General features: G+C 51.1%; 16 protein-coding genes and 2 long non-coding RNA genes across 35 annotated transcripts; 7 read left to right on the forward strand and 11 right to left on the reverse strand.

Moving 5' to 3' along the window:
* Positions 1–329: 329 nt before the first annotated feature.
* On the reverse strand, positions 330–4,383 carry TXNL1 (thioredoxin like 1; the record flags this gene model as incomplete). The annotated part of the gene is made up of 5 exons (XM_061355613.1): positions 4,283–4,383; positions 4,044–4,140; positions 3,091–3,264; positions 2,104–2,226; positions 330–399 (listed from the first exon to the last, which is right to left on the reverse strand). Coding segments are annotated over exons 1-5 (562 nt in total), but the record flags the coding sequence as incomplete, so codon positions are not given.
* A 2,290-nt stretch (positions 4,384–6,673) lies between these two features.
* Positions 6,674–27,478, forward strand: WDR7 (WD repeat domain 7). The gene is made up of 26 exons (XM_061355614.1): positions 6,674–6,832; positions 8,229–8,335; positions 8,955–9,033; positions 9,107–9,269; positions 9,785–9,864; positions 10,798–10,917; positions 10,995–11,140; positions 11,245–11,347; positions 11,465–11,597; positions 11,687–11,935; positions 13,619–13,839; positions 13,946–14,141; positions 14,704–14,909; positions 15,828–16,567; positions 17,766–17,845; positions 19,242–19,360; positions 19,445–19,568; positions 19,782–19,895; positions 21,538–21,768; positions 22,260–22,446; positions 23,737–23,854; positions 23,961–24,110; positions 24,192–24,274; positions 24,469–24,568; positions 24,839–24,943; positions 27,275–27,478. Exons 1-26 carry the CDS (start codon positions 6,674–6,676, stop codon positions 27,476–27,478), a joined length of 4,317 nt encoding a protein of 1,438 aa, XP_061211598.1.
* Positions 27,479–30,941: 3,463 nt separating this feature from the next.
* Positions 30,942–36,266, forward strand: ST8SIA3 (ST8 alpha-N-acetyl-neuraminide alpha-2,8-sialyltransferase 3). The gene is made up of 4 exons (XM_061355615.1): positions 30,942–31,111; positions 32,363–32,485; positions 33,862–34,419; positions 35,984–36,266. Exons 1-4 carry the CDS (start codon positions 30,942–30,944, stop codon positions 36,264–36,266), a joined length of 1,134 nt encoding a protein of 377 aa, XP_061211599.1.
* A 4,917-nt stretch (positions 36,267–41,183) lies between these two features.
* FECH (ferrochelatase) lies at positions 41,184–45,494 on the reverse strand. The gene is made up of 9 exons (XM_061355616.1): positions 45,361–45,494; positions 44,292–44,440; positions 43,314–43,448; positions 42,785–42,891; positions 42,375–42,473; positions 42,187–42,294; positions 41,813–41,977; positions 41,633–41,692; positions 41,184–41,318 (listed from the first exon to the last, which is right to left on the reverse strand). The coding sequence occupies exons 1-9, from the start codon at positions 45,456–45,458 to the stop codon at positions 41,184–41,186; spliced, it is 1,056 nt and encodes a 351-aa protein (XP_061211600.1). The 5' UTR covers positions 45,459–45,494.
* Positions 45,495–47,751: 2,257 nt separating this feature from the next.
* On the reverse strand, positions 47,752–51,131 carry NARS1 (asparaginyl-tRNA synthetase 1). The gene is made up of 12 exons (XM_061355617.1): positions 51,041–51,131; positions 50,700–50,789; positions 50,500–50,578; positions 50,340–50,410; positions 50,032–50,118; positions 49,516–49,737; positions 49,195–49,394; positions 48,961–49,096; positions 48,440–48,553; positions 48,221–48,352; positions 47,977–48,108; positions 47,752–47,883 (listed from the first exon to the last, which is right to left on the reverse strand). The coding sequence occupies exons 1-12, from the start codon at positions 51,104–51,106 to the stop codon at positions 47,752–47,754; spliced, it is 1,461 nt and encodes a 486-aa protein (XP_061211601.1). The 5' UTR covers positions 51,107–51,131.
* Positions 51,132–52,137: 1,006 nt separating this feature from the next.
* ATP8B1 (ATPase phospholipid transporting 8B1) lies at positions 52,138–61,387 on the reverse strand. The gene is made up of 28 exons (XM_061355587.1): positions 61,207–61,387; positions 60,751–60,848; positions 60,295–60,408; positions 60,123–60,221; positions 59,969–60,030; positions 59,578–59,650; positions 59,390–59,460; positions 59,059–59,141; positions 58,772–58,930; positions 58,530–58,618; positions 58,242–58,432; positions 57,776–57,984; positions 57,666–57,709; positions 57,412–57,568; positions 56,943–57,131; positions 56,635–56,747; positions 56,366–56,530; positions 56,135–56,246; positions 55,926–56,001; positions 55,349–55,481; positions 54,960–55,245; positions 54,418–54,641; positions 54,143–54,226; positions 53,770–54,015; positions 53,469–53,607; positions 52,980–53,110; positions 52,506–52,710; positions 52,138–52,343 (listed from the first exon to the last, which is right to left on the reverse strand). The coding sequence occupies exons 1-28, from the start codon at positions 61,385–61,387 to the stop codon at positions 52,138–52,140; spliced, it is 3,939 nt and encodes a 1,312-aa protein (XP_061211571.1).
* A 7,000-nt stretch (positions 61,388–68,387) lies between these two features.
* Positions 68,388–98,380, forward strand: NEDD4L (NEDD4 like E3 ubiquitin protein ligase). Its single transcript, XM_061355589.1, is given in 31 exon segments — positions 68,388–68,516; positions 70,135–70,208; positions 73,352–73,433; positions 74,244–74,282; positions 74,636–74,689; positions 76,031–76,081; positions 76,478–76,539; positions 76,624–76,726; positions 76,801–76,967; positions 77,179–77,311; positions 77,560–77,736; positions 78,492–78,566; positions 79,106–79,303; positions 79,380–79,499; positions 79,838–80,035; positions 80,365–80,442; positions 81,131–81,185; positions 81,274–81,330; positions 84,279–84,337; positions 86,987–87,052; positions 87,345–87,574; positions 87,662–87,783; positions 87,861–87,931; positions 88,268–88,363; positions 88,519–88,592; positions 94,608–94,668; positions 94,792–94,851; positions 95,281–95,388; positions 95,484–95,580; positions 95,881–95,953; positions 97,052–98,380. Coding segments are annotated over 31 exon segments (2,991 nt in total). The 5' UTR covers positions 68,388–68,468; the 3' UTR covers positions 97,155–98,380.
* Positions 96,354–100,333, reverse strand: LOC133213401 (uncharacterized). Its single transcript, XR_009725810.1, has 3 exons — positions 99,987–100,333; positions 96,702–96,919; positions 96,354–96,574 (listed from the first exon to the last, which is right to left on the reverse strand). It is a non-coding gene; the product is annotated as an uncharacterized LOC133213401 (long non-coding RNA).
* An 18,755-nt stretch (positions 100,334–119,088) lies between these two features.
* On the reverse strand, positions 119,089–143,270 carry ALPK2 (alpha kinase 2). Its single transcript, XM_061355590.1, has 11 exons — positions 142,963–143,270; positions 134,784–136,429; positions 129,083–131,048; positions 126,875–127,022; positions 126,347–126,474; positions 126,217–126,252; positions 125,062–125,336; positions 124,859–124,947; positions 124,151–124,368; positions 123,309–123,357; positions 119,089–119,550 (listed from the first exon to the last, which is right to left on the reverse strand). Exons 2-11 carry the CDS (start codon positions 136,113–136,115, stop codon positions 119,316–119,318), a joined length of 4,476 nt encoding a protein of 1,491 aa, XP_061211574.1. The 5' UTR covers positions 136,116–136,429; positions 142,963–143,270; the 3' UTR covers positions 119,089–119,315.
* A 1,429-nt stretch (positions 143,271–144,699) lies between these two features.
* On the forward strand, positions 144,700–164,929 carry MALT1 (MALT1 paracaspase). Of its 5 annotated transcripts, none has more exons than XM_061355591.1 (17): positions 144,700–144,880; positions 145,941–146,107; positions 147,999–148,120; positions 148,750–148,900; positions 151,065–151,243; positions 151,764–151,860; positions 152,317–152,349; positions 153,329–153,355; positions 153,564–153,599; positions 154,574–154,777; positions 158,081–158,258; positions 159,405–159,479; positions 160,023–160,150; positions 161,566–161,715; positions 162,147–162,304; positions 162,388–162,513; positions 163,072–164,929. In XM_061355591.1, the coding sequence occupies exons 1-17, from the start codon at positions 144,729–144,731 to the stop codon at positions 163,531–163,533; spliced, it is 2,445 nt and encodes an 814-aa protein (XP_061211575.1). In that variant the 5' UTR covers positions 144,700–144,728; the 3' UTR covers positions 163,534–164,929. The 5 variants fall into 5 exon arrangements, with proteins under 5 accessions (XP_061211575.1, XP_061211576.1, XP_061211577.1 ...); XM_061355592.1 differs by having other exon boundaries at positions 153,567–153,599; XM_061355593.1 differs by lacking the exon at positions 152,317–152,349.
* An 8,236-nt stretch (positions 164,930–173,165) lies between these two features.
* On the reverse strand, positions 173,166–175,057 carry LOC133213399 (basic proline-rich protein-like). The gene is made up of 2 exons (XM_061355588.1): positions 174,482–175,057; positions 173,166–174,344 (listed from the first exon to the last, which is right to left on the reverse strand). The coding sequence occupies exons 1-2, from the start codon at positions 175,055–175,057 to the stop codon at positions 173,166–173,168; spliced, it is 1,755 nt and encodes a 584-aa protein (XP_061211572.1).
* ZNF532 (zinc finger protein 532) lies at positions 174,577–208,081 on the forward strand. 12 transcript variants are annotated; one of them, XM_061355597.1, is made up of 11 exons: positions 174,578–174,631; positions 175,526–175,703; positions 176,129–176,237; positions 183,579–185,938; positions 191,149–191,330; positions 194,110–194,286; positions 198,214–198,376; positions 201,438–201,716; positions 204,100–204,212; positions 204,741–204,888; positions 205,809–208,081. In XM_061355597.1, the coding sequence occupies exons 4-11, from the start codon at positions 183,599–183,601 to the stop codon at positions 206,301–206,303; spliced, it is 3,897 nt and encodes a 1,298-aa protein (XP_061211581.1). In that variant the 5' UTR covers positions 174,578–174,631; positions 175,526–175,703; positions 176,129–176,237; positions 183,579–183,598; the 3' UTR covers positions 206,304–208,081. The 12 variants fall into 12 exon arrangements, with proteins under 12 accessions (XP_061211588.1, XP_061211581.1, XP_061211586.1 ...); XM_061355599.1 differs by lacking the exon at positions 174,578–174,631 and adding an exon at positions 181,664–181,846 and having other exon boundaries at positions 175,390–175,703; XM_061355602.1 differs by lacking the exon at positions 175,526–175,703.
* On the reverse strand, positions 187,297–214,896 carry LOC133213407 (uncharacterized). Its single transcript, XR_009725813.1, has 4 exons — positions 214,269–214,896; positions 213,206–213,308; positions 188,087–188,187; positions 187,297–187,454 (listed from the first exon to the last, which is right to left on the reverse strand). It is a non-coding gene; the product is annotated as an uncharacterized LOC133213407 (long non-coding RNA).
* Positions 214,897–215,298: 402 nt separating this feature from the next.
* Positions 215,299–219,197, forward strand: SEC11C (SEC11 homolog C, signal peptidase complex subunit). Its single transcript, XM_061355608.1, is given in 7 exon segments — positions 215,299–215,515; positions 215,518–215,615; positions 216,067–216,176; positions 216,627–216,776; positions 218,074–218,193; positions 218,561–218,618; positions 219,011–219,197. Coding segments are annotated over 7 exon segments (792 nt in total). The 5' UTR covers positions 215,299–215,313; the 3' UTR covers positions 219,065–219,197.
* Positions 219,198–225,932: 6,735 nt separating this feature from the next.
* GRP (gastrin releasing peptide) lies at positions 225,933–230,635 on the forward strand. The gene is made up of 3 exons (XM_061355618.1): positions 225,933–226,116; positions 227,092–227,342; positions 230,270–230,635. Exons 1-3 carry the CDS (start codon positions 225,963–225,965, stop codon positions 230,321–230,323), a joined length of 459 nt encoding a protein of 152 aa, XP_061211602.1. The 5' UTR covers positions 225,933–225,962; the 3' UTR covers positions 230,324–230,635.
* Positions 230,636–234,436: 3,801 nt separating this feature from the next.
* Positions 234,437–236,907, reverse strand: RAX (retina and anterior neural fold homeobox). 2 transcript variants are annotated; one of them, XM_061355620.1, is made up of 3 exons: positions 236,286–236,907; positions 235,953–236,170; positions 234,437–235,372 (listed from the first exon to the last, which is right to left on the reverse strand). In XM_061355620.1, exons 1-3 carry the CDS (start codon positions 236,833–236,835, stop codon positions 234,920–234,922), a joined length of 1,221 nt encoding a protein of 406 aa, XP_061211604.1. In that variant the 5' UTR covers positions 236,836–236,907; the 3' UTR covers positions 234,437–234,919. The 2 variants fall into 2 exon arrangements, with proteins under 2 accessions (XP_061211604.1, XP_061211603.1); XM_061355619.1 differs by having other exon boundaries at positions 235,941–236,170.
* Positions 236,908–241,532: 4,625 nt separating this feature from the next.
* CPLX4 (complexin 4) lies at positions 241,533–253,721 on the reverse strand. Its single transcript, XM_061355609.1, has 3 exons — positions 251,899–253,721; positions 249,441–249,528; positions 241,533–241,994 (listed from the first exon to the last, which is right to left on the reverse strand). The coding sequence occupies exons 1-3, from the start codon at positions 252,063–252,065 to the stop codon at positions 241,767–241,769; spliced, it is 483 nt and encodes a 160-aa protein (XP_061211593.1). The 5' UTR covers positions 252,066–253,721; the 3' UTR covers positions 241,533–241,766.
* A 714-nt stretch (positions 253,722–254,435) lies between these two features.
* Positions 254,436–270,118, reverse strand: LMAN1 (lectin, mannose binding 1). Of its 2 annotated transcripts, none has more exons than XM_061355610.1 (14): positions 269,857–270,118; positions 268,675–268,829; positions 268,480–268,587; positions 267,077–267,138; positions 266,220–266,319; positions 264,978–265,101; positions 264,555–264,613; positions 263,811–263,943; positions 262,917–263,110; positions 262,735–262,805; positions 259,364–259,517; positions 258,604–258,725; positions 257,278–257,333; positions 254,436–255,046 (listed from the first exon to the last, which is right to left on the reverse strand). In XM_061355610.1, the coding sequence occupies exons 1-13, from the start codon at positions 270,065–270,067 to the stop codon at positions 257,297–257,299; spliced, it is 1,530 nt and encodes a 509-aa protein (XP_061211594.1). In that variant the 5' UTR covers positions 270,068–270,118; the 3' UTR covers positions 254,436–255,046; positions 257,278–257,296. The 2 variants fall into 2 exon arrangements, with proteins under 2 accessions (XP_061211594.1, XP_061211596.1); XM_061355612.1 differs by having other exon boundaries at positions 257,265–257,333.
* Positions 270,119–278,330: the final 8,212 nt, after the last annotated feature.

Below are 278,330 nucleotides of genomic sequence, written 5' to 3' on the forward strand. Positions count from 1 at the left end.
TGTGCCCCCTTGCTGGCTATGGGGTGGGTGCGCCCCATTGCTGGCTATGGGGTGGGTGCGCCCCATTGCTGGCTATGGGGTGGGTGCGCCCCATTGCTGGCTATGGGGGGATGAGGGAGCCGATGGGTGCGCCCCATTGCTGGCTATGGGGGGTGGGGCCATTGCTGGCTATGGGGGGATGGCGGAACCGATGGGTGCGCCCCATTGCTGGCTATGGGGGGATGATGGAACCGATGGGTGCGCCCCATTGCTGGCTATGGGGTGGGTGCGCCCCATTGCTGGCTATGGGGTGGGTGCGCCCCATTGCCGGCTATGGGGTGGGCACTCACCGTTGTCGGGCCCCTGCAGCCTCATGGAGTACAGCCTGACGGGCTGGCTGAAGGCCACCGTCAGCAGGAGCTGGGACGGGACACGGTGCAACCCCATAGGGATGGGTGCCAGCCCTATAGGGGCCGCTGCCATTCCCTGCCCCTTCTTTGCCCTATGGAAGCCGGCGCCATTCCCAACCCATTCCCACTGTTCTCCCTATAGAAGCCAGTGCCATTCCCAACCCCTTCTTTTCCCTCTGGATCCCAACCCTATTCCCAACCCATTCCCATTCTTTTCCCTCTGGAATCCAGCCCCATTGTCTTCCCATTGTTTTCCCTCTGGATCCCAGCCCCATTCCCACCCCATTCCCACTGTTTTCCCTATGGAATCCCAACTCCATTCCCAACCCATTCCCACTGTTCTCCCTATGAAACCTAGCCCCATTCCCACTGTTTCCCCTATGGATCCCAGCCCCATTCCCACTGTTTCCCCTATGGAACCCGACCCCATTCCCACTGTTTTTCCTCTGGAATCTCAACCCCATTCCCAACCCATTCCCATTCTTTTCCCTCTGGATCCCAACCCCATGCCCAACCCATTCCCATTCTTTTCCCTCTGGAACCCAGCCCCATTCCCAACCCATTCCCATTCTTTTCCCTGCAGAACCCAGCCCCATTCCCAACCCCATTCCCATTCTTTTCCCTATAGAATCCAGCTCCATTCCCAAGCCATTCCCATTGTTTTTCCTATGGAGCCCACCACCATTCCCAACCCCTTCCCATTCTTTTCCCTATAGAAACCAGTACCATTCCCAACTCTTTCTTTTCCCTATGGAAGCCAGCACCATTCCCAGCCCATTCCCTTCTTTTCCCTATAGAAACCAGTACTATTCCCGAGCCCTTCTTTTCCCTCTAAATCCCGACCCCATTGCCAACCCATTCCCATTCTTTTCCCTCTGGAAACCGGCACCATTCCCAGCCCCTTCCCTTCTTTTCCCTATAGAAGCCAGTGCCATTCCCAACCCATTCGTTTCCCTATAGAAACCAGCACCATTCCCAGCCCTTTCTTTTCCCTATAGAAGCACACACCGTTCCTAACCCATTCCCATTGTTTTCCCTCTGGAATCCAGCCCCATTCCCAGCCCCTTCCCATTCTTTCCGCTATAGAAACCAGTGCCATTCCCAACCCCTTCTTTTCCCTCTGGAATCCAGCCCCATTCCCAGCCCCTTCCCATTCTTTCTGCTATAGAAACCAGTGCCATTCCCAACCCCTTCTTTTCCCTCTGGAATCCAGCCCCATTCCCAGCCCCTTCCCATTCTTTCCGCTATAGAAACCAGTGCCATTCCCAACCCCTTCTTTTCCCTCTGGAATCCAGCCCCATTCCCAGCCCCTTCCCATTCTTTCTGCTATAGAAACCAGTGCCATTCCCAACCCCTTCTTTTCCCTCTGGAATCCAGCCCCATTCCCAGCCCCTTCCCATTCTTTCCGCTATAGAAACCAGTGCCATTCCCAACCCCTTCTTTTCCCTCTGGAATCCAGCCCCATTCCCAGCCCCTTCCCATTCTTTCTGCTATAGAAACCAGTGCCATTCCCAACCCCTTCTTTTCCCTCTGGAATCCAGCCCCATTCCCAGCCCCTTCCCATTCTTTCCGCTATAGAAACCAGTGCCATTCCCAACCCCTTCTTTTCCCTCTGGAATCCAGCCCCATTCCCAGCCCCTTCCCATTCTTTCCCCTATGGACCCGTCCCCATTCCCCCCCTGTCCCCGCTCTGGCTCCGTCCCCCTTGCGCCACCTGCTGGTCGCAGTCGGACTCGAGGTAGGCCTGGTCCCGGCGCAGGCAGTTCTCGAAGCCGTGCTCGTCGCTCTCGTTGAGGCACTCGCAGCCCGCCCGGTTCACGAAGGGCAGCAGGTCCATCTGGGGGCATGGGGGGGCTATGGGGGGCTATGGGGCGCTATGGGGCACTGTGGGGGCTATGGGGGGTATGGGGTGGGGGATGGGATGGGGGGCTAGGGGCAGGTGGGGGGATATGGGGGGCTATGGGGGGTATGGGGCTATGGGGGCTATGGGGCTATGGGGCTATGGGGCTATGGGGCTACAGGGCATGCAGGGGACAGGTCCTCAGGGGGTCCATGGGGGGATATGGGGGGATATGGGGCGCTATGGGCAATGGGGGGCTATGGGGGGATATGGGGGGGGGGGCATATGGGGCGCTATGGGGCGCTATGGGGACTATGGGGGGCTATGGGGGGCTATGGGGGGCTATGGGGGGCTATGGGGGGCTATGGGGAATGGGGGGCTATGGGGAATGGGGGGCTATGGGGAATGGGGGGTACAAAGGGCAGCAGATCCATCTGGGAATGGGGGGCAATGGGGGGCTATGGGGAATGGGGGAGGGGGGTAAGGGTGGGGGTGCTGGTTGGGGGGGATGGGGGTGATCCCTGCATCCCATAGGGGATGATCCCTATATCCCATAAGGAATGATCCCTATATCTCAAAGGGAATGATCCCTCTATCCCATAGGGAATGATCCATTCATTGCATAGGGAATGATCCCTGCATCCTATAGGAAATGATCCCTGCATCCTATAGGGAATGCTCCCTATATCCCATGGGGAACGCTCCCTCCATCCCATAGGAAACGATCTGTCTATCCGATAGGCAATGATCCCTATATCCCAAAGGGAATGATCCCTCTATCCCATAAGGAACGCTCCCCCCACAGCAGAGGCAGAGCTGCAGAGCACCCCATCGGGTTCCCCCCCCCCAGGGATTCCATACGTATCCCTTGGGGATGTCGGCGGCGTCGCCGGGCCCGGGCTCGTTCTCCAGGAGCTGCCTGATCTTCTCCTCCAGCCCCAGGGGGTCGGCGCCCTGGTACTGCTCCAGGCGCACTTTGTTCCGGAAGAACAGGAACGTCGGCGTCGCCGCGATGCCGTTGGCGGCCGCCGTGCCCTGCCAAGACGCCGGTCCCCAAGGCGGGAAGGCACATTCAGTCCCATGGAGGCCCATTCAGTCCCATGGAGGCTCATGGAGGCCCATTGAGGCCCATTCAGTCCCATTGAATCCCATTGAGGCCCATTGAGGCCCATTGAGGCCCATGGAGGCCCATTGAGGCCCATGGAGGCCCATTGAGGCCCATTGAGTCCCATTGAGGCCCATTGAGTCCCATTGAGGCCCATGGAGGCCCATTGAGGCCCATGGAGGCCCATTGAGGCCCATTGAGGCCCATTGAGGCCCATTGAGTCCTTATGGAATGGGCTCTCTTCCCAAGCGGAATTCCCATTAACCCCCATTGAATCCTTATGGAATGGGGTCTCTTCCCAAGCGGAATTCCCACTAACCCCCATTGAGTCCTTATGGAATGGGGTGTCCTCCCAAGCGGAATTCCCATTAACCCCCATTGAGTCCTTATGGAATGGGGTCTCTTCCCAAGCAGAATTCCCACTCACCTCCATCAACCCCATTGAATCCTTATGGATTCGGGTGTATTCCCAAGCGGAATTCCCATTCACCTCCATCACCCCCACTGAATCCTTATAGAATGGGGTCTCTTCCCAAGCAGAATTCCCATTAACCCCCATTGAATCCTTATGGAATGGGGTCTCTTCCCACCCTTTCCCAAGCAGAATTCCCACTCACCTCCACCCCCCCCCACACCCCCAAGCGTTTCCCCCATTGAATCCCTATGGAATGGGGGTCTCTTCCCACCCTTTCCCAAGCGCAATTCCCACCTGGCACTGGTGCACGTCCACCTCCAGGAAGGCGGCCTGCGGGTACTTGGTGCTCAGGGAGCTGAAGGCCGGCGCTATCCTCAAGCAAGGCCCGCAGCTGCGGATACAGCAGAGGGATCCATAGGGATGCGCATCCCAAGGGAAGCGGGAACAGCCCCAATCCCATGGGATCGCGTCGGGAAGCGAACGCTTCCCTAGGCCGCAAAGGCCTGCGCCGGGCCTGCTCCGGGCCCGCTCACCCGCGCATGGTGAACTTGACCACGGCCAAGCGGGAGCCGGCGGCGCCCAGCTCCGGCTGGAACTCGGCGTCGTTCGCGATCACCTTCACCCCCCCCATGGCGCCGGGACGAGGAGGAAGGAGGAGGAAGAGGAGGAGGAGGAAGCGGCACCGGCACCGGCAGCGGCACCGGCGGAGGAGGGACCCGGCGCGATCTGCAGCGTCACGGCCGGAAGCGGCGTCCGGCGTGCACCGCGCGACGCATGCGTCGCTGACAGCGCGGCCGCCATTTTGGGTGAGGGCAAAGGGAGCGGCGGACATTTTAGATAAGGGAAAAGGGGGAGGAGGCACGGCCGCCATTTTGGGTGAGGGCAAAGGGAGCGGCGGACATTTTAGGTAAGGGAAAAGGGGGAGGTGGCGCGGCCGCCATTTTGGGTGAGGGCAAAAGGAGGCGGTGAACATTTATGTAAGGGAAAAGGGGGGAGGCGGTGTCACGCCCGCCATTTTGGGTGAGGGCAAAGGGAAGCGGCGGACATTTTAGGTAAGGGAAAAGGGGGAGGTGGCGCGGCCGCTATTTTGGGTGAGGGCAAAGGGAGGCGGTGAACATTTATGTGAGGGAAAAGGGGGGGGCGGTGGCACGCCCCCCTTTTTGGGTGAGGGCAAAGGGAAGCGGCGGACATTTTAGGTAAGGGCAAAGGAGGGGAGTGAGGTTCGGCCGCCATTTCGGCTGAGGGCGAAGGGAGCGGCGGCCATTTTAGGTAAGGGCAAAGGGGTTGGTGTGGGGCGGTCCCCATCTTGGGCAAGGGGAAAAGGAACAGGCGGCCTTCTGAGGTAAGGGCAAGGGAGGTGGTGTGGCGCGGTCCCTGTTTTGGGTAAGGGGAAAAGGAACCGGCGGCCTTTTTAGGTGAGGGTAAAAGGAGGGGCGGTGTGGCGCGACCGCCATTTTGGGTGAGGGCAAAGGGAGGCGGCGGCCATTTTAGGTAAGGGTAAGCACGGGGTATGCAGGGAGCGGCCGCCATTTTGAGCGAGGGCAGAGGGAGCCGGCGGCCATTTTAGGGGGTGTGGCGCGGCCGCCATGTTGGGCTGAGGCGGGCTGAGGCGGGCTGAGGGGAAGGCGGGGCGTTGGGGCGGGCGGCGTTGATCCTATGGGATCGGGAGGAGCCGATTCCAGCTTTGGGACAGGATGAGGGCTGTAACCGCGGGGTTTACGACCCACGAGTGACGGGTGGAAGCGGAGGAGGCGCCGTCGCTGAGGGGATGCGCAAGGCAACGGGGACGGAGGCCGCCGACAGCCGCTGAGGTAAAGCTGCTCCCCTTCGGTTAACCCTGGGTCAAATCCACCTCCTTCCCAATGCCTTACCGCCATTAAACGGCTGGGAAGGGGAAGAATGCGCTGCAACCCACGGGTAACCGCCGTGCCGCCGGTACCGGAGCCCTCCGGGTCCCCGCCGCTCCTCATTGCGGCCCACGGAGGGCCGTGGCTGAGGCAGAGGCAGGGAAGCCATTGAACCCCGCCATCACCTCAGCCCCGCCGCACGGTCGCTATGGCGACGCCTCCTGCCGTCAGTGAACACGGCGGGGGCCGGGCGGGTTTTACGACAGCGGCGCCCGCATCACGACAGCCGGCGGCGCTTTGCGGCCCTGTCAGCGGCGCCGGGAGCGGGAGCCAGCGGTAACGGGGCCCGGTTCCTCCTCAGGCCCCATTGAACGGGGCCGTGTTGTGGGGGGGGACGGGTTTCTAACACCGTGCTACCGGATACCCCCCGTTATACAGCGGGGTTGGGTCCGGTTCGGGGGTGTAGGCCGCAGGCAGGCTCGGTTGCGTGCTCCGGTAACGGAAGGGATAAGCCTTGGTAGGGATTAAACGGCTTCTAATGGCGGCGGGGGGGGGTTTGGTGCTAAGCAGGGGTGATGCAGATGGAAAGGGAAAGGAAGGGCTCGGTTTAACCCTTAAGGGCAATGGGGGGGGCTTGGTTTAACCCCTAAAGGGGGAAGAAGGGTTTATGTATTAACTGTTTCCTATTCCCATTGGGAATGCCGTGGGAGCTGCGTTGGGAACGCTTTGCAGCAGCCCCGTGTCTTTATGTTTCCATTGATATTCAGTGTTTAAGACCCCGTTTCAGCAGTGAATGGGGGCCGGTGGCGTTCCAGAGGGCTGGAATCCCAAGCGAGGATGCTTTTCCCCTATTTATTGTAATGTATTCCGGGTTTATTCCTGCTCTTCTCCCATTTCCCATGCCCCAACGTGCAGCGCATCCCACTATTTCCCTTTGCCTCCATGCTATTCCCACATGGAAAAAGGGCAGGAATCCCCCCCAAACGCTGATGAAACCGCTCCAATGGGCTCATTCCCACCATGAGGAACACCGTTATCCCTATGGATCCCTGCTTTCCCCTTAGGTACCACAGCCCCATGGCCGGGAACAGCCTGGTCCTGCCCATTGTGCTATGGGGCCGCCGGGCCCCCACTCACTGCGTGTCCTCCTTGCTCCTCATGGATGAGGTGCCCGTGGTGGTGACGGGCTGCCAGGACGGGCAGCTCTGCCTTTGGGACCTGGCTCCGGACCTGCAGGTAAAGGGGGAACCCCGCTGTTCTCCCCTATGCGCCGCTCCTTTGGGCATGGAGCCCATAGAATCCTATAATAGGGTTGGGAAACACCATAACATCGTCACCTTCCAACCCCTTTGCCATTGTTCCCGTTTTCCATGTGATGCTATGGGTGTTCCCAATATCCTAAGGAATGCCGCTATGGGATGGCTCCCCCCCATAGTGAAAGCATCCTTATCCCATAAAGGGAATGGATGGCAGGGCCCAATCCTGGTTGTGGGGTGGATAAAGGGGTGCCTTATCCCGAATCCCAATGGGTTTAAGCAGGGAAAGGGATGGGGAGCCGTTGCCTTCCGATAGGGTTAGTGGCTGCGGGGGTAGAAGGGATGCTGTGCAAAGGAGGGGATCCATCCCATAATAGGGCTGTGGATAGGGGCTTGTGGTGTTGCTTATGTTATACACGGGGGGTTTTCCATGCTGGATGGGTGGGATGCGGATCCAATGGGATGGGGATGCGTATCCTATGGGATGGGGATGCGGATCCTATGGGATGGGGATGCGTATCCCATGGGATTGGGATGTGTATCCCATGGGATGGGGACATGTATCCCATGGGGTCGGGATGCGTATCCCATGGGATTTGGGATGTGTATCCCATGGGATTGGGATGCATATCCCATGGGATTGGGATGCGTATCCAATGGGATTGGGATGCGTATCCAATGGGATTGGGATGTGTATCCTATGGGATTGGGATGCGTATCCAATGGGATTGGGATGTGTATCCTATGGGATTGGGATGCATATCCTATGGGATTGGGATGCGTATCCCATGGGGTCGGGATGCGTATCCCATGGGGTCGGGATGCGTATCCCATGGGATGGGGACGTGTATCCCATGGGATGGGGATGTGTATCCCATGGATATTGGGATGTGTATCCCATGGGATCGGGATGTGTATCCCATGGATATTGGGATGTGTATCCCATGGGGTCGGGATGTGTATCCCATGGGATGGGGATGTGTATCCCATGGGGTCGGGACGTGTATCCCATTGGATTTGAATGTGTATCCCATGGGATCGGGATATGTATCCCATGGGACGGGGATGTGTGTCCCATGGGGTCGGGATGCGTATCCTATGGGATTGGGATGCGGATCCCATAGGATCGGGATGTGTATCCCATGGGATCGGGATGTGTATCCCATGGGGTCGGGACGTGTATCCCATGGGGTCGGGACGTGTATCCCATGGGGTCGGGACGTGTATCCCATGGGGTCGGGACGTGTATCCCATGGGGTCGGGACGTGTATCCCATGGGGTCGGGACGTATATCCCATGGATATTGGGATGTGTATCCCATGGGATTTGGATGCGTATCCTATGGGATCAGGTGCATTCGGGCCCTGTCCCCCCAGCTGAAGCCTCGGGCCCTGCTCTTTGGCCACTCGGGCTCCATCACCTGCCTGGCCAAGGGCTCGGGGGCCGGGCAGCAGCCCCACGTGGTGAGCGCCTCGGAGAGCGGGTGAGTTCCTATGGGATCAGCCCCGCATCCCGGCCTCGGGAATGGGGACCGCAGTGGGAACATCCCATGGGAAAACACAGGGGGGTGTTGGTATTGTTGGTATCCTGTTGGAAAAGGGGGTGGGATGGGATTGGGGATGGGAAGGGGTTGGGGATGGGATTGGGGATGGGAAGGGATCGGGGATGGGGGATCGGGGATGGGAAGGGATCGGGGATGGGAAGGGATTGGGGATGGGAAGGGATTGGGGATGGGATGGGATTGGGGATGGGATTGGGGATGGGAAGGGATTGGGGATGGGATGGGATCGGGGATGGGAAGGGATTGGGGATGGGAAGGGATTGGGGATGGGATGGGATTGGGGATGGGATTGGGGATGGGAAGGGATTGGGGATGGGATGGGATCGGGGATGGGAAGGGATTGGGGATGGGATGGGATCGGGGATGGGAAGGGATTGGGGATGGGATGGGATCGGGGATGGGAAGGGATTGGGAAGGGGTTGGGATTGGGAAGGGATTGGGATTTGGGATGCGTTCCCAAGCCCCCATCCCCCCCCATCAGTGTTCCCCAATGAGGCGCAGCAGCCGCGCTGCCGTTCCCACTGTTCCCCTTTCCCCCTAGAGAGCTGTGTTTATGGGATGTCACCGACGGGCGCTGCCTCGAGTCCACCAAGCTGGCCTGCACCCACACAGGCATCCAGGTGAGCCGGGAACCATCCCATTGGGATAACGGGGAATCCCATTATCCCCACTGCAATACCGCTGCTCCACCAGTTCTACCAGAGCGCCATGGGATCCCGGCTGCTTTGCCACGGCCAGTATCCCGAGATCCTCGTCCTGGATGCCGCCAGCCTGGAGGTGCTCTATTCCCTGTTATCCAGGATCGCTCCCGATTGGATCAGCGCCATCAGCATCGTCCCATCCGCACGGAACCAAGGTATCGGGGGGTTCCCATGGGATTCCATGGATCCCAAGGGAAAAGGGAGGGTTTCCCATGGTATTCCATGGATCCCAAGGGAAAAGGGAGGGGGTTTCCCATGGTATTCCATGGATCCCAAGGGAAAAGGGAGGGGGTTTCCATGGTATTCCATGGATCCCAAGGGAAAAGGGAGGGGGTTTCCCATGGTATTCCATGAATCCCAAGGGAAAAGGGAGGGGGTTTCCCATGGTATTCCATGAATCCCAAGGGAAAAGGGAGTGGGTTTCCATGGTATTCCATGAATCCCAAGGGAAAAGGGAGGGGGGGTTCCCATGGTATTCCATGAATCCCAAGGGAAAAGGGGGGGGTTTCCCATGGTATTCCATGAATCCCAAGGGAAAAGGGGGGGGGGGTTTCCATGGTATTCCATGAATCCCAAGGGAAAAGGGGGGGTTTCCCATGGTATTCCATGAGTCCCAAGCGGGAGCGGCTCATAGGGGTTAATGGGGGCTCTGTTTTGTGCCCCCGCCCAGAGGACACGGTGATGGCCGTATCCGTCACCGGCACCCTCAAGGTGTGGAGCATCGGCTCGGGAGCATCGCCTGGGATGCAGGTAAGGGAAAGGGAGGGTATCCGGGTTATTCCTGCTGTTGGGAATGCTCCCGTCGGGGTTCCCACTGTGCCCATGGAGCACGGGATCCCGTCCTTTTCCATCGCTTTGGGGGAGAACTCCCCACTTTTCCCTGATTTCATTAGGAAAAATCCCGTTTTTTCCTTGTTTTGCCTAATAATCGGTGTTAATATGGAAATAGGGGTGTCCCCGTTGAGATATGGGTGCCCCCATTGGAATACGGGTGCCACCATTGAGATAGTGGTGTCCCCATTGAGGTATTGGTGTCCCCATTGAGATAGGGGTGCCCCCATTGGAATACGGGTGCCCCCATTGGAATACAGGTGCCCCCATTGAGACGGGGGTGCCCCCATTGAGGTAGGGATGCTCCCCTTAAGGTTGTCCCCATTGAGACACGGGTGTCCCCATTGAGATAGGGGTGCCCCCATTGAGATTGGGGTGCTCCCCTTAAGGGTGCCCCCATTGAGACACAGGTGCCCCCATTGAGATAGGGGTGCCCCCATTGAGATAGGGGTGCCCCCATTGAGATAGGGGTGCTCCCATTGAGATAGGGGTGTCCCCATTGAGATAGGGGTGTCCCCATTGAGATATGGGTGCTCCCATTGAGACAGGGATGCCCCCATTAAGACAGGGGTGTCCCCATTGAGATAAGGCTGCCCCCATTTAGATGTTGGTGTCCCCATTGTGATAGGGGTGCCCCCATTGAGATAGGGGTGCCCCCATTGAGACAGGGATGCTCCCCTTAAGGGTGCCCCCATATCCCCCTCTTTCCCAGTCCCATCCCTCCCTTCCGGCCCTGTGCATCCCTTGGGAACGCCGCCCTTCCAAAGGGAACCCCCCCCCCCAATGCTTCCCAATGGCCCCGCTCCCCCAGCGTTGAGTCCTTCCCCCCCCATTCCCATGGGAATCCCCTAGGACGCGGCCCCGCTCTTCGAGGAGGAGTCCAAGCCCCTCTCTTACCCCCACTGCCGGAGCCTCTCCCTGTGCCCCTTCGCCGCCAGCTCCCTGCTGCTCGTCTGCTCCCAGTCCTGGCAGGTAACAGCCCCATCCCATGGGATGCGCCTTTTCCATAGGGAATCCCATTGCATCACCCCCCCATTGCTTCCCTGCAGCTCCTGGATGCTGGGGATTATTCCCTGCTCTGCTCCGTTCCCATTGGGAAGCAACGGGCTTGGAGCGGGGGGGAATTCCTGGCCCTGGAGCGGGTCATTGTATGGAGCGAGGAGGGGCGGAGCTTCATCTATGGGTTACCAAGCAGGTAGGGACCGCAGCGGCGTTCCCGGTGTTCCCTGTATCCCAATGGGAACGGCGCTCAACAGCCTCCATTCCGCCTTCCCCATCCCTTTATCCCCGTTCTCCCAGTTGCCTCCCAGCCAGCGCTTCCTTCCGGAGCTCCGTTGGGATGAGCATGGACAAGCGCATCCCACCTTCCTTGCTCGCCGTGCTGGATAGAGCGGAGCAAGAGGTGAAAGCAACCGGTTCCTATTCCCGGAAACCCTTTGGGATCGATCCCTTAGGGAAAGGGGGGGGTATCCGGGTGATTCCCATTGGTTTTCCATGCTTCCCATTCCCGATCCCGCAGCTCCTCATCTGCCCTCCGCTCACCCGCTTCTTCCACGGCCACAAGGCTCTGCCTCCCAGGCTCCTCATCCAAGGCGATTCATCGGGAAGGCTTTCCCTTTGGAGCATCCCGGATACCCTGGAGCCCACTAAAGGTATCCCAAGCATCCCAGTTGGGATAATGGGGTCGCTATTCCAAGCGGGAACGCGGAGCATCCTCACCAATGGTTTCCTTGTGCTCCAGGCCTGCAGCCCACGGCTTCCCTATCCCTTCAGGAAGCCTTTGAGCGGCTCCGTCCCCATCCGGCCGGGATCATCGACCAGCTGAGCCGCATCCCGAACCGCCCCGATCCCATTGAGGTGACCGCCAGCGTCTACATCCCGCTCCATGGGCGCCTGGTGTGCGGCCGGGAAGACGGGAGCATCGTCATCGTCCCCGCCACCCAGACGGCCACGGTGCAGCTCCTGCAGGGGGAGCACGCCCAGCGCAGGGGTAACTGGGAATGGGGTCGGGAATGGTGCCGCCTTCCCGAGGGTGAAGGGGAAAGAGCCAAAGGGAGGCGTCAAGGGGGCGCTGGGGTGTGGGAATGGGAGAACTGGGAGATGGGGTTGGAGGCAGGGGATCGGGGCTGTGGGATGGGGCTGCAGGAAGCCGTCAGCTCCATCCCGCTCCTTGTCCTCCTTGGGAATGCTTTGGGATGGGTTGGGATGATCGTGGGACAATGGGGTGCAAGGGATCCCTATTGGAACCCAATGAGCATCCTCTTTCCACCGCATCCCATTTGGTACCCAAAGCTCCTTTACCCCATGCAACCCAATGGGATGGGGATGTCGGGAATCTCCCATCCTCATTCCTAGCTTCCTGTTTTCCCAAGCTCCATCCCACTCCTTATCCTCCTTGGGAAAGCTTGGGAATGCTTTGGGATGGGTTGGGATGCTCGTGGGACAATGGGGTGCAAGGGATCCCCATTGGAACCCAATGAGCATCCTCTCCCTCCTGCCGCATCCCGTTTGGTACCCAAAGCTCCTTTACCCTATGCAATCCAATGGGATGCGGATGTCAGGAATCTCCCAGCCTCATTCCCAGCTTCCTGTTTTCCCAAGCTCCATCCCAATTCTTGGAAAAGGTTGGGAATCCTTTGGGATGGGTCAGGATGCTCATGGCTCAATGGGATGCAAGGGATCCCTATTGGAACCCAATGAGCATCCTCTCTTTCTTGCCACATCCCATTTGGTACCCAAAGCTCCTTTATCCCATGCAACCCAATGGGATGGGGATGTCGGGAATCTCTCATCCTCATTCCTAGCTTCCTGTTTCCCCAAGCTCCATCCCGCTCCTTATCCTCCTTGGGAAAGGTTGGGAATGCTTTGGGATGAGTCAGGATGCTCATGGGACAATGGGGTGCAAGGGATCCCTATTGGAACCCAATGAGCATCCTCTCCCACCACATCCTGTTTGGTACCCAAAGCTCCTTCACCCCATGCAATCCAATGGGATGCGAATGTCGGGAATCTCCCAGCCTCATTCCCAACTTCCTGTTCTCCCAAGCTCCATCCCGCTCCTTATCCTCCTTGGGAAAGGTTGGGAATGCTTTGGGATGGGTCAGGATGCTCGTGGGACAATGGGGTGCAAGGGATCCCTATTGGAACCCAATGAGCATCCTCTTTCCACCGCATCCCATTTGGTACCCAAAGCTCCTTCATCCCATGCAACCCAATGGGATGCGGATGCCGGGGATCCCCCATCCTCATTCCCAACTTCCTGTTTTCCCAAGCTCCATCCCACTGCTTGGAAAAGGTTGGGAATGCTTTGGGATGGGTCAGGATGCTCATAGCTCAATGAGGACCAATGAGCATCCTCTTTCCCCCGCATCCCATTTGGTACCCAAAGCTCCTTTGTCCCATGCAACCCAATGGGATGCGGATGTTGGGAATCTCCCATCCTCATTCCCAGCTTCCTGTTCTCCCAGGCTCCATCCCATTCCTTATCCTCCTTGGGAAAGGTTGGGAATGCTTTGGGATGGGTCGGGATGCTCATAGCTCAATGAGGACCAATGAGCATCCTCTTTCCCCTGCATCCCTTTTGGTACCCAAAGCTCCTTTACCCCATGCAACCCAATGGGATGCGGATGCCGGGGATCCCCCATCCTCATCCCCCCCATTCCCTATCCCCCAGGTTGGCCCCCGCACCGCACCCTCCGCGCCCACCGCGCCCGCGTCACCTGCCTCCTGTACCCCCATCAGGAAGCGGGGCGCTACGACCGCAGCGCCCTCCTTTCGGGCTCCTTGGACTTCACCGTTATCCTTTGGGACCTCTTCTCGGGGGCCATGCAGCATCTGTTCCACGTGCACGGCGGCGACATCACCCAGCTCCTGGTGCCCCCCGAGACCTGCAGTGTGAGTGGGTGCCCACCCCATGGGGACGCCGTTAAAGGGCACGGATTGGGGTTTCCCCCGTTCCCAGCGCGCTCCCCAATGGTTCCCTATGGGTTTTGTCCCATAGAGCAGGGTGCAGCAATGCGTGTGCTCGGTGGCTGGCGACCACTCGGTGGCGCTGTTGAGCCTGCGGGAGCGCAAGTGCCTCCTGCTGGCAGCCCGGCACCTCTTCCCCATCCAAGTGATCAAGTGGAGGCCCGCCGAGGATTACCTGGTGGTGGGGTGCTCCGACGGCTCCGTCTATGTGTGGCACATGGATACGGGTAGGGAAAACCGGGAATAACAGCGGGATGGGGCCCGTTTTCCAATGGGATTACCCTAACAACACCACCATGGCGGTGGTCCCATCAATCCCATAGCATTCCCCTTATTCCCAATGGGTTTCCCAGGTGCTTTGGGCCACAATTCCCATTGGGGTTACCCTAACAACACCACCATGGCGGTGGTCCCTTCGAGCATCCCGTTCCCTTTATGACCCCATAGCGTTGCCCCTATTCCCAATGGGTTTCCCAGGTGCTTTGGGCCACAATTCCCATTGGGGTTACCCTAACAACACCACCATGGCGGTGGTCCCATTGACCCCATAGCATTCCCCCTATTCCCAATGGGTTTCCCAGGTGCTTTGGGCCACAATTCCCATTGGGGTTACCCTAACAACACCACCATGGCGGTGGTCCCATTGACCCCATAGCATTCCCCCTATTCCCAATGGGTTTCCCAGGTGCTTTGGGCCACAATTCCCATTGGGGTTACCCTAACAACACCACCATGGCGGTGGTCCCATTGACCCCATAGCGTTGCCCCTATCCCCAATGGGATTCCCAGGTGCTCTGGACCGGTGTGTAATGGGAACGACTGGTGTGGAGATCCTGGCGGCCTGCGCCGAGGCGGCACCGGAAGCCCTGGGCCACGGCGCCCTCAACCTCAAGCAGGCCGTGAGCAGGAGGAGCCTGGCGGCCCTCAAGAGCGTGGCCCATCACAAGCTGCAGAGCCTGGCCACCAACCTGCTGGCCCCCGGAGCCGCGGGCAAGGTGGCACTGGGGGCACTGGGAATGGGGGGAATGGGGGAACTGGGAATGGGGGGAATGGGGGAACTGGGAGACTATGGGGGGAATGGGGGGACTGGGAATGCTGGGAATGGGGGAACTGGGGGACCATGGGGGGAGTGGGGGGGAAAGGGGGACAGAAGACGGGAGGAGATGCTCTGGTGCGCTTTAAAGATGCTTTAATGCACCCGAAAGATGCTTTAATTCACCCTAAAGATGCTTTAATTCACCCTAAAGATGCTTTAATGCACCCTAAAGATGCTTTAATTCACCTTAAAGATGCTTTAATTCACCCTAAAGACGCTTTAATGCACCTTAAAGATCCTTTAATTCACCCTAAAGATGCTTTAATTCACCTTAAAGATGCTTTAATTCACCCTAAAGATGCTCTTCTTCCCCTAAAGACGCTCTTCTTCCCCCAAATCTGCTGTTTTTCACCCTAAAGATGCTGGTTTCCCCCCCAAATCTGCTGTTTTCAACCCCAAATCTGCTGTTTTTCACCCCAAATCTGCTGTTTTTCCCCCCAAATCTGCTGTTTTCAACCCCAAATCTGCTGTTTTCAACCCCAAACCTGCTGTTTTTCCCCCCAAATCTGCTGTTTTCAACCCCAAATCTGCTGTTTTTAACCCCAAATCTGCTGTTTTCAACCCCAAATCTGCTGTTTTCAACCCCAAATCTGCTGTTTTCAACCCCAAATCTGCTGTTTTTCCCCCCAAATCTGCTGTTTTCAACCCCAAATCTGCTGTTTTTCCCCCCAAACCTGCTGTTTTCAACCCCAAATCTGCTGTTTTTCACCCCAAATCTGCTGTTTTCAACCCCAAACCTCCCATTATCCCTAAATCTCCCATTTTCACCCCAAATCTCCCATTTCCCCCCCCTTTAACCCCATTTCTCCTTCCCCAGGACTCCCTCCCCAAGCACCCCCCTCACTCCCTCATGGTCCAAGCCCTGAAGGCCTCGACCTGGGACGCCGCCATCCACGTCCTCTTCTTCGACGTGGAGGCCCTCATCCTGCAGCTGCTGAGCGAGGAAGCTTCCCATTGCTCCCAGTGCCCATCCCAGTCCCCATCCCAGTCCCATCCCGACGCTTGCCAAGGCCTGCCCAAGGGCTCCTCCTTCCTGAGCCCGCAGCGCGCCGCGGTCCTGCTGCAGCAGGTCAAGGAGAGCATCAAGGAGAACATCAAGGAGCATCTCTTGGATGAGGAGGAGGAGGAGGAGGAAGCAGGGAGCGGATCCCATGGGATCGGGGCCCATCGGGAGCACCGCAAGCCTCTGACCCTATTGGAGCCCAACGTCACCATGGATACGGCCAAGCTCTTCCTGTCCTGCCTCCACGCTTGGGGCCTGCACCCCGCCTTGGACCAGCTCTGCTTGGAGCGCTTGGGGATGCTCAAACCCCATTGCTCCGTGGCCTTCGGGTTCCTATCCCGGGGGGCCCACATGTCCCTCATGCTGCCGGGTTATGACCGAGCCTTTGGGAGCGACCCCATAGGGAGCGAGGATCCCATAGGGAAAGGCACTTATGGGGTATCCCGAGCCGTGAGCACGCAGCATCTCCTCTCCATCATCTCCTTGGCCAACACGCTCATGAGCATGACCAACGCCACCTTCCTGGGACAGCACCCCCACAAGGGGCCCTCCAGGTAGGGAACCCGCATCCCAATGGATCCCATTGCTCCCCATCCTTTGGGAATCCCGTTCCCACCCCATCCCTTATGGGAACGGCTTCAAAATGAGGTTTTCCCCACCCCATCCTTTATGGGAATGGCTTCAAAATGAGGTTTTCCCCTTTTTCCCACCCCATCCTTTATGGGAACGGCTTCAAAATTAGGTTTTCCCCCTTTTTCCCACCCCATCCTTTATGGGAACGGCTTCAAAATGAGGTTTTCCCCCTTTTCCCCACCCCATCCTTTATGGGAATGGCTTCAAAATGAGGTTTTCCCCCTTTTTCCCACCCCATCCTTTATGGGAATGGCTTCAAAATGAGGTTTTCCCCACCCCATCCTTTATGGGAATGGCTTCAAAATGAGGTTTTCCCCACCCCATCCTTTATGGGAATGGCTTCAAAATGAGGTTTTCCCCACCCCATCCTTTATGGGAATGGCTTCAAAATGAGGTTTTCCCCCTTTTTCCCACCCCATCCTTTATGGGAATGGCTTCAAAATGAGGTTTTCCCCACCCCATCCTTTATGGGAATGGCTTCAAAATGAGGTTTTCCCCCTTTTTCCCACCCCATCCTTTATGGGAATGGCTTCAAAATGAGGTTTTCCCCCTTTTTCCCACCCCATCCTTTATGGGAATGGCTTCAAAATGAGGTTTTCCCCCTTTTTCCCACCCCATCCTTTATGGGAATGGCTTCAAAATGAGGTTTCCCCCTTTTTCCCACCCCATCCTTTATGGGAATGGCTTCAAAATGAGGTTTTCCCCCTTTTTCCCACCCCATCCTTTATGGGAATGGCTTCAAAATGAGGTTCCCCTTTTTCCCACCCCATCCTTTATGGGAACGGCTTCAAAATGAGGTTTCCCCCTTTTTCCCACCCCATCCTTTATGGGAACGGCTTCAAAATGAGGTTTCCCCCTTTTTCCCACCCCATCCTTTATGGAAACAGCTTCAAAATGAGGTTTTCCCCCTTTTCCCCACCCCATCCTTTATGGGAATGGCTTCAAAATGAGGTTTTTCCCACCCCATCCTTTATGGGAATGGTTTCAAAACGGGGTTTTCCCCTCTTTTTCCCCACTGATGCTTTGCTGGGAATGGGAACTGGGATTCCCAAGCTTTTTCCCCCCCTTTTAGTGCTTTTCCAGCTCTTTTTCCCTTGTCCCTGTTCCCGTTCTCCTTAGGCCACCCCGACCAGGCGCCCCCGAGACCCCGAGGGCCAAAGCCCCCCCTGCCATTGCAGCCCAAGGACACATCAAGCAAGGTAAAAGGCATGGCAGCAGTGGGTATCCCATTGGAATATCCCATTGGATAACCCACAACATCCCCATTGCCCCCTCTTCTTTGTCCATGTGGGATTGGGAACATGGAGATCCCAAAGGGGTTGTGGTAGAGCGTTCCCAAAGATGGGAAAGCAGGGATGCACCACAGAGAGGGTGGCAGCGATCCCATTGGGAACAGGAAGGATTCACCCCATAACATCCATAGGGGCGGGGTTTCCCTATTCCCATTCCTAAGAGCTGGGATTTGGGATCAGGGCCCTATGTGGCTCCAAGCCTTTGGAATGCCGCTCTTCCCATCTTTCCCATCCCCATCGCTGCTCTGGCCTTCCTCACTCTGCTTCCTCTCTGTCTCTCTTCCTCCTTTTCCTGCCTTGGGGAATGCGATCCCGAAGCCGCTTCCGACGCTGCTCCTCCTTTCCACCCCCCTTTCCTGGTCAATGAAGGTATTCCGGGCTCTTCCCTTCCATGTTATCCATAGGGATGAGGAAGAGGAGGGGATGGATAGGGGGGGAAAGGCCTGGGAGCTGCGCTGCTTCCTATAGGGAATAGCAGGGGCCTCCGTGCACTGCTCCATAAACTACTCCATATAAGCCTATTGGAGCTCTTTATGGCACAACGGGGGTACTACTAGGAGTAGGGATGCTGTGGGTACCTATAGGGGTGCCTAGGGGTAAATCCATCCTATAGGGCTCTAACATGGGAATAAATGGGGTTGGACCCATAGGGGGGAGCTCTTTAACAGGGATACTCCTAGGAGTAAGGATGCTGTGGGTACCTATAGGGATTCCTAGGGGTAAACCCATCCTATAGGGCTCTAACATGGGAATAAATGGGGTTGGACCCATAGGGGGGAAGCTCTTTATGGTACAACAGGGATACTCCTAGGAGTAAGGATGCTGTGGGTACCTATAGGGATTCCTAGGGGTAAATCCATCCTATAAGCATCTAACATGGGAATAAATGGGGTTGGACCCATAGGGGGGAGCTCTTTAACAGGGATACTCCTAGGAGTAAGGATGCTGTGGGTATCTATAGGGATCCCTAGGGGTAAATCCATCCTATAGGGCTCTAACATGGGAATAAATGGGGTTGGACCCATAGGGGGGAAGCTCTTTAACAGGGATACTCCTAGGAGTAAGGATGCTGTGGGTACCTATAGGGATCCCCAGGGGTAAATCCATCCTATAGGGTTCCAATATGGAATCAGGGCCCCAAACCCTTCCCAGCACCCCCTGTGTAAGGCCTGTATCCGTTCCCCTCCATCCCCAAGAGCAACAAAACGGGGATCCCCATAGCTTTGGGAACTCCCCCCCCCTTTTCCCTGTGTTTCCCCTGCTGATCCCACGCCTTTTCCCTTGGGATGCTCCCTATGGACAGGCTGGAGCCAGCTGGCGGCCATGCACTGCGTGATGCTCCCGGACCTGCTGGGCCCCAGCGCCTTCCGCCCCCCCCTGCTGGAGATGCTGGCGCGCCGCTGGCAGGACCGCTGCTTGGAGGTGATGCTGGCCCCATTATCCCAACCCCATTCCCATGGGAAACCCGCCCCGCATCCCATGGGATGCTCCCATTGGCTTCCCTAGGTGAGGGAGGCGGCGCAGGCCCTGCTGCTGGCTGAGCTGCGCCGCATGGAGCAGGCAGGGAGGAAGGAGACCATCGATGCTTGGGCTCCCTATCTCCCCCTTTACATGGACAGCGTCCTATCCCGTGAGTCCTTGGGGAAAATCCCATGGGATAACCCCATTGGGAACACCCCCCCCCCTTTCCCCATCCCACCTTCCCATAGGGAAAGCTGCTCCGAAGGTGAGCCATTCCCTGCTTCCCAAGCAGGAATGACTCCGTGACGCCGGGGAAAGTGGGATTTGGGAATGGGAATGGGGTTTTCCCATTGATTCCCAGGCTTTTCCATGGGGTTTGCAGCTGGAGTGAGCACGGAGGCCGTGCAGATGGGCAGCACCAGCCCGGATCCCATGGGAACAGAAGCCAAGGTGCAGGAGGAGGAGCAGGAGCTGGGCGATGACGACATTCCAGCAGGTGGGAATCATCCCTGGCATGGATCCCTATGGGATGGGGTGGCTTTAAGGGTCTCTAGGGCCAGTTCCCAATGGGCATGCTGCTCTAGGCAGGGACAAGAGGGAAATCCCATGGGATTTGAGGGCACGGCACCATCCCCATCCCTGCTCCTTCCCATGTGGACCACAAGAGGGAGCTGTGGCTATGGGCATGAGCCATGGGTTTGGGATGCTCCTGGGTTCCGCAGGGATTTTGGCCTTTTCCATCGGTTTTCCAATGGGAATGGGGGTGAGGAACGCTCCTATGGGGATGGATCCATGTGCTGATGGTCCAGTAGGAAAAGCTGCTTCCATAGAGCTGATCCCAGGTCCCCAGTGCTTCCAGTTCATGTGGAGAGCATCCGTAGGGTGGCGGGAGGCGGGATGCATCCCTTGGGATGCAATGAAGGATGCAGGAGGAGTGGGAATGGCTGCTCCAATGCTGTAGGGAAGCTGTTCCCTACTCCATGCACATCCGGATCCCAATCCATGGGGTTCAGCCAGGCAGGAGATGGGATATGGGGAGGATTTCATTCCATAAGGACTGGGATACAGTGGGAGCATATCCGTATGGATAATAGATAGGGATATCCATTCTGTATGGATAATAGATAGAGATATCCATTCTGTATGGATAATAGATAGGGATATCCGTTCCATATGGATAATAGATAGGGATATCCATTCTGTATGGATAATAGATAGGGATATCCATTCTGTATGGATAATAGACAGGGATATCCATTCTGTATGGATAATAGACAGGGATATCCATTCTGTATGGATAATAGATAGGGATATCCATTCTGTATGGATAATAGACAGGGATATCCATTCTGTATGGATAATAGATAGGGATATCCATTCTGTATGGATAATAGACAGGGATATCCATTCTGTATGGATAATAGATAGGGATATCCATTCCGTATGGATAATAGACAGGGATATCCATTCCGTATGGATAATAGACAGGGATATCCATTCCGTATGGATAATAGACAGGGATATCCATTCTGTATGGATAATAGATAGGGATATCCATTCTGTATGGATAATAGACAGGGATATCCATTCTGTATGGATAATAGATAGGGATATCCATTCTGTATGGATAATAGATAGGGATATCCATTCCGTATGGATAATAGACAGGGATATCCATTCCGTATGGATAATAGATAGGGATATCCATTCCGTATGGATAATAGACAGGGATATCCATTCTGTATGGATAATAGATAGGGATATCCATTCTGTATGGATAATAGACAGGGATATCCATTCTGTATGGATAATAGACAGGGATATCCATTCTGTATGGATAATAGATAGGGATATCCATTCTGTATGGATAATAGACAGGGATATCCATTCTGTATGGATAATAGATAGGGATATCCATTCTGTATGGATAATAGACAGGGATATCCATTCCGTATGGGTAATAGACAGGGATACCCATCCCATATGGACGCTAAGGGGCTGTATATGGACAACAGGCAGGGACAGCTCCTATCCTGGCAATGAGGATGACGCAGGAGCACCCCCCCCCATCCCTACAACCCCCCCATTCCCCACACGGCACCGGCCCCATTCCCACCCCTTCCATCGTTCCCTTGCAGCCTGCCTGCCCCCGCTCAAGAAGGCCTCCTCCTCATCCTCCTCCTCATCCTCGGAGGAGAGGAGGAAGCAAGCCACCGCCATCATCCTCCTGGGGGTCATTGGGGCCGAGTTCGGGGCCGAGATCCAGCCCCCCCGGCTCCTGGCACGGCCCCGCAGCTCCAGCCAGGTTCCCGAGGGCTTCGGCTCCACCAGCGGCACCGCAGCCGATTATTCCCTAGCCAGGCACACGTGTGAGTATCCCCAGGACCGGGCACCCCAGATCCCATTGCAACGCAGCAGGGCGCCCATCATTAACCCCCCTGTTCCCTATGGGATTCACAATTCCATGCTATCCCACTCTTTATTCCCATTGGGATGATGGGGCGCGCTCCGTTCCCATAGAAACCAGCCTGGTGCTTTGTATCCCATAACTCTCCATGGGTTTAAGGCAGGGAAAGGATGGGATGAGCTGGGATAGGGGGAAGATGAAGATGCTCCAATGGGAGCAAATAGGGTTCTATTGGGGGGGGGTTAGGCCCTTTATTCCCACATCCCACTTTGCGCTTGAAAGCAATGCTATCCCCATTCCAGAAGTGTGGAAAAGCATCCTCCTTGCCTTTAATGGGATGGGGGGAAGCCCTTACTGGTGTTGCGGGATGAGGTGGATAACGCCATCCCTGCCCCTTCCCAACGCTCCCCATTATTCCCTATGGGCTCCCCGCTTTGTGTCCCCCCTACCCAGGCAAGGCCCTGACCTTCCTGCTGCTCCCATCGCCCGGCTCCCGCCCGCCGCCTCCCAGTGCCCTCCGCCGCAGCGCCATCGACCTCATTGGCCGCGGCTTCACCGTCTGGGAGCCCTACATGGACGTGTCGGCCGTGCTGCTGGGGCTGCTGGAGCTCTGCGCCGACGCGGACAAGCACCTGGCCAAGTATGGGCCGATCCCAGTGGGCCCCAGTTTGGGACTGGGATGGGGATGCGGTAATGGAGAAACGGGGGGGGAGGCGGGGATTGGGTACCAATTGGTACCCATTGCGTCACAGCATCGCTTTGAGGATGGGGCATCCCCAGCATCTCCTTGCCACCCATCCCAACATCCCATTCCCATCATAGGGAATCACTTCCCATAACCTCATCCTCACCTTCATCCTCATCCTCATCCTCAGCATCACCCCTGGTGCTGGTCCAGTGCTTGGGTACCAATCGGTCCCCACTGCATCACAGCATCGCTTTGAGGATGGAGCATCCCCAGCATCTCCTTGCCACCTGTTCCAACATCCCATTCCCCTCATAGGGAATCACTTCCCATGATCCCATCCTCACCTTCATCCTTCATCCTCATCCTCAGCATCACCCCTGGTGCTGGTCCAGCGCTTGGGTACCAATCGGTACCCATTGCATCACAGCATCGCTTTGAGGATGGAGCATCCCCAGCATCTCCTTCCCACCCATTCCAACATCCCATTCCCATCATAGGGAATCACTTCCCATGATCCCATCCTCACCTTCATCCTTCATCCTCATCCTCAGCATCACCCCTGGTGCTGGTCCAGCGCTTGGGTACCAATCGGTACCCAGTGCATCACAGCATCGCTTTGAGGATGGAGCATCCCCAGCATCTCCTTGCCACCCATTCCAACATCCCATTCCCATCATAGGGAATTGCTTCCCATGATCCCATCCTCACCTTCATCCCCAGCATCTCCTTCCCACCCATTCCAACATCCCATTCCCATCATAGGGAATCACTTCCCATGATCCCATCCTCATCTTCATCCCCAGCATCTCCTTCCCACCCATTCCAACATCCCATTCCCATCATAGGGAATAGCATCCCATAACCTCATCCTAACCTTCATCCCCTCATCCTCAGCATCACCCCTGGTGCTGGTCCAGCGCTTGGGTACCAATCGGTACCCAGTGCATCACAGCATCGCTTTGAGGATGGAGCATCCCCAGCATCTCCTTCCCACCCGTTCCAACATCCCATTCCCATCATAGGGAATCACTTCCCATGATCCCACCCCAATCTTCATCCTTCATCCTCATCCCTGGTGCTGGTCCAGCGCTTGGGTACCAATCGGTACCCAGTGCATCACAGCATCACCTTGAGGATGGAGCATCCCCAGCATCTCCTTCCCACCCATTCCAACATCCCATTCCCATCATAGGGAATCACTTCCCATGATCCCATCCTCACCTTCCTCCTCCTCTTCCTCAGCATCACCCCCGGGCTCCCCCTGAGCCCCGCTGCCGACTCGGCGCGCTCGGCTCGCCACGCTCTGGCCCTCATCGCCACCGCCCGGCCCCCGGCCTTCATCACCACCATAGCCAAGGAGGTGAGACCCCAACCCCCCCTTTTCCCATGGGATTTCCCCCTCCCCCCCCTTCCCACGGCAACGGGCAGCCCCAGTGCATCCCAGTCGCATCCCTGCCCTCTCCCAGGTGCACCGGCACACCGCTCTGGCTGCCAACAGCCAATCCCAAGCCGCCGTCCACACGCCCACCCTCTGCAGAGCCAAAGGGGAGATCCTGAGGGTGCTGGAGATCCTCATTGAGAAGATGCCCATGGATGTGGTGGATTTGCTGGTGGAGGTGAGCTGCTCCCTAGGGATGCGCCAATGGGAACCCCGTTTCCCTATGGAATGACGCGGGTGCCTCCCGTCCCCCTCGCAGGTGATGGACATCATCATGTACTGTCTGGAAGGCTCCTTGCTCAAGAAGAAAGGCCTCCAGGAATGCTTCCCGGCCATCTGCAGGTGGGAATCCCATGGGAATGGGTCCTTCAAGCGCATCCCCATTGGATTAGGGACGCCAAACTGGGATAGAACCAGTTGGATGGGGACGGGAGTAAACGCGTCCCGGTGTTAAGCTCTCTCCCACCCCAAACCATGCTTGCAGTTCCCACCCTCTGATCCCGTCGGCATTCCCTGTATCCCATTGTTCCTCCCAGGTTCTATATGGTGAGCTATTACGAGCGGAGCCATAGGATCGCGGTCGGAGCTCGCCATGGCTCCGTGGCCCTCTATGACATCCGCACTGGGAAGTGCCAGGTAAGCCATGGAATTCCAGGCCTTTATCCTTAGGGTTTCCCTAAATACCCCCTTTTCCCCCAAATCCCAACCTCTCCCCTCCCATTCCCCACTATCCCAATGGTCCTGCCTCCCTTTGGAAGCCGTTGGATGGGGATGGAGAGGACAATGGTGTTCAATAGGGGATGGGTGCCATAGAGAGGCCCCATTCCCGTTTTCCATAGGGATGCGCTCCAAAGCTCATACTGGGAATGCCCAACCCCATTCCTTGTCTTTTCCCTCTCTTCCCAGACTATCCATGGCCACAAAGGCCCCATCACCGCAGTGGCTTTTGCTCCTGATGGCCGGTACCTGGCCACCTATTCCAATGCTGACAGCCACCTCTGCTTCTGGCAGGTAAGCTGGGATCCATCCCCGTATCCGTAGGGATAGCTGCAACGGGGAGGGATGGGGATGGTCCATGGGGGAGATGGGGATGGGTCCATGATGGGGATGGGGATGGTTCCATGGTGGAGATGGGGATGGGTCCATGATGGGGATGGTTCCATGGTGGAGATGGGGATGGGTCCATGATGGGGATGGGTCCATGGTGGGGATGGGGATGGGTCCATGATGGGGATGGGTCCATGGTGGAGATGGGGATGGGTCCATGGTGGAGATGGGGATGGGTCCATGATGGAGATGGGGTGGATGGGGATTGATGGGGATGGGGATGGGTCCGTGATGGGGATGGGGATGGGTCCATGGTGGGGATGGGGATGGGTCCATGGTGGAGATGGGGATGGGTCCATGGTGGAGATGGGGCCAGATGGGGATGCATGGTGGAGATGGGGAGAGGGTATGGGGGGGATGGGGATGGGGCAATGGGGAGATGGGGATGGGGGCAATGGGGAGATGGGGATGGGGCCATGGGGATGGGGATGGGGCCATGGGGCCATGGGGATGGGGCCATGGGGCCATGGGGATGGGGATGGTGCCATGGGGGAGATGGGGATGGGGTCAATGGGGAGATGGGAATAGGGGCAATGGGGAGATGGGAATGGGGGCAATGGGGAGATGGGAATGGGGTCAATGGGGAGATGGGAATGGGGTCAATGGGGAAGTGGGGTCAATGGGGAGATGGGAATGGGGGCAATGGGGACATGGGAATGGGGTCAATGGGGAGATGGGGATGGGTCATGGGGGAGATGGGGATGGGTCCATGGGGGAGATGGGGATGGGGCCATGGTGGGGATGGGGATGGGTCATGGGGGTGATGGGGGATGGGTATGGTGGAGATGGGGATGGGTCATGATGGGGATGGGTCATGGGGAGATGGGGATGGGTATGGGGAGATGGGGATGGGTCCATGGTGGAGATGGGGATGGTCATGGTGGAGATGGGGATGGGCATATGGGGATGGCATGGGGAGATGGGGATGGGTCATGATGGGGATGGGGATGGTCCATGGGGAGATGGGGATGGGTCCATGGGGAGATGGGGATGGGTCATGGGGGATGGGGATGGGTCCATGATGGGGATGGGTCCATGGGGAGATGGGGATGGGTATGATGGGGATGGGATGATGGGGATGGGTATGGGGAGATGGGGATGGGATGATGGGGATGGGTATGGTGGGGATGGGGATGGGTATGATGGGGATGGGTATGGTGGAGATGGGGATGGGTATGGTGGAGATGGGGATGGGTATGATGGAGATGGGGATGGGTATGATGGGGATGGGGATGGGGATGATGGGGATGGGGATGGTCATGGGGGATGGGGATGGGATGGTGGGGATGGGGATGGGTATGGTGGAGATGGGGATGGGTATGGGGAGATGGGGATGGTGAGATGATGGGGATGGTATGGGGAGATGGGGATGGGGCATGGGGAGATGGGGATGGGGATGGGGAGATGGGGATGGGGATGGGGGAGATGGGGATGGGGCATGGGGGAGATGGGGATGGGGCATGGGGAGATGGGGATGGGGCATGATGGAGATGGGGATGGGTCAATGGGGGAGATGGGGATGGGGATGGGGAGATGGGGATGGGGACATGGACATGGGGATGGGGATGGGGAGATGGGGATGGGGACATGGGGAGATGGGGATGGGTCATGGGGAGATGGGGATGGGGCATGGGGAGATGGGGATGGGGCAATGGGGAGATGGGGATGGGTCCATGGGGGGATGGGGATGGGTCAATGGGGAGATGGGGATGGGTGCATGGGGGAGATGGGGATGGGGCCATGGTGGGGATGGGGATGGGTCCATGGGGAGATGGGGATGGGTATGGGGAGATGGGGATGGGCATGATGGGGATGGTTCCATGGGGAGATGGGGATGGGGCCATGGTGGAGATGGGGATGGGGCCATGGGGAGATGGGGATGGTCATGGGGAGATGGGGATGGGTCCATGATGGGGATGGTTCCATGGTGGAGATGGGGATGGGTCCATGATGGGGATGGGGATGGTTCCATGGTGGAGATGGGGATGGTTCCATGGTGGAGATGGGGATGGGTCCATGGTGGAGATGGGTCCATGGTGGAGATGGGGATGGTTCCATGGTGGAGATGGGGATGGGTCCATGGTGGAGATGGGGATGGGTCCATGATGGAGATGGGGATGGGTCCATGATGGAGATGGGGATGGGTCCATGGTGGAGATGGGGATGGGTCCATGATGGAGCTGGGATTCGCTCCATGATGGATCTGGGGATGTCCCCCCATTGCTCCCATTGCAGATGAACACCTCCCTATTGGGCAGCATTGGGATGCTCAACTCGGCCCCCCAGCTCCGCTGCATCAAAACCTACCAGGTCCCCCCAGTGCAGCCGGCCTCGCCGGGCTCCCACAATGCCTTGCGCCTGGCCCGCCTCATCTGGACTTCCAATAGGAACGTCATCCTCATGGCCCATGATGGCAAGGAGCATCGCTTCCTGGTCTAAGGTAACCCCCAATGGCATTCCATAGGGATTTCCAAGCTTTCCCGATGTTCCCAGTCGCTTCCCAGTATTCCCAGTGCATCCTGATGGATAGGGGAATGTGCTGCTTGGGATGGAGCTGTCCGTCCCAATGGCTTTCCAGCCTGGAGTTCCCAGCTGCTCCAAAGGCCTCTCCCCATTCCATGGGTTGGGAAGGGAAGAGATGGGCTTGGGTTGGGTATTCCCACTCCAAAGGGGGATATTCCCACTCCAAAGGGGATATTCCCACTCCAAAGGGGATATTCCCACTCCAAAGGGGGATATTCCCACTCCAAAGGGGATATTCCCACTCCAAAGGGGGATATTCCCACTCCAAAGGGGATATTCCCAATCCAAAGGGGGATATTCCCACTCCAAAGGGGATATTCCCACTCCAAAGGGGGATATTCCCAATCCAAAGGGGGAATATTCCCATTTTTCCCATGCCATTCCCACCCCATGGCGCCCTCCATGGCTTCCCTTGGGATAAGGGCTCAGCGATGGGAATGGCTCCAATGGAAGCCTTTTTCTTTCCATAGGGATTTCCTGGCTCTTCTCCCGCATTCCCAATGGATTTCTCCAGGTGGAAGCCACCTTTTTCCTTGGAAAAGCTCCGGGAATGATGCAGCATCCCCGTTATCCCAGCAAAAAAACCTCCTTGGAGTCCATGCGTTCCCATGGGATTTGGGATTGGGGTTTAGGTGCTCGATGCTCCCTGGTCCAGGTCGGGAAGTGATTCCCAAATCCATAGGGATCAAAGGAAGCCCCTTTGGGAATGGCTCCTTCCTCCCATCACCCCCCCCCCATTGCATGCCTATGGGATAGGGCCACATCCATGTTTCCCTTCCCAATGGGAATGCCGCCCGCTTCCCTATCAAAACCACTTGGAATTCCCAATAGGAAAAGCAAGGCCTCCATGCTCACGGTAGGTATCCCAATTCCCATCCCAGTGCAAGGCGATCCGTGTTCCCAATGGTATTCCCAGTGCTATTCCCAGTGCTTCCAGGCTGATCCCAGTGTAACCTCGTCGTCGTGCTTGGTTTTCCAGAGCCATGGATGATCCCAAAGGAAGAGAGTGGGGTGGGATGCTCCGGCTTCAGCGCATCCCGGTTTTCCTGCTCTGTATCCGTATGGATTTCGCTGTTATTGGGGGGGGAATAAAGCTGGAATGGGAAAACCTTGGCTTTGTGGCGTTCCCATTGGGAAAAGGATCCATGGGATCCATCCCATGAAGCCGAGCGGCCTCCTCCGAAGCCTTGGGATGCAGCAGCGGGATCCGCATGGACCGAGGTAAAGCATCCCATAAAGGGGAGGGGGGCTCCAGAGGATGCCCTCATTCCAGAGCTTGGGAATCACTTCCCAATGCAATCCCAGCTTTCCCACAGTGTTCCCTATGGAAAGCTCAAGCCTTTTAAGGACAGCCTGGCCACGGCATTCCCAGTGCTCCCAGCATCTCCAGGTAGGGATCCAGCCCGATCCCAATGGGATCCAAGCCTTCCCCCCCATCCCCTTGGGCAGTTTGCTCCGTTCCAGAGGCCATTCCCATGGGATTTGAGCTTGGAAAAGCAAGGAGCATCCCCTGCCAGTGGTCCAAGCCTCGTCCCCATTGGCTTTGCTGGGGTGAAGGGATCCTAAAGCTCATCCCTAAGGAATATCCCTTTCCAGAGGATAAGAGCAGGGATGGGCACCCCCATTCCCTTAGGAACAAGGGGGGAAACCGGGAATTCTCATGGAAGAACAGGGCTCCCGTCCTCAGCATCCCTATAAGCAAAGGCCTCTGCTCCCTTAGGGACCCCATTCCCATTCCGGGATGGATTCCCAAGGGGAAAAAGGCAGGATAAGGCAGTGCCAGCATCAAAGCCAGCCCCAAATCCCATGGCATTCCCATTGGGATACAGGCAGGCCTCCCCATTGATCCCAAGGGATGGGAGCTTGGGATATGCAGTGTGCTTCCCAGCCTGGATCCCTGCATTGGGGATGCTGGGGTACACTTGGAATGACATGGAATAACATGGATCACCCCTATGGGATCACCCCTATGGGATCACCTCTATGGGATCACCCCTATGGGATCACCCCTATGGGATCACCTCTATGGGATCACCCCTATGGGATCACCTCTATGGGATCACCCCTATGGGATCACCCCTATGGGATCACCCCTATGGGATCACCTCTATGGGATCACCCCTATGGGATCACCTCTATGGGATCACCTCTATGGGATCACCCCTATGGGATCACCCCCTAAGGATGCTCCCTATGGATCACCAGCTCCCAGCTGGAAGCTCAGCCCCGTGTTGAAGCCATTGGGGCTAATGGGGGAGTATTGGGTTTAATGGGGGGCATTGGGTGTAATGGGGGGCATTGAAGCTAATAGGGGGTACTGGGCTTAATGGGGGGCATTGGGATTAATGGGGGGCATTGGGTCTAATGGGGTTGCATTGGGGCTAATGGGAGCGCATTGGGTCTAATGGGGGTGCATTGGGCTTAACGGGGGTGCATTGGGGCTAATGGGGTTGCATTGAGCTTAATGGGGGTGCATTGGGGTTAATGGAGGCATTGGGTTTAATGGGGTTGCATTGGGCTAATAGGGGGCATCGGGCTTAATAGGGGGCATTGGAGCTTATGGGGTTGCATTGGGCATAATGGGAGCACATTGGGGCTAAGGGGGGGTGCATTGGGGTTAATGGAGGCATTGGGTTTAATGGGGGTGCATTGGGGCTTAATAGGGTGCATTGGAGCTTATAGAGGGGCACTGGACTTAATAGGGGGCATTGTGGCTAATGGGAGTGCATTGGGTCTAATGGGGTTGCATTGGGGCTAATGGGAGCGCATTGGGTCTAATGGGGGTGCATTGGGGTCAATGGGGGTGCATTGTGTCAATGGGGGTGCATTGGGGTCAATGGGGGTGCATTGGGGTCAATGGGGGCATTGGGTTTAATGGGGGTGCATTGGGGCTTAATAGGGTGCATTGGAGCTTATAGAGGGGCACTGGACTTAATAGGGGGCATTGTGGCTAATGGGGGTGCATTGGGCTTAATGGAGCGCATTGAGCTTAATGGGGCTGCATTGGGCTTAATGGGGGTGCATTGGGCTTAATGGGGGTGCATTGGGCTTAATGGGGGTGCATTGGGCTTAATGGGGTTGCATTGTGTCTAATAGGGGATGCCCTGTGTCCAACGGGATCCCCTGGGGGGGGGGTTTCCCACGGGCCCGCCCGTCCCCTTCCCATCCCCATCCCCTTCCCGTTCCCGTTCCCGTTCCCGTTCCCCTTCCCTTCCCGGCTTCCATTGCCTTGCCCTTCCCCCTCCCTCTTCCCCCTGCATCCATCCATTTCCTGCTCGGCTCCGCTCGGGCCCCCCCCCCCCCATTATCCCCATTCATTCATCCCCAGTACCCCCAGTACCCCCAGTACCCCCAGTACCCCCAGTACCCCCAGTACCCCATGCGGAGCTGCAGGATGCTGCGGGTGGGCAGCGCCCTGGGGCTGCTCATGCTCAGCCTCGCCCTCCTCATCCTCTCCCTCCTGAGCTACGCGGCCCTGCGCAAGGACAGCGCCTTCGGGCCCCCCCGGGCCGCCGGGCCCCGCATGTACATGTTCCAGGCGGGATTCAGGTGAGGAGCACACCTACCCCATCCCAGTGCGTCCCAGTTCCATCCCAGTTCATCCCAGTTCGTCCCATTCCATCCCATTCCATTCCATCCACATCCACATCTGCACACACAGGGCCTGGTCCTACCCCCCCCACGTCCCCCCCCCTCATGCGCGGCGATGGTATTGAGGGGGATGGGGATGGGGATGCGGGAGGGGGGGGAATGGTGGTACCCGGCCTGGCTTGCTGCATCCCAGTGCATCCCGACCCTGTTTATCCCAGTGCATCCCAACCCTGTTTATCCCAGTGCATCCCAACCCTGTTTATCCCAGTGCATCCCAACCCTGTTTATCCCAGTGCATCCTGACCCTGTTTATCCCAGTGCATCCTGACCCTGTGCATCCCAGTGCATCCTTACCCCATCTATCCCAGTGCATCCCAGTGCATCCTGACCCTGTCCATCCCAGTGCATCCTTACCCCATCTATCCCAGTGCATCCCAGTGCATCCTGACCCTGTCCCTCCCTGTGCATCCTTACCCCATCTATCCCAGTGCATCCTGACCCTGTCCATCCCTGTGCATGCTTACCCCATCTATCCCAGTGCATCCCAACCCTGTTTATCCCAGTGCATCCCAGTGCATCCTGACCCTGTCTATCCCAGTGCATCCAGACCCCGTTTATCCTGGTGCATCCTGACCCTGTCTATCCCAGTGCATCCCAGTGCATCCTGACCCCATTTATCCCAGTGCATCCCGGTGCATCCCGACCCTGTCCGTCCTGCTGCATCCCAACCCTGTCTATCCCAGTGCATCCTGATCCCATCTATCCCAGTGCATCCCAACCCCATCTATCCCAGTGCCTCCCAACCCTGTTTATCCCAATGCATCCCAGTGCATCCTGACCCTGTCTATCCCAGTGCATCCTGACCCCATTTATCCCAGTGCAACCCGGTGCATCCCAACTCTGTCTATCCCTGTGCATCCTGACCTTATCTATCCCAGTGCATCCCAGTGCATCCCAACCCCATTTATCCCAGTGCATCCCAGTGCATCCCGACCCCATCCATCCATCCCCGTGCATCCCTTCGCGGGCGCTGTCCATGGTGCTGAAGGCCGCTGACGCCCAGCGGATGCTGCGCCTGCATCCCTCCATGCATCCATCCCTGCATCCATGCATCCATGCATCCCTCCATGCATCCCTCCATGCATCCATGCATCCCTGCATCCCTGTGTCCATCCCTGCATCCCTGCATCCCTGTTCCCACTGTTCCAGGTCCCAGTTCGCGCTCAAGTTCCTGGATCCCTCCTTTGTCCCCATCACCCATTCCCTAAGCCAGGAGCTGCAGGAGAAGCCCTCCAAGTGGGTCTTCAACCGCACCGCCTTCGCCCAGCAGAGGTGAGCCTGGGATCCGTTCCCACCATTCCCTATGGATCCCTTTCCCCCCTCTGCTTCCACTCACCCCATCCCAAAGGGCCTTTGCCAAGCTGGAGCGGGATTTGGCCCCATTCACAGCTTGGATCTTATGGGATCCATCGAACACATCCAATGGGATCCGTTATCTAAGTGCTCCCAAGGAGCCGGCCCCACTGTGGCTTCGCTCCAGGAGGATGAGGATGGAGAGAGGGGAGTTTCCATGGGGAAAGGGGAGTTTCCATGGAGAAAGGGGAGTTTTGATGGGAAAAGGGATGTTTTAATGGGAAAAGGGATGTTCCCATGGAGAAAGGGAAAGTTTCCATGGAGAAAGGGCCTTTTTGATGGGAAAAGGGAAGTTTTGATGGGAAAAGGGCCGTTGCAATGGGAAAAGGGCCATTTCCATGGTGAACGGGCCGTTTCAATGGGAAAAGGGATGTTTTGATGGGGAAAGGGATGTTTCCATGGCAAAAGGGCCGTTTCCATGGGGAAAAGGGATGTTTCAATGGGAAAAGGGATGTTTTGATGGGAAAAGGGTCGTTTCCATGGCGAACGGGCTGTTTCGATGGGAAAAGGGCTGTTTCCATGGGAAAAGGGCTGTTTCAATGGGAAAAATGGCTGTTTCCATGGCAAAAGGTCCATTTCCATGGGAAAAGGGATATTTCAAGAGGAAAAGGGCCATTTCCATGGCAAACAGGCCGTTTCCATGGGAAAAGCCCCATTTCCATGGGGAAAAGGCCCATTTCCATGGGAAAAAGGGATGTTTCCATGGCAAAAGGGCCGTTTCGATGGGAAAAGGGATGTTTCCATGGGAAAAGGGATGTTTCAATGGGAAAAAGGGCCATTTCCATGGGAAAAGGGCCGTTTTGATGGGAAAAGGGCTGTTTCAACGGGAAAAGGGCTGTTTCCATGGTGAAAGGGCCGTGTCCATGGGAAAAGGGCTGTTTCAGTGGGAAAAAGGGCTGTTTCCATGGGAAAGAGCCATTTCCATGGGGAAAGGGATGTTTCACTGGGAAAAGGGCCATTTCCATGCCCAACGGGCTGTTTCGACGGGAAAAGCCCCATTTCCATGGGCAAAAGGCCCATTTCCATGGGAAAAAGGGCTGTTTCCATGGTGAAAGGGCCGTTTCCATGGCGAACAGGCCCTGTCCATGGGAAAAGGGCTGTTTTGATGGGAAAAGGGCTGTTTCAATGGGAATAGGGGCCGCTTCAATGGGAAAAGGGATGTTTCAACGGGAAAAGGGCCATTTCCATGCCAAACAGTCCGTTTCGATGGGGAAAGCCCCATTTCAGTGTGAAACCCCCCATTTCCCTGATGGCAACCCCCCACCAGAGCCTCTCCCCATTGCCCCCCCGTGCAGACAGGAGATCCTGCAGCACATGGACGTGGCGCGCAACTTCTCGCTGACCAAGGGCAGCGTGCGCGTGGGGCAGCTCCTGCACTACGACTACTCGAGCCACAAGCACGTGTTCGCCGTGAGCCCCACCTTCCGCTCCCTGCTCCCCGACGCCTCCCCCGTGCAGGGGCAGCGCTTCAACACCTGCGCCGTGGTGGGCAACGGGGGCATCCTCACCGGCAGCCGCTGCGGGGCCGCCGTGGACGGCGCCGACTTCGTGTTCCGCTGCAACTTCGCCCCCACGGAGCCCTTCCGGGGGGACGTGGGGGGCAAAACCAACCTGACCACCTTCAACCCCAGCATCCTGGAGAAGGACTACAACAACCTGCTCACCGTGCAGGACCGCAACAACTTCTTCCTGCGCCTGCAGGGCCTCGACGGCGCCATCCTCTGGATCCCCGCCTTCTTCTTCCACACCTCGGCCACCGTCACCCGCACCCTCGTCGACTTCTTTGTGGAGCACCGGGCTCGCCTCAAGGTGCAGCTGGCCTGGCCGGGGAACATCATGCAGCACGTCAGTAGGTGCGCAGGGGATGGGGCTGCTATAGGTACATAGGGGATGGGGCTCCTATAGGTACATAGGGGATGGGGCTCCTATAGGTACATAGGGGATGGGGCTGCTATAGGTACATAGCGTTGGTGCCTCTGGGGTGGGGATGGGGGGGTTGGAGCCGTGTGCTTATAGGGGCCATTGAGTCCTAAAGGGGTTCAGCTTGCTCTTAGGTGCGGGATGGTGGGGGGGGGGTGAGGAGGGAATGGGTGCAGTTGGGATGCTCCCACCCTTTCCCAACCTTTCCCAACCTTCTCCAAATTTTTCCAACCTTTTCCAACATTTTCCAACCTTGTCCAACTTTTTCCAAGCTTTTCCAAACTTTCCCAACTTATCCCAACCCTTTCCCACCCTTTCCCAACCTTTTCCAAATTGATCCAACCTTTTCCAACTTTTTTCTGACCTTTTCCAACTTTTTCTAAGCTTTTCCAAACTTTTCCAACCTTTTCCAAATTTACCCAACCTTCCCCAACTTATCCCAACCCTTTCCCAACCTTTTCCAAATTGATCCAACCTTTTCCAACTTTTTCTAAGCTTTCCCACCCTTTCCCAACCTTTTCCAAATGTTCCCAACCTTTCCCAACTTCTTCCAATTTTTTCCAACCTTTCCCAACTTTTCCCAACCTTTCCCAACCTCTCCCAACCTTTCCCAAATTTTTCTAAGCTTTTCCAAGCTTTTCCAACCTTTTCCAAATTTTTCCAACCTCTCCCAACCTTTCCCAACCCTTTCTCAACCATTTTCCAACCTTTCCCAACCTTTTCCAACTTCTTCCCAATTTTTCCAACTTTTTGCAACCTTCCCCAAGTTTTCTCAACCTTTCCCAATATTTCCCAAATTTTTCCAAGCTTTCCCACCCTTTCCCAACCGTTTCTCACCTTTCCCAACCTATCCCAACCCTTTCCCAACCTTTCCCAAATTTTTCCAAGCTTTCCCATCCTTTCCCACCCTTTCCCAAACTTTCCCAAATTTTCCCAACATTTCCCAACCCTTTCCCAACCTTTCCCAACTTTTTCCAATATTTTCCAAATTTTTCTAAGCTTTTCCAGCCTTTCCCAACCTTTTCCAACTTTTTCCCAATCTTTTCCAACTTTTTTCCAACCTTTTCCAATATTTTCAAACTTTTTCTAAGCTTTTCCAGCCTTTCCCAACCTTCCCAATCTTTTTCAACTTTTTCCAACCTTTCCCAAATTTTCCAACACTTTCCCAACCCTTTCCCAATCTTTTCCAACTTTTTTTTATTCTGTTCCAATATTTTCGAACTTTTTCTAAGCTTCCCCAACCTTTCCCAAATCTTTCCAATCTTTTCCAAATTTTTCAACCTTTTCCAATATTTTCAAACTTTTCCCACCCTTTCCCAACCTTTCCCATCCTTCCCCAACCTTTTCCAACTTTTTCTAAGCTTTTCAATCCTTTCCCAAATTTTCCCAACCTTTCTCACTCTTTTTGAACTTTTTCCAATATTTCCCCCCCCCATTCCCCCCCCATTCCCCCCGCTCCATCCCTGACCCCTCTCTCTCTCTCCCCGCTCCCCGCAGGTACTGGCGCAGCAAACGCCTCTCCCCCAAGCGCCTGAGCACGGGCATCCTGGTCTACACCCTGGCCTCGGCCCTCTGCGACCGCGTGCACCTCTACGGCTTCTGGCCCTTCGCCTGGCACCCGCGCAGCCGCCAGGCCCTGCCCTACCACTACTACGACAAGAAGGGCACCAAGTTCACCACCAAGTGGCAGGAATCCCACCAGCTCCCGGCCGAGTTCCAGCTCCTGGCGCGCCTGCACGCCCAGGGCCTGGCCCACCTCACCCTGGCGCCCTGTGCATGAGGCCCTTCCCCTTTATCCCCCCCTTATCCCAACCCCTCGCCCCCATCCCCAAGCGCTGGACCTGAGGGCGCTCCTTACCCCTCGTGGAATGGGTCGGAAGGGACCGTGCTTTCCCTGCATCCCATCCCAGTGCCCCCTCTTTGTATGGGATTCCACCTCCGTCCCCCTTTGCTCCACATTGACCCCGCTCCCTCGCCTTTATCCCCGATGAAGACCCATCTCCAGCGTCAGAGGCTTCCCAACAGAATTCCCTCGTTGTTATCCCATGCATCCCAGCTTTCCCTGCTCTTCCCACCCCTTACCCCTATCCACACCACGGTGTTCCCATCGCACCCCAAAGCCCCGCAGGCCCCTTGGGCAGGGATGTGGGAGCGCACCTTCGGGATGCTCGGAGCGCGGCCACAATTGGAGCCCCAATCCCAAAGGAGCCATGGAGGAAACAGGGATTGGGTTTATTCCAACTGGGAACAGCCACCATGGAGCAGGTTCTATTCCCACTGGTCCTGGCCCTCCATTCCCCTTCCCCAGTATAGCTGGTGAGATCCCAGTGGCTTCCAGGCTGGAAAACACCAGGAGCACCGTAGGCCTCGCACCTTTCCCTATGGCTCAGGCCAAGCGGCACCGCTGGGTGTCTCCTCTTCCTTCCCCCTATCCCAGTTCCTAAGGGATCCATCCCCGTCCTCACTGAATGTCCAGACAAGCTCAAGGAATGTCCACTCAGCGATGCTTGCAAGGCTGGAGCAGATCCGATGGAAGGCACTGGTGGGATGCAGCCCCCTTTGGGTACCATCCATTGGGTACCATCCCTTTAGGCAGCATCCTTTGGGTACCATCCTTTGGGTACCATCCTTTGGGTACCATCCCTTTAGGCAGCATCCTTTGGGTACCATCCTTTGGGCAGCATCCTTTAGGCACCATCCTTTGGGTACCATCCTTTAGGTAGCATCCTTTGGGTACCACCCTTTGGGTAGTGTCCTTTGGGTACCATCCTTTGGTTAGCATCATTTGGGTACCATCCTTTGGGTACCACCCTTTGGGTACCACCCTTTGGGCAGCATCTTTTAGATAGCATCATTTGGGTACCATCCTTTGGGTTAGCATCCTTTAGGTAGCATCCTTTGGGTACCATTCTTTGGATGCCACCCTTTGGGTACCACCCTTTGAGTACCACCCTTTGGGTACCACCCTTTGGGCAGCATCCTTTGGGTACCACCCTTTGGGCAGCATCCTTCAGGTACCACCCTTTGGGCACCATCCTTTCCCAGCGGGATGGGTGCTGGGTGCCTTTGGGTGCTGCCATTGGGCCGATGGGGCCAGCGGGAGAAGGGATGGATGCGGGAATGGGATCAATGGGATCGCCCTCAGGTCCTTCCCTCTGTTGGGGCTTGGCCCCTCACTGCCTGCATCCTCCATGGATGCTGGGGGAGAGACGGGGAACCTTCAGTGATGGAGGACACTGGGAAGCGGCTTCTCCAGGCTCTTTATTCCCATGGGATCCCCACTGATGGAGACGGAGCCGGGAAGCCATGGGAATGCCATGGAATCCCACCCGGGAGCAGCGGGATCCTGTGGTGTCTGTGGTGTGAGCGTGCCTGCAGCATCGTGTGCCAAACCCCCACTGGAATGCTCTGGTTTCCAATAAACGGGTTTCTTGTGCTTCGGAAGCCGCTTCATGGGATGGGATGGGATGGGAAGGGGTTGGGGATGGGATGGGATGGGATGGGATGGGATGGGGATGGGATGGGATGGGATTGGGATGGGATGGGATTGGGACTGGGGGGGGTCACTTCTTCCCCTCTATTCCCAGTGCCGGCGCATGGAATGGGCTGGTTTGAAGGAACCATTTTTCCCCCCCTTTTTCCCAATTTTTTCCCTTTTTCCCCCTTTACCAATTTCTCCCCCTTTTTCCCCAATTTTTCCCCATTTTTCCTCGTTTTCCCCAATTTTTCCCCCTTTCCCCCCCTTCATTCCTCCCGCTCCCCGCTGTTACCGGACGCTCCGCGGTCCCTTTAACCCGCGCCCCCCCTTCCCTTTAAACCCCCCCCAAGCCCCGCCCCTCCGCTCCTCCCTCTCTCCCATTGGCTCTTTCCCCGCGCTCAGGCTCCGCCCCCTCCCGTTGCGCTCCTGGACAGCTCCCGGCGCCGCGGGGCCCCGGTGCCGCTTCCCCCCCCCCCCCCGTTATTCCCGTTATCCCCATTGTTATTCCCGTTGTTGTTCCCGTTGTTATTCCCGTTGTTGTTCCCGTTGTTATTCCCGTTGTTGTTCCCGTTCCCATGAACGCGGAGCTGCCGCTGGAGCAGCTGGGCCCACCTCTTGTCTCCATAGCAACGCATCCCCGCATCCACCCCGCACCTCGGTGCTCCAGGATCCACCCCCATTCCGCATGGGCCCCATGCCCCTTCCTGCCCCTCCTCAGGAGCATCCCTCCTGCTCCATGGGATACTGGGACACTGGGATGGGATACTGGGACACTGGGATGGGATATCGGGACACTGGGATGGGATATTGGGACACTGGGATGGGATACCGGGACACTGGGATGGGATATCGGGACACTGGGATGGGATATCGCGACACTGGGATGGGATACTGGGACACTGGGATGGGATACTGGGACACTGGGATGGGAAACTGGGACACTGGGATGGGATATTGGGACACTGGGATGGGATACTGGGACACTGGGATGGGATATCGGGACACTGGGATGGGATACTGGGACACTGGGATGAGATACTGGGACACTGGGATGGGATATTGGGACACCGGGACATTGGGATGGAGAAGGGATGTCCAAGGGGCTCGGAGCCGGATGAGCATCCCAAAGGCCCTCACAGACCTAAGGACTCTGGGATGCACCAATGGGATGCGGGATGCACCAATGGGATGCAGGATGTGGGATGCACCAATGGGATGCCGGATGCGGGATGCACCAATGGGATGCAGGATGCGGGATGCGCATCCGAACCTGCCCCGTTACAGCCTAAGGGCTGGGTTAGGGCTCCCTTGGGAAGTGGGATCAGGTGCCAGGAGCACAATGAGCCCGAGCTCTGGAACTGCTGGGAGCCACTAAGAGCCATGGGTGGGAAGGGTTCCATGGGATGCCCCTTCAGTGGGAGCGGGGGTATCCATAGGGAAGAGCCCTGCTTCCTGCCCGTTATCCGTGCGGAACACACACATCCCAAGGGCTTCTGCCCAAAGTTTAATTGCAATCCCATCCCCATGGCAAAGACCGGAGCGAGGCCGCGGCCCCCGGGTGCTGGGATCGGAGTCTTTGGGTTCAGGAAGCGAAGGGAACTCGTCCCCCCCTTTCCCATCCCGCAGGATTCCGGCTCTTGGGGGGGATATTCCCAGGAAAACCCCGCTCCCCTTCTCCAAAGCACAGCCAGGGAATACCCAGGGATTCCCAAAGGGAAAAGAGCCTCATCCAACCGCCCCCCTCCCAGTTCAGAGCTCCAGTAAGCACTGGGAACAGAATTCCCGTGCCCTGCTGGGCTCTTCCCAAGGCAATCCCAGGAGCTGCTCCCATCCGTTCCCACAGGCAGGGCTCCACAGTGGCAACTGGGATGCAGACAGGAATCCACGTGGATTCGCATCCAATGGGAGCTGTGGGATGAGGGGATCAGCCGGGATCACAGCGGGACACCCCCCTGTCCCCTTGATGCCATAGGGATAACCAGAGGGATGGAGAGCGCCGTGAGCCAGTGCTGGAGGCTGGGAAGGGGGTGGCTCCATGGGCAGGAGCCTTGGGAATGCCGTCCCTTGGGCTCGGAAGCACGTTTGGCTCCTGGGTACCGGGAGCAGCCTCCTGGTCCAGGCCCCATCTGCGTGCATAGGGACAGGGCTTGGCTCTGCTGCCAGGAGCTGGGCATGGCATTCCCAATGGGAAGCAGGGAATTCCGTGTCCAATGGGACAGGGAGGCCGGAGGAAGACTTGGCCCTGCTCCCCCAAGGGAGCCGTGGCAGGAGGAAGGCACAAGAGACCCAAACCCCTCCCATTGGGGTCTGGACCCGGCCACGGCCGTGGGGAAGCAGCGGTGGAGGTCACTGGAGGGGGATCCCTGAGGGCCGGGCGCTTCCCGTCAGTCCCTGCACAGGAGGGAGGAGCTCACAGGAGGCCAAGCAGCAACGAGATCCAAGCCTGGCCCATGGGGGACCGGGCTGCAGGGGTGCTGGGTGCAGGACGCAGGGATCCAGGATGAAGGATGAAGAATGCAGGATGAAGGATGTGGGATGCAGGATGAAGGATGCAGGATGATGGATGCAGGGTGCAGGATGCAGGATGATGGATGCAGTATGCAGGATATAGGATATAGGATGCTGGATGCAGGGTGCAGGGTGCCTCACGGTGCCTGGCTGCTGAAGAAGGCTTTGCTCTCCCGGCACACGGGGTTCATGAAGGATGCAGGACGCAGGATGATGGATGCAGGATGATGGATGCAGGATGAAGGATATAGGATATAGGATATAGGATGCTGGATGCAGGGTGCAGGGTGTCTCACAGTGCCTGGCTGCTGAAGAAGGCTTTGCTCTCCCGGCACACGGGGTTCATGCAGGATGCAGGATGCAGGATATAGGATATAGGATGTAGGGTGATGGACGCAGGGTGCAGTATGAAGGATACAGGATGTAGGGTGATGGATGCAGGGTGCAGGGTGCCTCACGGTGCCTGGCTGCTGAAGAAGGCTTTGCTCTCCCGGCACACGGGGTTCATGAAGGATGCAGGATGATGGATGATGGATGCAGGATGCAGGGGTGCAGGGGTGCATGGATGCAGGGTGCAGGGTGTCTCACGGTGCCTGGCTGCTGAAGAAGGCTTTGCTCTCCCGGCACACGGGGTTCATGAAGGATGCAGGATGCAGGATGATGGATGCAGGATACAGGATATAGGGTGATGGATGCAGGGTGCAGGGTGCCTCACGGTGCCTGGCTGCTGAAGAAGGCTTTGCTCTCCCGGCACACGGGGTTGGTGCAGAGCGGGCAGCAGAGGGTGAACTGCCTGGAGCAGGCTCTCCGGGCCTGCAGGTGGGAGCTCACCAGCTCGGCCAGCGCCTGCGGAGAGAGCCTGCGTCAGGGGGGGACCCACAAGGGACCCCAAAGCCCCCCTGCTTCCAACGGGGACCCATTGGGATGCTCTGTGCCCATCGGGAGCCCCTTCAGGCACTGGGAGCTGCTCCCCTTTCCTCGAGGGGAGATCCTGCTCTCCACTAGAGCCTGCTCCTCCTCTTTACAGGGGGGCAATGGCCACTCTTGGGGGTACCCAGCTTGAGTATAGGGGATCCCCCTCTATTGCTAGAACCACACCTCCAAACAGGAGGGAACCACCCCTCGGGAGCAAAGCCCAAGCACCCCCTTGCAGCAGGTACCTTGGAGAAGAGCGGGTTTCCATTAAGGGATTCTGCTCGTCTGATGTTCTCCACTCCACACTGCAGGGGGAAACCAACAGAGGCGTCACCCAAACCCTCCCAACCTATCGGGGAACGCATCCGGCCCCGAACCCCATTGGAAGCAGCATCTCCAGAGGAAGAACCCCATAAAGCCCTCACCTCGTTGGCTAGGACCTGGCCATACTCGATATCCAGCTCATAGAGCGTCTCTATGTGGTCGCTGGTGAAGGCTATGGGGACCAGCAAGAGGTTCCTCTTCCCTCGCTGGCACAGGCCTTTGATGGTGTCATCTGTCGGGGGGCCGAGCCAAGGCATGGGGCCAACCTGGAGGCAAAGGGGGGGAAAGGAAGGGGTGAACTCCCCTTTCCATAAAGGGCACCTTAAGGGGTGTTGGGAAGCGCGTCCCTGTGAGGGCGGTGGGGCAATGCAGTGGCTTTGGGTCATGGAATAGGGTTGGAAAGGAGATAAGAGCATCCAGTTCCAACCCCTCACCCTAAACCATGGCTGTGGGGTGGGCAGCTCGCAGCCCATACCTTGGACTGCCACACCAGTCTGTAGGGGTGGGAGTACTGGAGCTCCTCCATGACCCTCTGCACTGTGGCCCCCACCTCCTGGGGGTAGGGGTCCCCACGGTTCACCACCTGCAATACACACACAGAGAGCACCCTGGGGTGACCCCACCAGGGCCCAGCACCCCTAGGGCTGCCCCATTGCTACTCACAGCCATGGGGAGGGAGTGAGCAGAGAAGAGGATGACGACGTCGTCCCTTCTGTCAGCAGGGAACAGGGCCAGCTCCTTCTGGATGTGGTCGGCAAAGCACTGCTTGGGATACAGGGAGCGGGATCAGATCCGATGGGGAACGGCTTCACCCTGCCATAGGGCTGAGAGGAGGAGATGGGGCTGCCCCATCCTATTATATAGGATGCCTGTTATATAGGATGGCGTCCTTATAGATGCCCCATAGCTATTAGGCTAACCTGGCCATGGATTAAGGGCAGATGGGCAGGATCTGAAGGCAAGATCCCATCGGATCGTGCCAAAGCACAAAGCATCCCCTCCTCCATCCCTCCATACCCAACAGGGGAGGGAACGCTTCAGTCCCAGGTGCCCGCTGCTGCATGGCCCCATACCCGGATCAGCAGGGGGTGTGTGGGCCACCGGTCAATGATGCTCCACTTCATCCTCGGCTTCGCCCCCTTGTGGCGATAGTAGCGGTAGATGGCGTTCAGACTGCTGCCTGCAACACACACAGGGAGGGATGCTCCTGGAAACCCCTTCGGGAGGGGGCACTGCGATGCTGGGGCTGTAAAGCGGGCCTGGGGTGGGATGGGATGGGATGGATGGGATCGGATAGATGGGATGGATGTGGTGGGATGGGATGGATGGGATGGGATGGGATGGGATGGGATGGGATGGGATGGAATGGATGGGATGGGATGAATGGGATGGGATGAATGGGATGGATGGGATGGGATGGGATGGGATGGCATGGGATGGGATGGGATGGGATGGATGGGATGGGATGGGATGGGATGGATGGGATGGAATGGGATGGGATGGGATGGATGGGATGGGATGGATGGGATGGGATGGAAGGGGCCTTCAGGCTCACCCCACTTCCAAACCCTCGCCATTAGGGTATCCAGCAGGGACACCCACCTGTGGTGGAGCAGCTGTACTGGGGGTACTGGGTGAAGGCCACAGCCCTCTCAATGCCATCCTCCTCCATCTCCTCAATGGCTTCCTCTGTCAGGGGGTGCACATAGCGGAACCCGATGTAGTACTTGTGGGGTGCTGCAGGCAAAGCACAGCAAGGGGAAGGGGGGGTCACCATAAGGCCCTATGGAGCAGGGCTGGGGGTGCTGGGGGGGGGGTTTAGAGCATCCCCCAGTGCCTATCGGGGTGCAATGTTGGATGCTGGATGAGCTTGAGGGCCCTTCCCAAGCCACTGCCCTATGGGAACCCCTATTGGGGGCAGCAGCCCCGTGCTCCGAGCCTTATCCACAGCACCCATTCAGGGGAGGCCTCCAGGGCCTTATCGGGAGCAGGGGCTGGGTGGGCCAGCACAGACCAGAGCAAGGGCTGATACCAGCCCCCAGGCTTTATCTGCATAGGGCAGGGTGGGCCCCAGCCCCTTCTGGGCCCCTCTGCTCTGCCCCCAGGCTGCAGGGCCCCATTGCAGGTGCATGGGGAGCAGTCCCTTCCCCTGCGCTGCTTTGGGTTGAAGGGAGCTTAAAGCCCGCCCCATTGCACCCAACCCATTCCCATGGGGAGGAATTGATTCCCAGTATCCCACACTGGGGCCTATGGGATCCATCCCCATTGGCCAGCAGGAGGAACCCCCTTGGAGCTGCCCTATCTCCTGCTGGGCCCTGCCTCCTATCCCTATCAGCCAGCCCAGCCCTGCAGGCCTTGTTCACCCTGCCCATTGCGGGTGCTGCTCCAGCCTTATCTGCAGCAACAAGGGGTTGGGGTGCCCCAGGGCCAGCAGTGGCACCCCCATGGCCACCAAGCCTTTAAGCAGGAAGCTATTAGGAGACCCCAATAGAAGCAGGCATTGAAGCCCCATTGCTCTGCCTAAAAGGGAATGGAATGAGGGGTGCCCCCCTTCACCCCGCACCCACCCCCCAGTAATACCAGTATGAGGGGACATGCTGTCCAGCAGCTGCACCATGGCCTCCCCTTGCAGCGCCGTCCACTTCCTGATGGGGGAGCCTCCTCCGATCCTGCTGTACTGCTCCTGGATGCGGGGGGCGCGGCGCCTGGCGATGATGGGGGCCAACCGACTGCAGCGTGCACAGGGGTACGGAGCGGGATCAGCACCGGGGTACCCCCCATCCATGATGGGTACCCCCGCATCCCTGATGGGTACCCCTGCATCCATGATGGGTACCCCACATCCCTGATGGGTACCCCCGCATCCCTGATGGGTACCCCCGCATCCCTGATGGGTACCCCCCCATCCCTGATGGGTACCCCCCCATCCCTGATGGGTACCCCCGCATCCCTGATGGGTACCACCCGCATCCCTGATGGGTACCCCCGCATCCCTGATGGGTACCCCCGCATCCCTGATGGGTACCACCCCCATCCCTGATGGGTACCCCCGCATCCCTGATGGGTACCCCCGCATCCCTGATGGGTACCCCCGCATCCCTGATGGGTACCCCCGCATCCCTGATGGGTACCCCCCCATCCCTGATGGGTACCCCCCCATCCCTGATGGGTACCCCCCCATCCCTGATGGGTACCCCCGCATCCCTGATGGGTACCCCCGCATCCCTGATGGGTACCCCCCCATCCCTGATGGGTACCCCCGCATCCCTGATGGGTACCACCCGCATCCCTGATGGGTACCCCTGCATCCCTGATGGGTACCCCCCCATCCCTGATGGGTACCCCCGCATCCCTGATGGGTACCCCCGCATCCCTGATGGGTACCCCTGCATCCCTGATGGGTACCCCCGCATCCCTGATGGGTACCCCCGCATCCCTGATGGGTACCCCCCATCCCTGATGGGTACCCCCCCATCCCTGATGGGTACCCCCGCATCCCTGATGGGTACCCCCGCATCCCTGATGGGTACCCCCCATCCCTGATGGGTACCCCCCCATCCCTGATGGGTACCCCTGCATCCCTGATGGGTACCCCCCCATCCCTGATGGGTACCCCCCCATCCCTGATGGGTACCCCCCCATCCCTCACCTCTGTGCTGGCAGCTTCATGAGGTCCGTGTCGAGGAAGAGGCGAAGCAGGAAATCATGGACATCCTCCAGGCGCTCCGGGCCGCCCATGTTCAGCATCAGGATGCCTGTCTTAGGCTTGCTATGGGAGCAAGAGGCAGCGCCAGCCCAGCTTACCCTCCTGCCCGAGCAGTTTCCTCCTTAGCTCATCCCATTTATGCGACCGGGATGAGGTTTAGGGCCCTTCCCAAGCCAAACCAGCCCATGGGGCTGTAACACCCCCCTGTTTGTCCCATTGCCCCACTCACCGGGCCTGCGGGTGCGTGCGGGGCTGGGTGCTGGCTGTCAGGGCACTGGTCTGGGCCCTCCATCGCACTGGGAGCTGCAGGTGGCTGCTGCCCTGCAGCACTGCGGGACAGGGAACAGGGAACAGCCCCCCCGTGAGCACCCAGCAGCCAAGGCAGGGAAGGAGCGGGGGCCTCCTGCATCCCTCTGCACCCCAAAGGGCACCAGGGAGGGCTCCCAGAGCACGGCAAGGAAGGGAACTCCTCGGAGTACACCTGGGGGTGCAGGCAGGGAAAGCACCCCTGCAGCGTCCCTACAGCATCCCTATAGAGTCCCTACAGCATCCCTATAGCATCCCTACAGCATCCCTATAGCATCCCTAAAACATAAGCATCTCTACAGCATCATTATAGCATCCTTATAGCACCTCTACAACATCCCTACAGCATCCCTAGAGCATCTCCACAGCATCCCTATGGCATCTTTATAGTACCCCTAGAGCATCCCTACCACATTCCTATAGCATCCCTATAGGATCCCTACAGCACCCTTACAGTATCCCTATAACATCCCTATATCATTCCTGTATCATCCCTATAGTATCCCTATGGCACCCCCACCGCAGGATCAGCCTGGCTGGGGTTGAGGACCCTTCTCCAGACCCCAACCCGCACCCCCCACCCCCAAAGGCGAAGCTCCCCCCAAGGCGAAGCTCCCCCCAAGCCACCCTTGCTCCAAGCCACCCTTGCCCATTCACACCCCGTAACCCCCCTCTCCGGTCCCGCTGCAGCTCCGGCCGGACCCCGCGCCGCCCCCACCGCCGTTTCCCCCCGTTACAACGGGATCCCAACGCACGCCGCCAGCCCCAAACGGGACGCGTTCCCCCGCAGGACGGAGGGGCCTAGGGGCAGGCCTCTGCCGCCGGCTGGGCCCGGCCTAGGGGCGAGGGGCACCCGCGGGCCGGTAACGGGGACCTCCGGGGGCAGCCGGAGGCCAACCTGACCCCCCCCCCGCTCCGTTGTGTAACGCGGGCCCGGCGCTGCCGCCGCCGCCTCCCGGAGCCCGGAGCCCTCCCCCCGGGCCTGAGGCCCCGCTCCGGGCCCGCCCGCACTGCGCTCACCGGGACGCGCGGCCCGCACCGCGCCCGCCGCCATCTTGGCCGCCCGCATTCCCTCAGACGCTCCCGCCGGTTCTGGGCGAGGGGCGGGGCCTAGAGGAAGGGGCGGGGCCTGCCCAGGGAGGGGCGGGGCCTCCGCAGGGGGCGGAGCGGAGGCATCGACCCCCGGGTCCTAAAGGGGCTCCGAGAGGCTTGGGATAAGCGCTGGGGCACTGGGAATGGGTTTGAAGCAGCAGAAGGGATGGAGATGGGATAGAGGGAAGGAGCCGTTCCCATGGGGGCGGTGGGGTGTCCCTATGGATGGAGCTGGGCTCCCCGGATTCATGGATGGGGTCCATCCCCACTGTGGATGCTGCAAGGGTGCTCCGAGCTCAGCAAGGAGAGGCAGGGAGCGCAGTGGTGCTGGAGCATCCTTTATTGGGGCTCATGGGGACATGCAGGAGGGAGGAAAGCGGCCCCTGGATCCTCACCCAACACCTCGAATACGCACTTAATCCTATTCCATAACTTGGCTCGAGCCACAGAATCCATTGGGATGCAGCTGGGAGAGGCGGAATTGCTGGACAATGAAGCCAGGCTTCACACTCAGGAGCCCAGATCCAGTTGTACTGCTGAGGTCCCGGTTCCTTTGGGAGACGGGGCAACTGGGACTGGGAGGCAGCACGCTGCTCCTGTATCCATGAGGATCCGGTATGGGTCCTTCACCCCCGGGGAAAAGGGAGAAGCAGCAGCCTCATTCCTCCTCACCAATAAATAATCAGGGAACACAAGGAAAACCCAGCCCTCTTGCAATGGAATTCCATGGGACCGACGAGCGCTGCTCAGCGGCAGTATCCCTGCTTTGGCACTCCTTCCTCCCATTCCCAGCCATGGCTATGGGGGAATCCAGGCAGCCCCATCCCAACGGAGCGGCCCCGCTTCCTTCCCACTTGCAAGCAGGGGTTGATTTTCCTTGGGGCTCCCGTTCTCCCAATGGCTCCTTCTCAGCACCGTGGAGCCGCAGGGGCAGCCCTAGGGTTTGCAGCGCTGGACGAAGCGGGGGTACAGACACACATCCCTGATGTGGTGCCGGTTGAGGATCCAGGTGAGGAAGCGCTCCAGGCCCAGGCCGTAGCCGCCGTGGGGGCAGGTCCCGTACTTCCTCTGCGCCGTGGGAAGCAAGGGGGGGACATTGGGATCCCGTTGGCGCCCTCAGCATCCCCGCAGTGAGGGCAGTGAGGAGCTGGTGCCGCTCACCTGATCCGTGTACCAGTAGTACGGGCCGGGGTCGATGCCCTCCCTCTTGTACCCCCCCAGCAGCTCCTCGCTGTCCCAGATGCGCATGGAGCCCCCGATGATCTCCCCGACGTTCGGCATCAGCACATCCACCTGCAGCGGGCAGCACCCCGGGTCACCCACACCGAAGGGACAATCCATCCCATGGGATCGGTCGGGACAATCCCATAGGATCCCGCATCCCGGTTTGGGGATCCCAACTTACGGACTCGGTGAGGCGGGGGTCGTCGCGGCAGCGCTGCATGTAGAAGGCCTTGATCTCGGCAGGGAAGCGGCACAGCAGGATGGGCTCCGCGATGGTGTCCGTCATCAGCCTCTCCGGAGCCTCGGGAATGTCCTGGGATGGGGTTAGGGGATGATGGAGATGGGAAAGGAGCCAGGAGCAACGGGAACGTGGTGGGGATGAAGGGGTGAGGGGCCTCACCTCTCCAAACTCATAGTGAGTGCCGTCCTCCTTCTTGACGTCGTGCTCCTTGAGCCACTCGATGGCTTGGCTGTAGGTCATCCGTCGGAAGGGACGCTTCGGGGGCTGGAATCCCTGAGGAAAGCAGTGGGAATGGGGGGAGAACACGGCTCAGGCAGCGCTCTCCGTCCACAAATGCTCTCACACCCATAGAGGGCAGTAGGAACACAACGGGGACAGAGGCTCTGTACCCGATGGAAGCACTCAGAGCTCCCCCTTTTGGGGGAAGAAGCAAACCAGTGCCTGCTCCCTGCTCCAGCCCAGCACCAGCACCAGCTCTGGGATGGAGGCTTGGTAAATCCCAGTGTGCTCCTGGGAGGACTGGGTGGGTTGGTTCTTCCCATGTGGGTTTCAGCTCCCTCCCAACCCAAACCAGTGTGGGATGGTATTTAACATTGATACCCTACCAGTGAGCAAGCAGCGCTCCCTGCTCTGCCCACCATTCCCATCACCCCATTGTCCCTGCCATCGCTCCCACGCACCGGGTTCAGGTCATAGAGCAAAGCAGCTGCAGGGGACCTCAGGACCCTGTCCACCACATCACACACCAGGTCCTCCAGTCGCTCCAAGAGCTCCTCAAAGCTTAGGAAGGGGCACTCGGCTTCGATGTGGGTGTACCTGGAACACAGCCCCCATCAGAGAGCCACCCAAGAGCCCCTGTGCTTCAGTCAATGCCTCCTGAGCACTGCTGGACACATCCACTGCTCCCTGCTCACTCTGCCAAGTGCCTGCGGGTGCGGGACTGCTCGGCTCTGTAGGACTGGGCGATGCAGAACACGTCCCCCAGGGCCGGGATGCAGGTCTCCAGGTAGAGCTGGGAGGACTGGGTCAGGAAGGCCTCTTCCCCAAAGTAATCCAGCTTGAAGAGAGTGGAGCCCCCCTCCACCTGGGTCTGCACCAGCGTTGGTGGCGTGACCTGGTGGGGAAGGCGATGGGGTGACCCCAGTGGGGAAGGAAGGGCAATGACCACGAGGGAATGAGATCCATAAGGGAACCCACGTGGTTCTCCCAGCGAGAACAGAGCCATGGGCACTCACCTCGTAGTAGCCATGGGCAAAGAAGTGGTCCCTGAAGGCCTGCACCACCGTGGAGCGCACCTTGAGGATCTTGGCCATGTTCTCCCCTCGGATCATCATGTGCCTGTTGTTGAGCTGCACGTCCACCTCCGAGTCCTCGTTGAGGACGTTGTCGGCTCCTCCCGCTGGGGCCAGCCCTATGAGCTCCCAGTAGTCACAGTTGAGCTCGTGGCCACCCGGAGCCTGCCAAGGGCAAGGGGGAACGCATCAGATGCCTCCTGCTTGGGCATGGCATCGTGGTGGGGAGCTTGGGTTCAGCCCAGTGTGAACCCCACCATGAGGAGGGAACTGCTGACCCCCTTCAGCTGCTCCATGGGGAAGATGATAAACACCAGACCCATCCTTGGGGAGGGCAGGAACCCACCCAGACACTAGCAGCCCCATTGGGTGAAGAGCCCTCCCACATAGGAGAAGGCAGACCCACTCCCCATGCTCCTTTCCCTGCGTGCACGGCCCCATAGGAGAGCCACCCCATACCTGCTTCCCTTTGGGAACGAGGGTCAGCGTTCCATACACTGCAACGCTGCTCTCCGTGGAGAGAACCAGCCCGTTGTAACACTGGCACTGAGGGGGGAAAGCACAGGTTGGGGTTGGGGTGATGGGGATGGGAGCCCCCCCCTGCTTTAAGCAGTGCTCATGTTATCACTTGTGCCTCCCCTTCCCAAACAGGGGTTTTGGCCAATGCCACAGCGTAAATCAGAGGGTTTGGTGCTCCCATTGACAGGGAACAGGATGAGGATGAGCAATCCCCTAATGGCAGGGTGAAGGCACCGCTCCCAACTCACCAGCTCATCCGCCAGCACGCACTGCAGGAAACCAGTGCCGTCCCTCAGCACAACGAACATCAGGTTCTTCCCTATGGGGGGGACAGGGAGAGGAGCCTGGAGCGTGCTCATTCCCCCCTGGGCTCACAGGAGGGGCTCACACCTCAATGCCCACGCTCACCCTGCCTCCTCAGGCGGTGAATCCAGCCAAACACCTTCACCCGCTGGCCCCTGTGAGCCTCCAGGGCAGAGATCTTCACCTGGGACACGGGGAATGAAGGCAAGGGGACAGTGTTTCCCATGGGATTACATGGAGAATGTGCACATCCCCCCCCAGGCTGGATCCCACCCTGCCCCACAGCACCCCTGCCCCACACTCACACATTTTGGCTCCGGGAGCCTGGGGTCGTTCTTGATCACAACCTTCTTGGCCTCCTCCAGGTTCTTCTCCCTCCTCAAGAGATCCTCTGCCTGCAGGACAAGGGAACGTGATGCATTCCATAGGATTGGGGTGCACTGTGGGTTACCATGTCCATGGGTGCCCTAATTCACACTCACACTGGGAATGGGGGCACGGCTTCATTCCTCACCTAAGCACGGCCAAGCCCTGAGTATGAATGGGGAACAGGCCCCACATGAAGCCTTATGGAGCCGGGAATGCCACCCCCCCCGTGTAACCGGGATGGGGAAGAGCGGGACGCGCTTCCCAGCCTGGCCCCCACCTCCTTCCTCTCCTTGGCTTCGCTCCTCATCTGCTCCCGGTGCCACAGCTTCTTGCCGTTCTTCATCTGCGACTTGGAGATGATGGCCCATCGCTGCGGGAAGGGAAGCAATGGGGTCACGGCCCTGCACGGGGGGGCGCTGCCGGAATTCCCCCCTGGAAGCCCGCAGCACCTCGTTCTCCTTCTGCGAGTCCACGTAGATGGTGGGGAACGGCTCCTTGCCCGCGGTCAGCAGCGCCTGCGAGGGGCAGCACAGCAGGGTGAGCACCCGGAGCCGTTCCTAAGCAGCGCATCCCAGCCCCACAGCCCCACTATGCCATGAGGCCTACCCCCGCCCGGCCTCACCTTCAGAACCGTCTTGAACGGCTTCTTCTGGGTCCCGTCCCCGCTGCAATCGTTGCCTTCGCGGTCGGACACGTAGAGCTCCTCTGGAACGGGGCCCGGCCCCGTTAGCAGGAGAGGAACCGGGCCCACACGGGCCTGGAGGCCTCCTCCGCTCACCCCCGCTCCCTCCCGCCCTAAGGCCGCAGCCCCGCTACCACAGAGCTCCCTCGGCCGCAACCGCCGCGGCGCCCGCCGCCATCTTCCCCCGGGCCGAGGAGCGCGCTGCCGAGCCGAAGGTTCCCGAAGCGCTCCGAAGAGCACCAAGCGGCTCCGATCCTCTCCGGAAGGGAGCGAGCGGCTCCGAGAGCCCTTAGAGAACGGCGGGAGCTCTCCCTCCCTCCCGCCCCCCCGCCCGCCCACCGTCCGCCCGCCGCCGGGCCTCACCGAGCACCAGCGCTCCGGTCCTGCCCAGCACCTCGTCCGCCATGTCAGCCCGGAGCCCCGCCGGCAGTGCGTCACCGCGCTTCCGCCCACCGGGAAGGGCGGGACACCGGCGGGAGGCGGGGAGAGAGACCCAATGCGGGAGAGGTAGTAGCGTCACGTGACCAGAAAAGCCCCGCCCCTTGCCCGCTCCCCTGAGGGGAAGCCCCGCCCCTCGCTCAGCTCCTGAGGTAACCGCGGCCCGGGCGCCCCGGTGCCGGTTGAGGGCAGCTCCGGTGCCGCCGTTCCCGGCCCTTCCACGTCCTCCGTCCTGTGAAGGAGCTTTAGGACCTTTATTGGGTGAACTCTGAAATGTACACGCCACTGCCGGCGAGCCGGATGTCGCGATACCGGCGCTCGGCCCCCTCCCTCCTCAGCGCGGGAGTCGGGACAGAGTCGCGATAGACATTGCCGCGCTCCGGGGTCCGGAGATGGGCAGGGAGGAAGCCCCGTTGATCCCGCTTGGATCCGTGTATCCCGAAGGAAAGCCGGGCAGCGGCTGTGGGGGCCGCCCGCTGCGCTGGGGCCTGGAGGCCGGCACCGCATCCCCAGCCAGCCCCGGCCGGGCCAGGCCGCAGCCACGCCAGCTCCACCGGGAGCAGTAGGCCCGACCCGGCGGCCTTGCACCGGGCTGTCCGGTATCACCGCGGGCAGGCCTCACCCCCCGGGGCGCCGGGGCCCAGCGCGGCTGCCAGAGGAGCCCGCTTCTTGCGGAGGCTGCGCCCGGAGGCGATGAGCTCCGCGTAGCCGCGCTGGTGCGAGAAGGCGTAAGCGGAGCGCCGGGCCGATACCCCCCTGCGGAGGGCGCTGGGCCGCCGCTTCCAGCGCTGCTCGTCGGCCGCCAGCTGCCTGCGGTGCCTGCGGAGCTGCGGGGAGCACACAGGGACGAGCCCGATGGAGCCCGAGGCAAGTGGGGAGCAGCACGGAGGGGTTCGGGTGGAGATGGGATAGGGGGGAGCGCGTCCCTGTGAGGGGGGTGTGGGGAGGGGGAAGCCGGGTGGGAGCAGCTCGGGGATGTGGAAGCGGGTGGGCTTTAAAGGGCCCCAATCTACCTCCATCCGTACCCCCCCCCATTCCAACTCGTGTGGGTAAACCCGTGCCCCGTGAACCGACCCAAGCGTCCCGCTTCACTCACCCTGTCGCTTTCCGAAGGCCACACTGTCGTGGCTAAGAAGCGCTGGGCCACTATGGGCAGTAAGCAGATAGCGATGGATAAGATCATGGTGAGCCACAGGTACGGCTGCCTCAGGGCGTTGGGGGCAGTGCCTGGGCATAAACAAGGCAAAACTGAGTGTATGATGTGCTCATTCAAGTGGGTGGAATGCATATATAAAGGTACTGAAAGGCACAGCTTGTTTTCTGGGGGTGTAATATGGGGGTATTGCGCCGTGTAGCACAACATCAGGCTTTGCTTCGGGCTCTGCTGTGAGGGGAGTATAATAGGAACGCGTTTGTAAAGCACTTTTCCTACAAGAAATCCATGCCCAAGCCCTTTTGGGTCCTATTTGTGGACTCCAACTGCTGGATAATGCCCAATTCCAGCACATTTTGATTGAATACTCCCAAACAAAGCATCGCTTTGGCCACAGTTCAGGACCACGAACCACAAAGCACAAGGACTCACCGGTGAACTGAAAGCCAGAAGGGAAGAGAACGTGGATCCCAGCGCTGTGGAAGTCAAAGGTGATGCCAAAGTAAAGTGCAATGCTCCCAAACACGGAGAAGGCGTTCACAAAGGTCCAGTAGGACGTATCCAAGCAAATCTGGAGGCCAAGCAGAGCTCCAAGTGAGCCAACTCCTCTCAACCCCATGCAAAGGGAGCACCAACAGGGAGGAGAAGGCCTCAAAAGAGCAGCTTTTTGCTCGTTGCCGTGGCTTGAGGAGCCAAAAGCAGGCCCAGAGCTGAGGAAACTGAGCTGGCTTGCCTGGAAGTTGACCACAAATATCAGAGAGGAGGCTGCTGTGACAGCAAAGGACTGATAATCCGAGGGCGCTTCCCCATCCTGCCCCATGGTTTTCAGGTAGGCTCCATAGGGGATGAAGAAGATGACCAAGGAGGTGACAGCTCCGTGAAGCAAACTCAGGAAGAACTTCTTGTAGTTGAAGAGTAAATCCTTCTGGCCCACCACGTAGAGCCTGGGGAAGCGGAGGCTCAGCTTGTCGCTCACGTCCTTAGGAAGAGAAAGAGGCCACCTGTAGCAGCTCCTTGGGGTAAGCTTCGTGAGATGGGATGGGATGGGATGGGATGGGATGGAAGGGCCCTTGGAGCCCGCGCAGTTCCAAGCCCATGGCCAATACCTGGTCGAGCAGTCCGACGAGGAGCACGGGGAGGCTGGAGTACAAGACGTTGTAGAGCGTGATGAACCAGTCTTCATAGGCTGTCTGCGAGAGAGGAGGGAGGAGGAAGCTCCCGAGAGCTCCCACGGGCTTTACGTGCCCTGCTCCGTGCCTGCTCAACCCCTTAGCTCGAGGTGAGGGTGCCCTGCTCCTTCCCTCAGGCTCCCATCGCTCCCCAGGTGAAAGCTCTGCAGTGCCACGCTCCCTCTTGCCGTTACACCCAGCACCCTCCTTACCTGGGCGGAGAAGCCGTTGAAGAAGGAGTACCAGATGTGCACCAGCGTGAAAGCAAAGTTCTTGTAGAAGAAGTATCTCAAGAACTTGCACATCCTGATGTAGGACCAGCGCCCGTGGACCAGCAGCAGCCTCTGGAGGTAGCGGAACTGCCCGAAGGAGTAGTCACTGGACATGACAGCTTGCATCCCTTCCTGGCCGCTGATCCCGACTCCAATGTGAGCAGCTACGTGAAGGAAACACACACCGCGGCGTGAGCAGACCTCCCACCACTGCTGGGCACTCCACAGTGGAAACCGGAGCCCAGAACCGGCTTTCCCCTTAGGGTTGGGTCTTTACGCTCCCTGTTTGTAACCCACAGAGGTCCCTTCGTGGGGGGAACGTCCACAGAATCCATCAGGAAGCCCCAGTAGGGCTTCCTCAAGGAGGGAAAGCACAGATGGAAGCAAGCAGAGCCCAAGGGCTGAAGTGAAACAGATGGAGGAGTCTTCTCAAAGAGCGACAGCCAAGAGGCTGCAGAGGAGCTCTTCTGCAGGTGCCTTACTTTTGATCATGTTGACGTCATTGGCACCATCCCCAATAGCCAGGGTGATGGCTTTCTTGTACTTCTTCACCAGCTCCACCACCATGGCCTTCTGCTTCGGGGTCACCCGGCAGCAGATCACAGCCTTGCACTCGCACGCCAGCTCCACAAAGTTCTGCTGCTGCTGCTCCTTGGAGGCCTCGGCCCTTTCCCTCTTCTCCTTCTGCTGCTTCTCCTCTTCTGCTGATCGGGGCAGCTTGAGCTTCAGCTTCTTCTTCTTCTTCTTCTTCTCCAGCAGGATTTCATTCTGTGGCAGCAAAGGGAAGCAGGGAGCCCTGGCATCAACCGGGCTGGGGAAGAGCTTCGGGTCCATGCCCTAAGCAGGCCAGGAGAGCATCTCCGGTACGTACCAACCAGGAGCCAGTGATTATTAAAGCACGATCCCTGCTGCCTTGGAAGAAGGGCTCATTCATTCCCAGCGAGGAATGGGCACTGGATCCAGCTGTGTTCCTCTGGTTTTCCAGCCTTGTCTGAAGAAGAGCACTGGGGAAACAGGGATAAACCTGGAGCTGGATCAGGCCCGGCCTCAAAACCGACAAGGAATAGGTGCTGCAAGGACTTTTGTTGCCATGTGTTGGGTGATGATCTAAGCAGTGCTACAAGAGGTTTGCCAATAAGGAAAACTCGGGGAAAATGGGTCAGGAATAGCTGTGACACTGTTACAAAGCTCCCTTTCTCCCAATCCTATGTTGCTTTCCCTTGGGATTAACTGAATTTCTGGGCTTCGAGCATAGGTCTGTAGTGCGTGCAGGAGCATGGGGTAACACTGAGGTCCAGGGACACACAGTGAGAGCAGCTCTTGGCTGCTTCTCAAACTGGGCACTAGGGAGAGGCCTGCTCAGCTCAACCCAGGCCTGGAGGCCCTGGGGGACAAGCCGTAGGGATCATGTTATCCAGGGAATGGTTTTCCCTGGGCTCCCCACTTGCCTGGTGTCTTCCCCATAGCAGATGGTGGTTTCATCCGTTAGGAGCTCACAGGAAAATCCAATGTTTTCAGCCGTTTCTACAATGGAAAGCAGTCGGAGGCAGGGAGTCAGGAGGAGCCAGCCCAGCTCCCTCAGCCTGGCTCCAGAGAGCATCTCTGGGCTCCCTCTTGGGTTACCCCAACTTATCCCGCTTTCAGGGTGAAACGCCACCTTTTTTGTCCCCAGTGAGCACCCAGATTTTGATGTCTGCTTTGGAAAGCCTGGCAATAGTCTCTGGAACTCCATCCTGGAGCTTGTCTTCTATTGCTGTTGCTCCAAGCAGCTGGGGATACATCAGGAACAGAAGCGTTTGGTGTGGTTCTAAAGCCTCATCCCCGGTGACTTCCGTTCAGAGAGGTCTGGTTCTCTAGAAGCACATTCAAAGGTTCACACTGGACTTACAACCAGGTTCTGCTCTATTTCCTCATAGACTTTATCCAGAGCCTCATCACGGTTCGTGGTGGCCACGCTGGCCTCCAGGAACCTCCGATTCCAGGCCTCAAACTCCTTGGGCTCGATGTCTCTGTAGCACAGGCAGAGGGTCCTCAGGGTCTCACTGGCAAATACCTGCCAGGTGGTGGCAAAGACACAGTTACACCTGATCTAAGAGCTTAGCAGTGAGGTTATAGTGGGCACTAAAGCACCAAGGGGTGGGTAAAGCACACACGTACATCCAGGGCTTCCTCCGTGGCTTCCCTCTTGGGGTTCCTCGGGTGCAGGCGTTCATAGATGACTGTGTCAGCCCCTTTACAGTATAACCGGATGTTCCCACCTGATTCCCTTACTGTGGGGTAAAACAAGAGAGGGGCAGCAGTGGTAAGAGTACATCTACATAAAGGCAGAGGTTCAGGGGGGACCCTTCAGTCTAGTCCCAAAGCTTCAACTGCTCAGTGAAGCACTGGGTGGCCAAATGCATTCCCCCTTCTCCTGCGTGTGCTTTGCCCCCTGTGAGGCACAGGGCTGCTCGCAAGCAGCTCACCAATGACAGACATCCTCTTCCTGTCGCTGTTGAAGTCCAGGATGGCGAGGACATCGTAGGTCCTCTCCATGCCCATCTCGCTCAGGGTGATGGTGTTCTGCGTGCGGGACAGGAACACGTAGCCAAAGTTCCTGGCTGCTGCAACCAGGGCTCCTTCGTCTGGGGAGGCTGCTTGGTAGTGGAGCTGGCCTGTGGGGAGAAGGGAAACACACACACAGACGTGACCCTTCCGTTCCTCACACCCACCAATCCCTCCAAAGCTCTTCACTCTGCCTTTAGTTCCTATCCCTTTGGCTTCTGTTTGCTGCCCTGGCAGCAGATGCTTTGTGTAGCCTAGGGGGCTGGGAGTGGAGGAGGAGCAGCGTGAAACCGCTTGGGTTTGTACTGAGGGGATCATCTCAGTTTTGGCTCTGTCCCCAGTGCATTAGGAGCCATTCCTCCTTCCACAGGCAACCCAAACCGTACTCACCATCAGCAATGTCAACCATGACGGTGTGGCAAATGGCGAGCAGGAAGAAGAACTTGTGTATTTCGGGGTCCTTTCCAGCTCTGATTTGCTCTATCAGGTAGTGATCATAGAAGGAGAACTTCCCATCTGCGTACACGTTCCAGCTGAGATCCACTTGCTGCTTGGAAGACAGAGTTGGGTCACCTCGGGTGCCATTGCTATGGCAGGAGGAAGGAACGGGCCCTGTTCCACACCTCCAGCTCACACCAACCTACCTCTGGGTGGCTCTGAAGCTGCCCTGCTCCGTCCCTGCAGTCTCCTGCAATGCAAGGACCACGGTTAGGAGGCACGGGACCCAGCAACAGCGGGACAACCAGGGACTCACCGTATCTCTGGCCGTTAATGCAGCACTTCTTGAAGGTCATGATGTTCTGGGTCAGGGTGCCCGTCTTGTCCGAGAAGATGTAGTGGATCTGCCCCAGCTGCTCGTTGAGGGTGGTGGTTCTGGCCTTGGCAGCCGTGTCCTTCTCGGGGTAATACATCTGCAGGTCCCAGTTGATGAAGTAGCTTTGCACAAAGCGGATCACTTCCACGCTAAAAGGAAAGCGTTCCCAGGGTTTTAACCTCCTTCCCACTCTCCTCCAAGAAGAGGGATGGAGGGCTTCAAAGGGGTGTGTGACCATGACAAAGTTATTCCTGTTTCGTGGGGCTGTGTTTGAGGAATAATGTGGGAATGGGATTTTTCCACCTGAATTCGCTCTCCAAGCAGCTTCCTGCATGGCCTGCAGGAGGCTCACCATGAACAGGCCCCTAAGTTAATCCAACCCATTAAAGGGCAGGGTATTACGTACCTCACATAGAGGGAGATGGGGACCATGGTGTTGAGGACGATGATGTAGCCCCAGAAGTTGAGGAAGCCACGGTAGGGGGGGCTGAAGTCCTCAGCATCATAAAGGTACCAGGAGGAGTTGCCAACCTGCTGCTCCCAGTACGTGTGGCCAATGGCCAGGCCAGCGGACAGCAGGATGAGGACAATGAAGATCTGTGATGTACACAGAGGCAACGTGGTTCCTCGGTGTCCATCCTCTCTGTTCCCTTCGGAACGAGCCCAGAGCTGTCAAGCTGAAACCCAGCCTTACAGTGTAAACCATGTAGTTCATCAGGGAGTCAATCTTGGTCCTCTTGAATCGGGTCTTGCCACTGTTCTTCATTATTTTGGTGTCAGCGCCTACACATAAAGATAGAACGGGCGACCAAGAGCTGAAACCACTCTTTTACACCATCAGGGGCCTAAATGCAACCAGTATTTATAAGGGGAAGATGCCGTTTCACTCCCCAGGGCATGGTTTAGCGAGGCAATGTTACCCATGGCCCTCAATACCTGCAAATATGACCATGCCGTGGCAGAAGTCCGTATTCCTGATCTTACATCCCCGCAGCAGGATCTTGTCGGCATCCAGGGAATAACTGGTGTTTCTCCAGAACAGAGTGCCTGCAAACTTATCCAGCCTGTTGTTTGGCTCCTCACATTCAACCAGACCTACACGGGGAGGGGAACACCTTTAGGACGCAGCAGGGATGTGCACCAGAGTGGAACCGGTTTTCCTTGGTGGTGTTGGGACTGTTTGTGGGATCGTGGGCCAGTTGTAAGGGTGGAACAGCACCAACCGTCAAAGCTTGCCATGGCACCTTCTTCCTGCAGGTATCTGTGCGTTACCTCCAGGGCCATCTTGAACTTCAGGTTGGTTTCCCTAAGGAGAAGGGATACAGAGGTGGGTTGCTGCTAGGAAGCAGGTCCAGCTTTGTGTGGGGAGCATCTTCTTTGTGACTCTGAGATGCCACAGGACTGATGGAATCACCCTTCTCCAGGCTCAATGAATCCAAGCCTTGGAACTGTGGGAACCAAAACCTGGGCCCAGTTTTCCACCTTAACCAGTTTGAATCACAGCCTTCTTACTCCCTTCCCAGCAGGCCAAGGAATGCTGAAGCAGAGCCTTACCCATCTAGCTCGGCTGTCTCTACATAGCACAGGCTGTTCGGTTCGGAGCTGGATAGCAGCAGAATGTCAGCCTAGGAGAAGGGAGAAGCATCAAGGGGAGATGCTCATCCACGCTCTCCCCATAAATCCAGGGGGGAGACCCACAGGCAGCTCTGGAGGAACAGAAAGCAAGCGTCCACAGCACTTACAGGAACAAAAGTGTTCTTCTGCAGGCGAAGGATGTCCCCAACTTTGATATCTTTCCATTTTGTGCTCTTGAACCTAACAGCAAGAGAGTTTAACAGTGGTTAGTCCTCAATCCACAACACCCTGTACATCCTGTAGTGGATATTGTAACGTGGGGTTTTCCCTTTGGAAACTGCCTTTTAGTTAGTTAGGGTCTGACTCAGAGGCCAACCTCCCTCTTCACCTACACGTGGTCCCTCTTCAGTTGCTTTTAGCACTGATTTAGCCCCACAGAATGGAGTTGAAGTCACTCCGGGGGGTAATCCCCTTCCTTTCTCCATCAGGTTTTCACCCAGACGGCGAGGGGCTGGTTTAAGCTCTTAGTACCAAGGCCACCAACGTTAGAGCACACACCTCCCATCCCTGATGACTTCACACCTCCTGTTGTTCACCTCGTTGTCCATCCTGTGGCGAGCCTGAAAGCAGGAAGCAGACCACGTTCTCTCCGTCACAGTTACGGATATAACCTGTTTCCTGCTCTTTTACAGCAATATAAAGCGTTTCTTACGATGTCATCCACCAGGTCTTTGACTGCAGTGATGCCCAGCACCAGGAGTAAGGGCACCAGCGTTGTGTACCACGACAGGGTGCTGATGTGGGGAATTGACTGCAAGGGACACGTGCAATCAGTTCAGTTCAGTTCAGAGGTTCCCAGCTGGGATTCCCTCTGTCCTCCTTACCTGCAGTATGAGGAGAATGAGGAAGTAGAAGTTGGCCGCCCTCTTGAACTGCTCCAAGAGGTTCAGGGGGAGGAACGTGACGGGGTTGTACTTGTAGGTCTTGATGGCATTGCCCTGCAGGAGGAGAGCAGGCTCACTGAGCACTGCAGTGCATGGGCACTTCCCATCAACCTCGAGGGAGTGATTCCCTCCTCAAGCAGCATCGAAAGAGCCATTTCCATGCCATTAAAACCCTCTGAAGGATCTCAGCCTGAGGCTTTGGCTACGCCAAGGAGCACGGAGCACTGCACCCACGTGGAAAGGGCACAACTCCTACCCAGCTGAGCGACCCTTTGTCAGGTTCAAGCCATTCCCATTGCCCTCTCCCTCCATCCCTGCTTGCTCGCAGCCCCTGGAGGCACTGCAATGCTGTTGTTAAGGAAGTCATTCCCCCTCATTAAACCAGAGGGGCCTTACTTGGTACTTGCTCCTCTTGAAGCACAGGAACATTGTTCTCTTGAACTGGGGCTGCTGGTAGAAGTGCTGGTCGTTGGCTTTCACTTGCCAGCTGCACTCTGAAGAGAGAAGGTCAAAACCCCACTGTTGGCAATGGGCAAGCCAGGTTCTCTCTCTCAAACGCCACCTTTTAAAGCAGGGTTTAGGTTTCCCATCAGTTTCCAGGCTCTCTCCCATTCCCATAAGGGGTGGGGGGGATGCTGCTGCTCCAGGTGTCCAGGTGATGGGCAAGAGGATGTGGGGCTGCATCGGGGCTCTTCCCTGCCTTAAAGACAAGGTCATGCAGCTCATCCCCTTTATGGAACCAAGTGGCCCTGAGCTCCATTCTGCCACCCGTTACAGCTCAGAGCAGGCACAACACAAAGGGACCCCAAGAGGCTCAGCCTCTTCCCAGTGCCAGCTTCGCCCCACTCTTACCCTTCCTCAAGGGGTCTCTGCTCTCCCGGGTGTCCCTGTTGCTCTGGGCCTGGCCTGCTTTAGCCCCGGGCTGCTGAGGGTCCAGCTCCTCCTCGGTTTCATCGTCGCTGTAGGGCATCACCTCATCGTTGGGCTGGGAGCGCTCCTCACAGGCGGGCTCTGAGTCCCCCTCTGAGATCATGCTGCGAGCACAGGAGGGGAGTTAGAGCAGGAGTTAACACAGCAAGCGCTGAACCACGTCCCTGCCATCCCCTCTGCTGCTGGGGGTCACCAAAGGCCCCCTCTGAAACCAGGTTCAAGCCATGGGGCAGCTCCTTCGTTACCGCTCCGTGTGCTCCCCAGTGGGATGGAGCATCCCTGCGGAGCCCCACTGGGCCGCACTGGGGCAGGGAGCAGGGCTCATCCAAGCCAGGCCTTGCTTCCCCTGCCCTGCCTGCGGGTTCAACAGCAGGGTTTGCACTGTCCTTAATCCCCCTTGTAATGGAGATGTAAATATTACATGAGCACTTAATATGCTGCTCAGATGACAGGGCCTTTGGCTGGCAGCTCACGGCCCTGTTCCAAGGGGGTGGAACTGGGGGAGCTGTAAGGTCCCTTCCGAGCCAAACCGTTCCCTGAGCCTAGGATTCCATCAGGATTCCATAGCACTGAAACTGGTCCCAGTAGGGATACTCCCCACTGGAGCAGCTCGCTCCAAGCCCTATGAGTGCTGCAAGGGATGGGGCAGCCGCAGCTTTTCCAGCCCATCCCAGTGTCCCACCGCCCTCCCAGGGACAAACCTCCTAAGATCCCATCTCCATCTGCCCCTGGCATTGACCCTGAGTCCCTCTTGGAATGACCTGTACGGATTCAGCCTGTCGTACCTGACCTGCAGGAGGGGAAGGGCTGCAGGGCCTCCCAAGCATGGTCCTCGAAGCACCAGCACACCTCTGTATCCGAGAGCAGCAAAGCAAGGCACACGCCCAGCCCCAGCCTGCAGCCTATTAATCTTTACTAATGAGCAGATTAATGATTAATGAGCTCATGAATCATGCAGAGCCTCAGCTGAAGGCCAGCGGAACCCCTGGCTTCCAGAAGCATCCCTCTGCGTACCCTGCCCTTGGGGACCAGCGGCACCGGTCCCAGTGGAGGGGCTGCAGGGAGGCCCTGAGGGGGTGCAATGGAAGGAGAAGGAGCCCTCCGGTGCCAAAGTGGCTCCGGGTTGAGTTTCTTGGCAGCAGGAGGGCATGGGGAGGGGGGGATGCGCTGATGCTGCCCTGCAACAGGAGCCGGGAGCGCATCCCGCTCCTCCGTGCTGGAAACAACCCTCTGCAAGCACACCAGCAGCCAGGCTGCAGGAGGGCTTCAGGAGCACCCCAATGGGGTGGGCTCCTTGGCCTAGGCTTGGTGGGTGATCAGTAGCAGTAAGGGAAGGACTGGCTCCATGCTCATTCCTCACTGTGCTCCCACCCAGGCTCCGGGTGAAGGTGGCTCAGGATTCCCACCAGGAAGGGTTCACATCCAAGCCCTTAGGAGGTGGTTATGGATAAAGCACCCCTGGACACCACAAACCACCACACACCAGATGGGGAACACCTGAAGGTGATGGGCTCTGCAATGGAACCAGCTCCAAGCCCTTAGGAGGTGGTTATGGATAAAGCACTCCTGGACACCAGAAACCACCATGCACCAGATGGGGAACACCTGAAGGTGATGGGCTCTGCAATGGAACCAGTTCCAGTGGGTGGGGTGGGTGTGGGTTGTGGGTGTGCTCCATGGGATGCTCAGGGAGCATGTTGGTGTTCCAGAGCCATGAGGACCACGAGCATCCCAAACTGGGTTCCTCCCATCTCCATTGGCATCACCCACGGCCCAGCTTGGGATACCCACAGAGGGGTCACTGTGGAGCAATGGGAGCTGGCACTGGCACACTTGGCTTGGGGAAGCTCCCCTCCAGACGCCCAGTTTGGTGATGGTTTGGTCTGGAGCCATCCCCTGGGTGCGGGATGAGGCACGTGAGGTGATAACATCCCCGTTATCTGCCTTGGGATTGTCCATTAACAGATGCAGCTCTCCCAGCAGCCACAGAGGAGATAAGCAAGCTGGGCAACCTTTGCTTTGGGTGGGTTTCCAGCTGCCTCCCAAGGGTCAGGGTATGGAAGGGCTTCAATGGAGAGCATCACCCATGTGGAGCACACGTGGGCCCTTTTGGGGGCAGGAAGCTCTCCAGTCCCAGCCACGCTGCCTGCTCTTAGGGAGGAGGGCTCGTTCTGGTGCTTCCCTTAGGGGAGCATCCACAGAACACCCCTAATACCGGGGGTTCCCGATGCACACAAGGGAACAGCAGCGCTCCCTGGGCCAGGATGCTCGCTCCATTCCCTATGGATCCGAGCCGGGGCCCGCTCCTCACCCCCGCCGTGCCCAGCGTTAAGCGCTCGGCTCCCTCCCTGCCTTCCCTTGGGGACAGCGGGGTCCCCGCACCCCCCTGCCCACGCCGCCCCCGAGGCCTCACCTTGCCCGACGGAGCCCTCCCGGCGCTACCGGAGCTGCGGCTGCCCCCGGGCCGCCGCCATCGCGGTCCCGTCCCCTCCTCGCTCAGGGCCCTCAGTCGCCGCCGTCCGACCGGACAAACGGGTTCCGCCGCTCCGCAGCGCCAGGGGAGGAGGCCCCGGAGCCGCTCACTCACGGCCCCGCCTCGGACCCGCCGTTAACGGGAGGGGAAGGGGAGGGGGGGAGCAGCGGGGACAGCCCCGGCCTCGGCCCCGGCCCCTCGGGAACGGCCCCGCCGCGGGACACAGGAGAGGGGCTCAGCAGCGCTGAGGGGGCGGCACCAGCCCTGGCTCCATCCCCGGCTCCATCCCCAGCTTCATCCCTGGCTCCATTGCCAGCTCCATCCCTGTGTCCCCAGCTCCATCCCCAGCTCCATCCCTATGTCCCTGGCTCCATTGCCAGCTCCATCCCTGTGTCCCCAGCTCCATCCCCAGCTCCATCCCTATGTCCCTGGCTCCATTGCCAGCTCCATCCCTGTGTCCCCAGCTCCATCCCCAGCTCCATCCCTGGCTCCATTGCCAGCTCCATCCCTGTGTCCCCAGCTCCATCCCCAGCTCCATCCCTGGCTCCATTGCCAGCTCCATCCCTGTGTCCCCAGCTCCATCCCCAGCTCCATCCCTGTGTCCCCAGCTCCATCCCTGTGAGGCCATCTCCATCCCCAGCCCCTCCCATCCCTGTGTCTCCAGCTCCATCCCCAGCTCCATCCCTGGGTCCCCAGCTCCATCCCCAGCTCCATCCCCAGCTCCATCCCTGTGTCCCCAGCTCCATCCCTGTGTCCCCAGCTCCATCCCCAGCTCCATCCCTGTGTTAAGGGACCCCAGCTGTGGTGGTGCCTGGCACAACCCAAGCCCACATCAATGGGGGTTGTGGCAATGGCCACCACCATCAGTGTATCTCGGGAGAGGCAGGACGTGTTTGAAGTGGCAGGATTCCTTTATCCCATCTTGGTTACTTTATTCCACCTTCACAATGTGCTTCCTGTGCAGTGGGACAGGGGAGACTGGGGGGTTTTGTGGCCTTTAACCTTAGGAGGGATTTGAACCCTTTGTAAAGGGTCAGAGTGGGCTCCCGGCTCCCCAGCCCTTTGAGGGAGGGGATGCTCAGACACTGACCCCAATGACCATCCCTCTGCAGTCCTTCTCACTGTGTTCTCCTTGTTCCAGGCCTGCAGAGCCCTCAAGGACCCGATGGCAACGCCTGTGACCAGCTCCAACTGTAAGTGCTTGCCCATTGAGCACACATGGGGCCACCCCATGCCTGCAGCCCTGGGGCCATCCTGCAGCACCAGCACCAGCAGCCTCATCCTGCTGGTCCATCCATGCAGGATGGATGCTGAGCAGCGCACAGCATGGGGCTCAATGCACCCCGAGCACGGGTTTGGGGTTTTCAGGGCTTTGGGGCCCTGCTTTTGCTATTTGCGGGGTTCCTTCCTCCTCCAGAAGCAGCCCCCACAATGGGGACAAGGCATTGACTGGGGTGTCCCATCACTTGAAAGCAGCTCCACCTGAGCTCAAACTGTCCCCATTGAGCAAGCCAAAGGGGAAGTGGTTTCTGCCTCCCAGTTCAGGTGTTGGGATTGAGCAGGTGTAGAAGCAGGGCATAGAACTTGTGTGGGTTTGAATGGATCCACATCAGATCCCTGCTCCCCTGCTGCAGGATGAGCTGCTCTGAGTGTGCTTGATGGGGCTGAGAGCCCTGGGGAGCCAGACCCTGCTCCCTGGGGATGCTGCTCCGCATCCAATGCTCTTGGTTTGGGCCTCGCAGGCAGGGAGGCGGTGCCTTGGTGCACCCTGCACTCCTTTGCTGTCCCTACCCCTAAATGCAACGCTGGGTTTGGTGTCTTTGAGCCCCTGCCTCTCTCCCTGCCTGCCTCCAGTGCCTTCATATGGGATAAGGGAACCCTTGGGCTTCCAAAGCAGCCCCCCCATCCACTGCAGGGCCAGTTCTGCTTGGCTCCATCTCTTGTCCCTTTCAGGGTGAGGATCATTAGGGGTAAAGATGCCTTTAACAGTGCTGTGTCCTAAATACTCCATTGGCCACATCAAGTGCTGGCCCATGCTGGAGGGGGACGCAGCTCTCCTATGGAGGAGCTGCTGCTGCTCACCCACCGAGCTCAGGTACCTCCTTCTGGACCCTTCCCCTTGCATTGCTCAGCACCCCAAACCTGGCACGGGAATAGTTGTTACTCCACAGGCTGACAGTTGGCCTTTGTTTGCTGGGCCCAGAGTAAGCTGAGAAGAGGCTGGGATGGCATCACTTCCACCCTGATGGGTATCTCAGCCCTTCTTCAAAGGGGATTCAGACACAGAGGCATGCAGAAAACATGGACAGGAAGAGGAGCCACAGCGTTCCCTGTTCCCTGCTGAATGAATCGGGTCGGGATGGGAACAAACCTGCTCTAGAGGTGGGCTCTGAGGTCCCTTCCATCCCCATCCCTCTGGGATTCCATGTTTCCTGCCTGCTCCTGCCTTAGCAATTGGATGCATCTGCATCCCTGGCAGCATCCGAAGCCAGGCTGGACCAGACTTGGAGCAAGCTGCTCTAGTGCAAGGTTTTCCCTATTGGAACTGGGGCAGAAAGGCCTCCCTTGTCCCAAAGCATTCCCATATGGATGCAAGGAGAGGGATCAGTGGGGTGTGATGGAGCTGTTTGAAACAGCCCCTTCTGCTTCCCGGAGCCCCATCAAAGGGGGCTGCCTTTGCAGGCCCCCATCTTCTCCCTTACATCCCATCTCCATCTCCCCCCTGGCTTAGCTTAAAGCCATCCCCAGTGTCCTGCCCCTACACCCCTGGTCCAAAGCCCCCCTCCTGGAGCCCCTGTAGGCCCTGGAGCTGCTCCCAGCCTGGCTCCAGAGCAGCAGCTCCGTGGCCTCCTCTGGACTGGCTCCAGCTGGGGATCAGATTCCCTGTCCTCAGGTGTGTGCAGCTCCCAGGGACACAGACAGCTCTGGGAGGGGTGATTCTACCTCCTGAGGGGCTGCTTTCACTGGGCACACCTGTGGGTCCCTCTGCTTCCAATGGGAATGGGGCAAGGACAAGGCCCAGCTTCCCCATTGCTCCCAGCTGGAATGGGAGCAGGCCTTCGGTGCCCTGGAGGCAGAGCGGGAGAGATGCTCATCAACAGGGCAGGGATGTGGGTGCCAGCCTTGGGATTCCAATGGGATGCTCCTTGGGGCTGGAATGAGCTCAGCTTGGACACAGAAGGGGGAGCTGGTACCCGGAGCTGCCGTCCCCACATCAGCCCAGTGAAAGCCTCTGGTGTCCGGTGCGGGTTCCACGGCTCCACAAGAGCCAGATGAGGGAATTCCCTATGGGAAAAGCCATTGGAGAGCATCCACCAGGGAGCGTGGGCCTTCCCATTGCACTGGGTGTGTGCTGGGATGCGGGCTCGGGATCCTCGTGCTCGTTCCCTAAAGAGCATTTGGGGTTTAGGCTGTGTCAAGCCAATCCCAGGCAGCCCAGAGCATCTGCCTGCAGGAAGCTGATGGTTTCCATGGCAGTGGGGTGAAAGGAGGAGGGATTGGCACTGGGAATGCTCTCCAGGGTTACTGTGCCCTTCCGAGCACCTTCTCCCAGTGTTTGAGCACAGTGAAGGCCAGCCGGAGAGCAAACAATGGGATCGGCAAAGGGTAGAATGGGTACAGGTAGGGAAAGCAGCCTCAGCCCCTTCCCTGGGGGTGCTTGGGGTGACAACACCCAGCAGTGTCCAGTGAGGGTTTCTGTATCCTTGCGGATGCTATTCCCAGGAGAATGGGGAAGCAATCCCGCAGGGTCTGACCCAGAGAGGGTTTGTGTTAGTGGATTACCTAACTGTTGTGGGGACCCGGGTGATGGGGAGCCCAGGGAGTGGGGTGAGGAGCCCATGGTTTATGACATACCTGCCCCAGGCAGAGCTGCTGATGGGAGACACCCCTGAGGACAAAGGCCTCCCAGCTGTACTTTAGCAGGCTGCCATTGCGGCCGGGCAGAGGTCAAACCCACCCTTCCTTCCTGCCGGCCCCAGAAACAGGGCTCTCCCCGTTCCCTTTGGCCCTGTGGGGCAGCCGCCGGGGCCCAGGTACCCGAGCCGAGCTTGGGGTGCCGGGCACCGGGGCTGGGACCGCGGGCCCCTCCAAACCAAAGCGTCCCATGGGGCTGTGGGTGACTCCCGGCGCTGGCTGAGCTGAGGTGTGGGTACCAGGGGAGGCCCCAGCCCCGAACCGAGCCGATGGGAGCCGAGCCGGGCCGGGCCGAACCGAGCCCAGCCGAACTGAGCTGGGCCGATCGGAACCGAGCCGATGGGAGCCGAGCCGGGCCGGGCCGAACCGAGCCCAGCCGAACCGAGCCGGGCCGATCGGAACCGAGCCGATTGGAGCCGATCGGAGCCGCCCCCCCCTCTCCCCACAGCGCCCCCCAGGCCCCGGCGGTGCCCGCGCGAGGGCGGGGCGGGGCTGGCAGCGCCGCCCCCCGCGCTTTGTGCCCGTGCTCGCGCTACCGGAGCCTCCCGCGCCTCAGCCCGCGCCGGCCGCCGCCCGTCGGGAGCGCGCGTTCCCGCGGCCGCGCTGCGCCTCAGCCGGTGCCGGCGGGAGCGCGGGCGGGCCCCAGCGCCGCCCCCGGCCGCAGCCTTCAACCGCCCCCCCTCCCCCCCCCCGCGGGCCAGCAGGCAGCGGCGGCGGCAGGAAGAGGAGGAGGAGGCGGCGGGCGGCGCGCCTGGGCCGGGCCCGGCCCGCGGAGCCCCCGGTGGGGAGCGGCTCCATGGCGACCGCGGCGGTGGAACCGGTCTATGGGCTCTCGGAGGATGAGGTGAGGGGGGCCGGGGGCGGCGGGGGCGCGTTCGTGTGCCTTCGTGTGCGCTCGTGTGCGTTTGTTTGCATTCGTGTCCATTCGTGTGCGCTCGTGTGCGCTCGTGTGTGTTCGTGCGCGCACGTGACGTGCCCTGGAGCAGCCCCGGGCCGGGCCCGCCCGCGCTCGCCGCCGCCGCCATGGCGGGGTTGGGGTCCGCTGCCCCCCCCCCCTCCCCGTGAGCGGGCGAAGGTCGAGGGTCGGTCCCGGCGGGCGCCGCCATTCCCGGCCCTGCCCCCGGGGCCTGCAGCGGCCGCCGCTGGGTGCCGTTGGGTGCCGCTGGGGAGGCCCGGCCGGGGGGCATCGGTTCCGGGGTGCGGTTTGCGGGTGTCCGCCGTTAGCATCAGGTTGGGCTCGGCCATGGGGCTCCCTGTTGTGGTTGAGCAGCGCCGGCTGTGGCTGCGCCGTCGCATTCCCATTGGGAAGGAGGTTCCGTGCTGGGTTTTCCTGCGGGGGGGTGAAGCCTTGGCTCCCTCCCTGTTCCCTGGCGGGGAGCGCGCTCTGGCCGGCTTCCATAGGCAGGAATGCCGCAGGTAGGCTGGGAATGGTGCCCGGGGCTGGCCCCATGCTGCTGCTCTGGGGGTACCCTCGGAGCAGTGCGGGGGGGGTCCTTGTGTCCCTGTTGGTGCTGGGTGGATGCGGAGCCGGCTCCAGGCACAGCAGGAAGGGGGTGGGGAAGCATCGGCAGCTGCTGCGGAGCCCATAGGGAAGGGGGGCACGGGGGGAAAGGCAGGTTCATTGCACCCCGATGTAGCTCGGTGTCCCCAAGGGACGCGTGCCCTGATGGGGGGTGATGGGCGCCGGGCCTTGCCTGCTGCCCCTACAACGGTCAGAGCCTTCCCGTGGCCATGGGGTCTCCATCATTGGGGATGGGAGGCGTTGGGCATCCAGCACCCATCCCTGTCCCTGGGGATGCTCTTGGCCGGCATGCCCAAGAGCCATGGGATGGGCTGGCCGATGGAGGGCGCTGTGTGCTGGGAATGGGAGCTCCTGGGAAGGAAGCATGGAATGAGCCCCCCCATCTTCTGAGCCAAGCCTCCAGTGCCGGCTTCCCTTGGGAATGAGGGGCAGCAAGGGGATCAAGGGGAATGGGGAGATTGGGATGCGCAGCCCCTGATCCCAAAGGATGAGCTTAAACCCAGTGGCATAGGAACAGGAGAGCAGGAGGGATGGAGCATCCATCCCCTTCAGAGGCATTGCCCTGCCTACATCCTGGAATTCCAAGTGCAGTGTACCACCTGTAACCCACAGTGTGCATGGGGTTTGCCCAATCCCACTGGTTTCCATTGAGGAACGGGCCCTGGAGCGTGTCTGTTAGCTCAGATGGGGATCCCTCCCCATATCCATAACGGGAATGGGCAGAATCCTTTGGGATTCCCCCAGGGATGATCCATGCAAATCCCTGGTGGGACCTTGGGAACGCTGCTCCCATCGCAGCGTGCTGTGGATGCTGCAGGGATGGATGGCGCTTACTGCGGGGCCTATGGGGCTGGGATCAGAGCAGTGGGGCCATGGGGTATCCCGCCCCATCTGAACCCATAGTGAATGGGTCTAACCCCGTTATCCTTGTCCTCGGCAGGAGGAGTCTCGCATCCTCAGGGTGAAGGTGGTGTCCGGCATCGACCTGGCCAAAAAGGACATCTTTGGAGCCAGGTACGGGGTCTCCCTTGTGTCAGGGGCAGAGCCTCCCCATCCAGGCCAGGAAGCTGCACTTGCAATGACACCAGAGCGTGTTATGGGGTCGTGGAGCCCGCAGGGCACAAACCCCTCTGTTCCCATTGGTTTCCAGTAAGGCTGCTGGAAAGGGGGGCTCAGTGCTGGGATGCAGGTGGGTGCTGAGCCTGGGCATCGGCATCCCTGGCAGCAGGCTCCGTGTGTCCCATGGCCCCAGGGCTGTGTGTGTGATGGATGGGGACGCCAGCCCCGTTCAATGGCAGGGAATGAGCTGGGGAAGGGAAGGGGAGCTGCTCCCTGCAAGGGGTGCTCTGTTTGGGGTCACATCCGTGGTGCCTCACCCCTAAATCCGTGCTCAATGGGAGCAGCTCCCAGTTGGGATGAGGGGGTATCCGCCTTGGATAATGGGTGCCCATCATTCCATGGGTATAAGCTTGGATGAGAGGCCTGGGTAACACTGGGCTTGCAATGGGGGCAGTGGGGACAGGGGTGAGCCCGCGGGTACCCGGGTGCAGGGGGGCCCTAAGGGGGGGAATGGGGAAAAGCCGCTGCTTCCTGCCCGCTGTTCCCTGCCCTGGCTCATGGGAAGCTGGCCCAGGTGGGATGGGGGGATGCTGTGGGTAACATGGGTGCTGTGGGGGATGCTGGGGATGCTATGGGTCATGTGGGTGATGCTGTGGGTGATGCTGGGGATGCTGTGGGTAACATGGGTGCTGTGGGGGATGCTGGGGATGCTATGGGTCATGTGGGTGATGCTATGGGTGATGCTATGGGTGATGCTATGGGTGATGTGGATGCTGTGGGTAACATGGGTGATGCTGGGGATGCTGTGGGGGATGCTGTGGGGGATGCTGTGGATGCTATGGGTCATGTGGGTGATGGTGTGGGTGCTGTGGGTGATGCTGAGGATGCTGTGGGTGATGCTGGGGATGCTATGGGTCATGTGGGTGATGGTGTGGGTGCTGTGGGTGATGCTGGGGATGCTGTGGGTGATGCTGGGGATGCTATGGGTCATGTGGGTGATGCTGTGGATGCTGTGGGGGATGCTGTGGGTGATGTGGGTTCTGTGGGTCATGCAGTGGATGATTCTGTGGATGCTCTGGATGATGCTGTGGGGGATGCTCTGGGTGATGCTGGGGATGCTGTGGGTGATGTGGTGGGTGATGCTGTGGGTGATGCTGTGGGAGGTGCTCTGGGTGATGCTGGGGATGCTGTGCGTGATGCTCTGGATGATGCTGCGGGTGCCAGCCCAGTGCATCCCCATGGGGCGCTGTGTTGCAGGCCCCAGGCAGCCAGGATGCTGCTGCTGCTGCTGTTGCTGGGCAGAGGAGCAGCAGGGAGCAGGACCCCTTCCATGCATGAACCCCGTTTATGCAGGGCCAGGCCAGGGGGATTGGCTCTGAAGCAGTGAAACTGGGGCTGTGCTGGTGTCTGTGTAAGGAGAGTGTCCCTGTGGGGCAGGAATGGGCTGGGAATGGGCAAACTGGGGGGTGTGCAAAGGATGCAGTGGGGTTAAGGGGTCCTTCCAGCCAGGGACCCCCAGAGCATCCGGCCTAGGGCAGCGCAGTGCAGGCCTTAGGGTGCTGAGGGCAGGGTGCGGGCTTGCAGCCCTGGGATGCTCCCATGGACACCCACTGGGTGCCCTGCCCATAGGGACCAGTTAGAGGTTCCCTTGTGTGTGATCCCTATGGTGGGAGCTGGGGGTGTGGAGTTCCCACTGCGTTCCCAGCCTGGGCCTATGGACTGAGTGCATTGGGTTGGCTTCGGGCTGGCTCTCAGGGCTCAAGGGGAGTGGGAGACAGTGGGATGGAGGGAATGGTGCCTCTGGCAGGGCAGTCCCTGCACAGCAGCCTCCGGGAGGAGCAAGGGCTTGGGGCTCCGAGGGCACAGGTGGGGTACAGGCAGGGACATGGAGCCTGCAGCGTTCCCTGCACCCCATCCCTGTCCCTTTCCTCTCTGGAAAGCAGCAGGAACAGGGAATTCCGCCAGGGAAAGTGGCTGTAGGGCTGTGAGTGACAGTGGTTCCTATGGGGGATGCTGTGGGTGATGCTGTGGGTGATGCTGTGGATGCTATGGGTCATGTGGGTGATGCTGTGGGTGATGCTGGGGATGCTGTGGATGCTATGGGTCATGTGGGTGATGCTGGGGATGCTATGGGTGATGCTGTGGATGCTGTGGGTCATGTGGGTGATGCTGGGGATGCTGTGGGTCATGTGGGTGATGCTATGGGTGATGCTGGGGATGCTGTGGGTGATGCTGCGGGTGATGCTGCGGGTGCCAGCGTGTTGCTTACCCTTCATGCAGCTCTTTCCAAGTGTCCCACCCTAACCTTGTTCAATGGGATTGGGGCTTTGTTTCCATCATCTCCTTGGATCCCTGGGATTCCTTAGTGCCAGGGGCTGGAGCTGGAGGAGCTCCGAGCCCCATCCAGGCTGGGATCCCATGGACCAGCTCCCTATAACGGAGGAACAGAGGGGAGCACGTGCCTTAGGGCAGGGGGGGCCATGCAGCGGGTTTAAAGGGTGTTTTCTGCTCCGGTTCCAACAGGGCTTTTCTGGGGTCCGCCACCAGATCCCACAGGGAAAAGGGATCCCCCAGCCCACACCCTCCTTGTGTTCACTTGTGGCTTATGGTGGGGCTGTGTTGTATGGGGCTGGTTCCAGTGCCAGCAGTGGAGACACAGAGGGTGCTGGGGCATAAGGGAGGTTGTGTCCATCCATCCATCATCCATCCATCCATCATCCATCCATCCATCATCCATCCATCATCCATCCATCATCATCCATCATCCATCCATCCATCCATCATCCCTCCATCCATCCATCCATCATCCATCCATCCATCCATCATCCATCCATCATCCATCCATCCATCCATCATCCATCCATCCCTCCATCCATCCATCCATCCATCCATCATCCATCATCCATCCATCATCCATCCATCATCCATCCATCATCCATCCATCCCTCCATCCATCCATCATCCCTCCATCCATCCCTAGCAGAGACCCAAGAGCCAGAGCATCTCATTGGATCCAATGGGAAGCCTTGGGGATGCTGCACTGGTCCCAGCCTCTCTGGGCTCCTGCCCCACGTTAACCATCACCCTTCCTCTCGCAGTGACCCCTATGTGAAGCTCTCCCTGTACGTAGCAGATGAGAACAGGGAGCTGGCTCTGGTGCAGACTAAAACCATCAAGAAGGTAGGTGCAGAGCTCCCTTCCTTGGGCAGCAGGAGGGGGAAAGAGCATCCCATAGCCTGACACCGCGCTCCAAAGGGGATTTACCTCCCTCTGCCTCATCCTAATGCACACAGAAGGCAGAAGGAGCTGCACTTTCCCCTTTCCCATCACTAGCAGGGCTCTCTGCTGCCCATCCCTATGGAGTGCTGCCTTGCAGCCACCAGGCCTGAGATCCACTCAAAAGCATCACCCTGGGTACCAGGAGTCCCTTGTGGCCCCATCGGGATGCTCCAGCACCCCAAAGCCAACGTGAGCCCTCAGCTGGGCCACAGGGTCATGGAAGCAGTGGCCATGGACCCAAAGGTCGGGTTTAAACTGGGCCACGTTTGCAGGGCCCCATTTCACACCTGGGCTCCCTGCAGGTTGCAGTGGGGCCGCAGGGTTGGGAAGGAAGAGGGGAGCTCCTTTCCCTTCCTTTCCTTCTGTTTCCTGGTGCATTTACCCTGTAAATACATGCCCTGGGGCTTCACATGGCCCTTGGGGACACAAGGTGCCCATGTTTGCTTCGTGTCCCTTCCCAGGGATGTGCCTTTTACTCACAGAACCCTACTGATGCTGAGCAGCTATTCCGGGCTCTGCTGACTCAGGTCCCCTCCTACAGTTGCCTTATACTCAGTGGGGTTTCTCCCTAGCTCCATGGCAATCCCCCCTTCGTTCCCCATGTCACCCTCTCCCTATGGAGCAGACACACAGCACCCTAACCCTAACCCTAACCCCCTCTCCCTATGGAGCAGACCCACAGCATCAAACCCTGTTGCTCTCTCTTTGCAGACGCTGAACCCAAAGTGGAATGAGGAGTTTTACTTCCGAGTGAGTTCCTTTTCCCTTGAGCATCCCAATCCCTCCTCCTCTCACCTTAAAGGTGCTCGTGGAGGTGCCCCTGCTCTGCTCTGCCTGTCGGGAAGGCCAGAGCAGCAGCAGGTTAAGGGGAACTGGGGGGTAACCCATGTGCCCCATGTACCCTGGGCCATGTGTGTTTAGCAGAGCACGTTCGCAGGGCCTTGCCAAGGTTAATAATCCATGGAATGAGCATGGCAGGGATGAACAGAACCCAAATGGAGATGGGAAAAGCTGTTCCTCTTGGCCTTTTCCTTGCTTAAAATGGGCCTTGCTTCAAGTGGAACCCCATTGGAGCATGGTGACCCCGTTTCTGTGTCCCGCAGGTGAACCCCACCAACCATCGGCTCCTGTTCGAGGTGTTTGATGAGAACAGGCTGGTGAGTGCTTGGGTCTGGTGGGAGCAGCGCATCCAGAGGGGGATCTGGGGCTGTGGGGTGGGGAAGCGCAGCTGGGAGCAGGTTTGGGGCCTGGCAGCCAGGAGCCACCATGAACCCAGCGGGGCTGAGGGCAGAGCTCACTGTGTTCCCAGCCCGTCCTTCACTTAGGAGGCAGCTCCCCCATCCCCTCGGTGTGTCCTGCGCCAGGCTCATCCCTCTTTGGGGCTGTGCCCTCAGCTCTGTGCCGTGCCCATTGGGGCTGCTTTGAGCCTGGAGCCCCATTGGATGCTGGAGGATCGCTTCCTGCTCGTGCTGTGGTACCCATGGGCTGAGCATCCCTGGCAGCGGGTACAAGCCCCATGGCTGCTCCCTGCAGAACCCAGGGAACCGAGGCACTGGCATCCTTTGCCATCCGTGTGCGTGCTCCAACAGGGAATACCTGATGCTGGGGGCTGTGTCCTTGGGTTTGTGTGGGAAATGAGGAGCCTCTGCAGGGGAACCCCCCAATGGAACCCAAGGGCTTTGAGGAGCAGCAGCAGTGGGGGGGGTTGGGTTTCTGCTTCCCTGATGGGAAAGCAGCAGCTGGGAAGGGGCCGGGCTCATCCCGCTTGGAATGCCACTGGAGCAATGGCGCTGGGATGGAAGCAGCATGGGATGGATGGGGCTGATGGATGGGGTCAGTACCAGGGGTCCCATCAATGCTGAAAGCATCAATGGTGTGAGGATGCAGCGTGATGCTCCAAGCACGGATGCAGGAAGCAGCATTCCCAAGCATCACATTCCCAACACAGGGCAGCAGCTCCTTGTGCTGCAGCCCCAAAGGGGCCAGGCTGCAGTGGTACCCATGCATCCAGCTGGAAGGGAGCCCCTCCAACCCCATCCCACCCACAGGAGGGGAGCCTTGGGATGAGGGTGCCGTTCCCAGCAGCAGGAAAAGCTGGAATACCCCAATTCCCAGCCTGCTTTCTGCACAGTGGACACTGGGGGTTGCTGCACTCCATAGGGCAAGGATGGAAGCTGCCAGCCAAGCATCCAGCACTGCAGGAGTAGGATGCAGCACTGGGAATGGGGTGCCCTGAGGACCCCATCTGTGGCAGCTCACTGGTGCTTAGGGGTAGGCAGGTGGAGGTGGCTGGGATGCTGGGGGTGTAACAGGCCCTGGAGGCAGCATTCCTGCATCCCTCTGGTGCTCCATGGGGATCCAGTGGCTGCGCTTCCTGCTCCTTGTATGGGATGAAGCCGGGGTTTGGCATCGGGCTCCATGGGCTGTGCTCCCCTGGCGTGGGGCTGGAGCATCAGTGGGCCCTGCTGTCTCACAGCTCTCTCTGCCTCCCTTCACAGACCAGGGACGACTTCCTGGGCCAGGTGGATGTGCCCCTCAGTCACCTCCCGGTAAGAGCCCCCTTCCGCTCCTCTTCCATCCCTTTTCCCATAGGGAATCCAGGTCTGTGTTCCCAAAGCATCCCGAACACCATGGGTGGGGACTGGGAGAGGTGGGGTTCCATTAGCAGGGGGATGTAAGGGGGGGGGGGTGTGTGGATGTCTCCTCTCGTTGCTTACGGGGTGAAGCTTGTCCTAAGCTCCAGTTTCCCAGGCAGCTGGGATTGGGCCCAGGCTTCACCCCGGAAGCACAGCCTGGACCCATTGGGATGGGGTTCATTGGCACTGGTGCAGCTCTGCCCCTTGTAACGCTGCTGTTTGCCCATCTCCATCAGTGCCACCCTATCTATAGTGGGGTCATTCCTTGGGTGTCTCCATCCTTTAATGCCCCCTTCTGTCTGCTTCCAGACCGAAGACCCCACCATGGAGCGGCCATACACCTTCAAGGACTTCCTATTGAGGCCCAGGAGGTGAGCAGAGGGGGGGCTCTGGGTGCTAAACCCCGTCCCCCTTGAGGCTTGCTGGTCCTTGAGCCCTGTCCCCTTGCCCCATAGCCACAAGTCCCGTGTAAGGGGCTTCCTGAGGCTGAAGATGGCTTACATACCCAAGAGCGGTGGCCAGGAGGATGAGAGCAGCGACCCAAGGGATGACCCCGAGGTAAGGCCCATAGCAAAGGAGCCTGCCCTGTCCCATGGGGGGGCTTTGCACTGAACCCCTCTCCCTCTCCCCAGCACGGCTGGGATGTGCTGGACCCCAGTGACTCGGCCTCCCAGCACCAGGAGGAGCTGCCCCCTCCATCACTGCCCCCGGGCTGGGAGGAGAAGGTGGACAACCTGGGCAGGACGTACTACGTGAACCACAACAACAGGAGCACCCAGTGGCATCGCCCCAGCTTGATGTGAGTGGGGGCAACCTGCACTGGGGTGGCCTGGAGCCCTTTGGAAGGGGCTTGGAGCAGCCTGTCCTAGTGGGAGGTGGTTCTAGTTGGAAGCAGATGCCCCTAAGGCCCCTTCCAGGCCCGATTCCCTGATTCCCCTCACTGAGGTTGGGGAGCAGCACAGGTTGCACCTTCATTGTGTCCTTTTCGTGCCTCCATGGTCCCCGTGCAGTGACGTGGGCTCGGAGTCCGACAACAACATGAGGCAGATCAACCAGGAGGCCGCCCACCGGCGCTTCCGCTCCCGCAGGCACATCAGTGAGGACCTGGAACCGGAGCCCATGGAGAGCAGCGACGTTCCAGAGGTAGGGAATGGGACTGGGGCTCCGGGCTGCCCTATCCCTTGTTGTCATAGGGGTGGATGGGGAGCTGCAGAGGAGTCACCTGCAGTGGGGTGCTTGGGAGCTGTTGGGGTTACCCCAGCGGGAAGGGAGCTCTGCTTGCCTGCAGTGTCCCCATTGTTCTCTGTGTGTGTCCCCTAGGGCAATGGCAGAGGGGAAGGAGCAGCTTGGGGTCGTGCTGAGCCCTAACAGGGTTTCCTCTCTCTTGGTAGCCCTGGGAGCCCATCTCGGAGGAGGCAGGCGCGAGCGGAGAGGCCCTGAGCCTGGCGTTGCCACCTCCTCCTGCATCTCCAGTGGGGCGGCCTGGGCCTCAGGAGCTCTCGGAGGAGCTGAGCCGGAGACTGCAGGTCACCCCCGAGGCCAATGGGGAGCAGCTCAGCTCATGGAGCGTGCGTGACGTCCCTTTGCACCCTCTCCTATGGGCTGCCCTTAGGGGGAGCACAGAGAGCACGGGGTGGGAATTCCTGCAGCACGCACCATAGGGGTCAATGTGTTCTGGGGGGGGTTTAACCTCAGACCCTGCCATAGAGCGTGATAGAGAGAGTAACAGGCCCAGGGAGATGTGCTGCTGCCCTTCTCCATGTCACACCTCCCCATCCCTGGCACACGCCTGCATGGCAGCATGTCCCTAGAGCAGGGTCTGCACTCCTCATATGCAAGAGGAGCAAGGGATTAGAGTGGGAAGCAGCATCCCCGTTGGAAGGGGCAGCATCCCAAAGGCCTGGGAGGTCAGCTCCAAGGGACAGCATCCCAAAGGCCTTTTCTCTATCAGAGGTGCCCTGTTTGCCATTACAGCACTGTAGCACTCCAACCTCCATGGCACTGTAGCATCCCGTTGTCTTCACTTAATCCTGCCCTTTCCTCTTCATCCCACACCTTCATTCCCTGCTTTCCCACTACAGAGTGCCTGGAGCAGGTTGGGACCTGGGTACCACAGAGGAGTGCAGGATGTGTAGCCCAGCCCCAGTGCGTTTCCCTGTTAGCCTGAAGCGCCCCAGGAGGGGATGCTGAGCGTTCCTTGCTGCACAAGGGCCAAAGCTGAAGAGCCTGCAGCATCCACAGGAGTTTGAAGGGGGTCGGATGGAATCAGGGAGTGAACCCCATGGTTTAAGGCACTTTAACTGAATCCATCTCTCCCTTGCAGCAGAGGGATCCTGGGGCCAGACTGAGGTCCTGCAGCGTCACGGATGCAGTGGCTGAGCAGTCCCAGCTCTCCCTGGTAAAGCAAAGCCGGCTCCTGCCTTCCTTCCTGCCTTCCCTAGGGCTGAGGAACCCCTGCTGCTCAACAGCCCCTTGCCCTAGCCCAGGTCTAGGGGTGCAGGCTGGATCTATAGGCTCTTCCTAAGGAAAGACCCCCTCTCCCATCATAACCATGCCCATCCTTGGTGTCAGTGGCAGAGGGTTCCGCATGTTCTGGCCTCCAAGCCAGTACAGGCTGGTTCCAGCAAGAGCCTGAGTCCCACTCTGGGGGCTCCGTACACTCGGTGCCTCTGGGATATTCCTTACCTGGGAAGGCTTTCACCTCCTCAGCACTCCCTCATGAGCAGAATGGACCATTTTGGGGCAGAACACCACCATTTTGGGGCAGAACATGCACATTTTGAGTGTTTTGGGGGGGGAATCGTGTTCCAGCACACACCTCAGCGTGGTCCCAAACCAGAAGGGGACTCAGAGCATCCTCCTTTCCACAAGGTTCCATGTGTAATGTCCCAGAGGCACATGGGGGACGTGGGGGCAGCACCCCATGGAGACCTCCAGGCTGCCACCCCTAGGAGGCCCCGTTAGCTGTCCCAAGGTACCAACGCACCCCCGTTGCTCCCCCAGCCCTCCGTGGCCTACATCCACACCACCCCAGGCCTGCCGTCGGGCTGGGAGGAGCGCAAGGATGCCAAGGGCAGGACCTACTACGTGAACCACAACAACCGCACCACCACCTGGACACGGCCCATCATGCAGGTACGGGGGGGTACCCTGTGCTCCCAGTGCTCCCAGTGCTCCCAGTGCCCTCACCCCGGGTTTGCCCCCGTTGCAGCTGGCAGAGGATGGGATGGGGGGCTCAGGAGCCAACAGCAGCAACCACCTCAGTGAGCCCCAGATCCGGCGGCCCCGCAGCCTCAGCTCGCCCACTGTGACCCTCTCTGCACCCCTGGAGGTGAGGACCCCCCAGCCCTAGGAGCATCACCTCTGTCTGGGCCCGTCCTTCATTGTCCGTGCTATGGAGGGGCCGTGGGATGGGGCGGGGGAACATGGGGGGGTGTTGTGCGTGGGAACCCCTGTTTTATCCATGGGGTTCCCTGTCCTGGGAGCGCTGCTTCCATCCAAAGGGGGTTTGGAGCAATGGGTTGGGTTGAGTCCTGAGTACCTGGGTGCTCACACTGAAGGGGGGCTCTGTTGGGGAGCTCCCCACGGCAGTGGGAGCCCCTCAGTTGTGGCCTCAGGCCCGTATGGGATGCACTGGGGCCGCCGTGACCCCGTCTTTCCCCCGGCCAGGGCCTGAAGGAGTCCCCAGTGCGCAGAGCAGTGAAGGACACCCTCTCCAACCCCCAGTCCCCACAGCCCTCCCCTTACAACTCCCCAAAGCCCCAGCACAAAGCGGCCCAGAGCTTCCTCCCTCCCGGCTGGGAGATGCGCATCGCTCCCAATGGGCGCCCCTTCTTCATCGACCACAACACCAAGACCACCACCTGGGTAAGGGCTCCTCTGCACCCCCTCCAGTCCCCTCCCTCTCTCTATGGGGCTGGGGGGCTCTGAAGCTTGGTTCCGGATGGAGCAGCCCAGTTCCAGACTGGTGCTCATGGGGAGGGGGGTTTGATTGGGCTCCTCCTGTTCCACTCGCTCCAGCCTGGCCTTGAGCACTGCCGGGGATGGGGCATTGAACCCCACCACCCTAACCCCCATACACCATCTGTTGTCCATGCTCTGCTCCATTCCCCCCAAGGCTTCCCGATGGCCCCATGGGCCCTGTGGCCAGACCCAGCTGGGGCTCTTGGATTCACCCTCCCCTGTTTCTGTTCCAGGAGGACCCAAGGCTCAAGTTCCCGGTGCATTTGAGGTCCAAGACATCCCTGAACCCCAATGATTTGGGCCCTCTTCCTGTAAGTGCTGTTCTCTGGCCGTGCTCCCCATCACCTCCAGTCCCACATTGCCTCACAACACCAAAGCACCCCAAAAGCTTTATGGTGGTGGCAGCATCAGGCTTGTCTCTGTGCTGGAAGAACCTCACCTTCCTGTGTGCTGTTGCTTCAGGACAAAGGCAATGGAATGGGGTGGGAATCCCCTCCAAAGCATCCCAGTCTCACCAGTGCACTGGGAGCACTGTAACGGGCCCCAGCTCCATTTAGGGGGAATGAATGGCTGTGGGTTCCTCACAACACATTGGAAGGGAATCATTCATTCCTCATCTGTATCTTATAGGGCTCTGAAGCCCATGGGTGGATGGAGAGCTCATTGAGTCTTCCTTAGTCCTATGGGAGATGGGGAAGGGATAAAAGGGAGGCATGGGGGAGTGGGAATGCTGCCCCACTGTGCTGGGTCACTTGCTGTATCCACATAGGATTCAGCAGCACCTCCAAGGCAGTGATGGAGAGCACTTGGCCCTCACTGCCTTGCAGCAGGCAGGGCCTACAACCCCTAAAGGGAGCTGTTCCCAGCCCTTACCAGTCCCTGCACTGGGGTGGCACCTCCCAGTGCGCTTGGGCTCCCCCCTTAGTGTGTCCCTATGGACGCTGCATGCAGCTGCAGCCCTGCTTCACTCCCTTCTCCCTTTGCCTTCCCCCCGTGCAGCCTGGCTGGGAGGAGCGCATCCACCTGGATGGGAGGACCTTCTACATAGACCACAGTAAGTGAGGCCCGGGGCCCTAGAGCACAGAGACCAAGGGGGCTCGGCAGCTTGACGTGAAAGCTCTCTGATTTTACTCTTCGTTTAGGAAGCCAGGTGTTGGTTTGTGGAGACATTGATCCCAGAGGCTTAGTGCCCTCGTACGGTACTGTATCCTACCTGGAAGCGTGCTTTTGATTGCCTCATCCAGCTTTGTCCCCTCTGACTTGTGAAGCATCAGCATCCCTTCTCTGTGGTCCCTTTGTTCTCGTTGGTATTTCGGGTTCGTTGTTGCTGTCGTCGATGCTCCCATGGCTTCTCTGCACTCAGTGAGGTGACCCTGGGCTCCCTCGGTGCACTGCAGTGTCAGTGCTGCCCCGTTGGGGCCCTGCTGGTGCAGCAGCCCACAGGGCCTGGGGCAGGATGCAGGAGGAGCCGGTAGCAAGAGGGCTCCGTTGGCCTCACCTTAGCCTGGAGAGGCTTTAACTGCACCCCCTGCTTGGTGCTCGGCCTGCAGGGAGCATCGCACCCCATCCCTCCCTGCAGGATGCTCATACCCCTGCACCCCCAGGGATCCCCTGTTCCCTGCAGGATGCTCATACCCCTGCACCCCAGAGCCTCCAGGGATCCCCTGTTCCCTGCAGGATGCTCATACCCCTGCACCCCAGAGCCCCCAGGGATCCCCTGTTCCCTGCAGGATGCTCATACCCCTGCATCCCAGAGCCCCCAGGGATCCCCTGTTCCCTGCAGGATGCTCATACCCCTGCATCCCAGAGCCCCCAGGGATCCCCTGTTCCCTGCAGGATGCTCATACCCCTGCATCCCAGAGCCCCCAGGGATCCCCTGTTCCCTGCAGGATGCTCATACCCCTGCACCCCAGGGATCCCCTGTTCCCTGCAGGATGCTCATACCCCTGCACCCCAGAGCCCCCAGGGATCCCCTGTTCCCTGCAGGATGCTCATACCCCTGCACCCCAGGGATCCCCTGTTCCCTGCAGGATGCTCATACCCCTGCATCCCAGAGCCTCCAGGGATCCCCTGTTCCCTGCAGGATGCTCATACCCCTGCATCCCCAGGGATCCCCTGTTCCCTGCAGGATGCTCATACCCCTGCACCCCAGGGATCCCCTGTTCCCTGCAGGATGCTCATACCCCTGCATCCCAGAGCCTCCAGGGATCCCCTGTTCCCTGCAGGATGCTCATACCCCTGCATCCCCAGGGATCCCCTGTTCCCTGCAGGATGCTCATACCCCTGCACCCCAGGGATCCCCTGTTCCCTGCAGGATGCTCATACCCCTGCATCCCAGAGCCTCCAGGGATCCCCTGTTCCCTGCAGGATGCTCATACCCCTGCATCCCCAGGGATCCCCTGTTCCCTGCAGGATGCTCATACCCCTGCACCCCAGGGATCCCCTGTTCCCTGCAGGATGCTCATACCCCTGCATCCCAGAGCCTCCAGGGATCCCCTGTTCCCTGCAGGATGCTCATACCCCTGCATCCCCAGGGATCCCCTGTTCCCTGCAGGATGCTCATACCCCTGCACCCCAGGGATCCCCTGTTCCCTGCAGGATGCTCATACCCCTGCATCCCAGAGCCTCCAGGGATCCCCTGTTCCCTGCAGGATGCTCATACCCCTGCACCCCAGGGATCCCCTGTTCCCTGCAGGATGCTCATACCCCTGCATCCCCAGGGATCCCCTGTTCCCTGCAGGATGCTCATACCCCTGCACCCCAGGGATCCCCTGTTCCCTGCAGGATGCTCATACCCCTGCATCCCAGAGCCTCCAGGGATCCCCTGTTCCCTGCAGGATGCTCATACCCCTGCATCCCCAGGGATCCCCTGTTCCCTGCAGGATGCTCATACCCCTGCACCCCAGGGATCCCCTGTTCCCTGCAGGATGCTCATACCCCTGCATCCCAGAGCCTCCAGGGATCCCCTGTTCCCTGCAGGATGCTCATACCCCTGCATCCCCAGGGATCCCCTGTTCCCTGCAGGATGCTCATACCCCTGCACCCCAGGGATCCCCTGTTCCCTGCAGGATGCTCATACCCCTGCATCCCAGAGCCTCCAGGGATCCCCTGTTCCCTGCAGGATGCTCATACCCCTGCATCCCCAGGGATCCCCTGTTCCCTGCAGGATGCTCATACCCCTGCACCCCAGGGATCCCCTGTTCCCTGCAGGATGCTCATACCCCTGCATCCCAGAGCCTCCAGGGATCCCCTGTTCCCTGCAGGATGCTCATACCCCTGCATCCCCAGGGGCCTCCAGGGAACCCTGTTGGGACTAAACCAGGTTTTCCAAGCCCATCCAGAGCAGTTCCCAGGCACTGACAGGGGGATGGACGTGGTCCATGGGCTCCATCAGCGCCCATCTTGGCTCCACCAGTGCAGCCAGCAGTGGTTTAAGGGGCAGGAGGGGTGAGGATGCAGCAGGAGGTGGTGCAGAGGGGAAGCAGCAGCAGGCTGCTGGTTGGAAAGGGCATGGAGAGCATGGATCCGAGTGCACCCAGCCTGTGCTGTGTGTAGGAGCGAGTGCTGAGCCCTGGTCCCACTCTGCAGGCACGGGTGGGAAGGGACCAGAGCAGAAGGGAGCTGGGCAAGGATGTGCCCATGGCATTGTGCACACTGAGGGCTGCTGATCCTCATGGATCCCTTCAGTTAACAGTGGGGAATGGGGAGCTGAAGCAGAGCAGATGGGGGAGCCCATCTTTGCCCTTTGGTCCCTTGGAGCTTTGTCTTCTCGTTGCAACCCCATCGTGTCGTTGTGGTTCTGTGCTGTACCAGGACGTGGGCAGGAGCACACATCCCACATCCCATAGGGTCTGGAGCAGGCCCTGGGGCTCCCCATGGCCACAGAGCTGCTCTCCCCTCCAAACCAGAGCACGTTGCCTCCTCCAAGCATGGCCTTTGGCCCTGCTTCCTCTCCAGGTGCTGAGCTGGAAACCAGTGGCTCCAGTTGGGGCTGGGCCTTTGGAGGGGGTGAATGCCCCTTGTGCAGCCCCGGAGGTGCGGGCTGAGGGGTGGCAATGGCAGGGAACCAGGCTGTAGGGGAAGGAGCAGCACCCGTGCACAGTGGGGCCCCAGAGCAGTAATGGTGCTCCTGCTTCTCTCACTACAGACAATAAGATCACCCAGTGGGAAGACCCCAGGCTGCAGAACCCAGCCATTACTGGTCCAGTAAGTACTGGGGATGGGGGGGGGGGGGAAGCAGGGGTTTGGGATGGATACAGGAGCAAGGCTCCCATTTACCCATCCCCTTGGTGGTGACTGAGAGCAGAGCTGAGACACGGGGCTCCCCTTTGGGTGCCCTCAGCATCAGGAGCTCTGTCCACTATGGGGGAGTTGGGAGTGTGGGTCCAGAGTGGAACAGAGACAGAATTCCTCCTGGGAATGGGAGCATCCCTGTATCCATAGATGGGAGCATCCCTGTATCCATAGATGGGAGCATCCCTGTATCCATAGCCCCATAGATGGGAGCATCCCTGTATCCATAGATGGGAGCATCCCTGTATCCATGCAATGGGAGCATCCCTGTATCCATATGGGAGCATCCCTGTATCCATCAATGGGAGCATCCCTGTATCCATCAATGGGAGCATCCCTGTATCCATCAATGGGAGCATCCCTGTATCCATCAATGGGAGCATCCCTGTATCCATAGATGGGAGCATCCCTGTATCCATCAATGGGAGCATCCCTGTATCCATCAATGGGAGCATCCCTGTATCCATCAATGGGAGCATCCCTGTATCCATCAATGGGAGCATCCCTGTATCCAGCAGCATCCCTGTTCATCAATGGGAGCATCCCTGTATCCATCAATGGGAGCATCCCTGTATCCCCATATGGGAGCATCCCTGTATCCATCAATGGGAGCATCCCTGTATCCATCAATGGGAGCATCCCTGTATCCCCATATGGGAGCATCCCTGTATCCATCAATGGGAGCATCCCTGTATCCCCACATAGGAGCATCCCTGTATCCATAGATGGGAGCATCCCTGTATCCATAGACCCATAGATGGGAGCATCCCTGTATCCATAGACCCATAGATGGGAGCATCCCTGTATCCATAGACCCATAGATGGGAGCATCCCTGTATCCATAGCCCCATAGATGGGAGCATCCCTGTATCCATAGATGGGAGCATCCCTGTATCCATAGATGGGAGCATCCCTGTATCCATAGCTCCTGAGGAATTGTAAGGGCAAGGGTGTAATTCCAGTTGTCTGGGATGAAAACCAGTGGATGCTGGAGCAGAGCTGCTTTGGAGTGGGGTGCCATGCACTTACTGCTTGAGGTGCTGCTGTACCCTGGGTACAGATCCCTCAGATTCCCATAAATGCGTAAGTCCAGCTGGGAGAGGAGAGCTGTCCCTCCTCTCTGTGTGCTTCAGGAGGGTTCCACAGCCAACACAGGACCCAAACCCCTCCTGCACCAGTTAAACATCCAGGACTCATCTTCTAATGCCTGTAATGGTGCTTCTGGTGCAGTGACAACACCTGCACCCAAACTGCAGCCGTGCTGCGAGGTGACCTGAGGGCTGTTGGGCAGCTGGGCTGTCACCAGGGGAGATGATGTGCAGTGAGTGTGTGTGTGCATGTGTGTATGTCAGTGCTGCTGGCACTGCATCCCAAAGCCCCTGTAGAGCCTGGGGGCAGGATGGAGCTGCTCTTTGTGACCCAAAATCGGTCTCATCCTCCCCAAAACCACGTTGAGTCCTGAGCCTGCTCCTCACCTTGCATAGGGAGGAAGGATGTGGTTGGCACTAGGGTCAGGGATGGGCAGTAAGGATGTGGTTGGCACTGGGATCAGGGACGGGCAGTAAGGATGTGGTTGGCACTAGGATCAGGGGTGGGCAGTAAGGATGTGGTTGGCACTGGTGGGGGGGTGGTGTGGTTGGTGGGTGGGTGGGGGGTGGTGTGGTTGGTGGGTGGGGGGGTGGGTGTGGTTGGCACTAGGATCAGGGACGGGCAGTGAGGATGTGGTTGGCACTAGGGTCAGGGACGGGCAGTAAGGATGTGGTTGGCACTAGGGTCAGGGACGGGCAGTGAGGATGTGGTTGGCACTGGGATCAGGGACGGGCAGTAAGGATGTGGTTGGCACTGGGATCAGGGATGGGCAGTAAGGATGTGGTTGGCACTAGGATCAGGGACGGGCAGTAAGGATGTGGTTGGCACTAGGATCAGGGACGGGCAGTGAGGATGTGGTTGGCACTAGGATCAGGGGTGGGCAGTGAGGATGTGGTTGGCACTAGGATCAGGGGGCCTGAACAGGGGATGTCTGCCCATGGCCTGCGAGCCCAAATCGTGTTTGATGCTGCTGTGGCTTTACCAGAGCCTTGCAACTGGGAAGAGAAGGGCCTGGACCTCCTCCTCAGGCCCCTGTGGGTACGGACCTGCCTCCTGAGCTCGTCACTGGTTCTTAGGCCCTAATGCTGCGGACTTGGGGTCTGTGGGGTAGCACCCACCCTAGCTCTGTGCTCCCTGCTGTGCGCATCCATAGCCCATGGATACTGTACTCACACCCCCTGTTCCTCCCCTAGTGAGGCACATGGAGGGCAGCAGTACCCCCAGTACTGCCTGTGTTAGGGTCGGGTCTGCTCCCCCCTGCTCCTAAAGGAGAGGGATGGCTGCGGGTACCTGTGAGCAGTGGGGTTTGGATGAACCCCCATGTAGGCAGCCCCTCTGTGTGTGGGGGGGTTTATATGAACCCCCATGTAGGCAACCCCTGTGTGATGCTGAGGTGTGGCTGTATCTGCATCCATACCCATACCCACGGGTGCTGGAGCCCCGAGTGATGGGCGCTGCGCTTCTCTCCACCAGGCAGTTCCCTATTCCAGGGAGTTCAAGCAGAAGTATGACTACTTCCGGAAGAAGTTGAAGAAACCAGTGAGTAAACTGGGTTTGTGCTGGGATGGGGGCACCGAGGGTGGGGGAACCCAGGGCAGGAACGCACTGGAACACACTGGGGCACACTGGAGCACACTGCTCCGTAAGGGGTTGTCTGTGCAGCAGGCCCGAGGCAGCGGTGATGGACACGGCACCAGTGGCTGTGTTCCTCAAGGAGGGTCGCCTAGGTTTACCCAAGGCTGAGTGTTGAGGGGTCCCCCCTGAGCAGAGCCCACAGGGATGGGGTCACCCCCCTTGGTGGTGCCTCACGGACCCCCCGCTCCGCCCCCAGGCCGATATCCCGAACCGCTTTGAGATGAAGCTGCACCGGAACAACATCCTGGAGGAGTCGTACCGCCGCATCATGTCCGTCAAGAGGCCCGACGTGCTCAAGGCCAGGCTCTGGATCGAGTTCGAGGCCGAGAAGGGGCTGGACTACGGCGGCGTGGCCAGGGAGTGGTTCTTCCTCTTGTCCAAGGAGATGTTCAACCCCTACTACGGGCTCTTCGAGTACTCAGCTACGTAAGCGGCCCCGCGAGCCCCCCGTGCCCAGGGGCTGTGCTGCAGGGCCGCGCTTGCTGAGCTCTCTCTTTTCTCTCCCCACCCAAGGGACAACTACACCCTTCAGATTAATCCTAATTCAGGTCTCTGTAACGAAGACCACCTGTCCTACTTCACCTTCATCGGCCGCGTGGCCGGGCTGGCCGTGTACCACGGCAAGCTGCTGGATGGTGAGTGAGGGGCTGCCCTTGGCTTCAGGGGGGCTCCCCCAGGGCACAGGGAGCTCAGCTGCACCCCTCTCCTGCAGGCTTCTTCATCCGCCCTTTCTACAAGATGATGCTGGGGAAGCCCATAACGCTGAAGGACATGGAGTCAGTGGTGAGCCATCCCCGTGAGCCCCTCCTGCTGCCAGGGCAAGGGCTCCATGGACTGGGCTCATCACATGGGTCCTGATGCAAGGGGTCCCATGGAGTGAGGAGGCTTCTCTTTTGGGGTCCACGACCACGAGGACACTTAGAGGGGGGTCAGGGTTTTCCTACAAGGAAACCTCTTCCCCTGAGCTGTCCCATAGCTGCCTTTGGTCCTATTAAAAGACTCTAAGCCCCTCCTCATAGTGTGTGTGGAGGCAGGAGTCCTCCTCCTCCTCCTCCTCCCAGCCCCATTACAGGCCCCATACGGTTCCCTGTGCCCTGACTGCTGCTGTTTAACCCCTAGGACAGTGAATACTACAACTCCCTGAAGTGGATCCTGGAGAACGACCCCACGGAGCTGGATCTCATGTTCTGCATCGACGAGGAGAACTTTGGCCAGGTACGGGAAGGCCGTCCCATGGCTGCCGATGGCCTGATGCCATCCCTGCCTGTGGAGCAAGGGGGATGGCTCCATGGCCGTGAGGGTGCAGCAGCTCCTGCAGGGGGTGGGAGCATTCCGGGCTGTGCTTGACCCCTCTCCCATGGCAATTCCAGACCTACCAGGTGGACCTGAAGCCCAACGGCTCCGAGATCATGGTGACGAACGAGAACAAGCGGGAGTACATCGAGTACGTACGGGCGGGGGGGGTGGCACTCGGTGTAAGGAGGGGGGGGTGAAGCATCGAGGGACGAGCTGGAGCCCTGAGGATGGGTAAGACTCACACTAATGAGGATCTCTGGCCCTTGTCCATGTGTCTGTCCCTTTGCCCATATCTCTGTCCCTTGTCTGTCTGTCTGTCCCTTTGCCCATATCTCTGTCCCTTGTCTGTCTGTCTGTCCCTTTGCCCATATCTCTGTCCCATTGTCCATGTGTCTGTCCCTTTGCCCATATCTCTGTCCCTTGTCTGTCTGTCCCTTTGCCCATATCTCTGTCCCTTGTCTGTCTGTCTGTCCCTTTGCCCATATCTCTGTCCCTTGTCTGTCTGTCTGTCCCTTTGCCCATATCTCTGTCCCTTGTCTGTCTGTCTGTCCCTTTGCCCATATCTCTGTCCCTTGTCTGTCTGTCTGTCCCTTTGCCCATATCTCTGTCCCTTGTCTGTCTGTCCCTTTGCCCATATCTCTGTCCCTTGTCTGTCTGTCTGTCCCTTTGCCCATATCTCTGTCCCTTGTCTGTCTGTCCCTTTGCCCATATCTCTGTCCCTTGTCTGTCTGTCTGTCCCTTTGCCCATATCTCTGTCCCTTGTCTGTCTGTCCCTTTGCCCATATCTCTGTCCCTTGTCTGTCTGTCCCTTTGCCCATTTTGCCCATATCTCTGTCCCTTGTCTGTCTGTCCCTTTGCCCATATCTCTGTCCCTTGTCTGTCTGTCTGTCCCTTTGCCCATATCTCTGTCCCTTGTCTGTCTGTCCCTTTGCCCATATCTTGTCCCTTGTCGCATATCTCTGCCCTTGTCTGTCTGTCCCTTTGTTTTGTTTGTTTGTTGTCCTTTGCCCATATCTCTGTCCCTTGTCTGTCTGTCTGTCCCTTTGCCCATATCTCTGTCCTTGTTGTTGTTGTTTTGTTTTGTTTGTTGTCCCTTTGCCCATATCTCTGTCCCTTGTCTGTCTGTCCCTTTGCCCATATCTTTGTCCCTTGTCTGTCTGTCCCTTTGCCCATATCTCTGTCCCTTGTCTGTCTGTCTGTCCCTTTGCCCATATCTCTGTCCCTTGTCTGTCTGTCTGTCCCTTTGCCCATATCTCTGTCTCTGTGTTTCTCTTATCTGTGTGTCTGTCCATATGTGTCTGTCTGTCTATCCCTTTGTCCCTGTGTCCACCTGTCCCTCCATGTGTCCGCATGTCCCTGTGTCCACCTGTCTGTCCCTGTGTCCGTCTTGCCGTGTTTCTGCCTGTCTGTCCCTGTGCCTGTCCATGTGTCTGCCTGTCTCACCATGTGTCCGTCTGTTCCTATGTCCGCCTGTTTGTCCATGTGTCTGTCTGTCTGTCCCTGTATCCACCTGTACCTCCGTATGTCCGCCTGTCTGTCCCTGTGTCTGTCTGTCCCTGTGTCCATCTGTTTATCCCTGTGTCCGCCTGTCTGTCCATGTGTCTGCTCCTCTGTCCCTGTGTCCGCCTATCTGTCCGTGTGTCTGTCTGTCCCTGTGTCCATCCCTGTGTCCACCTGTCTGTCCATGTGTCTGTCTGTCCCTGTGTCCGCCTATCTGTCCATGTGTCTGCCTGTCTCTCCGTGTGTCCATCTGTCAATGTGTCCACCTGTCTGTCCACCTCTCTGTCCATGTGTCTGCTTGTCTCTCCATGTGTCCGCCTGTCTGTCTCCGTGTCCATCTTTCCCTGTGTCCGCCTGTCCCTGTGTCCACCTGTCTGTCTCTGTGTCCGCTTGTCTATGTGTTCATCTGTTCCTGTGTCCGCCTGTCTGTGCCTGTCTTTCCCTATGTCTGCCTGTCTACCCCTGTGTCCACCTGTCCCTGTGTCCACCTGTCTGTGTGTCTGCCTGTTCCTATGTCTGCCTGTCTCCCTGTGTATCCGTGTGTCCCTGTGTCTGCCTGTGTCCGCCTGTCTCTTCGTGTTTCCGCCTGTGTCCTGCATCCACCTGTCTGTCCCTGTGTCCACCTGTCTGTCCATCTGTCTTTCCCTGTGCCCATCTGTCCCTGTGTCTGCCTGTCTGTCCCTCTGTCCGCTTGTCTGTCAATCTTTCCCTTTGTCCGCCTGTCCATGTGTCCTTCTGTCTCTCCGTGTCTTCGCCTGTCTGCCTGTCTTTCCCTGTGTCCGCCTGTCTGTCCCTGTGTCCGCCTGTCCCTATGTCCACCTGTCCTTGTGTCTGCTTGTCTATGTGTCCATCTGTTCCTATGTATACCTGTCTGTCCCTGTCTGCCTGTCTCTCCGTGTGTCCGCCTGTCTGTCCGCCTGTCTGTCCCTGTGTCTGCCTGTCCCTATGTCCACCTGTCTGTCCCTGTCTCCGCTTGTCTATGTGTCCATCTGTTCCTGTGTCCACCTGTCTGTCCCTGTGTCTTCCTGTCTCTCCGTGTGACCGCCTGTCTGTCCTCCTGTCTGTCCCTATGTCCACCTGTCTGTCCCTGTGTCCGCTTGCCTATGTGTCCATCTGTTCTTATGTCCACCTGTCTGTTCCTGTGTCTTCCTGTCTCTCCGTGTGTCTGCCTGTCCCTACGTCCGCCTGTCTGTCCCTGTGTCCGCCTGTCTGCCCATGTCTGTCTGTCCCTATATCTGCCTGTCCATGTGTTCTCCTGTCTCCATGTCTCCGCCTTTCTGTCCTGCATCCGCCTGTGTTTCCCTGTGTCTGCCTGTCTCTTTGTGGGTCTGCCTGTCTTTCCCTGTGTCCACCTCTCTGTCCCTGTGTCCGCCTGTCTGTCCCTGTGTCCGCTTGTCTCTGTGTGTCCGCCTGTCTGTCCCTGTGTCCGCCTGTCTGTCCCTGTGTCTTCCTGTCTCTCCGTGTGTCTGCCTGTCTGTCCCTGTGTCCGCCTGTCTGTCTGCCCCTGTGTCTGCTTGTCTATGTGTCCATCTGTTCCTGTGTCCACCTCTCTGTCCCTGTCTTCCTGTCTCTCCGTGTCCGCCTGTCTCTCCCTATGTCTGCCTGTCTGTTCCTGTGTCCACCTGTCTCTCCCTTTGTCCACCTGTCTGTCCCTGTGTCCGCTTGTCTCTCTGTGTCCGCCTGTCTGTTCCTGTCTGCCTGTCTGTCCCTGTGTCCGCCTGTCTGTCCCTCTGTCCACCTGTCCCTATGTCCACCTGTCTGTCCGTGTCCGCTTGTCTATGTGTCCATCTGTTCCTATGTCCACCTGTCTGTCCCTGTGTCTTCCTGTCTCTCCCTGTGTCTGCCTGTCTTTTCCTGTGTCCACCTGTCTGTCCCTGTGTCTGCCTGTCTGTCCGCCTCTCTGTCCCTGTGTCTGCTTGTCTCTGTGTCCATCTGTTCCTATGTCTACCTGTCTGTCCCTGTCTGCCTGTCTCTCCCTGTGTCTGCCTGTCTGTCCCTGTGTCTGTCCGCCTGTCTGTTCCTCTGTCCGCTTGTCTCTGTGTGTCCGCCTGTCTGCGTCCATCTGTTCCTATGTCCACCTGTCCCTGTCTGCCTGTCTCTCCCTGTGTCCGCCTGTCTGTCCCTGTCTGCGTGTCTCTCCCTGTGTCCACCTGTCTGTCCCTGTCTGCCTGTCTGTCCCTGTGTCCGCTTGTCTCTGTGTGTCCGCCTGTCTGTCCCTGTGTCCGCCTGTCTGTCCCTGTGTCCGCCTGTCTGTCTGTCCCTGTGTCTGTGGGTCTATGTGTCCATTTGTTCCTATGTCCACCTCTCTGTCCCTGTCTGCCTGTCTCTCCGTGTCCGCCTGTCTCTCCCTATGTCCGCCTGTCTGTCCCTGTGTCCGCCTGTCTGTCCATCTGTCCTGTGTCTGCTTGTCTGTGTCCATCTGTTCCTATGTCTACCTGTCTGTCCCTGTCTGCTTGTCTCTCCCTGTGTCCGCCTTTCTGTTCCTGTGTCCACCTGTCTTTCCCTTTGTCCACCTGTCTGTCCCTGTGTCCGCTTGTCTTTGTGTGTCCGCCTGTCTGTCTGCCTGTCTGTCCCTGTGTCTGCTTGTCTATGTGTCCATCTGTCCCTGTGTCTGCCTGTCTGTCCCTGTGTCTTCCTGTCTCTCCGTGTGTCTGCCTGTCTTTCCCTCTGTGCGCCTGTCTGTCCCTGTGTCCGCTTGTCTCTGTGTGTCCACCTGTCTGTCCTTGTGTCTGCCTGTCCCTATGTCCACCTGTCTGTCCTTGTGTCTGCTTGTCTGTGTCCATCTGTTCCTATGTCTGCCTGTCTCTCCCTGTGTCTGCCTGTCTGTCCCTGTCTCCGCTTGTCTATGTGTGTCTGCCTGTCTGTCCCTGTGTCCGCTTGTCTGTCCCTGTGTCCGCCTGTCTGTCCCTGTATCTGCTTGTCTATGTGTCCATTTGTTCCTATGTCCACCTCTCTGTCCCTGTCTGCCTGTCTCTGTGTCCGCCTGTCTCTCCCTATGTCTGCCTGTCTGTCCATCTGTCCTGTGTCTGCTTGTCTGTGTCCATCTGTTCCTATGTCTACCTGTCTGTCCCTCTCTGCTTGTCTCTCCCTGTGTCTGCCTGTCTGTTCCTGTGTCCACCTGTCTTTCCCTTTGTCCACCTGTCTGTCCCTGTGTCTGCTTGTCTGTGTGTCCGCCTGTCTGTCGTGTCCACCTGTCTGTCCTTGTGTCTGCCTGTCTGTCCATCTGTCCTGTGTCTGCTTGTCTGTGTCCATCTGTTCCTATGTCTCCTGTCTTCCCTGTCTGCTTGTCCTGTGTCCGCTTGTCTATGTGTCTATCTGTCCCTGTGTCCACCTGTCTGTCCCTGTGTCTGCCTGTCTGTCCCTGTGTCTTCCTGTCTCTCCGTGTGTCCGCCTGTCTGTCCCTGTGTCCGCTTGTCTCTGTGTGTCCGCCTGTCTGTCCCTGTGTCCGCTTGTCTATGTGTCTGTCTGTCCCTGTGTCTGCCTGTCTGTCCCTGTGTCTTCCTGTCTCTCCGTGTGTCCGCCTGTCTGTCCCTGTGTCCGCTTGTCTCTGTGTGTCCACCTGTCTGTCCCTGTGTCTGCCTGTCTGTCCGCCTCTCTGTCCCTGTGTCTGCTTGTCTATGTGTCCATATGTTCCTATGTCTACCTGTCTGTCCCTGTCTTCCTGTCTCTCCCTGTCTGTCCCTGTGTCTACTTGTCTGTGTCCATCTGTTCCTATGTCCACCTGTCTGTCCCTGTCTGCCTGTCTCTCCCTGTGTCCGCCTGTCTGTCCCTATGTCCACCTCTCTGTCCCTGCCTGCCTGTCTCTCCCTGTGTCCGCCTGTCCCTGTCTGCCTGTCTCTCCCTGTGTCCACCTGTCTGTCCCTGTCTGCCTGTCTCTCCCTATGTCCGCCTGTCTGTCCCTGTCTGCCTGTCCCTGTGTCCGCTTGTCTCTGTGTGTCCACCTGTCTGTCCCTGTGTCTGCCTGTCTGTCCACCTGTCTGTCCCTGTCTCCGCTTGTCTATGTGTCCATCTGTCCCTATGTCCACCTGCCTGTCCCTGTGTCTGTCTCTCCGTGTGTCCGCCTGTCTGTCCCTGTGTCCACCTGTCTGTCTGCCTGTCTGTCCCTGTGTCCGCTTGTCTCTGTGTGTCTGCCTGTCCCTTTGTCTGCCTGTCTGTCCCTGTGTCTGCTTTTCTATGTGTCTATCTGTTCCTATGTCTACCTGTCTGTCCCTGTCTCTCCGTGTGTCCGCCTGTCTGTCCCTGTGTCTGCCTGTCCCTATGTCCACCTGTCTGTCCCTGTGTCCGCTTGTCTGTGTCTTTCTGGTGTCCGCCTGTCGGTCCCTGTGTCTGTGTCTGCCATTCCCTGTGTCCATCTGTCTTTCCCTGTGTCCTCCTGTCTGTTCCTGTGTCTGTCTGTCCCTGTGCCCTCCTGTCTGTCCCTGTGTCTGTCCCCGTCTGTGTGTCCATCGGTCTGTCTGTCTGTCCCTGTGTCCGTGTGTCCATGTGACTGCTTGTCTGTCCCTGTGCCTGTCTGTTCATGTGTCTGCCTGTCTGTCCCTGTCTGTCTGTCCATGTGTCCATCTGTATGTCCCTCTGTGTGTGTGTGTCTGCCTGCCTTTCCCTGTGTCCGTCTGTCTGTCCCTGTGTCCCTGTGTTTGTCTGTGTCTTTACCTGTCTCCTGCAGCCTGGTGATCCAGTGGAGGTTTGTGAACAGGGTTCAGAAGCAGATGAACGCTTTCCTGGAGGTAAGGGCATTCACACCCCTGCTGTGTCCCCTCTCCACCCCTGAAGCCAAGGATCCTGTTAGCTACAACCGGGATCTGCCCTGGAATTACACGGGATTTGACCTGGCTTTTGCTTGTTCCCAGGGATTCACAGAGCTGCTGCCAATTGATCTGATTAAGATTTTTGATGAAAACGAGCTGGAGGTGAGTTCCAGGAACAGGGCAGGAACGCTCATCCCAAAGGGCTGGGTTGGATCCAGCGCCTCCTCCCTCCCTTCCTCTTTGTGAGGGAATTTGCACACAAGATCCTTTGCTTACAGAGGGGTTTGTCTCCCTGGTAATGTATTGACACATAAAAGCACAGCAATGTGTAATCAGTGAGGGTTGAATATGTGCATACAAGAGCCTGTGAGTATCTTGCAGCTTCCTGGGTTGATGCCACTATGCCCTTCCCTGTATGTTTTGAGCAGAACACTGGCCCACAGCACAGTGTCGCTCCAGGAGCCTGGAATTCTCCTCCAGACTCTCCTAAAGAAAAGCTCTCACTCCCCTTTGCATTTACATTTGTGCTGTTTGAAGACAGCAGAGGTTACACAGGTAACACCATAACCATGTACTTCCCTCCCTGTGTAGTTGCTGATGTGTGGCCTCGGTGACGTGGATGTCAACGACTGGAGACAACACACCATCTACAAGAACGGCTACTGCCCCAACCACCCCGTCATCCAGTGGTTCTGGAAGGTAAAGCTGGGAGGCCACGGCCCTGACTCCCCCCCCCCCAGCAAGGCTGAGGACCAGCAGGGTGTAGAGCTGTGCCTGTTGTGTGTTTCCAACAGGCTGTTCTGCTGATGGATGCTGAGAAACGGATCCGGCTGCTGCAGTTCGTCACGGGGACCTCACGTGTGCCTATGAATGGATTTGCTGAACTCTATGGTGAGTAGGGCTGTTAACCAGGGGGTTGCATGGTTAAAGGGCAGTATGCAGTTACTACTGCTGCATTACACATCCTCTACACAAAGGCAGATACTCTGCACAGGTTAACTGCGCTCTAGAAAGAACCAACCACACTCCTATTTGCTTTAATGGACTTGTAACTAAGAGTTCGGTACAACCGACGTAAAATACCTGGTACAATTCATAGCAATATAAACCTTCAGTGTTACAGACAGTGGGGAGGAGATCCCTGTGGTGTCCAACTACTCACACTCCATGCAATGTTTCATTTTCACCCAGGTTCAAATGGTCCTCAGCTGTTTACAATAGAGCAATGGGGAAGTCCTGATAAGCTGCCCAGAGCTCACACATGGTAAGTCATAAAACCAGAACATGAAATACCTTTGCTGTGCTGTTTTGCTGCCAGGAAAGGGGAGACATTTACCTCTGGATCATACAGCATTTAGCAAATGGGATACCCCAAAACCTACACACACGTGTGACCCTGTGTGTGTGTGTCCATGGCTGTATTTAAAAGGCAAAGACATGGACACATGAAAGGCCAAGTCAATAGAGTAAGTGTAGGTGTAGGCACTTCTGATAAGGACTTTTTACTGCTATTAAAAAGTCACAACTGGAAGTCCTCACACCTCAGGACTTCTGTGGGTTAAGATGGGTGTTAGCTAGAACAGGCTTTATTTTACCGCTATTGCGTGGTTCCTGGGATTGGCAAACCAGCAAAAGGAGCTGCAGTTTATGTTTTACTGAGTGTAATATGAATGTGAAAACATCAGCTCTGTTCTGGGCTTTGTAAGGAGGCTGTGCTAACATAAAGGCCCTAAAGCCTGGGACTGCTCACTCAAAATGAGAGGTTAGGAGCTGTCCTCATTTAATCCTAATGTAGAGAGTTTGTAAGGGGTTAAAGCATTCAATACCAGCCTTGTCTTACCTGAAATCCATGTTGTTGATGTGCAGCAGAATAACTTAACTAGTGCTGTGGAGGAAAACCAGCTTTCAGCACATGGTCCTGCCATGAGCATCATCAGGCCCCAGAGAATAACAAGTTTTATTTAAAAGCAAACACATCCCAAAGCCAGCTCGTCCATTCACTCCCCAGTTACCTGTTAGATCTTACAGGACCTTTGCAAGCCCTCCTTTTGGATGGTTCTTTTCCCCCGAGGTTAGAGAATGTGGCCTGTAAATTCAGAGCATCTTCCTGAGTGTTACCACCTTTTAGCAAAGGGGTAAGGTTTCCCATCAGGTGGTTCCTTTGCTCAGGAATTGCCATGTCCGGCTCTGGAAAGCAGCAGGCACGAGGCAGGTCCGGTCTCAGGGGTACCTGCAAGAACACAAGTGTTAGTGTGCGAAGGACACAGGGGAGATGGCACCATTAGGACAATGACATGTTCTCTGTGACCTCTCCTAGTTCTCTAACAGGATTTCTGAGTGCTTCTTGCCCTTCTCCCCCCAGCTTTAATCGCCTCGATTTACCTCTCTATGAATCCTTCGAAGACCTGCGGGAGAAGCTCCTGATGGCGGTGGAGAACGCGCAAGGCTTCGAAGGAGTGGATTAGCTGCCCCACCTCCCCCTGCACACACTCTGCTTGGCCCGAGGGCCCGTGGTGACTCTGGCACAGCCGTGCCCGGCGCTGCCCCACGGAGCAAACCCCACGGGGTCCCACTCCAGGAGTTGAACTGTGCCCTGGGGGTGCCAGCCCCGTGCCATGGACTGAGGCCGGTCCAGCAGGACTTGCTCTATTTATGTTGTGCCTCTGTAGGCAAAGCCCTTAATAAATATTTTACATAATTTCTAATGGCAATGAATGGGATTAATCCTTTTCCAGGTATAGTATTCCAGCTCCTGTTTACTTTTCCATTGATTTAGCCAGTTTCAGATTTTATTTCCTTACAATTAAATATCATCTACTTGGACAACTGAGCATTTTTCTTAATTTCGTACCAGACTGGAGGCCAGTGGCATTCTCTCACAGCACACTTTGAGCCTCGTGTTCCCCAACCATGAAGGAGGTAGGAAGAGGCTGGGAAGCTCCTCGACGTGGCTGCGTGGCGAGAGCAACTCCTCACTGGGCACAGCAGTGTTTTCCTGGCTCCAGAAGCACGGACTGGACGTTGCGTTGTGTATAAATACGGGGCTGGTTCCAGGCAGGGGAGCACCACACACCCCATAGCATGCCAAATCTCATGTCCAGTAACCAAACTGCTGCACCACTGCTAATACTTACATGGACTGTAACTACTATGTGGGCTAGGGTTGGCATCAAGCATTTCATGTGCTGAACCCTGGCCTTACCTTTGTACAGTGGTTTTGTATCTCCCTTCCCTCTTTGGCGGCATTGGATGGATCCTGGCACCGTGGGATTTGGCACTATGGAGAACCAGCCTGTTTGGCTCAGCTCTGTACGTGTTTGCTGCCAACAGCTAACCACCACCGGGGCTGGGTTTGTTTGGAACTGCACCGACTCTAAAGGCACTTTATGTAACCCATGGAAAGTCATATCTGGTTTTATCAGCACATTAATGTGATTCTGTTCTCACTGCACATGTCTCTCTGGTGCAATATCTATCACTTGTGAACTTGCTGCTGCTGTATAAAGGAAACCCCCAGCTGTAGAGCTGAGCCTGCAGACATGGTTCTGTGATTTCTTTTTTACTTAATCACAAAGATTTATTTCCTATACTCTGCTCTCTCTCCATTTTGTTACCTCTGCCATGTTGCATGCCTGAACGATACTGTCCGCGTTGCATCTCTTTTGTGACGGATTAAAAGTGACAATTCCTACTTGATGCGCTCCAGTTCAGTGGTTGCCGCGCTGCAAGGGCAAGGCCTGAGCTTTGCCCTCGCTTACCTGCATGCAGGGGTTTACCCCAGGAACCCATAACTGCCTATGAAGGACAACACATGCCAGACACCGTGTTACCTGGCTGAGAACAGGGAAGAAACCTTCATGCTGTGACAGTCGGCCCACACGTGTGTGCTCACATGTTCAAAGAGCTGATAGCTCATGTTTGAATGCAGGTTAACATTAATTCCCTAGGAAACATTTCCTGCCCTTCCTTTCTGACCTTTTACATGAAAAATGAGACTATCCAAATTTGTACATGGGATTTTGGGGTGGTTGGAGGCTCCCTTCCTGTCCAGTGCCATCAGTTGTAACCTTGTGAATTCTTGGTTGCGAGCTGAAATGTAATCTCATGTACAGCTCAAGGTTGTGACCCTTTATAAGGGGTTTACTGACACTTGCATACATCAGAGCCCTTCCAGCTGTCTGGAATTACACAGTGACATCAGACTGGAAGGGAAATGGTTACTGTTTGTACTTTAAAGAAAACAGAACATCTTTATGAGCCACTCCCCTCACAAACTGACACCCCAAAAGCATTTCCCAGGTACCAAAACACTGACACAAAGTCCACCCCATGAACCATAGAATAGTGTGCAGCTGGACTGCTGTGCTTTATTGGAGAGAAGGGGTTTAATTCTTAGGAAGCAGCTTGATAATAAGATACCAAGCTTAATATTAAAGTGAAGGAGTCCTTGACTTCTCAAGGTGTGCCACTAAAGCGGCAGCTTTGGGCTCACCTGTACAGATGTACTACAGCTCTTTTCTATGGTGTCCAGCAGGAAACTAGATGTGGCGGTCACAAGACCACTTGTGGGATAAGCTGAGGGGAACGGTTCATCCCAGCCCCATTCCTGTGGGTGTAAAGCTGGATTTGTGGCTATCAGAAAGCCAGCTGTCACTGTCCTTACAGGGACACAAGCCACTACTGCCACACAGTATATCTGCCAACTCGGATTTCATTCCTGGTGCCTGCATCAATGGCTAAACCCCTTTTCACCAGCCAGAGCTGGGGTCCTCTGTGCTGTGACACAGCCCAGCAAGTGCCCTTCAGTTTGCACTAAACCACATGAGACTACCCACAGGGCCTGGCTGTGCCAAGGGGCAGCTCAGAGGATCTTTGCTACTTATTTAACACATCTAACCTGAATTCCAGCCTTTCCACCTGAAAGCTGTGGTTGAAGGCATCTTTCTGGGAACAAAATGTCATTTACTTAAAACATGCAACCCACAAAGCAGCAAGCACTCCGGTGGGATTCATAGCTCGGCCCTGTGCCTGTGTTAACATAACAGTCCTACAAGTGCCCATACCCATATGGTTCCCAGTATGTGTAGCAGACTACAGGTACAATACCAGATTGGACTTCCTAAGGTGCACATTCATTTCCTCACCTTCCCAATGAAAGCTTTCCCTTTTCTACGTAGCATTACAACAACAAGAAACCCACCAACCTCCAGCCATCTGCTGTGATGTCACACTAGGAATAACGTGAAACACATGGGAAGCTTCCAGACCTGGAATCCAAGCATGTGACTGTCCCATACCTGTCACTATCACAGCGCACCTCACGCCCACCAGGGACCATCAGTGCAAAGCACACTTGGGCACATGTCCATCAGCACTCACTGCTAACACCTTGCCTGCCCACACTGCTCCACACTTCCATGTGTGGAGGCTCTTGGCCTTTCCTGGCCCATTTCCACAGGGATTCTGCTGGTTTCCTCCATGTTGTTAATGTGTGGCTGTAACCCCAGCCTGCACGCACACACAACAGCATCCCTGCTGCAGTTTCAGGCTTCAGCCCACTGCTCAGGCTTGATACACTCTGGGGAATGGACTTACGGACAAAAGCCTCCTTTTTTTTTTTCTGAGGAGCAATGAAAGAAGCTGCAGTTTGGGTTCCTGACAGCAAAAACTCAGTGTAATAAAGCCAACTTGCAATGAAATGATGCAACTTCATCAAATACTTCATAAAGAACTATGGAAGGCACAGCATTTTATACTTACACTCTATTTCTTTGGCTTTGTTAAAACAGCAAGTGCCTGAAGGTCGCAGCTGGATGTGGCTGGGGAGCCCCTGCTCTATCACACATGCACCAGATTCATTGTTATGCAATTAAACACACCCTCCATATGCTCAGCTTCCGGCAAGTGGTCCCCAAATTCTTCCCCATGATCTGCATGGCACAATAACACCTATGGCCTTTCCAGCTAGGTAAGAACTTGAAGTTCACAAGGGTCATATTCAAGGAGGCTCTTTTCCAGCAGAAATGGCACAACTGAAGTGAGGTTAGTGGCTATGCAGTGTACTCCAAAGATCTATGAGCAGGTAGAACACAAGCTCCACACCTCTCCCAGCTTCCCACCAGCATCACCTCTGTTCCAGTGCAACACTCCATCAGGCTTCCCACGAGAAGCTCTCTCAAGTTACCCAACCCCACAGTGACCACACACACAGCAGCACCTTCTCCTGTTTAAGCCATTCCCGAAATCCAGGTGAATTGTCCATCGTTTCTGTTGTGTATTTTCTGTCACAGCAGCAATCAGCCCCTCCTGACACTACCTTTTCCAGTCTGGAATACCCCTTGGTCTAGTTCACATTGCTTCTCCTGGCTCCTGGTGTCTAGAAGAGGATGGAAAACTGGGAAGTCCTCAATTAGGGTTAGTGCTGCTCAGCAACAACTAACATCAGCCTGTTCTCAATGCTGTTCTCAGACTAAAGCCAACACACAACTGTCAACCAGCTACTAGAAAGAAAACCAACTGCATCCCAGCAAAACCCAGGACAGGGGCATCCCACCCTGAGGGAGATGCTGGTGGCAGCCCTCTGCAATCCAGAGAGCTCAAAGTAGCCCTGGAATTTTCCAAGTTCCAGTAACAATTCCACTCAGGCTATGAGCAAGGTTGAGGAATGTTCCCAGGCTGTCAGGGGATGACTGATTCTTCCCACTGTCACTGCCCTCCTTAGCCATCAAGCATCAAGGGGTGCTTCACCACCAAGGCCAAGGCCTGAAGGGAATTCCTAAAATCCCAGAGCAGCCCCAAGGGAGGGAATGACCCACCACAATACTTCCAGTTGCAATCTGAGAGGAAGAAAGGAAAAAGAAAGCACAACATCACACATACCCCACCACCCTCTGCTTCAGCAAGTGCCCAGGAGCCCAGGAACTGGAATAGGAACAAGGGCTGCCAGGGCAACTAAGAATAAAGGAATCTCTTGCTATGACCCAGAAACAGCATCCAAAATCCTGTTCAGCTTACCAATAGATGGGAACACCCGCTATTAATCAAGTTACTAGAGCTCACTAATGCTGCCACACAGCAGCTCCCTAAATGACTCTGATTACTTGATTCTAGCAGCCACTATTGTGCTGGAGTAACTCAGCCGTGTTGCTGATTGACATGAGCAAACATCTTTGTGCTATAAAGGAACAAGCTCTGGGTGATGCTGAAACATCAGATTAACCAGCTCTCTTTACAACAGGTGACTGCAATCAAACCCCACCTTGACATACGCATCCTTACTATGTGCCATTTGCACGTGGCTAGTAAGGGTTTGTTGCCCTTGAGAAACAAGCAACCAACCCCCCTACCAGCATGTTCAAATCCCAAATCAATACCTACACAGCCACGGTACTCCATAGCCACCCACAGGAGACGCTGCAGTAACTAATGAATAGTGATTCCATTTCTAATTCCATCACTGGAACCTGGTTGCTTCATACCCTGACATGGGAAAAATCCTACACTATCCCAAAGGATTCCTTTTCTGGCTGCCATTAACGACAACAACCATCCCAACTGAAGGTCCAGTTGGACAAGTACCTGATTTGCAGATGCTGCCAAAACAGCTTAAGGGGAAGCAAACAGTAGTGCTTACAGCACTTGAAAACCCAAGTGATGTGCAGCCCAGGGACCTGTACAGAGGAGGTGGCTTCTGTTTTGTTGCACATGAATAGCCATACAATTTATGTATAGTTAAAAATAAACAGCTTCTGGTGCCATGGGAAACTGTGGTTGGAATTCTGGTGCAAAACAGCTTCCAGGCTGCAGCTAGGGAATAAAAAACAACAAACTAGAAAGAACACAGGAGTGCTCAAGCCAGGATCAGGCACCCACTGACACTGGAACATTCCCTCTTTGTGCCCTGCTTTGGACTACATCCACACAATGCCGGAACAGGCAGACCTTCCAGCTCGTAGATGTTAATGACACCAAATCCGTATTAGGACATTATTTAGGGACAACACAGCAGAGCAATTGTGCACATGAGAATGACAGTTCTAACTATACTTAAGCAGTATTTGGGCACTGAAAACCTACTGGCCATCACAAAAGGCTGAAATGCCTTCAAAAACCTGCCCAATCCCTTTGCTTCAGCAATCGAGTACTTAAAATCCAGCTGAATGGGAAGCTGAATTTCCTGCTTTCCTTTCATTCCAGGGTTGACTCCACATAAACCCCAGTCCCTGACATTTCTACATAATACCATCAGGAGAAAGGCACCGGGGGTTTGCTATGGCAACCCAACAGGAACTGCTCCTGTTTCCAGCATCTCCAACACAAGGATCCTAAAGATAAATCATCTCTTCATGATTCCATTGATTATTTGCCCAGCTTTTGACTGAGAGCCCTGTTCAAATTCAATTTCTTCTTGCTCAAATGCATCTGCCTTTTCCCCCTCAATTTCCTTTCTGCCATTTGCTGTGGGTGTTTCATTACCTTGACAGACTGAAGTGCAGTACAACATAAACCCAACATACAGCCATGACAAACACACTGCTCTGGATCTATTCTCTGTCATCTCTCAACCTCATTAACACAAGGTTCTGGCTTTAAACTTCAGTGCTCTTCCCTCTCTGATAATGCTCTCTCAGTGATGTACAACCAGCTCTTACTAAGACCTTCACTTCAGCAAGAGTTGGACATGTGGTGGGTTTGCAGTCTGACCATCTGGGAAACTGAATCCCTGGATGATGGGTGCTGGTCGTTCAGTCAGCTGCTGAAGCCAAGGGAGCCTGGTTTCTGAGTCAGGTGTCAGAAACAGGACTCTGGGAATATAAACTATGGAATTATATATATTAACAGGGAGAGCAATCGGGTTAACTCTGCCATGTAATCTTTGCCTAGCTTTTAGATGCTCAAACTGCAATTATCCTTTGGTCAAAGGAGGGGATTCTCCTCCTATGCTCTGCTCTGGTGAGACTCCCCCCTGCAATCCTGCATCCAACTCTGGGGTCCTCAGTACAAGAGGGACATGGAGCTGCTGGAGCATGTTGAGAGGAGGCCACAGAGCTGCTGCGAGGGCTGGAGCAGCTCTGCTCTGGAGCCAGGCTGAGAGAGCTGGGCTGGGGCAGCCTGGAGAAGAGAAGGCTCCTGAAGGGGAGACCTTAAAGGAAGCTTATGGGAAAGAAGGTGAGAGACTTTTTACAAGGGCCTGTAATATCAGGACAAGCACAGCATCATTTTTGCTGCATTATGTGCAGGAACAATGGGACAGAGGTAAGGCTTCTGCTTGCTCTGCTAATTCTGACCCATTACTTGCTGCATCCTGTCACCTTTTCAGGCTCAGTGCGCACTGTGTGTTTGTGGGTGCATCTCTGTGCTGGAAAACCAGTCACCCCAGTTTCCATTTCCTAGAGCTGCCACTCCTGGAGTAGCCAGAGGACACAACTGCTGCAAAATCAGCTCTTAAACCAAAGCAAACTTTGCCCCTTGGCCTGAAGTTAAAGGATAACAGAGATGGACAGGAGGTCGATGCTTGGCAAATACGAGCCGCATGCAGTGGGCAGACTGCTGTACCTGTGGGGATTCTGGTCTGCTGATGCACAGCTTCAGCTTTAAGGGCTTCTTTACACAGAACAAAACCAAAAGCACACTTGGAAGCAACCAGAGGTAAGTATTTAGTGCTAGTCTAGGAAACCCCTCCCTCTGGAGTTCAGGGAACTGGGGAGGTTCTTGTCCCCACAACTGACTGGTTTTCCCTACCAGCCAGTCATTTCCTTTGCTCCAGTGCTCCACGAACAACAGCTTGTAAGAAAAGTGTCAGGTTTTAACCAGTTCTGTGTCCTCAGCCAGCACGCAGATGGTTCAGTCTCTATTTAATAGCAATGTCAATAGGAATGTGATTACACGTTATCTCAATGCCTGTTACAACATGCAGCTCTTGGCCTCAGTGTTTCCCAATTGTGCCCCAGGCTTTTAAAGATAAAAAGGAGCATCCAGTCCAGATTATGAATTCTCTTTCCTCCCCTTGTATAAAGGGCTTTGTTATTTGAGAGTGAGGCAGGAAACACCTCCCTGGTGCTCCTTTCTTCTACTTGTCACAATAGTGCTGACCCCAACACCCCCAAGGCAGACATCCCACTAATGCCATGACAAGAAGCAGCCCAAGCCAAACCAAAATGCTCCTCAGCAACAAGCCATACTGACAACTGCTCTCCAGGACTAAATGGGGGCAGTGACACTGTGCCAGAAGAATATGGACCAGAACAAGGGCAAAAGCTCTGTGTTGATGTGCTGTTAACAAGTACAGCTTGGCAGCACACCAGCATAGGGAAGAAGTGGTAACACCTCCAAATGTACCCAAAATGCAGATGTCTTTGTGGTTTTGGACTCTGAATTCCCACAGTAATGGAGATGCTGAGGTACTATTTGCTAAGAAAACCTCTTATAGCTTTTAGAACAGAAATTAATCAGGACTTAAACACCAAGGAGAGTCAGCATCAGCTCTTCTAAACCAGAGGTTTGGACCAGAACTTCCATCTGCCCCACTGTGGGCTCCTGGAAGCAAGATCTTGCTCCATCTCTAACTTAAAGCCAAATGACAAAAGCCTCCAGCTTCCAAGGACACCCCTTCTCCTCTGAATATTCAACAGCTGCCTTTGTGTCTGCTTGCTTCAGCCTTGAAGGCAGGATCCAGGAATCTCAGACCAGAGCCAGTTCCCAAATCTCTGCTGCCTTCCTGAGCACATCAGACCCCTGCATTACAGCCTGGTGTTACACACCCAGTCCATAAGGACACTTTTACCATAAACAACTCTAGCATCACCTTGCACTGCTTTCATGTGGCTCTACAAGAGAAAGAAGGGAAGAAAGGGATGGAGCCTCTGCGCTACATCCACTCCCAGGCTCCTTCAGCTCTTGCTCACAAAACCTGAAACACCACATTCCCTTACTGCTGCTCCTTTGTCAGAGGACAAGTAGCTATCAAACCCAAGCCTATCACCAGTATCTGAACTCAGGGTAAGAAGAAAGGATGGAAGCACTTCAAGGCACTTTGAGGACATCACAAACTATTCACCACAGTTCAGGAAGCGATAGTTTCTTGCATTTCATATGGAACAACACGGAAACAAACACGACCATTTGACTGTCTCAACTTGAAGTCAATCTGCAGAAAGGACTGTCCCTGGGTTTGCTTGCTGTACTCATGAAAAATGCCTTTTTCTTCCCCGTTTTCCTTTCTGCTCCAAGACTGATGTATATATATACACATATATATCCCCACCACACTTTATCTGCGCCCTGGCATGCGTTTAATTGGCTTTGTTTGAGCACCCCTGCCCACATGCTGAAGGCCAGGAGTCCAATGACCCAGCAGTCACGTCAGGGGGTCACCTACAGGCATCCTGTTTGTTCAGGGCTGCTGGCTCCTGCTGGCAGAGCAGGAGGGGGGCAGGAGATGACACACACCCCCCACACCCCCCCAAGAGCTCAAAACAGGGGTTCAGCAAAACCTCTCACACTGCAAATGGGAATGACAGCCTAAATACATTGGAAATGCAACTACAGATCCTTGAGAAACTCCTGGGGACAAACTGACTCCATTCTATTGCCTCTCCTATAGCTTCATACTTGGCTATATGAAGACCTCCCCTTCCACCCCATCAGCTTCTGTGCTTTAAGAACCCATTAGATGTCTTGCAAATGCAAAAGCTTATATCAAGCAGATTCCCTTCTCTGAATGCCACAGCATCCTTCGGATTTGGGATGCCTGCTATTCTCCATACAGAAGCATTCCAACTCATTCCCAGTATCACACTTACTCCAGTACCTATCACTTGAATAGGTGCTGGAGCAGAGAACCCCAATAAGCACTTTGCAATGGTCTGTGCTCAGTTCCCTCCTGCTCTCATGTTCGCAAACACAGTATCTGAAAGCTGGGATCACACTCCATGTGCTCTGTGGTTACATGGCCAGATCCCATCTCAGCTGCATTAGGGCAGAAAGCTGGGATCACACCCCATGTGCTCTGGGGTTACATGGCCAGATCCCATCTCAGCTGCATTAGGGCAGAAAGCTGGGATCACACTCCACGTGCTCTGTGGTTACATGGCCAGATCCCATCTCAGCTGCACTAGGGCAGAAAGCTGGGATCACACTCCATGTGCTCTGGGGTTACATGGCCAGATCCCATCTCAGCTGCATTAGGGCAGAAAGCTGGGATCACACTCCATGTGCTCTGTGGTTACATGGCCAGATCCCATCTCAGCTGCATTAGGGCAGAAAGCTGGGATCACACTCCATGTGCTCTGGGGTTACATGGCCAGATCCCATCTCAGCTGCATTAGGGCAGTCTCTGATCCCCCAGAGCACCTGGCACTTCCCTGTTCCAGTTTATGAGCCCTCCTGCACTACCTCTTACCCTCAAAGAGCCACTGTAAACTAAAGCAGTGCAGAGGGGCTTGAGAAAAAGCCTTGGACAGGCCAAGCCATTCCGCCCACCTTGGAACTGTCCAAGTCTGGAAGCCCTGGGAAGGACAGGGATCACCTGCTCCTAAGTTGCTTTAAAAAGCTGGTTCTTAAAACCCAAGCAACACTCATGGACCTCAGAGCCTTCACAAGCAGCTTCACAAGCAGGGACACCGCTCCCCAGCTCCTGCAGCCAGGGCAGCAGCTCTGCCGACCTTTATTCTCATGGCATAAACTCCACCACTTCATGCTCATTGTGGCTGAGACAGCCACCAACCATCACACCTCCCACTTCCAAGTCCACATCCCTATGTGCTGCATCCATGTCTTTTAGATACACCCCTGGGATGGTGACTCCAGCTGGGCAGCCTGTTCCAGAGCTTGACAACCTTTTTGGTGCATAAGTTGATCCTAATAGCCAGTCTAAACCTCCCCTGCTGCAACCTGAGGCCATCTGCTCTTGTCCTATCGCTTGTTACTTGGGAGAAGAGACCAACAAATCACCCCAGAGGGTTTGTTCATTTACCTGAAGTTAAAGCAGAGCTCGCTGCTGATAAGAAGGATTAATATTTAACATGCTCAAGTTCATGTATGTGAAATAGCTGTGAGCAGCAGGAAGCCCTGAGAATACACCACCTCACTCCACCACAGGGAACACATGTGCATTTCCCCACCAGAAGGCTATTTCACAACACTCAGACCTATGTTCCCCTCTGCATATCTCAGGGGCTTGTAAAGCCCCACAGCCCCAGACAGGAGAAGAGGCTCCCAGTGCCCAAAGCTGTGCATGGGGGTTGCAGCCACAAGGAATGGCACCCTGAGAAATGCAGCCCTACCTCTCCCAGGGCAAACACAGTCCAGGCTAAGTGCTAGAGAAGCAGCACTGCTCAGATGTACGAGCAGGCTGGTGCTCGAGTAATCTTTAACACAGGCAGCCCTGTGGCTGGGACACAGAGGCACAAGTGCCACCTTTGCACAGTGCCAGTCCCACCACACACCGCCCAGGCAGCTGAGGTGGAAGCCATCAGCTCATGCCTGGAGGAAATAACCCTCTTTCCACTGGGGAGAAAGGTCTGTGTATGTGGTGCTTTGAGTTCTCCAGTCAGAAGAAACCCAAGGTTTCAGGAGTGCTCTAGGAACAGCAGGTGAGTTCTATGTTTCATTTCATACAGCATTTAACCTGTAAGTGTAACTCCGATTTGTAATTTGCTAAGCAGAGAATGATCTGAGCGAACCTTGAAAGCAAACCCTGCTGAAATGACTGCACATTACATAAAGAGTTGTTACTTCCACAAGAAAATAATTGATTTTTACTTGATCTTTAAATGAAGAGATGACTAAACCAAGAACTGAATTGATCTCCAATACAAGAGGTTGGGAAGTGGCATTTTTTTCTTTGGTGCCAGTACCAAGTTTCAGCCTTTAAAATTAAACCCCCATAAAATGCAGACTCCTTCAGCTGAAGCTGACTCCTCTGAGGCTAAACACATGCTCTAAAGGTGCAGAGATTAGATACACGCTTTGTGTTCTGAGATGCTATCAGTGATTCAGCAATACAGGGTGTCCTGATGCATCATGGGGCTATGCAGTGGCTATAAACCCCCATAGGGACCATGAGAGACTGATACAGCAGGTACCTAGCTCCAAAAGCACTGAAATATCTCCTAATAAACCTGTTTTCAGGTAACAGATATTAAAGCAAGCATTTGTCACAAAGCAAACAGCATTTTCCTCCCCCACCTTGGGGTTGCTTTCTCCTTTAAAAAGCTCATGTGGATTTTCATTTCTCCACTAAAAAATACAGAAAGAAAATAGGTTTGACCGGCAGCTACTTCCTTTTTCAGACACTAATATCAATGCAATATTAAGAAATGAAGTACAGAAAAAAGAAAGCCTCAAATTCATTCTTTTAACTGAATTCTACACCATTGTATAACCTGGAAAACCAGTAGCAATAGGTGAGCTGAACTGGTATATGGTTACACAGGCAGCTAATTCCTATCATTGGCATCCAGCTCCTAATAGCTTAGAAAGAACTCAGGGATTCCTTAAGGAGCTCCCGCATGCAGTCACTTCCCCATCCAGCAGGAGGATGAGCAGCTCCTCCCTCTTACACTGAGCTCCAGCTCCTTTTGCAAACACAGCCACATGTCAATGTTATGGATTGCATGAACACACACAAGGAACAACCCTGTTGTTGAACGTTTTTGCTTTCACGGCAGCTATTTCATGGTGAGGTAGAGGATGGGATGTTCTTTGATCTCAAACAGCAGCACAACTGTGAGAGTACTCACATCAAATACCAATGTAAAGAACCTCAGAGTCGCAGGGCACTGCACCAAGAGAGAATTCCACACACAGCATCCACTATTGCCTGCTGGACAGGGCAACCAGCCCTGGGGACCACAGGGGAGCACACTGGACCTCAGGACCTCAATGTGCCTCACCACGTGTGACAAACCAGCTGTGCCTCAGCCAGAGCAATGCTCAGCCATGGGCTGCACCCCAAAACACCTCAGCAACACCCACCTAGATGCAGCCCCTCGCCCAGCTGCACAGCATGCCAGAGCATGTTCTGACTGACAATCCCTCAATGCCTGCATGAGGTCTGGCATTCTGTAGCTGCCCTCTAACCCTTCCATGAAAGGAAGGCCTCAAAGAGGAGATCATCACCTTTTATCTCAGCTACTGGGACTCCAGTGCCAACATTCCTGTTCCACACACAGTTAAGTTCTAGCAGTGCATATGCTGCAGATGCTCACAAAACCATCAAGCAGATATTTAGCAAAGCCCAGACCTTCTAAACTGCTGGGACACAAATGCCTTAGGCCAGTCCATCAGCACTGGCTTTGGGATTACACCTCCAGGAGTTCTGTGCCACACAGCTTAGTCAGTGCAAACCCCCAGTTCCAAGAGCTGGCTTTGAAAAGCACGTTTCAGTCTGCCCTTTCCCTCCACAAAGCTCCCTCCACCCAGAGCACAAACCCCACAGCAGCAGCACAGACCCAGACACCATCACAGGTGCCCAGGCCACCCATTGCCCCAGGCACAAGGCCACCTCTGGTACAATTAGGCACACCTTCAAGCCAACACAAAGACTGGAGGGACACAAGTTTCCTGGTGATTTACTGCTGATCCAGCTCATTTCCCACCAATGCCCCCTCTATAAAGGGCATCAAGTTTAATACATAGCAGAGGAACACCACCTATTTTAACTGCTGAGCACTCAGAGCATCCCATTACAACCAAGGATTAGAAGTCTACCTACTTGTCAGTTGCAGCTCGCTCACTCCAGCTGGGTCAGTCCTGAAGAGCAGCTTCCAGAAGCCCAGAGCTGTTGCTACCCAGTAAATCCAGGCCCCTGTGCCTCCCCAGGTTAACAGAGGCTATTCCGAGGGTCCAGGCACACGGCTATGGCTTTGCAGACTGAACACTCTAGAAAGATCCCCTCACACCTGATCTTGATGAAGCCCTAATTGATTGCCTGCTCGCCCAGCCACCTGGGGCACTCCCTTCTCTGCTTCTGCAGCCTCAATTAACAACTCCTCTTTCAATGTCAAAGCTTCAATTCCCAGCGCTAGGCCAGGGATTGCTGCTGCTCCAGTTTCTGTTGAGCTCAGGATCCATGTTTCACTCCCCTCCTGTTTCTATGTGCAAGGTGCCTGCAATGCGTGAGCTGCTCATAGTTAACAGACACTATAGCCATTGAGGTGTCCAGTTGAGAGCCAGCTCCTGCTCACTGAATCCTTCCCACAGCCTTCTTCAACATTAGAACATAGGAACACCTGAGAGCTCCCCAATGCTTTGCAGGAGCTGTTTCCCCCCTTTCCCCCCTTCAATCCTTCCTTTTTACACTGCAGAAATCCCTTCTAACACACAGAGACCCGAGGGTGCCTCATGCTCAGCACCTGCATTAATGGAAGCAAATGCAGACCAGCTGTGCTGCCCATACCCTGCCCCAGGACACATTCTGCCCATGGGATCACCCACTACCACAGAGACAGGCAAGGAAAAGAAACAAACAGCAGATTCGCTATCCTTGAGGTCTTGAAATGGGGATTTGGGGGAAAGAACTGGAGTTCAGCAGAGCTGTGGCATCCAGGGCTGGAAAAGCCACATGAAACCCAATGTCATGCTGCATAGCATGGGAGGTGTTAACTGTTAGGTTAAATGACAGTTATTTAGCCTAATAACACACACTTTAGCTGTGTAAAGTTGATGTTCAGCATCTGCAAAGTCACCTAAAACACCAATGCTGTTTTGTCCCCACACCATTGCTATTATCCTTACACTCCTCTGTTTAATGGGGAAAGGGTGCAGAAGAACATAGGAAAGGAAAACCCAGCACGAACCCTCCCACGGCACATTGACTATCCCTTTCCCTGGCTATCCCTTGGCTTTTACCTCACGCACGACCAGCACATGGATCCTTTCCCAGGTCAAAGTGGCAGAGGAGGGAAAGCTTTAAAGGACCAACATGGCCTTAGGAACACGCCGCTTTTCACCCCGTTTTCACACCTGCAGCCTTCACCAGAGCAGCAAAGCTGTGAAAACCCATCCCAGTCCTTTCCCCCTGCACAGCCTGGAGGCTGCACCTGCAGCACAAGGGAGGGAGGGAGGGAGGCAGGCGGAGGAGGCCCCTTCCCCTCATGGCGCCCGCCCCAGACCTGTCGCTCGCTGCTCCGGTGCTGTGCTCCCCAGCACCCTGCCGCACCGCGCACACCCCACCTCCTCTCCTTCCTGCCGGGGGTGATGGCTGCTGGGGCCAGGACGGATGGACGCAGCCTCGCCATGGGGCCGGGCACCGAGGGGCGGCCATCGCCTCAGGCGCAGCCATCGCCTCAGGGGCGGCCACCTCAGCACCTGCCCGGCCCCTTCCAGAAGGTTCTATAGCGCCCCCTAGGCCCCGCCCGGCCCCTTCCAGAAGGTTCTATAGCGCCCCCTAGGCCCCGCCCGGCCCCTTCCAGAAGGTTCTATAGCGCCCCCGAGGCCCCGCCCCTCAGGCAGCGCCATGGCCCCCGCTGCCACAGGCACATGGGGATGGTGCACACTCCTGTCCTGGGGATGGGGATGGGAATGGGAATAGCAATGGGGATGGTGATGGGAATGGCAGCAGCCACGTCTCTGGCCACTAACGTCTTACCAAGCCCTTAAAGAGGATTTCAAAGGGGTTTTTCTGTGTAAACCCACAAGGTTGCTCGCCCTCGTCGGCATCCAAGCCCTTCGCTCTGCGCTGTGCCTGCTCTGGGTGCTGCGGGCAGAGGCACCCCCGGGGGGGGATACAGGAGCACCCGGGAGCAGAGGGCAGTGGGATAGCCCAGTGACTCACGCCACAGGAGGCAGTGCCTTGTCTTCCTGAGGCCACTGCCGAGGAGTGATCCCACCGGGATTTGGATTCCAAACACAAACGACCGGTCTTTAGTTGCGATTCTAAGCTCAAACCTTGTGTATCCCACGTGTCAGCACCTGATGGGGGCCAGGGGGAAGTGATGGATGAGACAGAAGCTGACTTACATTCCTCTGCTCATGGAACGGTTTGGGGCACATTGACCAAGCCCCTTGCATTTAGTGGCTGCAGAGCAAGAGAGCTCGCTGTGCAGTAGGACAGGGAGCTGCTATCCCCTGCCCCAGCCTGGCGAGTGGTTATGGTCGGGAACTGATGCCACGAGTCCCACGATTGGGAAACTCCAATCAATGCCGTTGGCTGAGCCCCAGCGGCAAGCAGAAGGGATCACGGTTTCCAGGTTAAACACCTTTGCTCTACTTTGTGCTGCTCTGAGTTAATCTTTCGCTATGGAGTAGCCACAGTGACCAGAACAGGTAATCTTTAACCGCTGGCCATTGACTTACAAGGGTCACAGCATCCTCCCTTCCATGATGGACACTGGCCCAGCACTAGATGTGCCTCGCCTTTGTCTGTCACACTGTGGTATCAGCAGTGGTCAAGAGGCTTCCTTGAGTGCTTGATGCCCTTTGAATACTGCCGTTATCTGGGATAAACAGATAACCAGCAGCTCTGCCCATTTGAATTCCCAATGCAATTCCCTCTGAAAGCCCCATGGTTATTGCCCTGAACTGATGTAAGTCAGCATGGATTCACTGAAATCAGCAGGTCCCAGCAGGGGCCAATTCAGTTCCAATGCTGAGTATGTGGGTTCTCTCCATAAGAGGATGCAGCCTGAACCTCCAGCCCAGCTCTGCCTGGAAGTCTGGATCCAAGGAAGCCATCCCACCACCGGCAGGCTGGCATGGGATTTTTCCACAGGGGAAACAGCCAAACCAATCAGTTCAAGAGTATTGATTCTCTGCTCAATACAGATAGAGCTGGAGGAAAGCTACATGGATACAAGTTCTCCTTTGGGAATGGCCATTAGTGCAACAGTCCTGAGGCTGCAATCCTGGGAAGGAGAACTGTTACATAGCAGGGTTCCAGAGGATGGCAGGAGCAGGGCTCCCTTGGCTGGGGGTTTTACTCTTCCACAGGGATTTAGAGCACTCACAACCCTTACAGCTCTCCCTGATGTAATGAAAAGCTTCCCAGCACAGCCCCTGTGGGAAGCGAGTACTCCCTCAGTCTGGGAGCTGTGCTCTCCCTCTCTCCACACAGAACTGGCTCCATTCCTCAGGCTTCTGTTCCACTCTTTGTATCCTCCACATTTTATGTAAGAAAACGCCCAGAGGGAACTCTCATAGAGATGAAATTTCACCTTGCTCACCAGGAGCTATGCTCATCAAATGGAACCGGGGCACCATTTAGGGCCCTTGGGAGGCCACAGGACTCAGCCCTCTGCCGAGCTTCACAGTGAGATCATTTCACTTGGGCTCCTGTGTGTGGATCTCAAGGGAAGCACTTGGTGCTGGGATGCCTGTGCAATGCCTGTTGCGCTATCTGTCCTCGTGTCACCTTTCGTAACATTTCAACAAACCAGTTCCCTTCTCTTTCTTTTTTCTTTTTTTCAGGAATTTCCAAATCCTTTGGCATTCCATTGCAAAGGACTGGAGCCAAACCGCAGCAGTACCAGTGTCGCAAGGCTGTTGAGCCCCAGCTCCAGGGCACTGCTTCACCCACACCTTGCCATTTTGCCCCAAAACACAGCCCAGAAGTAAGTGGTGTTGCCTCTGCCATTCAAAGCAGCACATCTGAGCCTTTCTCTGCTGATTTTGGACAAGTGCTACTAGTAATTCTGGCAGCTTTACAGCGTGTGCGTGCACAAGTCCCACATGGGAGACTGTTCCCCCAAACCCACGCAGTGCCAACTGCAAAGCAGGCCCTGCCTCAGGAGGAGTTCTAAGGAGATGTGTGGCAGCGTTATTCATCTGTGCTTTGTGCTAATGCAAGTCTTTCTGCATCAGAACTGGGAAGGGTACAGTCCTGTCATCTACAGTAGCAGCTGACATGGCTTTTACAACTAAAGTTATGAAAGTGTGCCATTAAATCCCTGAGAATTGTAAAGTAGGGAGGTTTTCTAAGGGGAAAAGCTGATCTTGAACTGGATGTGCAGTGATAAGACTGTTAAGAACCTAAAAATGCAGGTCCTGAAACATGCATGTAAGACCTGGCTTGCCATCGGTGTCCAGATCAGCTCAGCTAAAGCCAGATTTTTGCCCCATCTCATAGCTGGAAAGTGACCCCAGTAAAAACACAACAGCCTCTTTGAGTTCTAGAAGCTCCTGGGCAGAAAGGGCAGTAAATCAACTTTAACAATGGGGAACAGATTGGTAAAGCCCAGCATGGCCAGTCAGTTAGCCCTGTGATCTGAGGTGCTGATGAAATCATCTCCTTCAGCATCTAAGCTGAAGACTAAGCACCCTCCATCAGGGTTAAGCACAGCAGGCAGCTGGAAATACCCTGGGGTTTGCAGTTTTCCCTATGCTGTCTCTGAGGGGACAGAGCAGACGGGGAGTGCAGAGCTCTTTCCCCTGCTCACTGTGACTAAAGGTGACTCTGGCCCTTGCAGTGAGGGCCGTCTCCCTCCCCCAGATCAATATTTTAATAGGACTTATCAGAGAGAGAAGGAAATGTTTACTTTCAAAGCTCAGGATCCCATAAAGGGCAGGGAAAGGTGGCCCCTGGGAGCAGAGCTTTCCACAGCTCCCCACTGCTGGTGACTCCCAAAAGGAACCCAGTTCCTCCAAGGACCCCCCCAGAGCTGCAACAGCACCTCAGTCCTGCCAAGCCCTAAGGACACAGCAGAGGATCACTTGGCAGCTGGCTCAGGTAAGTGCTTCCCGTGCTCAATTCATGTGAGGAGAGGGAAATCAGCAGTGCAGGTGAAGTGTGACTGCTGAGCTGACCCTAAGTGTGGTCACACTTCAGTAGGGTACAGGAACCTTCCACATCTGGGTACACAGAAGGGACAGGTTCTGAGATCCATCAAGATACTTCTTGAACACACAGCCCCCCCCCCCCCGTTCTTCACAGCTATCTGCTCAACAAGAACATTCCAGTCACCCTCTTTATACCAATGAGTAGCAGAAGAGAAGGAAAAGTGGTTTCTCTGGTGTTTCTGCTTTCTCCCTGCACCAGCCTGTAACTTCCCCATTGTGCTAGGGTTTTTTCTCCATTGCAATACTAAAAACTAGTGGCCATTCCCTTTCTTTCGTTACCTTTCGTCTTGGGAAGATTCCCGTTGAGTTGCTGGAAGTGTCCATGCAGTTGTGGAACTAGAAAGCTGCCTGCTTGCAGCTGCACCGTTTCCCAGTGAAGCTTCTCACACTGTGCCTGCCAAGGCCTGTCAGGCTGTTCCTCAGGGATTAAGTAGTATCTTACCTGATTACTGCTCTACTGAAGGGGGGAAGCTGAGTAAAACGTGTCTGAGGAAAGGTAAGGGGAAAGAACACTGATGTTGGGATGATTTAGAGAGCAATGTACTGTACTTGTGCTCCTTTGGCTTCTGATGCTCAAGAACAGAGTGAGCTGATTCTCCGTGTGACACAGCACCAGGGCAGTTTTCTTTAAAAGAGAGCAGGCTTCATTACAGCTATCAGTTAGTTACTGAAACTCTTGCTATTCCTACTAGTGAACACTCACTAGCTGGCTTGCACCTTCCCAAAGCTCCATTCTCCCTGCACAGATCAGTGTTTCTTTCACTTAATATCCAATGTGGTCTTGTACGGATGCTCACACTGGCTGACAGTCCTTATAGGCTGAGGGAAAAGGGGATACACAGTGGAGTAAGATACAAAGGCTACTACCCTCACTCAGGCTCTGGTTTCTACTCTCCTGCCTTCCCTGTGCTCCTGTTTCTCTCCTCTGCTTCCCTGCAGTACTCAGCCATAACTGAATATCCGCAGCTCTGAAATGCTGGTACAAACAAGGATATGGAGAACAAATACAGACTCTAGCATCAGGATTCCTCCCCGATGAGGCTCCTGCTGTGCCGTGTATAAATCTGCATAACCGTGGTCTTTATGTTCTGCAGGTCTCTGAAGCCCCCTGCTGACGTCTGCCATGTGCCTACAGCACTCCTTCCATGGCCTCAGGATCTCCTACCTCCAGAGCTGTGGAGTGTGACAATGGTGTTTGTGTCCAGTCTATCAAACGCCATTATCACACTAAATAGCTACTGGTGGCCAAGCCATCAGTTCCGAGCAGGATGTGAGCAGCAGCAGCAGCAGCATAAATGACCTTCCTACGTGCATGTCAGCATGACTTAGCCCTTTCCTTTCTGAGCAAAGCTGTAAAGCACACAAGCAACACAAGGAATCGCCATTCCAGTGTCACCATTGGAATCAGGGGGTTCTGGTTACCTCTGGAACACAAGGCCAGCTTGGGAATGCTCACAATTTCTCATAGAAATTCTCCTGAAAACTACTGCAAAGAGTAGGAAGCATCTGTAGGAGCTTACAAAGGGTTTAATGACAGCCAAGCACCAGCACTGCCCTGGGAAGCCAAAACCCCCTTGAACAAGCCAAGATTTAGGCTCACAGAACACTGTGCTCTGATTTGCAGTGAGGGGGAACCTTCTAGACTCCAGCTTTCCTCTGCCTTGCAGTGCTTGTCACTTTGCACAACAGCTCTTGCCAAAGGAAGAAGATAAAGCTTCCTCCCCACGGGAAGAAGAAAGCCTTGTTGCTTTCTCCCCTCTTCCAAGCCTGCTGTCCCAAGCAAACACCAGGCACAGACACAGTTGTCCTTCTCTAAGTGGGAGGCCAGAGAACACCACATGCTCCTGGTCCCTCTAACATCATTCCAAGGGATAGAAAGTCTCTTTTGAGAGACACTGCTGTCCCCCTTCCCTGGCACCATCCTTCCAGTACACACTGTCCCTCTGGCCTCCTCCTTCCTGGCCTGGTTTTGCTGTCAGGAACAATAAATACTGATCTTGGACAGACAGATGGATAGGAATATCCTGGTGTTAGTAAATTCTCCTCATATCATGACCCAGACACATCAGTAGGGAACTGAGGGTGTTTTAAGAGAGGCCTGCACTGCCATGGAGCTCCTGGCTGTGGAAGCAGACAGACAGGAGGACAGGACAGACAGGGGTGACAGGAGATGGATGGGCAACAAGCAAACAAGAGGCAAAGACTAGGTTCTCCACTTGCCTTACACACACCAAAGCACAACCCTCTGAGCACCCTAATGCAGCAGGGGTTTGCAGCCTGTGGAGATGGCTCTGACCTGAGTTAATCAGTGAAGCACCTTCTGCTTGGGGTAGCTACTAATGTGTAGTTGTCCCGGTGTAATTGCACATGTAGCTGAACTCCAGGGCAAAGGCTAAATCTTAACAGCACCACATGACACTGTTGGAACTGAAGCTTCTGTTCTAGAACAGAGAAATGGCAGCTTTAAAGCAGCCTATTAGCCAGGGGTTCCTATTTGCCTTCCCCATTATCACCATTTAGGCTTCCCACTGACAGGAATTGAGGGATGGTGACTCACACAGTGGTGTAAGACATCAGTAATGCAGTATGTCTATTCACAGTGTTTAATAAAGTCCTGAGCACCCATTTTGGCTGGGTGTGTGACTATTTAATCCAAATATGATGGCTTGTCATTAGATAGGGCTCCACTTGCACACCTGCTCTGCAAGATCAGTAACAGAGAATGCAGATCAGCTTCTGAGTACATGTGTCAAGTCTAGTTGGAAGAGAAATGACAAATATGCAATCCCTCAAACCAGAAACACAACCAGAATGTGCTCTGGGTTCAGAATCACAGAACCATGCCAGTGCCCAGTGTCTGCGTGCTCTGTTGCACACTCCATCTTCCACAGCCACCTCCATCCTCTGATGTGCATCCTTCCCTCCTCTGCCTGCAAATCTCCATGTAAGCTACACCCAGCTCAATGGAGTTCAGTATCCTTCTCCACCTCTAGCCTAGGCATCCTGGGTGAATCATTTCTCTCCAGCAGAGAGGTTCTGTCTCTAAGGCACACAGAGAAGCCATGGTACTTCTAGTTGAAGTGCTGTGAGGTGCAATACCCCTGTGGGTAAAGGTTTCTTTCAGCTGGTAGCTGTGTGACAACATGCAGACTCCACACCTCTACCCTACAGCAGTGCTGTCATGGGCTTAACTTGGATTCAAGGAAGCTTGCACAGAAAGCAAGGAATTCTCTGGAGAATCACACAAGCTGCTCATCTTTAAACTGATGACACCACTTAGTGAGGACCTTAAATATGCTAACGAATGGGGAAAGGGAAAGAAGACAGATACCTCCGGTCATGAACGGCTTTGTCTTGTATTAAAAGACATGTAAGTGGGAGAAACAATTACAAGAGGGGGATTGTAGTGGGATCACAATACACAAAGATCTGGGAAAGAAAACAAATTCTTGATAGCAGCCTGAGCAACAACACTGTGCAAAACTTGTAGTAAGTGGCAGCTGAAATAGGTGGATGTTTTCTAGCAACTGAACCCACAGGGTCACAGGCGCAGACACAAGGAAGAGGAGATGTTCTCCAGTGACATGTCCAGTCCCAAAGTGTGCAGACACCAAGTCATGGATGATACTCCAGGCAGATGGCTCAGGGTGTCTTCAAAACCTTGCCTGGTGGTAAATCCCCGGTGCCATGGCCATGGAATGAGCTCATTCCTTTGCTGCTGGCATCAGCATGAGGATGACTCCAGAATGACGTCAGGAGGCAAAAGCCTGAAGCTGTCCCCCCCAGCTCATTGGTGCCCACCACTACTACAGGTCCTCAGGAGGAGGTTCCAGAGGGTGGGACAGTGCAACTCAGTGCTCTGAAGCAATGAAGTCTCTAGGTTCTCTGGCTTTCTTGGGCACCGTTTTCTTCATAGGTGATGAGTTTGGAAGGGTTTTGCTTTTCATGGCTGTTGCTTTCCTCTGTTTCTGGTGAGAGGTTCGGAGGGATTTCAGCCCCAGCATCTCACAGTACTTATTGCACTGGTGGAGGGCTCTGAACTGCTCAATGAAGGAAAAGGAGCAGTTGCCTTTAAACCCTTTGTATCTGTAGCAACAAAGAAAAGAAAAAGCCAGATGGGATTTCAAAGTTCATTTTCAGCAGAGGGAGGCAGAGCATGCCTGCTGGTCGTGAGCAACTGAAGAACACCAAGCACTGCTGTTTCTGCCACAGAGAAACAAACCCAGCCATTGGGAGGGGGAAGGAAACCAGGCAACAAGCAGTGGCAGAGAGGGAAAAGGATTAAAGAGGCAAAGTCCTGTAGCTCCCTGGCTACTATTCTTCATTGCAGTTAGCTGGGAATGCAGCTGTCTGCTGGCTAGCTTTGTCTTAGTAAGATAGAAATGAATCCTACAACTAGAAGCAGTTCTCTTGACCACCATGAACTGACAAAGCTGCTGCACGAGGTGGTGTCAGAACCGCAAGCTGTTTCCATCCAAACATGTACCTACCCTGTGTGCCATGCTCCTCTCTCACAGACCTGACTACCAGGATCCTTTTCCAGTGCATGGTTGACCTTATTCTCCTGGTTCACCAGACACACAATGTCCTCAGACGTGAGCTGTGAGTTATCACTGCACAAACCCAACAAGCTTTAGCACTGAAACGAACACAACCTGCTCACTGCAGCATTCCAGAGAACTCCCTTCCTCCTGCAGGCTGCAGAGTGCTAAAGAAAATGCTGGTGCTCTGAAAAGGTCAAGCTCTTTCTGAGAGCTAAGGATTTGTTCTGCAGGAGGATGGTGCCAGTGGGGAAAAGATAACAAAATACCTTGCAAAAGGGAATGCTGTCTGCCTCTATTTATATCTAACTGCCCTATTCTGCATCTCTAACAACCCAGGTTGTGAGCCTGCTCCAGAGAAACTACTCAGCCAACTGCCATAGAGAGCCAGATGAACCCTAAAGGGCTAAGAGGTTATTTTCCTCTCCTCTCCAAGCAAGGTTTCTGCTGCTTTACCCAAAGGATGCTGAAGTGGGGAGCCACTGTTGAGCTCAGCAGGACACAAAGTGTTCTCTCCCTCCTTCAGAGAAATAATAGACTTGAGGCTTTAGTCTTGAGCTCCTTTACCAGAGGAGCTTCAGGTATGTGTGCTCCTAAGCTCCAGGGGCAAACCTGGCTGTGCTCAGCAAGAAGACCTCTTGATACCACTGCTCCTGACCCCAGGAACCAGCTAAAGCAGAGCTGGTGGCTTCTTCATGTGCTTTCCTCATGCTGTTACATTCTGAGAATACTCATTTCTTTGTGGAAATCATCTTGGAATGAAAAGGTTGAGCTTTTCTCATGCAGTGAACACAAGTCTGCCTAAATGCCTTTCCTACCTGTATTTGGAACTCCCTGTATGTCTTTGGAGGAACATCTTAACCAGGAGCAGAAACAGGAGCTGAGAGGGTACTCTGAGTAGGAGACACTTTAAATGTACAATTGAAGGCTCTGCTAAAGTAACTACAGCTTTAGAACTCGACAAGTGCAAAAAATAGCTGCAGTAAGGGCACAACAATCCTGTGCACAAGAGACAGACCATGTGAGGGGTTTTATTCCCTAGCTTTGCTCCTCAGTGAGCCATCCCCACTTCCCTTACCACAACAGTTTGCATCTGTCCTTGTGGCTCCAGATGTGCCCCAGGTAACACTCCTGCCCTTTGGGAGCTGAGAGGATGAATGAGCCTGCAGGGTGCAGGCAGCCCAAGGAAATCCAACCTGCAGATGTGAAACCAGGGCCTGGAACAGGGCTTCCACAGAACCCCCTTGTGTGCCTCCAGATGTGCTTTGTCCTGCACAGACCTGGTGCCCACAGCTTGTTGTAACCTGGCAGGACCTGTGAACTCGATTCAAAGCATGCTATAGCCTGTGGTATGTGTAAGTGGGGAAGGTCTCCATCCTACTGACCCTTCCAAGCCTTGAGACACACGAGTGTGTTATTTTGCACAGCACACACTATCACTCACCGACTAGATGACTGATAATAAAACCTGGACAGAATTCCACCCCCTAAACCTGACCCAAACCAAATCTTCCTTAAACCTGAAGTGTTGGCTTTGGCCCCAGGCTCAACCTCTGCATTCAATGGCTCTTGTTGCCATACAGAGTTCAACTAAATTCACCAGTGCCCTCACAGCAGCCTGTCAGGTCCCCATGTGGTAAACACCCCTCCCACCAAACGCCACGACCGTGGGTCACCGTGTTCCTGTGTTCCTCCTCTTTGTGCCTGGATAAATACCTGGGCACTTCTTGCTTGCCAAAGCCAAAGCCTCTGCAACAGACCCGGTTCAAAGGAGTGCCGCTTGCCCCAGCGCTGCCAGGCTGTGTGGTTTCTGGTGAGGCTTTGCCCTCTGCTGACAGAAGCTGTATTGCAGCTCCCGCAGCGCAGGAATCACTGACCCTTTGCTCTGGTTTTCAGCTCACTCGGAAACCACACATAGGAGGGATAAAAGAGCAGAATAACTCGGAAGAGTTCCTCAAGGACCACAGAAGCATCCCCCAAGGATATCGCTGCTTTGCCTTGATGGCACTGGCCCTGGTTTAGAAGAATCGGAGGTAAGAACCTGGCTGTGATCAGTGAGGTCCTTCCCCTGCAAAGGGGGTAATTCCTGGCAATTTCTATAGCAATTACACCAAAAATCACTTTGGGATCTTAAAATCACACCAGCATCACACTGTATTTTGTGGCCAAGTAGGACTCTGCCTGTTCTCCCAACAGGGCCAGGAAATATCTGCTGTCTTGCAGCAATGTCATCAGCTAAATGACAGCCAAAATGACACTCATTTTAAGAGGCTGCTCAGGAAGGGAAATGATATTCCCTTATAGGTGATCATAGGTGATCATAGAAACCTTCCTACAGCCTGCACTGCATAGTCATTTCCAACTGCACCTCCTCTTCCCTAGCCAGCATGTGTTTCTGTAGGAGGAGTTGCCCACAGTGAGCTGGACAACATCACCCATTAAAGCACTTCCATAAACCTGATCCCAGGCAAGTGTTGCCTAGATAAAACTTTCATGGCTTGTGTTTTATAAGTGGCTGATGCAACTTCATTTAACCTGCTTTCACTTTGGCTCCACAGCTCAATGGAAGGATTGAACGGATGCCAGCTGCAAATGTCAAGGATTTTCCCAGATTCATAATGTAACAGATACTGTGAGGTTCTTCTCCTTTAGCATAAATACTAAACTGGAATCAGTTTCTCAAAGCAGAACATGATTTTGGAGGCACTGACCCCCCTCCTTGCCCCTTTCCAGCAGCACTGCCTGTTCCTGTCAATGGCTCCTTTGGCCTGTGCTGTAACTAAAGCTTTAATCAACAGACTTAAGAGAAAGTTAGAACATTAAAGGCCTATGGGTTTACACAAAGGCTTAAATCACCCATAAAGACCTGAAGCCATTGTAAAACTGCCAGGAAACAGGACTACTTAAATATCCTGAGCTGGAGCCAGGGCTGGCCCTGCTTTTCCAGCCCTGCCTTCCTCCAGCTGATGGACCACCAAGCAACGTGCCTCACCTCCTTGTAAGCCAGCAGAGACCTCGATTTCATGCATGAAGCACCCTTTGAACAAGCATATTTTGAGGGAGGCATGGAGCAAAAGAAAAGCCCAGCCTACAGTGTAGCCTTTTTAGAACAACATGAATGTGTTTCCCCCATAGGTGGTTCCCACAAATATGATCCAAAAGGAGTTAAAAGAGTCAGATAAGGATGCTTTTCTTCCACACTGAAGCAAGAATAGCTTTTAGTGCAGCCTCCCCCAGCACGCACTGAGAAGAGATTGATGTGCAAAGCAAAGCCATGCCGTGAAGAAAGCATTTTGCACTCACCCTTTGGCCAGTGTTGCTATGCCAACGTCGGTTAACTTCATTCCTACACCTACAAGCAGCAAGGAAACAGAGAACTTGTGTTACACTGGAACAGCACCAAATCTAGAGGCATTAAATATTGCTCATTGATTCATGGCTTGCATTATTTGTCACCATTTTGCCCAAGCATCTGAAGGCATCCCAGTAAAACCAGGACCTTTGTGCTCTGTGGCACTTGCAGTTCCTAGAGGTCAGTCTCAGACCAGTAGTTCACAGATAGCAGGTGATAAATAGAGTGCAACTTGTGCCCTGTGCAGGCAGCCCGTGGGGTAAGGAGGGCTACACTTTGGTTTTAAGGAACAGACACAATCTCTGCTGACACTTGGCCTGTGTATATTTATTTATGGGCTTTGTGTGTTTGATGTTTACAAACTCAGACTAAAATGTTCTCAACTCCTTATTTGTTTTGCCAATCAAATAGCAATTGTCAGGCAATCTGATTTTCACTTTCTGGATGCAAGAGCCCGAACCCTTTTTCATTCAGTATCTCCAAACACTTGGGGATTTAAACCTGTCTGTCCCTTTGTTGACTTGTTTCTAGGCAAAACCCAGTCCTGAAAATGCAGCTTTCTGTACAGGAAAATGATGATCTCAAGACCATTAAGCATTAAGAAATGTGAGGAAGCCATTTCTTCTCCTTCCTTCTCTCTTTGAAGGCTAGAAAAGAAACCACCCTACCTCTGCCTCCTGTCTTTTGTTCCAGTCTGCATGAGATGCTGCATGAAGCAGGCACAGACACACTGCAGTTACAGGCATTGCCTCGGAGAGGTCACCAGCCTGTACCATGCACTCACGTAGCTCACCTTGCAGGTCAGTGACAAGCAAGCTCCCATTGGTCTTCTCATAGACCCAGTGCTGGAAGGTGCAGCACTTCTGGCCAGCCTCGGAATCCCTCCTCAGGAAGTTCACTTCCTTGCCATCCCTGACGGAGTACTTCACAAACTCCCCAATCAGCTCCTCCTCCACTGTCGCGTAGGGGATGTTGTTGGCAGGGCGATGGACAAGGAAAATAGGAATGATCCTGAAAGCAAGGCACAAGACCCAGATTGTTCTGTCAATGAAGGAGTAAGAGACAGAGTAGCCACTCACCTCAGAGAGGGAGTAACAGCTAAGTCTAAACCACACCAGGAGACGTGTGGATAGGGCTGGTACCTCCAGAACATAATCATGTTATCGTCTATGGGCTTATTTCTCTTGGTTACCAAAGTCTGATATCTTGAATAAACAGTGCCAAAGGGGTAGCTGCTGCCACACTACCATGAATACTGTCCTCTAAATGTATATCAAGACAAGCCTTTTGCCTGCTACTTATTGTCTGTGCTCCTTATTATCCTTCTCTCATGGCAATGGAACCTCTCTCAGCACCCTGACACTCGGCATTATGCAGGTCATTACTCCAGCTGTAACACTGTCCTCAGAATTCCCTCTTTCTTCTTTAGGAATTACAGTGGGCAGCTGTGGCCCAGGACAATACATATGTGTAGACGTATATAAAATAGATATATACTCACTCTGGTACTTCTCCAAAGCCTTCCAAGGGTTCAGCTTCAGCTGCATAGATCTTTGCATACTCTCTTGCAGTATTCTGGACGTAGCACTCCTATGTTACAAAGAGATACACCTATGGAATATTACTCCACACATTAATAGATGAGCTCTTTGAATATTTGAAGACCGCTTTCCCCACGATTCCTGCTGCCAAAGGGGAGCTTACCTGCAGTGCAAGGTTGTAGTTCTTTTCCACCAGATCATCCTGACTCTTGGTCCCATAGGTGATGGCATTGTGCACTTTGAGCACACAGGGGTGCCCAGGGCTGAACACTGGCACAAGCCCCTGCATCACTTTGCTTCGGAAGGCTTTCCTGTGCATGCCTTCTCCAAAGTGAAGCTCTTCTGTGGCTATCACTCCGCGCAGGTTCCCTCCAAAATAGCTGTCACTGATGAAATCCTCTCTGAACATGAGCTGCATGAACTCAATTTCCTCCATACCTGCAACACAAAGCCACCGTGTTCTTCACAGCATCTCCTACAGCCACAGGGTGGGCATGGAAGAACAAATGCAGCCCTCCATAGGGAGGAAGGAAGAATGGAGGCAGGAGGAAAATGCTCAATGGAAACAGCACATGACCTAACCTGTGTTAGTAAGGGCTTGGAACCCTGCTCTACATGTACCTTGTTGCCTCTACCATCTAAAGCCAGCATGGAGAAAGCTGACTCAGAAGGAGAGAATACAGAGTGTAGCAAAAGGCAAAGATGACAAAAGCTGCCAGCGTGTTCACTCAGCTGAAAGAGTCTAGTCTTTATCCAGTATGGCCATAATGGGAACACCTTTCCCAGTACCAGCCACACTCACTGCACCAGTTCCAGTGCTGCAGGCTGGCATTTAAAGTGGCTCTTTTCAAGGAACATCAGTGAAGAAGCTAAATAGGACAGCAAAGGTGTGTGCTACACAGCAGTGAAGGCTTTGCAGCTCTCTGGTTTGGAGTCCCTGCACTACTGCACATTGTTGAGAAATGATAAATTCAGTTGCAATGCACTATCTTTAGCTGCAGCACAGCAAGGCATATACTGAGTGTGCTTAAACACGAGTTAACATAGAGGGAAAGCATTCCAAAGCTTCATGCCCATCTTTCTCTTGGAGTATAGGTACAGAGCAGGTGAGCATGTGTCCTCGTGTACTTGGTGTGTGTGTCTGCATGATGTGAGGGGATGCTATTGCACTGTTTGCTGCACTAACTGAAGCTCCACGGCTAAGTGCAAGCCAACAGCTTGTCATGGGGGGTGTTCCAACACCTGCACAAGCCACTGCACCCTACATGAGGGTATTTCCCCTCCTAAACTGCCATGAATTCAAGTGACTTTTACTTACCTTCACAGTTCTGGAAACTTGAGAGATGTTCCAATACTACAAGGAAACAAAGAAACACATTTTGTAGTAATAACATGAATGAGAACTGCCACTGTCATTATTATTCCTTACAGTGATAAATGGGATTTACCTTCTGAAGTCAGATGAAACTCAGCAGTCACCTTCCCATACATATTGTTCAAGCAGCAGTAATACATTCCCTGGTCTTTGTTACTGGCTTTAGCTATTGCCAATGAGACAGGAGAGTCATCCTGGGCACTGGAACAGAACATGGTCATTTCCCACATCAATACTTTCAGAAGATCTTCCCTGATTATCCCATATATATTTCCCAAAGAAGGAACAGTGCTTGGGTCCACACCAGTTAGTTAGACTGTGTTTGGGACAAAGGGAGATCTCCGTGGAACAATACTGAATATTTTGGAAGTAAGAACTGTAGCTAGAAATGGCTTTATATCTCTGTTATGTATTTCATGTTATCCCCAACAGTCTGAGATACATTTATCCCATGAAGTCACATGGAATGCAAACTAGGACCAATACTAACGCTCTGTGTCAAGAGCACCTAGCACACTAATCCTCTTAAGAAGCACAAGAGTAAATCACTGGCACATGTACCCAAAACCTACTCAGAAACTACTCAAGAACATCCACTCACCTCCTCTGGAGCCGAGCCAGTAACTTGGAATCTTTAGTCCAGGTAATAGTGGAGTCACTGTGAATGTCACCAAACTGACAGCACAGCTTAATATTCCCAGAGCAGTCAGGGAAGAGTTCTGCCTGGATTCCCTTCAGCAGCTTGGGAGCTTGGAACAGAAGAGCCACAGTTTAGGATTAGGAGATGTTGCTTTAGCATTAAAAAGGAATTCCAGAGTGATTGGCAGATGTTAAGAATATGACTCTGGCAACACTGGTAACTAAACATGAGTTATCTGATGCAGAAAGCAATGCTTTAAAATACAGAGGTTTTAAGACTGGTTCAGTGCCCCACTTTGAATTGATAGAATGGGACCCAAGGGAGATTCTAGACTAAAAAGGCATTGACATAAAATCATTTCCTCTCCAAAACACACTCTCTCTGCCTAAAGGACCAGCTAAAAAAGCCTTTGAGACAAAAGCCTTGAAGCCCCAAGAGATGCTCAGTCTCAAGGTGCTCTTGTATCACAGCTTGCCAGGATGAGGCTCTCAGAGGTGCAGTGATGTCCCCTAAAGCCCAGCTGGAGGGAGGACCCCACACTGTAAGATACCTGCATCTGGTACTGTCAGTGGCCTTTGCCACTTCAGTTCCAAAGGATTAGCTTCCCACCTGAAGGAAAGTCCCTACCTTTCCAGCCACAGGGCATCTGGTTCTTTGGCTGACAAATCCAAGCCCTCAGGTTCCTGGCAGTCCTGGGGTAAGGGTTGGACTTGATGATCCTACAGGTCTTTTCCAACCCAGTTGATTCTATGATTCTAGGTTAGGGGAGGAGAAGCCTCTGCCCGGGCTGAGGTTGATCCTCACAACCTGGTTCTCTGCTAGGACTTCTTACCAGCTCCCAGCACATGGGCATGGCGTGAGCAGAAGGATGGAGGCTACTCGGAAAGAAAGTGAATCAACATGTACTTAAGGAAGGGTTTTGGGATCATGACACATCCCTGTGCTCCAGTGAGCCACCCCTGCTAGATGTAAGGGACGTACAATGCAAGACGTTCTGTTTCCTCCTGTGTTAATCCTGTGAATGAGCTGGCGTGACACAAGGCCCCGGGGGGGGATCCCATTCCTGCAGTCTAGCTTTCCCCAGCTAATGCTGAAGGAATGCTGGATCCAGTGTGAGGGGTCAGGCACCTGGAATTCACTGCTATGTTTAACTTGTAGTCACTTAAGTCCTTAAGCCTATGGATCTTGCTGAATCAGGGCTAAAATGACACAGGCAGTATGTGACACAACTGCAAATAGAACCACCACTCTCCTGACACCAAGTCCTCCCTCCTCCAGCTGTAAATAACACAAAGGAGAACACTGAGCTTGTACCAGAGGAACCATTCCAACCACCCCATGATGCTGGGCAGGGCCAGCACGACTCTGAGGTACAGACACTGATTTCAGTCTGGGCTGAAGCACATCAGGAGCAGGTGAAGGAGAATCAGCCCCATCTGCTGCAGGCCTGAATGCTTAAAACCTTTCCAAGCATAGCCTCAGGTACATGGCAAGAGCTCAGGCACCTCCCAGTGTCTGCAGCCTGCTTACTGTGCTGTGCAGAATGTGTCTCTCCTCCCACACATTTGGCTCTAGGCAAAGGACTCATCCTCCAACAGAGAAAAGGTTGGAGGTTTTCAAATGGGATTTGAGCAGCAGAACTCTCCCCAGAGCACACTGTAATGAGAATCTCCCACAGTCATGCAGCTTTAGTCCCTGTTCAGTGTTGCTCTGATTATTCTGTCAAAAGCCCTTGCAAAGCATCCGCAGAAACCACAAACATCTGTCCAGCTGTTAACACTGCTGCTGCTCCTGTCTGTATCTTGGTTTACCTGGCAGCAACCTGACTCTCCTTTCACTTGTATGCTGTTCCAGTTTAATACTGCTGACTTCAGCAGTGTCATTCACAACAGTGGTAAGAGGAATGCAGACCCAGCAGCTGTCACCAGTCAGGACCGCACTGTGGCACTGCTAGTGACACTACTACTTGGCTAGTAATAAAACCAGCTGGTAACCAAGGCAGGGTGACTGTGTTTGGGAGCCACAGTGTAGCAGCTCACAGAGCTGGAGGTTAAAACCAGTGAGGCAGGGCATGGTTTACACCAAAGGAGGCTTGCAGTGTTTGAATTTGAATGTCAAACTGCAGCCAGAACAGGGAAAGAACAGAAATGAAACTCAACCTTCTCTTACCTTTGCTCTCCTTTTTCACAGTCAGTTTCCTTTGCTCGTTTCTATCTTCTCTCTGACTCATTCCTGCCTCATTCCTCACAGGCTTTGTGGCAAGGGCAGGATCGCTGCAGGCACCTCCTCTCTCCTCCAGACGGGGCTTTTTGGACAGTGATGCTGGAGGTAACTTCTTCTTAGCCCCAGCAGCTACGTGCCCACTCTTTGCTGTGTTGTGTTTCCACTTGACGGGCTCAGCTTTTAATTCTCCATCAGACTTGAAGGGGCTGTTACCAAACCCCAGATGTTCTGATGCACTGCGAGGGACAGCTGCAGCCTGGCTCCCTGAGGCATGCCCAGCTCCTGAGACACAGGGAGCTCCAGCCCTGCCAATCTGCCTCTGTTCTCCTCCTGCTTTACACAATTCTACATTCAAATCCCTTAAAACCACATCCCCAGGAGAGGGGGTGAATGCCACTCCTCGGGTTTCTGCTGCTGGCAGTTGGTCTGCGGTTTGGGGTGGATTCTTATGTGTGATGCTTTCAGGAGTCTCAATTTCAGTAACATTTTCCTGTGCATTAGAAACAACTTGGGAATCGTGACAGTCATTCCTTGAAGGGAGACCACTGTTAGGATCAGTGTTGCTCTGTGCATTCAGGGCTGAATGGTTTCCTTTCTCTGGTGAACTCACTCCATAACTCTCCGGTAAGGGGTTGACAGAAGAGGGTTCCTCGGGTGGCAGCTGGTTGGTGTTTCCACTGGGGAAAAAGGCTTTATCCTCAGGGAGATCAGGCAGCTCTTCTCTTTCTGGGTAACAGCCTCTAAAATTACACCTTTCACCAGTTACAGTCTCATCCATCAAGGCTATGTTGTGCTCAGTGGGAAGTAAGTGACCAACTGTCCCATGTGACTTATCTGGAGTTTCTTTGTCACGATTGCCACTCTGAGCATCCTTTAATCCTCCAGGAGAACCTGTATCACATGCTTGGGAAGCATGATTAATGGGAAGCTCTCCTTCCCCACCAACAGCCATCTGAATGGATCCACTGCTGTTAGGTAACATGGGATTTGGCTCCTGCTCCAAGCACTCCCCTGGATTTAAGATGATGCTATTTGCTGTAACACAAATGGATGATGGTGCTTCTGGTTTATTTCCAGTGCTAGAATCTAGACAGACACCATCTGCTTCTACCACTTCTGCAAGACAAGTGTTTCCTATGGGCGCTCCATCTGCTTTAAGGAGGATATTAGAGTCAGTGCAGACACCTTCCTCTGTTCTTTTTCTACTGTCTGGCTGTGTAACAGGTCCCTGCTCCTCTGGAAAAGGAGGATCAGAAGAGGTCTTCTGTGCACAGTGCAGTTCTGGGACTTTGGTACCTGTCAGCCTGATTTCTAAGCTTGTGATGCCCCTGCTTTCACATGGGATTTGACAGTCTGACTCCTCATCTTCATGAAGAAGCTGCCACAGCACTGTAGATATATCAACATCTCCTCTGCATGCTGGTTCTCCACATTCCAGGCCTGACTTGGTCTGAGCTTCAAGCACAGATTCATCAGAGGAGAGACTGCAGAAAGTATCTGTGTCATTGCTACCATGTGAGTCAAAGCTGTACTGTTGCCTTCCCTCCCTTGGCTCATCACAGAGCTTTGCAGAAGAGAGAACAGCACACAAACATTCTTGCTTGTCAGGAGCAGAGCCCATGTCCCGTACAGGGAAAGGTGAAACACCACCACTGACAACATTCATTCCTTGCTCACAGAGGACTTGTTGGTGACAACTTCCTCCCTTCTCACTGAGAGCATGGCACTGAGAGTCAGTCCGTAAGCTGTCACTCTTTGCTTGTGATGTCCTTTCAGCACAGAGCACTTCTGGAGCTGGCTGGATGGCTCCTGCACTCTCACAAGTCCCAGAGATGCCTTCCTTTTCCATCTGGGGCTCCATGCGCAGCCCTTCACAGGTCTGAGCAGAGATCTGAACATCAGCACCTTGATTCTACAAAGAAGAAAAGAGAAATGTAACTCAAAACCAGAACTGCTGCTTGACACAGGCCTGGACTGGAGTCCTGGCTTGAAATGTCCCTTCTTTGGGGTCCCTTTGACTGTCAGCAGTCAAACTATCAACTTAATGGGTGAAACCAGAATCCTGGATTTTGATACAGATTTAGAACCTGTATCAAAATGTTCCAAACAGTCACTTTATGCAGGAACAACCCATTCATCAACTAAACTGAGCCAAACTGCCTGACACAAACCCTGTTCAACTGCTCCCCATTCCCCTCAGCACTGAGCTTTCACTCTAAATTCCTGTCCCAGAGTCCCTGCCAAGCTTTTGTTGCCAGGGTTTTCCCTAGTTCTCAACAGCACTTCATCAATTCCATGGACATGATGAGCATCTTCCACCCACAGCAAAGCTGTAGCTTTCACCAGCTACAAACTCAACTTCATAACTGCTCTGAGTTGGGATTTTCCCTTGGGAGTCCCAGTTTCACCCATGGGCATTTGTTAACGTGTAAGGATGTGCTGGATGATGGCAAAAATGAGCCCTGTGACACCCAGTGGGGGAGTCCTCTGGGGTGCAGCATTGCTCTGTGTGTGTGTGTGCAGTGAGTGCTGGCAGGCACACAGCTCAGAAGTGCTGCTCCTTAGGGAGAACATGGAATGAAGGCTATTCCATGAGCTGCTGTGTGCAGCAGAGGCACAGGCTGCTCAGACACCAGATCCTTTACCAGTGCATGCTTCCCTCGAACCCCTGAGCCTGGGAAGCTGAGCTCCACAACTGCTGTCCCTGTGGTGCCCAATGGTGCATCCTGCTCAGGTCAGGAAAGAGCCCTGGATCTATCCATCTGGAATTGGGTTTTGCTCCCTGTTCTCTCAGCTGTCTAGGGTTTGATGTCACACATGCAGCCTCTGGGGTGGCTCGTTTATGGTTTCTTAGGGATTTCTATTCCCTGGGGATAGGGAATTGTTAGTCTGAGACCCACATGTATAAAAGAGGAAACCAGCACAGGAAGTCTGACTGGGAAGGGTTGGTGCTGGTGTTCATAGGGAAGCTTAGGCCAAAAACATCTGCAGAGAGGCCAAACAGAACCAGAGGCTGGGGCAGCTCAAGAGCCTGAACATACATTTAGTGCCATAGCTGGGAGGGTTTCATTAGACAAACACATGATTCTGAAGGAGAGTTTCAAGGGCAATATTTCTCTCTCCCAAAATAACACTGGTTTAAATGGCTCACCTGCCTTTACTGCTAAAGAACTCAATAGCTGCAGGTATTCCTAGTGCTTTAGGTGGAACAAAAGACATGAGCTGCAGTTTTGCCTGCAGATGCTCACTGACATCCTGCCAGCCCCTTGCTATTCCTGCTGGAGAGGCAGAAAAAGAGGATGCTAAGAAAGAATATAGGATTTCAAAGGAGAGAAAGAGGCTTCTGTCTTTGACAGCAACACAGAGCAATGGGCTCACAGCACAGCTCTGAAGTGGTACAGATGATGGGTTTGTGTGGCTCCCAGCAAAGGCTGGAGCCAACTACAACCCAGGTGACAAAACAGGATGTTACCTGCCACCAACCCCTCCAGTCTGTTAGAAAGGATGAGCTGTACCCTCTCAAATTCTCTTGTGAGATCTGTCGCACATAGTGGAAAACTCTTGAGAAATGAGAAAGATTCAGACTGCATTACAATGGGTTTCATTCCCTAGGTTTCAAGCTAACCCCTCATGGGCAGAGTTAAACTGCTGTAACTGCTGTGACACCCTTTCAAATAGTTTCCTTTTGCTTTTCCTTTGCCACTGACCCAGCTCCTTCCTTCCCTCTTACCTTTCCACCCTCTTCCCATGTCTTTCTGCCTGTCTGCTTCTCTCCTTGGGTACAATAACAGCTAAAATAACCTGAAAGTGACACCAGTTTACGCCAGGAAGGCCAAACCAATTCTGTCTCTTTATCTTCTCACATTTTATGACACGAGTGACACCCACGTAATGGCAGGATGAAGAGTAAAGCTCATCAGCAGGAAGAAAAATGCTCCATGTGCCATTCTTTGGGGTATCAGCATGAGTATTCCAGGTTCTTGCCTGGAACCCCTCTGAACCTGCTGGTTGCAGGAGCACCCCACCAGCATCACTGGCATTCAACAGGCCACAGGCATGGGCTCTGGAACTCAGGAGTGACACCAGCACCTTCTGAACTGACCACTACAGCCCAGCTCTTGAACGACACACCGCAGACTGGCAGCTTCCTGGCTCTCCGCATGGGATGTAATACCATCCCATACCACTGGCACAGTTGGCTTTGAGGAGCTCTCATTAATTAAACTGCTTTGAAGCATTAGGTACATACAGAGCTTCACCAGGAGCTCAGGAGAGGAGCCAGGAGCCTCCCACCTCCACCAGCTAATGGCAGCAGGAGTCACCCAGTGCAGCACTTGCAAAGGTTGTTCCAATGGGAGGCAGCTTGGCTCCAAGGGGAAGGGTAGATCCCTGGGCACTGAGTGCTGTGGTGCACCCTCAGCAGGCCTGCTCACCACATGCAGAGGGAACCCAAAAGCAGTCACTGTGGTTTGTGTGAGTCCCCCACCCTGCTCCTGGCAGAGGGGTCCCCAGCACTGGGCTCCAGCTCACACCACAGCCCACATAAACCTGTGTGCAGCAATGGGAGGTAGGTTTTGTTCTTGCCTGTCTTAGGTTACCCAAACAGATTGCTGAGGAGCTCCTGGCTTATGACCTGGGAGCTCGGAGAAGCTGGCCATGCTTTTCCTGTGCTAGAAAGAGCAGATTCCACACAGGACGCTTTTGGCTCATTTTCAACACCACCTGATTTTGAACTACACCTCAATTCCATCTTCATTCATAAATTTAGAACCAGAGGTTTGGCCTGTGCTCATCTCCAGCCCTTTTGTGCACACAGATACTGCTTTCCTATTTGATTTGTGTTTCTTTGTCACAGATGTTTTGTTCCCTGTACACTCAGCTACAAACCTTCCAATCAGTAAAGTCAGTGAGAGATTATTCATGATTTAATACTGATACATCCACATTTATAAACTCGAGTCTTTACCACAAGGCACAAAAAGCATGAGCCAGTTCTCCCACTTAGGAAAACTGTTGGCACATTGCATGAGTCTGTACAACCATGCTGATTTCCTACCAATAGCATGAAACATGGAGAGCACCACGTTGGGGTTTCATGTTTAACTGGATTCTACACTTCAGCTGGAGCACTTGGCTCTTATATTGCTTGATTTTAAAGCAAAGCTCCATCCACCTTTGCAACAGGACCTCTCTGGACTAAACTCCCCCCCTTGTCAGACCCTCAGAGCAGAGCCCTGCTGATTTGTCGTAGCACAATCCTATTCTTTGAGTACAAACTGAGACAAAAGTGACTCAAAAGACTCTGTGCTCACAAGAGGTATTTGAGGAACTCTGTGGGTTGAAGACAACATTGCTCTGGTAAGACCTGGGCAGCAGCCTGGGTTTCACATTTCTCTGCCCAGCTGTCCACAGTCCCATTAGTGCCTCTCACTATTATCTGTCTCACTCTATAATTAGAACAGCTTATGGTTTATTTGGGCCTTTTTCAACACCAGATTTCCTCCCAGCCAGAGCTGTCATTCAGGAGTACATGAATAGTGTCTTTCACAGTAATTCCCATTTCCCGTGATTTTGTGACAAACAGGAATAAAGTGCATTTAAATCAGCAGAACAGCTCTTTCAATTCAATGAGAAAGACTGTACTTACCCTGGGTGGGTCGGTTTCAGCTGGCATCTGGTTGTGCTCAGACAGGCCCCAAGTCCTTTTCCTTTCCCCCTCTTCTGCAGGACACGCACCAGGCTGCATCTGGGAGCTTTCTGCCTCCCCGGGTCTCCCTGGTGCATTGACACCTTCTTGACCCAGAGCACTGGATTCCCTGACCTCCACTGCAGCCTGCAGAGACTGTCCTATAGCAGTTACGTATCTGCAGAGCTCCTTGGGGTTCAGGAGCTTGAAGAGGTTTATCCGCAGGCTCTCTGTCAAGGTGCACACAGCACGCCTGGGGTTTTCCTCTGGCACAGCTCCTCCCTCCTCCTCCAGCAGCAAGGAGCTTGCCCCCAGCAAGTCCTTGTCCGTGCTTTCTGCCATCATCGTGCCTGGAGCCTGCTTTGTCAGAGCAGCACCTCTGCCGCCAGCAGAGTCTGTCTGGGCAGGTACGTTATCCCTGTGCTTCGATGTGTCCCCTGGGAATCCCGCAGCTGAGTGGCTACTTCCATTATTTCCTTCTTCAGCCCTGGGATGGTCATTTCCAATGGCTGCGGATGCTTCAGGCGCTTTACTTTTCTCTTTGTCCTGCAGACTGGAACTGCTGTCCCGGTGGTGCCCAACGGTGAGAGTCATCTCTGGCTGCAGAGTTGACTGGCTGGACGTAGAGGGGTCTCTCCTTACATTTACTCCTTTGAGTTTTGAGTGATGACCACAGAAGCCAATGGTGGTATCCATAGGCGTAGTGTCATCTGACACTTGAATCAGGCAAGGCATCTCACCGAGGAAGTAAGCACACCCATCACAATCCTTGCTCAGCTTTAAATCATCTTCATCATCACTTTCTAATAAGAATTGTAGTTTCTTTTTCCAGATCTCATCCTCGTGCACTGTCAGCACGTCTGAACATTCAAAATATTCCAGGTCGTCATCAAAGTCATCACTTACACTCGGAATCTGCTCTGGAGAACCCCCCCCAGCAGTGGTAGGGTTGTCAGAACCATCTCTGTGGTCTCCTGTAGGAGGAGCACCCTCCTGATCACGGATCAGGGTATCAGTGGGGAGAGGTGTAGCAGGGGTATCACCCGCCTGGACATCAGCCAGAGACTGACCAGACACAGAGTCCTCCCTGTGACAGCAGCAGTTGTCTGTGTCAGAAGTGATCACATTTGCAGGGCAGGAACCCACCTCCCTGCTGCAGCATTCCCCTGCTTCTCCAGCAGTGACACTGGCCAGAAAACAAATGAGACCATCCTCATTCTCTGACAAATCCCTTAGGCAGGAACTGTCTTCCTGGGGTTTAAATACATCTTTTGCATCCATCTTGTCTTCCATGTTAGGAAAGCCAGTGGGGTTTCTCAAGCGGGGACAACACTTCAGCTTTCCTGAGCTTTTCACCTCTGATTTCTGAGGGGTCAGAATCTGTGGGATCTACATGGGGTCACCATCACGGGGTAACTCTTGTGCTGTGCAAAATGTTCCTCTTTCTGCTCATTTTACCCTCAAGTCCCCCACATGGTCATTTAGGTCACCAGCCAACTCCAGGGAAGTCTTGAGGTCTTCCAGCTGAAGCCAAGCTGCAGAGCAGGGCATTCTGCTGTCAAAGTGGGTCCAGGTCCTGTTCAAAGTGTAGATCCTGCTTTGTGCACCTGCAAAGAGAAGAAACCTGCAGTTTAAAACCCTTGCAACATGGGAACATAGACTCAGTGTTTAAGAATCACAATCAAACATTACAGCAGGAACTACAACCCATCAGTCTACTCACTGACACTTCCTGCAACACATTGTAGCTGTCTGGAGTGACTTGTGCTTGGAAAGCACACATTCCTAAGCACGACTGCACACACACATAGCAGCACAAAATAGGCTTTAGCACCTCTTACTTAGACATGTCTAAATGCAAACAGTGACCTGCACAGTGTGAGTATTCACCTGGGCATGACTCCTAGCAAGTAGCTGCTATGTTGGTAGCCACACTGGCGCAGCAGCAGGCTACTCCTGGCACCACAGGGACACAAAGTCCCAGATGTGTTTGTAGGAATACCTGGAGCAATCACTCCGGTCAGGTTTTACAGGGGTATTTCTGTTTAAGGCAATTCTGCTCCACTTTGGTTTGTTGTTTGTGACATCTGTGGTGAGATGACATTGACATAAGGGTGGGTAGTTTAACTTGAGCCTTCCTTTCAAAGAGCTGTGCAGTGCAGCCTGGTGTGGCAATGGGGAATGCACATCAAACCAAGCTGCACAATGCCAGAAGACTCCCATTAGCTGATTCCAAAGAGATATGGAATCATCTCTTTCCTCTTGTAAATAAAACATGTTTCCTAAGCATTCCCAAATCCAAAGAGACTTGAGGTGTTTCTGCATAGCACAAGAGGGACTCTGGGTCATTCTTCACCACCAGGTACCCACACTAATCACAGCAGGACTATTCCACCATCCCAGATCCTCTCCTCAGGGAAAGCAGTGCAGCAGAACTGAGCTCCAAATAACTGTGATCTCATGAAGGATGCATGAAAAAGTGACCTACTTTTACTCTCAGAACTGGTGTGACAAGGAGAACAGTAGGAGAAACTTTCTTCCCATCCTGCTGATTGAAAGACACCTCTGTTCATTCTCCTTTTTCTTCTCTCTGCTTTCCCCATTGTGACCTCTTTAGCTGCTGTCTCTCCTGGCTGGAAGCTCACACCATAACCTTTCCCAAGTGCTCTGCAGTGTTCCTGCTCTCTGCAGGGCCGCAGCAGAGCAGGCAATGGACCTGTCAGCACCCAGCTCCGTGTCACAGGCCACTGCACACACTGATCAAAGGCAGCTAGCAAGAAGCAATGGGAGAGCCAGATTAGAGCTTGGTGGCTAAATAGCAAGGGGCTTGCATGGCTTGCTCGGAATCTGCTCTGGTGTGAAGAGCCCAAAGCAGCTAGGTGTAATTTCATCTCCTTTGGGCAAACACCCACAGACACCTTTTCCACAGAGTTACTTGGGAGGCAAAAGCTGGAAGAAAAGGTGGTTGATGGGAATGGTACTACAAGGGACAATATCAGGTTCATGCACACAAAGGAGCGTGAACAACAGCAGATGGGGTAACCAGACCAGCATGTAACATGGATGTGTGTTGTACACACGGATGTGTGCGCCTGAGGAGAGGAAAGGAAGAGAGAGTTCAGTAGCTTTGCTATGAGAAGTAAGACAGTGAAGAGAGGGAAGGCTGGGAAAAGGCAGGAGAGAGGCAACATGCTTTGTCAACTCAGCTTTGGAGTAAATGGGCAAAGGTCCAGCATGCAATGAAGTAGAGGCTGACGGGAAAGGATGGTGTGAAGAGCAAACATGATGTGCTACAAAGGTACATTGCACACACTGCCAGAAGATACAGAAGATGCAAAGCAGCCTGCTGGTGGTGCGAGCCAGCCTGGTCCCAGGGACTTGGCTAGAGATGCTTTCTGAGCTGAAATTTTCCAGCTAAAACAAAGTAGATTCAGACCAAATAGACAGAATAAATGGTTTCCAATGAGGGTGGTGGGGCTCTGGCACAGGTAGCCCAGAGAGGTGGTAGAAGCCCCATCCCTGGCCACACTGAAGGTCAGGTTGGACATGGCTCTGAGCAACCTGATCTAGTGGAAGATGTCCCTGCTCACTGCAGCGGGTTGGACTAGGTGACCTTTAAAGGTCCCTTCAAGCCAAACCACCCTGTGGTTCTGTGATTACCCACACAGGAGGGCAGGGCAGGTTGCTGGTGTGCAGCTACCTCTGAGCCTGAGAAGCAGTCTGGTTCCAAATCCATCACAAGATGGGCTTCCCATAGGAAGAGGACAATCAGTGTGTATTTGAGGCGGGTTTAAATGATGCAGACACCTGTCAGCTGGCCCTGGGCCAATTCAGTTGCTTCATGCAGGCCTCTGAACTGCAATCTAGACCCTGCCTGCAGAAAACAGGCATCAGCTCCCATTATGTTCAGCCTTTCAGCTCTCTGATCACGTTTTGCTTTCCATTTCAACCCTACAAAACATAAATATTTAACAGAAGAAATAAAAATGGAGCAGTAGAGATGAATCTTTTCCTCCCCAGTTTTATTACAGTGCATGGAACTACCCCCCAAGCATTCAGCCATCCCTGAAATATGTATCAGCCTAATGCTCCCTATTGCATTCTTTCAAAGCTGCTTTCAGCTCTGCTTTTCAGGAGAGCAGATGCCTCTCTCCTCTGTTTGGAGGGGATAAGCTATTTTAAAAGCATGGCAATTTTCCCAGCTGAAAAGAGACTTGGCAAGAGTTTTGCATGCAGATTGCCTCATGAATAGCCTTCACTAAAGCAATTGTACTGTACAGACATGAGCTTCTTTCCTGCATGTTGACATCGAGGGGAAAGAGCTGTCAGGTTTCTTGATATGAGAATTAGATTTGATTGCTGAGCACTGCAGCTCCAGCAATGGCAAGGAAAGCACAACCCTGCTCCAGGGGTAACACTGCAGTAAATGTTGCGGTTCCACCCCAAACAGACATTAGGTTTTTGTAAAGCTGGGGAGAAAACAGAAGATTTAAGCTAAAGCTGTTATTTCAGTTACTGAATTTAGATAGAAATTATAAAGAGAAGTGTTGGATAAAACCATCTCAGCTCCTCAATAACACCTGTGACAGAGGAAAGATGAAAGATGAGGTGGAAGTTTGTCATCAGCTGACTTGTAACCTGAAGACAAGCTCAATTCCTACGAAACTGGGTTTGAACATGAGATGAAAAGAGGACAAGAGAATATTTAGATATTTAGACCAGCTCTGGCTGCTGGTCTCAAGTCTTGCCCTGGAAACCAGTGATGGCAGTGGCTGAATCAGACAGTAGCTAAGGACACGAGGGCAGGGAAGCAGAACCATGCAGGAGAAATCAACACCACCAGGTCTGAGCAGGTAATGGTAAGAAAGATGCCAATTTTAACTGCCAGAAATACACACATTTGCTGACATTGAAAAAATGGCCCTTAATTCTCCTCTCTTACATCAAATTTTTCCTACTTTATTTAGTTACAACCAGAATTGCAATCTTCCTTTGTAAGCAGCTTACACTCACAGAAGTTAGTTCTACACAAAGCTGATGTGATTTCCAAGTCCAGGAGGGAATCTATGTCTTTCTGTGGGGGTCCTGTCCTTTACAGGCAGCAGAAAACGTGCCTTTCTGAAGCAGTTTTCTCTCATTTACTATCTATTCATCACACAATCTGTTCTCTGCACAGTCCTGCTCAGCCCACGCCTCATCCAGGAGGATTTATTCCTATCTTTTGGATGCATTCACACCTCCTCTCACGGGACCTGTCAGTCCATACCCATGTGTTGTCTCTCTCCTTATCATGGGGCAGGAACCACTCTCATCTTCCCGTGCTGCCTGGCACAATGGGCACCTGATCTACACCTAAACCTGCTATAGTGCTGCAGTACAATACAGTGACAACCAAAGCATTGTCTGGGGTAAGTGCTTTGAAGTCCCACATCAGAGCATAAATACCCCTGCGTGGCTCTGTTCTGCTTCACACCCACGTCAGCACAAAGGAGTGGGCAAGAAGAGCCTGCACAAAGGGTTATCTTAGCTAAACACACAGGAGGAATGAGACTGATAATCCCCCCGGCTCATATTAAGACATATCCTTCCATCAGCTAATATTCTGGTCTCTTTATACCAAGCTGACACTAGGCCTGGGATACCTGAAAACACAGGAAAAATGGATAGCTACATCAATAACGTGTGTAACAGCCTCAGATCACACAGACTGTGTCTGTAGTAATTTATCTGCTGCTGCCCACGCTGGCAGGTCCCTTGTGGATTGACTTCCACTGAACTTCTGCCCCCAAACCTACACACAGAAAGCATGACTGATTCTCTGATACGAGGAGGACGTGGGTGCATGCATCATACAGGCTGCTCACCTACTCTTCAACACTCTTCCGTCACACTGATCTTTAGAAAGTCACTGGAGTGTTTGCTGATGTGCTTCCTTCTTTATTCTGAGATACCTGGTCTGATACAACAAATTCCCCAAATCCTACTCTCACCTCCAATCCATTCGGCCAAATTTGGGATCTGGATTTGCCCTTCTGGAAAACAATTATTATCCTACTAAACTTTGGCTTTATACATCTCTTTACAGAGCTATTACACTGGCAGGTGGCTTAACCACAAAGCAAGCTAGGGGCTATAATTAGACTTCATTTAAGAGAAACATGAAAAAGCTCCAAACCAAGCCACTAACAACCGCAAACCTTTTCTTTGTGATGAACGGAAACAGTCATCATATACCATGCATATCATATATTATACCATACATATATCATATACCGTGCAGATCCCACCGGAAAGCAAGCTGGCATGGCCAGCAGGATGTTATTAGGTTGAGTAAAGAAAGCAGCAAAAGCAGAACAGAAACAACAACAAAAGCAGAAAGGACTCTCCACTAACCACACAATCCCAAGGAAAACCTAACAGGAGCAGTGTCTGAAATGTGGGACTAGGAGGAACTTCCCACTGCCTAGGTCAGGATCTATGCCATGCCTGACACTGGCATCCCATTGGAATGAGTGTTGCGTACACGCTATTCCTGCCTTACCCTGGTTTTGGCACAGACAACACACAAGCACGTGGGATATTAGGGGGTCCTGCTGCAGCCTGGCTGGGCTCTCACTCCCCACTCCCAGCCTGACGATGCTTTTCCAGTTGGGAACATATACATTTTTTCACTTCCTCATCTTTAACAGAAATCCAGGCTTTTATTACAAGCTTTCCTTTAAATGTTTCATCAACACTGGTGTGTTTCTGTGACGCTCTTCTGTGCATCCACAAGTGCTGATGGAACCAAATTCCACTTCCCTCCACTCCCAGCCCAGACAAGCTTTCCCAAGTGATTGCTCCAGACAGCCATAAAACCGCTTCCAAAGGTGCTGTGATCACCCCGTATATTTACATGTTGTTAGCAAAACCTCCAAGACAACAGAAACTGGGATTCAAGAATTCAGTGATAACTCTGTGAGCTCTATTCACAACAGGGCTACACAGTAAGTATTTACACAGCAGTTTGCTTACTACAGAGTCTAACATTTGATGGAGTAGGAGTAGCAAGTGGTACTCAGTTGCCAGCTGGATTAAACCACAACAAGCTCTCACGCAGACAAGGATTTACAACTGCATTTCCTATTTGCTTCTGTATCTCACAGTAGTTCTGTTGGAATTCCTAATACTGGAATACCAACAATAACTGTAATATTGCTCTTCTATAATCCTAGAACAGCTACTTGTCAAATAGTGTGCAATGTCAGAAAGTACCAAAATACCACATTATCTAACCCAATTCTCACATCTGTGGCGTGAACAAGGTTTGGATAAGGAACACATCAGGGAAATTTTGCTGTTCAAAAAGCAGAAGTCTGGAAAACACATCCTCGCCCAATATTCTGGGATGTTCTGTGTTTCTTCATTTGCCAACATGCAAAGCTTTTTGACAGCTTTTCTATTAGTGTGCTACCTGTTGTAAACAGCACTAGGGCATACAGAAAACACCCAGCTATAAATCATTGGCTAAATGCAAGAACTGACTGGCTCTGCACATATCTAATGAAGACCTTAATACTGAGTAATTAAAACACAGCACCACTCTTAACACTGATCTGTCTTCATCTATTTTTAACACTTGCCAAGCATCTGACACTGTCAGCATGAGCAATTCACGCAGCCAACAATCCCAAGCGACCAGGATTTTCCTCGGGAACGGAGGAAATCCTTACCTGATGATCCTTAGGCCATGCAATATGGATTTAGGAAGTGAATTTCAGGATACCTTCTATCACTTACATATTCTTTAGAGAAGGAAGCTTGCTTTCACACAAGTTTTGCCCTCCTGACGCTCAGTGGACATAGTGCCAGGGTCGCATTTCAAAACATTCAGAATTCTGAAGGCAGTGCGTTTAGAAACAACAATCTCTCCAGTTGAACAAAAATGACCACACTTTCGCAGAAGCAAATCAGAACTCTTACATCCCATGCAACAACGAAACAAATCACTGCATTCGTGTAATGCATTAACAATAAAGCACTTGCTCTTCTTCATTTCTCTTCCACGATAGGCATTCTACCCGCGCGCAGGAGAACAAGCAGACAAGTACTCTGAAAACCAGGAACAGCCTGACCTCTCAAAGCATAAACACGCACTTACCCAAGTGCTCTTTCTTTAAGCTCTACAAGCAGGCCAGGCCTGCAGTTTCATCCCTGTTAGAAGACAAAAGAGGCTAAAGTGGTGCATGTCGTCCCAGAGCCCAGAAGCTGGCTGGGAGCTTCAGTGCTGTGTGACCTTAGTGCAGCGCGTCTGCTTACAGAACAGGTTGACTTTTAAGAGAGACTATTCCGTTACATGCAGCAGATGGCTGGTCCTGGGAAAACCACTGCCAGGCAGAGGGAGAGCTGGCAGGGATGGGGCGGCACATCCTACTTCCATAGAAGTCCAGGGGAATTTCCTCATGGCCTTGAAAGAGAGGAAGTGTTGGCCTTAGCTTTGCACAATGAAGCACCGGGGTGTTTTTAAGCATCTCTCACTTGCAGTTAAGCACACAAAAGCTCTGCTGAGCAGGAGCAACTGCAATCCCTAACAAGCCCTTGAGGAACTAAGGTGGACAGCGAGCTTTTACCAACCGCTTCACAAACACCCACCTCATTCCTCAAGGTGAGTGAATCCTGCGGTCAGAAAGTTCCCCCAGTCTCACACAGGAGGAACCTGAATGAATTGCAGACTGCTGTGAGCACAAGAAAAGGCTGAAAAGCAAGTGTTGTGCCACTCTTGTAGCTGAAAGCACAGCTAAAAGTGGTTATGAGATCCTACTGTGCTAAACTCTTGTTGCTCCCACTGTTACCTAGACCCAGGTAGGAAGGCGGTGCCTTGTGCAATAAACATAGCGCCTCATTCAGGCACAGCAGCGGGGATATCTGTGTTCTACATAATAGCCTCCAAATAATCCCCACCGGAACGGGAGCCCAGGGCTTAAACCCGTGGTCCCCGGGAGGCAATTTAACTGCTCGGTGCTGCGGGAAGAGGGCCACAAAGCACAGAGCCGGCCGAGGGGTGCACAGCTCCTTCCTGCCCGGTTAAGCCACCCGCTGCTGTGGGTACCTCTCTCAGTGAAGTCAGTTTCACTGCCATCCACACCCGCATGTTGTGCACTGAAATGGACAGAAATGGGCTGTTGGCACTCAGCGGCACCAGTTTCACCAGGGTAAGTCTAACTACAGGCCTTGTTGCTTATCGATTCTGGACCCAGGACTGCTGCTAGCCTGGCAGGTGCATAAAGCCTGCTTTGAGTGGTGCAATGCACCCCATGAGACACCTGAAAACCACTTCAGCAACACAGGCAGCCACATTCGAGCCCTTCCTCACCGGTTAACCCGTTGGTAACGTTACCTCCTGAGGCGCTTTGGGCAAGCTGTAAACGCAGAGAGGCGAGAACCCCCCTCAGATCATGGCTCTTTGGGAGACCCTTCCCAAACAGCGCGTGATTTACCTCAACGGGAGACCCCTCAGGGCTGCGGCCCTTGAAGCCGGGCTCTTGTTGGCCTGGAAACGACGGCAGAGGGGCAGGCGGTGCCGCAGAGGGGCCCACGGCTGCGGTGAAAGCCGCTTCCCCGGCCCCGCTCCGCTCTCCGGCCGCACCCCGGCCCCGCAGCTCTCCCTCCGGTCACCGCGGGCAGCCCCATCCGGGCCCGGCTCCCTCGCACGGCCCCGGCCCCCTCGGGGCTCCCCTCGGGAAAGGGCGGGAAGCGGCTCGGCGCGTGCCCCCCCCCCCGGGCTCCCCTCAGGAAAGGGCGGGAAGCGGCTCGGCGCGTGCCCCCCCCGGGCTCCCCTCAGGAAAGGGCGGGAAGCGGCTCGGCGCGTGCCCGCTGCGCGCGGCGGGGCCTTCCGGGCGCGAGGCGGCGGCGGCAGTGGCGGCGGTGATGGCGGAGCCGTCCCGGGGCTCGCTCCCCCTCAGCGGCCTGGCCCCGCCGCTGCTCCGCAGGCTCAGCGAGCTCCTGGACCGAGCGGAGCCCGGCAAGGGCTGGCGGGAGCTGGCGCAGCGGGCGGGGAGCAGCGGCAGGGTCCGGCTGAGGTGAGCGCGGCCTGAGGGGGCCGGGCCGGGCGGGGCGGTGCGGGGATGCCGGGGGGACCCTGCAGGCAGCGGGGCCGTGGCTGAGCTGCGCTTCCCGGTGCCTGTGGGGCTGCGCTCGGGCTCGGAGCGGCGGCTGCTGGCGCGGCTGCCTGAGGCCGTGGTTGTGCGGGCGGTGTGGGCCCTGCAGAGCCCCAGACCTCCGTCCTGGGCAGCGGGAGCATCCCTGAGCGGCGCGGGGCATGCAGGAGATGCGGGGTAAAGGCATGGGAGGTGTTTGCTTGAGCAGATATACACTGTGACCATGTGTGCTTCCTCTGGTACAACTGTGTTTATTAATACAGAGAGGTAGAACCCGAGGGCTCCAGTGTGACCCTCTGTGAGGCCTGGGGCCGTGTGTTCCTGTATTATCTACTGGCATACAGTGAAGTGCCTGATAAGTGGAAATGTCTCATCTCCATGTGGGCCAATACAAGAAACATTGATTAATCTTCAGTGTGGGAATATATAAACTGGCATTCCCTTCTATTCATGTCTTTATTACCTGTGTTATTTTAGTCTGCTCTCATTGAAAGAAGGCTTAACACCCAAATTGCAGACTCTGCGTATTTATACCTGGAGAGGGCCGTGTGGAAGCAGATAACTGCACTCTGTATCAGTTAAGCTGCAGCAGTCGCTTGTTTTAATAACTTCTCTGAAAATCAAAGCTTCCTGGGCTTTCAAGCTGGATTCTGACTCACTCGTTACTGCTTCTGAATTAGGCACATGAGGGTGAAAGGTGCTGCTCTTGCTCTTGTGCTGAGACTGCCAGAAGCGAAAAAGTGAAGATCCCTCAGTACATTGGGTCAGAACTGTTGGGTGCAAGCATCACTTGTAGCACACAGCTCACTGGTACTGCTCTCAGCCTGTGGAGGTGGCGCTCAACTCCCAAAGCTTGCAGGAAATACTGCAGATACCTTCAGACCAACTGGGAATTTCCCACCTGTGGGTTTCACTCTGCTCCTCTGTGAGGAAGCAGCCCTAAGGAGCTCTGTTACGGGTCTTTCTCCCCTTAACTTTGCAGCCCTCTGGATTTGGAGCAGTGTTCCCTCAGAGTGCTGGAGCCAGAAGGAAGTCCCAGTTGGAGTCTCCTCAAGCTCCTGGGAGATCGTGGCTGCACTGTGGTGGAGCTCGTGCAGTTCCTGCAGGCCCTGGAGCACACAGAGGCTCTCCAGTGCCTCAGCCATTCAGGTCAGTTCTGGTCTGTGCTTTCCTGCAGCTGGAAACACTGGAGTATTCCTTCTGGGGACACGGCCTCGGTGCCTTTGTGGCAGAGATGTCTTGTTACCAGCTGTGACGAGCTTTGTTTGCAGCAATACAAAGCATCTCTTGAAGAATCTGCAGCTCCCAGGACCAAGTCCCAGCCCTTGTTTGTCTCTCAGAGCTTAGACACTTTCCTGTCACATTGAATTCACTCCATGGAAAAGCTTCTTCCTATAAAGACATGAAATAGTGGTAATAATCACTTTAAAGCTTCTCCTTTTTGGCAGTGAGAAAGCTGTGGCATCTTGGGTCACCTCTCTGGCCTTTCCTTCCCTTTTTTATCTTGTTGTTTCTTACTGGAAATGAATGAAATAGAGCGAGCTTTCTCCCAGGCTAAGGAGGCAAAAGGGTTACCGTGCAGTTTGTGGTGTTACAGCCTGGCCTTTGTGCCGCCTTCAGGAGTTGTGGTGGTTGAGACGAGAGCAGAGAGGTGCTTTTCCTCTGCAGGCAGGTCTGAGCACTTCAACCTCAATGGGAGTAATTGAGGCTGGGTTTCCAGAGATGGCTGCAGATGTTTACTGGTGTGTGAGCCAAGAACGTAGCAGTTGGATTATAGTGAAGATTAGGAGCTCAGAACTTGAGCTTTGCCTTTTCCAAGGCAAATGAAGAAGTGTTTGTGTATCTGTGTAACCATTCCGAAAATGGAGCCAGGAGGTTTTCTTCCTGAACCATTACGTTGTGTGATGCTTTGCAGGAAGTAGCTGTAGAGTGTTGAATGAATGGGAGGAAGATAAATGAAACTGTGAAGGAACTGTGAATCAGATTCTTAGAACTGGTTTGTAATGCTTCCAAGGAGTGCAGAATCCTGATCCTTCAGGGAACTTGTTTTGCTCGACTGCTTTCCTAGGAGGTGTTAGTTGTGTGGATGACGAGGGATTGAACCGAAGTGGAAGGCTTTGGAAAAAGCAGCTCATCTTTGTTTTTCTGTCCATTCAAATGAATCATTCCTGTTTGTCTTGGCTAATGTTAGGTGATGGTCATGCTCAGAACTGGTGCTTGACACGCTCCCTTTATGAAAACCAGCAGAGGAAGTGTTCAGTGAGGAGCTGAGGTTGTCATCTTCAGGGCTAGGGTATCGAGGAAAGTTGTTTTAGACAGGGAATTTTCAAGCCTTATGGATGCTTTGGAGTAGCTGCCTGTGTGACCGACTTCGGGATAGGATTGTGTGTGGAGAGGTTAGCAGGGCCCATTTCCCTGCTAGACAAAGTGTGTGATTAACAAAGACCGCAGGGGGATCTGCTCAGGTTTCAGCCGTTGATCACATTGTTAGAGTTTCTTTCCTCTGTTAAGAAAATGTCCTCTTCTGATGACCTTGGTTATACCAGGGGATGTGGTTTTGGGTTCTGCTGTAACAAGATCTCTGGGATGGTCGAGGTTAAGAAAATAACTGGAGGATATCAAACCGGTGTCAGAATTTCACTCATGCTCCTTCCTGGCAGTTCAGATCTGAAGTGGAAAGTTTTACCTTGCATGTTGGCAACAGAAAACCCCAGCCTGGTGCTCTGCAGAAGCCAGACACAGCACTGAAAGCAGTGTTTTGGCTAGGAAGGCTGCATGAGGAATAACAGAAACCCATACTGCGTTGTAGTTAAACTCTTACATCCTCAGACTGTGCCTAATCTTAATCTGAAGCCTAACAACTGAATGTCTCAAAGCCATATAACAAATAGGAACTGTATGCATACACACTGCAAACTAATTCTTTTCCAAATCTATTTAAAGACAGCAACTCTTTGCTCAAAGACCAGCTTAAACACAAATTTCAGTAGTGGAATTGTTTTTGTTAATAACCTTCCTGTGTGTAAATTCCTCTTTAAAGCAATAAAGATTGTGGTGCAGCCAGACTCTCAATCAGTGCTCCCTGGGCAGATGGTCAAGCTGTCTTGCTGGGCAACAGGACACCCATTTGTGCATTACCAGTGGTTCAAGCAGGAGAAAGAGGTAATAGTTGATACAGAATACAGGGGGTTTAAGGGTGGAAATAATAGGGAATGATTTGGGTTGATAACTTTTTAAAGACTTACTTGCAATGAGAGGAGATTGCTCTGTATACTAATAAGATAGAAGTGTAAGAAATGCTGCATATGACCCTAGCAATATGTAAAACAATAAGGTGGTTCCTGATGTTCAGACCATCCTTGGAGGCTAATCTTGGAATGTGACAGGAAGTATAGATGTAGTAAAAAACGTTGTCTGTGAAAGAATGTTACAGTTCCCTGATCATACTTGGGTGTATCCTAGGACTAGAGCTGAATGTAACACACACTCGGGTTGGAACGGTGCTTAAGAAATCGTTCCAAGTTATTTGTGGAGAAAGGTAAAAATCCTTGATTTCAGGAGGAGCTTTTCAGCAGGCTTCAAAGCTCAGAAGTGTCTTAAATAGAGGCATCTGCATGGTTCTTGGAAGGAAGCCTGTCTCCAAGCTACTTAAATGCACAGAACAAGACTTCCTCATCCCAAAGTTCCCAGCAAGGAAGGTGCTGCGGCTGGTGCTATGGGCATTGAAATAAGCATTCCAAGTTTGATCCAGGTTTACATTAAATCTCTTCCTTGGTCCTCCTGTACCTCAGGTTCCCAATGGCAATTCTCCAGAGCTGGTTTTTAACCCAGTGAGTGTGAACGACTCCGGCTTCTACATCTGCCGAGTGAACAGTGCGTCCTCCTTCGTGTTCAGTCGCTGGGCACACCTGGAAGTCTGCCATCTCCAGGGAGCACCTGATGGTGAGTGGCCAAAGTCTGTCTAGGACTAGGGTCCCTGTTGCTCCCTTGCACAGATGGGAAAGAGGCCTGATTAAAACCATACGCAGCCTAATGCACTCTTTACAACTTCATATAACCAACCCAGCTAACAGTGAAGGCAGGCCAACAAGTTACTGAAATAAACCTATGAGAGGAAGAAACACTTGAGTTAAACTGAGTCCTTTTGGTGGGAATTGCATTTCATGAGGTTTATCAGTGGTCAGGTGTGTGTAACCTGCCTAAAAAGCCCTAGTAATTGAGCTGCACTGTGTAAGTCCATAGGAATTTATGGCACTGGCTTGAAGACAGGTCTGCTTCCACTGTGGGTTTCCTGGCGTGTGTATTCTTTGTTATTTGCCTTACAGAATGCTCAGGAGTATTGCACAGGCATTGACTCCTGCACTTTATAAACTCCCTCATTAAACAGCCTGGACTTGCTTGCTATTGGCCTGAAGATGCGTGAGCTAGAACTCAACTGCAGTGCCTTCAGGCTGTGAAGAGGGCTTATTTCATCTCTTGTCATGAGTCAAAGGTGTTTTCTGCTTGCATCCCACATAGAAAAATTACTCATGTCAGGAAAAGAGACAGAGAGAACTGTTCTTCTGGTAAAAGATAAAAAGCTATTGCAGTGTCACTTGGGGTGACCTTTTCACATCTTCCCAGTCCCTTATCTGAGCAATGATTTCTTCTGCTTTTCCTGCTTCTACTCCAGGCTCTACTCAGTTAGAAACCTGCAGGTTTAGATGTTGCTGCTTGCACCAGGAAGCTGAGATGAATAACCTTGTAATGACTATTTCCAAAGAACCCCTGAGGAAAACCAGCAGTATATTGTTTCACACGTGTGACAGGAGTTTTGGAGCCTAAAGGGCAGCAGGTATTCACAGCCTAGTGCCTTGCTTTATGTTCCATGACTCTTGGCCAGCCAGGAGCTATAGTGGCAGTGAATTTTACTGTGTTTAGACCTTGGTAATGGGTGAAAGGATGAGCGGCAGGATGGATTGCTCCTTCCTGTAATTTCCCCTCTTGGAGTCCTACCAAGGAGACTTAAAGGGGGGCACGTAGTGAACACTCTCCATCTCCTGGAACATTTGGCCAGGGATTGCTGGTTTTTCAGTTGAACTAGGCAATACTGACAATACCGCTGCTGTAAGTGATGACTAGGTATGAAATCTTCTATTTCAGCTGCTGACTGTCTGTCTTTCCTCTTTTCCCACTCCCTTTTGGTTGCTTGCTTTTTTCAGATACTCTTCTCCTCCTCTTCTTTCATTGCTTTCTGTTCGAGCGCTCAGTCATGCTCCATTCTGCCAAAGCTGTCTTGTGAGCTTGGGATCAGTGAGGCAGCCAGACATGATCCCAAAAGATACGGGGACGAGCTGGCTAGTGTGTGCTGAGAGTGGTACAACAACAGGATGTACCAACAAGGGCCTGTAAATGGCAGGTAAGGGAGACAGAAACCATGTTATCTTTCAATCTCATGTTATCTTTTGCTACCTGTAACTTGTGTTCCTGTCCTTAAAGACTGATGCTGTTTGACTACAACCTCTGAAACACAAGGTTATGATGCACCAAGCATCTCAGCCACTGGTAGAACCAGAGATACTTGGATCACTGCCTCCCTTTATTTCACTGTGCAAAGGGAAATGTCATCACCCTCTGGCTGTCAGTCACGGACAGCTCTGATGACAAAGCATGTGTCTGCACACGTAGTCTAACAGCAGAGATGAGTGACCTTGCAGCTGAGAGAAAAGATCACTGGTGTGACCTCTACAAGTGGGGCTGGGCTTGCTGGAGTGTGTGTCACTTAAACTGATAGGTGGATACCACAGATCTTCTCAGTGCAGCACTCCTCTGTGTGGGGGATGTCCTAAAGATGGATTTGATCATGTGTAGAAGCTGACATCACAGCAGTTGGATGAGTCTTGAGTGCATTTAAGGTGTTCCAAATAGCTTTTGTTCCCCAAGACATTTCTGTTCGGGTCATGGCAGCGGCTGATGTTTTTAGTGTACTCCTCAGGGACAAGCAGGTGAATTTCATTGCTATTAAACCAGCCTGTTGGAGTTACAGGAAGATGTGACCATACATCACCAGTTCTTATTAGCCTGTATGGTGTCTCAGCCTTTCTTCCCTCTCTTTTTGCTTTTTAAGGGAGCTTAACTGGTTTGCCTGGGAACAAGCTGCGCATTTGTGTCCAGCCTCAGGCACAAAGCCTGGCAGTGGGGGATGCTTTGGTGCTGGAGTGCGGAGCTGTTGGAAACCCAATTCCTCAGTACCAGTGGTTCAGAAATGGATTTCCCTTGGCAAATGGGAACAAAAATGTCTATATGGTAAGTTACTAGGGGCCAGCCCTGGGGACTAGTGCATAACCATTTAACTTATCACATAAAGCTTCCTTGAAGAAAACAAGTTAACGCATAGCCTTGGTTACCTGTTATGGGAGTGCTCACTGGAAGCTCTTAGTCCCTTTCCTATCGTGTTCTGAGGCTCTTGGGTGCATGGTTTTAGTCCTGAGCATGTTCCAGGTTGTAGTCGTGGGATATAAGGCTATAGTGTACTTTGGATTGCTGGGACATGACACAGATGAAGTATCAGTAGAGTGAAAGCCCTGCAGAGCACTCTGATTTCTATGAGCTCTTGCATTCAGTGCTTAAGGCATCTCAAGCCACTGAGGTGGATTGCTAGGAGGCATGTGCTGTCCTGCTCACTGGGGAATGAGGGTGTCAGCAGTTTTGGATTAGGTCAGGCTTTGCTTTTAGATTTTACCCTTTCTTGCAAGTGGGATTAAATGAAACTGAGACAGGAATCCTTCTGGGGTCTGGTGGAATGACTGTGACAATGCTTGTGCAGGTCACTTATGTGGATGTGGAGCATCAAGGGACGTACTGGTGTCATGTGTCCAATGACCAGGAAGATGAGGACAGCAACAAGATAGAAGTTGTTATAGGTAAGGAGTTTCTGTGCTTGACACAGGTTACCTGATGTATCAGTTCCTTCCCTAAGCCTATAAACCCTTGTCGGAGGTACAAACTGTGTTACACTGAGTCCTTCAGCAATGAGGACAGGTGAGGTTATTCACAACAAGCAGAACAAGTGAATATAACATGATTTAGTGTGAGAGCGTGCATTTGAAGTAAACCAATGAGGCAAAGATCTGTTTGTGCAGCTTCCAGATCATTCTATTGCATAATCCATAGGAAAAGTTCTTGCATATCCTAAGAAATAGCCTAGTTTAGTACCCCTGAGGCTTAGTAATACTACACGGTATTGTGGTCAGTGCTGCTTGCTGCTGCTATGAAATCAGGCAGACTGCAGAGAAGCTCACAAGTGACTTTCCCCCTTTGTGTGCTCAGTCTCACAACTGAGAGCAATTGTCTTCCAATTTTTCCCCCTTGAACCCAAGGAAGGAAAGCTATGGCAGTGGAGTGCTCAGAAGGTAAATACATCTTCAGTTGTGAATCAGGTGCAAGACTAAATGATGGGGGTGAGGGCATGTTGCTGAAAAGTATGCGTGGGTTAAGAGCTTCAATCTGTTTGAAATCACTAATGTGAGATGCAGTGTTCCTTCTGCATGTGCTTCTCTCTTCTTGCCTTAATACCACGATCTAAAGCACAGGGGATGAAAACCAAGCTGCTTTCTTCTTCTGTAGTATTTCAAGTTGATTTTTGCACTGGGTTTGTGTCCTGTTTCTAGTGATGCGGGAAGATGTTGAGATTTCTTTGGCTGGGCTCAGGAGGCAACATCCTGGCAAGAAAGGCTGAAGGTGTTTAGGAACCTGGATGAGCTTAGAGAGCTGGATAGAGCAGTTCCACCGTCAGCTCTGTCTGTGAGAGCTGTTTCCAGCACCCTTATTGGAACAATTTCTATTTTCCTTTGCACTGCTGCAGTAGGGAGGAAGAATTTAGTGCTGGCACCATCCCTTTGAGCATCTTAAAGCGAGTATTTACATCACAGGGGATCATATATAAAGATATTAGGCTGTGTAGAGCATCCCCCCTGGCCACAGCCTGCCCGTGGTAGCTCAGAGTGTTTAACAATTGTATCTGGAATCTGGGCTTCACAGAGTAAGGTTTCTTGCTTAGGATGTTGCTGTCCTTCACACATCTGTGTGCTCCTGTTTCTTATTCATTCGAGCTGCTTGCATGCCTGGGGACTGAGGCAGAGAATGGGTTTCTCCCTTTTCTGTTGAGATCTACTGTATTCAAATGCTGTGTAGAGTTTAGTATATTGATGGAGGGCTTTCTCTTCTCTGCATGTGGAATAATCATATGAAAGCTTTAGATTTGCAGAAGTGCAAAGCCAGAAGTATTTTTAGAAAGGTACTTTGGCTTCTGTTAATAATCCCTTGTATTTTTATTAATGAAATGATTGGTTCTCCTTGTTTAACTGATGTTACTGGTGTGTTTCTTCACAGAAGACCTCAGTGATCTTCAGAAACCAGGTGAGTGATAAGCTTGGAACAGAGAGTGAAGGAAACCAGGTAAAACTCCACCAAAACAAAAAGCAAGAGCATTTTCTTGTCTTAAACCAGTAATATATGAGGCGTAGCAGCGCCAATAGCCTGTGGCTGTACAGGCCATGCAGTTCATTTCTGACACTCCAGCTATGACTGTAGTTACTGATGATCTGCTCTTCCCATCTCTTTCAAGCAGAGCTGCAAGAACAGGCAGATCACAGACCAGTTGGTAAGTAGTTTGTAGCTGTAATGAACATACACGTTTCACATCTAGGAAATAGCTTTTGCTTCAGAACATGGCTTTTCCTGCCACTGCTAGTGAAATAATTGTGAATAGCACATAAATAGCTGCAGGGAGAGAGACTTCTGTGTATTTTTATAGCCTTTTCTAATGCTTGCATGCCCTTTCAGGAGTAAAATGTGGTGAGGGCACCAGTATTTTTAGTGACTCGGTGGAGCGTCTACAACTTCTGATCTGTTGCAGTTTACTGTTTCAGATTCCTCTGGCCAGGGCCTTAGCCAGCATGTTCCTCCCTTACTTTGAATACTTGGACAGTTGGAGGTAGTGGTATTGGGGTGGCTTGGGAGGCAGTCTGCTGAGGGGATGTGTTGCTGCAAGCTCAGCTCTTCCTCACCATGGATGCTTTGATGCTGAGCTGAAGCTCATAAAGATAGATGGGTAACATATGTATGGTGGGAAGAATAGCTGCTGGGGGTTTTAATTGAATTCTTGCATGGTGTGCTCAGGCATGTTGTCCTGGATGCTGATCCAGGTGGAGAGGCTGCTGGCCTCTGTCAGAACTGTACCCTTTTCATGTTCCTCAGTGTGAGAGGAGTGTAAGTGGAAAGAAGCCTTAACAGGGAAAAGACTTTTTACTTGTGACCTGTAAAAGTTTCTACCTAATTGTACCGTGTTTGAGAGAGATGGGACATGAAGATGGAGATGTTAAAGTGATGCTTTGTGTGTGATGGGTTCTTGTCTGTGTTTAAGAAGCAGAAGAAAATGTGAGGGTTTGGGGAAGGTTTAGTGGCCATGAGAACTTTCATGTGTATGAAATGTCTTCTTGTGGGGGGGAATTCAGGAGCTGTGCTTTAAAATCATATAAAATGATTGTGTCTGAATTGAGCAACTTCAGTTTAAAGGAGTTGAACCCATGGAATATATAAACCTGATGTGGTTTTGGTTTTGGTTTCTCTCTACAGCAACAGACAAAGTAGCCCTGTTAATAGGGAATATGAGCTACTGGAACCATCCCCAGCTCAAGGCTCCCATGGTGGATGTCTATGAACTGACCAACTTGCTGAGGCAGCTGGATTTCAAAGTTGTTTCCTTGCTGGATCTCACTGAGCCCGAGATGAGAAATGCAGTGGATGAGTTTCTGCTCCTCTTGGACAAAGGAGTGTATGGTAAGAACACGTGATACCCCTCAGAAGCAGGTCAGGTTTGGGATGCACCAAGTACACACACATCTGGTGTGTACCTCTGCCAGCTCACTATAAGTGACAGCAAAACAGACTTCATGATAAATAGCATGTATGTAGAATAGGAAAAGTAAGTTAAAAACACCCACCAGCATGCCCTTTGACTGTACTGGTGTATTATGGAAACAAGCTAGTAGTAGAGTGATTGTACACTGCAGTTACACGGTTTTCAAGACTAGGTGTAGTCCTGGGCAGCAGTCCTTGCTGCTTATAGGAGAGCTTTTCAGTATCATCTTCCTCCTTGTCCTCCTCCCTTGCCATGCCTGCAGATGATGATTTGGGTAGGGCTGACTAATTCCTTGGCATCCTTGGATTGCTGGGTTACTTTTCTGGTGAGGAACAGCACGGAATATACAGAATATGTTCTGGGCTGGCTGGTGGCACTCATCCCCTGCCATTCTGCTGGAATACCTGCAGAACGCTCTTTCCTTCTGGATTTCTTCTCTTTGGGAAGTGCTGCTCTGCTCTCAGTCCTCGCTCTGTAAAGAACAGAGGCAGAAGGAGGCTTTTCCTTGCCTTTACAGTGAGCTGCACTCTGATACCAGGTGTGTTGGGGGAGGAGAACAGGACATCTTTTAACCCTCTTCCTTTGTGCCAAGGTTTGAGGTTAATCCATACTGTGATTCCAGCCTGGCAAGCACAGACTGATCCATAATGCCCTTGACAGGGAGTTGTGCAAACCTGGATTTCTGCTTCACAGAGCAAACTGAGACGAAATTTGTTTATGTAAATGATGGTGTAGTTCCTGTAAGTTGTGGCTGTGCACTTTAAAGAAGTAGAATAAACCAGAGAAGAACTCACATTATCCCTTACAGACTATTTGAGAGTCAAAGCACAGGACAGAGCTTGTGGGGTTGATGCTCAGAGCAGAAACCTTCATGTCTTGCTTGGAAAGGCCTTGAACGACCTGGCTTGGCGTGCAAGGGAAGTTCTGGTGTGGGCTTTGAGGAGGGTGCTGCTGGCTGCCACTGGTTGGTCCTTAAGTTCCATAAATGCCACCTGAAACGATGTAGAACAGAGACCCCAAAGTTGTGCCACTTGTCCTGTTTCAACAGCACAGTTCCTGCAGCAGTGCCCTCCCCAGACAACACGAGTTGATTCTGTTTGGGACCACAAGGTCAGATCGTTTCTCAGTGAGCCTTTCTCCCTGCAGTGTTACCTGATGCTCTCTGCTGAGCAGAACTGCCTGAGCTGACATTTGGGTATTTATGTCAGAGCCAAAACTCGCACGACACGAAGGCTAAGTAGGGCAGTGAGGTTTAGCAGGCTCTCTGATAGCCGTTGTCTCTCTCTGTGCCCTGGCAAGAGGTGTGCTTAACACTGGGGTGAGCTTTAGGGTCTTGCACCTTCTCAGTTGTTTTCTGTAACAACTGTTGTCTCTAATGGACATGAGTTTAGTACCGACAGGCTTTAAGAGTTTCTCACCAGCCCCATAGCAAAGCTCTTCTAAGGCTTATGTTTGCAGAGGTGTTTTTCCAGCAGGCTGGCATTTCTGGAAGGTAAGGAGAACACTCTTTGAGTAGTGTTTTCAGTGTAAATGGTCTTTGTTCTTCCTGGATATTAATGGCTTCAGGCGTGTAAAAGATGCTGTCGGTGCACAAATAGATGATGATTTATTGCTTTTTTAGTGGGCACAGCTCCAAATAGAAGAGGCATAGTAGCTACTTCTATTTAGTGCCTATTACACATATTCCTGATGCTTGATATGACATTGTAATTCCTGCTAACTGCCAGGAAAGTGGCATTTCAGATAAGAAGTGTTCCAGAAGAGACAAAGTGATGATGGTTTTCACCCCTGATGTCTTAGTTTATGTTGCTCTAAAGGTAGAGAGCAATAAATATTGTATTCCACAAAGGGTAAAAGCACAGACCCATCTATTTAAGGGCTAAAAATAGCTGTTGGGCTGCTTTCTTTAAGAGAGAGGCAGATACCACTTAGATGCTGACGTCTGTGAGGAACTTGAGCCTGCTTAAAATCGTGGTGTCGAAGTGTCTAATGAGTTCCTCCAAACATGTTTACTGCGCTTGCCTTGGGTATGCAGAGATTTATTTCTGATCTTGAGCTCAGCAGCTTAACTGTTGCAGGTACTCATCAGATAAGCCCAGCACAGTCACCTGCCAAGGATATGGAAGAAGTGTGGTGGCTAGTTCTGAGCTATTTCTGTTCATTGAGGAAATACTCATGACTTATATTAGAGGCTTATTTTCTTCAGTCAGTCCAATCACTAATCTAACATAAACCTGATCTGTAGAATCTCAAATACAACCTTGATTTGGGTCCAGATCCAAACTCTGTGGAAATCACATTTGTTTCTTTTTAACTTAGGACCTGACATCCCTCATGCACTTGATGCTTAACTTCATTTTTTAACTCTCTTGAACTTATTTAGTCTCAGGTAACCATTAGAACCTTGTAAATAGCCCAATAGTTCCTTTATTTGTTCAGGTTATTCACAGACTCAGACTGGTTTGGGTTGGAAGGGACCTTAAAGCTCATCCAGTTCCAATAGGGACACCTTCCGCTAGACCAGGTTGTTCCAAGCCCCATCCAGCCTTGAACACCTCCAGGTAATGATACACTTTCAATTCTGTGCCCTTTAAAAACCTGACTTTTAACTGAATAAAGCTGTTGCCATTTCCCAAGCCTCTAGTAGCTGGATTGAGGCTCTTTGTTCAAATGAAGCCTTACATCCCACCACTTCTCTTGCATGGACTTGCTGCCCGTTTGTCTTGTCTGTGCCTGTTTCCCATAAACAGGAATTCAGCCCTGTTGATTGAATGGAGCAGTTTGCAAGGTCCTGGCATAGTTGCTGGTGACTTGAGGGCTTAAGTAATAGTAAAAGTAAAGTGAAGAATTTAAGTGAAGTAAAAGAGAACCAAAGGCTTGGTCTGAAGAGCTGTAGTTCTGGTTTGGTTTCCTTTACAAAGCACAGGGCTGAATACTCAGGTTGTGTAGGAACATATGTACTGATGGCAGTATCTAATTTATCCTATTGCATGAGGTTTTTGCTTGATATCTTTTAATTTGTTGTATCTTTGTGTTGCAAAGTTGATGTTAATGTGGTTCCCCTTCCTTCCTGTATTAACAAAGGCATTAAACACCCTGCTTGGAGTAGCTTGAATGAAGTTAATCTCCCTCAGACACATATGCATGAAGCGTTTGACATGCTAAAATGTTCAGTGTACTCTTGAGCTGTGTTTTTAGTCATGTGTGTTTTGAACTCTCAGGTCTGTTATACTATGCTGGCCATGGCTATGAAAACTATGGGAACAGCTTCATGGTTCCTATTGATGCTCCAAATCCCTATCGCTCTGCCAACTGCCTGTGTGTGCAGAACATCCTCAAACGGATGCAGGAGAAGGAGACAGGACTGAATGTGTTCCTGCTGGATATGTGTCGGAAAAGGTACAGTCCCATCATACAGGAATAGTGAGGACTGACACTGGGTGCTCGAGGGATGGTTTTGCCTCATGATAGCGTGTAATGACTGTAGTTTGGGAACCAACTGTGAAGCTCAGTTTGTTCACTGCAGCAGCACGTTAAAACCAAGTGTTCTTAAAGTCAGTGGGATTCATTCATAAGCTTATTTTGCCTTTGGCCTTGGATGGAAACGTGAAGCTGGTGATTAGGCTTCGTTTCCATGGGTAGACACTTGCTTCTTGATCTGAAGGACATTTATTTCATCTTCTTTTTTTGTTGTTCTTCAGAGGTCAGAAAGCATCAGTCTTATCTAATAAAACTGAGATCATAGAATCAGGCATCTTGAAGAAGAATCACACTGTCCCGTTGCATCATTAACCATCTTCATCATTACAGGGAGGAAGGAGAATCCGTATCATCAAAGGCACATCAGTTTGACAGAAGGGCTCGAATGAAGCGCTTATTTTTAGATCTCTTCAGAGGCATTGATTCTGTGCCCTGGTTTTATGCTGGGGATGCTGTATCTTTCTTTAGAGCTTCAAACCCAACTGGGTCATTGGATTTTTCTAAACAAAGCACTGTTTTCTTTCCAGCTGAAGAAACTACTTCAGCTTGCACTCGAAATCACTCTTCACTCAGCACTTCTGCAGATTGGTCCCTGAGGAATGTTTAGCAAGAGGAAATTGCTGCAGCCTTAATGTTTTAATGTTTCAAACTTCATTGCTAATGAAAAGCCAATGGCCCAATTCAGCTTCCCAGTCTGCTGTGAAAGTATGGCTACATAAGCCTTATGTTATGCTGTGTTTGTGGGGGGAAAACCCCAAAACCCAAATAAAATCAAGACCTCCTATAGGTTTTGTTACACCCTAAGCTGTCTGGTTATCAGAAATCACTTTTGAAGCCATTGTAGCCAAACTCAATTGGTTAGTGCAGCCTGCCCTCATCTGGGTAGTGTGTGATACCTGACTGTGTCTGCACATTGTCTCCATGAAGATCTCTGTGTGTGAGCAGTCAGGATTCACTGCAGAACTGTAGGTGAGGAAGAGCAGTACTGTTCTGAACTCTGCTGGTTGGTGTTTGAATAACTGCAGGTTGCTGCATTCTGTTTCCCTGTCTTGCCATTTCTTGCAGAAATGAATACGACGACACGATTCTCATCCTGGATGCCCTGAAGGTTACAGCCAACATTGTCTTTGGATATGCCACGTAAGGAAATCTTTCTCCTGCTATGCCACAGGGGTTTGAAGCCAGAAGTGATTGTACAGCTAATCTGTCACAAGAAAACACTAACTCTGGTGTTAAAGACCACTCCTTTGTATCCCAGCTGTGACTTTGTCTTTCCTTCTCTCTTTGAATCATTCCACAGTCTAACTGACTGTGGAAATGCATATGCAATGATTCCCAGTGTTCCCATGCAGATCCAGGGTGACACCAGTACGTTCAGCAAACCAGGAACAGCTGGGCAGGCTTCCTGATCTTTTGCTCATGGTTACTTGTAGGAGTTCTCTACTCTTCTGAGTAGTTTGACATCAGCTCTGGTCTGTGGTCTGATTGTAAGTGAATTCTCCTCACGATGTGTTGCTTGCAAATGGACGTGCAGAGCAGGCTGGCCTTAGACACAACCTGGGTTTCAAGCTGGGGGGTTTCTTTCCCCCATTCCCAACATAACTACTCCTGTAGCCCTCATATTGACCTTACTCATGCAGATGTTGCAGGGTTCTCCCTTGTCTGACACTGCTGATCTCACAGGTGCCAGGGAGCAGAAGCTTTTGAAATCCAGCAGTCAGGGTTGGCCAATGGGATCTTCATGAAGTTCCTGAAGGATCGCTTGTTGGAAGACAAGAAGATTACTGTGCTGCTCGATGAGGTGGCAGAAGGTGAGCTCCAGCTTCCTGCACTCTTCTCAGCCTGCATTTACTACCAGCTTCCGTGCTTAAGTGTCTGCTTTAAGCTCTTTCGTTAAAACAGCAGCTTTTATCAAGAAGCAAGCGCTGCTGGGCAGCACATTAACAAAGATCATGATATTGTAAAGGGATTTGAGCTTCTTTAATACTGATCAATTTTATCCTCTGCTTTTTAGTGAACCTTCTTTGTCCTGAGTGTCCTTCTGCATTTAGATTTAAATTGCCCATCCATAAAAATCACTCTTTTAGTGTCCAGTCACTTCCATTTCATTTAAACAACTGAATCCTACCTACCAAAGAGTGCTGTAGTGATGATAATCAAAGGTACAAGTGCACTATAAAGGGCAATGTACTGTTTTAATATGCCTGCTTCAGTAATTGTCTTGTATAGCTGATGGGAGAAGTGCTGAGGTGAAAACTGGTGAGGGGAGATGTATTGCTTCTGTGCAAACCTATGCTCAAAGCATGGAATAGCTGCAGCATTAACAAAGAGCTGTGTGTGTCAGGTTCTGTTCTTTGTGGGTGATGTTCTGCTGTGGTTTCCCTGCAATCCCATCATTTTAGCATCAGCAGTAAATGTATATACTACATCCTTAGGTTTTATCCCACATTCATTCTCCTTGTCAGCCTATTCAAAGCAGGAGTAAAATCAGCTGCCTCTTGCTTTGTCCATACTGCCAGGCTAATGTCACATGCTGGAGATGTTCTGTGTGACCTATTGCTTATCTCATCCCTGAACTCAGAGTGGAAAGACAGATTTATCTGTCAGGCAGTGTGACAACCCCTGCTGTCACTATTACCAGATACTGGGTGTTGGGAGTGTGCTGATGCCATTTGAAAACGCTCCAGAGGAGTGTTCACAGTCCTCACAGTGTTCCACGTAAAGAGCCTTCATGTGAATGGTCAGTGCTTGCTGGCAGTGCTGTTCTTGCTAGGTGCCTTTGGCACAAGCATCATCAGTGGTGATGTTAAATAACCGATATTGACCCCTAAATCATAGAATGGGTTGGGAGGGACCTTAAAGACCATCTGGTTCCACCCTCCAAAAATACCCTGCTTGCCTCCAGATCTTTAGAAAGCCTCTCCAATGGGTTTATTCACATGCTTGAAATGAGTCACTTCAACTGGGACCTTACTGAATCAGAGCTGGGATACCGCTGGGGCTGGTGTTGAAGAACATGTGAGCACATTGAGTAGGACACATACAAATCCTCTGCAGGCACCTGGCACGCTGCTTTATCCTGAAGTGATGAATAGCTGAGCAATGAATGCTTCTAAAACGACATGTTTTTATGGATGTGCTGACACTGGCATAACCACAGCAGTGTGTTCAATTCAGTTAGAGTTTCAGCAGTGTTCATTTTGAAACTATGTGCATCTCATTTTAGATATGGGCAAGTGTCACCTTACCAAAGGCAAGCAGGCTCTGGAGATCCGCAGCAGCCTTTCTGAGAAGAGGGCACTGACTGATCCCATCCAACAGACTGGATCTTCTGCAGAGACCCAGGCACGGAACCTCCAGTGGGCCAAAGCTCATGGTATGGGACAGTCTGCTCTTGGGTAATGGTGGGAAGAATAAGAGGAAGAGAGACGTGTATGATGTCTCCTCCTGGGATGATCTCCCAGTAGTCTCTTTGTGAACTGGTGATGGAGGCAGCATCTATCACAGATGGAGGTTTTCATTTGTGGTGTCAGCCCTTCTGTGTTACATGACGAATGCAAAGTGAAGATTACCAAGACATAATGTTGTGGTTTGTTTTAAGCCATGCATAGGAATTTGGGAAGAGAATAACCTTTATGTTTGTATAAAGGTATGTCTATGATGAGGCAGCTCTCTGATGAAGGTGAGGCAGCTCTCTGGCAGTGTCTGTAGTGACAGGTAGAGGAAGGCGGCAAGAGGAGGTCCACGCTTTGAAACCCATCATAAATAGAAAACACCCAGGTTAAGTTTTGTGTTACTTACTTGCAGAGCTTCCAGAAAGCATGTACCTGGAATTCAAGTGTGGAGTTCAGATCCAGCTGGGGTTTGCAGCCGAGTTTTCCAACGTCATGATCATCTACACACGGATAGTAAAGCAGCCACCTGAGATAGTGGTGTGCAGAGCCTACGTTACAGACTTTGCACTAGTAAGTGCTCCCTCTTGCTGTCTCGGTGATCTCCCTCCCTTGGTTTGTCCATGTCAAACTGCATCTTTTCTTCCCTGCGAAAGGACCTGGATGTGGATCCTAAAGAGGCCAACAGAGGAACTCCGGAGGAAACTGGAAGCTATTTAGTCTCCAAGGACCTTCCCAAGCACTGCCTCTACACCAGGCTAAGCTCACTGCAGAAACTAAGGGTTAGTATAGATTGTTCATCAATGCCTGTGCAATCCTGACACTGTTGTGCAAAGCACTTTGTATTTCCTAGGCCTATACTTTGGCAAGGTGATCAGTTTTGTGAGGATCACCTGTTGCCCTCTGTGGGGATGTTACTGTGCCCTGTAGTATATAGTATGATCTGAAGCAGAGCAGCATCTTACATGTCATTAGTAGGAGGTGAATATGTTACATATCATCTCCTTCCATTACAGCTTGTGCTCTTGGGCATGAGGTTCTCAGGACACTGTGGCACTGTTGAGTTTATCTCTGTGTCATGATCACCTTTGCTGGACATCACTTGGTATTTCACTGCCAGTGCTTTTGGCAGCTGGTGTAATCAAAGTGCCTCTATAAATAAACCCTACCAGGTGAGCCAAAACCCCAGAGAGGTCCTCAGTAAGCAAGACTTGCCCAATACATGTCTTTAGCTCCTACAGAGGTTAGTCTTCTTCTGCGAAGACTGTGCTGCTCTGTTTCCTGTGTTGTCTCTCTGGGGAAGAAGTGTCACTTTTTCTTCCCTCCTTCCTCTTTTGCAGGAGCACTTGATCTTCACCGTTTGCCTGCACTATGAGTACCCAGGAACAGAATATACAATGGATGAAAGAAAGGAAGTTAATGTTGGGAAGCCCCTTATTGCTAAACTGGGCCTTCATTATGGATTCAAAACCAACAACTGCCTCCAGACCTGTTGCCTGGCCAATAATTGTTTTCCTAATCACATGGCATCGAGTCCAGTGGCAACCGAATACTTCCTCCCTAGTCACTGCCAGCCAAATTCCTGCCCAGGCGTTTACCTTCCAAACCAGGTTTGCTCAGACAGCATCAGGCAACCAGAGGCGTGTTCCTGCAATGGGATATTAGCTTCAAGGCATGAAGTAGGGAACTACCAACCCCCTGTGGAAGAGAGTAATGTACCAGTAGAGACCACTGATGATACTGTTGAACTGGAATTCCTTCTCTCTGACAAGCTCAGGTTCTCTAAGCAGCAGTATCTGTGATGTGACATGGAAAATGAATTTCCGTGTCTTCTGAGATATAACATGACTAAAAACTCCATTAGCCCCAGAATGATAAACATGCCTTTCTCCTTTCAGCCTCAGTCGTTCAGTGTCATGGATTTCTTCTTACGTCCTGCACTCAAGTAAGATTTTATGTGTTCATACGTGTTGTAGCAGCCTCCTGTTGCATATATGACACGTAGTGTAAATGGACTGAGCAGAGGGGGCTTTTACAGAGGTTGAAGATATCATGGTTTAATATTCCAGTGTTAAGAATATGTCTCCTTCAAGCCTCAGTTTCTTTCCTTCCTCCTGTACGTATTAGGATCAGTCACTGACATTCCAGTCCCCTGGGGGCAGCTCACAGTCAGCTTTGCCTGCATTCTCCTCTCCCATGGTCAGAGGTCCAGAGTGGCAGCAGCTGACAGATGGATGAAGAGCTGTGCAAGGAAAACCAAACCTGAGCTGAGTTGCTTCTTGTCTTTTAGAGAACTACAGTGGTCAGAGGGAACAAAGTCCCAGGCTCATGGTGTGGTGGATTGTTCTTGGTAGGATAATCTGTCCCGTAGGTAAGACACTGAAGATTTTACTGCTCTGAGTTCTGGAAAAGTGGTTTTTAAGGTTTTGGAAGAACACTAAGTGGAGATGTGAGGAAAAGGGCCTGTTGACAGCACGTGAAGTATTGGATAGGTAGCCACACAGCAAGGCGTGAGGAAGGCTGAAAGTGAATAGGCCAGGTGAGTGGAAACTGGGGTTCTCCAGGGCTGGTGCTCCTGGACACAGCCCTTGCCTTTCTGTGGTGACTTTAAAGCTGACAACAAACCCTGCTCAGAAGGTCCAGGCACCTCCAGAGGAAGCTGATCCTCTATGGAAAGACTTCCATACGGTGCTTTGGTGCTTTGATGAACAAGGGCAACAGATAGACCCAGGGTGGGCTGGCTGCCAGGCTCTTTACCTGCTCCAGAGTCTATTGATCTCTGTCACTTCTGCTCAACCAAACTGCTTTACATACCCAGGTTGCACGGTTTGGTCAGAACAGACACGTTAGGGTTGTTAATGTTTGCATCATTACCTAGATGTGTTCATCGTCAGGCTGAAGGTGGATTTAGGTACATGGATATTAATGTAGTTACCTCCAGAGGGACAGCAATGCTTAAGTAACCTGCAAAGGAGCTGGAGTTTGATTGTCTCCTTGCTCCTGGAGGGTACCACATAGTGAAGTATTTATTGATGACTGAAAGGTACCTGTGTGTGCATTAACTGTCCTGTGACTCACCACCGGTAAGTTACAGCTTGGCCCATGGTCTGGTACTGTAATGGTTAGCTACTACTTTGTCACAGTTCCCTGTTTTGTATAAAAGCTCATTGTGTAATAAACTGTTGTCCACAAAACAGTCTATCTGTGCATGTGTGGTTGCTACATTCTTGTTGCTATATTCTTCTACTCCTCCCAGTACATAAAGCCCCAAACTTGATTAAAACAAAGCATAGAAGGGGAAATCTGAATCATGAGCTTCAGCTCAAGTCAAATACACCTTCACCCTGGGCCCATGCAGGTGTCTCAGCTATGCACTTCAAAGGTTTTATTTAACCCTTTTATATACCTTCTAGCTCTGCTACCCCAACCGTGCTGCTGCCTGAACACAGGGGATCCTCTCCATCACCTCATGGAGATAGCCAAAGGAGGCTCTATTTCCAGTTTCCTTGGGAAATGTGGCTAGAGAAAGACTCCAGTGGTTAAACTCACCCCTGTGTGTGCTGCTCTGTTTGCAGGTGCACCCTTGGAGACACGAGCAGGCTCCTGGAGCTCCAACAGCCCTCGATTAGTTCTCAGGCGTAGTACTTGCTCCGAGGATACACAGCCCTGTCAGTCTAGGTAGGAACTGATTAACCTTTGAGATGCTTGAAATGTGAACATAGAAAGATTTGGGTTGGAAGGGACCTTAAAGCTCACCCAGTTCCAACCCTCTGCCACAGGCAGGGACACCTTCCACTAAAGCAGGTTGCTCAAAGCTCCATGGTAAGAACATAGTAAAGAAAGAAGAAATCCTCACAGACTGGAGGTTGGAGAGGGACTTGTGCCAGCACCTGACAAGACTCTGCCTGTGGCAGTTGTGTGGGTGAACACTTTATATCATTCTGAACCCTTCCTGAAAGGGAATGGTGATGGAAAGGGATTTTCTTACTGCATCACTGCCTTTAGGAACTGCTTGAACTGCTTTAATCATTGGTGTTAAAGGTGAAATGCCCTGGTTCTTCAGGGCAGGCTGCAAGCCATTTCCTTTGGCTCGTATCCAGTGAGGCACTGGGAAAGTTCAGTGTGCATAAATGAAGCCAACATTTTAATCCCAGTGATACGTGTGATGAAAGCACGGGACTAAACGTGGGTGTTTGTTAAAGCTCTCTTTGCCTTGGGATGCCCTTTCTGAACGGGAGCCAGGGAGGGGTTCCTGAAGTGCAGGTCTCTGGGGATAACACTTTTTGCTGGAAGTACCCTCTAGGCTGTTACTTTGCCTCTGCTTTCCCCATTGCTGTAGGGTTTTGTGTAACTTGGCTGATTGTTATTTGGGTTTGGCCATTGTGAGCAGCAGGAGGTATCTGAATAGGAGCATCTTTTGACTTGATCAAGCCATTGCCACTTGCAGTCCAGCCAAAGCACTGTTCTACTGGACAGGAAAGACATGTTGCACGGAGATGGTAGGAGTGAATTTACCTTCTATATCCATAAAGCTGTGCAAGCTGCCTCCTCAGCTAAACAACCTTTGATCTTCAGTCTTTAAGCTGTCTCTTTGGTTACAGGAGACCATCTGCACTTTGTAACTCCTCGCTGAGTGATTTCAAGGCTGGGTTTGCTCTCAGGAGTTGCTGCTTTTGTTCATGCATCAATTACTTCTCCTCATCCTGTCAGCTAATGAACAGTTTTGGCAGCTCCCACGTACCTTAGGCTTCAGGGCTATGTTCACCTTGGCATATGCCTCTGGCTCGTGTAAGTATAATGCACCTCAGTGTTATTCCTTCCTTGCACAGCATTTTAACTGAGGCAGAGCAGACCTGCTCACACCGTAGTGGGGCATCTTGAGATCCGAGGTGTTTGCTGGGAGCTGGAGATAGGTTCAGGGTACCAGGTGTGGGAGGAGAGGTAGAGAGTTTGGAGGAGTTGGATTTTGGGGGTGGTTTATGTTTAAGTTTGGTCTTCCTTTTAGTGTAGTAATTGCAGGACTGGGGAGAGAAGTCCTCCATGTTGAGCAGTTATTCATTCCTGAGGTAGCACTGCTGCAGTTTAGTCATCCCAGGCTTATTTTAAGAGCTAGTAAGAAAACTGCTGTCTCCCATCCCTGCTGCTGGCCCACACGGAGAGCAGGATGCGTGTGGGCTGTGTGGTACCCAGCGAGCAGCCTCACATCTGCAGGAGGAAGTGACTAGGACTTCCCCATCCGCTCTTCAGGCAGCAGCAGTCTCAGCACCCTGCTTTCATTCCTCAGCCAACTGAAATCAGTGGCTAAAGCGAATGACTCCAGTGCTCGGGAGCTGGAACAGCTCCCAGATGTTTCCTGGGCTCTCTTACAGCTTCACTTGGAGGTTAGGATTTATTTCACCTCTCTTTGTGCATCAGGCAGCCTGGAGGCCTGGAGAAGCCCATCTGTGCAGCTCTGCAGAGCTGAAACTGCTCAGCTCAACTGCCCCCTGTGCTGCTTCAAGTGCTGAAGTGTCCAGGATTCTCCTCTGTCCACATCCCACCTTCTTCATGCCTGTCAGCTTCGGTGGTACCCGGGTACCCAGTACCACCGGTGGTACCCAGCTGCAGCTTTGCACCCAACACTTACCACAGGGATGATTTCCTGGTTAAAGGCTTTGCAGCACACAAATCAGAGGTAGGGCTTGCAGCACGTTACACTGGGAGAGCCCTGCTAATCCCTGCTCCTCTGTTTCACTGGCATAATCCTGCTTGGAACACCGCAGCCCCCTTGTGTTCAATCCCCCTTTCCTCTGATGGGAGCAAAGGCACTGTATGCACTTATGTTTTGTTTGCTCTTCTCTTTGGGGGGTGTTTCTTGTTCCGTGGGCTCGGCTGAGACACCAGAAGTTCAGAAATGTCAGTGAAGCCCACGGGGAGCTATTTTGTACTGTGTGGAGTGCAGAACAGGGAGACAGAACTGTGTTTGTGTTCCCTTCAGGAACAGCAGCAACACCCAGCTGGCACAAAACGGGATGAACTCCGACCTGTGCCAGCTCCTACTCCTTGGCTCTGTTCCTGCCTCTCCTCTGGAAGCTGCCCAGACCTTAGGCTGAGCTCAGCAAGTCCCAGCAGCTCCCAGGCAATTCCTGAGCAAGAAACAGGTACTTGATACTTCCCTCACTGGAAATGCTGCCGTGTGGTAAAGGGCTTTGGGTGGTGAGCCAAAGAGATGGATTGAATCCCCTGGGACCAGCTAGAGCCATGAACTCTAAGGATGCTTTCTGAAGAACTCTGTTAGTAAATAGAACATAATAGAATACAGAGGATGCTGCTGCATGTCTCTGGAACAACGGGATCCCTCAGGAGCCTGGATGCTGTGCTGGTTTTGTGCAGTCACACGCTCTCTAGTGGGTGAACACAAGTGCTCAGCTGCTGATGGAGGATACAGGCCCTGAGGGGCTTCCCTTCACCAGCTGCAATGCCAGATCCACGTTTTCCAGCCTTAGCAGGCACAAGGAAGCTCAGCTCTTCCCAAACCTGCTTGTTCTCTACAGGGAGGATCCCTGAGCTGGGCTGGATGTGTGGTTTGGGATGAGAATGTGCTGTGGGGAAGGGGGTGAAAGGCACGGGAGGGAGAGGATGGAATGGCATGGGAACAGAACTGCAAAGGGAATGCTTCCAGGCCTGGCACTTGGCATGCAGGAGATCCCAGTAGTGACTAGCGAGGGCAGCGGAGCTGCAGGTTCTCCTGTTGGAGTGTACCTGGTTCTTTATGGAGTAGTAACTGCCTGGGACATAGATTTAGGTTTGCCTTTGGCTCTAACTCTTCACCTCTGCTGCTGGCAATCATTTACAAACCCTGGTAAGCTCTGTGTGCTGTCCAGCCACAAACATGTCCCTTTCTTAACAGAACATGATGGAAAAGAGGGATGAACCCCAGGTTTGTATCTAAAGGTTCCCAAGAGAAATAACTGCCCTTTCTCAACTAACTCTAAAGTGATTTCCCTTTAAGCCTCATTAATTACAGTGCTTTCTTATTGCTGTAGTCTCAGTGCTGGTCCACAGCTATAATAAAGTTAATATATAATAATAGCTGCCTTGAGACTGCTATTAGTGATATTTGCACATATTCAAGTGCTACTGAGTCATCAGTGACAGCAGCTTCTCAAATTGGCAGATGGTGGCTCCCTCAGAAAACATGTTTTCCTGCCTTCCCTCAGTTTGTGCCCTGCCTGAGCCGTGCTAACTAGGTAGGAGCATCTGTTGATGTAATAGTTCCCGTTAAACTCCATCTGCCTGCCTGGAGATGTTTAAACTATGGGATATATATAAGGTGCAAAAGGTATAATTGGAATGTTGCTGTATCACACACTGGAGTTGGTTTATGTAAACCCTATCGTTGGGCAGCTCTAAGAAGCAGCAATAAGGGATGTGGTGAGCAGAGGGATGATGTGCAGTGGTTGACTGTGCTGCCCAGGTTGTTCTTTGCATCACGCAGTGCAAAATGTACATTCTTGCCTTATCTGAAGCCACTTTCTTGCATATTGGGCTCGTGGAATTGTTTGTTATGGCCTAATCCTGGCCATGCCCTGTTCTGGAATCTGGAATCCTTTAGCTGGCGTGGCTGCCCTAGAGGAGGCTTTGTAGGACTCCTTGGCAGGGGGCTGGAGCCTCTCCATGGCCACTGGCCATCACCCCAGCAGTTGGCTGGGCCAGCCACCAGGTGTCAACGTTCTTCTGCACAGCGGCAGCCTCCTCCTCCCCATCATCCTCCTCCTCCTCCTCCTCCCCAGCATCTCCTCTCCAGAGAGATGCTCATTTCCTTTCCCTGGGGTTCCCATGTGTTTCCAGCTGTGCTGTTGTGTGATGTAAGGAGTGGTTTCAATAACTCAGCTCCACTAGAACAGGGTGCAGAGGAGGTCTCTGTGCTGCCCCATGGATGACAGCATCTCCTGCCTGCCCTGGGTGACACCTGTGCCCCGAGGCCACTCTGATGTGGGGCAGGAGGCAGTGGGGAAGGTGGCTCAGCGAGGTCCAGCCTGGAATGACGCTGCAGATGTAGAGCCCATGGCACAGGCACGTGCTGGGGGGAGCAGTGGGTGCGTGGGAGCACTGTCTCCAAGGCAGAGGTGTCTTGGAGGCGAGCGCATGAGATCCCCAGGCCTGGAGCAGAGGATTAGCCCCACAGACAATGTGATGCCCAGGATGTGGCTGTAATCAACCTGAGCAGCCTGTGTTGAGCACAATCTAATCAGGACTGCAGGAGGTTGGTGAGAGCCACCATTGTGGCCAGTGACAGCAGCGATGGATGGTTTTCAGCCCCATCTGCACTGGTTTTATGGGGAGGGAAGCACCTCACATCCCATAGGGAATAACTAACTGTCAGGAGGGGCCCCTTCCAGCAGAACTCTCTGTATCTGCTGCTGACTGAGGCTCACAAGTGACCAGCCTGGCAGAGCAGCTCAGTTCCTCATAGCAGGAAGAGCAGATGGGCCAAGAGTGAGGGTGAACAGGGGCCCATGGTGAGACTCTGCTCCTGCAGCTGGCAGGATTTACTCAACACAGAGGTTTTCTGGTGTGAGAAGCCTGTGTCAGTCTGTCTAGATTGAAGTCTCGGTGTTGCAAATGTAACTCCTCTTCTTCTTGCCTCGTTTGTAGGACTCCAGCCCTGAGAGAAGGTGCCCTGGGGAAACTCCAGGTACAGCTCCCAGAGGAAGTGCCTAAGGAGGCCGCTTGGCAGGGAGTAAACCCGGAGTAATGGCTGTGCCTTGATGCTTGATGGATATCACAGGAAAAGCCATCTCCCAGCCTCAGCTCTGCCCTTCTGCTCCCAGTGTAAGTGCAGGTGAGCACCCAGCATCCCAGTAGCTGTTGACAGCACCATCTGCAACAGGCTAATGGCTCATTCATTAAGCAGTGGGAGCCCGGGCCTCATCAGATACTGTCTGATGAATAATTCACAGATAATGCTCCTGTACTTGAATAAATATCAGGAGAGGAAGGGAAGGAGCCCGAGCACACAGGCGCAGCAGGGAACAAAGCAGGCATCCTTCAGTGTCCCGGGCTGATGAGCTCTGTTCCACTGGATGGTAATCACGCAGGTGGCTGGTGCGTGCAGAGGAAGCTGATGGCCCACACTGGGGAGGTGTCAGCAAGCAGAGAACACCACAGTGCTCACAGGAGAGCCCTCATCCCGCAGCCTGCACGTGGCCCTGTGTGGAACTCGCTGCTGGTGCAGGTGGAGGGCTCACATCCTGAGAGGAGGTTTGTCACTCTTCGTGCTTGGGGGGCATTATGCTCTCTTCCTGTCCTCCTCTTCCTCCTGTTTCTCTGACAAGCACATGGTCTTCAGAGCCGGTTATAACAGGGAGAAGAGGCCAAGGGAGCTGTTTCACTGCACACCAGCTTGTAAAATCATATTTATTACATAGTAAGACCTCTCTCATCAGACCAGAGCTGACACTTGAAGGCTTAGAGGTCAGAATGCATGGGCTGCACATGTTCCTCTCACCTGTTACTGGTAATTCCAGGCTCTTTCTGAGCTGTTGTGGCAGCCCCAGTGCAGACCAGTGCCACATGCAGGCATGAGATGGGGTTTAATGCACCCCCAAAGAGGAGTTTGGCAAATGGCAGATTAGCTCCAGGCATCTGGAGTGAGGATTCAGTGAGTTTTAACCCCTTGGCCATGGATCAGAGCTCTGGAGCCTCCTGCATGGCCACATCCAGCACCTGCAGAAGGACACTGTGTGACAAGCTCAGGTCTTAATGTGCTGCTGGGCCAGGAGACGTCTTAATGGGCTGGGCGGGTACCTTGGAGTGCACAGATGTGGCTGCAGGTAGCTTGCTGTGTCTCATCTCTTTGTTTCTAAATGACATTTCCCAGATTTCCCTTGACTCAACAGTAGTGAAGGTGTATTTAGAGCCTGGCTGCAGATCTCTCCCTGCCAAGGTCCTTATCTCATATGAGATCCCTTTCTTCTAATACCTCCCCTCTTTCTAAAAGCAATCCTGGAGCTTTCAGTCCAAAACACAATGGGAAGCTTATTTTAATAACCAGGAGAGGAAACTGGGGGTGTTTTGCCAAGAAACTATCAGTAATAGAAGCCTCTGCAAAGGGGAGGTCGCATTGTAAGATGGGGTTTTACACTGACTGTTTCAATACAGTGGTTAAAGGCCCATTGCATTCTAAACAGTTAAAGTATTCTACAAGGAGAAACAGGCTTTGCTCTGCTCTTGTGTGTATGATGGTACAGGAAACGTGAAGGTGGAATGCTGAGACAGGATAAAGCGAGGGACTCCAGTTCCCACCTATTGCAATGCTGGAGTAACCTAAACCCACCCACAGCCCCCACTGAGACAGCTGTACCTGCACTCACAACGCTCTGGAGGTGACTACAGGAGCAAGAGGTAAGGTCAACGTGTGAGAGCCTGCTGAGGTCTCAGCAAGCAGAAGAGCCACGTGGCCCTCGTGTGCTCCTTTGTGTGTGCTGTCAGCCCGGCTCCACTTGGAAATGATGCTTATGTTTTGGAAGTCAGATCCTGGGGTGAGAGGCTTCCTGCCACGGGGATGTCAAGGCTACCTGCCTGGAACCTCAGGCTGCCTGCACAGGGCCTTCCTGCCATGGATCACCTGTGAAAGCAATTAACATTTCAGATCCCAATGCCAGAGCAGCAGCTGCTGTCACCTTTAGACCACCGTGCAAACCAGCCTCAGACACTGTGTAAGGAGCAGGCTCCACATCTCACTTCCCTTCATCAAACTGTTTATTAGTTAACTGGGAAGAACTGTCACAGACACAATGGCCTCGTTCTACATGGCACTTGCAGGATGCGCCCCAGGCTTGCGCAGGATGAGTTTCGTGGCCCTTCTGTAACATTAAAGTCAGTGCACAACACGAATCCGTTTCTTTATTATACAAATAAATAACCAAATCAATGTATTCTGTTCAAACTTGCCAGGCTCACTCACTGCCAGGCTGGCAATGGAGCACTTTGCTGTTGGATTGATGGTCAGAACAAGCTGGGATGTGTATGTGGAGAAGCCCCATTGCAAGCAGTGGGAGTCTTCCCCACCCATGGCTGTGAGGTCAGGTCCTGCTGCAGCATCCTCCCATAGGGGTCTGTGCTGGTGATGCTGCAATAGGCCTTTGGGACTCCACTGCCTGGCCTCTGGCCTTGGAAGAGTTGGTCATAAACCAGCATTATTTCGACCAGAATCTGTAGTTATTGTTTATGTAGTTATTGACTATGCTGTCTGTAAAACCGAGGCCGACAGGATAAACCTGAGAAGGGTGCTGTGTATTTGAAGCCTTTCATGCTGTCCAGTACAGTGATTCACACACACTTTACATCCTGCTGCTCGCTTGTGACATATTCTATGGCAGAAAGGGGGATACTTCCTATGGGAACGTATAACACCGGCATTAACGCCGGGCTGCTTCACGGCAAACAGACCCTACTGGCGATGCCGCTGCCAGACCTCGGCCAGGCTCGGCTCCGTACGGAGCCCCAGGCTCTGGTTCGGCAGGACCCAGGGCGGCTCCCGGCCCCGCGGCGCGCACCGGGCCCGGAACGCGGGCGGTGGCTCCTTTGCTGCCCTTTGCACCGGGGCCCGGCAGCGCCGCGGGAGGCCCGGGACGCTCCGGCAAAGCGGGACCGCGCTGACACCGCCGGGCCCCGGGCTGGGCAGGGCCGTGGTGAAGGCCCGGGCCCGCGGGCCGTGCCCCCAGCGCCGCTCGCTCCCTGCCGGGGAGAGCTCCGGCGGCCGCCTGGGCTCGGAGCCGGGATCCCCCCCCCCTCCGGGCTGCGGGAGGCCGCGACCTGCCCGGCCCGGCCCGGGCGCGGGTGCTGGGCGGCAGCGCAGGCTCCCCGCCCCCGGCACGCTCCAGGGAGCCGTTTCACACGGGAGCGTCTCCCCCATCTGTGCAGCCCAGGCACCCCCGCCCGCACGGCTCCTCAGCCCGGCACAGCCTCTGCCATTATGTTCACCAGCGCTTAGCCAGGCCGCGCCGCGGGCCGCAGCCCTGCCCGTGCCCGTGCCCGTGCCCCTGCCCGCCCGAGGCGCCGGGCCCGCAGCAGGTCTGTTGGTTTGCATGGGGTCCAGCTTGCATGCGGGGGGGTCCCCGTGCCCCGGCTCCCGCCCCGCCGGCGCGCAGGCCCCGCGCCGCGGACAGGCTCTGGGCAGCGGCCTGCCGGGCCTGCTCGGCTCCGCTCCGCTCGGCGTGGGGCCGGGGCGCTGCGAGGGCGGCGGCCGCCGGAGCCCCGCGGCCACCCCAGCGCCGGGGCTGCCAGGGCCGGCGGGGATCGCTCGGCCGCGGCCTCCTGCGCTCCCCTTCCCCCGCCGCCGGAGGGGCCGCGGCCTCCCCTCCCCGGGCATCCCCCGCGCTCCGCCGGGCCGGCTCGGCAGCGCCCGCTCGGGTAGGGCCGGGCCCGGCCCTGGGTGCGGGTGCTGGTGCTGGTGGTGCTGGTGGTGATGGTGATGGTGGGGGGGGTGCGGCCGCCGCGCTAAGGGGAGGGGGCCGCGGTCCGGCCGCGAGGTGCCCGGGGCCACGTTGTCCCGCAGAGGCGGGAGCAGCCCACGGGGGCTGCGGGGCTGAGGGAGGGCCGGTGCAGCCGCGGTGCGGGGAAGACAGGGCTGAGGCAGCGGAAGAACATGGTCGTGTTCCCCAGAACGGGGTGGGGATGAGGGATGTGGAGAAAGTGCCAGAGCCGAGCTCTCCGCAGGGGAAGGGGGGGTGAAGGGTTGTGCCCGAGACCTCTGCTAACAGTTACAGGTGCAGCCCGCAGAGCAGAGCGGAGCAGAGCACGGGGGCTGCTGGTGTCGCCTGGCGTGGCCGCCGGCTGCGAGGGAGCCGTGCCGAGGAGGATGGGGCCTGGCGCGTAGGAGGAGAGGAGGTGGTCACTGGTGGTACCAGTGCCGGGGTGAGTAGCCGAGCAGCAGCGGGCAGCGCAGGGGCCGGGGCCGGGGCCGGGGTGGCTGCGGGCCTGCAGGAGGAAGGCCCTGGGTGGCAGAGGAGAAGCGGGGAGCGCGCTCGGAGCACGGCCGCCCCGGGCAGAGCTGGGCGCAGAGCCCTGCTCCGGAGGGAGCCGGTGCCCGCAGGGAGCCGCGGCCCTGCTGCGGAGCTGCCCCGGGGCGGCTGGGAGCGGGCAGCCGGAGCAGGGCCGCAGCCATCTTGCGGGGCGGGAGCGGCGCAGGCTGCAGAGCTCAGCCCCGGCCTCCCGCAGCCGGGCTGGGCAGGGGGGCCCCGGCCGGGCGAGGGCTCCGCAGCCTGCGCCGCTCCCCGGGGCCCAGCAGCGCAGAGGAAGCCCCTGCGCTCGGGGGCAGCGGGGCTCCTGCGGGCATCCCATCCCGCTGCTGCTGCGGAAATGGGTTTCGTGCGGGGAGGGAGGCGGGTGCGGGCTCCCCGGGCAGCAGCAGCAGCAGCAGCGCGGTGCCAGCACACAGAATGCCGTTCGAGCGGCCCCCGAGGAGCGGGGCGGGTGCGGCCACCCCTGGGGCACGGGGCAGCGGTGCCGCGGGAGCCGAGCGGGGCTGGGGCTGGGGCCGGGGCCGGGGCCGAGCCTGCCTGGCGCTGCAGAGAGCTCCCGTGCGGGGCTCGGCTGCGGTCTCTTTGTTAGCTCCAGCCAGGCACGCACACACGCTCAGCTTTGAGCCGGGTTGTGGGAGGTAAGTGGGGAGGGAGCGTGTGGGGCGGCCGTGGGGCGCAGGGGCCGCGTGTGGGGCGCAGGGCGAGGGGCCCGCCCCAGCAGGGAGAGCCCCGCCATTCCAGGGACTTGCTGGCAACTCCGCGAGGGTTGCCATAGCTTTTTATGTAGGGTGACCAGAACCGGCTGGAACTGGTTTGAGGCAGATCAGCTCCTGAACACAATGCAGTCACTGAGCTACTACAGTGGGATAGCTTCCTCCCTTCATGGCAGCCAAAAGCAGAGGAGCTTGCAGAAAGATACCATCCCAAACCAGTATGTGAATGCACACTTTAGACACACAGCACTGGTATGTGGCTAATAGAGGCATAAAGGGTTCTGTATGTAAATGTACATATTTGCAGTAACTGAGATGACTTTGGCTTTTCGTGCCTTTTTATGCTTAAGGAATGGGCAAGAGCTGAGATTTATGACCCTTATTAAAATACTTGTGCTTTGCATCTTATTTTAAAGCTGAACTGAATAAACCTGCTTGAATGACTTGTAATTGTAGCGATGCTTGTGACTGCAGAATGCCGTTTGCATGCTCTTTTCTTTACAGGGTGCTGTCTGTGCTTTGCTGCTTTAGGAGACGTTAGGATGGGGGGTGGGGGGTGCTGTGCCTTTCTGTAAGGCCAGAAGGAAACCGTGTTGTTGTGCAGTTGTGCAGAGGGCATTGCAGAGGGGCTGTAAGGCATACTCGCTTTCCTTTTTGTCTCTTTCTTTCCCTTGTAGGCCTATTGATTGGGGCTGCCTTTAACCCTTTCATATTTGCAGAGGTAATGCGTCTGGGGCAGTCACTGAGCAGTGGCTAAAATACCTTTCAAAGGTCAAGGTTCACAAGGTGAGCGGTGCTGTTTGGGTGTGAGTGGAACAATAGCATGAAGGTACATGTATGTGCAAAGCGGATCTGGCTCCTGGCTGCACACAGCAGTGAGGAGACAATTGTTTCAGTGTTACTAGAGAAATGCTATTAGCGTCCTCCAGCTTTAATAGGATTAAAGCTATTATTTGTGAGTCTTACTGATATCTTGGGCTAAATACAGTGTTTTAAGTGCAGTATCTTGTCTTGTTTGTGTAACAATGTGGGGATGGGGAGCAGGCCTCTGAGTGACAATCAGAAATCGCGGAGCACATGGCACTGAACTGGCTGTGCTGTGGTACAGCCCTCAGAATGCGCTCTCTGATTGTTTAAAGGTTGCTCGTTTGGCCAAATCTGAGTAACCCAGTACTGGCTTCTGAATTCAGGTCTTCAGGGTTAAACCTGTGCTTAATACAGCTGCATAGAAGAAAGTACCCGTATGAAAGGAAGGGTATGGATGGTGTTTCTTAAGCTGTTGTAACCAGGGAGGATTTTGCAGGAGGCAAGTGGAAAGCTGTATTCAGGGGTTGATGGAGCTCCAGCGGGTTATTAGTGGCATGAATTATAACGTTGTGCAGTAATGAAATCAGCCTGGGAAGCGGCTGGGCAGTGCAGCAGCTCCTGGGGGTGGCTGCTTTTAACTCAAAGCACTGGATAATGGAGAGGGCATTTTTTTCCCCTCTCATCTGAAAAATAGATGTGTCCTTAGATTGGAGCCGGCGTTTGGGTCTTGTGCTGGAAGCTGAAGGCTTCAGAGACAGGGAGAGGGGGAGAGGGAAGCGAGCAGTGATGAATCTGGCAAAGGGAAGAACAAAGGCTGTTAGGGCTTACACATTGGAACACTGAACGTCTTGCCTTGGGGATTCTTTTGCTAGAACTGTTACTTCCTATAACAGGAAATCAGCAGCTCTAGAATCTGAACCAGGATGATTTTTAAGAGACCTCACCAGTCCTGCCTGTGCTGGCTCCAAGCAAGATAAATATGGAGGCAATCCACTGAAAATGCTCTGTCCTAGTGGGAAATGAGGGTCTTTGCTAAAGCAGACAGGCTCAAAAGCCTTGAGAGGTGGTAGATCGTGGGTAAGTTGTGTGGAGGCTGGCGATAGGCAGGGTGCCTGCACCAGGGAGTGACAATACCAGGGAACCTTTTCCTTTCTGACTGCAGTAGATTACGTAAGGTATTGAGATATTAACTGTGGCAGGGTGAAAATAGCATGGAATGATGGTGTGCTGGGGTTTAATGCAGCTACAATGGGCTGTTTCTCAGATGTGATGGGGCAGTAAATAGCTTGTGTGGTGGAGCAAAATGCAGCACAGACCACTGTGCTGCTTTCTGTGCCTCTTGTTCGTAGGAGCGATGCAGAGGTTCTGTATTTGCCTGTAGACATCTGTGGCAAAATGATGCTTGCAAACCTGAATCCTTGTTGCATGATAGGAATAGTGTCTGTTGCTGCTGATGATGCATGTTCTTTTCCACATGTCAGCTAAAATTCATACGCTCCATGAGAGCACCTTTTAGGTTGATTTCTCTTTCTAAGCAGTGTTAAAAGTGTAAGTCCTTGAGACGTGAGGAAATTCAGTGTACCTGGTTTGACTGGGGTTTTGAGCACGAGCTGTACCCTCGTTCTGAGCAAAGGAGCTTTTGAACTGGAGAGATTTCTGCAGGCTGTAAGATGAGAAACCCGAATAGATGCTGGAGCCTGCAGTGGTGCTGGTGAGTTCCGTTTGTTTAGTCTCATGGTATTTGTAAGTGCTCTTCACCAGGAGGTTCTGATTTGCACCGGTTCCAGCAGAAAATGCTGCTTCCTGCTGGAGGGCTGCTCCTCTGCATCAGCAATGGTGAGCGCTCTTTGCATTGAGCCTTGTCTCGGGTAGCTCGTCTTGGGAAGAAGGGGGGTGATTTATCAAGCTCCAAGGCTCTTTTGAATGAATTAACTAACTTTGCTGTACTTAAAAGTATCGATGTGTGTTAAAACATAAATATGCATAGGGGTTGCTGGGAATGTATGCTTAAAAGGAAAACAAAACACCCTAATGTTTTAGGGCCTGTTTGTTGCTAGTGGTGCAAAGGAGGGCCCTGCCTGACTTGGAGCGCTCTTACCATGGCTGTCTGTGGCTGCTTCATGCTGGTTTTGAGCAAGAATAGCCACCCACTTAACCAAAGTCCATTAAAGGAAACAGGCAGGAAGCAAGGGCTCTTTAGATTGTGATTCACATTCGTGTTAAATTGGGAATCTCAGCTTTCCATTCGTTACTGTGGTACATCTGAATTATTCATGCGTTACTGTTCTGCACATTTTACGTACAGAAGTACAAAGTGAAGGCATCTTTATCATTCTTTTTGACTAGATTGCAGAAGGAATGGTTTGGGGATTTACCTGCTTGTCATGAATTCGTCTCTCTGTTAGGAAGAATCCAGGAAGTTGCTAGGCCCAAAACCATGGCCGGATCTCTTGACAAGTACAGGTCATTTTCATTTGGCCAGCTGTGGATAAGCAGATCAGTTCAGCCCCGTGTGGTGTGGGAAAGGAGATGCCTTGTTTGTATACTGAAATATCCCTATTCTTTTTGCCAGCCAAAGGCTGGTAATAGTGAGCTTTGGTCCAGTTGCATGTGGTAGTTCAGTGGTGGTGTGGGAAGAGCAAAGGGACAGGCTTCAGAAGATACCCCTTCCCCTCCCAGCCTGTTTTCTCCTGCCTGAAAAGAACTCGAGATACCCATGTTGCAAAAAACAGAGGAAGTTGAAAAATGGAGGAGTTAAAACACAAAATGGGGCTTCTGAGGAGTCGTGAGCTACAAGGAATCTTATTGTGGCTGTCAAAACCCCCATGGGAGTTCACTTAAGAAAGCAGAGTCTCAAAACGTGTCGTTACTTAATGGGACCTATTGCAGAGACAGCCTTATAAACCATCACCACTGCTGAGCTTGGTGTAGCTGCTTACCGTGTCCCAGATCCAAGGTGCTGTGTCTGTCCGTGGCATGAGCTGGGTTGTGCTCTGGATCAGCAGTCGTAGGCCATGGCTTGATGAGCTTCCACTGCATGGTGCGCCCCAGGAACCCGTTTGGATGTTGTCAGGAGTGGCTGGAAAGGGAAGTGAATGTGGGTGGGTCTGAATGATGATTGCAGCTTTAATTGCTTACTGTGAGGGTAGTGGAACACAGGAACCGGTTGCCCTGCGAGGTTTTGGGGTCCCATCTTTGGCAATACTCAGAACCTGATGTGCTGAGGGTCTTGCTGTGGCTGACCCTGCTTTGAGCAGAGCTGTTGGAGTTCAGAGGTCCCTGTTCTCAGGTTCTGTGGAATGCCTGTTGGAAACCTTTTTGGCTTGGAGTTCCCTGTTCTTTCTAAGGCAGATAGCTAAGGTGGTTAATGTTGAAATAACGGTTATATTTTAACTGTAAAACACCCGATACAAAACCAAGATAAGGACTGGTGTGACCGTATTGATCCTTTGGATGGTCAGTGAGGCCTTTGTCCTACAAAATCAAAATGCTCTCTATTATGAAGGGAATCCCTATTATTCCTGGAAGCAGGAAGCCGAGTTTTGCACCAGTAACCAGTTGTGGGAGCTTTGATAAGGGAAAGGGAACCTGTACGTCATGTGAACATGACAGACATTGCTGATTGTGGTTAAAGTGGCCTCGTGCATATCCTCCTGCCTGCTGAGCATTTAAACCACAGCAGGTTGTGATTTGAGATGTGGTTCTCGTTTCCTGAGGCAGGTTTGGGGGTTGCAGTAGCACATCGCTTCTGCCTGTCTTTCACATGTGAGCTGTCAAAGTAAATAATCAAGGGTATTAGTCACTCATCATTACTAATATATCTCAAATAACTAATGAACTGCTCCTAAGCTGTGTATTAGGCTCCTGTTTGCCTAATGCTTGGATATATATTACTGTAATTCTCATATAATCACTTAAGTCTTCTCTACCTGATGAGATTTCTTGGCCTAACAATACAGAAACTTCATTAAAAACTGCTTTTATGCTGGTTAAGCTGGGATTGCTCCCTCTGTAGGCATTTTGTTCCAAAACGAGCACCATGTTACTTAGGAATCTGTACTTGTGTTTGGAAGTGAAGTATTTAGTGGGTTGTCAGAATTCAGTCCTGGAATAGTGTGTCTAACTGGGAATTCCTACCAGTGTAACTAACAGTTGTTGTCTGTGCTTATACCAGAAACAGTAGACACTGAAAAGTGGTGGCTCAGTGATTGAGTTTTCACAGTCCTGAAAAGAACAGTGGGAAATGCGTGTAACAAACAGCTTCTGTAGGAAAGCAGGATTTGAGAATGATCTCTGGGACCCCTGATAACAGGACAGATGCTCCTGGGCACATGATATCTTACAGGTGTTTTCCTCTTTTTGCTGGATATCAGCCTCCTAAAGTCTTTGAATAATACAGCCTTAGGCTAAAGGGCCAGGATGTGAAGGTGCAGCATCAGATTCCTGCCCTGCTTGCTGCTGCTGCTGTCAGTAGAGAGTTCTCATGGACTGGGTCTTGTTTTGATGTGATTACCCAAGTGAGTGCTTCCCTGGAATGTGTTACCAGATGAGCTGGAAGAAAAGGGCTGACTGGGAAAAGACAGGCAGTGGAACAGTGAAAACCTGTGCCATTTTCTGTGTGCTGTTCATGAAGTGTATCCAGAGCCTGCTGGTTTTAGAAACTAAAACTGGAAGCAGTTCTGGTTTGGACAAAGACTTGGGGTCTTGCACGTTGTTCCTTCACATGTAATTTTGTTGTTCAGGCTGAGGAATGTGTCCTTGACTACACACCTTGTGGGCTGTTTCTTGGTTCAGTGCTGAAGATCAGCCCTGTGATGCTGGGTCTTCCACCTCTGTGTGTCTCTGGAGACACTGAGCTTTGCTCTCAGCACTTTTCAAAGCAATTCCAGCTCCTGGATAATGGCCATTTCCAAGGGAAGCAGGAACTTGCCTCATTTCCTGCTATTTGCAGACATCATGTTGGCCCAGAGAAGGAATAGGCTAACAGCTTGCCTGGCAGCCAGGGGACGAGTTGATTCTGATCTTGGATAAAAGGTGGAGTTTCATCCCTAAGGGAAGGAGTTACTGAAAGCTTTTCAGAGGAAAAAAAAAAAAAGGGAGGAATGTGGCTTCAGCAGCCACACTGTGGCAGTTGTGATGGAAACATAGTTTATATACTGCACCTTAAAATGATACACTACAATAGTGAGGAAGAGATGAGTAAAAGGCCCAGGTTAAAACTTTGCTTGCCTGTTTATCAAGACTGGCCATGGCTTTTGTCCGTCCTTGTTTAACTTGGGCTGCTTTAAACGTTTGAAGCACAGGAGTGATTCTTCCTAAGGGCAGCAATAATTCTGGGTGTCCGTGGAGAAGAAACCATTCCATTCTCACGCTCTGTTGGAGCATGGGAGTTGTTCCTTCTGCAGACACCTAGAAGGCAGTTGCAGCTTCACGCTGTATGCTCCCTGAGGATGGATTTATGCTCTCAGCTCTGCAAGCCTCACAGTTCTTTTGAGGTACTTTCTTTCCCTGTGTGGAATTAGCCTGAGCTGCTCAGGAAAGGACAAATGTAGCTCCTCTGCCATGCTCTTGCACAGTATTTCATCCAGGTACATGTAAGTGGGCCTTTACTTAATACATTGCTCTTGCTAAATGTTAATTAAACTCCAGTGTATGTAATTAGAGGGAGGTTCTAGTTCTTTTTGAGTGTGTATTGTAACTAAAAAGACACCCATGGACAGATGTACAGTCAGTGCAAATAACCAATATCTCAAACCATGAAGCACTGTGTCAGTGAAGGCTTTGTGTGGTTTTACATGGATTTGATAGGCTTTGGTCTCTGGAATCTCTTTCATCTAATTCTCACAGGAGCTTTCTTTGTGATTTTGCTATCATTTGTGTATGTGGTTTTGTGTTTAGGAGCTAGACAAAGCAACAAAGCCACTGAGTGGACTGTGAACAGTTCTCAAAACCATTATCTATTTATTTGGAGGTACTGTATGAAATGCCTGTGTGTATTCCTGTGTCCTGGAGCAATATTCCTCGGTTGCCTTTCTTGGAGCCCAGAATGACTCCCGGGTCATACATGAATGCATAAGTCTTGCAGATTGGATTCGTTTTCCTTAGCATTGTTACAGCTGAACTCAACAGCCAGTAGTTTCTCTCCAGAGCGAAAGATAATGGGCTGAGAGGGGAAGGATGAAGTAAGTTGCTGAAGCTGTAGGGTGCATCTCCATTGGCAAGTGACTTCCAAGACCTTCTGCCTTGGGGCATGTAGCTTCTCCTTTATCTGAGCTAACAGTAGTCACACCGTGGTTCTTTGATGGCTTGTTTCCTGATCCTGGAGACATAAGGTTGAGCTGTGTAATAAGGATGTTTTCCAGTCCTTTAGGGTGATACCAAGGCAGGAGGACAGACAGGATGCTTCCTAAACTGGGCTTTCTAACAGTAATACTTACTGATTAAGTAACTTTTCACACTGAATACTAACTCTGGCCTGGTAATTACTGAACAAAAAGAACAGGATCTGGAAAATGTTATTTGTGAGGGGAAAGAAAACACCAAAGATCTGTTGTTGGTTGACCTAAAAAGAAGTTTGAAGGGAGCTAATGGTCTTGGAGTAAAATGCTGTTGCAGAGGGTAGATGACTAGAAGCATATGTGGTTTGTTCAGATTACAGGAAGAAAGATTCACATTATGCAGGAGGAAACATGTAACAGTGAAAATTGTGAATGACTGCAATAAATAACATTGGAGGTTGTAGAATCTGTTATGGGAGGTCTTTAAAGTAGGTGAGACCTGTCAGGAGTAGTGTGCCGGTCCTTCATTGGAGCTGCTGCCAAAAAGCACTGTGGACACTGGGAGACACTCCATAGTTCTTGTAAAGCAATTTAACTTGCAGAGCAGAGTGCAACAGTCTTAACCTGTTAGTAGAAACATACTTGTTACCCTCTTCAGGAAGGCTCGTGAGGTGGATAATGCAGATGTTAAGGAAAATCTAGACTTAGGAGGAATTGTGCCTCACGTTATGTTCCTGGAAGTCTGAGTGAGTATCTTCCTATAGTCATCCTGGATGTAGAGAGGCAGGAAGAAAGTGATTGAAGAGAAATCTGTGCTAGAATGAAATGTCTGGGTTAGAGTCTGTGAAGTCGGGGGCTCTAATGATGTGACTGTGCACTGGCACTGAGACACTGTTCTGTGATGTATAATTTCTGACAGTATTACTTCAGAAGTGAAACAACACCTTTTTGCATGGCATATGTGAGCATATGCTGATTTGATGTAAGACCGTGCTATTAGAGCTTCACATACTGAGGTGATGACTTTCTGCTTGTTTTGCAGATTTGCTTACAATCAAATACATGACCATGGGGGATATGAAGACCCCAGATTTTGATGACCTTCTTGCAGCCTTTGACATACCAGACATGGTTGATCCAAAAGCAGCTATTGAATCTGGACATGATGACCACGAAAGCCACATCAAACAGAATGCTCACACGGATGAAGATTCTCATGCCCCATCATCATCTGATGTTGGTGTGAGTGTCATTGTGAAGAACGTGCGCACTATTGATTCCTCCGAAGGAGTGGACAAGGATGGGCACCATTCCACAGGCAATGGCTTGCACAATGGCTTTCTAAGCTCATCAGCTCTTGATAGCTACAGTAAAGATGAAGGGAAGTCACTTAAAGATGATGGGTCAGCTTCTGAGACTACACTCAAGGATTCAGCTTTTAACCAGTTTAGCCCCATATCAAGTGCTGAAGAATTCGATGATGATGAAAAGATTGAGGTGGATGACCCCCCGGATAAAGAGGAGATGCGGGCAAGCTTCAGAGCAAATGTCCTGGCAGGATCTATATCTCAGCAGGAATATGACAAACTAAAGGCACTTGGAGGGGAGAACTTGATTAAAGCTGGAATCTCAGTTTCAGGTAGCCTAGATAAAAGTAAAGTTGCTAAACGAGAGGCAGAGACAAACTCCATGAACTTAAGTGTCTATGAGCCTTTTAAAGCTCGCAAACCAGAGGACAAACTGCTAAAAGACAGTTCTGAGAAGCTGCTTGACAACAGGGTACTCGATGGAAAACTGGGTGCTGAAAAAGGCGAAACAAATCTTGCCAGCATTTCACAGTCCAAAGCAAAGTCATCAGCAAAGCTCTCTTCGTGCATTGCTGCGATTGCAGCACTGAGCGCTAAAAAGGCAGCTACAGATCCCAGTAAAGATTTACAGCCTAATTCAGGAGAATCTTCTCCTCTACCGAAAGACATGAGTGAAAGTCCCCGGGCTGTGGAAAAATCACCTGAATCTCAGAGTCTCATTGATGGTGCTAAAAAGCTGTCCATCAAACCTCCTGACAGTCCCAGAAGTGTGTCCAGTGAGAACAGCAGCAAAGGCTCTCCCTCTTCTCCTGCAGGGTCAACACCAGCAATTCCTAAAGTTCGCATTAAAACCATCAAGACTTCTTCCGGGGAGATCAAGAGGACTGTTACCAGAGTGTTGCCAGAGGTTGATTTGGACTCTGGTAAGAAGGCAGAGCAGACTGCTTCCATGGTAACTTCCATGACGTCCCTGCTGTCCTCGCCAACCTCTGCTGCTGTGCTTTCCTCTCCTCCTAGAGCTCCTCTCCAGTCCACAGTGGTTACCAACGCAGTTGCACCTGCAGAGCTCGCACCGAAACAGGTCACCATCAAACCTGTGGCTACTGCCTTCCTCCCTGTTTCAGCAGTTAAAACAGCAGGTTCTCAAGTGATTAATTTGAAGCTTGCTAACAACACCACAGTGAAAGCCACTGTAATATCTGCTGCCTCGGTGCAGAGTGCCAGCAGCGCCATTATAAAAGCTGCCAACGCCATACAACAGCAGACTGTTGTGGTGCCAGCATCGAGCCTTGCCAGTGCTAAACTTGTGCCAAAGACTGTCCATCTTGCCAACCTTAACCTTCTGCCTCAAGGTGCTCAAGCCACCTCCGAACTCCGCCAAGTGCTAACGAAACCTCAGCAGCAGATAAAGCAGGCAATAATTTCTGCAGCAGCCTCACAGCCTTCGAAGAAAGTGTCTCGAGTCCAGGTGGTGTCATCGCTGCAAAGCTCTGTCGTGGAGGCGTTCAACAAGGTGCTGAGTAGCGTCAACCCTGTCCCGGTTTACATCCCAAACCTGAGCCCCCCTGCCAGTGCCGGCATAACGTTACCGACGCGGGGTTACAAGTGTCTGGAGTGCGGGGACTCCTTTGCTCTCGAGAAGAGCCTGACCCAGCACTATGACCGGCGGAGCGTGCGCATCGAGGTGACCTGTAACCATTGCACAAAGAACTTGGTTTTCTACAACAAGTGCAGCCTCCTGTCCCATGCCCGTGGCCACAAGGAGAAAGGAGTTGTAATGCAGTGTTCCCACCTCATCTTAAAACCAGTCCCAGCAGATCAGATGATAGCATCTCCTTCAAGCAATACAGCTGCAGCCGTGCTTCAAAGCCCCGGGGGGGTCAGCACGCACACGGTCACCAAGGTCCAGCCTGGCTTAACGGGGACGGTGATCTCGGCCCCAGCAAGCACGCCTGTCATCCCAGCTATGCCCCTGGACGAAGACCCCTCGAAACTCTGTAGGCATAGTCTAAAGTGTTTGGAGTGCAATGAAGTTTTCCAAGATGAGACATCTCTTGCAACTCATTTCCAGCAGGCTGCAGACACAAGTGGACAAGTAGAGTATCATACGTTTACATTCCAATGTTTCACCTCTAAGCCTAGGAGACTTCGGATATGGGTTTACTTTGATTTAGCTGTTATTTATCTGAACCTCCGTGATTAAAATGATAATGAAAACCACCCAACACCCTTGCAAGCACTTACATAGTGAATGTCAACACTGTTTAAGTAAGAGCTTTCTTAGATTTTTTCTTAGGCTCTGAAGTCTGATACTTAGCCTGTGTAGTTTTGCTGACACTCAGCATTAGCTTTCTTGCAGCTGAACGTTATCATACTGGTCCTTACTAAGGATTTTTGGTGATTTTTTTCCTGTGCTTTGGAATGTGAGTATCCTGTGGAATCCACTTAATTGGCACCCTCACTAACAGCCCATCTCTTCAATCTGAGTGATAGATTAAAGTGATTCAGTCTTGATTTGTCTTCAGTTTGTACTGGTTTCATCCACCCCATGGCTGAGCCAGACACTCCTCTTGCCTCCAGGGACAGTGAGTAAATGGCACACAGACTCCTTTGACAGGAGATGCATGCTGTCCTCTCAGGTCCTTCTCCACCAGCAGTGACATGGGGTTCACTAACATGCATCTCTTGCTGTGTGACCGTTTGTTTCTTTGTGTTGGCTTTCCTCTTACAGTTACAAATGAGCCAAACTTCCAAACCACCTTAAAATTCTTTACTAATGTCTGTGGCCTAATCTGAAAGGGACACCTCATTCAATAAATGTTAATACAATCAGTGTGCGATGTATTTTGTAATGCTACAGGAGTTGAGCTTGTTTGTTCCATGATACACTTGGATTTCTGTTGGGGTGTGCCAATTAAACGGGATTCTGGTGTCTTTCAAAGCGTTCACTTGAGCTTGGTGTTGCAGCTTCTTGCTGTGTGGAGGCTGAAGACCTGCAGACATGCTCAGACTGATAGAGACAGGAATGCCCCAGGAGTATTCCTGGGAATTGCACAGCAATTTTAAGTGCTGCAGTTAGGGAAAAATGCCCTTGTTATAGGAGCATATGGAGGTTCCTGCCAGGATCTGATCATTAAACTTCAGAGCTGTTCTCTGGCCATGAGGCAGTTGCACTGCACCCACCACTACAGCTAGTAGAGAGATTTAAGTGTGGAAGTAATCTTGGCTGTGTGGATTATGTGGCTCTGCCACAGCTCCTTTACTACCTGGGCTGAAATCACCTGGATTCACAGTGAAATGTCTTAGGAGTGAACTTCTGCTTGTAGGATACTACAGATGTGTCTGCCTACAGTGGGTTTAGTTAAGCTTTTTGTTGGAAAGAAGTTCGCAGGATGTGTTCTGTCCTTAGGTCTGGCTGCAGTTGTGAACAGCATCTAATAGCTGACTGTGAGTATATTCTGCAGTAGCTCGTGAGTTACTCAATACTCAGTAACAGGTTTTTAGCTCACTGCTTTGCTGGTACTTACTGGTCTTAGATTTATCTTCTGTGATAGGTCAGTTAGGTGTGATACACTCCAGTAGTCTTCATGAAAACTCTGTTGTTCTTGGTCCTGTAAAATCAAGCAATTAAGAGGGCATTAAGGTAAAGCAAGTGGATGAGAGTGAGAGAAATACACTGAGCATAGGTTGGGAGTGTGAGGTAAGGATAAAAAGGAAGTACTGGGGGAGAGCAAAGTGATGGACTCACTTTCTGTGAGGCTTTTTTTGTAGGAGCAGGTAAACTAAACAGGTTTGTAGAAACCCTTTTTGCCCTTCCCTGCTGCCTCTGCCTGGTGCTTTTGCCCTGTTGCTATTGCCCTGTTAGGTGCTGTTTGTCCTGGCGACTTGCTACAACAAAACAACTGAGATTGTCCAAATACAAGTGCAGTTAGGGGGAAAGGTGAGTGTAGGTACGCAGGGACTGCTGGTCAGGGAGGAACTGATGTAGGAGCAAGGCCTGAACACTGGCTTCCTAGGCTGTGATTGCCAGGTTTAAATCACAAGAACAAAAAAGCCGTTGCTGCAAAGCACTGGGGTAAAAAGCTATTTTCCTCTTGTTCCATTTTCAAAGAACACCTAATAAATGTAGTTTTAAATGTTCCTTATTGAAATATCCTCTTTAGAACTGTTTTTCATAGTCCTTTTCGTGCATCAACCAAGGTTTCAGTTCTGTGGGTTTTTTATGTTGTGTTTCATTACCTACCTTAGCGTTGTAGCTCTGGTGGAATGCCCAGCATAGGAACTGTTGAACTGCTCCCATTTCTCTTTTCCTCCCTTGGAAAACACTTCCTTGGCACTGGCTTTCTGTTAATGGGAAAGAAGACAGGGAAGGTAGATGAGATTGACATTTTGACTTAGGAAGGAAGAATAAAGACAAACATTTGGGTTTTGCAAACCAGTACTTGGGGGAAAGTTGTTACTTGCAGCTTCCTATGCCTTTAGTGCCCCCTCATTGCTCTTGACATGGAAATTGCAGCCTGGTTTATGCTTTCAATGAGCCTAAGCAGTTAAGTAGCTGTTACTTCTTGTTCTTAAACTCCTGCTGTGAGGGTAGAGTGTTTCTTTTAAAATAGAGCCCCAGCAATTCAAAGATGTTCCCTATAAAGTTGTCCCCTTTCTGTCATATTTTACTGCAATGTATATTCCCGTTAAAGGGAATGGGAGCACCTAGTGACAGGTTTCCTGGCTAAATGAAACCTTCATCTACTTACTGGGGTTAAAAAAGGAGCAAATCTGGGCTCATTAATGTTAATGTTGGTTTCATTTACAGCTCTTAGGTGTGTAGCTCCCGTGGAACCTGCACAGCTTGTTTCCCTTCATGCTCATGGTTCTTGTGCACCTTTCTTTTCCACCTCCACCGTGTTTTCTTCTAATCCTTTTATTCCTTGAGACCCTGGCTTCAAATGCGGGCAGGTGGTGATTTCACAAACTGATTTGGTTTGGTGTGGGTTGCAATGAGAGCTGGAAGTTAAGGCCAGCTTGAGCCCAACACACAAGGGCAAGCAAACCTGCTGCCTTTCCCAGTAGATGCTTCTTGTTCTACTCTAGCCAGCTGGAACGAAACATTTTACTGTATCAAAGTACCAACCCAGTGGCCTTAACACATAGCAGTTGTTGTCAGTCTGAGTCTGGTGTTCCAGGTGAATCATGCAGGCTGTTTGTTCCAAAATCAGTCTGCTATGCTGACGAGAAGTTCTGGTTTGCTGTTTTCTTACCTGACCTAGCAATACTGCAGGTTCTCCAGCATTATATTGCTGCTTATTAATACATAAATGTCAGAAGGTAGTGGCACTGAAGCCAAGTAAATGTGACCAGCATGTTTTAAGCAGAGTTATGGTTAGATTTTGCCCTGGAGACAGAGTTTACATCCCAAACCCCTTGGGAGGGCACCAGTCGGTGCCCACAGCTGAGTGGTCAGTTGGGGACATATATTTGGCATTTCAAAGTGAATATAAATGTGTGTCTGAACAGTTTCAGCCTTCCTGTGCCCCAGAGGCTCTAGTGAGGGTGACAGTTCAAAAGCCCTGCAGAGAGTCAGTCAGGCAAAGCCTTCCCCAGGGCTAGTAAATGTATCTGTGCTGTCTGCTGGCCGGCAGCAGTGCTAATGTTGAACCTGACTGTGAGTAATGGTAGCTTGTCTTTACTTAACTTCTTCAGGACATTGGGATGGAGACTGTGTTAGCAAAGTAAACGTTCCAAGTGAACCCTGTGGAAACACACTTCTTGCCCCTGTGTGCCTGGCCACAACATACTCGATGTTAACATTTCTACTTCAAATTACTCCTAAAAAAAGACTCCGAGTATTTGCATGCAGCCTCAAACAAAAAGCATTCAGATGATGTGATTTTGGAAAAGAATAAGAATGGAGTGGACAGATGAACAAAACCAAGCAGTAATACTGTAAAACTGCTAAAGCAATTGAGATCTAGACTTCAATACTAAAGAGTGTTCTGATGGGGGGGGATCCTTTTGTGCAATAAAGACCATGAAGGCTTTTTCCTTCCATCTTTGGAGTTAGTGTCTCCTCTGGATTAAATGGGAATGGGTTAGTGCAGAGTTGCTAATACTGGTAAGTCAGACTCCTGTGAAAGCTATTAGTAACACCACTGTTTCTTCTGCAGTGATAGATTCTGCTATTACACGATCTGGATCGTCGTGTTTTTTAAGAGGGATTTAAATGAGAGTCACCTGAATTGGAAGAAGGGGGGGCTGTTGTTCAGTAAGAAACTCTTCTGCCATAGGAAAGGGGTTTTTTCTTGGTTGTTGCTTTCAGGGTTTCTTCCTGCCTGGGTTAGTAAATCGTCTCTGATGCAGCTCTGGAGATCTTGTTCTGTTCTCTATTCCTGCATGACACAATCTCATGTTAAATAACACCTGTATCCTGAAGGAGTCTTGGGTTTGTTTAAATGTTCTTAAGTCACTAGTGTGAGTCAGAAGTCCCAGGTCATAAATTATATTATTAGAGCCTTACAAAGTAAAATGTTCTAAAGTTGAGTTAAAGTCTTATTCTGCAAAGACCTTTTTGTACTTGGAGAGCAGGAGTGTTTCTGTTGGTCAGTGAAGCAGCTTCCGTAAGCAAAGCACAGCTCCAGATTTTAGGGATGTGTTCCTGTAAATGAAACATTTTCTGGAATACTTTTGCAGGTTAGGGCCTGGAGAGAACTTTGTGTTTCATCCCCAGAGCACCCAGAGAGTGTCAGTGTTTGTGACTGGGCAGATGGTCAACGTGTAGCAGAAGGTTTTCCTCATGCCCAGTGCAGATGTTGTATTCCAGCCTGTGAAATACATTCTGGAACCAGCTGTGCACTTTCTGCCTGGTAATAGTCCATTTTATTGGCATTACAGCTGTTACCATAAGAATTCCTCAGGAGCAGGGATCGGAGAAGGTGAAGCCAGTGTGTATGGTGGTTTGGTTTTTCCTTTGTGGTGCACTGAATTAAAGCCATGAGGTTTGATGCTGGAGTTGTACTTAGGCCCTTTGCACTCTTAAGTATTTAAACCAACATGCACCTCCCGTGGTCAGTGGTACCTGGAGGAGCTTTGTTGTGCCAGAATGGCCCAGGATGCCAATGTGTCAGGTTGCCAGTGTCTGCCAGCTCTGTCCCTCCAAGTGTGTCAGGAGGGCCTGCATTTAGCACTTGCCTTTGGCTCACGTCCCAGGCATAATATTTAACCTTTTATTTGCTGTATTACAGTGTGTGACACAAGACGTTCTGTGTAGCTGAACCAAACCTTTTGTTTCATCTATTTTGGTTTATCGTTTAGAAGACATGCAATATCTGCCAGATGCTGCTTCCTAACCAGTGCAGTTTTGCATCACACCAGAGAATTCATCAGCATAAATCTCCATACACGTGTCCTGAATGTGGAGCAATCTGCAGATCTGTCCACTTCCAGACTCATGTCACTAAGAACTGCCTGCATTATACCCGAAGAGTTGGTTTTCGGTCAGTATAATGATTCCTTTTGTTGTCAATTTATGTGTAATTTCTGCTTCTAAAAGTGATTTTCCATTTTCATAAGCACTGTTTGTAGAATACAGCTTCATGGGTTTGAGGTTGTCACGGCAACAATGCTATTAGCCCTACAGAGCTTGGAATAAATGCCACATTAGGATCCTGCTTGGTTTGGGGCATCCACTTTTGTATGTTATTAAATCAGAATATTAGTTAATCTCGTCCATCATCACATGTCAGATTCAGGGCTTCCCAGCAGAGAATTCAGATGTATTCTCCCAATTTCAGGTCCTTAAACAGGCCTTTTGAATTTTCTGGAAGACATTGAATTTTAGATTGTTCTCTCTGGTAGAACAGTAGTTTTCAGTCTTGAGAGCCAGAAGTTACTGTTGAGATGCTGATGGGTGTACTGCATCTCTCTGTTGCTCTCTTTCCTATGGGAAGTCAAGATTCCTCAGCTTCACATTGCTTGAAAATGACTTTTCTCATTCAAGCAGCCTGGCCTTTTAGTTCTTCTTTGTTACTCTCCACTTTCCCTGTTCCTCTTATGTTTTCCACCGAGAGAGGGGCTCCGAGGCATTTCATGGGAATGTTAAGTTTGGGAAGGCTTGAAAACCTGTTTTATCTTACGAGTTCTCCTCACGCTGCATGGCAGCACTCTGGAAACCTTCCCACCTCATCCTGTCTGAGGGAGAAGGGTGATTTACAGTCAGCTTCTTCCCTGGAAGGTGCCACAAGTTCCTTTGCTGGGGTGGCTCCCACGGAGGGGAGGGAGCACACTGACTGCCCAGGACCAGCATTGACAGGCTGCTTTCAGGTTGAATCCGTGGCCTGACCCAGCTCCCAGCTCTTTGTATTTCTTTGGGTTCTCCTTTTCTCCCAAGCTGTAGTCTGTCTTGTCCTCATTGCTTACATCTGCCTCCTCCACACATTCCCTGCTAGTCAGTGTCTCTTCAGTTCATCCATAGAATCACCTTCGGGACTCCTGGCCTGTGCCAGCAACGCCAGAAGACTCAGGACTCCTTCACTGTGAATGGAAAGTGTTGTCACTAGACCTGTCAAGATGTGCCATACACATCTCATGTCACACCAAGTCAGAATTTCTCTGTGTGGTGAGACTAACCCCAGAACAGCAAGGCAAAGCAAAGCAGTAGCTGGGAAGGTTAGTGTCTTCACCCCGGGGCTCCTCAGCATCTCCTTATCCCCATGGAACAGCATAACCTGTTTTGCCTTTCCAAAGGACCTCTGAAGGAGTCCAGTCTGATTTCAGCCATTCAGTTGTCTGAACTAAATCAGCCAAAACTTTCAACCTTAAGTTTAGTTGCATCCTTCCAAGGGGGAAACAAGGAAGCTGTTACAGCAGGCTTGCTTACACCAGGAAAGGAAGGCTTGGTCCTTCAGAACTGTTGGAATACACAGTGGTGGATGCTGAGGGTCATTTATTGTGCCACATCATGAGAGAATAAAGCCCAAACAGGATGGGATGGGGAGGTGGGAAAGGCAACCTAGCTCTCTTGAGGTGACAGCATAGGGATAGGTCTGTTGAGGATCTTGTACCACTAAAATGTTCATCTCTCTATAAGTAGGGAAGATCTTAAGAAAGAAAAGGGCCATTTACTTGAGAAATGCATTGGTGAGCAGAGGCTAGATAGATAGGAACTTGGTTGATAGCATTAAGCGTGTAAATGAAGTGCTCAGACAAGAAAGGATAACGTTCATAACATTCAAAGGTGACATAAAAGAAAATGGGTTTCTTGAATGCAATGTACATCTATTTCCTGCTTTCTTGCCATCCTCAGGGCATTAAAACAGCGCCAACAAACAGTGGGAGGTTTATATGACAACAATATGCAATATATGACCCCCACCATGATAGATGCCCTAATTAAAATGTTGGGAGGGTAGAGACCTATGTTTAAGCTGTAAAACTCTTCCTGCACAATCTGGTCACTAGGAACTGTGTTCATTTGGGAGGTTGTTTTGTAATGACTGTTGCAGCATGTTCCAGGGCTTGGTAGCGTTTAGCACTGATGCGTGGCACTACCAGGGGCTGCTGGGTTTATGTACTAACATTAACTCCATTTTCTAACCATTTTGTTTTAGAATAGCTGCGGGAAGGTCACAAATTCTCACCACAGCAGAAGTATGTGTTTGAAAACTGTTTCCAGAGCTCCAGTCTGAGAGAACTGATCTGACTGTAGACACTGGGTTTAGTTGTCCTGGGTTGAAATTACTCCTTGTTTTGCTTTTCAATCCAAGCTCTGATTTGATTACATGTACAGAGAATCATTACCAATGTCTTTGTTAAATCTAAAGGAGGGAGATGGTGGAAATGTTTCCTAACTGGTGTTCCCTGTTGGTGGCAGCTCCTGAATCTCTGGGGTGTACCTCTCACAATCCTCTGCATGTCACAACACCTTCTGTAAAATCCCTTTCCAAATGTGCAGAGGATTTAAGCATCCTTTCCACAATCAATAGACTATTCCTCTGTCTGTCTGTTTTGTTGTAATGCCAGAACCCCCGGTCTGACTTTGTATCTCTTGGATTTTCAAATTGAATGGGGAAACTTTCTATTTCCTTACTTTGTGCTATGAAATCTCTGTTCATGTTGATTCTGACTGGCTTGTTTAAATTGACAGAATAACGTAGATTGATGCAGTTGTATATATATGTTTCTCTCTGGCACTTGCTTGCAAATCAGTGTTGATTCCATTTCGTTCAGTACTGCTTTGGGCTAGGCTGAACTGACTCTTCTCCGCTCTCTTTGCAGCTGCCTGCATTGCAATGTTGTATACTCTGATGTGGCGGCACTCAAGTCTCATATTCAAGGTTGTCACTGTGAAGTCTTTTACAAGTGTCCTATCTGTCCCATGGCATTTAAATCCGCTCCCAGCACACACTCCCATGCCTACACACAACACCCCGGTATCAAGATAGGCGAACCAAAGTAAGCAAAATTAATCTTCTACTGCACTTGCCTGCGTTTTAATACCTGTGAAATTGCATTCTGTTGTGTGCCTGTAACCCTGAAGTCATGTGCTTCTAACCAGCAGTTTGGTGTGTGGGGTCTGTGTAACGATCTCAGGGGGTTGCAGTTTATTTGGACATAGCAGAGGCAGTTCTTGAAGCAGTGGCTTTCCTAACAGCTGGGTGGAAAGGCGGGGGGAAAGCGATGTTACTGTTTTCTGTTGCATGCTCAGGGATAGACACCCGAGGGAAGTGGGAGAACTGGTCCTGTCAGTGCCATCAGTCCTGTGTGAGCTTGGGCTGATTTGGAAGTGGCAGCTGTGGCCCCTGGGCTGACCTCGAGTGAAGCTGGTGGCCTGTTCCTGTGGCCAGGCAGCTGGTCGCTGCCCCAGTGCTGGTTTTCCTGCAGGGTCTGTTCTCCTCTTCCTGTCCACTCCATTTTGTTTCAGGAAAGCTGTCGGGTTTGGGAGTGGTGAGCTTGCTTTTTGCTTCCCTAAGGCAGTCATGTCTCAAGGAGAGCAGCTCCAGTGTGTTACAAAGGGAAAGGTGCCAGCTTTAAACCTTCTCCAGCCTGGCCTCTCAAATCACAGCAGATGCATTCATAGAGCTGTTTATAGAAGCTTTTTTCCAGTAGGTAATCTCATTTTCCTGGATTAAAGCAGAACTGATTCCACTTTGTAGCTGCGAAAGTTGTGCTTAAACAGGGGGGGTTGCTGAAATGTTAGCACAGGGCACAGTTTGGAACTCAGCTTCGGGGTCTTTGTTCTAAAGCTGCTGAACGTTCAAGGCAGGTGCTGATGCATGTGAAAACTGGGCTTCACATCTTGGCCTGATGCCTTCTCCTTGCAGTCCTTGTTCTGTTTCCTTTCTCCTTTGCTGGTACAAGTGCAGTACTGAGGGTAAATACTCAAGTACTGAACTCCATGTTGTGTCTCCAGAGGGCACAGAGCACACTGGTGCCTTCAGTAAGTTGCAGACTCCCGAAGGCAGCTGAGAGAAACAGGCACCATGTAACATAATAACCAGATTTCAGAAGGATTTGGTACATACTAACAGGAGATTTATTCTCTAGGGTGTTTAAACCTACATGAAAGCAAAATTGCAACAAGCTTCCGTGCCTGCTATCAAACAGAGACATTTCCAGTGCCAGGCGATACCTTGTTTTAATTCGGGATGGTCCCTTCAGTGAGAGCCTTTGAAATCCCAATTCAGTCTAAAACTGCAGATTCCCACGACTTTCATTAGAGAAAAGCAAAATTGAGATCACCATTTGGGTAAGATACTTCCCATATGGAAAGGGCAGAAAAGAGGCCCAACTCCTTCCATCTTTCCTCACAGGGCAGAAGGTTTCTTGGACTGGGCTTGGATCTGCTGAGCTGTTTCTCAGCAGCTACCACTGTAGTGTAATACATCATAGAATCCATAGCTGAGTGTTCCTCTTAAGTGGTGTTTTCTTCAGATTAGCCAGTTTTAATCAAGATGCTGCCTTAACTGCAGGGTGACTGGTAGGATTTTCCTAGTCTTCCCAGTGCTCTTTTCCTCCTTTTCACAGTCATGTCTATGTAGTACAGTGTTGCCACCAACACCCGAGATGCTCTGTGATGAGGTCCCTTAATCTTCATTGAAGAAGGGCGCAGAAGCCACCTGTGTTTGGCAATGGGGAGCTTTTGAGCTGTCACTGAGTGTATCAGGGGTCTGACCTAGAACTTGAGCTCACACTTCACCCGCAGGCAGAGGTCGTTGGCTCCACATGGCCATGGATCTGGGGAATGATCATTCCTTCTGTCCCATGGAGAGGCAGAGGCCAGACTGGCCCTGGGGTATCATCACTGGTTCCCACTTTGTTGTTCCCAGGAAGGGGCCTCCCTGGTAAATGGCTCCGTGCCTCTGGCATTTACTGGAACTGTGCAATTTACAATCACATTACAAATGGTTGTTTCAGAAGAGATAGAGTCAGCTCCACGGTGGATGAGAAATGAAGTTTATGTGCAGTGATTCTCAGAGGGATGAAATTAGATTAATTTAATCCAGGGAAATGATAGCTGTTTGGTCCGTCAGCTTTGTGAAGCTCTTTCCTGCAGCGTACCTAGGAGGCTACATGGGGCTTAGGGGAAATCAAGGCTGGTGAGTGGCTTTCTTCTTCAGTCAGCAGTGTGACTGCATAGGAATGACACCAAGATATTTCTCTTTGGGGATACTGGAAAAACTCTTGTTTATCAAGCCAGGTTATGGATATGTACTATACTGTTGGTACAAAGTATGGTATCCCTCATTTTCTAGAGAAGAAGCTACAGGAAGGGCAAATAGCATACCGTGGTGCAGAAGCTTTTGAATGCTAAGCATCCTTTGTATGATGCTAAAGTGTGTTCCTGTGAGCTAGGATGTGTAGTTATTCTAGGATAATAAGGGAGCTTGTTACCTGGTTTTTGAAGTGAGAAGTGCATGTCTCAAGCTTGTTGGGTGCGTGCTGTGGGACAGGCACTGCCAGTGTGACTGCACTTCACTGCCCACCCTGCTCCAGTGCCTTGTTGAATGGAGGTTGTAAATACATCCTGGCTGAGCATAACCTCTGAGCTCTGGGCAGGCTCGGGAGGACCTTTTTGATGTGTGCAGGTACCATACCATGAAGAAGGAGCCAGGCTCCTCCCTGTGGTGCCCAGAGACAGGACAAGAGGGCAGGCAGCAGGCACCAATTGAAACACATGGAATTCCACCTGAACACAGAAATTTTTTCATTGTGAAGGCAGTCAGACACTGGAACAGGGGATGCAGAGTATCAGCCTGTGGAGACATTCAAGCCCTGGGCAGCCTTTGGGGGCAGACTCTGCTTCAAGCTCTTATCATGCAGTAGTTGCTGCAGCATTGAGAGCAGAGGATTCTGTTACTGGTTTTGCTGGTTTTTGCCTGTTGGACAGACACTTGACAAGGATCTGCTAAAATACAATGCATTTCAGCTTACTGATGATGTTTACAGGATTTTGTGAGACAGAATTTTGACTGTCACACTCATTTTCAGGGACTGTGCTCTTAGTGTCCAGTATCTACGTGGTTCTTTGTTAAGTATATCTAGTTTGAAAGCACTTTTGAAATGATATTAATGGCTGCATTGCTTCACACAGTACTAACATGTGAGTAGCTTCTGTTACAGTTTTAATCACAACATTGCTATCAGAATGGGACATTTAGATGTCAGAAGTCACGTATGTACTGCGAGAGGAAGTTGTGGTTTTGGTGGTGTCTCTGCATCGATTCTATAGACAGATTCTTAAAGGCTTGTAATTACAAAAGAGGGAAATACCAGCCTGCAAAGTTTCAGCTCCAGAGCATGAACAGAGTCCAGGCTTGGCATTCGGGAAGTTCACGGCCACATACGTTGCCAAACCCACATTTACCTTGAAGTCTGTTACCAGTTATGGGGCTCTGAGCAACCTGGGCTAGTAGAAGGTGTCCCTGCCTGTGGCAGGGGATTGGAACTGGATGAGCTTTAAGGCCCCTTCCAACCCAAAGCACTTTGATGCTGTGATTGTGATTGTATTAGTCACTCCCTTCAAAATCCATTGCCTTTGCAACCTGAAACCGGTATATTGTCCTTCAATTATAATGTGAGTTCAGCAACTAAAGACATTCAGCTTCCAGGGTATCCTAAGCAGATGTTATGTATGTAACTGCACATGCTGTTGTTTTCTGGCTTTTTGCTTGCACTTTATAATGATTTTTTTTCCCTTATTGATCCATATTTTGAATTTGGAAGATGTTTTGACTTAGTTTAATCTTAACCTTCTTCAGGCAGTGTGAAATGATTGCTTAAACATGTCAGAGTTTACCTCTGCTGAGAAACAAGTTAACATCATGCTTCTTGCAAAGAGATCATCGTGACTGACACTGTTTATTGTACTTCTGTTTTTAGAATAATATATAAATGCTCTATGTGTGACACTGTGTTTACTCTACAACCTTTGCTCTATCGCCACTTTGATCAGCACATTGAAAACCAGAAGGTGTCTGTTTTCAAGTGTCCAGACTGTTCTCTTCTATATGCACAGAAACAGCTTATGATGGATCACATCAAGGTGTGTAGGCATCTTCTCTTGTTTCCTTCAAAGATACCATTTGTCATGCAATATATGCTGGGAGAAAATGCTGTAAAAAGGCACAGAGTAACAGGCAGACTGCTGAAAGAGAGAGGTGGCGTTAATTCCAAGAGTCATCTGGGGATACTGTTCTCCAGTATTCAGATGTTATGTTTCACATGCTCTTCAGTGTATCTGGGGTGTCATCACTAATTCAGGTTTTCTATATGAATGTGGATTTGGGTGTACCAGGAATATCTCAGCACATTGCACTCAACAGGTCATTTTATCAAAGTAATAACAGAGTGAAGTAGATTGAGCCTAGTAGTACTGAGCCTTATTTACAGTATTCTCAGTAGGATTCCAGTTGTTAGTACATGATATAATCCAGCCTTTGATGTTCAGAATTCACTGGTAGAAACCAGTTTCTTGCAGAGATGCAGAGGTTATTTGTGTGTGTCTTTACATACAAACGTGAACACATGCAAGCTTTGGGATTTTCTCCTAAGTGCCCTTAGCACTGAAGGAGATTCACTGCCACCCTTTGCACATGAGGTTTTCATATCACAGTCCCCTGGCTGTACTCTGTTAGCGTGCATCTGAATACTGTTGCATTGGTTTATATAGACTAAACCTGTCAGCAATGCTTATGCCTTATCAACAGCTGGTAAGAGTTGAAGTTATTTACACCACTGCAGAGTATTATAGTCCAGACAGGTAGCACTTAGTTCTCTGGCAGTGACACGTAAGATTTAGTCAAGTTTGTATACAGGGAAGTGTAAAACCAGACCTTTTTCTTGCCTGCTAAAACCAGCATTTTGCATTTTAGTCTCAAGTATCCTCAGGCATCTCTGAAGTTGTGCTGAAAACAAGATGACAAGTCTTGGAAAGTTGCTGGTCTTAAAGCTAGTGCTTAACTTGAGGAGCTTCTTTGCTTCTGAGCTAGTTCATATTTATTGTTAGAATCAGCTTACGTCTATGCCAGGGATCTCAAATGGTCCTCATGTTTGGCAATGCAAAGTCCTATTTTCTTGTATTGCTTCTGGTTTTAACCAAATAGGCAAATTCCCTGTATCGCAGTGCATGTCTTATTTATGTAATTAGCTTTCCTTGACTCAGGCATTAGTGAAAAAGTATTATTGTATCTGTACCCACCTATGTCTTTAAGACTGGAAAACAACTACTGAGGACACGAAGCTATTCCTACAGAAATTAGGGTTGTTCAGTATCGCTCACTATAAAGTTATTCTCCCTTCCTTAGGATTTGGGCACTATTTAACTCTTGGCTTTAGTGTTCCATGCCAGTATTTGTACTTTAAGCACAGTGGGGTTTTAGCATTGTCACTGTAAATGATTCAGACATTTCTAAGTAAATGAGAGGACTAAAACATAGACATGCACTAACAGGATTCCTGCTGTTATTCAGAATTGCTGGATGTGTGTATAGCAGTATGGACAGCAGCAGCAGAGTTAAGGAGGGATGAAATGACCAGTAACAGGGGCCAGATAAGAACACAAAAGGGCTCAGGAGAGGAGGAGTGCCAGAGCTCAGCCTGACATAAAGCATCGATCGGGGCAGAGAAGACCAGGCTGAAGGCAGAACAGAAAGGAATAGCAAGCAGCCCAGGAGGAGGAAGATAACCTGGAGTAATTCCTGTACATGTGTTTCTTGTTGGCAACATCTCCTTTTCCAGTACCAGCTTGCTACAGAAAGCTTGTAAGAGCCAGTGAGTGAATGGCTGGGCTGGAGGTGAAGCATTCCCAGCTCTGCTGGTGGTATGTGCTGTGGTCACTGGGACTCTATGTTGTGCTTTGATACTTCTGTTTGTTTTCAAGTAAGAAATTGAATTCCAACTATTGTGTGTAAAAGACACTTGGGAAGCTGAGCACTAACACTTCACATGCTGGCAAGTTGAGTCTGGGGGGGAATCTCAGTTGGCTGGAAGTATAGGGAACTTCCTCCTCCCTGCCCTGTGCTGCTTGCTTCTTGCCTGGTGCAGTGGGATACTAAAGGCAGCCTCTTCCTCTACTACACAGCTTCACTTTGTTCTGAGAGCCACTCACTTGACCCTGTGTGCTTTACTTTTTAATAACATTTTAGGTCTTTAAATTACTGCCTTTTCTTCTGTTTAGCAACTGTTAAATAGAAGAACATGTTCTGCAGATCAGGTTGATATTTGCTAGAGAGGTAGTGGGTAGTCCCAGGAGCCACAGGATTTACAGAACTTGATACTGAAGAATAGAGCTGGAGTATCAGATTTGTATTCTTACATTCTCAGAACCAAGAATGTACTGAATGTTTTTTGTTTCTGAGGTTACCTATGGGGAAAATACTTAGGTTTGGGATGGCTTCTTACTCCTAGTTTACTTAACATGAAAATGAAAAAGCCTAGAAGGAAACCAGTGAGAAAGGATCACTGTGTCAGAGCTGCAGGGTCCTTGTCAGACACCGCTTACTTGTGCCCTGGCCTTGGGGACCACCTTTGGTTCAAAGGACCCTGAGTTAGGGTACTTAAAAACCTGAGCATGGAGGAAGACAGGGCTCACCTCAGCATCAGCATAAAATAATAATACATCCTGAATGATAGAGTTGTTTGATCTTTGCCTTTTTGTGTCCTATTTACCAATGTGCTCAGTCAAAATGTGACAGTAAAACCTTTCCTTCTTGGAAATCTCTAGTCATGTAGTTTGAAAGGAGGACGCTCAGTTAATGTTAGGTAAGTAAAGTGAGAAATTAAACTTAGCATAAAGTACTTGTTCAGCCCTTTTTCCTCCTTATTAAGCAGCAATTTAAACTTAACCTACAAAGTCTCTTTTGTGTGTGTGTGAAAACATCTAGGCACGGAGAAAACTTCTCTAGCTACAGATGCTGTCTGTTAGTGCTGGCTAATTTCTCCTTATGCCAAGCCTCTTACTTAGTCATGTTTCTTTAAGTTAAGAATATCATCTGACAGTAGCATGGCAAAGAAGTAAATGACCTTTGGTTCAGAGTTGTCAATACAGCTGTTACATCTGTTACATCTATGTTAGTTTTGTACTCTTCTTTTCTCTTTCATTTCAGTCTATGCATGGAACTTTGAAAAGTGTGGAGGGGCCACCAAATCTGGGGATAAACCTGCCTCTCAGCACTAAACCCACAACCCAGAACTCTGCCAGCCACAACAAAGAGGACACAAAATCTCTCAATGGCACAGAGAAACTGGAGAAGAAATCTCCTTCTCCCATGAAGAAAGCAGAGCCTAAAAAGGTGGCGAACCCTGGCTGGACATGTTGGGAGTGTGACAGGCTCTTCACTCAGAGGGATGTGTACATCTCTCACATGAGGAAAGAACATGGGAAGGTAAATGAGGAATATTCTAGCACAAGAAAGTGAATTGAACCCGAAATATGAAGTGGTTTTGCAAATAGCCTTCTAAGTTCCATTGTTGTTCTCTGATCTTGGATCTACTTCATCTTCCTCTCTTTGGCTGCTTAGTTTTTGTCATTTTCTAACAGCTCTTTGTTTTTTCCTGTAGTCCAAATGCTAACTCATCGCTGCCTTTACCAGCAAACACAACTAGATGCAGACCAGATGCACTTCACTTTGATGCAGTTCTTCAACCCAACCCCACACAACCTCCCTGTGAAACTGTCCCTTCAGAGTGAGCTGGAGAATGACATCCAGCCTGATCACATCCACAGCAAAGTGCAGAAGGCGTGTAGAATAAGCTTAGTAACACACTGATAATGCTTGCTAAATATTAGTTTTAAATATGTATCTTTCTAGCTCTGATGTTTAATAAGAATGTGAAGTGCTATGTCAAGAGCAGCACTTACGAAATAGCGGATGAGTAATTGTGGCCCTCAAACACTGGCCCAAAGGCCTGTTTCACTGCTTACATTTAGGTGCTATTTTTTACCCCTATTTAAGCAGTTTCTCAGACAGGACAGGAGGCAGTGTGTATGTATATATATATATATATATATATATATATGTTAAATTGAGTAGAAATACTACTCCAGGTCTCTCAGAAGTGGGTGATAAAGGCAGTTGCTGCATTCCTTCCAGACCTCTCAACAGTTGTTAGCTTTCAGAGTTGCTATATTCAAACCCTAAACTTTATGGAAGGACTGTATTGTAGAAAGACTAGAAATGAGCGTAAGATAACCAAGAATGTCACATGGGTCTAACAAAGAATGGGATGAATCCATAGGCTGGTTTTCCTAAGGATGATGGCTGCAGTTAAATGCAGTAAAACTGAGCTCTGCAGGATGTGCTACAAACTTCATTCAAGCAGTGCAAGAGCTATTCACAAAGCCCATTCTCATGCAATATGTTTGAAGATAATGACTTTCAAGCCTCTAATTGCTGCTCTTGCAGGACCAGAGCACCCTCCTTAGCACCTTCCACAGCTTATTGGGAAATGTCTGCACACACAGACAGACAGATTGACCTTTCCTTATGGTCTTCCTGAGCTGCTGAAGGCAATCCAGCTGTAGGGTAGGAAGAATTGTAGCCTCCTTAGTGTGTATCTACCCGATCTTGTAAGTGCTGTTTAAAATAACAAGCAAAAAGCTATTAGCCAGACAAAGGGTGGCTCCAACAAGTCTGTACAGCTCCTGGCTTGACCTGTGCTCAGGCAGGTAGGCAGATGCTGAGCTTCCCAGGATTTGTAACTAATGCATCCAAAATCCTAGTTGGGTCTATCCCGAATTTTCCAACTATTTTAGAGCAAGTGTGGTGGTGTGGATGGTTTTCCCAGTGCTTTCAGCAGCACTGGCTCCTATGAGCACTGGGAATAAGCACAGTGCAGAATGTATTCATTCATGCAGTGGTATCATTGGGTATGCACTGTGTGTACACACTGTCAGGTTCTCACCTTTAAGCAAAATATGTTGGTTTCCTTTTCTTTTAATTGGCCTTTAAATAAGAAAAGGAAGTCGACTGTTCAGTACTGCACCTCTAACAGCATTGTGTTGACTAGCCCCAATCATATGACCATGTCATGCTTCCTAATGGGCTGCCTCACATTTGCATCCACGACCTTTCAGAACAGTTTGCTTTCCTTCCCCACGCTCCATGTGATGGCAAAAGAATCACCCATCTCCCTGAAGCAGCTCTTTCTCCTTTAGCCATACAGACATCACTTCATCCAGCACACAGATTTCCATCAGTAAACAATAATCCTCAGGGATGGCACCACCTCTGCAGGGCTCCACTGGAGCTGCTCCTCAGCAAGTGCAGCCATCATATAAAACTCATAGGATTCCACAAACACGTCCCCCACATTGGCACTGGACCATTGCTCTCATTTCCTCATGGATTTTCTGAGCCCTGTTAGTGTATCGGTGTCTATGATGTTTTGCTTTGGTCCTTATTCTGGTGCTGGGAAGGGAGAGGTTACTCCTTAGAGAAAGCAAAGCTCTCAGTGTACTGCCTTTACTGATACAGAAATTATCCACTATCTCCCTTGTGGCTTTTGTGGAAGAAGTTCTCTTCATCCCCAGCCTGGCACTGGTTTACAACTGGTGATAGGTGTATGTGTAATCATACTGGCCACACTGCTTTGAAATGAGTCCGGGTCCTCTGACTTCTGCAGCATTGCTGTAGGAGTGCTGTCACTTGCAGGTATGCTACCAACACACTGGTGAGTGGTGTTTCTTCCCTGTCAGCAGAGGGCTTTACATAAGCACTGCTTTTACTGAGTGTTTTTAATTAATGTTTTTCTCTTCTTTTTCTAAAGCAAATGAAGAAACATCCATGTCGACAGTGTGATAAGTCTTTCAGTTCATCCCACAGTTTGTGTCGGCACAATCGGATCAAGCACAAAGGCATCAGGAAGGTTTATACCTGCTCGTAAGTTCCACTTCCATTTGTGTAGAAACCAACAAGAAACCCTGTTAGTGTCATTTGGTTCTGTAAAAACCATTGCCCCATTCATTCAAATGAAGGTGGGTATTTAGATACACAGCTCAAACTATTGAGGCTCTCCTGCCTGCATAAAGCATAGCAGGCTGCTGAGAAGGCAGGTACCTGAAGTCAGCTGCCTCTCAGGGGCTTTGGCAAGCAAATCTGAAGCTTTCCTGAGACAAGCCACCATAGAGACTTCCTGTTTCTCTCTTCATTCCTAGCTTGGTATGTGTTTGCATGCTGTGGAGCTGAGTTTGGAACTCTGAGAAGGAAGCTGCAGCAGCTGAAATCATAGTTCCTACTCTGTGGTAGCATGGTCTGTGTTGTCTAACAGAACACCCAGTGGTGTGGGAACACGAGCCTGTCATGCCTGGCCACTATTTATCCTGGTGTGTGACAAGCAGCAAGGGTCTGGGTTTTGCTACCCTCTGAGCAGAAGAAAGCTCACTGTGGTTCCCTGTGGTATTTCTGTAGGCACTGCCCAGATTCAAGGCGTACTTTTACCAAGCGGTTGATGTTGGAAAAGCATATTCAGTTGATGCATGGCATTAAAGACCCTGACGTGAAAGAAATGACTGAATCAACAAACACCGAAGAAAGGGAAGTAAAGGAAGACACGAAGGTAATCACTTGGAAGGTTCATTCAGTCACTGAGAGGGGGTTTTTGACAATGCCCTTAATATCATGCTTTAACTTCTGGTCTGTCAGTTGGACCAGATGATCTTCCTAGGTCCCTTTTAGCCAAACTATTCTATTCTGCTTTTCTGTTGATGAAAGTTGTTAACAACAACACTTGTGTTGATTAAGTGTTAAGAGGAAAGCAAAATTGACAGCACTGTCCAAAGACTTGTTACACACAGAGATTAACAACATTTTCAAGTGTTTTGGGCTCTGAATGAAACAGGATTTCACCTGTGATGACATGTGCAAAGCTGACAGCAGAGACACAAACACATCTGGATTTTAAAGTGTACTATGGTCTTTTACATGACTGTCTTTCAGCCCAACATATTGTCATATTCAGTTTAAATAGGGCAGCTGTCTGCATTGCCTCTATAAACACCATGGAGCATACCTGAGCTACAGGGGATTCTTGAGGAATATTTGTGACAGAATAACAGAGAATCTAAAACATGATCCGTGTAACTAGTTACACGTAGATTCTAACGTAACTAGTACATGTAGATTCATGGTTTGGCAATATGTCAGTGTGGTTACTGACTATCAGGAGATCATCTGCCAAGTCAAATTCAGGCATGAAATCTGCTAAGTAATAAAGATGGAGTTCCAGAAGGTAATGCTGGTAAGTTCCTAGACTGATACTCTACGTTTTGCATACAGCTGAGCTCTCACTGGTATGTGTGCTTGGGTGCACTTGCCCTGGCAAACACTAATTCAAGTTTATAGAGAGCATTAGATACTTTGGTGCTGTTATATGCAATTTTTTCTCTTATCACAGGGAAGTTTTTTAAGTCACAAATAGTGATGAAAAGAGCCATGTATTTATACACTTACATGATGCACCTTCTGTGGCTTTTATAGGTTCCTAGTCCAAAGCGTAAACTGGAAGAACCTGTACTGGAGTTCAGGCCTCCACGAGGTGCAATCACTCAGCCACTGAAGAAGCTAAAGATCAATGTCTTTAAAGTTCACAAGTGTGCTGTTTGTGGCTTTACAACAGAAAATCTTCTCCAGTTCCATGAACATATTCCTCAGCATAAATCTGATGGCTCCTCGTACCAGTGCAGGGAATGTGGACTCTGCTACACATCCCACGTATCCCTTTCCAGACATCTTTTCATTGTACATAAGCTGAAGGAGCCTCAACCAGTATCAAAACAGAATGGCTCTGGGGAGGATAACCAGCAAGAGAACAAAGCCAACCATGAGGATGAGTCATCTGACAGCACAGCGTCAGACAGAAAGTGCAAAGTGTGTGCAAAGACTTTTGAAACTGAAGCGGCCTTAAACACTCACATGAGAACACATGGCATGGCCTTCATCAAGTCAAAAAGAATGAGCTCAGCTGAGAAGTGACCAGAGGACTTGGGACGCAGAAATCTCTCTCCACATTGGAATACTAAGGACATTTTTGCTACAGAAAGCTCAAGATATAATAGTGTTCACAGGACTGTTCAGGCTGTTGCAATATATTCTTCATAAAAGTGTCCCCTTCACCTCATTGTCTATACCCTCTAAACCATTGAAGCAGTATTTGAGTTGAAAAGAGTTTGTATATATTTAAACTAATAACTTTTATACTCTTTGTTATGTGTTTGTATCGTATCTAGTGGCAAATTTGGGTTTTCCTGTTTTGTTTCTGTTCTTTTTTTCTAGTAAATTCCTTTCCAAACAGAGTTCTGAACATTGGGGCAGTTCCTTCACTTCTCATAAAGCGTTTCTTGTTCGGATGCTTCCAAAGGCAGGTTCAGCTGATGGAAGTGAATCAGAAGGCTGTTCCTGTAGGGGAAGCAGGCCAAGGGAGACTTTACATTCGAAGAACCTGTGCTTCTACATGTCTAAGGAAGCTTTTAAACTTTCTTTTAGATATATATAAAAAGACAAAACCAAGATCAAGGAGCATTGCATGTGTGAGCTGCAGTGCTGGGGTTGGGTGGCAACAGCAGAAGAGGTGCAGACCCCTTAGAATGCTCAAGTGCTTTTGAAAAGTATAATTGCACAACTTTCTGTATCATGAAGTGATTTTTTAGGCCATCAGGTGCTTGTGATCAAAGCTCCCATTCTTCCAAAAGGGCTGGGCTGCTCTGGAGTTAACGAATAAGATGGGGTTAGAGGAATAGGTTTCTAACGATGACATTTTTTTGTCATGTAATTTATTCAGCACTCTGTGGGAGTGAGTACACAGCATTATGTATGTTCCTGTATTTCTGGTATTGAAAGAAACTAGTTAACCCTTGCTACAGGGGTTGGCACTGCCCAGCTCTGCTCATGCCAAACGTTCTGGTGCTCAGTGTGCGGAAAACCACAAGCATCAGGAAGCTGACACTCAGCCTGTGGAAGTGCACCGGCCCAGGCAGCTGGTTCAGCCCTTTCCGACACGTGCTGGTGTCCCTGGCTGTGCTTTCACCACCTACAACAAGGTACCATGCTGTCCCTTTCAGATAGAGTTCTCTGTGAGAGTTATATTTTTGGTTGGTTTTGCATTTTATACCTTGTATGTATCCCTAAAAAAGCAATTTTGTACTTTTTTTTAAAACAACTGGTGTATATATAGATAGCTGCATGATAGCCAGTAGTAACTGTTTGGTTCCTTAAAGTCTTGCTGCTGTCAGATGTTACTATACACTATGTCCATTACGACTGTATTAAACACATTTCATATGTAAATAAATGTGGAGCATTTTGCCCCAAAAGATTTGTGAGATTCTGTTATTTATCATGAAATTTGAACCGTTTTAATAATGGAAGTGTTTGAAAAAACTATGGATCCTTCTAAGCCACCTCTGTGAAACTCCTTCAACACTCTGGAGGCTGTGTATCAGATACGTTAGTTCTGCTTTCTCTCCTCATACCCATTCTTAATTTGGTCTGTTGGTAAATGCTTGTTACCCCCTTTAGAGTGCTCCATGTGAGTGGTTATGAGGTACTTCTCCATCCTGAAACACACAGCCAGTGCCGCAGGATCTCAGTGTGTAATGTGCACTGGCCATCACTGCCCTCTCCATTGAGTGTATACCTCCTGAACACTTGTTTGTTGATGTGCACTGTCAACTGTACAACAAATGAGTTCTCACTATGCAGAATGGTGTTTTGTATACAGTGAACAGATAATAAAAGGTAAATTTTCACAGCCATTACTAATACTTTGGTTTCTTTTCCCTTTTCACTGAGTAGCAGCACCTGCGAGGGATGCTGTGAACAGAAACTGATGTCACTGTTGGTGCTGCCAAGAGGCAAATCACTAAGTTACTGACAGGGCATATGAGAGCTGCTGAGCAGGATGTGGAATGGCAACAAACTCCCTATCTCAGACATGCAATGCAGTGGGTGCGCAGACACTCTGCTGACAAGTCTGTAAGGGCTGTGGTGCCGTGGGTGCCAGGCACTGCCCTGGGTGGGTGCACAGTTCACCCTGGAGCAGCAGGGCTCCTGTTGTCCCCAGGGCTGTGCATGAAGCATGAAGAAAAGTCAATGGCTGTAGTACTTGCACATATAGTACTTAGGACAGTTTTGCTGCATCTTCATGGGGACAGGTCCTTACCAGTGGGGAAGGAACAGAAAATGACATCATGGGAGTTTACAGTGCCTGGCGAGGCAGCATGGTGCCAGCCCTTCACACTGTGAATGGGGCCATACTCAGACACTTTCCAAAGCATTCAATTTGCAGCAACAAAAACACCCTTGAGAAAGGCTGAGACACCAGCTGGAAGGAACAATGAGCCAGGGGAAGTGGGACACCGGTCAGCCAGAGCTGCCTCATTCCCTGCAATCAACCCCATAGGAAGCAAAAGCATTCTGCTCAGGGAAAAGCAAACCCACAGCAGGCCCTGGGGCTCTGGGCATTCAGAGCCACAGAGCCCAGCTGCATGTAGCTGTAAACTCACTATGTTCAAGTGAATGAATACACTTATGTTGTCCATGTACATCCCCTCTAAGGCCTGCACTGTGTACCTGTCTCCTTTGTTGATGGTTATTGGGCATGATGCACTGCCCACCCTGCACAGGGGTACCCTCTTGGTGCTGCTCTCGCCTTGCTCAGGGAGGTGCTGAGCCTTGCCCTGGCCAGCAACCTTCTTGCAGAGGAGGTAGAGCAGAAGCTGCATCTGGCTGACCACAGCTGCTGTACTTCAGGACTTGTGTTTTTATTCTGGAGGGCACTTACAGATGCACGACTTGACCTGCTGAAGGCCCAGATCTCAGTTCTTAACCTCTGTGTATCTGTGGGGAGTTGAGGCCTATTTAGTCTTAAAAGGGTTTTTATATAACTCTGACCTTTTCATACTGTTAATATTACCTTTCTCAGTACACTCAGCACACACACACAGCTGCCAGGCCAATAATGGGACACAGAAGAACTATTTTACTTTAAAACCTTTCTCAAATATTAGGGCAGTTCAGAAATCAACTCTCAGTATTTGAATTTCAGATTATTACTAAAAGGTTATGTGTCTAAGCTCCCCAAAGGAGCAAGGGTGGGGAATGGAGGGAAAAGAGAAAGAAGTACAGAACATGGCAAACACAGAGGGTGCGAGCATAGTCAACATAGCCCTGGGCTCCACTTACAACCTGGGCTATGTAGCCAGAGGTGGATGGAGTAGGAGCAGGAAAGAAGGAGCACTTCTTCCACTGCTATGGTCTGTTTTGAAGAGACCTGGTAGAACAAGGCATTGGAAATGACCCAGATCCACCTGGAAAATGAACAGGAGTCACTACAGTTTTCTTCTCTGACCCCCAGGTTCCTACTTTGGAGGAAAACTGTACTTGAAGCAGTAATGTGACTATTAAAATTGTATCCTTCACAGCTCTGGCCCCTAATGTGATTTGGCAGAAGCCTTTATGCAGTTCATTTATTTCATATTCTCAAATTCTACTCTTTTGTATTTTGTGGTTCTAATCCAATGGTGGGAAGATGGATGCACTGCTTTATAAGTGTTGCTGTCTCTGAGCCTGGCCACCACTCAGCTCCATTGCCACAGCTCTGTGTGCCAGATTAATACTGAAGTACAACAATATTTCCTAGTTGAAGTGACTGTCCCTTTCCCACTTAAAATGCAGAGCAGCCCCTGATGAATGCACTCAAGTTGCAAGTGGAGGAGCTACTGTCTCAAAATAGCCCTTGGTCATTACATTTCCATACTGTTGCTGTTAGTAAAATGAGCAGAGCCCTTTATAAGCATAGAAACATCTCCATCACGCAGCACCAGCATTGCTCTGGATGCTTTACACTCACTCAGATGTTGCCCACACATGATGTGCTTCACTCATGTAATGTCAAGCAGTTTCCAACTCTCAGGAAAGTCAAGGCACAAGCATCACAAACAGCAGATTCTACAACCAGAGGCCAAATTTGTCTCCACTGAACTCAGTGACAAGGGGCCAGATTGTTTTATATGGTGCTACAACCAAGGCCTTCAAGGGCCTTCATATATATAATACTTCATAGGCAGTGTTTTACCCTCAGTCCTTCAGAGCAGATGAAGCAGATAAACAGATATCATTACCAGCCAATTACTGGTGCTACACTGGTCATCTTCCCAGGTAATACAGTTACAGCAGAGAGAAGAGCTCATGGAAAAGTCATCATAGTTCAAGGCACTGAGGCTGCACATAAACTTTGGGAACTAAATCAGAACTGTTCAGGGATTAAAATGCATTGGGAAGGCAGAGGAGTGACTTGACCTTTCCCTCATCAGTAAATCACCCTCAGCCTCTGAGTTTTCCAGCACTGTACAGCTGTGGCTCCCGGAACAGTCATGCTTCAGTCTGGAAGCAGACAGAGGTTTCCAAGGTGTTCCCAGTCTCCTGTATCACCCTCAGCCCTGCCTAACCCGAGCTGAGGGAGCTCAGGTTTGTGAGAGCTCCCAGACCCTTCCAGAACCAGTTGCACTCAGGCCAGGATGTTTTCTAAAGATGTTAGATTCTGCTGTGCTGAAAGGGAACTGATCACAGGCCAAGAGGGCAGAGGCAGATCTCTTGATTTAACCACAGATCAGATCTGTCTCCTTGCTTCCCTACAGAGGTTCCCTAGGGGAGATGACAGCAAACACTTCACAGCACCAGGTCTCTGTTACAAAGACAGCACATCAATGCCAAAAGCACCCAAGAAACATTAACCTTTATTGGTAATGCTTACTACAACCCCTGAGACTGTTTTCCTGCTTCACAGGAGATTCATCAGGTATTAATATCATATTGTGATGAATAAAGAAGTGATGCTCTGAGCCAACGCTAAAGTACATGACTGGTGTTTCACAAAGTGGGGCTCCTCAGGGTCCCTCATCGTGTCACACACAGCAGCAGGGACTCTCTGGAACTGGATCTGTGTGAGGGCTTTGAGCACATGTGGTTGTGTCTCACCATGAGCTGCAGCCCCAGGGATGGGGCAGAGGCAGCTCCAGGCTGGCTGGAGGCACAGGTAGGGCCTGATTCCCAGGACAGGACAGGACAGGAAAGGAAAGGAATTCTCAAAGGCTGTTTACAAAAGAATCCTTGCTGAGGTCTTTTAGATTCTAAAACTCTCACTGTCCCGCTAACATCTACTCTTAAAGCAAAGAAAGTTTTATTGAGCTCAAGGGCAGAGAAATCTCAATGTGATACAAACCCAACAGAAGACACAATGGCAAAATGAGAATGCCTGTGGAAGGCATGCATCAAAAACAAAAGATAAACCAGAGCCTTCCCAAGCCCCAGGGGAGGGTCTGTACTTGGACTTCCTGTGACTGAAAGGTGAAGTCAGAGAGGCCCATTATAACCCCAAACATGAAGTTCTCCATTTCCCCAGTGACAGGTCACAGAGCTGGGTGTGTTGGGTGCCCAGTTTTAAGGAGCCTTAATAAGATTTTAAAGGCAAGACATTTAGTTTTGCCTGAGACCACTTGGTGTGTGGATTAATAGAAGCAGCTGAAATTACTTCAGAAATGACTCTGAAGAGCAAAGGTGTGTGCCTGGGGCCATATTCCACCGAAGTATTTTTCACACACAGAACAAAGCCCTTCAGCAGGTCAGTGGATATCCTGTGTGTGAAAATGAATGAGACTGAAGTGCTGGAGATAATGAAGCCACATGTAAACCACACAAGGAGGAGGAAAGAGGGGCCCAGGACTCCCTGTCAGCATTCCTGTCTTTGTCGGAACATGATTTCATGTGGAATGAGGGAACTGAGGCAGGGGTACATTCCCTCAGCTTTGTGGCTCAGAAAATGGTCTAATGATGCTTTTCACTTACTTGCACCCAGATGCAACCACTCATACAGGCAGCTTAGTGCTCCAAGTATTAGAATAATTCAGAGAGTGGTATTGGTGTAAGTGGCATCCTGTTGCTTTTGGATGCCACTCTGTATTACTGGCTGCCCTAACAGCCTGTTGAGCAACAGGAATGGGCAGCAGAAGAGTTCCAAATGTATTCGAAAAGAAGAGTGCCACTGAGGAAATGAGTTACTGCATTTCTTCTGTGCTTTACTCACAGTAGCTGCAAATGGACTCCAATGGCTTTCCTTATTATTATCCTTATTATTTCCTTATTATTATCCTACATTGCTCAGCTCAGGTACAAGGTGCTGGTTATTTGCCCATGACCAATCTCTTTGAAAACACAGAGCCATCATTCAAATATTATCCATAGAGGCAGCACTAAGGCCTGGCTGTTTGCAAAGGTCTGGCAAATCAGCCAGAATGTCAAGAGCTACATTTTTCTGTGTACTAAAAAATGAGCATCGTATTCTAGGCGCAGAGCTCCAATAGATCTGCTGGACAAATATTGAAGCCAAACATTCACAGGAGCAGAAGATTTCAAAACACATGTAACCTTTAATAATCGAAATCATCAGATGAGGAAAGAACAAAGCCACCAGCAGAAGTGGGGGTGATTCCCAGCACCTTACTAAAGTGTTTCCCTTGTTTCACCATGAACAATGGGTGAGTAAAGTGTTTTCCGACCTTTGGAACTGAAATCAATGGCAAACTGATAGTAGGGCCCCAGAATGAAGTGTGGGTTTGTGCCTTGGACAAAAGGATGTCACATCTCTGTGACTTCCTAAACACAAAGAGACGGTACACAGCTCTATTTGTGGGAGGATGTAGAAGCACAGCCACATCCTAAGTCCTCCTGTGCCCTTTGCATCAATGAAACCCTGCAACAGCCTCAAAAGTCTCATGATTAATTCTAGGTTGCAACAGCCACAAGAGAGCACAGCAAGATATCAACCAGCCCACATGCTTCCGGCCACCCCTTCTTGCACTGGTCTGGTCCATATTTCATACCTGAGTAGCAGCCCTGGAGGATTGCAGAGCGTGGTTCAGTCAGAGAGCTGGGTCACAATCACACATTGCAGCACTGCACTGGGCAGCTGTTGAACCAGGACATCTGAAACAGTTCATGGAGAAGGTATTGGTAAGAGCCCAAAGTACCTCAAACATGACAGCCAGTATGAAATAAACTTGCAAACACATTATAAACTTGCTTACAAGAACTGGATAATATACATGGGTCAAATATTTACTGTTAAATGTCAACATGTAATTCCATGCAAAGTAATATATAAATCTATTCTACTTTAGTAGAAATTTGGCTGTGGTACACGGTATTGTGGAACAAAAGCTGGTTTGTTGTGGGGTTTTTCTTGTATTAAGGCATATATGATATTCTACACTAAAATAATGAATTATTTTAATAGCTAAAGTGAAATGTACATCTATAACCACAAGTAATAACATAAAGATGGCATTCCAGTGGCAAAGTAATTTTATCCAAGCTTTCATTGTCAGGTTGGTTAGAACTGCCTGAGTTGCAGGTCTGAACTCAGTTCTGCTACACCTCGGTATAAATCAGTAGTGTACTCAATGAGAGGTTTAGGTTTACTCTGGTGCAAGTGAGAATTTGGCCTCTTTTGCTTGAAAGGTGCAATTTTTTGGGCAATCAGCTCCTGTGGGAGGAGCAAATGAACAAACAAAGACCTGAGTGACTCTCCTGCAGTAACAAGTCTCACGTGTGTGTCATGGGCAGGAGTAGTAACCAACAGCTAAACTGAACTGTGACCTTTATCACTGCTTTTCTCTGTCTTACACGGACATGTCTGTAAACTGTGCCGGACTCCTATGTCACAGACGTGCATGGCAACCAACACATAGCTCCAGATCCTGTGGTTCAGTCACCCACTGATGTGCTGTGGAAGTCTCCCTCACACTGAACGTGCTTCCTGATAACCATTTTTAACCTTTAAAGGAGAAACCCTCTGTTCAAAGACCAAAACCATGCCCAAATATCCTGGATAAAAAAGCTGCTCCAGGGGAACAGCAGAAGAGCTGACACTGGACAAGCACCTACCAAACATTCCTGTGGCAGATCCCACTCCTGAAGAACAGGTAACTTTGTTCCAGAGCTTTTTCATCCCAATCTTCATTACACAAGGAGAATTCAGACACCTCCGGGTTTGCTCTGGTTTATTTTCCTTCCGGCTTAGTAGCTGCTTGTGAATCCTACATCTGCTCCAATGGGGATAATGGCAAATTGTGTCACGTACTTTGACCACCAGCAGGAAGAGTCTGGCTCTTTATTTATTCAGGTACTGGTATACACTGGCAAGAGCCCCTGGAGCTCTTCTCTCCAGGATGAGCAGCCCCAGCTCTCAGGCTCTCCTGTGCTCTAAGGCCAGTTCTGGCACTGTTGCTCACTCTTTCCCGGCTGTTTGCCAACAGAAAGCCTGGAGCAAACACTTTTCCATCCTCCTTCAGGCAAACTTTTTGTTCCCATTTATCTCTGTCGCATTTCCCGCACTCTTTGCTCTCCCTTTGCCATATCCACTCTTTGGGAACTCCTTCTGGACTCGGTGAAAACCCAGCCCAGTTCATCTCGTTCCCAGGGAACCGACAAGCCCTGGGCCATGACCTGTCCCTGTTTTGCTGCTGGTTGCTTCGGACTTACACGGCTATTCAAATGAAGGGCTGGAAGAGACCTCCAGCGGTCAGCTGCATGGGCTGGAGCTGGTCTGCCTGTGGGCTGCCTGTGGGCTCCCTGAGGCGGGAACCCCTCTGCCGCCATCGCACCCCCTCACAGCGCTGCCCCTCAGCACAGCGCCCCCTACCGCCAGCCCGCTCCTGCCCTTTCTTTTCCCGCCCTGCCTCGGCTGGCCAATGAGCTGCGCACACGTTGCAACGGTCCCAGAGAGGGGTGGCCGGCAGCCGCCTGACCCAAATGACAGGGCGAGGGAGGCCGGCGCCGCCGATGTGTCGCTTCCCGCACGAGCCTGGCTCATTCCGCCGTGTCGGGGATTCTCAGCTCCCACCGAGAGCCCCCTCCAACAGCAAATCGGTCAGGCACCTCTGAGGACAGGGGCGAGGGGCTTTGTCTTCAGGACCGTTTGCTGCGGTGCATGCTGGGAATTGTAGTTCAAATGCGAGAGAGGACCAGCGAGGGTGAGCGGGGCGGGGCCAGGAGGAGGACTACAACTCCCGGGGCGCACGGGGCTTGTCGCGTCCCTGTTCTTCCGCTCCGGAGGTGGCTGCGGACAGCTGTGCGCGACGGACTCGGTCCCCGGGGTTCTTCCGCCGCGGTCCCCTCTAAGGAGCCGCCCGGGAGGACGCCGGCAGGTTCCTGCCGCCGGCTGCGGGCGGCCCGGCCCGGGGCTCCGCCATGGATCTCTTCGGGGACCTGCGGCGCATGAACAAGCGGCAGGTAACGGCCAGGTCCGGGCACCCGGGGTGGGGCGGGAGGTGGGGGCCGCTCGGAGGTTCTTGGAGCTTCGAGGCCGCCCGGGGCTGGCCCAGGTGTCCGCAGAAGCTGCGGCTGCCCCATCCCTGGCAGCCCTCAAGGCCTGTGTGTTAGAAGCCTTCGCTAGCGAGTTCCCTAGCTGCTAGTGAAACTGACGTGGTCTATAGCACGAGCACATGGGAGCATCTCACAGGCAGAATAAGCCAGGATTGAAGCACACGCTGGATTTATGCCGTGTGTACTGTTGCGTTGTTGCTCCAGCCATCTGTTCCACCAGCTTCTGTTGGGATGTGATTTTAGCATGGAAGTCCACATGCCTGGAACGTGGGTCAGTGGTGCGTATGGGTTGAAATTCTGTGTTAAGCTTATAAATACACACAGTAACTTTGTGAAACGGTTGTCTCGTTTCATACAGCTGTATTACCAGGTCTTAAACTTTGCCATGATTGTGTCTTCTGCCCTTATGATATGGAAAGGGCTGATCGTGGTTACTGGAAGTGAGAGCCCCATTGTCGTCGTGCTCAGGTAAGTGAATGTAAAGACTTTTTTTGTTCAAGTCCAAATGTGAATTTTGTCCTGTGTCTTCTCCCCTTCTCCTTGGATAGATTTGGAGTTTGAAGGCTTAACGGAGCTCTCAAACACTTCCTTTCTCCTAAGTGGTTTCTTAAGAGTTAGGCTGCTTTTCTAATTGCAGTCTAGTTTTCACTGCAGTTTGTAGGAGCAGTGGGTATGTGATACCGTTGAAAATCCAGGTTATCTCATTATTTCCCTGGGGCAGTAAGGAAGCCTTCTATAGGTTGGCTCAGCCTGGGGCTTGCTGAGGCTTGGGTTGTGCTGAATGTCTGTGCAGTGTTACTGAATGGGTGTAGCAGCACGTCTCTGTTAAAATTGTGAGTTTATTTGTAAGAATGAACTTTGTTTTTATGGTGGTTTTTCCATAATGCTTATAAAGTCTCCCTCTCTTTCTGTTTGTAGTGGGAGCATGGAACCAGCTTTCCACAGGGGAGACCTGCTCTTCTTGACAAATTTCCATGATGACCCAATCAGAGCTGGTGAAATAGTTGTTTTTAAAGTTGAAGGCAGAGACATTCCAATAGTTCACAGAGTTATCAAAGTACATGAAAAGTAATGCAACTTGGCATTTTCTTGTTTCTAAATGTGCTCTCCTTCACCACGGCTTTTGATCGTATTCTGATTTGTTGGCATTTGATGACAAAAAGCAGTGAGGCCATGCTGGAAGATAAGTCATCTCTAGGGTGTGATCCACTTTTGTCCCCAGTCCTGTGGCACACTTCTTGAGACCCTGACTCCTGGGCCTCATCAGAGGTTTGAAGCAGATAAACCTGTGCCAAAGAGGAGTCCAGTAACACAAGCTGTACCTGTTGGTTTTGCCAGCAGTAGCAGTATGGGAGCACAGTCTGCTTCTAATTTTGCACAGTGGAGGATGCAAACATTGACATACTTGCTCCTCAGGAAGTGCTGGCCATGAACTGAAGGTGTTCATCTGTTGAGAAGTATCTGTTCTTCAGTGCTTTTTGTAACAGCTCTGTACATCCAAGAATGCCTTTTTTTAATACCTAATTTGTCTTTGTGAAAACTCCTTGTTTCTTGATATCACTCCTTGCAATTAGCAGCTTCTTGAGCAAAATTAATAACTTGATTTTATTCAAATGAGAGCAGTCTTGCATGCATCACTTGCAGGTCTGCCTGATGCTTCAGTGAGCGACTAGAATGGTATTAGTGTTAATGACAAAATACTGAATTTGATGCAGCTTTGCAGCTGCTTTAGAGGGTCTTCAGTATCTGTTTCTATCAAAGGAAGGACAAAGCTTGCTTTTGCCCTAAGTATGATTACTGAGAATTAAACAAGTGTCTAGAACTTAGAAGCAAATTGCACTGTGTTGTTATACCATTTTCTTCCCAAGGGAAGACTTTCAGGGTCTCCCTCAAATGAAACTTGTGAGTTAAGTTAATTCTCCAAGGCCTGATGACTTCAGGGGATTTTGCTCCACAATTTGTGCAATAAAATTAAAATAGACAAAACCTCTTAGTAGAGACTATTCAGCATTTCAGAGTTAACTTTCTGATCTGTTGAAAATGCAGAGGGCTGGGGTTGTTTCTCTCCGATAGGCACATACAGCTTCTGCCCTGGGTGTACAGTATCCCTTTCACGTCCATCGTGTCATTGCCTATATTAAATGACAATCTAGGAATGTTTTTAAAACACATTTCTTGTTAAAACCTATTAATTCTGTCAGTAAGGTCTGTAATGGTAATGATTTAATGGCGTTAAATAAGCAGGGCTGGAAGCGAAAAGTGCCACAAGATTAGATAACACTGTTTATCTGTGTTGTGCTTTGTAGATGTTAATTGAGGCTTTTATGTTAAGTGGTATTTAGTTGATCTCGTCTTTGCCTTCTAGAGGAAATGGGAACATCAAATTTCTGACTAAAGGTGATAATAATGAAGTCGATGATAGAGGCTTGTACAAAGAAGGGCAGAACTGGTTAGAGAAGAAAGATGTTGTTGGAAGAGCAAGAGGGTAAGTAATGAAAATGTTCTTGATGGTTTAATAGAAAGAAAATGTGGAACTTAAATCACTTCCACTGTTGGTACAAAGTGGGTCTGGTATGGGGGGCTTTGAATTTTCTTAAAGAAAACGGGAAGTAAAGTACTTTACATGGAAAAGTTGCCTCTCTGGTTCCTCTCACCAGTGTGGATCTGTAAGATACATCTTGCATAACTTGATTAACTTTTTTATCTAAGGGGGAAAAACCAATCACTTGCCATTCAGCCATCCATTAGTGGCAGGATAAATGATTGTTTTACACCAACACTGAGTAATATTGACAAGTTTCCATGTAATATTTTAGGGTTCATCTTACATTCAGCTACTTTGTGAATTACAGGTTTTTGCCTTACGTTGGGATGGTGACTATCATAATGAATGACTATCCGAAATTTAAGGTACGTATGCAGACATTTTGGATACTTTAAAATAGCAAGTGAAGATAGTAAGAATGTTGCCTATAAGAACATGTTAATAAATATGGTTCTGTGTTTTGGTACCTAATGTAAAACGAGCTGGGTGCTCTTGGCTTGTTTTAGCCTGTCTGTTATACAGTGGAACTCAGTATTTGGAATAACCTGAAAACATTTAGTTTGTGGGAATTCCAGAAGTGTTTGCAGTTGTGATGCCTGTTTGTAATGAGTATGATCACACTGAAATAGTCCTGTAAATCTGTAGGAACCCAACTCCATAATGGTGTACTGTCTAGATGGTGTAATGTTGGACAGGGTATGCTTGGAACACTTTGTAAGAGAAATGATAACCACCTTTATTCTGTTTTCTCTTGCAGTATGCTCTGCTGGCTGTAATGGGAGCATATGTACTGCTGAAACGTGAATCCTGAAACAGAGGTCACTTTGTTCTTGCAAAAGTCCAGAGTTAAATATACAGGGCGGAAAGAACTAATATATTTCACGTCATTTCTGTATACAAAACTGTGCAGGCTTTCGTCTTGTCTAAATAAACTGATGAGTAAAGCTGTTGCCTGTTGGTTAATTATGAAATGACATGTTTACTACCTTACATAAATGCTGCTTTCAGTGAGGCTTTTGCCTGCCCATGTGCTGAAGCAGCTTGTGGCACTCCTTGAGATGCTGCTGTTTTCGATGAAGTGGTGCTGCGCCTGAACCCACCTTCTCTGGTGGGTATTTTTGTTTCCTGATTACTTTTAATCTCTCTTTTCATGACCATACACAGTGTTCTGATCAGTGCTTGCAAGGACACAGCATATGGGTTAGGAGGATGGGAAGCGGGTTGGGGGAGTTTAGTTGGACTGATGCCTGAAGAAAGCTGTCCAGGTAGGGCTGACAACAGTGAACAACAAGGGTTATTTTTGATTAAGAACTGAGAAGTAGAAACTTGGAGCTTTTCCACTGGATTTGAACCATGTTCCTTAGTGCTGTAGGGACACATAACCTGATGGCCTGATTTTGAGAGGCCTAATTTTTAGGGACTCTGTGTGTTTGTAGCTGTAACCATACTGCCTTTGTGTTCCCAGCTATAAACCAAACCTAACAACAAGGTGTTATGGGGCTTTATTAACACCAGTAAATTGCTGGGTGAATAGCACAGTAGTTCAGTAATATTGCCAATATGGGTATGACATAACTCATATTCCAGTGTTGAGGCTGTATTGTGCTCTCCTAGCATCTGATACCTGAATAGTGTTAAACATAAAGTGGCTTTTTCATTTAAAAACTTGCCTGATCAGTGTTTTACGTGGAATTCTGGCTTTTTCTCTCCTTTGTCTTCAAATGTCAGTGTTTTACCCTCAACAAAGCAGAACTTGTTTTCCTTGCTTGCTTTGTTTTTGTAGCCTTGATAAGGAACAGCATGAGGCTTCTTCCAGTGGCGTGTTGTTTCTTCTGTAATCCCTTAGCTCTACAAAACTATATCCTATTATACAATAATGGCACCTCTTCTGTTGTAAAGCTACTGCTGAAGGCAGACAACTGCTGCATTTCTCCAAGTACTCCTTGTGTGTCCTACTAAGCAGTTTTCGTGACAAACTGTATTATAAAAATGACTTATTTTGTGTCAAATTGTGTGGAAATAAAATTGGCTATAATAAATGGCATGTCAGAATAATTTAGGTATCTGTAGTGCAGCCTTCCTGGAAGTGCACCATCACAGTTTGGAAAATGAGTTTGGTTTTGGAGATGGTGTTATGTGTACTAAGGGACATGGATGTTGTTTCATTCTCTCCTCCTCCTGTATTGCTGAAATCAGAATCCACCTTCTCAGTGCAGTCACAGCCACTCTGGCTCTGGGAGGGAGGGTTTTGGGTAGGACCCCCATGACAGATTTGACACATTGCTCTTCTGTTGAGGAAATACGGGTCAGTAAGAAGACACAAGGAAAACATTGAAGCATGTGGTTTCATGCTCAGAAAAGAAGGTTGTATTTCTCGGGTGTGAGATTCCCTGTCTTATTTTAACTCTTCCTGCACATGTGGGGGTCAGCGTGGCCGTATCTGCTGCTCTTCATGTTCCATAATGCTGGATAGCAGTGCTGGCCTGCTTTGTCTGGGTTTGGCTGCTTGCCCAGAGATCTGATAGTGCATCTGCCAAAGCAACTTTGGTCAGCACATACACTCACTTGGGTATTTATATTTATATATGTTATATATATTTATATCTATAATATATATATTTATATATAGGTAATTTACCCATCTACATGAGAAGGCTGTAGAGAAGATGGAGCTTGGCTTTTCTCAGCGGTGCCCAGTGATAAGGCAAGAAATAATTCCACTTGAACGTTAGAAACAGTAATTTTTACTGAAATAGGCTAAAACCATAGTGAAACCACTAAAAACAGAGTGCAAGCACTAAAAGATGGTACCTTTCCATGCAGAAATACATCAGCTTGCTAGCTGGTGGCTGCTTTGTCCAGCCCAGATGGGTTGGCTGGCTGTGAATAACGCTTGGAGACCACTCACAACATCTGGATCGGGTTGTTCTCGATTCTGCTCTTGACTTTCATTCCTGTCATGGAGCTGCTTTAAGCCCCCACTTCCATTTCTGATGATCTAGGAGGATAGTGCTGCTGATTGATTTCTGTAGAGGAGAAGTCAGAGAGGAAAGGAGTGCCAAAAGCTCTGCCCAGAACCTGAATCTCTGGTATAAACCCTTTCCTTCTGCTAAGGTAACATACAGACTGTTTTAGTTCTTGGGCTGATAAGCAATGATAAATGAGCTTCAGTGGGCAAGTGCATAACAGGAGAACACTTTCTGCTGTGAGTAAATTGCACTCTGATGCTAGAATGATTTAATGTCTGCTAAACGTTAATTTGTGTTTGCAACAGAGAGAATGCAGTTGCTGTTTGTTATGATTTGTAATTGCATATCACCAGCTCCCTCTGCTTGTCCTGCTAAGGCAATCTTAAGGGGATGTTGTATGTTTTTGTAAAGGGATTTAACATGTTACAGCCAAACTTGCCCACGTTAAATTCAGGTCCATTGCTGCTCCTTGTCCTTCAAACAGAATGTTACACTCTCTCCTCGGAGGTGAGGGACAGACTGCGCTTGTGCATGTGGTTTGGCAGGTTATAGATGGGGCTGGCTGACAAAAAGTGGGTTGAGATCCTTTGTATTGGATGCTTTCCTTTTTCTGTAAATACAACTACTTCGGTTGCCTGCTCTGCTTCCCTTTGAAGCCAGGACACATCAGGGATCTAATAATCAGATCTACTCACTTACTAACTGGAGGCAGTGCTCCAGAGATCCTTGAAGCTGTGGTAGCTGGTTCACCTCAGCCTACCCGCTGCTTTAGACACCAGTACCCCTGGGGAGCAAGGCTGGCTTGGCTGTTGGTGTGGAATACTGTGCGTTGTGTCCCTGGAGAAAAGGAGGGAGCATTTTAAAGCCGTTCTCAGCACTTTGGTGTTTGGTGTTAGGCTGGGGGTGCAGGGCAGCCCTGGCACTGCTTGCTGTGCCCCTCTGCTCCTCACTGCCCTTCCGGAAGGGCAGCGCTGGAGGTGGCTGAGTCCTGCTGCCACATACCCAGGCTGACCTGTCGCCTGTGTTGGGAAAGTGTGGAGTAACTGGAGAGAGAACTCCGGTTTAAGCCTTGTTCAGCAAGTCATTTCTCTCACTGTTTAATCAAGATAGTAAGCAACGGTGATGAAAAGGACGTTTTCCTCTGTGTACATGGATTTTATCAATGTTTCTTTGAACATCTTCAGGGCTAAAAGCAAACAAAGCATAAGCCACCCACGTGGCAAAAATTCAATATGCTTCTCTGCTCCGCAGCTTGACTTAAATAAGTATATTCCATCTCTTCTGTCACCATTTATGCTCCAGTACCCTGCTTTTGTATAGAGGACTAACTGCTTCTCTGTCATCTGTGTGAATACACTATCAGCACAAACTATATATACACACACATGTGCTATAGATAGTCTGTGTCTATATGTAGGTGCGTGGAAGTCTGACGTGGACAAGACCATCGCTTGGATTTTGAACCTGTTTGCATGAGTTTGTCCTCTGCTGTGGACCAAGCTTTGTTTCTTCTGCAACCACGTTAGGACGTCAGTGCCCAGTGCTGATGAGCACTTGTGCTAGGAATAAAACTAAAGGTATATGTGGAAAACCGGGGTGCAAGGAGGGCTGGCAGTGGAGCACCCTGGCTCTGTTTGCCTGATGCACAGTGTGGCTCTGCCCTGGGGATGTCTGAAGCCTCTGGCTTACCTTCCAGCCAGCCCAGGGCTCCAGCAGCCACGGGCAGCTCAACGCTGGGCACTGGGCTGTGGCCTCTCCTTGCTCCCAAGGGACAGTGCCCCTTCTGCCAGCTGCTGGATGGCTGCTGCTTCCTGTCCTGCTTCTTGCGATGGGAGCCTAGGGTCCCTTGAGAGCCCCTTGGTTTGCTGATGCCTGTCCTTCCTTCGTCACCCACACTTGTCCTGCTGTTTTGTCTTTGCTTCCCCCCTGGATCTGTGTCACACAGGCTCCTCAGCTGTTTTCCCCAACACAATCCAGTATTTATAAACCCAGCAGCTATATGTGGAAGGAAGCTGTCATTTGGGAAATAAACCTGGTAGTTTCCGATTCCCTCAGTGCTTATTTTCCATGGATTTAGTTGCAAGCCAGCAAACTGCAGATGAGTCACCTGCCACTGGCTGCACTGTCCCAGCCCCAGCTCCTGTGGAAATCCTGCTGGAACAGCTCAGGCTGTCCAGGGAAAATGAGCCCTGACCCTATACCATGAGCCCTGTGCTTAACCTGCACCCTGAGCCCATCCTGAGAGGCGCTTCCCCTGATGGGCACCAAGCAACAAGCTGCCTGCACCCAGCACTTCCGAAGCACAGCACAAACGTCGCTGGGCCCCATCAAACACGGTTCCTGTTTCCTACTGCTCAGCCCCTGTAAAGCGGGGAGCCCTTGGTGGAAAAACGCATTCAGCTGCTCAGGGAGCTGCTGCTGAGGTCAGCTCTGGGGCTCTGCCCTCCCTGCAGGTGGGAAGGGCTGCAGATGAAGTCTATTCAGCATCCCCAACATTTACCAAGTATTCCTGGGTGATTGTGCCCTATTATTGCATTGGTGATACGCTTCAACCGTTGTTTGTTCTGTACATACATTACAGCTGCCTCCGATGGCAGGATCCCGACAAAGGGAGTGATGAAAAGCGCACCATTCTTCTGTCAGCTAGCCCTTTCTCTTGCCAGGAGCCTGCCTTGCTGACACAACAGTCGGAGTTGTCTAAAATGTAAAGGAAGCAAATTAAAGAGTGTCATTGTGGTAATCGCATTTAAAACCCATTCGTGTTTCCTGCTGCGGAGCACAACGAGAGTTCACCTTGCCGTGGGGTATACGAAAGGTAGAAAGGTATTTTAAAATGGAGAGAGCTGCTTCTGGGTGTTCCAGCACAGATCGTCGTGATCAGATTTCCCCTTTAACAAGGATTGTGTTGACTGAGTCACAGTTCATAACTTATGTTTATGGCTCTTCTTTCTGTTGGGGGGCTCCACTGTGTTATTTCTGTATGTTATCAGATGAGATTCTGAAAGGCTAATAAATATAATAATTTAAATAAATCCGTATTACTTTTTTTATCCTAATGAACAAGTAAAGAAAGAAATGATAATGATGCAGATGTATTCCAAGAGTGGGCTGGATCCTTGGCTGGGCTGAGGAAGGTGGTGAGGCCAAGGAGGAAGGGCGCTTATTTGGGAACATCCCTGCTGTCCCTGCCCAGCACCCAAATAACCTGATGAGCACAGACCAGGCGCTGACCAACCTACACGTGGTCCAAACCTTGACAGCCTCTCCTGTGCCTGCCTTTGCACCCATCTCCCTGGGTGCCAGTGGGATCCCTCAGCCCAGCACATCCTCAGCATCCTGGACAGCTTCCTGGGTTTCCAGTTTCTGGCAAAGAGCAATGAGGGTGTCCCGGGGTGGCAGTTTTGTGCTGGATCACTGTCCCTCAGCACAGAGCATGTGCTGTCTGAGGCTGCTCTGCAGGCTGCTAGAGGAATGCCATTGAGGCATCAGAATATCATTGTACATTAAACAAGAATGCATAATTAATAACCAAAATAAAGGAATGAATCACATTAATCAGTAGAAGAAGATGCAATAAGCTGGGACTAAGCAAGGGAACAATTTAGCTCGTACAGGAGGATACACAATTGAATTCCAAAGCGATTGTACTCGATGGTTTGCCCAGTAATCATGTTAGTTTGCATCCATGGTAGTTCCCAGGGGGTGTAGTTCAGTCCCAGCCAGGCAGGGCTAGCTGAAGGATCTGGCAAGCCCCTGGCACTCGGCTCTGTTAACAGTGTACCCCACCGAGGTGCCTGGGGAACAAGACAGCACATAAACTGTACCAATTCCATGTGCCTCCATCCCTGCCTCTGTTCTCCTCGAGACAAACAGCGCATCAGGGCTCCATATCCCTCTGTACCTCCACCTTTACCTCAGTGGAACTGCTCACATGCCTGGAGCTGAGTACGTGCTTCAGCTTCCACTTTTTTGTGGCCTTTACTGTCGCCCATTGCCTCCTTGATTCACCCAGCCTCCCCTCTGCCCTGACTCTTCAGGATGCAGGTCTTGTCACCCACTATTACAAAGCTGACCGGTTCCAGGTGCTTTAGACTGCTGGAAGTTCAGGGGTTCTCTGTGCAACCAAACCAGGCAGTCCTGTACATCGGTGAGGGACGCCCCTGTCACCCATGAGGGTAAATTCATGCGAGAGTGGAAACTAAAGGGACTCTTTGCACGAGATGCTCTGTTCCAGTGAGCCTCAGGCCATGTTACCCGGTGAGCCTGGTCCCTTCACAGCCATCCCTCCCGCGACAGAAACGCTGGAGCACGTTACAGGCTCTTGTTAACCCTGTCCCCGGGGTGGGCAGCTCCTGCCGGTCCCGTGCCCGACCTTGCGGCCCCGCACGGGATGGGCACACGGGGGAGCAGCGGGGGGGGGCAGGACGGGGCGAACGCGAGCGGGGCAGGGAGCGGGACGCGTGGGAGCGGGTCCCGGGGGTCCCGGGGCTGCGGGCGGGCGGGCGGCAGCCGGTGCCTCGCAGGGAAGGGCCCCCCCGCCGGGGCGGGAGGCGGGCGGGGGCCGGGGGCGGCCGCAGCCCCGCCAGGAGGCGTCAGGCGCGGGAGCCCCGCTCGCACCCGGTCCCGGCTCCGTATAAATGGGCGGCGGCGGCCGCAGCGCTTCACCCGGACCGAGCCGGAGCCGGAGCCGGAGCCGGAGCCGGAGCCGGAGCTGCGCAGCGGCGGCCCCGGCGCGGCACGATGGGCGGCGGCGGCGGTGGCCCTTGGCGGCCCGGAGCTCTGCCGCTGCTGGCGCTGGCGCTGCTGGCGGCACAGGGCGGCTCGGCTCCGCTGCAGCCCGGCGGCTCCCCCGCGCTCTCCAAGATCTACCCCCGCGGCAGCCACTGGGCTGTGGGTAAGTCTCGTCCGGCCCGACGGCGCTCCCGCGGCGGCTCCAGTCCCTCCTAAGGGAGGACGCGGGTGCCCTCGCCCGGCGTCCAATGGAGCGCCCCCGTCCCCGCCGTCGGCTCGGCGGGTGGATGCCGGCAGAAGCCCCGGCTCCCGCCGGTGCCCTGGAACCGACGGCTCGGGGCGAGCGAGTCCCCGCCGGTGCCGGGGGGGCTCTGTGCGCTCCCCGAGGGCCGGCGAGCCGCGTGCCGGGCAGCTGTGCCCCAGCACCCCGCGCTTGGCGGGGTCACGCAGCTTTGACGGGCTCATGTGGCGATGATGCTTCTACCGCTGCCGTTCCTCAGAGGTGCAGGAACCCAAACCCGAGCCCGCAGCAGCCCAGGGAGCTGTCGGCACCTTGGGAAGCCCTGGTCCGGCCGAAGCCCCGGAGCGCTCAGCGGGGGGCTCCTCCAGCGCTGCCTCTCACCCTCCCCACCGCAGTAGCCTCCTTTGCAACCTAAAGCCAGCTACGATTTCAGTTTGATGACCAGAAAGCACGGTATAGCAAAAGTGCACCCAGTTTACCTCCTAGAAAGGCACCGGAACACCTTATGCCACAGTTCCCCCATGGCAGGTCAAGGCAGGGAACGTCTCAAACCTGCTTCTTACGGTTGGACTCAATGATCTTAAAGGTCTTTTCCAACCTAGCTGATTCCATGAGTCTCCATCCACTTCTTATTCCAGCGATCTTACCAGGTGCCTGTCTCTAGCCCCAGGCACAATGCTTGGGTTTCTCTGCCTTTTCTCAGCAACTTTTTCTCTGACAATGTAGAATAAAAGACAGGGGAAATTGGGAGTGGCATTTCCAGTCCCAGTTGTGCTTTGACATTGTCTAAACCATTCCCTCCATGCTATCCATCAGTTTCATCTTCCAGATGATGCTTGAGCAACCAAATCTATACCAGTCTTGGGTAAGTTCATGCTGCCATAATTGTTGTTCCAGGGCATCTAATGGGGAAAAAGAGCTCTGGAGATTCTCCTTATGCTTACGAAGAAGAAAATAAGACCCCATTTTCAGCATTACCTGAACATATGAAGCAGCTGGAAGACTACCTGCAGTGGGAGGAAATCTCCAAGTATTTGCTACGGCTGCTGGAAAGGAGTGGAAATAAAAGTGCTCATGTTGTAAAAGGAGGGCTTCCCTGGTACGCAGGGAATACCTGGGACACAGATGACAACAGCAGCTGGAAAAATGTAAGTAAGGAAAAACCTGTGCGAACACTCCATATGTTCACTTTTCATTGTACGGTAACAGACCAGCTTCCTCTGGCTTGTGGGTTGTTCAGAAAAGAAGCAGAAATGCATCTTGTGCACTAGTCATTCAGTAAAGTAAGAGTCTGCTCTCGGTTACTGCTTTACTGGTTAGTGATTATCTTGATTGCCCTATCCCTGGCAGTGTTCAAGACCAGGCTGGATGGGGCTTGGAGCTACCTGGGCTGTTGGAAGGTGTCCCTGCCCGTGGCAGGGGGTTTGGAAGTGGATGAGCTTTAAGGTGCCTTCAACCCAAACCATTCTGTGATTCTATGGTTATATATATTATTATATGTATTATATATATTATATATATTGTAATTTTAGTGGGTTAATTTGCCACTGGACATAAACTCAGATTTTAGTGCCTGCATTTCCTTCAAGTCACTTGGTTGTTCCATTCTCTTCTTTTCCAGCACCTCATGCTCATTTGGCCACATCAGCACCCAGCTGTGTATTAATCCAGCAAATATAAGCTGGTGTGAAAAGCAGCTGTGAGTATAGCGGGCAGGAAGAAGACAGAGTGTGTTGTGTATAACAGCACATCACATTGCCTGTCTCCCTCGAGTGTGAGTGCTGGTCAGAGCACAGAGCATCTGGGCTGGGGAGTTTCCTCTGTTCCCAGCTCTGGCTTCTCTTCTTCCTCCCTCAGGTTAATGGACTTACCAGCACTATTTCATAAGGCTTTGGACCAGATTCACCCCCGTTCTTTTGGAAAATCCTGTGAACTACACTTGGAAGTGTATCAGTGAGGCTTGAGAGAAAATAATCAGGGCCTAAATGACACAAAATTGCATAATTTACTAGAAAACTCCTGCCTGTTTAATGCCTCAGGTACAGTCATGGTGACAGAACTGCAGGGGTTTGAAATAGAATGCAAAGATTAATACAGCCCCTTAAAGACACTGGTGGGAAGATTCTTTTCTTCCCATATTCTACTGCAATATCATGTAATTAATATTCCTCCCTCCTGAAATCCAGGTGCGCTGAAGTCAGGGAATATTTGCGGTTTGACTTAAATATGGGTAAGAAATTAAAGCCAATATTTAAGTTTCTCACACCATAATACAAATGCCGTCCATAGGTTTCTTTCTGGCTTTATGACAGTGATACTTGCAGTAACAGTGATTACTATTATCAAAAGAGGGAACTGTGTCCTCAGATGACACAAATCCCGTTATGCTATGGAAAGAGGGAAATATTTTGACTTGGAAAAGTACTTGGTAATGAATTGTACTTACAAAGGCTGAAAGTTGCCCCTGTTAAGTGTAAACATATCCAAGTGTGTGTTCCTGTACCCTTCATCAATAGCCACACTTTTGTGGTCAGACTTTGAACATACACATAGAATAATGAGATTATTGCCTTAAATATCCAGATTTCTCCTGTGATTAGATTTCTACTGAAAACCGTGTCTTCTGTGTGACTAGGATATATAACGACTTGCAGAACCTCAGTTTGCCACCGAAGCTTTGATATCCAGCATTCAACAGTTACTTTGTCTCTATCTTGAAGCGAAGCATAATCATGAGAGTAGTATGAGTAGTAGGTGCCCTGTGCTTTCCTACTGCTGGACACAGATACCTGTTTATCTGCAGCCCAGACGGATGAGATGTGTTTCATTGGTTTTCCTTTGCCTTCAGAAAGTAAAACCCCAGCACCTGATGGTTAAGCTTTGAAATCTCTCTTCCAGATGAGGCTCAGAAGATGGGAAGGAATGTGCTTTACTTTTCTTCAGGGCTGTGACAGATATTTAAATAATGATCATTATTATTTTGAGTAGAGGAGGCTGTATTTATGGGTGTAATTCTGGTGCCTGTGACTGTCAGTCCTGTGCGTACACAGGGATACAAGAGCATTTGGATTCTGTAGCTCTTGACTCTTGATTTCCCTGGGTGTGAGGGGTTCTGTGTTGCACAGGCTTTGGTTAGACATCCCCCGTGTTTAAGGTGCTGCTCACAAAGGGGCCCCGTGTACAGGAATGGTGAATGCAGCTGTTTGCCTGAGGGGAGCAAGCTGGTGATGACCGTGTGGTGCACGTAGGAGCCTTGTACTTGGCATTAAATACTTCTCCAGCCATATTGTGTTTGAGTTTGAAACAGGAACTGCTCTGGGAGGAGTGAGACACTGTATTTCCAGTGGGCTACTGCTCACTGTGAAGTGGCCTTTTGGATTGAGGCACTGAAATGTGACCAAAACCCAGGAAACCACGAATCCCATCATCAACTGATGGAACAGCCATCCCAGGACTGGATCACCAGCGAGGGGGCTGTGGGTGCTGCTTGTAGGCTGAGCATGCCCTTGCAGAGGTGTTGACCATGGGTCCCTTGCTGTGTGTGTGCAGCTCTGTGTTCCCATCCACTGAACGGGAGTGAGAACTAGGCCTACAGTGGTGCACCTCAGTTAATTTCTTCTGTTTTCAGTTATTAGCAGGCAATTCCTGTGAATAAATGACAGTTAAAGTAGGTAAAGATCAGAAAGGAGCTCTCTGCTGCAAGTTAGACACTTGGTTCACAGTAAGTAAAAGTAACTTGGAAAATAAGCCTTACATTGTTTCTATGGCTTGGCTTTTTAACACTAATAAGACACTATATAAATGAGACGGCAGACAGAAGTCTTTGGGAGGATGAGTTCCCTCATGCTTTGGCAGTTGGTTATTACACTAACCGAGACAAATGAGGTCTATTTTGGACAGATTATTAGGAATGTGTTTGCTATGTGAATGCCCAGAGCGAGGGCTAGTTTGGACAGATTATTGGGAATGCACTTGTGATGTGAACACACAGAGCACATCTATATTGGGCTTATTAACTTAGGGAACGACTTTCTCCAGGACTGCTCTATAAATAATATTCTTCTCTTTTGATTAGATGATGGACTATCTGCTTCAAGTTGTGAATACGAAAGAGAGCACTCCAAGCTGAAAGAAGGTCTCTAAATCATCAAGAAACGGAATACTTTCAATAAGAGACTATATTTCACAAGCACTTGATTGCATCAGATAATTAACAAGGTCTCTTTTCTGTAAACAAGATTTCCTTGGTGTAAAATACCTAAATACACATATTCTTGTATGTTCAAGCAGTGACTAAAACTCTTTCCTTCAAGGCTGCATTTTCTCACTTGAATGGCTTTGATATATTTAATCGTCATGGAAGGGTCTTCCAATTAATGATATGACTTATCTAATCAGTTCAAAACTAGATGACATTTCCACATGCACAATAAATAGTACTATCGAAAAGGCTGACTTTATACTCTCATTTGGGTTAGTAAAATGGAAATTGGCTGTGCCACAGCCGGTAACAAAGAAACAACAGAACGGTTCATTCCCACCGAAGCTCTTCTCCAACTGAATTGCTCCCTGCTCTGTAGTTTTCGTCACTGAGGGGAGCTGACGCAGCCTACCCAAGGTATAGAGCCTGTGGTGCTCCCCCAGATGCAGGCAGCAAGGAGATCTGCTGGACATAGGCAAACCAAAGAGAGGGCAAGAAAGGGCCACAACAGGTGATTCAGGGGCTTTTCCGTCTCTCCTGGAAGGAAAGGCTATGGCTTTTGTTGGACCAGGTGGCTTTTAAGGTCTATTCCAGCCTGTATTCCATGATTCTATGGTTCTATGAGCTGTTCAGCCTGGAGAAGAGAAGGCTCAGGGGGTCTTACCGGGGAGGGTATAAAGGAGAGAGGGCTGGGCTCTTTCCAGTGGTATCAGTGACAGGACCAGGGCAGTGGGCACCTCTGAACCTCAGGAAACACTTTGTCACTGTGAGGGTGACGGTGGAGTCTCCCTCTTTGGGGCTATTCAGAAGCCACCTGGGCACGGTCCTGGGTAAGCGGTGCTGGCTCACACGGGGACGTCCACAGCCCCTTTCCACCCCGGCCGGTCGCAAGTGAAGGGGTGAAATGGGGCACACAGCTCGTGCGAACGGCCCCGGCCCCGCCGGTCCCGGGCAATGACCCCCCCCCCCCCAGCCACCCCGGAGCCGGCGCCGCGGCCGCCAGAGGTGAAGTTCCGTCCGTGTCCACGAGGCGGCGCCCTCGCGCCACTGTCGGTGCCCGGCCGGTCCCGGCGGAGGAGGGAGCTCCCGTGCGAGCCCATCCGGCAGGGATGGGAGGGTTGGCCCCGGCCAGAGCCAGCCTTGCGCTGCTGGAAAGCAACTGAGCTGGACTCCGTGCCAGAGCTCTCCGTGGCTTAAATAGGTCAGGTGTCTTTGCAAGGCTGCTTGAGCTCTGACAGGAGCCTGAGCAGCGGTGGGAAGGAGAGAGATCAGAGTACGCTCTCTGTGAGAAATGGTGCCCTCGAGACAGTTTCATGATGGCATTTTCCTGATAATTCAGAGATCTTCAAAGCTCTTTATGGTGACTGACTTCTGTCCCCCGTAGCACTGACCTGCGCAAAGCTTTACACTTGGGTGTGCTGAGCCTGGGATTTCTGAGCCGGGCAAAGGCACCCAGGCCTAAGGGAAAGACTTCTCATGAACAGAGGTCCGTCTACCTGTCTGCGTTTCACATCTGAATGAGAACTCACCCGGGATTAACCTCCTTTGCCAGTGGAGACATTGCTACAGGTGAAGCAGCTGCAGAGATGGCGAGATCCTGCTTTTCCAGACCTTTGCAGCAGATGCAAGCCGGACAATTTCATGTATAACACAAAGGAATGTGTGCCCATCCGTACTGTTCCCAATGGAAAAAGCTGCTCTTGGGAAAACTCTCACAAGTACTCACAGCTTCGCTGTCCAAACCCTCCGCACTGCCACGAGTCGGGGTGACCCCTGACAAACCCTGTCCTACAAGTGCACCTCTCCCCAAAGGTAACAACGTTCACTGCCTGCCACTGCCTCCTTGCAAAGGAGTACATTTCGTAGCATTTCCACTATTCCTTTTATCCGTGCTGTTATTCCTTGTTCAGATGGTGCAGAGAATACAAATACAGACACTAAAAATACTTCCTTGCTAATACAGTTTAAGCAAAAGAAGAAATAGATCACTCGGAAGAGGGCATGCTAATAGCCTTAGCAAAGTTGGAGTAAAGAAGTGGTTAAGGATCTAGATGATTTAATCCACTTTTAAGAAAAGGTTTTACAGTGAGCAATTAGATGCTGTTTAAGGAATTAATCACTAATGGGTCATTAACTCTGACTGCTATTGTACAGTTAACAACCAGAGGCAGGATTATTAGACTCAGCACCCAATTAAGGAGAAGATATTTACAACAAAATGAACAAATGAGCTTTTAAAATGGAACGGGACAGTTTGAGGGAAGTGTAGGAGCACAGAGAACCCGGCAGGGCCCAAGGGAGCCCTGGTTTTCTGCATGCCTCTGCCCCTGCCTTTGTTTGGGCAATATTTACCTGCCTGTGCCCACTGCTGCTTGGCTGTCGAACTCTTTCTTTCTCGCAATAAGCTCATAGCTTTCCTGGAAGGACGTGACAGCACAGTTTATGCATTACAGGGTTCACATGTGCAACGTATAACAAAAGACCTGCTTAATATGTCAGTAAAAGAACAATTGCCACAGCTTGAGGTTGTCCTTCACTCCTTACTCCCAGGACCGTAATGGAAGTGAGGATCTGGTTTGTTTCCTGCTATCCTATCATACTTTTCTCTAGTGTTAGTCCTCAAGCACCACTGCTGATGACAGCACTGATCAGAAAGCTGGGGGGGGGAGTGGGGGTCCAATGCCTTTACAGGCTCAGAACCGGGGGCAGCAGGGAGGGAGGGCAGGGCTGTCAGAATGGGGAAGAACACCACTGACATCTCGGGGGGTTATTTGCTCATCAAGAGCAATAAGCACAGGCAGGAATCGGGCGCCAGTTGAACGTGCTGGCACGCAGGAGGGTTTTGGGCATCAGAGCCACAGCTGGACCACAGCCGAGTAATGACAAGAGGGATTGTTCCCATGGCGAGGAGGAGGAAGAGTGTGCGGAGCCTGCGCCATCATTCGTTAGCGTGCGTCGGTGCTGACGCAGCCCGGGGTGTGCGGTCACTTCTGGAGCACACCAAGGGGCATCCTTCCTTTGCAGCCCCCTGGGGGATGCCAGCAAAGCTCACCTGGGACAGGACCGCTGGGGTGAGACTTGAGCCCAAAGAAACAGGTTTTGTTCTTCTCCTGTTTCCCCCTGAGTTTACTGAGGCCTCCCCTCAGGTTAGCAAACTGTCTCCCTGGTTCTGAGAGCAGCAGCGCTTTCTCTCCCTAACTGCAGGGCACCTTCTTTGCCAGGGAAGCAAAGAGCAGTGTGCTGGGAAGGCTGGGCACCGCCACGGCCGTACAAACAGCAGCCATGCACCCTGGCCCAAGCAGAGCTGCATCCTCCCTCAGTTCAGTGGGGAGCACTCGCTGGGGCTCCCTGCACCCCCCGGAGCAGGACTGCTCAGGGAAGAGAAGCCCAGGCACAGCGTGAGCTCTGCTCCAGAGGCAGGTTGGATCTGCAGCGACGCTGGGGAGAGAGGAAAAGGCATTTCAAAATAGAGGGATTCCTACTATTATCTGTAAAAGCAGCTCTGCAGACAATAGGTGGGGGCTGCTGAGGAGAAGGCTGTGAAGGGATGTTTAGAAACTGCTGTCTAAGGTTAAAAAGCTCTCTGAAGTGAAGCTGAACAAAGCTGACATGCTCGTTTCTGACAGGACTCTTAAAAGATACGCGCAGATTGTGAAAATATAATTAGACGCCAGGCTTTGTCTGGCCACAACGAGTGGGAAATGGTGAAAGGAGAGGTCTCCCAGTCTGCATTGAATCATCCCCAGGACACAATGAGGGCACTTGTGCATCCTTCTCTCTTCCCTAATGAGAAACGTTAATTGCCACAACCTCCAGAGTGTGTAGAGCACCCTGTGCCCAGCGGAGGAGAAGGGGTGTTTCATTACAGCTTCTCAGCCCCATTACAGGCAGTAACGGAGATAATGGAAAAGAAAGATGCCACAGTTTTGGTTTCAGCAGCCTGGCGATGGGCACCACGCGCGCAGGGGAGCCGGCTCGGCTCAGCACCATTCTGGTCCCCGGGGGCTGCACTGGGCCCTGTTGACAGTTCCATGCTCCCAGTGCCCGGCAGCTGCTGCCCATCTCCCCCAGCCAGGCCTGTCCCAGCCCTCTGCGGTCCTCAGCAGCGCAGACCTGGCCCGTGCAGCCCGTTCGGGTGCGAGCACCACACACAGCCCTCATGCAGGATGTGCCGTGTGAGGGTGCAGCAAAAGCAGAAAACCCTCCCCAGGCAACGCAGGCCTCGGTTCCCAGGCACCTTACACAGCTCCTCACCCTACTGCAGCTTTTATTGCGACTAAAGTGTCCAGCCAAGGAGGGAGAGCAAAGATCGTTTTCTCTTCTAAGCTATGATCAGGCCCCTAACTCTGCAGGGCACGTGGAAAAGGGAATTAAAAGGACCACAAAATACAAAGCAAGTCAAGGCGTGGGGGGACAGCCCTCTTTCACCTGGCTGTCCATAGAGCAAGAGCAGGGCGAGGGCGTCCCTTGGGCGTCCCAGGAGCAGCCTTCCCTGCGGGTTCCTCCCGGGGCCAAAGGGGAAGTTCAGATTGTCTGCCAGGGCTTGCCGATGGACTGGATGTGCTCCTTGGCCTTCAGCCGCAGGGCGGCAATGCTGGTGTTGCGGGGGTCTGCCTCGTCCAAGGGGAACTTGTCCACAAAGGTGGCTCCGCACTGGTATGGCGGCGGCGGCCCCATGGCCCCCAGCGGCTGCAGCGCGTGGGTCACTGCGGGAGAGTTCAGGAAGGGCGGAGGGGTGTAGGTGCCGGGCAGGCTCTGCGGCGAGGACACGAAGCCGGGCAGGCTCTGCAGGGCCGTGCTGCTGGGCACGGGTGGGCTGAGCCACGTCTCCAGGGGCAGGTTGCTGCTGAGAGGACCCATGGGTGCTGCCTGCGGTGAGCGGTTGAAGGAGAGGATGGGTGAGTCCTGCAGCTTCATGGAGGTCACTTCCAGCTTCTCCTGCCGCCTCCACTTGGCCCGTCTGTTCTGAAACCACACCTGCGGGCAGAGCGGCGTTAGCCGGGGTGACACCGGCCGCCCGGACCGGCTGCCCCCGCGGAGGGCTGAGGCTCTGCCCCGGGCTCAGCGCTGAACGCGAAGGGGAGCGAGTGGAGCGCACGGAGCAGCAGCCGCGGGGCAGGGGGGCCTCAGCCGCGCTGTCCCCGAGGGCTCGCCGGACCCGCAGCCCTGCGCTCTGCGGGGAGCCCCGCCACGGGGCGAGCGGAGCAGCGTGAGCCGGCGGCGCGCCGGCCCGTCCTGCCTCCCCTGCCCGCCCGACTCTGCCTGCCGGCCGCCCTCCTGCCCTGCCCGCAAGCGGCCGCTCTGGGTCCCAGCCGTTCCGGCTGCCCCGGGCCGGGTCACGCCAGCCAAAGGACAGCGGCCGCGGCTGCCGAAGGGAGAACGGCCCCGTGCTGCAGCCCCGTGGGGCCGCTCCGCACGCACCGGTGCGGTGCCGGGCTGGGCTCGAGGGCCGGTGATGCTCCCTCCGGCCGCCGGGAAAGCGCGGCTGTGCCGGGCCAGGCCGTGCGGGGTTCCCGGGGCCGGGGGCTGCCAGTGCGGGCGTTACCTGGACGCGGACCTCGGGCAGGTTGACCTTCATGGCGAGCTCCTCGCGGCTGTACACGTCGGGGTAGTGGGACTTCTCGAAGGCGCGCTCCAGCTCGTGGAGCTGGTACGTGGTGAAGGTGGTGCGGTTCCGCCGGTGCTTCTTCTTGGGCTGCTCCTCGTCCGACGGCTTCCCCTCGCCGCCGCTGCCGGCGGGCAGCTCGGGGCTGGCGCTGCCGGGGCAGTACGGCTCTGGAGGGGGAAGACCGGCGTGTCACCGGGAGGGCGACCTCCCCGCCGGGCCCGCCCGAGGGCGAGCCCCCGCGCCCGCCCGCCGCCCCCGGCGCCTCCCGCCCGCCGCGCTCACCTTGGAAGCGCTCGGCCCGGGCCTGGGGCTCGGCCGGCGGCGGCTCCCCGGGCATCTTGGGGAGGCAGTGCCGGGCACCGCGCCGGTCCGCGTCCTTGGGGCTGCCGGCGCTGCCGTCGGGCGGGAAGGGGCCCAGCATCCCGTCCTCCTTGGTGAAGCCCAGGATGGCCTCGATGCTGTGCAGCCTCGACGGGTTTCCCCCGGGGCTCCGCGCCGCCTGCGCGGACAGCGAGAAGGCGCCCTCGGCCATGGCGAGCGGGGCGCCGGGCGGGTGCATGGGGCTGCCGGCCCGGGGCCCCGGCACGGCGCTGCGCTCCCGCCCGGCCCCGGGGCGGCGCGGGCAGCTCTGGCACGGCGCCGCCGGGCGGGCTGTGGCCTCCTTGGGGCGGGGGAGGAGTGCGGGGGGCGGCGGGTGAAGGGGAAGGCGAGGCCCCCGCGCCAGTCCGCACGGAGGCAGGGCATCCCCGCGCCCCGCCGGCACGGCCCGCGGCCCCCCCGCCCCGCCCCGCCGACCCTGGTCCCGGCCCCCGACGGCGCCGGGCGATGCCATCCAGAGCCCTCGAGGCGGGGCGGGCCCAGCCCGCGGCTGCTGCCGGGGACTGCTCCCGGCCGGGCTCCCCGCCGAGACCCGCAGCCGGAGCTGCCGTCGGAACCCGTCGTGGGACCGGCGGCTGCCGGGCCCCGGGGAACCGAGCGCGACGGGGCGGGAGCCGCTTGTCGGGAGAGCGGCGGACGGGGCCGGGAGAGCGGCTCCTGGTCCACGGAGGGGTTGGGGAGGGACGGGAGAGCGGGAGGCCGAGGCAAGCTCTCGGTGGGGCTCAGCCCTGCGCTGCTATGCGGGCTCTGGGAGCCACTCGGAATTTCTCCCACTTATCTCCAGCCCTGGCATTTTCTAAGTGCATCGGTTTCATAGGCAGCCTCTCAGGAGATGACATGCAGGAGGATGCCCTGGCACTATCCTGGGTCAAAAGCGAGGGTAAAATGCACTGAGGGTAAAAGCTGATGCTCTGGCTCCCTGCTGGGCTCTGCCCTGCACCGGGCTGCCTTCAAGACCTTGTGAAGGTGCGTGCTGGCTTTTTTTTTGGGGTGGGAATGGACTGTGCAGAAGGAGGTGGGCTCGGCCTTCACAGGTGCACTGGCTTTCTGAGGACACCTTCCAAGATACTGGCATGGGACAGACCCTGTGGGGAGAGCTGGCTCTGTGGTCTTGTCCTCCGGGACAGGAGTAGGGTGGGAGGCTGGAGGGGAGAGCATGGCTTCATGGGAGACCACAGAATGCTTTTGGAGGTAAGGCAGAGAGCCAAGTCCCAACCCTCCCTTTGTGCTTGGCCTGATGGAGGACTTGGACTTGGCACAGTACTTAACCAGGCAATGGCCTCATGTCTCCTGCCTCCAAGGTCCCCCTTCCTGGACCGGTATTTATCCCGCTTTTCTCTTCAGTTTATCACTTTTTCATGGTATCACTTGCAGACTCCTCCGAGGCACCGAGTGAAACGACAAGCACAGTAACATCCAGAGCGGTTTTCAGCCTGCACTCAGCTTTGAAGACTCTTCTGTTTCAAGCCTGAGGAGAGCGCATGTGAATGGACGCTGCCGCTGCTGCTTCCAGACCTATCAGCTGGCCTAATAAAAGGTGTGACCTCTCTCAACAAATCTGCGCTTTCCCCCCCTGCCCAGCAGGATGCATTCTGTGTGGTTTCTTCCCAGAGGGATCCCTTCAAAGCAAAGGCTGTCAGTGCTTGCCTCTGCCGGTGCCCACCTTTTGGAGGTTTCTGGTCTGGTGTTCCAAAGGTAATTCCCTGTGGAAGTGCTCAGCCTTTCCTGGCTCCAGGTGAGCTTTGCCTTACCCACTGCTCTGGGGGGTTGGGGCCGAAAGAACTCAGCCATCCATTGGCAAAGAGGGAAGGGGCCAACAGAAGAGACAAGAAAAGGTTAGTGTGGCTTTTGTGCACAATATGAAAAGCAAGTCAATACCATTGTAGGGGCATTGGAGGGTACTCAAAGCAATCAGCCAGGGGCCATTGTGCTCCTTTAATCTACATGTGTGTTTCCCAAGAACTCTATTAGTGAAGATGAATGAACTGTGCAATGTCCCTAATTTCTGCTAATTTGGTGCTGGGGTTTCGTGGCTCTGCAACCAGCACAAAACGTGCCTGGCCCTCCAGAAGCCCTGGGCAAACTTGGGAATGGGCTTTACTTGTTGTGGCCTGGTACAGATGCTGCTTTTAAGTCACCTGTCCAAATTGTCAAATACAGGGACAAGGCACATTGGTTTTGCCTATAATGCAGAAGTAGAGCAAAAAGCCTTCCACCCCCAAAGCAGGGCACACGTCCCACACGGTACAGGAGAGAGCTTCCTCCCTAAGAGAGGAGGGTCCTCCTTACTGCAGTTGTATTCGCTGTATGGAACTGCATTTGTCACTGGAGCATCCTTCGTGAAGGCAGTGGAGCTGTCGAGGGAGGAAGCAACTCCCTTCATCACAGCCTGTAAAACTCTGGACACCCCCCCCCAGCAGAGCAGGGATCAGCCCCGACCCCTCCAGCTCCAGCTCCATCCTTTCCCTCTTGCTTTGCTTCAGGCACAGAGTGTGGTGGCACTGCACTGCTCTGGGGGGGGAGGAAGTCTAACGGCTCCTCTGGTAATCACAGACTGACACAGAGATGTTAGGATGGCAAAGAAAGGTAACTGAATATCCCCCTTTGGGTCTAATGTGTGGGCTGTCAGCTACAGCTAAACCCTCTGCTGCCGGGGTCACTTGGGACATACATCATGGTAGGGAACCCGCACCCGCTGCACTTGGCATACGGTGTCAGCGACAGATTGTTAACAACTGTGAGAACTGGCTTTGCCTTTTTTCTCCCCAGAAGCTCCCCAGTGTGCAGCGGAAGAACCTTCTCAAAGCACGGGGTGTGAGAAAGCTGCTGCATCCTCCATCCCTGCAGCCCTCACACCTTGACAGTCGCCTCCTGCTTCTTTCTGGTGCGGTTTGTGGCTGTCCTGAGGGAGCTGGTTGTGTTTTCTCCACCGCTTCCAAGGTGCCCTGTGGCAGGCTGGACTCTCACGGGGAGTGCAGCACAGAGCCTGAGCCTCGGTGGCTGTGCTGCCCCACATCCTGGCTGTGGGTACAGGGTGGGCTGTGGCTGCTCAGGGAGCAGGGCAGCCCTTGCTGCTGGGGAGCAGCTGGGCTCGGCTCACCACCCTCAGCCATCGAGAGGGAGTGCAGGTTCATGCTGTAAGGCTATATTAATGCAATCCTTCTTTACTTGTTTTCCAATTAGCCTAATTGAATTCAGATTGCTTAAAAGTGGGCACTAGAGACATTTATCCTGATGGGATGACGGCCTTGAGCTCCAGCGATCCTATTAACTATAAGAACCCAAATCCCAGGTAGGGTCCGTCCAGCAGGAGCTCCCATGTGACCTAACGCTTTAATCTGCTCCTTTTCCGTGCAGCACACACACAGACACACACAGAGACATGTACACCTGCATGCATGCACATAGGTGCACATGCATTTGCCCCTCCCCTCCCAGCAGCAGGTCAGTGCAGTGCAGCCAGGGCTGGGAGCAGCCCTCACTATGCATGGGGGGGGCCCATCCTGCCGCTGCCCCCCAGCTCCACTCACTGCTGCCAGCCCCAGCAGGCTCCTGGAACCTCATTAATGGCTTGTTGGTGATTTTGGTTGTACTTTCTTCTCTGACCTCTGAAACCATGAACACGGTGGTCCCAAATGTGCTGACAAACGTCATCGGCTCCTTCAAACCTCCAGGAAGATCTCCAGGATGTCCCAGGCATGTTTTAATTCAAAGATGGAAAGCCTCAGGCTTGTGTTTTGTGGGTGAGATAATTCAGTCTGTGAAGTACCAGAACAGCATGGAGGCACCTACCAGATTTATACAAATACAGAGGGAAGACAGAAAGCACATCAGAAGCCTTGGTGGGTTTAGGCAGTGTTTGAAACCGAGTCAGCATTTGCTAGCCCTGATGCTTGATGAACATGCTGAACATAGGACTTCTCCACTGAAGAAATGACCTGTTGCAATGTGAGAGCCACTGGCATTCCCCTCTAAGTGGACCAGGGCATCCTCTGGAAAAAGCGAGGAAGGAAAACTCAGCAACTTCCTTGTTTCTTAAGTAAGAAAGAAGTGAGCGAGAAGAAAAGGCACATTTCATCAGACTGCACTGGGGAAAACACCTGATAACAGGTTTTCAAACAAATTACGCAGCTTCTGTTTGAACAGTGATTGCTGAAAGAGCTTTTCCAAGATGATCTCTTGCACTCAAGAACCCCCCTACAAAGAGCTGTCCCATGGAGGACAGGACCAACATCTCCAGAAGAGAGGAAAAGGACAAAAAGACAGAAAGAAAAACGTGGCAGGAAGGCAGGAAAAGAGAGAAAGAAAGGAGACAAACCAAACCATACTTAGTGCATTAATTCATTTAAAATGAACACTTTTACTTGATCGGGTGGAGGGAGAGAGAAAGAGACTTACAAACCTGTAGGAAGGTGCTGCATGTGCTCATTTGCAAACTTCATTCACAGGCTAGCTCTTGGGGGAGCATACAAAGTCCTTCATTTACTAGGCTCAGGGGTAGCGCTGTGTACAGCATCCATGTGCATGGGCTGTACAGCTCTGGGGTGGGCTGTCATGCATGGTGACTACAGCTGTGCAAGCACACAGCACAGGCTGACTGATGCTCCTGTGAGCTCATTTTCACTGTAGCCTCTACAAGTGATTTGCTGGTACCCAAGCCCCAGAATTCGGCACAGAGCAGCCCAGCTGGGGGCCTCTGCTGTCTCGTGGTGTTTGACCAGCATTTGAAGCCAAGAGACATTAAAGCAGCCTGCAGAAGTCTGTGTTCCTGCCTGACCATGCTTCGTGGATAGCTACCAGGCCTTGGTTCCCTGCAAGTCCCCACTCATACAGTGCCATTTTTGTCCCAAGCTGTAGAGTTAAACGCTTCACTTTAGCCTTCTGCTGTATTGAGAACAGAGATGGTCAAAACTATGTTTTAAAGGAGTTTCTGCAGAAATGCCCGCATTGGAATACTGGGTTTGTGTCAAAATGTTTGAAATGTCCATGGTTTTATTAGAAAGAGACAGATTTCTTGCAGAAAGCACTATTAAGTGAGTGGCTGCCTGTATGTTGTGCACCAGAAGCACATGTTTTCTCAATGCACATTTAACAGCATTCTGATCACCTTGAAAACGTGGAAGAAGGCACAGTTTTTCCCCATTTTTTTTTTCTATGGGGAAAGATGGTCTGTTAAAAACGGAGGCTCAGTTCTAACTTCACACTGAGCAGTCACAGCATGTCATTCCACCCCCACCCCAGTGGGGTTCTAAGTCTCTCTCTCTCTTTTCTATATTTACATTTAATGCTATAGAGCTAAGTGCATTCCTCAGCCTGGCCTCACTCTGCAGCCCAGCCCCTCTGAGACAAGGCTGAAGTCATAACCCTCGCACCTTGGTGGCTCTTCTACATCACAGAACATTTCTGCTCTGCTGCCTGTTTGATTTCAGTGAAGGTGGCTTGTGCTTTTTCTTTGATCGCATCCATGTCCATATTCTGGATGTTCTGCAGCTGTCCCAGGATAGAGTCCTTGTCCTCTTCCTCCACTTGATCTTCTGCCACCATCTTCTGAAGGTCTTCCGGCAAACCCACGTCATCTCCAGCCATCTGTATTTGATTCTCGTCCAATTCACTCTGGTACAAAGAGGAGAAAACAAGAACAGCGCGTGAGAGCCTTTCTGCTGCCTCTTCTGGTCAGTTGTGGGGGGCTTTATTGGTTTTAAGGAGAACAAAACCGTAGGCACAGATTTTTCAGTCAAAGCTGTGAGCTCCGGGGCTCAGGACCCCCATACAAGTGGTAAGATCTCAGCTTTCTCTCCCTGAAGGGTTTCAGTGGTTGTTCAGAGGTGTCAGTAGCTCTCAAAACAAAGCCTTCAGTGGCACTTGCCATTTTTGAAGCCTTTGCCATATGTGTTCACTGTGGTAACACGCTGATACTGCAGGAAAGCCACAAGTTATCTGCATCCACCAAAGATGTGCCACAATAGACTGTAATCTGTTGTGTGATTCAGTCCATGAAGCAGGAGCTTTAGAAGAACTGTGTGGCTATCATTTCCCTATGCATGCTGGTGTGTGCTTTTTAGGTATCAGCACTAAACTGATGCTTTCCTGAAGAAAGATGCATTAAACTTAGGAAAGAATTACTGGAAACAAAGGTCTCCATCTTCCCCAAACTGCACCTAAACTGTATCTAGGTCTTTGGTTGGCACCCCTGAGCTGTAAAGAAGAGCAGGGGCTGCTGGCACATAATGTGCTGGTAAGTGGGGTAAGAGGAGGACTTAGACAACAAAAGAGAGGAGGAAGGTTGGGTGCGAGTCTGAGAAAGCAAAAGGAGACAGAAGGAGCTGGATAAGCAATTAGAAGGGCTGAGCTGCAGCAAGTGCTGCACACACTCGCTTCCTGCCTGCCCACTGAAACGCTCCATCAGTGGGGCTGTGTCAGTTCCTAAACAATGGTGATTTTGTTCACATTTTATGGTGGATTCTGCTGCATCTAGAGCTCAGAAGAACAGGATATTTTGACACAGTTCACACATCAAAGATAAGCATTAATGCCTCATTACATCTCCAAAATGAAGCATGACAGCAGCAAAGGCCTGATATGAATAAGCAGCAATGCTATCAGCAGGAGGTGTTTTTGAGAGTGAGCGAGGTCTCGGGTTTGCATGAATGAATGAATGCAAGAATGAATGGGAGGATGTATATGAGCAATGTCTGTGTAGTTCGGGCCCTAGCAAGACAGGCCGACTGGGATGCTTGACCACATAGCCACTATTTACTGTGATGTGTATTTACACAGCTTTATATTTGCAATAGCTCTACTGATTAACCCCATTTCTCCCGTATTTGTTAGGAAAATATGGAGGACTGTATCATGATAGTTACTGCTACGTGGCTAAAACAAGTAGGGGTGTCTCTTGACCCCTTTGGGTGAGGCTTGCTGCTAGCAGATCTGTGGGAGCTAGAAACAATATCCCAATTGGCAAAAGTGTTCTTTATACGGTGCACACAAAGGCCACTTTGGCAACAGGAACGGTTGTTTGGCATGCTGTTGCCCCAAAGCCCCCTGCCCTCCAGAAGCCTGAAATGCGATGCACAGCCCAGTCTGCTGTTCAAAGTGGTCTCTGACCACAGAAGAGCATACTCACATGCAGTCTAAAGCAGCACAATTCTAAATAAAATCTAGTACAACCTCAAGCAGTACAATTCTGCCCAAGCCACCTGCCTCTACCCACTTTGCATTTAGTCTGTCCTTGGACAGACCGAGTATGAGCTTCAACAGGGTAGGGCTGCTCAACCACGAGCAAAGCAGTACCCAAGATGTGTGTGGCCTCTTCTCTTTCTTCTAGAATTTGCCAGAACTCATCCTGTTACTTGGACTTGAAATGTAGGATTAAGTTTCTGATTCTACCTGTTGTAAGTCTGGTGGAAGTCTCACAAGGAGAGACCAGAGTATCTTCCCACAGGATGTTCTCAAAGTCAGGCTAATGCTGCAAGTGCAAATACACAGTGAGTCTGCAAGCTCCAAGCTCCCACTTCTGAAAGCCAGGACCATAAATGTGGTGCTGTAAAGGCACTGTGTCTGTTAGCTTCAGACAGCAGCTTGCAATCAAGAGTGTGAGCAGGGTGTGCAGATCCTGACTGTTCCAGCTGGATGCATGTGGGGACTGTGCCTTGCTGAAGGTCAGAGAGGGGCTGGACAGTGATAGAGGCACTACCCCGTATCAGAACACGCTCAGCTTGGACTACAGAGGGCACCCAAAATAGGCAGAGCTCACGGACAGGACAGCTGGGGCTGTGGGCTCTAACCAACCCATACAGAAAGCCTCTCTGGACCCTGCCAAACCTGCACTGGACTGGCTGGCCCTCCTCCTGATGACTCCAATCCTCAAAGTCTCCAGGTCTCTGCAAGTGTTCAGCCACGCTTTTAGGATCTCTGAGAACACAGAAGCAACATCTATTCTAGTAAATTAAATATGCCTGGCACTGGGCTCTTGCCCCAAGGCCAGCTGGCCTGGAACAACCCACTGCAATGCCATTGAGCTCTCTTGCCCTACCAAACAGGGTGGTCCCCTCTAACTGCCCATTGGGAACGCCTGTTCTAACTCCAAGACCAGCCCTGGGAAGTGCCTGGGAGAGGGCCCAGGCCAAAATTGGGACAGACACTATTCTGACAATCCAACAGCATAGGTAATACAGCCTTAGTGACTGCTAATATTCTTTGGCCCTGATTATGCATCTGGAGTAGGCACTCAGATCCATCTAGTTAGAGGTGCAATATAACACAGACTTCTTTATGCATACAAGAAAACAGAGTCTGTAATCTAAATACAGTCTAAACCTGTCTATATGAAGGCTGATTGTAAACAGATCAGAGTTCACAGACTAACCCCCAGGGGAGCCAAATGGTTTTCAGCAGCACTGTGCGATGAACTGCTTCCCCTATGTCTAACTTACCCTATTGTAAGATTTACCTATGCCTATGTGCAAAGATCCTTTGGGTGGATGAATCCAGACCTCACCCTGCGATTCATCACCTATAATGTTCCAGTAACATACAAAATCAGAATTCATCCTCCCTTGACCTGCAGGTGGGGTTCCTGGTAAGTAGTGCAGCAGCCCCGCACTGCCTGTGCCATCCAAGGGAGTGCAAGGAGCCACAGGTTGCAACCAGCAGCCTTGTCTCCCACTCCCAAACACCCACTTGTGCATCACTACACAGGGATCAGAGGCTGGAGCACAGGAAGGTGTGCGGAAGGTGCTCAACAACCCAGCTGCCAGGGCCTCATAGGCATCTTCTTATGTAGGAACAGGAGCAATCCTGTTCCCACTGCTCCCAACACTCACAGTGATTCCATTTTTCCACAGCGGATCCACAGCTGCTTCACTCTAGTCTAAAAATCATTCAGATCAGCAAAAGAATTCAGCACTTACTGCAGCTCAGCCCTCCTAATTGCTTATCCAGTTCCTTCTCCCACCTCCTTCTGCTTTCTCAGGCTCACACCCAACCTGCATCCTCTCTTTTGTTGTCTAAGTCCTCCAGTTACCCCACTTACCGACCCATTGTGTGCCAACAGCCCCTGCTCTTCTTCAAGCTTAGCAAATGCTTGTTTTCAGATGCTTATCTAAAGCCTGTATGCTTTATGAAGAGCTTCCCCTGAGCCAAGTTTCTGTTTGTGCCTGGTCAATGTGCATCCTCTGCAGCATAGCTAGAGCTTATGCAAGGCCTGCATACGAGTTAAAAATCCTTCAGTTCTGGAATGGTGCTATTCATGAAATCAAGCCTTGACAATATTCCCATCATAACACAATAGACTAAGAGATTACATGACTACACACCCCTTTCACGGCGAGAACTTTCCTTTTTAACGTCTACAGCAGCACTTGCTATTGAAAAGCCACCTGATTGCATCCGAACACTCTTTCTCTCTAAATACCAGTGAATGAGAAACATCCTGCTGTTCAGTAGCAGACTCTCACAGAGTGGTGCCCACACAAGTGCTTTGACTAGGGAAGGGATCCACCTGCATGGAGCAGATGACACAGTCCCTTCCTGAGGTGCTAGAAGTTCATACATCACAACACAGCCCCAGCACTTGGGCAGAACACCGGCACTGAGGTGGCAACACGCTGACAGGGAGCAGCGGCAGTTGAGGTGACGTGGTGGACACATGTGCAGACCATTGATGTGAAAGGGCTGGGAGGGCCTGTGGTCAATATGCATGCCATGAGGTTGCCATACTGCAGGTGAGGTCCTTGGACAGGCCTGTGCTCAGATGTTCCTCTCCAGGCATCATCAACTCATATCCCTGTGTTTAGACCTTGCAGAAGGCAATTGATTACTGGATCTCAGTTCAGGAAACAGAAATAATTAAGAGAGTTTGATGTGGGTTTTTTTAAATTATAATATTTAGCTATGTGTTTATTTTATTTAAATATTTTGCATAGAGGTGAATACTCTGGAGACGAAAAAGTAGTCCATAGATCAAACGTCTCATGGCTAAAAACATCTTTCTGATGACAAACCTAAGTTGACAATTCTGTTAATAGGATTAGGTTCATTAAGGGACTGCTTTCTCTTATAAATCTGGCCCAGAGAGCATGGAGCGCTAGCTTTTGCACTGAAAAAGGGGCCCTGCTTAGTCTTGGATTTCATGCTTTCATTTACAATGTGTGCTAGTGATTGATACTGGTAATATTCAGGGTTTCTATCCCCTACTAAGCTACCTGAAATGACTTTCATTTTCCAAAATAATTAATGCATTATCACACATCTGAGAGCATTTTGCTGCCAGAATGCATCAGAGTTCAATTTTTATCAGGGACATACAGCATGCACATCATAATTTCATCTTCTTCCTGATATAACATATGTTTTCACAGGGCTGATGAAAAGAAAGCAGACCTTCACTCAAGAAGCCCTACAGAGGTAGACACCGATGCCAAAAAGCATATCCTGCAAAATTTACGTGCAACCACTGCACATCAGCAAAGATGAGTAGATGCTTAATATCTTCTTTGCTGGCTGAGAGCTCCTGCCCACGGAGGCAACCCTTCTATTGTTGTTACTGCAATCTGGCCCCCAAAGTGCACTGTGTATACCACAGTCAAGATCCTGTGGACATGGGGCAGATCACCACAGCATGCTCTCGAGTGCAGTGAGGTGGCAGTGTGCTCGTTGGAGGTCACCAACGGTGACTGCAGAGACCTAACCACCACCTCAGAACTGAAGGAAGCACTACAGATGGGAGACTTGCAAAACCAGGGACACCCAAGCTCCCCTGACTTGGAGTTGAGAGCTAGGCACCAAGTTGTCCTGAAGCCTTTGAAACTACTGCTGTTCTGGAGCTGGCTCAGCACACGCCTCCTGAAGGAAAACAAAGCCTAATGATATTTCACTACTCAGCTGCTAATGAAAATGCTGCTGTTTAGAGGTTTAGGCCCGCAATCCAATCAACCACTTCAAATCTGGTACTTTTTTTTTCATAATTAATCTTTCTGTAATTAAACTCGCCCCTCAAGATACACTTCCCTCTGTCTTGTCACTGCTGAGCACCCATGGCCTAGAACAAATGGTACAGTGCAACTGATGAATACAGACAAGCGTTAGCATATAATCTGCCTTTGCTCCTTCTACCCCTATATATGAAGGACACTTAGGGACAGGACAAGGAGGGATGGCTTTAAGATGCCAGAGGGGAGACTGAGCTGAGCTCTTAGGCTTAGGTTCTTCCCTGTGAGGGTGCCGAGGCGCTGGCACAGGGTGCCCAGAGAAGCTGTGGCTGCCCCATCCCTGGCAGTGTTTGGGGCCAGGTTGGACACAGGGGCTTGGAGCAAGCTGCTCCAGTGGAAGGGGTCCCTTCATTTTTAAGATGACAAACCGTGCCTTCAGCTGATCTTAAAAGTCAGATGTCCTGACAGAGCATGCTGATCTGAAACGACAGTTACAGAGAAGTGTGGTCACTTCAAATTTGCTTCTGAAGCTTTGGTCAGCACTGATGTGTGCAGAGGGTGAGCAGAGGCAGCCTAACTGACTGTGGAAAAGCCTCAGCATTCTCTTCTCTTGATCCCCCTCCCAGTACCAGTCTTAAACCATTCTGGCATCTTTTTAAAAACAGGTTTAGTTGCAAAAACCACGTTTGCGAAGTTACAGAAAAGACATTTTTCACCCCTGATTATAAGGCCTGCCCGAACGGTTAAACCCAGGTGGTACAACTTGTATCTGAGTCCCAGGCTTGAGTCCCTTCTCATGCCAATTGGAACTGGCCTCGAGGGTTTAAGCAAATGATGAAGAGTGGTGCAATTTGATGAACGTGGCACTAGAGGGCCTTTGGCGGCTCGGGCTGAGAAACAGCATCAAACACACTGCCCAAAAGACCTTACTTGTAACTCATATTTACAGCATCTGATCACTTTCTGAGCACAGGGGACTGTATCAGTTTCTCACTGCTTGACTGCTGGGTCCCTGCTTTCTGGGAGAACCCAGGGCGCACAGATCAGACCATCAGAACACTGCCTGCAAAGGGAACAGCAATCAGAAGACTCCAGGTAACAGCCGTTAGTTGATAAAGAAGGCATTTGCTCAAATAATACATTTTCAGCAAGTCCCTGAAGTCATGCTTGACATAACTGTAAGATAAAGACATCTTAATGACGCTGGAAAAATAAACCTCTTTAGAAATCTGTTATAAGCAACAAAGGAGTGACCAGGCTAAAAGCAGTTTAGTAGCATATAAACCACCACCATTCTCAGATTAGTTATTCCTGGGAGAACCCACATGACCCTTTAACAATCTATGAGTAAGGAGCCTACACAACCCTGAGCCTCTGAAGACTTAGCAGAAATAAGCTTTTTTCACTGCCTGCACACAGACTGAAGCTCAGGGATGGATGCAACCCAGGTTTTAGAAGAGGGAAGGCTCTCTGTGGTATCCCAGGCTATGGGAACACATGGTCTACCTATCTGTGTCTGGGTGGAAGGAAGCAGTTCTTCAACTTCCCCCTTTCCCAGTAAGTCTAGAAAGTCAACAACAGCAACTGCAGAACTTGTGTCATGGTGCAAATAGTGCAGAGTAGCACAGCATATGGGGCTAAACCAAAGAAACATAAGAGATTAGAACACAAAATCGATAAATGTTATGTACATAGTAGAATAATTTGGAAAGTCCATGAAACAAAGACCCTGCTCCCCTCTCAGAAGGGTCTGAACACAGCCTCTGGAACTACAGAGATCTCTGAGAACGATGTATAACTCTGCTTAAGACAGCATTGATTCTAACGAAGACAACCCTCCAACCTGCAGTTCCTTGCTTTCCAGGGAACTTTAGTGCCTTCTGGTTCATCCATTTCATTGATGTAGGGCTCTATGTTGCCTTTCTGTTAGACTTACCTACTGAGCAGAGAAAAACAGGACTAAAAGCAGTCACCAGGAGAAACCATGGCTCTGGCCTCCTCCATTTCTGTACTGAACTGCAGTGGGGATCCCACTAGGGAAGGCAGTTTGTCATTTTCAGAACTGTGTTGGCAGTTTGTTTCCAAAGCTGGCCACTGAATTAGGTGAGGTCAGGAACTACACACGTACCTTTGGGAGTCTGTACTTTTCTCTCAGATGAACCCTCAGACAGGCTCGCTCTGCTTTTTTCTGTGCAAATGCTGCATCTCTTTCCATCCTGCAAGTCAGAAAAAATGCTTCAAGATACCAGTAAAATAGAGTCTTTTACACTGAACCAGTTGCTTGGCTGCATACAGCTACACAGAGGAGTTATTCCCAAAGTTATGGATCTTGTCCAAAGGCACAGAAGGAGCAATTATCGATATCAATAAAGTGATGCTAAGGGGCCAGAATTCCCACCCTCCTGCTTGTTCTCAGAACAGTTCCCCTGAGTGCTGTGAGAAGATAAACCAACTGGGAAGGATAAACTGCTTGTCTGGAATTCCCATCTGTACTAGCTGTTACTGCTCACTGTAACAATGAACAACTCTAAAAAGCAGAACAAGGCAGTTATGCTTATTCCTTGCTTATTCCACTGGGGCACAGCTGCCTGCCAATTCTCCTGTTCTGCAAATGGGACATTCTCAGTATACCACCACACACACACTGGCAGAATAGTCTTCCTGGGTCAGACCAAAAGTTCATCTACCCTGGAGTCCCATCTCCACAGGAGACAGTAATGGAAATAAAAGCATCAAAACTGCCCAGCTTCCAAAAATCAGTGGTGTAGGGTACTGGAGCTGGAAGTTGTCTCTCCATCATTATTTTTAATAGCCTGGGATGGCCTCTGTCATCTATGACTTTTCCTGCATCCATTTATTGTTTCAGAACAATAAATTAACTGGAAACCATCTTAAACTTCTTTCAGCTCCTCATTGACAGGAAGATTGTTTTGAGCCTCTCTGGCATATTTTCCTTCTATTTCTCAGCCTGCCTCTTGTGTTGCCCACTCCTCCAGAGGAGCCATTAGCAGCCATAATCAGTACTGGGACATGTTCCTTCCCACAGGGCAGATGAAGACATCCCTTCAGGTGTCCTTTGAGGCTGAGGGGCAGGAGGGGATTTTCTGCTCAGGTAGACTGGAGCTTTTCACTTGTCCTGGCACCATGGGAAGACCTGGCAAAACCCACTCAGCCAATCTCCCACCAATGACTGGCCTAATCTTAAGCCTTATTGTTCTAGAGGATCTAATCACTCCCTGGAACATGAAGCGGTGTAGGAACAGGAAATGGGTATAAGAGTAGTTGTGTGCCAGGCTGTGATGTACAGCACAAACTGGTGGTCACCTCGTGCTTCAACTCTTGTGATGCTGGAAGCAAATTCTATGTGACACTGCCAGCACAGGCCACCCGTTTGTTTCTGCACAGAACATTTTCCTGACACACAGCAATCTGGGCTTTTTTGTGCAGATTTTGTGCTCTTTGAAAGTACTTCATATGTTCCTAACTGTAGTTTCTGAAGTACTGCACCGAATCCTCAGTACAGGTCAGTGTGTAACACACATGCCACACTTAAAAACCTGACAAAAGTAATCCTTTTTCCAAGCATTTTCCCTATCCCAGGAACACTGTTTTGATTCTCAGTCTCAATCAAGCATCTTCCTGCTGCCCAGCAGCTCTCTCCCTTTCAAACATCCCTCGACAAAAGGCACAGCAAAACATTCTGTATTCTGTTCCAAAGCAAATGATGCTGTTCAGGGGTTTATGACAGAAAGGGCTGCTGCTAAATGCAGACCTGGCTACCTCAATGCCGTCAGTCATTAACCTTTCACCTATAATCATCTTACACGAAGGATTTACACAACCATTATGTAATTGACCATTACAGGAACAGATGCATTTGAGATTTAAAAGTCAAGCGTTTTATTCATAATTATGTATGATTTGAACTCCTACCCATCAAGTCCCCCTGTTTTACTTCTGGTTTGATATTTAAACACAGCAAGTGGTAAAAATTGTAGTTACAGTCAAAAGATTGAGATTCAGCAGTTGAAAAGCTCCGATTTTGTAGTTTGTAAAAGAAAAAACAAACTGAAAGGTGTAACTACAAAAAAAAAATCATCTCAAAGCTTTTATCTAGATAAATATCATCCATTTAAAGCAGCACTCACTGCTTGTTCCACGTCTGCCATAACAGATGTGGACAAATAAAAGACTGAGTACTGGAAATGTACCCACACTGAGTTCTAGGTGAACAAATCATACATGTTTCAGAATTAACTCCTGCACAACAGCTTGTACCTATGGATAAATGACAGGTAAAGTAACATCAACTAGGAATGAATCCAGCCTATCAAGGTGTGGAGATAGGAGGAAAGCGTAGGAGAGAGCTGGGGGGGGACAGGGGACACGGACGGACAGATGACACACATAGCATTTATCATTTCCAGTTGGTGAACTTTTATTTTGGAAAGTCTCTTCAGCAAAGGTTCGTCTGCTTTAAGAAAAGGGAAACGCGCTGAATGGTTGGCTTTTTCTTGGGTTATTTTTATCTGCACAAAGACACCAACAAGCAGCCCCGTACTGATAATAAGGGAACAGGTACTCACTTCTCCTCAACCATTTGCTTTTGATACTCCTCATACTCCTCTCTGGTCATTCCTGCAGCTGCTGCTGGATCAGAAGGAGTGCTTTCTTCTTTGCTTTCTTCCCCTCCACCTCCAAGTCCCAAATTCTTTACCTGGTTGCTCAACATACTTTTCATTAGGAAAGCCATCTTCAAGGAAAAAAGGAGCTATAAGCAAACAACTACAACAAAGCCAAACCAAACCGAACACGTTCTCAAAACCAGCAACTGTAAGCAAGAGAGTTTCTACAGCCCCATCAGCTCTTCAAGGGCACAATGCTAGTGAAACGTGAATGCCAAAACCAGTTTGTCAGCCATAATCTGGATTAAAGAGTGAACTCCTTAATATCTAGAGGCAGATGGTTCAGATTACTCCAAAAAAATCATTAGATGCAGCTACCTACTTTTCATATTAATACCTTAAGCTAATTTACACACACACACAGAAATCAATCATAGTGTGCAACAGCATTTTGACTTCTTAAGTCTTGAAACTCTCACTTTCAGAGATGAAAACATTCCCTGGAACACAACAGATCTGAATTAGAAACCTGGCTGACTAAACGCTCATAGTGACATTCAGGCTACTGAGCCAAAACCCCTTTTGGATATACACCGGAATTCCCCATTAAGCAAAACCCTCGATCCTTTTTATCCCTTAAATTTTATCACCTTGGACAGAAGGTACATGGAATGGTTCTTCTTCATCCACTTTTTGTATGGCTGGTTTGCCTCACACGTGAATGGGGCAGTACAGCGAGGGTAACTTGACTTTCAAGGAAGCAATCACAAACAAAGCAAATCGCATCTTGCTACTTTTCATTCCTTAGTATTTATTTCAACTCCTCCAGGTGGAGGCTGCCTCCATCTAGGTCACCACTTTGACTGGGGCGGCACAGAATACCTGCTGGCTTTAATCTTAACTGTCCGTAAAGGAGAAATCAATCTCATAGATTCTGTATGCTATCATACACCCTCACTAGCTTTTGTTTGTGGATTGCTTCTGTAGGTCTTCCTCTTTCAACCTTTTATTCACATCAGTAGCCCCACCAGGTCTATTCAGGTAAAGATTTTCAGAATCTGCTATAGAGACTATAGGCTATTCTGGGAAAGAAAAATGACCTGATAGGTCTCAAAAGTTCCAGGGTTTGGGTTTTGAGCATTTATCCTACTATGACCAACTGCACATACCTTAATGAAACATTCATTTTGATTATCTAAATGTTTCTCCCAGCACTCATAAATTTACTGAGATGGGAGGATTCCCATTTGCCTAAGGCCTTAATCTGTATTAGAGCCTTTCAATTAAAGCAGACCTCTTACTGTTAACAAAAAAGGCAGGATGTTCAATAATCCTGGATTATTAGTGATTAAACAAGAAACTTACTTTTTTAAATAGAGTACACTCAGAAGCACAAATTCCAAATCACAACAAAACTACTTTGCTAGCACTTGAGAAGTAAATCCTGCAAACAGGCCTAATCCAGCATCTCTTTCAGGACAAGGACAGTCTTTGGAGGAGCACTCCGACTGCTGAGCAGTAGGGCAACACCGTGACCCAGAACAAGTCCACAGGAGCCCCTCTCTGCTATGCAGCCTGATTTAAAAGGAGGAAGTGAAAATAAAGGGCTGACTTAAATATAAGAGGGGCTTGGCCAAGAGCAAGTCCCTGAAAAAAAAGCAATGGCTAGTTCCCAAACTACAGCCTGACTAAAATATGTAACCTGCCCCATCCTGCTCAGAACACAGAGGATCTCAAGCGCAGGAGACAGATAAACCTAAGTGAGGGGAGAAGGTGCTCGATCAACTCACTCACACATTTAGAGACAGTGGATAGAGAAAGAGGGAGCATCACAACTCCAGAGCAAAGCTTTGCTCTCACTGACCTTCACATCCATTGCTCACAACAGTGGGGTGCTCACAACTTCTGGGTGGGAGAAAACAATGGTCAGTGAGGGAATTCTTACTCTTCCTGTGGGAGTTTACCACAGACAGCCTTTACTGTGCCCAGTAAACAGACACAGTTTACTGGGCAGAACAGTTAAAACCCAAACCAAAAAGTAAACGAGGAGACAGAGGATCCTGGTGGCAACAGTTTGGGGAATCAAAAACAAAGCAACCAGCAAGGAACCCTATTGGCTGTTAAGAAAAGTTGACATCCTACTTTACATTTAACTCTAGGCGTCTGATCCTCAAGGCAAGTCTGATACTCTTAACACAAGCTTTAGAGCAAATCTTACTTTCAGGTTAGAGCCACTCTTGCACTAGACCACAACACAGGGTATGATTCCTTTGTGCAGAATGAACTCCAGATTCAGTGTATCTTTCTAACCACTGCCAGGCATCTGTCCCTTCAGCACAGGCAGAGCCTCAGCCTCTGAATGCTGGTAATTCTCCAGTGTCAGGCAGGACTGAACCCGGATCTCAAGGCATTCAAACTCTCTAAATAGAGAGTAAAGAATGCTTCAGATACACTTGCTTGGATTTCATGGACATATACGCAATTAAAAGAAAAAAAACTTACTAAAAATATGCATCTTTATTCAAATAATGTTATCTCTGAACTCCAAGTGTCAATTTACATTAGTCAGAAACAAACATATGACAATGTCAGCTGCTTGAATTAGAGAAAAAAACCCCAACAGTAGACAGTATTTGGTGTTACAGTAATTGATGCATTGGTAAGTGTCAAATTTTCTTCAAACAGGAAGTTAGGCAATTTACAAACCGTATTGTGGGTTTTACTTTTGAAAGATTCAGGTGTGACTACATATACCATACTCTGACCAGTACAGTGAAATTCTCTTGTTACTGCCAAATATTTGCTACTTAGCATTCACACTTCAAGTGCTTATTAGAGTTGTTCTCCCCCGTATTGTGAAACTGAATTCCAAGGTGTCTTCTCCTAGTCCTGAAATATTACTTGGTAAGAATCAAACATACTATAAGTGTTAAAAGAAACTTCTAGTAGCCAGCTGTAACAGGAGGCTACTAACTGACTAACATTCTTACAGTACAGATTTGTTGCTATCAGTTCAAGAACAGACAGGACAAAATTTGAGCTGGGCAATTGGGAGCTTTCCTTTGATCCAGTGAGCGACAAGGCAATTATGGAAGTTCCAAGGAGACAACTGTGAAATGAAGCACGAAGCAAAACTGTCAGTTTTTGGTTGTTACATATTGGACCTTCTGCTCCCCAATACTGAAGTTTCCTAGTTGCACATGGGAGATGTGTCTGGTCAATTAGTAGCAAACACATGAGTGGAGCCTCATACTGAAGAGGCAGTTGCAGGTTGTCCCCCTAGACACCATCCCCAGCCTTATCTTTCTGAAAAAAGACACAACAGCATGGTTGTGCTCCAGCATTAAAAGGAAAGTTCTATTTGGATAAATTCACAGTAACAAAAATACAGGCCTTCTCCAATCGGATGCATTAGAGCTGTTCCTCTTATCCCTGATATATGCACCTACTTAGACATAAAGTTGCTAGCCTTTCTGTACAAAGAGCTTTGCAAAGCCTGCTGTGAGAGAAGGAGGTCTCTTTAGATGTTGCACTGATGCAGGAAGGTCTGCAATTGAAAAGAACAACACTCCACTTTCAAAACTATTTATGAAAATATATTAAGTTTAGTTACAAGAGTCAGGGTTGTAAGAGCTTAGACTCAAGGCACCTGTAAGTATTTGCTGGTGTTTAAAGTAAGGATTTACCCTATTTATCCAGCAAGATCAGCCTGAAGCAGTGGTTTCTGATTATCACAGCAAAATCTTCTCAAATTCAGAAACGAATCTATAAAGCTATACCACATACAGCATACTATATTCTGTAGCTATGTAAAGAGGCATGTAGGCAGTTTTATTGGTATAGCACAGACATCCACTTTTTGGACACAATAATAACATGATATTTTGCATAGATTTATCGTTTCTCCAAGCTGACAGGCACAATACTGAAGTGCTCTTCATTACAGCAAATTTGGCAGCATGTGTTGCACCCCAAGGGAGTGTGGGAATGCAGTAGTAGTATGCTAGATTCCAGATAACTTACGCAGATTTAGACAAATGGATTAATAATTAAAAGCGAAATATCCCAATGCATTTGTGTACTTTATAGAATTAGAAAAACCCAAACCAAACCCCCCTATTCTAGCTCTACACCTGAACAACCAAAGGACAAAGTCACCAGAGATGTGTAATCAAGGCAAAATGAATTCATTTCACATTCCCAATCTGGGCTGTCTGCTTTGTTTCTTTCCTGAAGCAAATGTTCATCTGATAAGCAGTATCAAACACACATGTTCAGTCTCACGCTTTTGACACCAAGCAGGAATTGACACACAATACTGGCTCTACAATAGCTACTGGACTAACAAACGTGTCTGAAACAACAGCCTGTGAAGAAATGGGTTAAACACTCAATAGCTGTAGTTTAGAACAGTTGCCATGTCAAGACTTAAAGCATTTGTATTTGATACATGAAAGACAGAAGACAGCTTTATAAGACATATATACACTAAACATACCCTTAATAAAAACAGATCTGAAGAGGTACAAAGCAATGATATCTTTGCTGAAGAAGTTCCACAAATCTCCAAGTAGAATTACAGACACACTTGTAACTATGAAAAAGAACTCAGTCCACAATATTCTTGAAGAAACTACTTTATCATGTTTTTTCTCACTACCTAAAACCAAAAACCCCAAATAAGGAGACAAGCCTTTATTTGCTTGTTCCGTATATTTTGTTTTCTATGTCAGGTATCAACAGCCAGACTGTTAAAGGTCTGTCTTTGTGTCCACATATTAAGAAATGTTTAAATCTGTAATTCATGAAGAGTTAGAATTAACATAGTAATTCTTAACCTGTTAAATCCAAGTGTCAAGAAGTGTTTATAAAAACCACTTTTACAGCCCCTTCAAAAAACCAGAGAACAGTTGGGGTTGCTTGGTTTTTCTTTTTGTTGTTGTTTTTTGGATGTGTTTTGTTTATTCGCTTGTCAGGACACTTAACAGGAAGGTTTTTGCACAAATCATACAACTGCAAATCTCTTTACGAACAACCAAACCCAGGTGTTTCAATTCCTTCCTCTGGAGTCTTAACAAAAAAAGAGGAATATGGCATTTGCCTTCCAGTATCTATGAGAAGTTAGCTGAAAACACAACCTAGATAGGGGCCACAGTCTTCCCTTACCTAGCATTTGTTCTGCTGCTCCCCAGTCCATTTGTAACTTTAGCATTAACAGTTTTAAATAGGAACTCATTTTGTTTAACAAAATTCAATAATTTACAATATTGAAGTATATCAAACACTAAGTTTTCCCTCATTTATAAAAGTTTTCTGTGCATACATACTGCTGTTACGCACACACAAAGAGAACAGGTCATCAAAAGAACTTTTTGGCTGCTGCTTCTTGTTGACTCCTGAAAGAAAAAGCAGAAGAGAATTCATGAAGGACTTCTAGTATAAAGCTAGCTAACTGGTTTAAATATTTATTTGAGGATTAAAAGACTCCATTCCTTGTCAATAGAGACTTAGGGAAATCAAATATAAGTTATACCACACAAGCAGGGTACATTTTTTCCTATTTACAAAGACATTAGTATCATCGCTTTAGTTCCAATTTTGCATCAGACACAGAAAGAAACAAGACATTCCAGACAAACCAGAAGCTGTGAAAGAACGTACAAAATGACTCTTAAAATGTTTGAACTAAAATTTTCTAAAGCTTCTCTGTATCTGATTGCTCTAAAAACCATCACACAGAAGGAAACATATGCAACCAGAGTGGAAGCATTTACTTCAAATGGGATTTCCTTTTACTTCTGGCACAGAACGTATTTATTTTCTTAGTGGATACTGTGGATCAGCCACACAGATGCTAGAATTACAAGGGCATCAAAAAACTAGTGGGGACCCGGTTCTTGCTTGCCTTGCAAGCCATCATTTCAGTTGGTGGAATAACATGACATATGTAGGAAACACACACTCTCCACTTTGTGGAGAAAGAGACACACAAAAACTACTGCAATCAGCAGCAGTAATCTTATATTAATATTAGTTATCCTTCCAGAGAGGTAGCAAACAGCATTTTTCCTTCTAAGGGCAAGGCAGCTGTTCTGGTCCCTGCTCCTTACCCCGATTAGTGTCTGTGAGAAGCAAGAAGGAAGACTACCAAGCACATAAAATAAGGAAAAATCACATCAGATTTTCCTAAGATATTGATAAACTTCAGTGAGTCCAGAGGACCACAAGGGTGGTGGTCAAGAGCTGAAGCACATGCCTGAATAGAAGGGAGGGATGGAACTAGGCTTGTTCATGTTGGACAAAAGGCAGCTTCAAAAGGTCTAACATGAGCTTTCCAATACCTGTAAGATGTTATTAAGGAGACAGAGGCAGTTTCTTCACAAAGACACACATCACATGAGACAACATGCAAACTGAAACCAGTGGTACCTTTTCCATGCTTGGAGGTTAAGATCTGAGCAGTCTAAACACTAAGCAACCTGTCTGAATTCAGTGTTAAGCCTCCTTTGAGCAGAAGACTGAACTAGAGACCTCCCAAGGTCTCTTCCCATCTGAATGATTGCTTGTTTTAAAGATGATTAACATAATCTTACCATTGCAACTTTATTTCCAGCCAGAAGTTCTAAAACCATTTGCCCTGTTGTCTTTAAACAAAAAGAGACTTACCTATACATGATATAACTGATGAATAGCACTGTTTGCACTGCTACAAAGATAAAGAAGTGCATCGTAGATAAGCACGATGGAAATGGTGGCAGTTCTGGACACTTTGATTTCTCATTAGATGGCTAAAACCAAAGAAAAACAATATTTGAGAAAAGAGCAGACAAGACATGCCATTAAAAGACTGCTACATGCAAGAAACAAAACAAGGTCTTTAAAGCATGATATAAAAATAAGAACAAGCAGTAAACAGGCAGAAATGACACTACCCAGAGGGGAAAAAATAAAAAAATAAAATATTAAAAAAAGCACCTTCTATGGGATCACAAGCTCATTCAACTGCTACCTAGGCTAGACTAAGATGCTCTTGAATGTGAACACAGTCATCTTTCACACTTAGGAGACCTTAAGTGAAGTCTGCCCAACTTTCCCGATTAAAGCTCTCCCTTCTGTGCAGAAGCAATAATCTCCTCTGTATAGAGCCGTTAAGTAGGGGGACAAACACATAAAAAAGCACCCAGAAAACCTAATTGCTTGACCTTGTTTCCACAGGAAATTAGACTAAAAACCATGCTCTTTGTGCAAAACTTCTCATCAAGACACAGATCATGCAGTTAGGTCAAGGCAGTGCAGTTTTAGCAAAACAGCTTAATAAAGGATTAATTACGCCGTAAACTGAGTGCTGGCTCATCCTAGCCTTTCACTAACAGCCAAAAAAAACAAGTATTACAGCCATGCTTTACGCTACCAGCACATAAATTACCATATTTCGTTGTACTAAATGCTCAATGTCCCTCTTTACTACATGAAGGTGTTCTTTGATGTCATTGAAGTGCTGAGTTGTTTCATAGACTCCGGCAGCAGAGCCAGGATGTTGAGCACCACTGATCAACCTCAGAGTATCAGCCACAGAATTTCTGAAACAAGACAGACACAAAACATTTCAGCATAGAAAAGCTTCTCTACAAATAGCACTTCCTCTGGGCACCTTTTGGGCCATTAAAGTTAGTCTGAAATAGAGTTGCCCCAAATCATAGAATAGCTAGGCAGAAAACATTTTATCTAGTTTCCGAAAATACCTATCAGGAAATAATTCCTTAATCAAACTATGGGGTTAGGCAGTTTCAACTTGTCCAGTGCACCGTCTCTCAAAGTCACGTGGAGAACAAGATCTGGCAAATATTCTATTGCTAGACATCTGCTTTGCCTGACTGATGAAGTCTAAACCGAGTGTTTTATCTGAGGCTCTTGCGAAGGCTTTAGGATAAGCAGAGTTTAATGCAATCTTTAAAGAAAACCAAAAGCTATTTGAAAAATAAATAAATAAAAGCAGTCATATAAGAAATAAAAATAAAGAAGAGGCTTTAGGGATAAGAAAAGATTTAGATACATCCTTGCTTCATGATTATCATTTATACGAGAAACTCATTTCTCATATGCATTGTCATAATACTTAATATTGTTTTCATGTGAATTCATTTTCCTACTACATCAAATCAAATTAAATCTGTAAAGTTCAGGTTCCATAACTAATTTTGTTTGAGGTAAACTAGTCAATGAGAGGAAAACCCCTTAATCTCTAATCAATATGTTTATATAATTTTTCCCTACTGTGATGTTTCTTTTCAGTTGCAAAGAAGATTATTCTACAGCTAAAATATTTATCATGTGAATGTTAATCTCTCCATTATTAACAGAGCAAACAAAATAGATTGTCTTTGGATTTCTTTTTAATTTACTTAAAACTTCACATTTTGTTCAGATGAGAGCTTACTTCGATGCCTTCAAGATACAGTCCTAACTGTACAGTGGTCAGCAATTTGTCATAGTACCATGGAGTGGTTTGGATTGGAAGGGATCTTTGGAGATCAGCTAGTCTGACCCTCCTGCTGTGGGCAGGGACTTCTTTCAATGCCTCAAAAGCCCATCTAACCTGGCCTTGAATACTTACTATTTTAACTGTCACATAAAGGAGATGAAACCAAAACCAACCCAACACAAAATTAGTGATTTAAACGGATCATATCCATTGTGAAAATGGCTAGTTAAGGTTCAAAGAAGCTTCATAAAGATGTTGCCCATCCTTCAGCTTTGTACCAGCTGCTCTTCATGCCACTAAAATTCAACACACACAGCAAACCCACACGCACACACTGAATGCAAAAAACTCCTCATCCTGTCCTAGCTTAATTTAGCTTTAGCCAGAAATTATTTTACATTTTTGTCTCATCATGGTATAGATTATTTAAAAGTAATTGGATTAATGTTTACCTGTACTTTTAACTGGTGTTATAAAAACCTATTTTAGATGTTAAGTTTTCCACTCGAAGGCTTCTTTCTTAAATAACTCATGAACCACCATCATGACCACTGCCTAATAAATGCTGATCTCAATTCTGCCTATCCACACCCACCTCACCGTTTACCTTGCCCCACTACTTTTAGTGCTACAGCACTAAAAAAAAAGTGTGATACTCATTTTATTCTTTGTGCTCCTCATACAACCATGGCTACGAAAATACAGAAACCTGCATACCCACCCTCCCTCTGACAGATCCAGTGTCTCTTAAAGGCAAAACAGCCTCCCTAAATAGATACGCTCTGCATCAAATTTAATTTACATTTACTTTTGCATGAACAATACCATGCTGGCAGCTTCTATTGTATGAACATGCAAGATTCTTCTGTAACCAGATGATTAAGAAATCCACAAATCTTGACAAGAAAATTACTTAGACACTAAGTCCTTTTCCTCCGGGATGACCAGGAATGCAACAGCGGGCTGTTCATTTCTCTCTCTAAATAAAACATTTCTTTAATCTAAGAAAAATATTAAGATGATGTTACGCAAACTCATACCTAATAAGTAGTCACTAAAAGGGCAGACTGCCAGCGTTAACAAGAAAATCTAATTTGCTTGCAAGGTATAAAGATTTGTCAAGAATATTAACATGAAAGCTTTCGTGGAAGAACAAATGCAAAAATGGAAGCACTCTAATCTTCATCCTACAGAAACCTGACCTACTTAGATAAATCACAAGAGCTGCCCTTGAACTAATGCAGGAAAAAAATCCCCCACAACTGTAGGAATTGTTTTTCTCCTTACTCTAAGCCCAAGGTAAGAAACGTTTTAACTACTATAAATGAAGGGTTAAGCCAACTTTAAGCCATTCCTGCTAAAGGCAGGAACTGTAAAACATCTTGGAAGCAGTACACAAGCGTCCCTACCAAACATGAGAATTTTCTCCAATCCACTTTACAAGTATAGCACTGTCAAAATAAAGACTTCATCTGGAGACATAATTTGAATCAATCCATTTTAAAAACTGCATCTTAAAAAGCAAAATTAATAAGCAATTGGGGACTTGCAATCGTCCCTGCAGATACACAAGTTCCCTGAGGAAGTTCACTGGCAGAAAGTCCTCCAACAAAAGAACAAACCAACCGAAGAGAAAGAGCCCACTTAATCTGTAAGAAATGGGGACAAATCACTAAAGTGGTCTATACACTGCACTGCCACAACTAAACCAATACATTTCTGTCTTCACTACGCAATGTGACAGCAGTTGCATATTAGAGTGCTTTTTTCTTTTGCCAGGTTTTTTACACTAAAAAAACCCTCAAATATATCTCATAATATTTTCTATACATAATATTATCCATTCTATTAATATAATGATTAAGTGGGGTTATTAATATATGAGGAGTAGACTGAGTATATTGACAAGATACCTTTTTCTTTTTTCAGGTTCACTAGCTGTAAGCCCAGAGCATTTATGCTCATGTTGTTATCAATACTCCTAAGTCAGAGCAACAGATGACCACAAGGTAGCAGGTTATCACATTAGCAGAAACGGATTGTTTTTAAAGGGAATAGACTTAACTGGAAAGTGGAATATCATGACAAAAACAACACAAAAAGAGGCAAATTCAGAGCTCAGTCACCCTTGGAACATGAACTTGGGTTATTCTAGAAATCAGCTGTGTGCAGAAAGTTGTCACTAAAAAACTGGCACAGAGAAATTTCAAGTTTGTCAGTATTCTGACATTCTGACTGAAATAATAAATAGGATGTAAAAGGTGGAAAATAATACAGAAATCAAGACACAGCCTTACTATTCAGAAAACACTTACCTTATTTCATTTACTTGTCTAACGACCTCTTCTTGAGTTTTCACAACTGTCTCAATCTCTTGCTGGGAAACCTGGTGGGTGGAGGGGGGTGTGAGAAAAAGATCAACTATCGTGGAAAAAGCAAATCAATCGTGCTGCTGAAGTTAGGCTGACAGCAATGACAGCTTGGGGTTTTTATTTACCTGCCCTTGTTGACCTGGCAAACCAGCTCCTCTTTTAGCAATCTCATCTGTGACTAGAGAGACGTATCTCCTTTGCTCATCCAGAATCATGTCCAATTGCCTATTCAGCTGCTTTATTTCAAGATGAATTCGATTCTGTCCCTCAAAGATTTGCCTCAGTTCACGATCACTTACAGTTTCAAAAAGATCATCCGCTGATAAGGAAAAAAAAGCACAAGAGTTCTTACATATAAGCATTCTTCTTGCATATATGCATTGTGTCATTTCTCTTGTACCCCTCAAGTTTTCACACAAATATACTTTTTTCCCTATAGTTTGTTATATCTGGTGTTCAATTTTTGCTATTACCATAGCAAAGGAGACTCAAATGGGACCCAAACAACTGAACAGAAATAAGCAGGCATTCAAACCCAGACTCTACCTTAGAGTTCCTATTTCAATACTGGGGAAATATGCAACATAGAATGGAAACAGGATGCTGCTATCTTTCTGTAAGCTAGCACTGTGCTACCAACTATCCTTCAGAAGGAAATTGCAGATATTAAGTAATAGGTACTTTTTAGAAAAAGTAAGCTTTAAAATATAGCTTGAAATAGAGAGTGACTGCACATTTGAGCTTCTCCACAGCTTCAGCAACATCAGAAGAAGAAAGTCCAGAAGACTTTCATCATTCCCAGCATGTTTCCACTTGTTTGTTCTAGTCTCAAGCCACCCATGACAACAGGGACTTGCTATTTAATAAAACAGTTTACAAACAAAAGACCAAAGATTATTACAGTAGATAACACCAGTAGGACCTTAGTAAGACCAGTCAGAGCATCAGGTCCCAGTTCTGAGTATCCTGGAAAGCAAAATGTTTTCCTTGACAGGTGAAAAATGGCTCAAATAACCTGCCTGGCTGCCCTTGCACATCAGGATGTTCCTTTTGAAATTCTTCCTTCTTTTTATCCAATTCTTGTTGGAAGTGCTCAAACTCTTCTTGATACTTCTCTTTATCTTTCTGAGGAATTTCTGCGTCTGGCATTGGCTTTAAAACATTGGGGTGGGGGAAGGAGAAAAAAAGATGTTTTTTCATGGTCTCTACCATTCATACATAACTTATCCTTAAGCAAGGCTGTTGGTACTTCAGATTTGAAGACACAACACAATTACCAGAACATTAATTCATATTAACATATTAAGTTGAAGTGAGTAAGCAGACATTCCTCTGGAGTCCCACAGCTTTTTCCTGATATATGCATACTTTCTGTGATTAAAAAGAAACCAAGTTTTACAAGGATAGATGTTGTTAGGCAGTACAGACTGTTCTAGAGATACAAGAAGCTGAAGGCAAGAACAGATTACTTGCCCATTTACCAAAGTGTACTTTTCGATTTGTATTCTTTGCATGTTTTGATTCAACATCAGGATTTCTGTCAATTTGGTGCTGCTTCAAGAGCTCTGGTCTTGAAAATGGAATTATTACTGAAACATTACACTATTAGTCTCCTTTTTCTAAAATGGATGACAGCACAGCTACATGCCAAAATCCTGAAACAGGGGTGACAAACATGGCTTCAGAGGAAACACCATCATCAGGTGCTACATACAAGATATATACAGTAACATATTGTATTAATTAGGCATAAAGATGCTTACTGCTTCTTTGCCAGGCTCTGTCAACTGGAAGGTCAGAAAAGACAGAACATCGTGATCATCTGTATTCAACAAAACAAAAGCACGCTGTTAATTGCTACTGTTACAGGCTACAAATCCTGGTACTTCTCAAGCACAGCCTTGCACTTGCAAAGGGTCTTCAGGCAACAGCATCCTCCCAAAGTCCTCCCAAAAGCTTATGCAGTGGGAAATGAGACTGCACATCTTTGTCAGGATAAACTGAAAGTCCTGCTCTGGCCAGGAAAAGGCCTAAGCATACCAGTTATCTGGGAATGGGAGAGTTAATTACATCATCATGGTCAAAAATTCGTATAACGCACCAAGACTAGCAGTAAAAGCAAACACACAAAACCCTATTTCTTGCAAGCCCCCACACAATTTGTCACAATGTTTAACATTTTCTACCTGCAAGTCCCCCTGTTGCTGCAGATATTCCAAAATAGCCTTGTGATGGCAACACCATATCTTCCACTTTTGCACAGAATTCATAGTCTTCTTTATCCGGAGTAAAGCCATTATTAATCAATACCTAAAAGGATAAACATGTAAATTTTACCACATAAATCTATTTGTGTTAATTGCTTTGTCAGTTTACAGTAATGGTCACAAATACAATTTAACTGGGTAATTTGACAGCCAATACTAGAAAGCAAAAACTATTTCTTTTCTGAAAGATGCTTTTAACAAAGAAAATGCATAGATGCACCTGCAGAACTGCTAGGATTAACAGCAACATTTGGACAGAGGAGTTCCTAGATAAGACATCAGGGACCAGGTACATTCTGGAAGTGAGCAGCCTTGGAGTCTGAAATTCCATTTTCATTCAGAAGTTAAATAGTTTTTACCATTACAACACAGTACAAGGTCCACCCTCTGCTAGGAGCATTCATGTTTACTTTTAGAGAAACTTTTACTATAGAATAACAGCTGTGCATTTTATGGCTAATACCTATGAATAGCACCTTTTCAGAGACTAAGAAACCCACACTTCGTAGCTGTTGCAACCCAGCACCATAATAACATTACTCTTTCTTTATCTAGAAGGAATTCACAATCATCCTAACTGTATTTAGGAAGTGTTGAAGACTCCCTTACAGCATTGTTTTCTATCTTTCATCTTCAAAGCCCTATTATTTCTTGGAGATGAGAAGCCTCAAGTAGCAAATTTAAATCTACTGTCAGTGCACAAGCTTCATTTTTTTTGTCACATTTCAAGAGCCTCTTACCATCAGCTACAAAACCCTGCACAGCTCGCATGTCAGCTTGAAAAGTACCACTCAACTCAAGGAGCTGCTCAATCCTTTAGCAGCTGAGAAACATGCTGGCTTTAAGACACCTCTACAGGCAAGTCAACAGCAAAAGAAGGGTGCGAGCACATATGACTTAGCATAACTGACTCCTAAGTAACACCAGAGAAATCAGCAATATCTACCAAGTCAGCTCCTAAAACTACAGATGCACTAATGTAGCTTAAAACCTGCCCAGGGTTTGAACGCTGCACCTCCTTCCTACTTCTGCTACCAAGCTCCACATTTTCAAACACACCAGAATTAACATACAGGGTCTTTGGGTTTTCAGACACTTGCAACAATCTCACACTTAAACAGCTAAGAAACAAACATAATGATGTTATTTCACAGTACTTACAGTCAGGGTTTTTTGGTAGTATGTTATCTTTACTCGAACAGGATAGGGCTTGTTACGGAAGTCCCTCTGACAGGATGCCAATGCTTGTGTGGAACCATCACTATGCAAGAAGACAACTTGCATAAAACTATATCTTATGATTTATCAGCTAAGACAAAAAAGCATCAGTGTATCACTAAGCAACATCATGGTAGTTTGTCAATATGTAGGTTTTTCAAAAGCTGTCCCACAACTGCACTGTTTTCTGAAGTCTGAGATCAACAGTACTGCATGTTTTACACGGACACTACAGCAGCAATGGGGAAACTTGAACACAGGGGAAATCTCCAAGGTTAGAGATATTCCCACACCTGTGAACTAAGAGAGAAATAAGCTATATTCTGGACTGCACTAATGAAGCTAAATACAAACTGAGATGGAAATAAGCTGTAGTCCAGACAGCATCAACTAAGCTAGACACTTCTCAGAATCCAAAAAGATGTCAATTGTGCTGTTGACTATAAACAATCTGAAATCAAAATTAAACCAATTAATTGCGGTAGCAAGCAATTAGCTTTCAGTCACTTCTGTCAGTTGTTAGCTGTGTGTGGAAGACACCCACAGGTAGTGAAGAGGCAAAAAGCCTGTACTTCCATTTATCTGAGTTCCTTCATCCCAAAGGACACATACCATTTAACATCCGTCAGTTGCCAATTTCTGTGCTGTTACTGCCATAACACTGTTTTAACAAATAGAAAAACTCAAACAAAGGAAACAAGGTTTCACATGAAAGAAACTTTTACAATGTTTAAGAGTTTCATGCAACATTTCATCAATCAAAAGCAAACATCCATCATTAATACTAAAAATAAACTTACTTCTGATGATCATATAGAAGTTTACCATTGTTGCCTACAACAATCACTCCAGGATTGTTTTTCTAGAAAAATAAATAGCAAAAAATGGAAGTTAAATTCAACATGAAACAGAAGCAACATCACCGATAGCCTTTCTGCAATAAAGCACCTAAAGCCATTACACTACAGACGGAATTTCTTCATTGTAGATGGTATGGGGCTATGTTCTGGATTAATGATAAAAACCAGTGTGGGCAACACAGCAATGTCTTAGTTATTGCTGACACAGGCTCAAGGCCTTTTCTGCTTTTCACACCAGTGAGTAGGGTGCAGTGCAGGAGCTCTGAGAGGACACAGCTAGGACAGCTGACCAAGGAATATCCCAGCACATATAGCATCACGCTCAGCAATAAAAGCTGGGGGAATAAGAAGGAAGGGGGGACATTCAGACTTATGGCATTTTGTCTTCCCAAGTCATCATTATGAGGTACTGGAGATGGCTGAACACCTGCCTGACAGTGGGAAGTAGCAAATTCATTTTTTTCTTTGCTTGATCATGCAGCTTTTGCTTTGCCTATTAAACTGGGAGCATCTCAATCCACAAGTTTTCTTACTTTTAGCCTTCTGATTTTATCTCCCACCCCATCACAGAACAAGTGACTGGCCATATGGTGCTTACCTGTCTACAAGGGTTAAAACCATGATATAAAGGAATACACTCTACCACTACACAGATTACCAGCTCTTGAAAAACACCAAACAAAACAGACTTCAAGAACTCAGAAAATAATGTCCTTCTCAATTCACAATGGTGGGGTAGGGGAGTCCTTTATCTTCAAAAAGGACTAAATCGCAACAAAATTGTGGTTCTTTTCCTTCTGATAGGTTGTGACAACAAAAAAAAAGCAAGAGACACACTATTGTTAAAGTTTCTAAGGATCATGCTGGAGTTGAAACTGGAAATTCAAAACAGCAACTGCCATCCCCATCTGCTACAGATTTTTCACTGCTGAACTACTCAAGGAAGATTTGTTCCAAGAAAAAGAGCATCTCTGAAGACAGACAAATTTGGTTTTCCGCAGTGCCATATTTTGTTATAATAAGCCTCTTGCAAAGCAGACATATATCAACATTTCAAATAATGCATGGCCATTCCAAATTTCAGCTTATACAGTTACATACAGTATTTCCCCTCCAAACGTGACCTATGCGTCGATGTTCAGAGAAGGTACATTATGTGTTGCACTTCAACTTGCAAGCTTAACAAACAAGTGTAAAACAGTTGAGTAAAAATTATGAAAGGGAAAATTGACTATTTTAATTTATCCCTTCAAAGTGAAAGAAAATAACATCATCTTCCCCCCCCAATGATAGGTACAGAACAAGCAGGAAGAGTTTGCCAGAAGAGTCTTTTTTCAACTAACCTTTCCATCATTGTCAAAGGAATCAAAGAAAATTCCAACACCATTCCATTGATCAGCTGCCCCAAAAACAGGGCCTTCCAAGCCTTGCTCTTCTGTATACCAGATTGCCTATTACAGAAGTAAGAGTCACAAGTCAATAATCACTTTTTACAGCTTGTCCATTTTTTTTTTTCAGTTAGATCAAATTCTTAATACCAATCCATCAGCTCCAATGCGGCCTCTTCCTGTAACTCGAAAGGTCACTTCGACTTCCCAATATTCAAATATTGACTTAGTTTTCGTCCACACTGACCCTCTCTGGCTCTTCAAAGACGTTGTTATACGAATCTGATCTGCGCTTGGTATGGCATCTAGAAAGGCAATAACAAACGCCAGTTACATGAGAGAGAACATATTGCAAGTGCTTAACCAGCCAATCAACAGATCTTCTGAAGTCAAAGTTTTCTGGTCTCCTCAACTAGAGAACAGTTTTCAGAATCACTTTTTAGTGGACTGCTCAACCAGTTGAGAAGGGGAAAAACCCCAGCAACAAAACACACTTTTACCTGCAACAGCTTATCTATAGACAGCATCCTTCACGTCGCTTACAGCATAATGTGAAACATTAGTACAAGATTCACACTCATCATTAAAGCCTGTAAAAACCAACCGAACAAAAACCCAAACTCCACATTAGAAGTTCCTGCAGAGAAACCGTACCAAGGCAGAACCTTATGTACCCTGAATATCAACACAGTTTACAGGAGGGGGCTTTACAGAAGCCTAGATGCATTCTTAGCACAGTCACATCCCTGACCTATACTTCAATGGCATAAGCTATGCTCAGTGAAGCTCTATTTGCCAAGGCACGGTTTCCGTTTCAGGCTCTTACAGCCCGAGCGCTAAGGGGACCCGCAGCCCCGGGGCTCGGCTCAGGCAGAGCGCGATGCGGGCCCGCACTCTGCCCGAGTGACACATCAGCACTGCGCGGAGCGCTCCCTGGAGCGCACACGGCGGCGGAGCGAGCGCACCACACAGCACACGGCTGCCTTCGAGCCGCACGGTACGGGAGAGCTTCTGGCCACTGAACCGCTGGCACAGCCCCTCCTCTGCTCCCTGGGAGCTCCGTGCAGGGCCGCGGGACCCTGCCGAGGTGGCAGAAGGCTCAGGGATCGGGGGGACGAGCCCAGCTCCGCTCCCTTCGGGCAGCGGCCGGTCACAAGAGCAGCGGCCGGTCACAAGAGCCGCCGCCGCTCCCCAGCCGTTGCCTTGGCGGCCCTGTGACCCAAGCAAAGCTACCGGTCCCGCCGGCCGCGTCCACCTTCGCCGTGCCCCTCCGCTCCCCGCACGGCAGCAACACGGCCCGGCCCCGCTCGCAACTTGCCGCCCGGCACTTACTGCCCGTATGCACCCAGAACGGCACAGTCCCGTCCGCCTGTACCAAATGCGGCCCCTTGAAGCTGTACTTGTACTCAAAGCGGCGGTGCGGCAGAGCCGCTGCTGAGCCTTCCGCCGCCTGCCCGAGGGCCAGCGGAGAGCGGCTCAGGGCGAGCAGGGCACAGGCGAGGAGGGCCGCAGCCACGCCACCCCGCTGCGCGCGCGCCGCCATCTTGAGCCGTACTCCAGGACGCCGGGCATAGCCAACAGGGCGCCACGCGATTGGCCAGGCAAGGGGGCAGGGCAAGGGGCGGAGCGACGTCGTGACGCCACCAGCTGGGCCCCGCCCCCAGTCCGCCGGTGGGTGGCCGGGGCGGCGGTGCCGTGAGGCGGGGCGGTGCCGTGAGGCGGGGCGGTGCCGTGAGGCGGGGCGGTACCGTGAGGCGGGGCGGTGCCGTGAGGCGGGGCGGTGCCGTCAGGCGAGGCGGTGCCGTGAGGCGGGGCGGTGCCGTGAGGCGGGGCTGTGCCGTGAGGAGGGGCGGTGCCGTGAGGCGGGGCGGTGCCGTGAGGCGGGGCGGTGCCGTGAGGCGGGGCGGTGCCGTGAGGCGGGGCGGTGCCGTGAGGCGGGGCGGTGCCGTGAGGAGGGGCGGTGCCGTGAGGCGGGGCGGTGCCGTGAGGCGGGGCGGTACCGTGAGGCGGGGCGGTGCCGTGAGGAGGGGCGGTGCCGTGAGGCGGGGCGGTGCAGCATCACAGAGCAGGGGCGAGTGTCAGCTTTGTTTCACTGGAGCAGCAGTCCATTTGACCGGTGTGCCCCTGTGAAATCAATGACTGAACCAACAGCTAGAGCTTCCCACTTCATTCTTGAATACCATGTGTTGCTCTGTCTTAACAGCCTCATTCCAGAAGAAACCCATTTCCAGGAGTGGGTTGTTGTTTTGGTTTGGTTTTGGGTTTGGGTTTTCTTTTCAGTTTCTTTCCACCCTCATGTTTTGCTCTGCCTTTTCCATATCGATTTGTTTCTGACATCACTTCTCCTTACCTAATCTGTGAGTATGAGCAATTAAAGAGTCAGTAAGTAGGTTCAGACCTTGCTAAAGAGGATGATCTTGGAGTCACTCAGGAGAGATTAAGTTCTTTTTTTTAAATGGTGTGCATCTACTTCAGCATGGCCGAAAGTAAAACCTTACATGTTCACTGGGAAAGGTACATTACCAGTTATACAAAGTATTAAGCAAATATATTGATTAGATGTGACATAAAAGCAACGTATTTCTGAGGTAAATTTTAGGAGAATTTATGTCAATTTCCCAAGTACTTTTGATAAGTTAATACTTGTTTATATAAAGAAGTACTTGACATTTTGTTTTGAATAGTGTCTTCCATCCAACTATGTTTTAAAATATCTCTGAATAATTTAAGAATTATGTTTTGGGTTCTTTTAGAGTACATCTGTGAGAAACGTTAAGGGAATTGGGAGTCTCTTCTTGGCAGCTAACTAGACACATAAAACTCAGCTGATTTTCTATTATTTAAAGATCGAGAAAGTAATTTTTCAGGTAAAAGTCCAGAACACTGGAGCAATGCAGTGTGCTGCAATTACTTCAGGAGGATAAAATAGTGTATGCATCAGAGATCCAAATAGAACAGCTTGAAGCCCTCTCTTGCCTACTTCATACATTTGACAGTAGTCTTGGAACTTATAATGACAATAAAATAACTGAACCACACTGAAAGAGACTAGTAAACCAAAAGCACTAGTTTTGAAACAAATCTCTCATACCCTCCACACACATAGGCAGGTCTGAAATTGTGCTACTTAGCAGCACTAGCAGTGAAGCAATACAGCATTTTAAGAGAACAGACGCTGTACTGCATAACTTTATGATGTTGTACTGAACTGTCTCAACTTATTAGAAGGTAAAATAAAATGTTATGCAGCTAGTTTTGCATATATCATTCTTGCTATCAACTGTTCTGTCATTTGACTGTGCCCCTTTGTTTTATATAATGCTTCATAGTGGCTTCATAACTGTCCCAGAGCATGCAAAACTCCAGAGTACTTGAGAGCAGTCCATAATCAAGAAACATAATCAAGGATTTCCCAGATCACCATATGGTTGTTTCTTAATTACAATACTGTCAAAAAGGAAAACTCTGCTTAGTTTGTATAATGACTCTGTCCTGAAGGGCTCCTCTACACTGCAGTAGTTATCTTGGTTCAGCTACTCGTTTCCCTCAGTCAAAGAAGAAAATGAAGTGAGCAAACCATATATGCATATGCACACATAACAGACTAGCACGTGTGTCAATATATATTTTAAACATACACTGGCTGAATGACAGAAAGTCTATGGATATCCAACTTCAAAATACTTGATTTAAAAAGACAGGAAAAGGCCAGTTTTCTTCATCACTTCTGTTTGTGGCACTCTCATCCCTCTTGGTGCCAAGGAGGTTTGAGTAATGCCAAGAAGTGTGACCCATACATATGAATGCACGTGTAATCATATAGCTATTCTGGGAAGCCCATAGCAGTCTAAGCTGCATGAAAAGTCTTCATTAAAGCCCATGTTGGTTGCAGTGCCAACTGTCAAGATCACAATGGTCTCGCTGAGATAGAGGTTATCTCAGAAAATACAATCTCTGCCAGAGATGCCTCTCAGCAAGCAAGTTCTACAAGTACACACTGCAGCTTGTAGGGTTCTGTCAACATGGACCTATTTATAATTCTACCAAGTCTCCAAGGTATTGCACTCCAGTTTTTTTCTATGGAATGCACTATACTAAGCACAGTTTGTACACCAGCACAGAGGATTCTTAGCAGTACATGTAAGCTACCTTCTTCAAGAGCATAAGCTGTCACTAAACTTAGCAAAATAAGTCTTTGCGGGTTAAAATTGCACATATTTGGGAAGATGGGCTAATATAACTGTTAGTTGAGGACATGACCCCATCACATGTTAAAATTTTGAAGTGTGGTCATAACCTAATGAGAGTTATGAGGTTCATGCAATAAATATGAAGATCAGGCCCATGTTTCTGAGCTGACAGTTCTCTCCCTTTGAAAGAAGGAAGGTTGCATATTTGTGTGTGCCACCTGGGTAGATGCTCACTCAGAAAAGCATAATCATATTTGCTGGAAGTTTCAGCAGAAACCCAAAGAACATGTGAATATATTATTGCTTTGTGCCTGCTAATCTCTCTCACATCTAGAATGCATCTTCAAAAGATACCTCCTCGGTGGGGATAAATTCTGTATTATCATAACAAATTAAATAGCTTAACTGTCTCTTGCCAAGCAGTATATGATACCATTTTTTATCATTGTTCTTAGAAAAATGCCATCATATTTTCCAGAGATCTGGGCAAGGAAGTCAAATACCCTGTGGATATACAGGAATCTATCCTTCGGACTCCAATGTTGTGAGCATTTGGATGCATTAATGAGAGAACATTGGAAAAGGGCAGAGGAAAGAAAAGAGAGAAAACAAATAGGGCCACAGTGAAGTCTTTCTAAAAGGTATGATTGCTTATCATTCTAATACACTTTTGAGGCATCTTGTGTTGAATTCTGAGCAAAAATGTAGGTGACTATGTAACTCAAGTGTAAAATACAAGTATGTCTTATACCAAGAGAAATCTGCAGTACAACTGGTAGACTGCTCTTACCTCTCTAGTCTTTTCCCATCTTGATGATTAGTCCCTGAGTTTTATATATATCCATGAAAGCAAGCACTTGTACACAAACCCAAATGTTTCTACATTTGTAGTAGTAGTAGTAAGTAGTAAGTAGTAGTAACAGTAGTTAGGGGCATGCTGAAGCAGACTGTGGTTTTTGCATTGGCTGAGCTTAAAATTATGTGAATGAAATGCTGTGTGGAAAGAAGCTGTGACTAGGTAGGAGAAACCCTTAATTGCTAAACCAGAAATTAGACTCCTGGTGAAAATGCCACATCAGTAATGATACAGATGTTGGCATCTCCTGAGAACAGAACTCTGGGATTCTTGTAAGTAATGATAGTGTTCAGAAGCATGAACTTGTGAAGGGCCTAAAGAAGACTGCTACATGTTACAGGACTGGTGTTTCTGCCAGCCTCAAACTGCTTTCTCCTCCTTCCCTGTGACATATATATGGAAAAATAGATCTGCAAGGCTCCAAGTGTGCTCCTTGCTCAGTAGAGAGGAACCATGTATGTCAGATGGAAAAGAACCATTAAATCACATTGTTCCAGTAAGCTTTGTGAAACTCAGGCATTCCACTAGCTTACAGACACAGAGCTCTGTTCCCTGGAGCCCTGCACAAGGAAGGGTATTTCCCCAAGGCAATTTTAAACATCTGACCTGGCACATTCCTGCAAATATGGAGGATGAAGAGGAGCCACAAAGATAGGCACAGATAGACAGCACAGATACGTGGCACAGACTGCACTTGTCTGGGTGGCATTTGATGATGGCTCATTCTTTGCTGGGGTCTTGCCTGGAGGACCAGTATGATTTCCTAGGTGGGTTGCAAGCCTACCACAGACTACCTTAAAAGTAGCAAAGTAAACAGTGCTGCACCTTCAAAGCAGATTTTGATTCAGAGCATTTCCCAGAGCACACTGAGAGGTGAGACAGTACTGACACATCTATAGACTACTTATTTCCAGAAATATGACAGTGCCCCGCATATAAAGTAATAGAGTGATTATGGATTTAAATGAAAGTATAAAACCCATGCAAAATCTACCTCGTGCTCTCAGTAAAAGAGGACATGTAAACTACTTGTAAGTGCTGCTTTTGAAAGAACCCTCAGAGCAGCTCTGTAAATAACACTGTGGGGTTAAGTCCAGCTAGAACTGAGCCAGAGGTGTTGAGGGCTGAGCAAGACACAGACAGTGAGGAAAAGTAAATCGCAATAGCCCCATTTTTGCCTCTGCTGAGGAGCTGCTTCAGCCTGGCCTGCTCCCTTGCTGGGACACAAGGGGTTTGGGTTTAGGGTTTTTTTTAGATCATGCAATAGCATTTTAGCCTTAGCACAGCTTCATAAAGCCACTCACATAAGCAGAAGACTTGCTGTCCTTTAAGTGATGTGCCACTGGAAACAGGAGAGAGGAAAAGCACTGGGCATCCCAGAAAGTACCACCTTTTTTATGATTTATGTGTCTCAAATCAGTGGAGAAAATGTGTGTTTTCAGAAATTGTAAGCAGTATTTGGACACACCAACCCCACTTCATCTCTACTCCAAGACAGTTGGAAGTAATAAAGTAATTCTTCTTTTTGACTGGAGAGTTTCTTAAAATGTACCACATTTTTAAAGCTACAATTAATATTTTGTTCCCTCTTATTATTTTCTTAATTTCCCCATCGCAGCCTTGAGGATGCTCCCTTGTTCCCCTCCTAGTGCAGAAATCTGTGTACAAAGTGTATTACTTAATTTCAATTACATGTTAATTACAGAAGACAAGTGGTTACTGAATCTTGCACCATAATTAATCAACCTGATATTTACTTACTACATTGTTCATACTGGAATAAGCTGTAGCTGGACAAGCAGGGCAAGGAAAGTGAGTGACAGGAGCATTATCATGGCACACTGCCTCCCATTGGGAAAGTTCATCTTCCCTCTGAAAGAGACGCCTTCAGGGATCATGTAATTTGAATTCCCCGTGAATTTAGTGTCATCTTAGCTTGACCAGCTCTGGAAGAACATATTAACCTCCTCTTGTGATTTTCAGAAAACCATTCTAATTTAGCAAGTAATTAAGGGTCACATGTAGGATAAAGAGCTCGATAAGCTTGGATTACGCACAGGAAGCTTTGTTTCCAAGGCAACCCTAGAGGAGGGGGTGTTAATGCTGAGGTCAGTCAGTTAATGAACTGGGAATGGTTACTGGCTGCAAAATGTATTGAACTGGGGAAATGAAACTAACAATTGCATTACCACTTAATGATTTGATGATAGAAAACAAATGCCTACAAAGCTAGTTCTCACTGAATACTGGAGACAAAGGTTACGGGCAGTGGGACCATTCTGCTGAGCGAGGTCACGACAAGTCTGAAACAGTGACGCTCGACAAACTTATTTTCTTGCTTTATTTTTTTTTAAGCTAAAATTACCTTAGTCATCATTCATGGATTTCACAGCTTCTCAGTATGAGGCTGTCAGTGTTTGCGTAAGGTGCCATTTCTCACACATTTGGTCCATGCTGGAGGTTCATTTCTTCCTGAGGTTAGTCCTGGCAGAGGTTACTACCTGTGTAACACTGTCAGAACAAAATCAGCTTGATGGATTTAGCACACTGAAAAGCAAGACACTAGGCTTCCAGGAGCTCAGGAGGTGACACACCCTCCCTTAGGGCTGGAGGCTCTGGGTACTTATCTCATGGGAGGTTTGACAGGGCAGACAAACAGACATCATGGACATGGCTAAAGTACCAAAGCAGATGATGTGTAGCAAGCACAAGCTGATCTATTAAAACATGTTAAGATATTAAAAGTGGAATCTGCAGCTATAGTTTGGATGATGGGAATAATATTCTGGCTTATTTCACTAGATAACAAAACATCTTTTAGCACCGTAGAATTTCACAATAAGATATTTTGACCTTTATATGTTTCATTTGGTACAAACTTATCTATATGTATAGGACTTTTATGCCATTTAGTAACCAAATGAAGGAACATTATAGAAATTCAGTATTTTTAACCTGACGAAAACAAAGCAATGTTTTTCTTTCTAAATCCAGAAAAAAAAATCAGATTTCTGTTTAATTTTAAATTAATCCCAGAAAAATTAATTTCAGAAATTCCCTTTCGTACCAGCTTTTATGCCTATAAAAATACAAAATTTGCAGTGGAATAGGCTTTTTAACAAGCAAATCAGTTAACATTTTCTGATAATATGCAGGCATTGCATGATGTAAGAAATATTTGGGAATCAGCACATTATAGAGAAATATAGAGTACAAAGAGTAGGAGTGACCTATCAGATACTAAATGCTTTCTCAGTTCACTTGTACCATAGCTATCCCTTGTGGTCTGTGAGAGAAAAGAATTGCAGAGGCATTTTTCAAAGCTTCCTTTGAAACAAACAGGCGTTCTCTACTTCTTGCTACACAGATGACATCAATGTCCTACAATATACTGGGACAGTTCAGTCATTCTTGCACCTGGAATACAGATACCTCTAACTGTGGCACGCTTTTTGCAAATGGGTATCCATTGTGGATATATAAAGTTGGACAATTTCTGATGCCACCATATCTCTTTCTTATGTACAGCCTTGCCATAAAAGCAAGACAGTTTGTGTTCACAGAATCACAGAATCATAGAAGAGTTAGGGTTGGAAAGGACCTTAAGATCATCAAGTTCCAACCCCCCTGCCATGGGCAGGCACACTTCACGCTAAACCATGTCACCCAGGACTCCATCCAAGCTGGCCTTTAACACTGCCAGTGATGGAGCATTCACAACTTCCTTGGACAATCCATTCCAGTGCCTCACCACCCTTCTTCCTTACGTCTAACCTAAACTTCCTGGTTAAGTTTGAACCCATTACCCCTTGCCCTATCATTACCAGTGTTGGACCACCTTTGCTTGAACTGGGGAGAATTCAGACACTTTGCTCTCTCAAATACACCCTGTAGATCTTTCAGGAAAAATCAGGCTGTGCAGAAGGTGAACTGACAACTGGTGATGATAGCTTTGTGGGACAGTTTGGGGCAACAGCTGGCCCAAATAAGATTACAAGTGGTAAATATGCTGTTGCTCACAGAAAAGTGTGACCAAGGGAAAGCATGCAAATGAGGAGAGATCTGTAAAACGCAGCCTGTCAGGAGAGGCAGACTTCTTACACTGGTAGAGATTAGATGAAGGAAAGCTCAGTACAGCCATTCAAACCCTAAAAGTTACTGCTAAAACCTCCCAAAGCAACGATTAAAAAAAACCCCCTAACCAAACCCAAACTAGAAGGGAATTAACCTTCTGTGTCCACAGGTGTCTGGAGAAAAACGTAATGGCCTTAAACAGTGGCAAGGAGAATATATACAAAATATTAGTGGGTATTTTTAATTTGTTCCATCTACTTGGGTATGTGGAGAGAGTCCTGACAGGGCCATAGCATCTGTGCACAAGCTTAAAAAAGCTTCCTAAAAAGGAGCAGTTTCCATGCTGCTGAGCATGCCTGGGCACTGCACAGGATAGATCACCTCTCAGTATTTCTTCTTCCCAACCTGCTTCCCATGATAGCTGTGCACGTACGGGTACTGTGCGTGGTTTTAGGTGTCTCAATATAAGGACATTCAACTATTAGAGCGTGTGCAGTGGAGAGTGATGAAGATGGTGAAAAGTCTTGAGGGCAAGGCTAGCAAGGAGCAGCTGAAGTCACTTGATTTGTTCAGCCTGGAGAAGAGAAAGCTGGTGGGTGCCCTCATCGAAGTCTGCAACTTCCTTGGGGGGGCAGGGGGGAGAGGTACTGATTCCTCTTTGGTGACCAGCAATGGGACATGAGGAA

Source organism: Neopsephotus bourkii, unplaced genomic scaffold (genome assembly GCF_033783945.1).
Source record: "Neopsephotus bourkii isolate Nb327-2 ecotype Australia unplaced genomic scaffold, CSIRO-AGI_Nbou_v1 NB_809, whole genome shotgun sequence".
Taxonomy (NCBI): Eukaryota; Metazoa; Chordata; class Aves; order Psittaciformes; family Psittacidae; genus Neopsephotus; species Neopsephotus bourkii.

Coding starts and splice junctions, on each gene's coding strand:
- WDR7 (XM_061355614.1), top strand. CDS start 6,674: ATGGCCGGGAACAGCCTGGTCCTGCCCATTGTGCTATGGGGCCGCCGG. Junction 9,270..9,784: donor CCCATCCGCACGGAACCAAG/GTATCGGGGGGT, acceptor GCCCCCGCCCAG/AGGACACGGTGATGGCCGTA. Junction 19,896..21,537: donor CGATGACGACATTCCAGCAG/GTGGGAATCATC, acceptor GTTCCCTTGCAG/CCTGCCTGCCCCCGCTCAAG.
- ST8SIA3 (XM_061355615.1), top strand. CDS start 30,942: ATGCGGAGCTGCAGGATGCTGCGGGTGGGCAGCGCCCTGGGGCTGCTC. Junction 32,486..33,861: donor ACCGCCTTCGCCCAGCAGAG/GTGAGCCTGGGA, acceptor CCCCCCGTGCAG/ACAGGAGATCCTGCAGCACA. Junction 34,420..35,983: donor ATCATGCAGCACGTCAGTAG/GTGCGCAGGGGA, acceptor CGCTCCCCGCAG/GTACTGGCGCAGCAAACGCC.
- FECH (XM_061355616.1), bottom strand. CDS start 45,458: ATGCTGAACATGGGCGGCCCGGAGCGCCTGGAGGATGTCCATGATTTC. Junction 44,441..45,360: donor ATGAAGCTGCCAGCACAGAG/GTGAGGGATGGG, acceptor TGCACGCTGCAG/TCGGTTGGCCCCCATCATCG. Junction 41,319..41,632: donor GAAACCCGCTCTTCTCCAAG/GTACCTGCTGCA, acceptor CTCTCTCCGCAG/GCGCTGGCCGAGCTGGTGAG.
- NARS1 (XM_061355617.1), bottom strand. CDS start 51,106: ATGAAGAACGGCAAGAAGCTGTGGCACCGGGAGCAGATGAGGAGCGAA. Junction 50,579..50,699: donor GGCTCCCGGAGCCAAAATGT/GTGAGTGTGGGG, acceptor CCCGTGTCCCAG/GTGAAGATCTCTGCCCTGGA. Junction 48,353..48,439: donor CTCACTATGAGTTTGGAGAG/GTGAGGCCCCTC, acceptor ACCCCATCCCAG/GACATTCCCGAGGCTCCGGA.
- ATP8B1 (XM_061355587.1), bottom strand. CDS start 61,387: ATGATCTCAGAGGGGGACTCAGAGCCCGCCTGTGAGGAGCGCTCCCAG. Junction 56,531..56,634: donor CCACGGAGGAAGCCCTGGAT/GTACGTGTGTGC, acceptor ACCACCTGGCAG/GTATTTGCCAGTGAGACCCT. Junction 54,642..54,959: donor TGACGTCAACATGATCAAAA/GTAAGGCACCTG, acceptor TCCTTCACGTAG/CTGCTCACATTGGAGTCGGG.
- ALPK2 (XM_061355590.1), bottom strand. CDS start 136,115: ATGGAAGACAAGATGGATGCAAAAGATGTATTTAAACCCCAGGAAGAC. Junction 127,023..129,082: donor TGTGAAAAAGGAGAGCAAAG/GTAAGAGAAGGT, acceptor TTCTGTTCCAAG/CTCCCAAGCTGCTGAAGGGA. Junction 126,475..126,874: donor CTGGCTCGGCTCCAGAGGAG/GTGAGTGGATGT, acceptor GTTCTGTTCCAG/TGCCCAGGATGACTCTCCTG.
- MALT1 (XM_061355591.1), top strand. CDS start 144,729: ATGGCGGAGCCGTCCCGGGGCTCGCTCCCCCTCAGCGGCCTGGCCCCG. Junction 148,121..148,749: donor GGTTCAAGCAGGAGAAAGAG/GTAATAGTTGAT, acceptor CCTGTACCTCAG/GTTCCCAATGGCAATTCTCC. Junction 154,778..158,080: donor CTTGGACAAAGGAGTGTATG/GTAAGAACACGT, acceptor TTGAACTCTCAG/GTCTGTTATACTATGCTGGC.
- LOC133213399 (XM_061355588.1), bottom strand. CDS start 175,057: ATGGGATGCCCGCAGGAGCCCCGCTGCCCCCGAGCGCAGGGGCTTCCT. Junction 174,345..174,481: donor CTGCTCTGCGGGCTGCACCT/GTAACTGTTAGC, acceptor CCGCTGCCTCAG/CCCTGTCTTCCCCGCACCGC.
- ZNF532 (XM_061355604.1), top strand. CDS start 183,599: ATGACCATGGGGGATATGAAGACCCCAGATTTTGATGACCTTCTTGCA. Junction 185,939..191,148: donor CTGCAGACACAAGTGGACAA/GTAGAGTATCAT, acceptor TTTATCGTTTAG/AAGACATGCAATATCTGCCA. Junction 204,889..205,808: donor AAGTAAAGGAAGACACGAAG/GTAATCACTTGG, acceptor TGGCTTTTATAG/GTTCCTAGTCCAAAGCGTAA.
- GRP (XM_061355618.1), top strand. CDS start 225,963: ATGGGCGGCGGCGGCGGTGGCCCTTGGCGGCCCGGAGCTCTGCCGCTG. Junction 226,117..227,091: donor CGGCAGCCACTGGGCTGTGG/GTAAGTCTCGTC, acceptor TTGTTGTTCCAG/GGCATCTAATGGGGAAAAAG. Junction 227,343..230,269: donor ACAACAGCAGCTGGAAAAAT/GTAAGTAAGGAA, acceptor TCTTTTGATTAG/ATGATGGACTATCTGCTTCA.
- RAX (XM_061355619.1), bottom strand. CDS start 236,835: ATGGCATCGCCCGGCGCCGTCGGGGGCCGGGACCAGGGTCGGCGGGGC. Junction 236,171..236,285: donor CCGGGCCGAGCGCTTCCAAG/GTGAGCGCGGCG, acceptor TTCCCCCTCCAG/AGCCGTACTGCCCCGGCAGC. Junction 235,373..235,940: donor TGCCCGAGGTCCGCGTCCAG/GTAACGCCCGCA, acceptor CTCTGCCCGCAG/GTGTGGTTTCAGAACAGACG.
- CPLX4 (XM_061355609.1), bottom strand. CDS start 252,065: ATGGCTTTCCTAATGAAAAGTATGTTGAGCAACCAGGTAAAGAATTTG. Junction 249,529..251,898: donor AAGCAAATGGTTGAGGAGAA/GTGAGTACCTGT, acceptor TCTGACTTGCAG/GATGGAAAGAGATGCAGCAT. Junction 241,995..249,440: donor AAAAGTACAGACTCCCAAAG/GTACGTGTGTAG, acceptor TCTTTGTACCAG/AGTGAATTGGACGAGAATCA.
- LMAN1 (XM_061355610.1), bottom strand. CDS start 270,067: ATGGCGGCGCGCGCGCAGCGGGGTGGCGTGGCTGCGGCCCTCCTCGCC. Junction 264,614..264,977: donor AGCAACAGGGGGACTTGCAG/GTAGAAAATGTT, acceptor TGTTGAATACAG/ATGATCACGATGTTCTGTCT. Junction 263,944..264,554: donor CAGAGCCTGGCAAAGAAGCA/GTAAGCATCTTT, acceptor AATGTTTTAAAG/CCAATGCCAGACGCAGAAAT.